Genomic DNA, 281,060 nt, shown 5'->3' on the forward strand with positions numbered 1-281,060 from the left:
TGCTAGGGTCCAACGTACTATACCAAAGCATGGGACAGCCATCAGCATACTAAGGACACTACCAAAGTATGTATACTCAAAGTAAGCAACCTTCCTAAGAGTATAATAGTGCACTATCTGTAGGGACTAGGGCCCAAGGCTAACTTCTCATAACACAACACACTTTTACCAGTAATTCACTTAAGCACGGGGTAGTACTAATCACCCAATTTCACATCTCCAGATATAATTACGTCAATAAAGCATAGTAAGCTTTAAGTAGTAAATAAAACAGCTACATAAATAATAACAAAGCATATAAACAAGCTTACATAAATATAACTGAAATTATATATATATATATATATACTCAAAACTTGAAAGTAATTTTGCAATAAAATAAAGGTACTGCAAATTAAACTTGAAAGTAAATGTGCGATAAAATAAAGGTACTGCAAATTAAACTTGAAAGTAAATGTGCGATAAAATAAAAGTATTGCAAATTAAACTTGAAAGTAAATGTGCGATAAAATAAAGGTACTGAAAATTAAAAGTAGTAAGAGAATAATAGTTAGTAGTCAAAGAGTCAGTAGTCATTTTTCCATAGTATTGGAAATCTTAGTCCAAAGTATCCATTCGTCAATCAAAATGATATACCAAGTACCGTCAACTTTCTGTTTTTATAACTTGTTCAATTCATGTCCGAAATAGTCAAGTGAGGACACCAAGTCATAGGATTTTTCATAAGGAATTCAACGGAATAAGTCATATAGTCCAGATCAGAGTGATATAGTCCATAAATGGTAAAATACCAGAACAGCGCAGAAACCGATTTTCTTAATATTAACCTTTGATGTCTAAGTCTTTACGTACTTCATATTTCACCAATACTTCTCAAAATTTCCAGAATAAAAGTAGAGGTTCTAAGCTTCAAATTGATATAAAGTTTGTAGAAAATGGTTAAGAAATGAGAGAGATATGAATTTTTGAAGTTGTGATAGCTGTATGAGATTTCCAGCGAGTTTGAAAGTTGAAAACTTTGATTAGCCATAACTTCTTCATTTCTTAACCTTTTTTAGTGATTCAAAAGCCCAAACTGAAGGATTTTTCATGAAGAAACTGAAAATATAATTAGTTTTGACAAGATTAACTTTTATCAAACACGAAAATATATGACTGCAGCAAAACAGATTCTTTTCCATTTTATCATTGGTTATGCACTTTGATAAATCTTAAAGGCAAAAGAATATAGGAATGTATTCATGTACTTACTTAAGAAACTCAGAGATGGAGTGAATGTTTTGGTCTTGGATTCAAGCTTGGACTTCTTTGAGAAAAACAAAGGGAGCTTCTTAAGAGAAAAATGATGAAGGATTAGTGAGGTGAGTTTTCTCTACAACTAAGGCTTCCAAATCAGTTTTGCACTTGATCTTAAGGCTTGTAGGAAATATGATCAGATCATATGTTTATATAGGCTAGAAAAATGCATTAAAAAAAAATCAATTAACACTTGTAAGTCAAAAGTGGGTTGGAAGTTCACAAAGCACTTACAATGGCTTGGAAATTTCCTATAAAGCTATGGTTGGAAAAAAAAAAATCAGATTAGCTCTTCTAGATGTATTGGCATTTGAATTGTGTATACATATACATATAGATATACACATAGATACACATCTACTTAATAAGTAAGGAACATTAATGCTTTCTTAATAACTAGTACCAAAATGACATGTATCATCGGTTTCTAAACAGAAAAAAAAATGCTTAGAAGATACTTGGATTATTTCTAAGTTGAAGGTATCTTAGAATGTTCTACAGTGATACTAAGTTTCGGGTTATTACATTGGATCATCCTATTCAGTCAATCGAATTTGACTATGCTAGAGAGTTTGCATCGAAGACTTTCGATGGTTATTGTAATGGGACTGATGTTGGACATCATATTTCAATGACACACCCAAATGGTCTCTCAGAAATGACTACGATGGTAGTCTGAACATTGGTAATGCGCACCAATCTCCATACATCCGCTTAGGGTGATGCAATATCGCATGCAGCTATGCTCATTCGTCAACGACCAACAGCCACTCAATCTACCTCTGCGTTACAACTAGTGATTGGGTACAAGTATCGTACTTATGCATATTTGAGTGTGCCATTTATGTGCCAATTGCGTCGCCACAGCGCTCTATGACAGGTCCTTATAGATGAATGGCAACTACGTTGGATTTAAAACTCCAACAATCGTCCGCCACTTAATGCCCTTGCAATGCGATCTCATTACAACTAGATTTTCGGGTTGTCACTTTGATGAGACAGTCTTCCCGTCGTTAGGGAGAGATAAGAACACGGATGTTCTGCAAGAACGACAAGAATTGTAGTGGCATGTCCCCACTATGTCTCATCTTGATCCCTGTTAAAATGACGAGATCACACAAATATGCTGCGAACATGTCTGCAAGGAAGGACGTCCATACGAGGGGACGTAGCGCCACCCTACACGGAGGTAGGCATGGCGCCAATGCCAAAGAGAGTGGCACTCTGGCGTTACAGGCCATGGCCCCAGCTAGGATGCGTGGTAGGCCCGTACGTTCGAATGACACTTTGGCACATTCCAATCCTTTGATCATCAAGACTCAAAATCCGTCTCATGAGAATCTTCCGGGTTAGGGTTATCATTGGGGACGCCTCAACGTCAGAACCTATTCCTGATAATATAGAGCTCTATAAAAATTACACTAGTGTACTTGAGACGTGGGATAGAAACTTCATCATAATTGATGATATAGTTGCGCATTTCGTTGCGCATGAGTTTGTTGAGTCAGATGATATCGACCACGCTCCGTTGATGAATGAATGCCAACGTAGAGAGATTTGGCTTAAATGGAAAGATGTAATCCAGGTTAAGATGGATTCTCTAACGAAGAGGAAGGTTTTCGAGCTAGTGATGCCAACACCTCCTAACATAAAACATGTTGACTAATGGGTCTTCGTTAGAAAACGTAGTGAGAAAAAGATATGGTAATGTCGCCTTATAGCGCAAGGCTTCTCATAAAACACCCTGAAATCGACTACGATGAGACATATTCTCTCGTATTAGATGTCATTGCACTTCACTACCCTGTCAGTTTGGTAGTTTCCGAATAACTGATCATGCAGCTTACAAATGTGATTACTACGTATCTCTATGGGAATCTAGATACGGAATATACATAAAGGTTCATGGTGAACTTCATTTACCCAAGTCAAGTGGCTCTAGACCACGGAGCGCATTTACAGAGAGGTTGAAACGCTCGCTAAAATGACTACTTGATTGGGAAGGGATATGCCCACGCGTTTCCATAACAAGTTTTGGATTCCATCGCAGTTCATATTGGACATGTCTTCATTAGAAGCCCTTAAAGAGTTAAGGGAAACCGCTGAACACTTGAAATCCGATTTTGAGATTAAGGATTATGGGAGCACACGATTATGTCTTAGTTTGGAACTTGAGCATCGTGTCGATAGATGCTTAGGCATTTTCACAAGGTCAAACCTTCAAGCACCCCCATGATCGTCCGTAGTCTTGATCCTGAAAAGGATCCTCTTCGTCTGAAGGATGATGACGAAGATGTGCTAGAGGCAGAAGTGCCTTACTTGAGTACAATAGGCGCATTATTGTACTTAGCTCAATACACAAGACCGGACATCTCGTTTGCAGTGAACTTGTTAGCTAAGGTATAGCTCTGCGCCAACGTGACGCCATTTTAATTGGTGTAAAAGATATCTTTCAGTACTTGAGATGTACGATTGATATGAGCTTGTTCTATCCCTACAAAGAGAAGATGGATTCAGACCCATCACACACCAGAAATGCCGCGAATGCTGGCCTGCGTTCTCTATCCCCATCCCAAAAGGATATAAGTGTTTTGGAAGGTTTTGCTGATGTTGGGTACCTCTCTGACCCACACAAAGGTCACTCCCAAACTGGTTAAGTGTTCACCATTTGAAAAGACCGTGATATCTTGGAGGTCTACAAAACATACCGTAGTCTCTATATCTTCGAACCATGCAGAGATTATTGCTCTTCACGAAGTGGTTCGTGAATGTTTATGGATTGGATCCATAATCACGCATGTTCGAAAAATTGTGATTTGAAGTCTACCACAAGATGAACCTACTAGCATTTAGGATAATGTTGTTCGTTTTGAACAAATGAAGCAAGGCTACATCAAAAGCGACAACACCAAGTATAATCAACAACAACACCAAGCATAATCAGCAACAACAGACTCTCCTCAAATACCAAAGTGAACTAGGTTCGATCTGAGGATAATGTAGCAGACTTGTTTACTAAGCCATTGCCCAAATACACGTTCGAGAAACATGTGGTAAGAATTGGCTTGCAGAAATTATCTGAACTCCCATTATCGTAGTCATCAGGGGGAGACGCAGACATCAGGGGGAGATGTCTACATGTTCACCTCGAAACGTGAAGGGTGTGTTGTGCTCTTTTTCCCCTTCGACCGAGGTTATTTTTGTCTCACTGGGTTTTTGTTACTCGGCTAGGTTTTTAAAGAGGCAACGAGAGAAGCACCGCGTTTGGGCAACACAAGGGGGAGTGTTTAAGTAAACCCTAATTTGTGTTTGGCCCAAACTCTAGGTTACTTGACCTAGTGGTAATAGGGTTAAATTAAAAGGATCTAGATTCCTATTCAATGTACGATTACTTTCCTTGTATGATTGAGATTCTATACATTGTAATCCTCTATATAAAGAGACCTCTATTATCAATGAGAATATATAGCAATTTCCTCTCAATTTCAGTTTCTCTACAACAAATTGGTATTTGACAAATAAAGTTTGAAAAAAGGGATTCCTGTAAAAAATATTCCGATGTCTAAGTTGGTGATAATTTGAGTTGTAATAAGTGTATATGAGATTGATTGCTTACTTCAAATGTTTACCTTACTAAGTATTTGTAGGCGAGTTTGAGCAGATATCTCGACTAATGCACATAGGGGTGTGCAAAGTTCGCAAGTCATTTGTAAATGCGTAAGTGGATCCACTGCACCATTCTCAGGACAACATAGGGGTGTGCTTCCCGCTTGCTAGCTGCTACTGATTCAACCTAGTTGACTAATTCTGTTGCCTGGTTATGCCTCATCCAGATCCATCTCGAGAAGATTTCACATTTAAAAGATCTGATTTTCTCAAAACTCCCTGAATAGAGATTGGGCCATCTCTCTTTTGGCTTGTCTCTTAATTAGAGCCTATAAGTTTATGATTTTATTTCATCTAGATCCACGTTGAGGGGATTTCACCTCATTGGGATCCGCTTTGAGGAGATTCCACCTCACTTCGATCTATATATCTTGAGGAGATTTCACCTCACTTCTATACTTTTTGAGAAGATTTCACCTCACTTTGATCTGGCTTGAAGGGATTTCACCTCATTTAATTTGGATCCGCTTTGGGGAGATTCCACCTCACTTCGATCTACCTTGAAGAGATTTCACCTCACTTCGATACGTCGATCTTGAGAAGATTTCACCTCACTTTAATCTGTCTTGAGAGGATTTCACCTCCTTGAAGAGATTAATATCACTCACTAAGATTTTCCTTGAGAGAATTTCAACTCACTTGGATCTGTCTTGAGGAGATTTTACCTCACTTGGATCCTCCTTAAGGAGATTTCTCCTCACTTGAATCTACCTTGAGGAGATTCACACCTTACTTGTTAAAAAGTAAATAAATAAATAAAGTCTTTGTTAATAACAGGAATTAAGTAGTAAATGGACCACCAATTCTTAAGCTCTTCTTGGCCTCATGCAAGTTTCCCAAGAAGCTTGGGATGCCTCCTGTCAAATCAAGCCTGATTATTAGCTTCAACAATGAGCCAAGCTCATTTAGAATTTTTCCCTTTAGATCGATGGTTTGGAAGTTGAGGATGCTCACTTTAGAGCAGTAGGTCAAGTTAACCGGAATCTCCCCCTCCAATTTGTTCTCACTGACATTGATATATCGCATTCAGGACAAGTGATAAACTTGGTGTGGAATGTTGCAAGAGAGGTTGGTGATTTGAAGGTTGATGTACCTAAGAAAGGAGAGGCTTCATGAAAGGTGATATAGTGTCATTCAAATCATGGCCTTGTAGATTCAAGGCTACTACTATTTGATTCTTTTTGCCGCAAGTAATTCCATGCCAATTGAAAAGATTCATCTAATGGTTTTAAGAAGTCATGTAGATCAGTGGCTATGGGTTCTTTGAATCCGAGTTAAGCCACACGATCTGTATCATTTGCGAGTTTGCGACACTAGCAGGAAAGAAGGAGTTCATAAGAAGAAGTGTGATCACATGAAAGCATCTGAACCAAAATGGACATAAGCAAGGTACATGAAGCTCCATTGTTAGGCTGGGCTCTCACAACTTGGTGATTATACAATGGCTCTAAGCAAGTTCTTTGTTTCTGACCTGTTAAGTTTAGCTCGAGCACCATAATAGAGTAGAAGGTGAACACAGTCAATCCTACCATATTCTAGTACTACTGTAAACTAGAACTTGACATTTCAGTGATTATACTAATCTTTTTTTTTTTTTTTCTCACAATGACTCTTTATTTAATGCTACATTATTCAATTTTGTAGAAAATGTGGGTGGCTGACTTAATTAGATGAAGGTAAGGTGTTTGAAGAAATGTTCTTTACAAGAAAAGGTGTCGGGTTGAGTCGGAAGTAACGATTTTTCACTAATGCCAATGAAAGGTACTCCTAGACTTGTTAGTTTCCATTTACACAAAACAAAACAAAATTATAGCTATGAATTGGACTCCTTTGTCTTATGATAATTCTCACAAACTCAATTCGGTTACATCACTTATTACACATAATTAAGATACAACATTACTAGTCTCCATTGGATCTTAGGGGAAGTCTAAATATAAAATAAGAAACTCACAACGTAAAGATCAAAATCAAGCGCTTAGTTATTAATAGCTACAACTTATTTCTTCCAAACTTTCAGGCTATCATTCTGCCTTTAGACGTCTTCGTCAATAGTATAATTCACATAATATTGACACCTCGTTTTCCATGTCATACTGTGTAAGTATTTTTACACAAAAACATGATTATACAATTATAAAGAAGTAAGGAATAATAAATAAATAAATAAGAAATGAAAAAGAGCGGAAAAAAATATCGTTTTGTTGCACACAACATAAAGAAGAAAATAACAACACCTATTGTTCAGCTTCTTCCTGGCCTTTCTTGACAGATGTCAACACCAGTGCAAGCATCTTTTATATGGTGTAGCTTCATGTGGACCTCCTCCATAGACATTCTATTCCTTGGTGATTCTTCCGAGCATGCAAGTCCAATCTTAAGGGTTGGAAGTATGCACTTCCACACATAAGTGTTCATCTTGCTTAAATTCTCATTGTCAATGTTTTCTTCAACTGCTTCGATTTCATTATTGTAACCACTGATGTAGTTCACTACATTTTGTGATGTTGCAGGTGCTCTATCTTTTAAAGTGGCAAGAAGAGTATAATCTACAATCTCCATCACTCTTTTTGGTATGGTCATCTTGACAAAGTTATGGAGGTTCAAATCCTCTTTAAACATTTCGTCGATCGGTCTTCTTCCTGTGAACATTTGCAACAGGAGCACCCCATAACTATATACATCCCCTTGTCTTGATGGCTCAACACCACTCGCATACTCTGACTCACAAAACAATCAAGTATATATATTAGTTTTCCTTGTACAATTTGGAACCTAACTTATGCAGTATGGAAAGTTTCTTTGTTGATCAGACTAGTATGAAAACTTTTTCATCATCAATGATTATTAATGGATGAATGTATTATACAAATGGATTCTAATTTTGGGTTGAGACAGAAAGTGAGATGAACTTCGTCATCCATATCTTTACTCTCTTTACAAAAAACATCATTTATGTCTTGCATTAATATTACAATCTTTGAGATGACGTATCTTATCTTGCTTGCCAACTTGTATTTAGTCATTGATAGGGCTTAAAATTTATGTTGGTTGTCATTCCCACTGTGTCATATTGAGTATAAGCTACCATGCTTCTATTTCTCTATTCTTCTGTCTATATTTCTATTATCTTCAATAAACATGTAGATAAAAATTTAAGAAATTATAAAGTAGTGGAAGATTATTACCTGGAGCAGCATAGCCAATTGTTCCCTTTAACCCAACTGTGCTACTTTGAATTTGAGAGGAGTCCATTGTCGTTGAGATGAGTCTTGCTAACCCAAAATCTCCAACACGAGCAACCATTTCATCATCAAGAAGAACGTTGCTCGGCTTAATGTCGCAGTGAATGATTTGTGGTTCACAATGGTCATGAAGATAACACAATGCAGAAGCCACATCAACAGCAATATTCAGTCTTTGAAGAAGGTTCAAACTCCTTGATTGGTTTTCTTTATGCAGCCACTCCTCCAGACTTCCATTTGACATATTCTCAAAAACTAGAGCTTTGAAGTCATTACCATTGTAATCTGTGCTGGAGCAACATGTTAAGATCTTCACAAGGTTCCTGTGCCGAATATTTCTCAGTGCATTGCATTCTGCCACGAAACTCTTGGAAGCTCCTTTCTCTTGAAGGTTGAGGACCTTTATGGCAACAACATTGTTTTCTTCTTGATCAATAATCCCTTTGTATACAGAACCAAAACCTCCTGATCCAATTTGATTACTCAGAGAGAATCCGCTAGTAGGTTGATGAAGTGTCTGGTATGAAACCTTTGGAAGGAATTTGATTGATGACACTGGAGATAGCGGTTTAGTCTTTTGAGTTTTTCTCCTCCAATAAAGAGCTATGATCACTGCAAACAGAAGAGAGCATCTAGCAACTAAAGAAATTGTGAACTTTAGTTTGAAGTCGTGCAACTTTCTCTGCTTTGGGACTTTGACGGGGCATGCTGGTAGCTGCAATTCCGAAACACCACCACAAAGTTTGCTATTTCCATTCAATGATATTGCACTTGTATTTTGAAAAACTCCTCCTTTTGGTGCCTCACCCTCCAGATTATTGGACGAAAGGTTCAAATATTTCAAGAATGGAAGCCTCTGTAGGTCTTTTGGAATATGTCCTGACAAGTTGTTTCGTGAAAGATCTAGATACTGAAGACCTCTCAAAGCTAACAAAGAAGAAGGTATGATTCCTTGAAAGTGGTTCCCTTGTAGGTAAAGAAATCCAAGGCTCAGACAGCCTCCAATAATTTTTGGAATCCCTCCGGTTAAATAATTATCAAAGATGTCCAGTATATTGATATTCTTCAGCTTACCCACTTCCACAGGCAGAATGCCAGTAAGCGAGTTTTGCGATAAGTTGAGCAAGAGAGAGAAGGAGGACAGACCAATGACCTGTGATGGTATATCTCCACTAAGCTTATTGTGTGATATATCCATCATTTGCAGATTTTTGCAGTCACCAATATTTGGAGGAATGCTTCCTTCTAATTCATTTTCAAACATACCGAGTTGAAACAATTGGGTGAGGTTCCCTAAGGAAGATGGGATCCGGCCTGATAATCTATTGGAATATAAATGTAACATTTGCAGCTTTTGTAACTTCCCAATAGAAGCTGGAATGGTACCTGTGAACAAGTTTTCTCCCAAGCCCAGGGATATTAAATTGTTCAGATTTCCTAATGTTTCAGGAATTGTTCGCGCTATTTGATTGCCCCCAAGGTAGAGTTGAGTCAGTTGGGTTGAGAGATTGGCTACAGAATCGGGTAAAACACCTCCAAAGTTGTTAACACTCAAAGAAATAGTCTCCAGATTGCTGCAATTTGTCAAGAATTTTATAAATCCCAAATCATTTGATGAATTACTTCCTAGATTATTCTTAGTTAATCTGAGCCTCTGGAGATTTGGAAAATTTCCAAAACATACGGGAAGTTGGCCAACAAAATTATTTTCTCCAAAATCAAGCGCTTGAAGCTGAGAAGCATTGGAAAGTGAAGCTGGGATTTGTCCAAAGAATTCATTTCCAGCTAGGTACAGTATTTGGAGATTAGGCATGTTTAGGCGTGGAATACTGCCCTTAAATTTATTAAATGAAAGTGAGAAGGCGTTCATAGATGATTTGTTAAAAAGGGAGGGAGGGATCAAACCAGAGAGATTATTGAGACCAATTACAAAGAATGATAAGCTTCTCAATCGGCCTAGCACCTCTGGAACGCTGCCCACCAAATTGTTCTCTGCCAGGGAAAGTATAGTGATTGATGAAACATTTCCCATGGAAGGTGGGATGCCTCCTATCAGATTATCTACCTCAAAATTAAGATGCATAAGCTTCATCAATGAGCCAACCTCTGAAGGAATTTTTCCGGTAAGGCGGTTTCTTCCAATACTTACGAAATTTCCTCGTATTTGCCAAGTTTTTGCGACGATTTTTGGGTTGTCACAATGAAATTCCTCGTTTTTGCTATTTTCTCTTGTAGTGAGGTCAGGTTGACTGGAATTTCCCCCTCTATCATGTTGATAGTGAGATTGAGATGTCGGAGCCGGAATAAATGTTCAACTTGTTGCGGAATCTTGCCAGAGAAGCTATTGTTGTAAAGGCTGAAGTCCCTGAGAAAGGAGAGGTTGCCAATGTATGGCGATATGGTTCTGTGCAAAACAGCATGTGGTAGGTACAAGGCTGTTACTCTCTGATGCCGTCTGCCACAAGTAATTCCAGGCCATTTGTAGTAATGAATGGAGTTATTCCCTGAGTTCAACAGCCCATGTGGATCAGAGGCTATGCAATCTTTGAATTTTAGCAAAGCCAAGTGATCGGTTTCATTGCCAAATGAACTTACAACAGTGGTGAGTTGTAAAAAGTTGATGAAAAGGATGACACGAAGGTATGTGAAACTCTCCATTAAGTTTGTATAAGCAAGGGGAAGCTAGTCGGCAGGTGATGGGAATATTATTCAAGGCAAAAATCAACATGAGCTTTCAAATGTGGTATTTAACAACCTTGTACATGTAGTAGAGTCTTAGGCTATGGCTCATCAGTAATCATAGATACATCAAATAAATATTGGCAAATAATGGTAACGATAGTATTGACGCCGACTAAAGACTTGGAATTAATTGGACAGAGGAGGGGATCCGGACATGGCCGAATTTTCAATTTGCGGTGGAAGAAACTTGGAAGCAGCTAGCCCTGCGCTAATCAAGGCTGGAGAGTGGTCTAAAAGCTGATGATTGCTAATTGGTTTATTGTAATCTTTTGAGACTCATGTTTTGGTGGGTAACTAAGCACCAGACCAAGTCGTTCTACTTTATTATAGCCAATTACCCATGAGAAACAAGGTTTATGCCAGCGCTACTACTGGATTACTATAACAGAGGAAATGAAATGTTTAATAGGAGCAACATGAGAAAAGGAGTATTTTCATGAATAGGATGAGAAAAGGGTCTAACGTACCCACCCAAAATTAATTTCAGTAAATTAACAAAACTTGAAATCCCACCACGATTAGATCGATTTCATTCATTAACCCTTGCAAAAGGTCCAAGATGATTGTAATGCCCTTCAGCTAGACTAGTGTGTTTTAATATTACTGTCATCTCTCTTTACGACTACTTGTGTTCTTGTAACCCAAACACTAGACAGCAGTAACTTTAGACTGAAATTTATCTCAACTTTGGATTATTTTCTACCGTGATTCGAGACTTTCAGAAAATTTTCATGTCAAGTGTAAAAGTCTTTTTATGGTCAAGATTCAGGGAAGTGTGATCTTGTTAACGCGGTAGCGGGGCCCCAACCTCTCAGATAAAATACACTAGCATATGTTTGAGCCTAAAAGTATTTTTGGCAATATCTTTTAAGAGGATTGAGCATAGCAGACCGAAACCTGTTGCCCAAAAATAAGCCTACTTGGGTTTGGGTTACTGCTTGTTGTGAAATTTTAATTAAAACTCGCAAGCGCACAAATCGTCGTTAGTATAGTGTGCAAGTACGAGGTCGTTCCAACTGACGATTGATAATCAATTTAAATCCTAACCTAATTAATCCAAACACAAAAACACATAAACAATCAAACTGAAGAAGATATGGTTTTAAGGTTTTCAAATAAAGAAATAATGTGAAACAAACAAGCAAACAAAATAAAGTTGAAAACCAAAGATGATGGAACCTAGGGTATCAGAATTAACCGCTAACAATCTTATTTATGTTTCGATGCAATTAATAGATTCTTTAGTTTCTTTTGAAGACAATTCCCGTATCTAAGTCCAAGTACGGCACTTAGACCATAGTTTTCCTTAAGTGTATGATTCTCCCCAGGTATGGCAGATGTCGTATATCCTAACATGCAGTTCATCCAGGTACGGCATAAATTTAACACTTAGGACTCATTATGTACTAGAAAACAAGAGAATCATGCAAACCATTACTTCAGGTACAACAATAATATAATTCACAACTCTTCATCACAAAAAGCTAATTTGAATTATATTGCAGGTACGCCTCAAATTCATCTTCTAATTACTAGATGCAAAGCCCTAAGGTGATCAATCAAAGAACTTAAACATAAAGCATCAATTCAAATAGTGACTAAGAATTCATCATAAAGAAACTATAAATCCATCAATATAACATCAAAGTACATAAACAATCATGTTAAGGCATCATCCTAACCCTAGAAAAAGGTTGAGCAAAATATATTTAACTAAAACATAGGAAAGAATGGAAGGGGGAAGATGGATGAGTCGTCTCTGCTCCTTAGTGTCTACATTGTGCTCCCGAGACTTCCTTTCTCATGTAAATTCATGCTCCCTTATATAGGGAAGATTTATGCTCATCTTTGGCTTCATGTTTCCTTGTAAGACTTGAAAATAGATTCATTTCTTCATTTGGAATAGGAAAACCTTGAAATATTTCTTGTAGAAGTAGGAATAAGTTCCTCATATATTGAATCCTCATCTGAATTAACTTCCTTAAGACATTAGGATTGACGATCTTGTGCCGCGAAACTTGAGTCCTCCACGAATGTATGTAAAATCTCGAGCAGATTTACTGTTTGACCTATTTTCACTCAAACAATCATAACTTTCTCTAGAAGTAGTATTGAAATCGAGATCCATAAAATTTTATAGAAAGTAGACATATGTAGCTTTCCAATGATATAAGGCTCATTGTCTGATTCGATCTGGTAATTTCCCAGTAATTCGGTAAAGTTAGAAGTTCTGCACAGGCAGATTCTGGGACCTGGGCGTCGTTCAATCCTAGTTAGCTCATTTTAGCTTCTTTTCTTCTTTCTACCAAACAAACCTACAAAAACACTAAACGTACGTAAATAAATCATAAATAAAGAGAACTAAACACAAATATCAAGATTAAGAGGCATAGAAAAATAGAAAAATATGAGCATATCAAATACCCCCACACTTAGACTTTGCTAGTCTTCGAGCAAAACACCGAAAACTAAAAACACACTAAGACTTTCAACATTAGTCTCAAAAATCTCATACTTTCATGGCATCAAGATTAGCACAACAACCAAGAATCAATCCAACATTTATTTGAGAGTTAACAAAAACATGTAACTTAACATATAAACATGTAGGAAACGGGGGCAACATTGGTGATATTAATCCTAGCATGCTTTAAACAAGTTATGTCAAATCCTCACCGGTTTACCCTCTTTCTTCTCTCAGATTCATTGGCTCATGCAAAAGCATATATTCACTCAAGTTATATGTGAGAGAGATAATATATAAGACAAACAAACAGCTCACATATATTAGAAAGAAAAAGCTTTTTCTGAAAATATTTTATTTCAAGTATGATCTCATAAAGGACACCAACTACTTGCACAAATGAACCCAAGCCATAGTCAACTCTTATAACTCATCTCCACAGATCAAAGGCTGCTCTTTTCAAGGATAAAAAAAGTCTTTATTTAAGGTTGTAATAGAGTCAAGGCTTAGGGTTTATAGAAATGAAGAGATAGGAAAATCACGACGTATCCTAAAAACCTAATAGAGCTCTTGTTGATTGTGAATTGGACAAAGACCAAATTTTTCTTGAATAGATATTCACTTCAAAGCAAACTCCAAATCCATAATGGGGGGACTAAAATCCATAAACAATTATCATATTTTTTTCTTTTGCCGTCACATATAATTTTTTTTTTCAATTTCTTTGTTTTCTTTTTTACTTTTCACTGCATATACATATAGATATATTTTTTTTCTATGGAAAAGTCTTACCCCCACACTAGAACTTCCTTCTCTTCTCCATCTTCATTCTTGACGCCCAAAAACGTCTTGTATGTCTCAAAAATTACCTCCACTATGTTTTTAGAACAAAGAATAAAGTTATAACTATACTAAGGTTCAAGGGTTAAGGATTATGAGGGTGATGAAAGAAAAGGCTTAATGTAGGCTCAAAGGGTTAAACTAGGGGTTACACATCTTTGGGCACACAAATAAGGACACACACTTATTTGGCAATGGTGATAATTTCCTAGGGTGCCTTTATCATTTCCAAGGTCCAAGCATGTATTGATAAAAGTCTCAACAAGTACAAGAGTGAATTCTAACATTCTATAGTCCATTAAACTTAATTTATGACAAGTAATCAATCAAAATGAAAGAACAATGAGATCAACAACATCATTGCCAAGAAAATAAGATGACATATATATTTTTCATTTAACACTCAACAAAGAAAAGGCAAATAGGCTCCAATATCTCACATATGTTATGAATGAATCAAAAACTTATACTAACATGCTCTTTTATGTACCATGTAAGCAAGACCACGTCCACTACACATACATATGACAATCATACATCCTTGTTAACCAAAGATTAAAGTCAGACATCATCTCAATTTTATGATCCTCTTAAGCCATGATTTTTGAAATATATACTCATCATAGTTGTTGAAAGACATTCTAAGACTCAAGAAAACAAAACCAAAAATAATGACGCACAAATAATAAAGAAAATACAATTTTTTTTTAATGATTTTTTTTTTTTGTTTGATAACTCACAAAACTAACAACCTAATAGAAACAAAAATTGAAATCCCTTCCCCCACACTTAAATCTAACATTGTCCTCAATGTTGAAAGAATTAAAGCACACAATGCACATAAAAGTATGGACAAGACATAAGTGAAAAATAAAAACAAGAAAGTAAAGATAGGAGTTTAGAGCTCCCTGGGATTTATTGAAGAATAGCACAAAGCTGATGTTGAAGTCAAAAAGATCGCAGAAGTCATCAGGAAAAATTTCCACCCAGATTGAGCATTGTTCGGTATTTCTCAAATATCTCTTAGCTCACAACTCCGAATGATGATATGCTTTTTTCATTGGAAACTAGACTCGCTTTCCGGTGATATGCAATATGCCTATTAAAAGTACCAGGAAGAAGTCCATAATGTACGTCATAAAGAAGGTACAGATTCTGAAACACACAAAGATAAATCACCATAGGGGTGTTAGCTCAGTGGTTAGAGCACCCACTATCTAAGATTGAGGTCATGAGTTCGAGTCACCATAGGGGTAGGAGTGAAATCCTTTGATCCTCTTTAAAAAAAAACAAAAAACAAAAACAAAACAAAATATAAAATCAGATTGGTAATCAAGTTAGAATCAAAATCAATCATCAATCCCCGGCAACGGCGCCAAAAACTTGTTGTGAAATTTTAATTAAAACTCACAAGCGCACTAATCGTCGTTAGTATAGTGTGCAAAGTACAAGGTCGTTCCAATTGAGGATTGATAATCAATTTAAATCCTAACCTAATTAATCCAAACACAAAAACACATATACAATCAAACTGAAGAAGATATGGTTTTAAGGCTTTCGAATAAAGAAATAATGTGAAACATACAAGCAAACAAAATAAAGTTGAAAACCAAAGATGATGGAACCTAGGGTATCAGAATTAACCACTAACAATCATATTTATGTTTCGATGCAGTTAATAGATTCTTTTGTTTCTTTTGAAGACAATTCTTGTATCTAAGTCGAGGTATGGCACTTAGACCATAGTTTTCTTAAGTGTATGATTCTCTCCAAGTACGGCAAAGGTCGTATATCCTAACATGCAGTTTATCCAGGTACGGCATAAATTTAACACTTAGGCTCATTACGTACTAGAAAACAAGAGAATCATGTAAACCATTACTTCAGGTACGACAATAATGTAATTCACAACTCTTAATCACAAGAAGCTAATTTGAATTATATTGTAGGTACACCTCAAATTCATCTTCTTATTACTAGATGCAAAGCCCTAAAGTGATCAATTAAAGAACTTAAACATAAAGCATCAATTCAAATAGTGACTAAAAATTCATCATAAAGAAATTATAAATCCATCAATATAACATCAAAGTACGTAAACAATCATGCTAAGGCATCATCCTAACCCTAGAAAAAGGTTTAGCAAAATATATTTAAATAAAACATAGGAAAGAATGGAAGGGGGGAGATGGATGAGTCGTCTCTGCTCCTTAGGTGACTACATTGTGCTCCCGAGACTTCCTTTCTCATATTAATTCGTGCTCCCTTATATAGGGAAGATTTCTGCTCATCTTTGACTTCATGTTTTCTTGTAAAACTTGAAAATAGATTCCTTTCTTCATTTGGAATGGGAAAACATTGAAATATTTCTTGTAGAAGTAGGAATAAGTTTCTCATTGAATCATCATCTGAATTAACTTCCTTAAGACATTAGGATTGACGATCTTGTATCGCGAAACTTGAGTTCTCCACAAATGTATATAAAATCTCGAGCAGATTTCTGTCTGACCTATCTTCACTCAAAAAAATCATAACTTTCTCTAGAAGTATCAAAATCGAGATCCATAAAATTCTACAGAAAGTAGACATCCGTAGCTTTCCAATGATATAACGTTCATTGTTTGATTCGATCTGGTAATTTCCCAATAATTCGATAAAGTTAGAAGTTCTGTGTAAGCAGATTCTGGGACCTGGGCGTCGTTCAATCCTAGTTAGCTCATTTTAGCTTTTTTTCTTCTTTCTACGAAACAAACGTACAAAAACACTAAACTAACATAAATAAATCATAAATAAAGAGAACTAAACAAAAATATCAAGATTAAGAGGCATAAAAATATAGAAAAATATGAGCATATCACTGCTTCGCCCATTCCGGAGTCCATGAGGAAACCGAGCCCTCGTAGGATTCAGGTAGCAGAGACCAATTAGGAATCTTCAATCAATAATCCTTCTATGGAAAGGAACTACTGAAACCCTCGGTATATATATATATATATATATATATATATATATATAGTAGGTTTCAAGTGTAAACAACACACAACTCTTCAACAACTAATCACCAGATTATCCAAAGTCTCTCCGGAGCAACCTACCTTCAACCTAGTTGAAACCAGCAAAGCAAGGTAATGCCCTCACAACCTAGTGAAGCTAAAGTCACGCTTTAGCAAAACCCGTGCTTTCTCCTACTTCCCAATGATTGCTCTGCTCAACCTACAATGTCGAGTATCGACTCGGTGACGCAAGAGATCACACCACAAGTCCTTATCCGTAAGGCAGAGAGAAGAACCCTGTGACGAGATTGGTGCTCTCCTCGTCCATAGCGTTTATGCAGAAGTCAGGTCAAGGGATGCCCCGATGACTACACTGTACGATGTTGGCAAGCTCACACATTCAAAAGAGACTATTTCCTAGCCAGATTGGTTTTGAGCTAAACAGCATCAAGAGGAAAACCATGGTTGGCGGTCTTTGCTCCACCGTGCCTAAGTCAGTTAGTTTATTTATGTTGACAAAGCAGTGTTAGGTATGTTGACAGAGTAGTGTTAGGTAAGTAATAAATGAAGAGAAAATAAGAGACATTTTATAGGTGAAGTGAAGAGTGGCCTTCACTTTTTTTCTGATGTGTGGGACTGTTGTGCTTCAATTATATGCATGCCTTCGGACTTCTCTAGGAGGTCATGTTTGTGCGGCGTGCGGCGACACCTCAAGGCGTGTTTAGGCCTGAGGCTGGGCTCAGGCGAAAGCCTGCCCTGTAGTGTTCCCTGGGGTCATACATGCTTGGTCATTTCAACAATAGGAAGCAACTACAAGTCGGTGCTGATTATGCTCAGCTGTAACTTTTATGTACAAGTCCCTTGTGAAGGATTTCTTGGTTGGGGAGTTATTAACGCTGAAGCGTGACTTCAGGCCGTTCATTGAGCATAATTACTGCAAGTGCATCGTCAATCATGTATTTTGTCTAAGTGAACGTTTTTGCCCTTTTGGTGGGCCCCTGTTAGGCCCCTAGGGAGTAGCCTACTCCTGACTAAGAAAGACCATGGCTAGAGAATTGTCTTACGGGGGGATCTGCGTTAGAGCAACGAGTGTTAGATAGCGAGTTTAATCTTTAGTACCCTCAAGTGTCGAGGGTTGACTGTCTAATCAATGTCTGTCGTGGGCTACGTTAACTTGTCTTTTACTCTTTTCTGATGGAGAATCTTGACTGCAATGCCTCGTGGAGATTACGTCATTAAAGCGCTATGTTCCGCTCTTGGCAAATGGTTGCGGACCACGGACGTCGTGGAGTCTTGAATGGTAACATGATTGCTCTGTTCTACTGAGATACATTATTATTATTTTTTACTCTTGTTTACAAAGGGATGTTTTAACGGCGACCTTCGTTTGCAGAGGCAAATAAAGTTGAGTGCATTAACGAAGAATGCGTTAACGGAGATTCTTAATCATCTTGGTCCTCAGATACAATCTGTAAGTCGAAAATGTTCACCTGGTCAGTTATTGACCAAGAAAATAATGTTCAACCACCCTTGGATTTACATCCAATGGCAGAGATAATTATTATTAAGTTGAGGTGTTTTGTTTTCCACTATTGGATGTAAATCTAAGGGTTGTTGAGCATAAATTCTTTGGTCAGCAACTGACCAGATGAACACCACTGTCTGTAAGTTCTGTTTATTCCCTTGATATTTCCACCTTTCACACAAAGAAATTCGGATTTTGCATCAAAAATTACAGTGGGATCTGTGGAGAAAAAAGATGATTCATCAAGAGCTAAGGGACCGAGTTTCAAACCTGTTGCATCTTGGTCTCTTTTGTGTGCAAGATACAGTATGCACTACTTAAATAGACCTAACATGTGAGAACTCAAAAACATACTTGCATCGAAGTGATGCCATATATCAAGAAGTGAAATTGGTTTATTAGAAAATAGCAAATGGTGTGACCATTTATATGACCGAAGACAGCTGCAGCACAAAAATGCTAGATAATTTATTGTTGAAAGTCCGGAATTTGGAAATCGATCAATTCATAGTGGGTTGTCCATTTATGCAATGAAACTAAATATTCAAAAAGCTTCCACAGACCTGAAGAAAGTAGTCGTTCAGAAGTAACAAATACTGGAGAAACAACAAAATAAGGAAACAGGCAGCAGTAAAATCTCTGGTTTTCAATAACGCGGTTGAAGGTTTTAATACATCTATCCGCAGAATGAGCCAAGAAAGACTGTTAGATACATAAACTAGATTCCCTAAATATTACAAAAGTCATGAATTACATCGCTGCCAACATTTCCAGTAAACTTTACACTAAGCATACTAGCATAGAGGCACAATTCTAGTCAGGTCTCAGGAAACTGGCTTACTTTTGATTATCTAGATGATGATTAGAACCCAAAATAAGAATGCAAGATAGATTAGGGATGCACGTTTCGTGAGATTGTAAGCCTCCAAGCCATCACCTACCATGCACACTGGCAGGAGATCGACCACCTCTCTCACTGCCAATATCATCTTCTACTCCACTCACATCTAAACAAAGGCCATTGTTGTTTACACTGACTTCAGAGCTAGCATTACTGCTGGTGGCAAGAGGAGAATCTGAAACACTAACCGTTCTGCTTCGTGCAGGCCCTGATCTCACACTGTACATAGAGGATGCAGGAATATTTGTCATCAACGGCCGCAAATTACCAGGAATGCTTCGCCTTATATCCTGCAGTAAAAAGTTGAAATTGGAAACTATTAACTAAGACGCTGGGGATTCTAGTTTTAACTAATACTGGGAGGTACACCAAATAATAAAACTCAAAGGAATGCTTACCATGTGACGTATAGCCATATCAAGGGATTTCTTTGATAGTGATCTACCAAAGCCTGAACTGTCCGGGGATGACGATGACTTCCCAGAGTGGTTCCCATGAGGAGATTGTTTGTCATCGTGCTTGGGGGGCGCCAGTTTCCGCATATTTATTACCCGCTCAACCATTTTTGTTCCCATTAAAACAGGGCTCACATTGTCATTAACTTTAGAATGCCCACGACTGAATGCAGGAACAGAGCTCCCACTTATATGAGTACTGCCATTGGGAGCCCTTCCTCTTGAGGGAGAGCATGATTGCCTTCTTGGTCTTCCAGGAGGACCAGGCTCAATGGAAGAAGATCTAGAGCTGGGTGCTCCTGGCCTACCTCTAGAAGCTGAAAGTGGTCTATCAGGAAGTGTTGTCCTTAAATTTGGTGGGGCATCCATCGAGAAACCAGGCATTTCCGAGGGCTTCCATGGTCTAGATTTCACTGTTGGCGATGCGCCACGTGATGGCACTGGATTTCTTGTTGCTGAGGGAACTGGCTTCGAAACTGAAGGAGAGGGCTTTGATGTAGGAGCTGATATACTAGGTGTATTGGATGGCATGGACGGTCGACGAGTTGGTGTTGAAGCTCTTGACACAGATTTGGGTGGGGGCACGGTAGGTCTGCCAGTTGGTGTTGAAGATCTTGCCGTAGACCTTGACGGTGTAGAGGATCTTGAGGGAATTGTAGATTTAGTTGCAGGAATTGTGGATTTAGTTCCGGGGATTGCAGATTTAATTGTCGAAACTGAGGGCTTGGCTGCAGAAACCGTGGACTTGGTTAATGTTGCTCGAGAAGTAGGTGTTGACGATCTTGAAGGTTTAGGAGCTGAAGTCACTGTGGAGCGTCCAGTTGGTGTTGCAGGTCTTGATCCTGGACCCCCAGATGATGAGGGCCTCCGGATACCTGAACTTGAAGAATTCAACCCAGGGGAAGAAGCTGATTGTTTAGGTACTAAGTTGCTCCTAGCAGCAGGCTCTGGCTGGGGGTTTGCTAGCTATGACCACAAGGAAGAAATCACTTAGCAACAATAATTGAATCTCGAGCACAACTAGAAGTAAAAAATCCTCAACAGAAAATTACCATGAACTCCACACTTATTTCAGAGACCAAGGTAAATGCAAGACAGCATTGTTATTTGTAGAGATTTCAACATTCTATGTTCAACAGTAGTAAAATGTGCTCAACTTAAATGTTATAGGCAAGTAAATTTTTCAAATGCAATTTATAAGCTGAGCAATGTAATAGCTGGTTTGACAGATGTGAAAGAGTTCAATAGTTCAAACATTCATGTAACTGCCAATTAAGCTTCACAGTGAACATGTTTTGACCTTTTCTGCTTCCTATTGCATATTTTGAGGATTAATAACTGCCCAGTGTATTAATTACTTGGCAAATAAAAAAGGAGAATCAAAATCAATTCCACATGAAATTGTGACTTCACATACGGATGCTAAGTTCCCAAGTCTACCAACTATTTATGCACATGCTCAACCACTCCAGAATAAGAATTACTACCCAGCTCATAAGAAATGCTTACTCTAGATTTGAGTGCAGTCGGACGTGCCTTTGGGGTTCCAAGCTGACTCATCATGGTCTTATGTGATTCCATTTCCAATGAAGGGAAAAGAGGAGTCCCAGGCGGAGTTAAAAGCCTGAAGCGGGGGAAAAAAACACGACATAATAACTTCAGTTAAAGCAGAACATATTAATAAGACCCAATTTAAAAAACCAATTGGCATCTCTCCTAAACTATGATACTAATATGCTCTTAAGAACAGAATTAAATGAGTTTCCGTAAAGAATTAAAACTAAAAACACTGTGGACATGCATTGCCTTCCTCAGAAGTTCACATCCCAAACATTAGCATATTTAAGTAAATTTAACAGTGGTGTAGATATATATGGTGTGAGAAGCAAGACAAAGGAAAAACCAGCAGGTTTTGGCCACCTTAAAGATTAGCAACACCCACATTAAGCATGTAATATGTAAAAAAAAAAAAAAAAAATTGGACCTTGTAGAAACTATAGAATCCAAACTATTTCAAATGCCAGACATAATTGGGACAACCCTCCAAATCCGTATCCATCCTGAATTTAAGGGATATTGCAAGCCTGATGTAAAAATTCCATACTTTGCAGAGAAATATCAGAATCGTAATCACATAAACAACCTTATATATGAAACTTAAAGTTGCCTGCTAATTTGGTCTATTCTCACTTTGAAACAAAAACTACCCAATACTGCCTCCCTTATTATCTATCAGAACCCTCTCAGCTAAAACTCAACTTCTATAGAGAAAATGTAAACTATACTATCACATTACCAATCATAGTCATTCTTATCATTCTCAGAATTGAGAAAATCATCAGCTCCAGTCTTGCGTGCAGGCGCCGGCGTTGATGAGGATATATTAAAAATGGGAGAAGTTCCGGGTTTAGCCCCTGCAAATGTCGAAACAACCACACTATTCAACCCACATTTCCAAACAATTTCAAGCTACGTATTACACTAATACAGCACCAATTCGAGCAAAAACCACAATAAGGATTACGAAAACTGAATTTGAAATCCTACATTGCCCTCCGAAATTCAAAACATTAAGACTTAAAATTACCTAATGGCGCATCAAACTCTTCAGAACTGTTGAGAAGAAGATCGTTCCTTTCCTTTTCCCTCTTCTTCATCTCTAGAAACAAAGCCAGCTCTTCTTCCTTCTCCTTCCTCATTGAGGCCCTGAGCTGCTGCCTCTGCTTCATCATCGCCTGCATTTGCGACTCCTGAGCCCTAAAACTCCGATTCATATCTCCGACGACCCAAACTCCACGGATCAACAATAAATAAATAATCAAAAATCAAAAAATTCCTAAACCCTAACACCTAATTTCCAACCACCACTCCAACAATAACAATCCCTTTCAACCAAAACGTGCTCTCCTCGTCACCGAAAACCCTAAGTAACGAATCTCAGAGGCATTAGATCTGAAACCGAAGCCCAATCAATCCCTGCACAAATTCGACGGCCACGAATTGCGAGTCTGCTTCACTATCTTCCAATAGCTTAAACTGTACGGGAGCGGAAGAACGCTGAGGAAAGATAAGGGTTTGGAACACTCCTCAGCTGTAACGGACCGCCATTGTTGAGGAACGAAGCTCAGGTGCGCTGGAGCTAGAAGACGATGGAGACTGAGCTTGAAGGAAGCGCCGCCATTGCTGCGAAGCTAAGCTTCAAACCTAGGAGAGGTGAGCGGGAGGTGTAGAGAGAGGAGAAGCGAGGTTGGAAGATCAGAGATTTCACAGTAGAGTGGGGGGGGAAGACGAGGAGTGGCATTAGATGGTAAATAAGGGAGATTTGGAGTCCGAAATAGGGAAAGTGAAAATGAAGGTGCCGGGTAGAGGTCGGGTCGTTTCTCCTCACTTAAAGCCTACGTTTTGCAGGTTGTGGGTTTTGGTGGGTGGATAATCACGATAATGCCCTCTTTTTTATTCTATTTCCTTTTTGTTTTTGAATTTTGAAAGGGGTGTATTTGCATTTTAGACCATGTATTTTTGTGTATTTTCTGACTAGAGGGACTTCCGAGATTTTCTTGAACCATATACTCTAGTATGTTTTGATCTTCAGCATTTCTATTTTCCTGATTTATGTCAGGAATCTCTAAAAAGTTCCCCTACTTTTTCTAGTGAAAAAAAAAAATTTAAAAATATGACTTTTCAGTCATATAAGAAAAAATTTAGAATAAACTAGTACCGTTAAGTGTCAACTAGTTATAGACTAATATAACTTGAATTCTCAGACAAGACAACAATAATTCTAGGTCTTCAAGAAAAAATGGCTCTCTGCCTCCCATCCCTTTTCCTTCCAAACCCTAGCCGCCATGACCAAGGGCTACATCTATGGCGCTCGATGCCGAAGCCAAGCCGTGTTCTCTCGGCCTCAAGCCGTCACTTGCCAGCAAACCAAGATCCTGTGTGGTTAACAAATCTTCAACCACGACCTCTCTTCATGAAAGATGATCCACCGGATCTCCTCTTCCAATACGGCACAACTATTTGCAACCGAAATGGGTGATGGATTGGTCACCGAGGAGCTATGGGGGCGTCCTCTTGGTGCCTGAAATAAAAATCCACCAAAGACCAAGAACGACAAGGAATCTGCTCCTCCGTTGAGTCTCACTTATTCACCATGTTCCTCTAGCCCTTCAAGTAAGGGTAAGGGCAAAGAGATTGAGTAATATGTAAGTTGGTCTTTTAGCTTGCTCTCTAAACTCTGCTATGTTTTTGCACTACATATTTGATCCTTCTGGTGCACCACAATTGCGTGCATTGGCAAAGGGAGGCTCAAGTCAAAAGTATTTTTTGTGAGCCTAATTTAGGTTTAGTTTTGGCAAGCTATTTGAATAATTGAGCAAGATTTGTAACAGTGAATGGTACCGGGTGTCTATATGGACCATTTGTATGTGTTGTTCGAACCGTTCTATCAATGGAAGTCATTTGAACTAAAACAAAAACAAAAACAAAAAAAACTATTTATAGACTAATAACAATAAATATTACATTATTATGTTCAAAGTACATAGTCTTGAGTTTACGTTCTCACTTAATTATTTATGCTTGGTTTTAACTTTACATTGTTACTTATTAGACTCTTTATTTGTACTTTTAGGATCCAAAAGACATGTTAATGCAAATGATAGTTTCAGAAAGCTTATATTCTTTAGACTTTATATGTGATATACACTTCCTTGTGAGGATTATTTTTAGATTTTTGAGCTTTCCAGTGTCAAGAATACTTAAATATATATATTTTTTTCATATTTATAACATCATTGTAAAAAACTAAAAATGTGCTTAGTTCCCTTGTTTTTTTCCTACTCTTTGGGATAATGGTCAATTTTGTTGGTTTTTCATATTAGGATATTACCCACGGTCCAATGTGCTCAAACTAAAAGTCTAAAACAATGGGTGACAAAAACAATTCAACAAAACTACAAATGTTTTTGAGTTAAAAATAAGAGTAAATATCACACTTAAAATTGGTACAAATACCTTCATATTGTATCTCTTTCTAATATCTATACCACATGGTGTACCTTCATAAATTTATTCTCATTAATTGTTCCCTATTCAACCGAATAAATAACGTTATGTATCAAGTTTTTTTTTGAATTTTTAAATTTTTGAATTTTGTTAACTTAACTACGACGTGAAAGGTAAATTACTGAATTATCCATCATCGTAACTTTAAGAATCTATTCTTACTCATCCATTAGTCATTCAAGTCTTCAAGATAAGAAAACGTGTTATAAATGCATGATCAAGTCTCAAGTTACGTGTTTTCAGAAAAGAAAAGAATCAAAAAAATAAAATAAATAAATAAAAATACCGCGTTTGCTGGTCTCCATTTTTAATTTCCCCGGAGAAAAGAAAAGTATTTTACTTCCTTTCCTATAAGCCGAAATTAATCAAAAACAAATTGAAACCCGGAGCCGGCGAGATCAGTAGAGAGGGTCGCACGGTTGGTATCGTGCCGCAGCACGACGTCGTTTGATAGCTCAAAACCCGTCGCCGCTGCTGCAGAAGAAGAATCCTAGCCTGAGCTGAGAATCGAATTTCTTGAGAAATGGCAGGGAAGATGAAGAAGAGCGAGGCCAGCAGCAGCAGCCGAAGCAGCAGCAACAACAACAACAGTAACCACAGAGCCGAGACCGTCGTCGTCGATTACGGCAAAAACAGAAGCACCTGCGGCTACTGCAAATCCAAAGCTCGCACCAGCATATCTCACGGTTCGTCTTTCCCTTCCATCATCTAATCCTCTCTATTTTCCACTCGTTTGCTTCGCAGTTTTGGTTGATCCGTTCCGCTAATTAGAACTGAGTTTCGGAATTATGTGAAAGAATTTGCGAATTGAAATCGCCTGAATTCGTTGTCAATTTGATTGCCGGATCAGTCATTGCCTTTGTTTTTAAGTTCTTGTTGTTTGATTTTGCAGGTCTGTGGGCGCAGAGCGTTACGATTAATGACTATCAAGGTTGGTTTTGCTGGCTTGATTTTGTGTTAGTGTAGTGTTAACCATGAAAGAGAGATATCATGATGCAGTCTTATCTTGCTTTTTTTTTTTTTTTTTTTTGTTGGTGGTTGTTTGATGTTGCTAGATCTTCTTGACCGGGGTTGGAGAAGATCTGGTTGTTTCCTGTACAAACCGGAGATGGAAAAAACGTGCTGCCCTGCTTATACTATTCGCTTGAAAGCTGATGATTTTGTTGCTTCGAAAGAGCAGCTTCGGGTGACTAGACGAATGCAGAGGTATGTTGAGCTTGTTTTCGGTGAGTTTCAGATGATTCATTAGTTGCTTAACAGATTAGAAGGTTAGAATGTTATGATTGTGTACCTTCTGTAAAGATTTAAGGTTTTGAGTGGTTATCAGTTAATTGATGCCTTGATGGCAACTACTCTCAAGTTTCAGTGAGCCTAGCTTTTTCTTGTATATGAATTTCATATCAATATTAAGTTGTTGGAAGACATGCATGTCTTATAATTTTAACTTCTTTTTTTATCTATCCCTAGGTTTTTAGATGGTGCCTTGGAATGTAAACGGCCAGGGGAGTCTACAGAGGATCCAAATGCGTCCAAGGATACACGTGGCCAGACCCCCCTTGGAGTTTCAAGCTCAGCTCCCAACAACAGTGGAGAGAAAGATGGGGAAGAGAAAATTATGAATTACTTGTCAGATCAAGTTGATAAAGCATTTCGTTCATGCTCAGAAAGAGGGGAGCTTCCTGACATTCAATCTCCTAAAGCTTCTGTTAAAAAGGTTTTGCAAGCCAAAAGAAAGCTATTAGCTGAAGGGTCTGAAGATCTCTTATACTCCAGCAATATTGCATTTCAACTAGCAGCTGCTATAAGACGGTGTCTACCAGAATATAAGGAATCCCACAAGGGAAGACAATTGGGACACATTGCAGAGGAGAATGGGTTGTCTCCAAAACTCATTGCTGAGAAGCTAGAAAGTTCATTAAATCATTTGGGGAACACTTCTGGTCTATCAGTAAAGGCTTGCAATGGACACTTAAATTTTTATTCTGCCACGAAACCTGCTCCCTCACATGGAAGTGCTCAAATCATTAGCAACTCCAACAGATCTGCTTCCATGTCGGAAAGTAAAGGCTGCAGTTTGAAAAATAACTCTGAATGTACTCAGGTGAAGAGGCGGAGGCTTGAGATTCGTCTTAAAAGGTCCAGTTTTGATTCAGAAGAGTATGCCTTATATAGAAGATATCAAATGATGGTGCATAATGATACCCCTGCCCATGTTGCAGAAGGCTCATATAGGAGGTTCTTAGTTGATACTCCCTTAATATATATTCCCCCAACTAATGATGGTACAGTTCCCCCATGTGGCTTTGGCTCTTTCCATCAGCAATATGTAATTGATGGCAAACTTGTTGCAGTTGGTGTTATAGACATTCTTCCTAAATGCTTGTCCAGTAAATATTTATTCTGGGATCCAGACTTTGCGTTCCTATCACTAGGGAAGTATTCAGCACTGCAAGAAATAAATTGGGTGAAAGAGAATCAACTCCATTGCCCCACTCTTCAATATTATTATCTTGGTTACTACATCCACTCCTGCAGTAAGATGAGATATAAGGCAGCGTATCGCCCGTCCGAGCTACTGTGCCCTCTTCGTTACCGGTAAGTGTCTCTGTACCTCCATCAATTGGCCACTGACTGTGGAGAGCTGTTAATAGTCTCAGTGTACTTACATATTCAGGATCCAATTGCATCCATTTCTCAAAATCTAAGCTTGATTTCAAAAGCCTCATATCACTATGATTCGAGGAGGTGAAGCCATTCCATTTTAATTTTTGTCAGCTCTATCAATATTTGTGATAAATATTCAGGTTGAGAGACAAGCTTCAATCTAGCTAGTACCCTGACATTAAAAGTTTTTGTGGCTGACAAGCTGAAATTTTTATCCAGGTGGGTTCCTTTTGATATTTCCAAGCCTTTGCTTGATAGAGACAAGTATGCTGTTTTATCAGATTGTACCATCTCTCAAGATAGGGACTCCTCATCACTCGATGTTTCTGAAGATGTCATGGAAATACAACATGATGACATTGGCCAAGATAGTGAGGTAAGAATGTATGATGAAGGGATGATTGAGCCTGAATATGAAAGCTCTGACAATCAACCACATCTGGCATATGTTGATGTAGAAAATGGAGATGCCGGTAACATTTTAATCGGGTTGAACGGTTCTCGTGTGAGATTCAAGGTATGTATCCTCAAACTATCTTTGTCAGTATTATACTATGTCTCAAAGCATCAGATCCTTTATTTCAATCTACCTAAAACTTCCCCTCAAAACCCAACCCCTTTCAGCCTTTATTGATTTTGTGGTTTCATTTACTCATGACATTGGGTATTTCTGCTGGCAGGATATAAAGCAAGCTTTTGGTCCCACAGAACTAAGTTACTTGGAATCCCAGTTGAGTAGATACACAGAAGTTGTAGGTGAAGAGCTCGCTGAACGAATGGTTTATTCAATTGAGCCCTAAATGGCTTTCATCACAAATGAAAGATTTATGAATTGCAATTGGAAGTGAATTGAATATTCGATCATTTTAGCGGGGGATAAAAGTGAGAACTAGTATACACGTTCCTGACACCCAGATTCATCTTGCAGTTTGTTTGTTTGTTTCTTGATGTTCAAGTTTTTGTTCAACTGAATCGGTTTCTGGTTGAAAATTACAATATTTGCTGGGTACATGACAGCTTTGTAAATTTGTAAGAGTTGCTTTGCCTTTTAGAGCAGCTGTTGCGACAAAATACCCATCATTTGCAGAAAGACGACTCCTTTTTCTTCTTGCCAAAAAAACAAAAACCAAAAACTCTTTTTTCTAACTTTATTCCGAATTTTTCTTCTTATACATTTATGTGTCTATTACTTTCATTACATTTTAAGTCGGGTCTATATAGAAACCAGTTGTATGTTGAAAGAATCACTCTCAAGTCTTAACTAATGAATTGGATTTTATAGAACTCCGGATATCAAAACGATAAAAGAGTGATGTTCACAAGGTTCGAGTAGCTCTAGTAAAAGGGAGCACATGTTTGGGTGATGAACAATAAGGCGATAGAGGCCCTCTACCTAATTTGGTCTCTTTCAGAGATTTTAAAGCAACTGGGTCATAATTGAATAATTGATCATTATATATTAGTGTCTAAATGACAAAACCCAAAAAGAAAAAAAGAAAAAATATATATATATAAATAAAAGAAAAAGGTGGGTGCTTTTCCTCTTTTTGGTATTCTTTTTTTTATTTTTATAAAAAGTGGTAAAAAAATGATTTTCAGAGTGGGTCCCCCTTGAGTGTTGACATTTTGATGTCATCAAAAAATGTATTTCCCGCCAGATTTTACGGAAAAAAAATTTAAGAATTTAGGGTCTTTCTTTTGTCCCCTTTAATTTTGATATTTTAATGTCATGAAAGTCCAGAACTGAGAGAGACCAAAAGTCCAGAACAAAGGCTATTAGGAAGGCAGAAACAGTCAGAAAGTTCGGAGGAGGACAAACATTAAGAACAAAGTTGAATACGAAGTGAATCACAATCAACAATCAAATGTTGTACACTGATGTTATTGAAGGAAAGTGCAGAGAATTGCCGAAAATGACGAAATCGACAGTCTGATATTTTACATGACTTAAAAGACGAAGAACAATGAGATTTAGAGAATGTACAATTGAATGTGAAAGTCTTGAATGTTAATCAATTAAGCGTCATCTGCATCGCTGCCACCGATATGCGCTCCATGACTGACCCAATAATTGTTTCCTTCCGGACCGGATATCTTCACCCTGCTTAAGAACGAAACTCATAACCTATTCTACGAAATCAAATTAGATTAGAAATCAAAGTTTCTTCCTCCATTAGTCTACTGATTACTGACCGCTCAAGGACGGATTTGCCTTCCTTGTACTTCTGGCCCTTTTCATGAGCAGTCTCCTAAAAGAAGCCATCAAAAATTCAAAATAAGTAACAGCAGAGAAGAAACATACACAAAGCCATGATAATCCAATTCAAGCTTTCTGATCTTACATATTTCCACCCCACTATTGATCCACATCCAACACAGAAAATGTCAGCAACAGTGTGCATCCCGGTCATCATCAATCTCTCTTCAGTCTCTCCACAAGTTACGTTCACTCTGTAAACATAAATGGAGATGATAATCACATATCTGAAAGCAACCAAGTGCAAGCAGATAACAGACTAATAGTTTTTGAATGAGTAAGGCTGTTTCTGCTCCTGCTGATTATAGTTGATTATCCTATATCTGATTCTTATAGGAAATGTAACTCCATCCCCATGGATTAATTTATATTTCTGTTGTGTTCACATAACTTAACAGTCTACAAATGACAAATAAGACTTCGAGACCAATGCTTGAAGCTATTTGGTTTCACCATCACACAAGGAAAAGGCTCCCAAACATCAAGAAAAACTTACACCTTACTGAAGAGATAAGCCTTCCCATGCCTGGACTGGAAAGACTGAATGAAACACAAGCAAAAGATGTAGTCAGAACATGTGTCTCTACTGAAACTAAACTACCAAGCAACATTTCTCGGACACTCCAAAAGAAAAGGACACTACAGAAGTGACAACTGCATCAAAGAAAAATCTAAGCAGGCCTTACTAATTCTGAACTAATATCAAAGTATAAGCTAATAATCACCATTACTTATCTGAATATTAAATATAGGCGAGTAGCACCACTTCTAATTTGAATGTTCTTAACAGACATATCTGAGTACAGAAGTACACCCATTCATGAAAGATTGGACACAACTAATTCAAACATCAGAATGTGCCAGAACCAAACACTATGACCTTCTTGCTAGGAAGCTTGAGAAGCCAACTTAACCTGTAGAAGTGAAGAGACACTTGAAAGCAACAAACCACCAAAATCTGGTAGTTCCTATGCTACTTGATCACAGCCTCTAAATATGCCTAATACAGCACCACAAACACCATCTCACATGACATGACGTATTACAGAGTGCTGGGACTCCCAAATTTTAACAGCTATCTCATAAGCCAGCTTCTCTAATTTATCCCAGCTATCCTCTTCACTAAAACCAGATTCAAGTTCTTTGCAAACTCCAACCCCCAAGAAAGATAATCCAATGCAGCATTATGTTTGCACAGAATTTAAACTCCCATGGATGATATAGGATCCCCATACATTATAGACATCCCTTCTCTCACAATAAATTTTAACAAAAACACAACTCGACCATGAACTATATGCAAAACAAGTTACTCATCTAACACCTAGATTCTAGTCAAACCACACAAACTTAAGAGAGAATAAACAAAATATAAAAGCATTTTAAGCTCCCACTAACCATCTAACCATCAAGGACCACAAGGGGATCAACCGATCAACTATCACTCTAATAAAGATTTTTCTGTTCTCCATGATTGAACACCCACTTAACCTTCCTTTACTTTTGAAGTTGGAGAAAACAAAAAAAAATCAAAATCAAGCAAAAAAACATTGATCTGCAATCACAAAACCAGATTAACTAATCCATTCAATTCATGATTCCATAAAACTAACAGCATGTATATTATCTAACTAGAAAACCAAAAACAAACACAGAACCCAAAAAGAAGGCAACAACTCATCAATACCCAAATGAAATCCAAGAGAATACCACAAAATTAAAGAAAGTATCAAAGTTTGAGTCTTTAATTGATCAACAACCTTGGAAACTATGTCTTCACAAAGAGCAAGATGGGTCCGGCAGTGCTTGCAGCTATAGATCTTCCCCTCGAGACTCAGCACAAACAACCTTCCCATACCTCCACACCCTCAACCCAAAAAGCTAAACACTTTGGAACCAAGATGAAGATGAAGATAAAGGGTCGTCGTTAAAATCCAAGAAAACCCAAACAGATGTATTATTTCTCTACTTTTCAATAAAGAGAAGTGAGCAATATTGACGAAGATGAATCTGCTGGGCAACAAGAAATGGATAAAACAAAGACAATAGAGAATCACTGTAAATATTACCTTTGGTTTTCTGTTAGTTCTGGTAATGGAGTCTGCAGTTGAAAGAAATGTGGACCGAGAAGCAATCGCATTGGGCAAGTGTATCACTTTCTCTATGTTAAAAGTGGAACCTGACAAGACGTGTCTGCTACGGTATTTTTGCCAATTTTACTCGCTATTAAATCTTTCGATTAAAAATGTCTTCATAATTCGTAGTTGTATGCAATCGTCACCTCTGATTTCAACATTTTTGTGTTGGATTCACGAACAATCGGTTGATTAAATTTTGGTATTTTGTCGAGTATTAATTCTAAATGTGAATCGTGTTTATCATTTTGAGATTTATAAGGTCCTTCGAGTAGAGTGCATTATAAAATTTATGTTTTATCGATAGTGAGATTATAGATTAAGAAAATCTAAAAAAATAACAACCTTAAAATGATTTGGCACTTTGGAGGTGTCATGGAAGTAGTCGTGGCATGCTGAAGTATTCCAAACTTTGTTAATACCTTTTTGTTTATGAAAATTTTCCGTGTCATAATCTCACAATTGGTAAACAATATTTTTAGGAGATCTTCTAAGTGCCAAGCCTCAAAATTTTCAAGTCGTTTTTTTAAATGATTTTCTCGGTTTTCTTACTTTGGAAAATCGTAAAAGAAATTGAGTCAATATTTTTGATCCATCACTTTTTAAATTGCTTTAAAATCATGACTTTTTCAATCAACCAGGATTTGACACTTGGTGCCTTGGTGGGTTCAAGAAATAAAATTTAAATATACAAATTTTTAAGGTAAAATAAAAAATTTAAAAAAAAAACTCAATAATTAAATAACAAAACTATCATAAATATGAAAAATTTAATACCTTGCTAACAATTTCATAAAAGGAAATGAGTAATTCACATTACATTACTATTGAATTATGTAAATTAGACCTATCAAACTTCATTAGAAAACCAAAACTAATGGTTTGTTTCTTAATTGTAGAGGGACCTGTCGTACTGTATAATAGGTCCGCCCTTGTTTGACTGTTTCCAATGATTTTTTGGCTGGAAATCATAATTTTGACCAAAATTTAAGAGAAATTTTTAGAATAGTTATTACGGTGGTGATGTGCTTCAATGCGTGTAAAACTTATGTTTAAAATTATTTTTTGAAACAATCTCTACCGTTGCTTATTTAGATATGGAATTATGTACATTTTGGTTAGGTGATGCTTGTGGCATATGCTCACAGACCAATTGAATGAGATGCATGTTGCCGTGTTTACAAAGACATCACTGATCTTGATGGGTTCCTTTGAAAATGGATATGCTCATGAATTTATTGAGTTCTTAACTTGTTTTGGTAAATGGCACATCTAGCTCTTTAAAAAGAAGTTTGGAGAGACCTCTCAAAGTCTTCTGGACGTACATGCATGACAAATTAAAATAAGGCACCTGCCCGGAATTTGACTTGTAAATGCAAATTATATTTAGTATCCATAGATTAATTTTCTAGCAAAATTCCAAGGCTAGTGGAAGCAAATATTGCCCCTTGTCCAATAAACTATATATTTGCTATGATTGGGGAGGAGTGGGTAAGAAGGGTTGGGAAGATTGAATTCTATAGATGTTTTTAGGCAAGCTAGCACCCACTAAATTTGCAAAGCAATGTTATATATAAATTACCAAATCTTAACAAATTGTTTTACATGTTTATTACTGTAATGAGCATTATTGGAGTTATTGGAGTTGGAGGTGATAAAGGGAGGTGTCTCTCTTCTCTTTCTGCAAAGTCCTCAACCTAATAACCTATAAGTCCTCAAGTTCTTCAACCTAGCTATAAGTCAAATGCTCATCCATTTTGTAGGGTCATTTTTTAAGTACATGATGTGTATTCTTGTCCTGTTTCTTTTCTCAGCTGTGCATAGAGCCATAGATTATTAAGGTGGACAGTATAGAACTATAGATTAAGGCCATAAGTAATACATATATTCACATAGTATTTCGATCTGTTTTCAAATTACTGCCATAAGAAATCATATTTTCTGGGAGTCAAGACTTTAGAGCAAAAACTGAGTACATGCATGTAAGTGCAGTATATTACACAGGGAAACATAATCATAGCAATTATTTAAGAATGTGCATATACAAAAAGAGAAAGATAATGGCATATATATAAGAGAAGGTCTTAGCTAGATAAAGGAAGAGAGATGAATGAACTCATAAGATTGATATGTGAATTGGTTATTTGTTAAAGGTAGCTAGAAAACTGATAGGTCCTTTTCCGGTCACAGCTGCTTGAATACCGAAAACAAGGAAGACCACCATAGCCAGACGAGCATGCTTGATCTCAGCCAGTTGAAGTCTTTCCTTCTCTTCTGGGTCGGCGGCCAAACCCAATGGATCAAAAAACTTACCACCCGGGTATAGCCTCTTCTCGGGGTCGAGTTCTGCATTCCTTTGGAACTCAATGTACCCTAGTACCAACACCTCGATCCATATCAAGGTGGTGATGTTAAAGGGAAGTGGAAGACCAAGGTAGGATGATCCCTCAACCAATTCAACCTGTCATGGTTGGAAAAATTGAACAAAATGAAACAACTAACATCTTAAACACAAAATATTCTACCATATATACTAATCTGTATATATATAAGATACACATGAGTAAATTAACATTCTCGCCAACAAGTCCTCCATTTTATCATGGTATAGATTGTTTTCCACAGTTATGAAATTTACTTAGGCCCTAATAGACAAACGAAATGAGAACAAATGAAATTAAATTGAATTTGTCATGGTCTACCTATCATTGTCATCACATTCATGATCATTAATTACGACCTTACCTCAATAGGGAGCGAGGACCATCATGCATGAAACAGTGACAGGTATTTCTTGAATGGATTACAAGAAGACACGATGAGCAAACAACAGTGATAGGTATTTCAGCTCCATATGCATACAAGATACAAGGTACGATTCATTGTCTCATGGAAATAAGGTTTATTATTCCTCCACACATCATCTTAATTTATCCTACTTGCTACCTTAATGAAGGTTTATTCTTTGAAAGATTTATAAAATAGACATACAATTTCTTCTTTCTTAATCATGGAAGAGAGAATTCAAATTTTAAACCTCACCCTATGATAGGTGAAAACTAGTTAGTATATATATGATAAACATAGAAACAAAGTTTGAACTTTTTTTTTGTTTTTATCAAATGGGGTGTCAATCCATTAAATGTAAAGTAGGGAAAGTTTACAAAATGACTCACCCGAATAGCCGGGCTATGACAATATTGAGCCATGAATGAAAAATAGAAGTTTGCTTTAGGTTTTTCATTCAAGTTTGTACTTGAATAACAAGGATTTCAATTTACATTATTGTTTTTTAGTAATTTAAATTTTGTTTTTAGTAACGTAAACTTTGTCTTTATATTATTAATGAATTTCTTCTTGATAAAATAAAAAATAAAAAATAATAATAATAATAAAACTTTGTTTTTATATAAGAATTTCAACCAAAAAAATAGAAGAATAAATGTGGATTATAAATTAGAGAGTGCGAATTCCATTCTCTAAAAGAAATTATCTTTAGCTTGTTAAAAAAATATGTGCATAGTGAAGCTCATAATCTCATACAATTGCAATTTAAAATAAGATATTTTATCAAACAAAAATTAGCGAATTTTGGTACTACTTCTACGAGCTTGGTTTGGTGGGACTCTATTCCACCCTTCATACTTGCACACTTAATAGAGACTACTTGGGTCGTCCAAACTTTCGTTTTCGTTAGTTTCATATTTGCTTTTTCTGATTCATTTGGGAGGTTTTGGTTTTGATCTCCCTCTCCTTTGTACTCTTGTTTTTATTTTCTTAATATAAGAGGATAGGAAGGATCTCTTCCTTACCTATCCAAGCCTTTATAAAAAATTAAAAACAAAAACAAAAATTGGTGCTTTGGAGTACTTGCTTGATTTTTCATAAAGATGATCTATTTCCGATTGATCAAAACTAACTTAGCTAGTGATCTCTTAAGCTTTCTGCACTTAACCGTAATCTATAATTTTGAGCAAAATAATGTGCCTGACCCGCCTAAACACATTGCATTATGATCGAATCAAAAAATTAGGAAGTTTTTAACGTGGAGAAATTAACTTTAATATTACCTTCCCAGCGTCTTGCCATGCAACACCAGTGAGACCCTCAACAGCTAGAGCTCCAAGAGAGCCAAGCATTGCCCACCTCCCATGAATCAGCTCGCACTCTCTGAACCTCTGCAGCCCGAAAACCTCCGTGTACGGCTGCAACGGCGTCGGATTGAGGTCCGAAGCTTCGATCCTGGTCCCGATCACATCACCAGCCAAGTTCTTGGCCAGGTTCTGGTCCAACCCGTCGTAGTCAAACTGCAAGTACTCCGTCGGCTTCCCCAGCCCGAATGGATCAAATCCGCGGTCGCCTGCGAGGGAACCATCGAGCCATTCGGGTGGTTGGGCACCGGGGAACCACACAAGCCTGTCGGTCTCCGGCTTCTTGGGGGCCTTCTTTGGCGGCGGTGGTGGTGACTTCTTGCCGAAGCTAAAGAGAGCTTGGAACTTTCCGAAGCTAGGGCTAGGGTTTTGAAGTTGAGCTCCGAAGAAACGTGACGTGATGGCAGCTGTGGTGGTGGCCATGGTTGGTCTGAGCAGTGAGGTGTGGTGGGACTGTTAAGTAGAGGAAGAATGAGCTGGTTAACTATATATGTAAAAGTAGGGAAGAGGGTGAGGAATAAATTCTGAGAAGGATGTGAGAGGTGAATATTTTGGACCTTATAATGTTTGGCTTGCCTTATCTGTTGGATGCATGCTTGAAACTTTTTTTCTCCTCACATTGCTTGAAGGGATATGAAATGGTGGTTTGTGATTCTGGAAGGGTACCCTATATGGTAATTTTGCAATGTGGTTCCTTTTTAGGTCTTGTGTACGTGATTGTGCCTACTTTGATACCCACGTCTTTCATGTCAAATTTGAGTGCTCTGAATCATGTGTTGATTTTTCACATTCGATAGAGACATTTCATGTAAATCTTTGTTACACAAAAGAACCTCATTCTGTGAACCCAAACGTGTTGGTTAAAGTTACTATGAACTCTTAATGTACAATACACAAGCTAAGAACTCCGTTTCTTAGTTCAAAAGTCTTAGTTGAAGTTATGCTATGAACTCTTAATATACAGTGGACGGTATAAAGGTGGAACTCAGATGATCCCACTCTTTTTCTAGTTTGATTTCCAAATATTTCCGATTAATTCAATAGGAAATATTTTTTGAAAACATTTAAAAGTTAACTATACCCTTTCAAACTTATAATTGAACAGAAAAATACGTAGTTTTCTATACTCCACCTAGTTCGACTTCGATTACATAGATTTTGAGCATTTGAGCTAATTTGGGAAAAAACAATACACACAAACTTACTGTTGCAAACAAAAATAAATAATAAAAAAAATTAAAGAAGAAGAAGAAGAGCTAACTGGACTAGTTTCAACCTTCAAGTATAATGCTAGTAAAAACAGCTCGTATGAGATTTTTAATTATATTCATGTCGAGCCATGCAATAAGTACATCTCAGCTGATAATTGTTGGTATACGATAGGCCCAACAACGAGTATACCAACAACTTTTACGATTGGCCCAAAGTCAATTAAATGGGTTATAGCCCATCCATTTGTTTTCACTTTTCAGTTTGAGAAGAAGATCGATATCTTCGTCAACGGACAGACTGTGGAGCCTGTTCTATTACTGACAGAGAAAGAGTACACTCACGAAAAAAAGAAAAAAAATAATACGACTGTGACATCCACTCTCCAAACCTAATTTTAACAAGTCTCAACACTTTAACCACCCGTTGTTTTAGGGTTAATCGAGCATTTTAGCATAAAACTGTCATATTTAGAGTTCGAGTCTCAATTTCAATCAGTTTGTAGCCAGTAAATTTGAGGGGCATTCACATTCATGCGCATACGGCGAGAGTCAAACAAATCTTTGCTAGGATACCCTCGTGAATTCGATATTGACTAAATGGATTTGTTACCAACTCATTAACGTAATTGAAGTGACGGAGCGTCTAGCTACTGATAAATAAATAAATTATAAGGAAAAAAAAAAAAAAAAAAAACCTCAACTCTTTGACTGTGGCTGCTTTGTACCAAAAAAAAACTCTTTTGACTGTGGTTTAGGTGCGGACCAATCAGAAGCGAGTGTTTGAGCTTGGTGTATGTATGCATGGCTTTATCCCGTACAAGGTCAACCAGCTCAATAGTTCCAAAAAGTCTCCAGGTGTCATGTACTATACCTCCCACAAATATCTGCTTTGCATCTATCCCCTCTCTACTGGACCTGATCACCTCCCACACAAATATCTTTACCTTTCGGCTTTGTCTTTGCTTTAACTTGCTTTACTCTAGTCTCTTCTCTTCTCTTCTGCTTTCCCTTCTCTGCAAAACAAGAGGTATGTGATTCTTCTTCTAGGTTTTCAATTTTGAATATTTATTCTCTAGAATTTACTATTTTCTTGAGCTTTGATTATGTGGATGACTTGCTTGTACAATTCATTTGCTTTTTGGCAATTTTGACCATCTGGGTGCATGATCAGTCTACTTTTCAAGTTGTGTTTTTTCTTTTTATCTGGGTATGAACTCTGTTTGACCACTGAAAAATAAAGAAGTTTTTTTTTTCTTTGATCAATACTATTAGTATAACTTGCTTAAGTTTCCTGGAAGTTGATCACTTGGTCTTGATTGTCACCGATTGTTAGAGTTATAATTTTGATGTTGATAGAGGATGGTTCTATAGCTTTGATCACTCATATAATCTGATGAAGTCCATGCTTAGGATTTTGTCGATTGTTACCAAGTATAGCTCTTGTTGGACTTGGCAGTGATGTTGAATTAAATTGCTTTGTGCCAGTAATCAGTCTATTAAGAAACAATAATGAAGGCTGCCAAAGGCAAAGGAACTGTGAAGAAGGACAAGAAAGAAGTATTGAAGCCTGTTGACGACAGGCAATTCTCTAAACCGAAATTTAACTTCATCTTGATTACTTTTTGGAGTGGAAGTTGGGGTGTCATTCTTTTTTCTTTCTTTTTTTCCTTCAATTCAGAAAGGTGGGAAAGCGAAAGGCAGTGGCTGAGGTTAACAAGAGCAGCGGAAAATTGGCCAAGAACTCAAAATCGGCCAAAAAGGACCCTAACAAACCAAAGAAGCCTGCTAGTGCTTTTTTTGTTTTTCTGTAAGTACTTTCATATTTTAGGCATTAGATAACAGTCATAACACGTTGTTGACTATTTCTCTAGAGCCTTTAATAAGACGCTAGCTTTCAAATGTTGATGCAGTGAAGAGTTCAGAATAACTTACAAGCAAGAGCACCCGAATGTGAAAGCTGTGTCAGCTGTAAGCAGCTATCTTACTTTGTTTACCATTTAGCAGAAAGTGTTGTATTTAGTTTATGGAGTTGGATATTGATGTGATTACTGGTGGTTGCTTTTTGAGTGAAGGTGGGGAAAGCTGGCGGAGCAAAGTGGAAATCTATGTCTGCTGCAGTAAGTACTAAATATCATATAAAAGTAACCTGAATAACCGTTTTCAATGACTTCTGAACTTTGATATGTATACTTGTCAATATCATTCAAGTATAGTTCTTAGTTGCCAGTTGGCGTTACTTGACATGGGGCCTGAATGCTTAAAGTCGGAATTTGAATTTGTCATCTTGGATTGTTTACCAAGTTTGAAACCTAGCACAGTATTAATTAGTTAAGACTAAGAGACTGAAGAGAGTGCAGTGCAAATGACATATTATATCCGAGTATCTTTAAGTTCAATTATTTTTCTGTGGATTCCTCCTTGCTTTTCTTTGATGAACAGTCTCTTGCATGTCTCTCCTAATTCATCTCTGTACTTGTTATTGATAGGAGAAAGCTCCATATGAAGCTAAAGCAGCTAAAAGGAAAACGGAGTATGAAAAACTTATGAATGCCTACAACACTAAACAGGTAAAATTGACTTGTACTAAGACTGGAACAGGCCCTTCATTGTTTCTTTGTCTGTACTTTCCTGACCCTCTTAAATCTCTATCAGGAGGATACGGATGGTGATGATGATGAAGAACCTGAAAAACCAAAAGCCAGCGTGACCCATGAAGATGAGGAGAGTGGGGAGGTAATCCTCAGTGCTATGACTTCTTGTTATACTACTGCCTATGTTATACTACTGCCTATTACATTGGTTTTTGATATTTTTCATATCTTGCACGCATGATGATATTGAGAATATCTGTTTTATCATTTTATGTTCCTCGAGGGTTCTGTCAATTCAACTCTTAGATTAGTAGATCGAACGTTTGAGCTGCATTTTATTATTCTTACCAACATTTAATGGTAAAATGAATTCCAATTTTGCATTTCTTCTAATTCCTACAAGAAACTTTATACTAGTTTAATGTCCAAATCATGTGTTTTCACAAAATTCATGATTCATTCTTGCTTTTGCCACTGCACTGGCAAAGTAACAAGTCAAGAACTTGGAAATGAGTGTTCCACTATTGCCATTTTATAGTTAGTGGTACTTGATTAAAAAATACATTTTGGGGTTTTCTTTCCCTTTTTTTCTTTAGGAAAAAGTAAAGCAATCTAGCTACTTACCCTCAGGAGTCATTGCAGTATCAAGAAGTCTCTAATGATTAGAGAGCTGGGTTGGATGGTTGGTGGTCTAAAGATAGAAATTAAACTTCAACTTTTGACTTCCATGAATCCATGAACTTTTTGACTTATTGTAGATTTAATTCAGCTGAGATAGTTCAATCAGATTCCAACTAGAAGCTAGTTTTCTCTATATTCCCTGTCTCAGCAGTTGCTATGTTCATCCTTAACATAGATTGAGTTTTCCAATTATAGGAAGATGATGAAGATGACGATGATGAGGATGATGAAGATTGAAGCTAGCTGCTGTGTCCCATTAATATCATGCCCAAAAGTTGGGACTTTGTAATCTATTGTCACACCTTTTCACTTATCACATCTTTCACTGTTGTTAAATATGGTTTTTAATTTGAGAGGAAAGCATTAAGAATGTAAGCCTTGAAGCTTCTAAGTAGCCCTTCAGGATGTCAGAATATATTTCCCTTGCATTTGCTAGCTAAATTGAAAATGAATGAGTTGATCTTCGATATCTTTATGGTGTAAATTACAAACTTCAGTGTATGAAAAGAACATAAAAAAGGGGCATTCCGAGAATCGAACTCGGGACCTCTCGCACCCAAAGCGAGAATCATACCACTAGACCAAATGCCCTTCATGTGAATGGTATAGCGTGACTACTATAAAGTAGCGACCATTGAAAATGCACCACAATCGTATTATTAGATAAACTTGGACTTTATATGAATGTTAAAAGAGAAAAAAACAAACATTTTGTTCAGGATAAACTGGGCCTGTGAACGATGAGTGATAGAATTTTGCAGGGAAAGCTGTGAAAGAGTGGCCCAACCCAATCATGCAAAATGAAGCTCTAACCTTGAAGTCTTTAGAAAAGCAAAGGCCAATCTAGGCGCACACAAGAACCCTTCCAAAATCTCCCTCTTGTTAAAGTCTTTGGGATCAAGTCAGAGTGGTGAAGGGGGTGGTGAAGTGTGTTAGGAGTTACGACTATAGACTAGAAGTTCAAGTTTATGTAACAAAAAGTATATTTTCCCTTTTTGCCGTATCAATATGTTGCGTAGCACATACTATTTTTCATAAATTGCACTTTTACAAACACAGAAACAGGATTCAATGTTGGTTCCGAAACCTTTTGCTGAGTACAAATTGGTAATCACCCCATAAAATTGCTGAATTTTTTCTTTCCTTCTTTTGCTTTGGTAACATAATGATTGATATATTCAATCATGTGTCACACTGTATGTGGATCGTGGAATATCATTACCAAAGCTTGATGTGAAATTACAGTAAAGCTAAAATGGCTTCTAGAAAAAATTAAAAGGGCAACCACTTTCCAAGCTATTATTGTGTATGCTAAAATGGCTTCTAGAAAAAATTAAAAGGTTAACCACTTTCCAAGCTATTATTGTGTATGCTGCCATCGTATAGAAATTAGTACTGGATCAGATCTCGATCACACAGAAAAAGCCGTAGGGTTTGATTCTGCATCCTCACACGGCGCTGGTGGTGGTGGTGGCGGAGAAATTGAGATCGGAGCCATGATGCTCACACGTTTGGATGTCGGAGCATGTCGCCTGAGAGTGATAATGCGATGGTCACATGTTCGCAAGTGGACTACTACTACTAAAGAGTGCCATCATTATCGATCAAAAGCAAAGCCAGAGACTATAGAAAACCTTTTCCTCCGATTGTGCCTACAAAAACCCATATGCTTTGCTCTGTGTTTCCATGTTAATCATTATGGTTATATACTACAGTTTCCATCACTATAATTGTATTCCATGCATTAATTCTCAACACTAATCATTCCTAATGTCAGTTCAGTTCCCACAAAAATCCAAACCCCTTTTTACTATTTACTAGTTTACTACTTGCTTAGGGTTTTGGTTTTATTTTCTTAATTTGCACTTATTCTTGTCGGAAGTTTGTCGCAGTGATTCATGGTTCCATACGTGTGCTCACTTGATAGTAATTTTATTTTACTTCTATAGTTCTTTTGCGCAAATGGGACGCGGTTATTGTTAAATACTTAAATAGCGACAAGCGTGGCTGTGGCTCACCATTGTACCAATACTATCTCAACTCTTACCCACCCACTTATAAGTTATATTTTCTTTTGTCACTTCCCCAATGTGGGATTTCCTCTCCAACACGCCCACTCAGGTGCAACCTAACTCTAGGACTGCACGTGAAATTAATTAACAATAAAATTTCCACAATAGAAATTAAGACACAAGGCTCATATCGGAGACTTGGTCAATATAATCTAAGGCCCATATCGGACACTTGGTAGTAATCCAATCAAAATATTTCAATAGCAATATAAGGAACCCAAATTCGGGCCCATGATAATTGGAGACGCAATTAGAGATGGACCCGCTCTGATACCATGTTAAACAGAGACAAGCGTGGCACGTGGCTCACCATTGTACCGATATTGTCTCAACTTAACCACCCATTAGGTATTGAGTTTTTATCACAAAATGTCTCGGTACAATTGGGTAAGAGTCACCCACTTAGAGCATCTCCAATGGTTGAGTTAAAATGCCTGTGTCAAGTTTGAATTTGAAGGTTGAGGTGGCAGTTGTCAATTTTGACATACTTCTCTTTCAGTAGATAAGTCTAATTTAAATGTTATTTTATTTTATTTTTTTTCAGAATATTTTATAATAAAGAGAAAAACGTTTCTCATTCTTCTCTATCTTCTTCTCCTTTTGTTTCTTAGTTCCTTTTGGTCTTCTGCAACTTTCTTCCTTCTGTTTAAATCTCCCCATTTCTTTCAAAAAACAATAACACATGAATTCTCATAACTTCCAAAGGTCTAAAAATCCTCAATTTCAAAAAATATTTTATTAAAAATAAAATTTCTCTTTCTTCTCTATCTGGTGCCCAGCTGCAACCATTTTGGGTATGAGAAGAAACTCTCTGTATTCTCCTTCTCCTCCTCATCCTTCTTCTCTCTCTCTCTCTCTCTCTCTCTCTCTCTCAAAGACAAACACAAGCAAAGCTTGATTAACAGAAGAAGTAAAAGAGATCGAATTATTGGGATTCATTTTGATATGCTTTTGGGTGTCAGATGTTCTTGAATTTGCTTATCTCACCAAACCCAAATCTTATATCTAAATTGAACTTCGCGATTATTTTCCAGAAATTCATGAGTATTCGCCATAGTTGTTTCTGGTATGGTAGGACCAAATAGAGAGACGAGAATCGGAGAACGATTCATGAAGGTTTGCGATGAGCGGCTTTGTTCTGGGAGAGAGAGAGAGAGAAGAACACAAAAGGAAAGAGGGAGAAAAGAAAAATTTGACAGAGTTGGAGAGATCTGTCAAATTTGACAGATTAGGTTGATATGTCAAATCCATGTAGAATTTAACAGATCTGTTGGAGATGGATTGCTATGTCATTTCCTACTGTTGCGTTGTCCATCTGGCAACAAACCTTCTCCGTTGGAGATGGTCTTGGAGCGGTCATTTGCCACATGGAATGCCCAACGGTTATAAATGAAAGATGAATTCACTCCAACAGATATGTTGACATTTCAATTCTTACTGTCAAAATTGACAGACCCAAACTCGTCTGTCTTTTTTTATTATTATTCTTTCTCTCTCTCTCCTTCTCCCTTCTTTCTTGTCTCTCTCTCTCTCTCTCTCTCTCTCTCTCTCTCTCTTTATTCGTACCCAGAACAAGACCAAAGAAGATAGATGGTACAACGACAACGAAAATATTTGAGAATATTGTTGATCATGTTCTCTTACTTCATTCTGGTTCCATAGACACTTTCAAGCTTTCTAGTCAAATTTATCTTATTGAAAGCAGCTGTATAGATAGATGGGTTCTTCATCTATTAAGAAACTCTAATTCTATCAAAGAGTTCATACTGAAACAAGAAGGGAATATGCATGTACAAGATCTCTTCATGTTTGTTTCTCCTTCTCCCTTCTTTCTCGTCTCTCTCTCTTTGAAGATGCTTAAACCAAGTTCTTTGACCCAATTGCTTAAACCCAAGCAAATACAATCGGATCCAATACAATCACCAATTAGAACAACTATTGTAGAACACCCAGATTCATCATTCACATCCTAGCAGGAAAAAAGCAATCAATCTCAAATTCTCAATAAGTATAAGAATAGTTCATCCTAGCAAAACTCTGTTCATGGTTGTGCATATAGGGATGGATAGAAAGGGCAAGATAGAGATTTAGACAAAAGAGCAGAAAAAGGAGGAGACAAAGAAGAGAACCAGAAGGAGAAGAAGATAGAGGAAGATGATGGATGATGAAAGAAAAGGGAAGAAAGTAGAAACAGAATGGGATATGCCGATCTGGGGATGAGGATGGAGAAAGAGAACAAGAAGATGGAGAAGAAAGAGAAAAAGCTCTCTTGATTTTTCTTATATAAAATACACTGAAAAATAATAAAATAATATTTAAATTTGACATATCTATTGGAGTTAAAATTTGTCAAAAATGACATTTGACACATCAGCATTCAAATTCGAATTTGACACAAGCATTTTAACATTATCATTGGAGATGCTCTTATAAGTTATATTTTCTTTTGTCACTTTTCTAATGTGGGATCTTTCCTCTCGAACAATTATACGCCTATTTTTTTATTTTATTTTTTGTTACAACTGTTTTAGGGAATCAGAAATTGAGAGATAATCGCTGTGTATTCTCATTGATAATAGGGGCCTCTTTATATATAGGATTACAATGCATAAAATCTCAATCATACAAGGAAAGTAATTCTACATTGATTAGGATTCTAGATCCTTCTAATTAAATCATATTACCACTAGGTCAAGTAACCTAGAGTTTGGGCTAAACACAAATTAGGTTTTCCTTGAACACTCCCCCTTGTGTTGCCCAAACGCGGTGCTTCTCTCGTTGCCTCGTTAAAAACCTTGCCGAGTAACAAAAACCCAGTGGGACAAAAATAACCTCGGTCGAAGGGGAAAAAGAGCACAACACACCCTTCACGTTTCGAGGTGAACATGTAGACATCTGCCCCTGATGTCTGCGCCTCCCCCTGATGACTACGATCATGGGAGTTTAGATAATTTCGGCAAGCCAATTCTTGCCACAAGTTTCTCGAACGTGGATTTGGGCAATGACTTAGTAAACAAGTCTGCCTCACTATCCTCAGATTGAATCTAGTTCACTTAGATCTCGAGGAGAGTCTGTTGTTGTTGATTATGCTTGGTGTTATCGCTTTTGATGTAGCCTTGCCTCATTTGTTCAAAACAAGTAGCATTATCCTAAATGCTCGTAGGCTCATTTGTGGTCGACTTCAAACCACAATTGTTTCGAACATGCGTAATTATGGATCCAATCCATATACATTCACTAACCACTTCGTGAAGAGCAATGATCTCTGCATTGTTCGAAGATATAGCGACTAGGGTCTATTCTGTAGACCTCCAAGATGTCACAGTCCTTTCCCATGGTGAATACTTGACCGGATTGGGAATGACCATTGTGTGGGTCAGAGAGATACCCAACATCAGCAAAACCTTCCAAAACACATGTCGTTTTGGGATGGGGAGAATGGACGCAGGCCAGTGTTGGTGGCATTCCTGGTGTGTGATGGGTCCGAATCCATCCATCTCTTTGTAGGGATAGAACAAGCTCATATCACTCATATATCTCAAGTATCGAAAGATATCTTTTACACCAATCCAATCGCGTCGAGTTGGCGCAGAGCTATATCTAGCTAACAAGTTCACAACATATGAGATGTCTGGTCTTGTGCATTGGGATAAGTACAATAATGCGCCTATTGTACTAAGTAAGACACTTCTGCCTCTAGCACATCTTCGTCATTGTTAGCATTAAAGCCACCCTCAAGTGCAAGAGGTACAAGTTATAGAATAGGGGATTAAGTAAGGATGTCGAACCCACGAGGATTGGTAAATCCTTTCCTAGCTAGGGAAAACCTAAGGAAAAACTAGAAGAATATGCAAATATACAATCACAAACAAAGGCTCACAAGTGAACCAAAGTTCATGGTGAGTATGTGCAAGATGGTGTGTAGAGATTTGATTTTGATTTTGAGATTGGTTTCTATTCAAATTGAAACAATGAAAGCAAGTAATATAAACTAACCTAAACAAAACAAGTTGTTATCAAATGGATGGGAGTTAGGGCATCAGGTTTCACCTTTTGCCTCCCTTGCAAGCATTAAAGTAATTGAATATGAATGATGCAAAGCTAATTGTCCAACTACCCTCTTAGCATCCGGATAGGACTATTAAGGCTTAAACCCCTTTCATTTTATTAACTCTAACCGGATAAGTCTAGAGTTAACTACCTAGAGACAAAGTCAATTACCGGATAGGTCTCAATCATTTGCCCCTAAATGCATAAAGCTTAGAGTTTAGGTAACCAAGCAAGCAAACCAATCCTATCTCTAGGTGATTTTAGCTCACTACCCTCACATGCACACATGGTGTGCTTTCATGCTCCCTTTTTGCCTAGAAGTAATCAATCTCTAGGAAAAACTTCATGTCATGGCAAACACATAACTCAAATTGATTAGGTCTAAGTAATGCATTCAACTATTGACTTAGCATGTGAGAATGACAACATGAATTTTCATCAATTTATAAACAAAAGCATCAATCCAAGCAAGTTTGGCTAGGGCTTTCAACCCTAGCCCCAACTAGTTCACTACTCACACATAGCTAGATACACAAGCTTCAACATTCTATTAAACATCAAATACATCAAGAGATAGAGAGTAAATGGTGACTATTGATGATGCCGGAAGAGGTGGTGGAGATGGGTCTCCAAGAACATGATGTGGTGGTAGTCACCTCCTTCTCCTTGCTCCAAGCTCTTGATATTGGTAAGAATAGTGAAATTTGGGATCTCTAAGATGAGTTGTGGTGTTGAATGGTGGAGGAAATGAAGGTTGTAGTGGTGGAAATGGAGGTTTTAGAGGTGGAGATGGTGGTTTTAGTGGTGGAAATGGTGGTGTCTTCTCTAGAGAGAAAAATGGATCTTGGATAGGATGAAGATGATTGAATGGAGTCAAGAATTCTGAATAATTGGTCTTTGGCCTCTTTTTGATCAGCTAGGTGTGTCATCTTTGGTCCCCAAGTGTGCAAGAGATGCTCTTACACCATTGTCCCCCAAATGGTCCCAAATTGGCAAGGTGATAAAAGGACAAGGTGTAGGAAGATATTTGAATTCCAAGTGATGGGATATTCTCACCACCATGGTCCTCCTTAGCTGGAGAAAAGACCCTTCATGAGTGGCGGCTCGCCGGAAAAGTTTGCCGGAAAAGTTCGCCGGAAAAGTCGATTTGCAATTTTCTTCCAATCTCCGTATCTTCTTCCCCTAGCTTCAAATCTCCACATTTCAAGCCTCAAATAGTCATTTTATTCTCAATGCAAGGTTTCCTACAAATAAAAGGAAATGGATTAAAAAGGGTAAAATAGCATGGAAGACAAATCAATTTTCATAATTATGGGGCACAATTGCATAAGTAATTTGTGACTCAACAGTCATCATCCTTTCGACGAAGAGGATCCTTTTCAGGATCAAGACTATGGACGATCATGGGGGTGCTTGAAGGCTTGACCTTCTCAAAATGCCTAAGCATCTATCGACATGATGCTCAAGTTCTAAACCGAGACATAATCGTGTTCTCCCAAAATCCTTCATCTCAAACTACGGATTTCAAGTGTTCAGCGGTTTCCCTTAACTCTTTAAGGGCTTCTAATGAAGATCATGTCCAACATGAACCCCGATAGAATCCGAAACTTGTCATAGAAATGCGTGGGCATATCCCTTCCCAATCAAGTAGTCACTTTAGTGAGTGTTTCAACCTCTTTGTAAACGCGCTCCGTGGACTAGAACCTCTTAACTTGGGTAAATGAAGTTCGCCATGAACCATCATGTATACTCCGTATCTAGATCCCTATAGAGATACGTAGTGACCACATTTTTAAGCTGCATGTTCAATTATTCGGAAACTACCAAACTGACAGGGTAGTGGAGTGCAATGACATCCATTACGAGAGAATATGTCTCACCGTAGTCGATTCCAGGGCGTTTTGTGAGAAGCCTTGCGCCATAAGGCGAGATTACCATCTCTTTTTGTCACTACGCTTTCTAACGAAGACCCCATTAGTCAACAAGTTTTATGTTAGGAGGTGTTGGCATCTCTAGCTTGAAAACCTACCTCTTAGTTAGAGAATCCATCTTAACCTGGATCGCATCTTTCCATTTAGGCCAAAAGCTCTCTACGTTGGCATTCATTCATCAACGGAGCGTGGTTCGATATCATCTGACTCAACAAACTAATGCACAACAAAATGCGCAACTACATTATCAATCATGATGGAGTTTCTATCCCACGTCTCATGTACACTAGTGTAAGTTTCATAGAGCTCTATATTCTCAGGAATAGGTTCTGACGTTGAGGCGTCTCCCAACGATAACCATAACCTGGAAGATTCTCATGAGGCGGATTTTGAGTGTCTATGATTCAAAGATTGGAATGTGCCAAAGTATCATTCGAACCCACGGGCCTCCCACGCATCCTAGCTGGGGCCATGGCCTGTAACGCCAGAGTGCCACTCTCTTTGGCATTGGCGCCATGCCGACCTCCGTGTAGGGTGGCTCTACGTACTCTCGTAGGGACGTCCCTCCTTGCAGGCATATTTGTGTGATCTCGTCACTTTAATAGGGATCAAGATGAGACATAGTGGGGACAGACCACGGCAATTCCTGTCGTTCCTGTTGAACATCTGTGTTCTTATCTCCCCCGAACGACGGGAAGACTGTCTCATCAAAGTGACAACCCGCAAATCTAGCGGTAAAGAGATCGCCTTGCAAGGGCATTAAGTGGCGGACGATTATTGGAGTCTCAAATCCAACGTAGTTGCCCATTAGTCTGTAAGGACCTATCATAGTGCGCTGTGGCGGCGTAATGGGTACATAAATGGCTCACTCAAATGTGTGTAAGTACAAAATACGTGTATCCAGTCACTAGCTGTAACGCAGAGGTACAATGAGTGGCGGTAGGTCGTAGACGAATTAGCAAAGCTGCATGCGATATTGCATCACCCCAAGCGGATGTAAGAAGATTGGCGCGCATTACCAATGTTCGGACTACCATCGTAGTCATTTCCGCCAGACCAATTGGGTGTGTACATGGGAATGTGATGTCCAACATCAAGTCCATTGCAATATCAATTGAAAGTCTTTCGATGTAAACTCTCTAGCATAGTCAAATCCAATTGACTGAATAGGATGATCTGGGGAGTGAGCCCTTTGTCATATGATATGTGCTAGGAGTGTAGCGTAAGCAGCATTTATAGGTGGACAATGGCACAACACGTGACCGGCGTGTTTGCGTGTCAACCAACATCATGCAATATTTAAGCGTCCGCAAGTTGGTTGAATCAATCCACAAAATCCCTATGGATTCTTCGTAACAGAATGAGTAATGTCATATCCTTTGCATAGGACTGTCTCAGTCCTAATTTCCCTAAGGAACAGGCTTTGTTAAACGAGTGAGAGACCTTAGAAGCAACCATTGAGTATTTTGGTTAGGCCTGGGCGTCTAAAACGCTATTTTAAGCAAGTTGGTGATTGCAGCATCACCTGGGGGGCCATCACCATGATGGACGCCATCCATGGCGTCATGGATAGGGACTGCGCCATCCCTAGGCTGGTGGTGGACGGAAGCAGTGCCCTAGGCAGCTGCGTCGGTCACACTTAGTCTAGAAATCAACTTTTGATTCATGTTTCGTTTCACTCGAAAGAAATGATGATCATGTGAAGTCTTTTGTAGACGGATCATCATATCATGACTAGGATGATCTATCTTGTCGTGACAAAGCCAATATGTGTCTAAATCCAAGAGATCTTCTCTCATAACTTTAATGGATTAATAGCTTGAATAGTGACATAGAGTCCACTAGAGAGACACATAAACTTCTCTAAGATGCGTCTTTGTTCGCAATCATTAAAGGTGATACAAAGGAACTCATTTCCGTTCTCTACATGCATTTTCGCATGGAATGCGTTGGCTATTCATAGGGTAAGATTTGCCCTAAGAGCGTAGAGAGTTTCTGTGACAACTGTAATGAAGGTGCCATTTGGCAAGTGAAACTTGGGCTATTCCATGTCCTTGAATTAATATTGATGGCCCAGTCATCATAGTCACAAAGTAATATGCTTAGAATCATAATTGAGTCATAATGAAAAGAACTCGAAATTTTATTCATAAGCCAACATAGTACATCATTGTTTCTATGATCAAAGAAAATCTAATCCAATAAAAGTAATATGGCAATCGCCTACATCTCTTGGAAAATAAAAAGACTTAATCAAAATCGCCAGTTTCTGGGTCTTGATCCTTGTAGTCTTCCACCCTTAGATCTAGATCGCCATCTTGATCTTCTTGTTCCATGTAATTTGCTTCCCTTGCTTCACGATACGTCTTGTATGCGTTTGCAACATTCTGGGGTGCGGTACATGTTTTGGCCCAATGTTCAGTTGATCCACATCGAAAACAAACATCATTATGGTCAGGCTCCCTTGATCGAGGAGCCATTGGGGCGCGATTTGGACTACCTACGCTCTTGGTGGCATTACCACCATGGTTGGAGGCTCTGCCTCTCTCTCTCTTCACACGTTGACCTCCACGATTCCGTGCACGCCTTTCTCAGCGATTTCCTTCCTCTTTAGGGCGAACATATGGGCCAGAATGTCCAGAATTGTCCCTATTCTTAGGGTTTCGCTCCTTGCGTCCTCCATTGGGGGCGCGACTATGGTTAGACTCCGGAATAGGCTTAGTTCCCACGGGTCTAGCATTATAGTTCTTCACAAGGATATTGTCGTGCTTTTCAGTTACGTTCATGGCGCCAATGAGCTCATGAAACATTGTGATACGTCCTGCATTTACATCAATCTGATAATTCTTTGAAATCATCAGTGCAGAGATGGGGAAGGTAGAGAGAGTCTTCTCGATCAACATCGTATCAGTTTTGGCTTGGCCACAAAACTCCATCAGAGACTTGATACGAAGAGCTTCCGAGTTATAATCAAGCACAGACTTGAAATCACAAAAACGGAGGCTATGCCATCGCACTTCTAAATCAGGAAGCAGGGAGTCACGAACGTTGCCAAATCGCTGCTCAAGTTCTACCCATAGCTTTCTTGGCTTCCTCATTGAGGTATTCATTTTGGAGCGCGTCATTCATGTGCCTTGTCATGAGAATTATGGCTTTAGCTTGTTTTGCTTCAAAAGCAGTAGCTTGCTCAATGGAGAGCACGTTCTGACTAGGCTCTTGGATGGCTTCCAGAAGTCCATCAGCCTTAAGATGTTGGCGCACATCTCGGACCCACCTATGGTAGGCCAGTTGTCTCGAGTGGAACAAAGTTCAACTTGTTCAGGTAACTCATCCTGAAAAACAACACAAGATTAGGGTTAGTTTCGGAGCGAAAAAGGCTACCAAAAAAACTATTAAATTTCTGAGCGTAGTCGCTTCCAAGAAAATCTGATTCCGAGAGGGCTTTTGGATTAGATCGAAACAACGATGTATGTGGTCGATCGTTTTCTTCTTAACAAACTCTAAGTTTGGAGGACTCTACAAGCTCCAAGCTTGGAGTGAGCACGAACCCCCACAGTTCGGCTTTTGGTCTCCCCTATATAGAGAAAAGGGGGTAGGAGAAGGGATTTTGGAAGTCCCCGAAAAATAAGAGAAATTCAATTTAAAAACTCCAAAAAAAAGGGAACGTTTAATAAAAAATACCTCGAAATAGGTCGCCGGAAATTTTGACCGGAAAAATTGTTCCCAAAATGTCGCCGGAAAGTGGTCGGAAAAGTTGCCGGAAAAGTGTTGACCGACCGTTGACTGGGGTGCTGATGTGGCAAGTCGAAGCTGACGTGGCAGATCGGTTGATGACGTGGCAGCTGACTGGACGCCTGCGTGTATGTTGACGTGGCAGGGGATTATGCGGCTTGGCGGCTCGGCTGTTTCACCTGGGCTTCGCTGCACGTGGGCTGGGCTTGGGCTGCACAGGTTTCTTTCTTTTCCTTTTTTTTTTTTCTTTTTTCTTTTCTGCCGGTTCAGATGTGCTTGACGCCGGTGGCCGGTTTGGTTGAATTTTAGCCGGTTCCGGTGGTGAAGTTTCCGGTTCCGGGTTTCTGGGGTGTAGATGATGCAGGTGGCCGAGTATGGCGGCAAGAGGTAAGGGACTTTTGCTACTTTCGGTGGCCCGTTCGGTGGTTTTCTGGCCGGTTCTGGACTGCTAGAGTTGAGATCTTCAAGGTGGGCGGCGGTGGTTTCTGGGATTTGAAGGCTACGAATTTAAGATTTCAGGGTTAGGACTCGTGCTGATAATGTGTTTTAGGGAATCAGAAATTGAGAGATAATCGATGTGTATTCTCATTGATAATAGGGGCATCTTTATATAGAGGATTGCAATGCATAGAATCTCAATCATACAAGGAAAGTAATTCTACATTGATTAGGATTATAGATCCTTCTAATTAAATCATATTACCACTAGGTCAAGTAACCTAGAGTTTGGGCTAAACACAAATTAGGTTTTCTTTGAACAATAACCTATTTTTCTTCTTTAACTACTCATTACATATCATTCACATAGCCATAAGCAATGGTTATTCTTGTTGGAGTGAAAGATAAAGGGCAAGTGAGATTACTAAAGCTATGGTAATTTGTTTCCCCTTTTCACTTTTGCAAGGTCTATACACATCTCTAGTAGGGGTGGGCTCGCGAAACCGAAAACCGAAAAAAACCGCACCGATACCCGAACCGCAGCCGAAAAAAACCGCACCGAAAAGCACCGCACCGAACTAGGAAAAACCGCACCGCACCGAATCTGTTCGGTTCGGTTTTCGGTTTCGGCCCGGCAGAAACCGAACCGAACCGCAAAACCGAAACACTGTTCATTTAGGGAAAAACGACGTCGTTTTTTTATTAGGGTTTACTTACCTCGCTGTCGGCCTGTCGCTGCCTCGAGCCCTCGAGTGAAGTCGCCTACTCGCCCAGTCGCCCGACTTCGAGTCGAAGAGGATTAGACATATTTCATTTTCCTCTGTTCCTCAGTGGCTAAACTCTCTCGGCCCCGAGTCTCTCAATCGAATCCTCGCCGCCACCGGACGCCGCTAATCAATTCCGGCGACACACAGACCGGAACGCTGGAAGCCCTGTCCGTCTTTGATTTCCACCGATTTCCATCTCTCTTTCCATCGGTAAGGTTAGTCGAACTCCGTCTTTGATTTCCACCGATTTGTGTGTAGCTAGTTGATTGTATGAGCTAGTGTCTGGGCTCAAGGTGTGCGAAGCGATAATGGACTTTGATTTTGATTATCTTCAGTATCGATTTATCTGTTTATCTGTATCGATTTCAGTATCTGGGTTTGGGTGTTTGGGATTGGGTATCGATTTATCTGTTTTCAATTAATTTCAGTATAGATTTATCTGTTTTTGGTGTTTGGGGCTTTAATTTGGGATTGGGTTGGTGGTTTGCAAATTTGTTTACTGACTTGAATATTGATAATTTCTGGACTGAGATTTTCGATTTTGTGTGGATTACAGGTTTCGATATTGATAATTTTTGCAATGAGATTCTGCATTGAAGAAGACTCGGCTTCAGAGATTGAAGAATTCCAGGTTAGGTCTGATCCAAATTGAAAGGGTTTCTTGATTTCGTGGATGACTTGATGCTATTTGGTTTTTGATCTGGACATTCTCTGCATTTGTTTCAGGTACTCTGCATTTGTTTTGGCTGAGTGGTTCTAGACTTTCAGCCCCGATGAATAAATCATCTTCATCATCTCAGGTAGCATTTTTTTGTTTAAAATCAGTTTATGTTTGTTGATGTTGACTAGGTTGACAATGATAACACAGTTAAGGCCATCAATTTTGTGAGTGGGAGACCTTAGTAATGCAAATATGAATCCAAACAAAACAGAACTGATTGCTATAAATCCAAACAAAACAGATCTGGATAAATGTTGAGAATCCACCAAATATATTACTGTTTATATATGCAGTAAGCTAAATCTGTTATATATATGCAGTAAGCTAAATATATTACTGTTATATATGCAGTAAGCTAAATCTGTTATATATATGCAGTAAGCTAAATATATTACTGTTATATATATGCAGTAAGCTAATCAAAATCTGCTTATATATATGCAGTAAGCTAATCAAAATCTGCTTATATATATGCAGTAAGCTAATTGCAGTAAGCTATAAATCTGTTATATATATGCAGTAAGCTAAATATATTACTGTTATATATATGCAGTAAGCTAATCAAAATCTGCTTATATATATGGAGTAAGCTAATTGCAGGAAGCTATAAATCTGGGCTATATATGCAGTAAGCTAAATATATTACTGTTATATATATGCAGTAAGCTAATCAAAATCTGCTTATATACATGCAGTAAGCTAATTGCAGTAAGCCAAATATATATGCAGTAAGCTAATGAAGAGGCAATCAAAATCTGCTGCTACTAGTTCCAGTGCTAATCCGAAATCAACTTCTTTATCTCAGGTACCAATCTAAATCTCTGCAGTTTGTTTTTCTGTTTTGTGCTGGCATTATTGCAGTTTCTGCCTTTTGAGTCTAGCCACACACTGAAAAAATCAAATCAATTTTGAAAATAGGCTTTCCTATTACACTGAAAAAATCAAATCAATTCTGTTCTGTTTTGCAGATCAACACTAGTGTCGGAGCGGAATGTTACCTCCAAAGTCGAAGCCTTCAAAGTCGAAGACAATAGCAATCCGAGCTTGAGATTATGCTATTACCCTCATTCATATGTTGATGTTGGTTCCTTTTTTTTTTTATGTTTAATCTTTTAGTCAACTTATAAATTTTTAATTTGTGAGGTTAGTGTTGATGTAATGATGGACTTTTATAAACTTTGGACTCTATATTTTTTGACAATTTCATATATTGATGTTAGAATTTGATGGACTATATGAAATTATGAATTGAATTATATGGACTATGGAGTATCGAATTAGAGATTATTGTTTAGTGAAGTACAAAACATGCATTAGTAAACTTGTAAACTTCTTGTTATAGATTACAGGTTTGTAGAAACATAAAACTTCTCGAGTTACAATACCAAAGGTGTATATTAGGTAAAAATCTGTTTTTCAAAAAAAAAAAAAAAAAAAAAAAAAAAAACCGAACTGGGCCGAACCGACCCGAACCGCACGGTTCGGTTCGGTTTTCGGTGCCAACTTTCCAAAACGCAAAAACCGCACCGAACCGCACCGAATGTTATTTCGGTTCGGTTTTCGGTTTAGGCTCGGAACCGAACCGATCGGAACCGAACCCACCCCTAATCTCTAGCAGTCTAGCTGAGGTATCAAACGATACACACTTGGAGTGCGATATGGTTTCAACTTTCAAACCTGAGTAACTTCCAAGTAGTATTCAACAAATGTGAATGACATAAATTTTCAAGAGAAATTAGACAATAAAGGATGGAATCCTACAGTAACATTTTCCTACTAACCCTATAGGACCTACCCTTGTTTTTTAAGTAAAAGAAGACAGCTAATTTGTCCCCCATTTTTCATGCAATAACCAAGAGGGTAAAAAAAAGCAACTCTAATTAAAAAGTGAATTCACTTTTGCTGTTTCAACTTCTCTTTTGATCGACAAATGAAAAGATGATGTGGGGCTGACTTGATCATTTCTAGGGCTAGCTTAGTCGATCATTAAAATGATTGGTGGAGGTAAACAAATTATGATAATGCAATTAAGGAAAAGAAGGAAGGATGTTAAGTGGGATTTTGTGTTCATAATACCACTTGATTAGAGACAAAGCAACCAAATTAGCCCCAAATATTCAAAAGATTTGGCAAGCATGTCTATCAATGTTTTCAATACCGCCAACCACTTTAGAGAGAAAGAAAAAGCGTTAATAGTCCATCTCCAATGAGAATGCCTCCCATCCCCTTGGTGCCATGAATGTGGAAAATAATACAGATTGTGCAAACTTGATAGATAATTAAGTTGTTAAATTACACTATAGCGAGACACTATAGTGTCAAAATGACATTATCTTGCACAGTACGTAAGTCTAAAATTAGGATACTACTATCGGTACTTGCACAAAGTCGTTAGCGTATTTCTTTTACATGTACTAACATAATAAGTGCAAATGAAGTGCAAATGAGTGTAAGATTTCTTTGGTTGTATATCACTGCCTCTAAATTTGGTATACGTGTATATCCATCCAAATGGTACAAAACATAATCTCTCCTCAAATATAACTATAAAACTTGGGTCGGCTATGAAATTAGATCAGGAGTGACTTAACCGCCATAACCTTTTAAAGTTGCGTAGTACTATAGAACACTATTTTTTCGAACCTTACATATAAAGAAAACTCACATTACGCTTGAGGGTTTAGGTACACCACTACCTAAGAAATTGATACATCCAATATTTGACTATGAAAAGTGTGTGTAGTTTTATACATGCCAGATTTCCATTCTTTTTAAACAACCTTCCTAAGATCCTCATATCATCCTTATCTTTTTGCATGATTTAAAAGAAAAAAGAAAGAGGCATAAAAAGAATCCTGCTGTGTGCTAGCTAGCTCCTCGATCGCATAGTATGATTACATACCATTCTGCACAAGTAGCCAAATAGACAAGACATATATAGTAGCTAACTACGAACATTTTGCAATCATGGAATGGTACGTAACATGTGCTCTGCATGTGAAAGATAGGGACACCATCCCAATCAGTCATCGACACCAGAACAGATTCAAACAGAAAATTAAGTTGCGATCTGTTATCCCAGAATTAGGGCTTATCCGATACATCCAGTCGCCAATTGATCTAATTAAACTATCTTAGAGATATAAAGTTAGAACTTGAGCAGGGTTCAGGTTCGAGTTTTGACCAATGTCGGCAACTTGAGGAAGCCTCACAGCCAAACTCTAGCTGCAATTTAATTAAACATTAAATAAGAAAACAAATCATAGATTATATATATCAAACAATAATTCGTGATATGCTCCATTAGAGAATTTTGCATTAGTGTATCGATCCGAGAAATATGAAGACTAATAAGGTCGATCAAATTGTCCCGGTACGATTAATCATGAACTAAGTTAGAATTCAAATCGAAAGCCAAGGACCAAGTTCTATTCTAACTGAACTATTGGAACAAACTAAAGCATGCACTTTGGGAGAAACTGGTTGAAAGGTAGATGCCAGAAACACGTACAGAACGAGCCAACGAGACAGACAAATAAATAGGGTTTCAATTCAAAGACTGATAGAGAGAGTGCATGTGAACATGGTCGGGAAGTACGTACAGGATCACTGCTCTCACTGAAATCCAATCTAATGCTAGGGCTAGAGTTAGGGTTAGGGTTAAGGGAGTCAGTGTCTGTCACTGGTACTGGTTGGCTGTCCCTATTTTCCAGAAATAATAAAGAGTCCCGCAACCACACGTGCATTTCTGACACACGTACAACCCATTCGTGCGAAGACGTCAGAGAGCAGACAACGTTGAAAGGTGTTCTCTCTCTCTCTCTCTCTCTCTATCTAACACTCACACTCATGCTCTCCCACACGTGTGCGTCTTCATACCTCGTGTTCAGTAGCTGACCACTTTGACTGGTCTCACTCGCTCATCACTGTTGAGTAGCTCGATCACTCACTTCCAGAACACCATTCTTCTTCGTTTATCCACGAGAGAATTTCAACGGAGAAGAACTACGATCGGCGCGCTCTTAGTCTCTACGTGAAGGGGCTTTAAACCCGGAAAACTGGTATGTAATTTTGGTACATCTTTGGATTCTTGTCACTAAAGGTTTTGGTTGTTAATCAATTAGCTAGAGTTGCATTTAGTTGTTAATCAATTAGCTAGAGTTGCATTTAAATAGCTAACTCTAGCTATTGGACCGTCGATCACTCTCTATTGATGAAAAGGCAGTACCGCAGTAGGGTCTAGCAAAGCTCGGTAGAGACGGATGGTTCGAACGAATTGAAAAACCATAGAACAATTATATAAAGATTATAAATTATGCAAGAAATCCGTTGCATTACTTTAAAATTAAATCTGTAATTTATTTATTCAAAATAAATAATGCTTTGTTTAGAATTGGGCAAATCAAATTGAACTAGCAAAGATCACTTCTTCTGCTAGTGTGTGTGCGTGTATATATTTTTTGGGTAGTGCAAACTTTTGTATATATAATTTACCTTAAATCTATAGACTATACAAGTATACCAAATTATATCAGACCAAACAAAAAAAAGTATACCAATTATACAATCTTAGTTGGAATTCATATATATATATATATATATATATATATATATATACCTGTGAAGTTCGAGTTTTTGGTCACTAGTGTATAGATCATTTATGCAAATTTTCAGCCAAATTAATGATCGTTAAGGTATCTAACTCACTTAAACCAATGGACGGACTGAATCTGTCAACCTGAACTGTACTAGCTTTAAGGCAGTTATCAATGCCTTAACGATCATCATTTTGGCTGAAAATTTGCAGAGACGATCTATACACTAGTACTTAAAAACTGAACGGTAGAGATGTGGATATGCGACCGAAAAGTGACCAAAAACTCGAACTTCACACGTTAATTTTTAAAGCGGAGCTGCTCTCTAGATAAGATATATATATATATATATATATATATATATATATATAGTTGGAATTCAAAATTGACTGAGAGGAACCACTATATTGTATTATTTCTTACTGATTATTCAAAATTATAAAATTATTGACTGTCCTATCAATCTTGCATTATTTGCTTGACAAGTAGCAAATCAATCCAATTCATATCCTACACTATGTGACACGCAACAAAAATAATGGACGTGAATTGGTCAATGATTGCACAAAAGCACACCTTCTTCATATACTTCTCCCAATAAATTAAACCCAGATGTCCATATAATTCCACCCTAATTGATTGATTATGCTCTAGTCTTGTGAAATAACTAATATACACATAAATCTCGTTTTCAGCTTGAAAATGATTGTGTAGGGAAACAAAAACAATTATATCTAGAAGCATATGAGTAATTGGAGTTTAGTTGAGCACGCAAATAAAAGAGGCTAGCTAGGGATAGCTACATTACATGAATTGTAGATAAGATCTGAAAAGTTTTGGATCAAAAGAAAAAAGGAAAAGACAGAACCAACTTAATTGAATTGTGATCTTGAACTTTTAATCTAATGAAATTAATTTTTCGGTCCCCTTGTACACAGTGAAGCATAAATGACTTCAGGATTGGATAAGATATCGTGGTCCTTTGTAGCTTTTATAGCTGTGGTACAGTGTGGTTTAAGCACCTAAAAGAAAATTAACATTATGTACGTACGTACCCTCATCACGTTAAATATGTACTATGTTTCTAGCAATTATACCAAATGGTAATCAAAGTTGAAGAATGAGGATATTGGCTCTTAACGTACCGTATAGAGCGCAATAAAATTGTGTCGGCAAGCATCTAGTTATCTACATCACTTAATTTTCATTGTCCCACACCATTGTAGGTCAAGTATTATGTCTCGGAATTTATTGGTCTAGTTCATGAAGGATTCGTTATAAAAAAAGGTTGACATAACCCTAACAAATTAGTTTCCCTTGATGTCATGCATAACAATGGAGTACTGTTTAATCGCGAGTAACAATCTCGATCTAAAAAAGTTGATGAGTCTCACTCAACATGAAGTTTAATAAACAATATGTCTTATGCTAGTATCAAAATTGAAGTTAAAAATTGACGACATGATAAATTAGATATCATGATCATGCATTAAAGAAATTTGTCGTTAAACAACATATAATTGTAAGTCGATTGGAATTAAGTGCACGGACCCGTACCAACTTGGAAGTTGGATGACTTGGATCTAACTGCAGCGTATACACAGTTATCTGATCAAAATCATTGATATTGTGGTTGAGCTTCACTAATTTGGATATAACAGCGACCGATCGTAACCTAATAGCACCACATATCTATATAGTTGGAGTTTTTGTATAAAGTAATGGGACCTTGGGAGGGTTTCTAGTACTGTCACTTACACACGTGAGATTGAGATGGTTGTGGGACACTTGATCATCGACTACTACAAGTCTACAAGATAGACCTCGCAATTAGGGTTTGTTAGCTTTCCAACTTTTCTTAAGCAGAGGGTTAGGGTTTGACTTTGTATTAGATAATCAACATTTCAAGCTATAGTTTTTGCTTTAACTCTTCTTTAACATAATTGTTCGAGAATGATGATTAGAGCTGATCTAACTTGTCTGGAAACAACTGACATGCTTATATCTATACTTGTTTGTGTGATTATTATGTCAAAAAATCCTGCAATGAGATATTGGGAGATTGTATAATATTTTTAATCCTTCCAATGTTCTAAAAGAAAAACCATGTTCATTTAGATTATTAATCACCCACTTGAATTACAATATAGACCAAATATGCATATGTCAAGTCCAATTCATGCATTCAGTGAGGAGAGCAGTCAGTTTATTTAACCCAAGGGTGATCTTTTTCTCTTTGTAGTTATTTTATTTTTATATTTCTAAGAAGTTCGTTTGATTACAGTGAAGGTCATGCAGGAGAATAATTTTATTCTTAACAAATCATTAAAGAGATCTCTGTTTCACAGAGAATCGCAAAGATATGTTAAGAATGTTTCACAACATGGTTTTAACACCTTGGGATAATGAAAATGGAATAGAGATTTGAGGAATGTGTGTTTTACGGATCATCATATCGGATTCAGTACGGTTGAAGTGATCGAAACCCTACATAAAGTTGGAGGGAACAACACAAACACATGGATTCTGTCATGAAAAGCATGCTATACCAGTTAATTAACACGAATATTATAAAGCACAACATTGCGAGTGCTTGATTGTTAGGGATGATCATTATTTTTTACGGGGTTCTGACTTGTCATGCATGTTCCTCATGGGGACCATAATGTGGATATTGAAGTGAAGCAATATATGTTCTATCATATTCATCACCTCGATTTTTATTTAGAGTCCAACCCTAAATGTGTAATTGCATCCATCATACTACTCTCTCATTATTTTTCTATACACGTGCCCGGTTTGCTAGGGTTAAATTATCGTTGTAGAAGCTTCATTTGTGGGGTTCACGTACCCACCTTTGGTTGCTCATCAAAGAGTTCAGATAGATGGACTTAGTTTTATCTAGGGTTTGGTTTAGTTTAATGAAGACAATGAAAGGGAATGAAGGCGAAGCTAGACTTTAATCTCCACTTTAATTAACGTAAGTATAAAACATATGGAATCGGGTGGGACGATTAATTAACAAGCATGATGACATTCTCTTTAATTACATTAAATTAGATAGAACTTAAATTAATTGATTCTAAGAAACTATTTTTCGTTATCCTAGTTTTTGTTATTCTATGACAATAATACGACACAAATCTTTTGTCCATTATCACACGCAAAATATATAATTTTGGTTTCAACTCGCTTAACATATATATTTATATTACGGGAGACTTCGTCGCTCTCCCGTTAGTTGATTTCCAAGATAGAGTAAAATCCTTAAATAGTATCCGAATTATCACGAAATGCACTTTTTGGTACCCGCAAATTTTCAGGGAGTCTAGTGGTACCTGTAGTATCTCTCCGTTAGTCCTTTTAGTACTTCTGTCAATTATTCCGTTAAAGTAGGGATAAAATCATAAAAACCTTATTTTTTAATATTTTTTTTACAAATCTTTTATAAAACTAAATTAAACTTGGTTAAAAAAAAAAGAGCTAGAATTTAATTTAATTAGTGAATATCTACATTTACTTACTACTTCCACTGGTTAATCCTATTAATTGTTTGAGAAAAAATTATCTCATTAGTTGACCAAATGAATATATATTAAATTTTTATAAAAAAATAACTAAACACAAACAAAATACTTAAATTAATTACCCCAAGTAACCCGAGAATTGTGAAGAACGGATTGGGTATTATATTTATTTTTTTATGTGTCAAAATACTTTTTAATTATAGACCTTCAATATACTATATACCATAATTCTAGATATGAATGAAAAGACCATTTTACCCTTGTTATTTTACTCACATGGCCGCCACGTAGGCTTTTTTAACGAAATAATGGACGGAAGTACTATAAGGGCTAACGGAGAAATAGTGCAGGTACCACTAGACTCTCTAAAAATTTATGGGTACCAAAAAGTGCATTTCGTGATACTTCAGGTACCATTTGAGGATTTTACCCTTCCAAGATAACCTGCAAATTATCACCTTCAAGTCTCGACGTTGGTGGCGGTCCATTTTCGCCGGCGAGAGTAGGAACGGTTGCAGGAAGATTCGATGCGGTTACTCGCATGAAGTAGGGTCAGTTACTTTGCGGGGGTGATGTTGGTTACACAGCGGTTACAGGACAGTTGTCCACAACTTTTTTTTGGGTTGGAAAGAACGAATGGACCTATTGTTGTCCATAATGGGTCTTTGGTCTTGAAGCATTTTTAGAGACATCACAAGGCCAATTTCGATTGCTTTCAAGTTCCGTGAAATACAATTGTGTTCATGATATTTCCGTATGCAATGTTTCCTTATCGGTGGTACTCTTTCCTCGGTTCGGAGTTTTTTCTACTGGGTTTTTATCCGAACAAGGTTTTAACGAGGCCACCACCGTTTGTGTTCTTCAACCAACGGACTTCTAGATTAGGTTTAAGAGAAGAAGTGAAGACATTTTTTCACTTCTTCTGCTTTCTGGTTATAAGTAATTATTCTTGTGAAAGTTACAGGTAGCGCAGCTAATTAGTAGTGAGTGCGCTTTTGTTTCCTGACTTTCAAATTAGGTTGTGGATTGTCATTTTTGACTCTCCCATACTTATATCATGTACTTGTATCTCAATTGCGTTTAATGCAATTCATTCTCTCTTCTTTATAAAAAAAATAATAATAATAATAATAAAAAATAAAAAAAACAGTATATCAATTTTATTATTTTGAAAACCAAAGAGCTTGACATCTTTTAACGCCCATTTATCTTTTCAATTAAAGAAAAATCTTTTGTTTTATTTTTGTTGCGTTTGGAATATGTTTAAATAGTTAATTACCACTAACTACAAATTCAACCCAAATTCTTCCATGCGCAGGTCCTATTTTGAGAAAATTTGTGTTGTACAGCGAATTACCCATGCACAAAGCCCATATCCGTGCGACCTATTTTCCGTTTGTTTTATGTTAAGTTGAATTTATTAAACTACCCTCCTCTTAGTTAGGAATGTGTTTGCGGTTTAGATTTGGTTTCTTCTTCGTTCACAACGAAGCTCTGGTTCTCTTCCTATCTGCATCGAATCAATTGATTATTCATGGAGAATCAACTCCATAATTCTTATTCAAACAACTACTTAGGTAATTCACAATCGCCTCTATCTCTTAGTTTGTGTCTTTCTTAGATTTGGTATTCTTCTTGTTTTTTTTAGAGTTTGAAGCGTTTATTCAGAGATAGAGAGACAAATATCATTCTCGATTTCCTAGGAGTTCAAAATCATAATTCAAAAATGAAGTTATTTGTGCAATTGAGACGATTAGAAGTATGTGATCTTTTGTTTCAAATAATTAAAATTATATTTTTTTCTCTCAATTTCATTACAATTGTATTCAGAGTTGATTGGTTATACATGTTGATTTAAATCACTTCTTGCTAATGAAAAATTCTTTTAAATATGAAAATTTGAGATGCATAACCTAAACGCAACTCCTAAAGATATGATTTGTCTTGATCTAAATAAATTTGGAGTTGACATGGAATTTCCAACGTTGAGTCCACAAGCTATAAAATCTGGACCTTGAATCATTTAGAGTCAAAACGTAGACCTACATAGGCATATCTTGTTTGCTAAAACCCTCATAGGCATATTAGGTTTCCTATTAACCTTCAGTAATCATATCTGATTTTTTATTGAGCCTCAGTAGTCATATCTGATTTACTATCTAACTTTAGTAACCAATATGAATTGTTATTGAACCTCAGTAGCCATATTTTAGTTATTATTGACTATGAGTAATGATATTTGATTTGTTATTGAACATTGTTAATAGTTATGTGATTGTTGTTACTAGTGAATGTTAGTATGTACTTATGTTTGTAGCATTTACAAATTTGTGATTGAATGTTAAGATTTTGGAGTGTACTGATTAGCTGGCCTCTTTGTTACTGGAGGTTAGTAACATTTGTGAATATCATCTTCTGGAGGTACTCATGTCATGATTATTCTTTTTGGGTTATATATCCTAATCAAGACTGTTATTCAGGTTTCCAAAACACATGGATGAAGTTGTTTAATGTGGTCTTTTGGGTCGACATGGTTGGAATACTTATAAGGGATAAAATTTGTTTAGTCCCTATAATTTGCTTCTCTCGTCGTTTCAGTCCCTGATATTCTAATTTAATTTAAAAACTCCCTGACCTCACAATTTCCCTCCAATAAGTCCATTCCGCGTCAAATTAGGAGTTGATTTTGGGTGAAATGTCCAATATATCCCTCTGTTATTTCTTTTTCTTTTTTTCCTTTCTAATTTATTTTTTTTCCTTTTTAATTTCTTTTTTTTTTTCTTTTCGTTCTGCCTACTTTCTCCTTCCTCAACCCACCAATCCCATTCCGATCAAACTCCACAACCCATATGTTTTTCTCCCCAAATTGAAACCAAACCCAGCAAAGACCTAGCCTGGCGGTGTATAGATGGACATCGAGCAAAAACAAGAGGCTAGGAGCTGATCGATCACTTCTTCACCTTCTCTGAAGCCATCTCCCCCATTGTCTCTTAGCGGATCCGCCCTCATCTCCATCGTCACCAACGCCATCTCTCAAACATAAGCAGATCCCATGCAAGCAGCTCGGAAATTCGCCGCTCAACCACTCCCCTCTTGTTTTCACAGCCTACTTCTCTCTCTCCCACTCAAGTCCCACTTTCTCTTTCCACATCATGCCTCAATTTGAAAACTTTTCACTGAAAACTACCATTTTTTCAGACTCTGAGGTTTTTGGGTCTTGCTCAAAATGGTGATTTGGATTTTGGGTCTGGTTGAAATGGTGGTTTTTGATGGCCAAGTTGACCAAAACCAGAAGTGAAGAAGAAGAATAGTGATGGAAAAGAAAAATGGTTGCCGGCGTGGAGAACAATAATTGGGGTTTCGGGTCGATCTGGATTGGTTCGCCGACGTGGCGCTACTAATGCAGCAGAATATGATGGTCATTAAAAAGGAAAAAAAGAAATTAAAAAGAAAAAAAGAAAAAGAAAAAAAGGAAAAAAGAAAAAGAAAAAAGGAAATTAAAAAGGAAAAAGAAATAACAGAGGGATATATTGGACATTTCACCCAATGCCAACTCCTATTTTGACGCGGAAGAGACCTATTAGAGGGAAATTGTGAGATCAGGGAGTTTTTATATTAAATTAGAATGTCAAGGATTGAAACGATGAGAGAGGCAAAGTACAGGGACTAAACAGTTTTTATCCCTACTTATAATCTATCATTTTAAGTTCATTTGTGAGAAACTTGTAGTAGTTTACTTATCTTTTTATAATAAATGAAACTTTGATATTGTAAATTCTATAGAACCTTAATTCTATTGACAATTAGATCTTTGATTATACTAACCCGAATTCTTTATAGTCTTTGTTATTGCTTTTTAGTAAGTACTGATAGTCAATAGAAAATGTTGTTAGTATAGTAATGCTCACTAGTAAATATTGTAAGTATACTGATGGTCAATAGCAATGGCAGTAAGTATACTTACTCAATAAAAATGCTAGTTACTAACTGTTAGTAACAATGACAACAAGTATACAAACTCTCAAAAGAAACATCAATAAGTATATTGACTCTTAGTAGTAATGTAGTAAATAGACTGACTATTAGTAGTACTTGTGTCTTATTGTTGCGTCTTCTTTCGGCAAGTTTAGCATTTGGATTATGCTCTTCAAAGGTTCCAGCAGTTGGGCCCTTTGTATGATTTTAAGAAGTGTTTCTCCTCTTTTTAGTTTTTTCTGAGAAAGATTTTGGCCTAGTCCCTCTTTCTCTTCTGTATTTTTTCTCTTTCATTCAATAAAATTTTGAGTAAGGGGACAGATTACTCCCTTATCTCGCTTCCAAAAAAAAAGAAAAAAAAAAAGAAAAGGTTCGCTCTACAATTCATATTGTTGATTATCATTGGTTACTTTATTTAATATTAATTTTTGGAGGCTTATATTTTGTAGTAGATAAAGTTTAATATTGCTACTGACAATCAATAACAATATCTTAAAATGGAATATATAAATGTGACGGCAATCTCGTTATTAATCACAACTTGAATAAACGTGGTGGCAATCTTGTAATTAATCACAACTTGAATAAATGTGGTGGCAATCTCATAATTTATGACAACTTGAATGTTGAATTACAATTTGAATTCATTTAAGTGGTTTTAAAGTGACCGCACGGATTTTCAGTATCTTGCTCATGGTAATTTGACCAACTGACTTTACCTTAAATGAGCTTCAAGAAATACGATTTCAGGAAAATGAAAAATAAACTAGGGATAAGATAGAGAAAAATGGAATTAAACAAGTACCTATTAAACTATTCATTGCTACATACTCTGCCGTCCTTTCTATATGTGCCTGATCTCTCTGTTTATTTGTCCAGGATACTCTCAACATATGCTTTTATGCTTTCTATATAGGGGTTTTGTATAGATCAAGAGATGCGAGTCCACAAGTTGCTTTCCATATATGGTTGATACTGATTTGGGATCGAGTTAGGCGTGCTCCTCAACAAATTATAGTAATTTATACTCCCAATCAACCACTAAATTCATATAGCTAGATTCAATTTCATTGCAAATCCCATGAGAGACTATATTAGTTATTTAGTCATACGTTTCCCTCGTTGTTTGGATGACTTCATTAGATTTCAAAATTAGAGTATTTGTTAGAGTTTAGATTTAAAAGACATTAGACTTCCTCTCGTTCAATTAAATAAAAAAAATACTTCAGTGCCATCTCTATGATGGACACTCATTTGCATTTTACTTAAAATTGCTTTTTGAAAAATCAAAAGTGCTTTGAATGTAAGTAAAACAACACTTTTGCTCACCTAAGGGATTGAGAGAAATAAATGCATCTCAACTACATAGATCTCATTAGATTTTAAAATTAGAGTATTTGTTAGAGTGTAGATTTAAAAGACGTTAGACTTCCTCTCGTTATGTTTTTTTTTTTTTTTTTAAAGAGCTTTGATGCTATCTCTACGATGGAGACTCATTTGCAGTTTATTTTAAATTGATTTTCAAAAATTCAAAAGTGCTTTAAATGTAAAACAACACTTTTGTTCAAATAGACAGTTTTAAGGGATGAGTAATTATAAATACACATCCCTTTTTTCTTAATACACACCCAGTCAACATATTTTTGTCATTTTTGCTCCAATTTTTCTTTTTTTACCCTTCCCTTTCCTCTGTCTCCATACTCAACTACAATTCGTTATCTTTCTTCCGATTTATACAGTAATTGCAATAACAACCTATTCTCTTCCATCCCAGTCTATTTTTTGTTTTTCTTTGATTAATGATTGATTATTGAATTTCTTCCAATTCAATACTATTATTTTGGTCCTTTGATCTGAAGTTCTTCCAATGCTCAAGTTCCTAGTCCATGCCTTTTGTTTATTTGCCACTATTCCAAATGAAATGATGACTGAACATTATATGTTCTTGTATGTACTGTAATATAAAGAGTTTTGAAGGTTTGAGTTTGATCAATAAGACAACAACATCTACAACTCTTCAAGATAGATACTAATGCGTAGAGGAAACTAAAAACCGTTTAGGTTTATATTAGATGCTAATAGTTTGTTTTTAAATCTCTTCTTTGCCAATGAATTTTGGCATGATTTCTTGTTGGTGGACTCCCTGTGTTCTTCTGGTGAACCCACATTTTTTTTTCTGTATTATTTGAGAATAGGGTAAATTTGAGATTTAAAATTATTCAAAAAACTGGGGTGTGTATTAAACAAAGGGAAATGATATGGGGCCTCAATGAGGCCTCAAATCATAGGTGTCATGCCATGTAAGAAAATACAAATTTTATTTTCAATTTCACATAATATATCTTGCCACATCATACTATGAGAAAGTCTTAGATAGGGGCTGCCACGTGGTGGGGCAGTGAGGCTCTCCAATCAGAAACCCAAAATTTTTCTCCTTGTCCCGAAATTGTCCTTGTTTTTTAAAGTACAATACCCAAAACACCCCCTCTGCTGAGCAGTGATTGGAAGGCCTCACTGCCCTACCACGTGGCACCCCTACCCAAGACTTTCTCTCATACTATTGCAACACCAACTTTACCCTTTTACATTTCCTTTTAGATGTTAGGCACTGAATCAATTACATTAATGAATTTAATTAGGTGACGAAAAGAATATCAGCTATTAATTATGTATTAATTTAAGAGATATGTCTATAGTTTCTTTGACAAATATTTTTCTTCATTTAGTTAAATTTTTTCCTTTAATTTTTCTTTCCAAATGGTATTAATATATTGAATTATGTGCCAAGAAATAGACGTTTAACTTTTCTTTCCAAATATTGATTAATTTCATCCAAAAAAAATAGCATTAATAAATTGAATTTGAAAAATACTTATGTCTAAATTAAGGGCACGTTTACTTACTTGGAAGGAAAGGGAATGATTACGGTGTAAAAACATTCCTGCGTTTACTAACACATAAAGCAATCAGAATGATTCCGGGTAAAAGAATTCATGCGTTTACTAACACATGAAGGAATCGGAATGGATGTAGGTCCCACCTCCTTATCAGGAATCGATTCCTGAATACTCAAGAATTTGATTCCGAAGGGGGGATATGGGTTTAGGAATCATTCCTCCGGAATCAATACCGATTCCTTTCTTCTCTCATTCCACTTGTCTTTGATTCATGATTATTTTCCATTCCAAGTAAGTAAACGTGTCATAAGAGGTAAGAAAAAATTCCCACATTAGCAGCCATGATTTGATATCTACAATCTAGATATAAGGGAAAAACAAACAAAAAATAATGAATTCAAATCTAACTTTTAAACCCTACCTACATAAAGAGAATATACAATCATATGAATATGTATTTTTCACATTATATTTCTAAAATTTGTAGGAACCCAACAAAGGTTGAATTCATATACATGTGTTATGCAAATCTATTAATCGAGCGTACGTGCAAATCTATTGATTGAATTACATGAATTTTTCTGTACTCTGGATTGATGTTGTTTGAGAAATTTTAAATACACACGCCTAATCACTTAATACACATCCCTATTATTTTATATTTCAAATTAGATTTTGTAGGTAGGTTAAATTACCAAAACAGACATCTATGCATTAGAAGAAGAAAAAAAATAGTCATATTTTCCTTATATTATTCTATTTATGTATAATAGTTAGATAAACACAACAAATTTCTATACATGGCCTCCCAATTTAATACAAGAATAAAGTTAGAAACTATCTAATTTAATTTTTCCTTAAATAAATTGTAATTAGATGAGGTTAGAGACCATAATATTTAGAATTTCAAAATCAATAGCATTAAATATTTTTAAAACATATCGCTTTACTCCCATTTTTAGTTAATTTCCTTTTTTGTTCTAAGAGTTATGATTAATCAATTTATTTTCTAATATAAAACATCACAGGTGAAAAAACTTTGTAATTGTTAATTTGTTTGGCCCCTCTAATGACAACTATTAAGTTCCGCCACTATGGAGAAACTACTGGTATAGTTTTGGTTGAATGTTCAACTCATAATTTTATACTTGATTAACATGATGTTTGATGGATGAGAGCTCAAATAACACAAAGCCTATTTATATGCATCTATTTAAAGAGAAAAATAATAAATCTTTATGGATTTCTCAATAACTAACACAAGTAATCAATATGGTCATTTATAAAATGTCAATATACTGGAATATACTAATCATATTAAATAGTAACCTTAATATAGTCAAAAAGTAGGATATTTCATGATTTTTGAGATTAAGGGTATTTTAGGTACTTTGGGTTGTGTATTTAGTAAATTATTAGAATGAGAAATTAAATGGGTGGTGTATTAAGTATGGAGTGTGTATTAAGTAATTAGGGGTGTGTATTTAAAACTTCTCATGTTGTTTAAATCTAAGCATGAGTGTAATGAAACGAAGAAAAAAAATGAAAGAAAGCCAATTTTTTTTTTCTTTAGAAAAAATACAAAATAATTTAGAATGTGTTTGGATGAGGGAAAAAATGATGGAATTTAATTGAAAGTGAGGATTTCATAATTCCTAAAATCCAATTCCCTTGTTTGACATTATCACATTGGAAATTTTAAATTTCTCTGTGGAAAAAAATGAAGGAATTCGTTATTTAAATTCTTCACTTCAATTTCCACCAAAATAGGTGCCATTTACGAATTCTTTTGCAGTATTCAATTTTTATTTCCAAAACAAAACTTTTTTCTATTTTATCTTTTTATTTGTTTTAAACTTTCTTAATTTTTGTGTAATATTCTAAATAGATGCAACCAAACAATAGAAATTGCAATTAATGAAATTTTAGATTGATGGAGTTAAAGATTCCATCATTTATAAATTCTTACGAATTTTATAATTTTGTCATCCAAACTCACCGTTAGAGTCATTTTGGAACTATAAGATTGTTTTTTTTTCAAGAATTACATAACATGATTTGACAAATAGGTAATGTGTGTGGATGACATGACATGACACCTAAGATTGATGCCACAAATCTTAGGTCTCATTGAGACCACAAATCATTTTCCTCAAATTGGGATGTGTATATAAAAATTCCCTTAAGGGATTGTGAGAAATAAATGTACCTCAACTACATATATTAAATTTAAAATATGAAATTATAACAATTTAAAACTGTGTATTTGTTTTTAGCAATCAGATTCACTGGTATCTAATAAAAATTGTCCCTTAAGTAAATGGTATTCTAATCCTCCGGCAAAAAGGTAAGCATCTAACTCACTCATACCTTACCTCCATACCCATAAGTTGCACATAACCATCTCTCTCCACAAAGTCTTATCGCAAGAGACGTATTAGAAAGCGTTTTTTAAGAAGAAAAAAGAAAGAAAAGCTCTCTCCGAGAGAGAAGTTGTCAGATACGAAAATATCCGACATTTATTTTCTTTCCCCCGACACCTCCCTCCCCTTCTCTCTCTCTCTCTCTCTCTCTCTCTCTCTGTTAAGATTCACTTCTTACCAGATACCCCCCCGTGTGCTTCCCCACCATCTCCATTAATGACATTCTGAAACAACCCTCCATACCCACCGTCCTTCTTTCCCTATATATACACACACACCTACATATACATATAAACAAATATATACTTAGCTAGAGAGCAACCCCCTCCATGGATTTCCTTCTCTCATTTCTACTATCTCTTTGTCTCTTTTCAACCTTTACCATCTTCTTTCTTCTCCGGAATTCTCGTTGCCGGAGACTCAGACTCCCGCCGGGAAACCTTGGCCTGCCCTTTATAGGAGAAACATGGCAACTCATCTCGGCCTACAAGACCGAGAACCCGGAACCGTTTATCGACGAGCGGGTCAACCGGTTCGGACCAATCTTCACGACGCACGTGTTCGGCGAGCCGACGGTGTTTTCCTCCGACCCGGAGACGAACCGGTTCATTCTGCAGAACGAAGGGAAGCTGTTCGAGTGTAGCTACCCGAGCTCCATATCCAACTTGTTGGGAAAGCACTCGTTGCTGTTGATGAAGGGAACTCTCCATAAAAAAATGCACTCTCTCACTATGAGCTTCGCAAACTCATCGATCATCAAAGATCATCTTTTGGTCGATATAGACCGGTTGATCCGGCTCAACATGGACTCCTGGACCGGCCGGATCCTTCTCATGGAAGAGGCCAAGAAGGTACATAAAAACTCATTTTCTATGTATTAGGAAAGGGAAAACAACCTTTCTTATTTTGCTTGTTTTAATTTTAGCCGTACACTAATTCGTTTTGGGAAGAAAATCAATTCAGCTAGCAATTTACGACTAGAATTAAAAGTTAAGCAAATCAACGTACGATTTAGTTTTACGCTTGTTTCTTAAAGCAGAGAAACAATAATAAAAATCATGAAATTTTCCACATCCTTAAAAAGAAACCAGACATATTTTGATTAGAATGTGTGTAAGAACTATTTGGTTAGAAATCCTCATGGTTTAAATAAGGTTGACGTCAATTTTATTGGTGGTGACTCAGATCTCATGACTAGTGGGTGACATTACATGCAAAGTGCACGTTAGCAACATTAAAATTATGCGGCTACAAAATCATTCTTTGCTTCATTCTGCATTTCTGCACATGAATATGTTCATATATATAATGTCACTCTTTCACTTTCGACCTTAAATTAATCAAGGTTAGTTAGCTTTTAATATTTTGTTTAATTTGGCAGATTACCTTTGAGCTAGCAGTGAAGCAGCTAATGAGCTTCGATCCCGGCGAATGGACGGAAAGTTTGAGGAAAGAGTACGTCTTGCTCATCGAAGGCTTCTTCAGCGTCCCCTTACCTCTCTTCTCCACCACTTACCGGCGGGCCATTAAAGTAATCAACTTCACCCTAAATCTCTCTTGCTTAATTAAGAGTAATCAAAGTGGTTATGGTGTTAATGATTAACTGTAATGATTTTGTGAAGGCGAGGACGAAGGTGGCGGAGGCATTGAGATTGATAGTGAGGCAGAGGAGGAGGGAGAGCGAGGAAGGGAAGAGGAAAGAGGACATGTTGGGTGCTCTGTTGGCCGGAGACAATGTCAATGGATTCTCCGACGAGGAGATTGTGGATTTCCTGCTTGCTTTGCTGGTTGCCGGATATGAAACGACGTCAACAATCATGACTCTTGCCGTGAAGTTCTTAACGGAGACACCTCTGGCCCATGCTCAACTCAAGGTACCATACTCGCCCTTTTCTTTGTTCTTTGCTTTTTACTAGGGCCCTTAGTCTTGCAACCACCACCATGCGTTCATGTTGGCTCCATATCAGCCTCACTTTTGTTATCTTAATACATACACTAGATTTTTTATACCGTAAATATTAATGTGTTATTTTGTCAAACTGTCAATGTGATTTGATATATTTTTTATAGATCGATTGTCGTTCTCAGTTCAGATAAGTAATCTTACCACGTAATTGTTTCAATCATTTTATAGCTTGTCGTCACATTAGATGTGAGTCAAGCCACTTCACTCACGTCTAACATGATGGCAAGTTCTCGAATGTGTTAATCAGCCTCGTAACAAAGTCGCCTCACCAAAGACGAGAAGAGTTAGGGCATAGTTATTACTATGAAAGGACGAAATTACCCCTATAGGTGAGTTACAAGGTTGGTCAAATATGGACGTAGAAAGTACATGTCGTAAAAGTCGGTCGTAGAAAAAACCAACGGGACAAAATGATAGCCTCTGCCCCTTCCATTCTGCACGCTTAAACCTCTCTTTCCACGCAGTAAAAAACCGTCAGATTCTGTTTCACAGTTGGTCCTTTTTGACCACCACCCCTCTACTATGCTGCCCTAGCTTCACGTGCAGCCGGTGGGGTTAGTTTTGTCATTTTAAGCTGGAATTCATACGGTTCCCGTTAACACCGTAATTATGGTTTTGGACCCCTAAAGTAATTAGGGTCCATGGTCTGGTTCTCCTTGGGAATCGTGTGGTTCTGATTTCTAGGACCTCAACAAATCCAACGGTGTAATGGGGAAGACACCCGTTTGGTTTCCTAGGATTTGTTTCGGTGTTTGTGCACTCACGTGAGACTGTTCTATTTCTTACCATTAGATTGTCGTTGACTTTGATTCACTGTTAATTGTGATGAATGAATGAGGTTTTTACTTTTTTACCACATTGCAGGAAGAACATGACCAGATTCGGATGAAAAAGAGGGGGTCATCGGAGGCTCTGGAATGGAGTGATTACAAGTCAATGCCATTCACCCAATGTGTAAGTATTAATATTGTTAAATATTATAGTTGAGAGTACAAAGGGATGACGAAACATGAGTAACTTGCGATGAAGTAAACTGACTCGAATTGAGAAAAGCGGAATTCTTATATGTGCATTTGGTTTTGTTTGTCTATGTTTAGGTTGTGAACGAGACATTGCGAGTTGCAAACATTATTAGTGGAGTATTTAGGAGGGCAATGACAGACGTTAATATTAAAGGTAACAACTTCTGCGTCTCAATATATTGTGGACTTTTGTCAAGCTAGTGACATTTGAACTCAACTTGATATATGTCTGTACTGAATTGCAGGCTATACGATACCAAAAGGCTGGAAGGTATTTGCTTCATTTCGGGCTGTGCATTTAGACCACGATCATTTCAAGGCCGCTCGCACTTTTAATCCATGGAGGTGGCAGCAGGTACTCTTAAGTCCCATTTGGTATAGTACTCGGACACATATAAATTTCAAATACAGATGAACATAATCCATTTGTTTTCTAATTGATGATGGGAAATGGATTAACAGAACGACGCCGGAGCTCCCCCAAGCCCGGTAAATGTGTTCACACCATTTGGAGGAGGGCCGAGGCTGTGCCCTGGTTACGAACTAGCTAGAGTAGAACTCTCAGTTTTTCTTCACCACCTAGTCACCCGTTTCAGGTATGTATATAAGTTCATTTCAGCAATGTTACTGTTATCTATACAGTTCGATATTCTGTAATTAACATAAATTAATGTTTTGATTCATGACACAGTTGGGTTCCTGCTGAAGACGATAAGTTGGTGTTCTTTCCAACTACAAGAACACAGAAGAAGTACCCTATCAATGTGCATCCCCGGAATGTGGTTGAGCATATGTAAAGAGCCTAAGAGACCGAAGTGTAAGAGCAAACAGACGATGACATGCATGAGGTTGATCAGGCAGGGGATGTAGAGCTAGCAGAGCTGTAATAACCTTGATCGATTCGCAGATCAAATCCAATAAGATATTTAATCAGTAGATTAGTACATGTAAATCAAATTAGTTTGTTTAGTTGAGAGCATAATAGTAAGTCAATGTTGGCGTCTTTTCGGTTCATTTAGGAAAAGGCTACTGAAAACTTTGGTGTTCTTCAGCCAATCCTGCTATGCTTGAAATTTGAGGATTTCTGTCTCCCCCACCAAACACAAAACTATAAAACGTGGAGCTGAAGTTTCCCCACCGACAATACAAACAAGGAGCCTAGCTATTGTAGTTACAAAAGAGGCTATATGTTGGCATTGGCTATCACATTCCTCCACCATTCTTTTGTCAAGTGCAGGCACGTACTTTACCCCTTGAGCCCCTCGAATTTGGTTTTCCATACTTTCACTTTCTATGGGTCCGGAACTCCGGATCATGACACTAGTGCTGAAATTTCAGGCGGATTCTAGACCCATTATTCACAGTTTTCAGCTGTATTCGTACTTTCATAATATAATTTAATGATCGGAACTGTTAAGTGTATAATCTTGATTTATGAGTTGCTTCACAAGCCATAACAGTATGATGAGTTACTCGATTCTCGTATACAGAATCGAGATTTGTTCGAAATTATCTTGAATGAAAGACAAGAAAAAAGGGATCGAGATTCATGAGTAGTTCAGTACTGGATCAAAAAGTGGACCGTGCAATATTCCCCATCACCTAAAAGACCCCAAGACGATTAAAGTGTAGGTTGGGGGTATTTTAAATGCGAACCTTCATTGCCTAATGGATCCCCACCAAGACAGCAAAGCCTCGTCTCCTAGTTTCTACCTTTCTTCGTTGGGTCAGTGAGGCACAACTTTTAGCATGTGGCCTGCTGCAAAACCTCTCGCTGCAGCTGATAGGATATCCAGCCGCACCCCCACTATCATCATTAGGGCGGCTGCCGGCCGTCTGTGGCGGGGCCTACCGAGGTAGAGAATTTTCAGCTCAGATCAATCCAATGCATGTTACTATGTAAATAACTGAAAAAAGAAGAAGCCAAATGCTTCAAGGACCCGTGTCAACATATCAACTCTGTTTAGAGATGTTACCACATTTCTCATATCAGTAACAGACGTAATCATTATTCAGTGGTAGAACAAATATAAAGAGCTTCTCCCCCGTCCCAAGTCAAAATAGTGAATACCACTACTACAGAGCTTTCATACAGAATAAGTCCTTATCTTTATCAGAGCATCTGCCACCACTACCAGGCTAGAATAACTACAGCGGCTGGTGGATCCAAGCTTCAATTTGTGGAGCTTCTGTTCAACTTGTACTCTGACTGGCATTTCACAACTGGCATTTGGGACTCCGTAGTTTAACCGCAGATTTGGAAGCAAAATTGGTCACATCATATGCTGCTTTCTTGACTTCTTAATGCAGATTCCACAATCTTAACCTTTTTCGAATTCTCACTATTGACCAGTGATAGTTTCTCTAGGCACGATTTCAACTGGGAGATTTGTGACTCTTGCACAGGATCCTTCCTCCTTGATACCAGCTTCTTTTGGTTTGATACATTGGCCTTAGGTGATTGTCCGTGTCTTTTCATCCTTGCAGTTAACGCATTAACAGTAGAGTGTAATGCATCCAACTCAACCCCGGAAAACTGGTCTGCTTACACAAAAATGCATTTCATAAGTGAGAATGTTCTTGCAGCTATGCAATGAAACCATAATTTTTTCCTCAGGTTGAAAAAAGAAAAAGAAAAAAAAAAGACCATAGCAGCAATGGTCTATCAATTATCACCATGAACTATTAGGGGGGACCAGTAAAATAGGGGAGCTAGAATTATCCAATAAATAGGAGATATTACCAGGCTCGTTTACAGGGAAAGAGCTCAGTCAATAAACTTATTGTGAAGAGAAAAGAATCATTACCAAGCTGAGATTTGAAGTCCCGCTCAGCTGTGGAAAGTGGTTTCTTATGAACCCCGGGTAAGCTCCGCAAGCGTTTTAGGCGCTCCTCCAGATGATTCTGCATCTGCACTGCATCATTAATGCGGTGTTCCAAGTCCGAGTACTTTTCCTCAACTTGCAAAAGCCTCTGCTTTGCCCCACCTAAACGACCATGTTGGTCATCGATTATCCTCTTCAAGTGCGGCCCATGATGCTTGAGTTCAAAGTAAACCTAAAAAATTGAAGGATAAAATCATGAAAATCGGGGAAATACATTACTAAATGCTCAAGAAAGGTCTTTTAAGATGGACTAGATAAACCATCTTCCATTGTGATTTATCAAAGAAAAAAAAACACCATCAAGTAAATTAGCTTATACTGTAAAGTGTAAATAAAGGAGGTGGTTTGTATGGAAATTGCTGGGTATAATCTTACCTTGTGCGCATACTCCACATAATTTTCATGGAAAAGCTTGAAGTATTCATGAAGCATTGATCGACCTTCAATTGAATCAGCAGAAACAGAACGCAAATTTGGTGATGTCTGAGGAACAAGAACCACCTTAGGTCCACCTAGGAGTTCTTTGCTTATGATAATATCTGGTTTATCTTTCTCTTTTGGGTCTTCTGGAAGAATGGATTTTTTCTCCGTATCAACATGAAGAGGAAGCAACAGGTTTAAGGTTTTCATCTCTAGCACAATACATTCTTGAGAAGCAGTGACTGCCACTATCCATGAATACCCAAATGAATCTGATAATGACACAAAACCAGAAAGTGGAGAGTGTGAGGAGAATTCTCCCTGGCAAGTACTTAGGACAGGATGCACAGAAGGAGTTCTCATGGTCTCATTCTTGCCACTGTTCTGACTTGTAAATGGGAGATAATGCAACACTATTGAATCTATCCCTCCATCATGAAGGGTGTATATTCTTTCCAGCATGAGGGGATCAACAAACATCATAACAAGAGAATCACTTCCTGCTTTCTTAGGCAGAGCCAGATCCACAATAGCCAGTCTCAACAGAGGGGGAGGATGGCCCAACCAAAGAGTACTATCAAGTGGTTGATCAAGCTTCACAGTTGAAAGCTTATCTGGGGTTGACTCACAGATCATTGCAAGACCATGAATATTGTCATGGGAATCAACACGAAGGCGAGGAGGACAACCAACATTCCAGACCGGTTGGATTTCATCAGCCAGAGCATCTATTTGCAGTTGCCCACCACTCCAAGCAGTCACAAGAATTGAATCTTTGCTGACTAAATTATAAAGAAAGCTAACCGCTCGACCTTCACATTCTGCACCCCGAAATACGGAATCCGCTTCATCCTCACCACGAGATACTTTCCTCAAAGGTCCCTAGGACATTATTATGTACACAGTCAAGTTCTTGAAAAACCAATTGGCAACTTAAAAGACTAACAATCCAGTAGGACTTAAACCATAAACACAAATATCCTGGGAGAGGTTTGAAACTTTGAACATAAACACATTGAGAGACCAACCTTTTACACTTGGCGACTCAATCTAACGAATGAATTACATTCTTTATAGTTTATATCAGGAAAGTACCCTGATAAAATGAAATTGTCAAAAAATTATAGCTAATCCCACAACTCCCTCCCTATATACCTGACTCTGTTCTAGAGCTGTTGCAAGCTTAGACTACTAATACCCGATCCAGGTGACTTTCAAAAGAAAATATGCATTGTTTTTCAATATATAAAGCAGTAAATGCTTAAAGTACTTCGAAACCATCTATTCAGCTTTGAAATTGGCATGGTTGTAATAAAAATTGGTAGCTGAAATACAGATTCTATGAAATTCATATTATCAGACTGATAGATCATGCTGAATAGGTAGATGTCCAAACACATGTTACTAACCATGACTATGTCATGCCTTGTTTGACATTGCTAATTCACACACAACATCCATAGATCATGCCATAGGTTAAAAATATAGTTACCTGCAGTGAGAGTGATGCATCAAATAAAGCATAAGGACGAGCTCTTATTACAGATAGATCTGCTCCATCTGTTGTTTGCCCTGCAATTTCTGGAAATGTTGCTTCCAACCAAGAAATAGCCAGATTTGAATTACTAACAGCCGTTGAGTTGGGTGACTTCAGGCCAAATGTCTGAGCATCATTATATATATCTACAATCGATTCCCATTTATAGACACTGTTGCAAAATAAAATACTCCAATATAAGTATCAGTTAACATGTAATTCCAACAAAACATAAAGGTATATTACACAAACAGACATAATTGAGAAAAAGGCCAAGAGCAAATTGGCCGAATTGTTCTGATCGATCTATAAATAAGACCATGCTAAACTGTCAGATATTCATTCACACACACACTCTGTGAGGCAGATTTAGAGGGACAAATTTTATGCCAAAAATCCCATAAAAATAAATAAATAAATCAGGACTAGATTCTCAAAAGGGTTCCAACAGGACTATAATTGATGCATCCAGCTTTATAATATATGGCATGTGTCATACATCAATCAAAACCGTATTACCCACAAAAACCATACTCTCTAGATGTACTTGTCCCTACGGAGAAAACACCTTAAACATTTGAAAAAAGCAAAGAAGAAAAATAATAACAAGAATGCAAAAAGGCAGGACATGACAAATAAATTACCTTCCAAATGGAACAATTGGACAAAGGATGTAAATTGAACCATCGCTGAACAAAATGAAAACCTGTTGCAGCAAAGGAATGAGCATTGAGTAAATGATAAAACATTTAAAAGGTGAAAGTAAAAAATCAATTTAACTAATAGAATGAGATAGAAACATAATAGAAGATGAACAGGTACCATAAACAATATTACAAATCAAAGATAAGCTGTGGGTATTACTAATAAGTCATTTGAACTCTTCATCACTAAATTAATAGCAAGAGGCAACAAGATTAAAATCAAGAAGAGAACCATGTCTTGAAAAGTATTGGCAGAGCTAGAATATGGACAAATTATTTAAAGGGAAAAACATATTACAAATGGACAGATGACCAAACACTATAATTCAATTCACACAAAGTGGCATAGAGAGTATTATGAGAAGTTTCAGCATGTGGTAGGGGGAAAGACAATGCATACAAGAACATATCAAAGGATACTGGCGTTAAAAGTTTCTGACGAACTTACACTAAAACAGTCCCACAAGTGATCACCACCAAATGAAAAGTCCACTGGGCAAATTGATGTGGCATTCCTGGATCTACCTGGTTGCACAGGCTGTAGATAATACACCTGCTCTGGTTGAATAAGATCTGAAGACAAATGAAATAATCTACAAAAACGCAAAGGTAAATATAAATCCAACAGAAGGGCACCAATTATTTCAAACACAAAAGTTAAATTAAAATTACACCTGCAGAATTCAAACACAAGGTTTACACACCTGTGAAAGCCATAAATAGAAGCTACATGACTTAATCCCTTTCTTCTAAATATATGTGTACCGACAAGAGTAGAGCTAAAGCAACACTAGCATTTACATAATTTGTGGGATCGGTTAACTAGCCATGAGGTTACTGCATGATTTCGAGGGTAAAAGAGCCCCTGACCAATTCGAAACATAAATCAATAGAAACATAGTTCCATTCCAATAAAGGGAAACCATGGACCAGTTAGGTTTATTACGAATCCTACAGATTGATACCCATTAGGTGCATGCATTTCTCTATTCCACTTATAAAACCCCTATTTACGAGATATAGTTTGGAAACTGGGCATTATCATACCATGTCTCCAACATTTATTGCAAAATCACATTCTACAGAATGCATCTATACGATAAATCTGATTGGTTAAGATTTAAACAATTAACCCGCTTTGAAAGAATAATGAAACAAATCAGGTCTTTCATTTTCCAAGCAAATCATGCTAAGATTTTCTAGTTAGCATTGAGTATATGAAAAAACTTCTCATAAGTCATAATAGTACAACGCTTTGACACATTGACCACTTTAATCTGTTTTTATTTTTTTATTTTACTACAATCACAATACATTCACATATTAAAGGTCATAATATCATGATTTTCACTTTAATGTCAACAAAGAAGAGCTTAACAAAAAACAAAACCAACAAAAATAAAACTATCCTGACAATGTATGAATAGAAAAGAACTTGATACCTGAAAACTGAATCAGAAGAAAGAATTCCCAGATGAGTATCACTGCAAGGGTGCCATGAAACTTGCAGTATCCGTATGACATTGGTTCCACTCAAGTATATTTGTGAACCAACAGTAACAGTCCTGCAGTTTATTATTTTCATATTAGATAAGGGATACATCAAAATCTTTAGATTTGAAAACAAGCAAACTAGTTGCAATGCAGAGCCCAATAAAAAAGTGCATGCATTGCATCCACTCGGACAATCTTCGTTGAGGGGACACAAGCTTAGCATACAAATCTCCAGGGTAAGTAATTGACTTGATAAGTCAGATCAATTTTGTGAGCGAGTACATAAGAGGGCCTCATAAGCTTACTATAGTACAAATGCAGGACTTTCAAAAACTACTGCTACTGCAAATTAAGTCTCAGTGGAGATTTCAATGTAAAATCTATCACACAAGGACTCCTTTTACATGCTCTAGTTGCTTTTAAATAAAGCTTAAACCGACACATATAAGATGAATCATGAAAACCAAAAAAGCATAGAATATAGACACATTGCCATTTTCTGTTCATACCTGCAAATTGTGGTACCATCTCTGGACGAAGTACGCCCGTAAAGATACATAATGCATAGACCATCGGAACCATAAAGGAGCATTGCCGTCCCGTTTCTATTGATGGAGACTTTGTTAACAGCAAAGTTCAGCTTCACATCTGGTTTCAGTATCTATCGAAATTCCAAGCATATCCAAGTTAAAACCACACCCTAACTATCTCTAATCTCAAAATCATCTCTAGCTATTCAGTTTCGAATCGGATCAGTAATTTCTACACATTCAGGTTAAGTAATTCTCAACAGTCTCTATCATCATTTCACCTAATCCGGGTAACTTTACGGAAATTTACAGGCATTGCTCAAAATTACTGAGGGCAAAAGAGCGATGAAACCTTGGAGGGCGAGGCGGCGAAGACGGAGGTCGGCTCAGGCTCGCCGAGGCGGACGGAGATCCGGTGAAGGCAGAGGTCATCGGAGTCCCAGAAGTAAAGGCGAGAGGCTCCGTCCCAGGCTAAGAGGTTTCTGAGCGGCGGAGAATCGTCGGTGGGCTGGTGGGCCGGGGCTGCGGTGGAGGTGAAGACCGGATGGTTGTGGAGTAGGACCCATTCGACTTCGTCTTTGGGGGTGGCGGACCGGCTCGAGTCCGGTTTAGTTTCCTCCAAGTCGTAGTTGAACCTCATTCTAGAACAGTCGCTCTCTTTCTCTACTCTCTAGAGCTCTAGCTCAAAAACCCTGGGTTTTTGTTGCAGAGAGGAAAGTTAGACGGGAACGGCGTCGTTTTGGGTTTACTTTTGTTTTTCCTAATCGCGCCTTTGCGTTTAATTAACGCGACCTGGTAATTATTTAGAATTTATCTTGAATAAATTACCTTTTGTTTATTTATATTCTATGGTAATTCTAAAGTAAAAATGTTATATTGTGTGAATGTTCTTTCAAATTAGATAGTGATGAAAATGTGCAAGATTAGAGCATTCCATATATTCTATGATTAATTTTTTGTTATGTATTTAGGGATCATAGGCGCAGAAATGTAGTATCAAGTGCAAGAGGACTCGGGCACGCAACTGTGGTGTTCTTATAATCTAACTCCTAAATACATTGTTTATGGTATTATTAAGCGTAAGGCAACTATTATACTACCTATTGCATCTTTGTCGACCCACTGTACATCGTTTTAAACTTTTTAGGAAATATGCCCATTTTCAATTGAAATTATTCCGACAAATATTATTGCTCATCAAAACAACTCATAGCTCGCCTGTTGTAAAAAAGTAAGAAAAAATGGCTCTACTAACTAAACTCTAATCTCTCCTAGTAGATAACACAACTTTGAACGTCGGGCATGCAAATGTGGTACTCTTAGAGACTACCAAGAAAAAACGTATTGAAGCAATAAGGGAGTTCACTAGTATCAGCCAATGGACCAAAATAGCAAAGACTAATAAGGTAGCAAGTTTCTCATTTATCTACTTTTTACTATCGTTGCTTAGTAGTAGTTTCCTTGAATCTTTAACTTTTTGTATGAAAAGCCTTGATAAGTTTCCACACACACAAAAAAATGTACCAAGTATTTTTCATCAATTTGGCATGCTTCACACAAGTCACAAGCCATGCTAATAGGGAACTTCGTAAAAAAATCGTACCATGCAAGTAGTTCCTAAAACAAGATCCGATATGAGTGAATAAACTGATCCCATTGATTTCACGCAGAAGTTCACAACAGCCTTCGGCTACTTCCTAGTATCCTATCCTTTATATACAAACTTTATCTGTACATTTGATGAATAGAAGCAAAAATTGAAGATATCTGCCGCAAATGTTAGCCTAGCTCTATAATCTCTACTATGTAATGAATGATACACAACCACCGGTTTACAACGGGTAACAGCGAGCGGTTGCTAGAGCCTCTTATACTATTGTCATATATTTTGCCTCCACCAGTATCGTGATTCCTCTTAATAAATATCTGCACCGAAATAAAACAACAGTACGTACTATTGATTAGCAATAATGCAAAGTAATTACTGCTTAATCAAGAAGAAGGCAAAAACCAGTCGAAAAGTACCTGTATAATGACGAAATCACACAGCGAAAATAGCTTCATGGGCGATTAGTCGGCTACTATACTAATGACTTCACCTTTTCGGCTTCTTGAAGTTTCTTCTGGTACCTCGGAAACCCATTTTTACAAGCTGAAATCTGCAGAGGTACGGCATTTTCGAATCAGAATTTGCCAAGTCATAAACTTCTTTAAAGCTAAATACCATGTATTAGTTTATAATTATGGATTTCGGGTTTTGGGGTTTAGGAGCAGAGCAACATAGGGAATGCACATTAATCTGTGGAGATTCTCATTGTTGGGGAAAGTTGTTTATTCTGATCTGCCAAAAAAATATGGGCAGGGATTTTTGCTGCAAAAGGCATGTGCTTGATAATAGGTCAAAAATAAAAATCAAGTTCCAGTTGGGCAAGTTGCTATTTGCTTGCCTATCACTGAAAGCGGCCACCCATCACGGATTTACTCGAATATTGCACTCTATGACATGTTGTTTTGACAATGTCACCCAGAAAAACATAAACAAAGACATGAAAAATGCAGGGGATTTTCGACAAAGAACATGCCTCCTAAAGAAAAAAAAAATTATAGGAGGTATCCAAGGTTGGCTTGGTCTTGAAGAAATTGAAATGTTGACCTTCCAGAATGGAACTTGGAATTCAACCCTTTCACAATCAGCAATAAAGCAATGAGCTTTTGGTACGTTTTTTATTTCAAAAGTCCACATTTACCTAACGTATGTAATTGCCGTTATAGTTACAGTTTATAACTCTAATGGTTAAATGAGCATTTATATCCGTCATGTACCATTATTTCGATTTCATCATTTCATCTCTATCGGTTCTTTTATAAGTTTGTAGCCTAAAATAAAAAAGCGGGTTGTGTACCAAAAATAAAAACAAAAATTGGGGTTGGCAAGACTTTTCGTGGATATTTCCTATGAACATGTTTTAATTTTTAGGTATTTGCCTTTTGGAATAAGTCTCCTAGTACCTTCCAACTAAAATGACAGTTATGCCCCAGAAATGGAGAAATTGATAAACAAAGGACTTACAGCTTCGATGTCAATTTTGTAAACCCAAAGCTTCCTTCTTTCTTTGCAACTCGTCCTATACGCCACCACAATATGCCCGACGGCCAAAGCAAAAGAGCAGATGAACAGAGCTATCTCGGAGGCTCTCAAATACTCTCCTCCTTCCTCCTCCGCACCCGAACCCGAAACCACCGGAGCACCGAACACAAAAGAAGCTTTGAACGAAACAAACACGAGGGATAGAACAGAGCACACGGTGGTGATCCCTAAATAGGGCCCGTGTGAAAGTCTCGGCCCGTCGCAGAAGCTATAAACACCTTCAGAGTCCATAAAACCGAAACTCGATCAGTACAAATATTCGACCAGAAACCAAATAATGGAGCAATGAATGTGTTACAATTTACACTTACAGAATATAACGGCGGATCTTATAATGGAGATGAGAGGAATATCAACGAGCGAGTACCGAAAATCGTAGTTGCTAAAATGGGAAGAGAGAGTTTCGAGAGAGAGAGAGGCCGAGGAAGAAGCCGAGAGAAGCGCCGAGGGGAGAAGCGTATCGGCGATGACGAGAAGAATCGGCGCCGAGAACAGAAGCAAAGAAATCAACATGGTGATCAAGAAGAACACAGTCTTCACGCCCCTCAGGACCTTCTTCGACTTCTCCTCCTTCAATATAAAACCCATCTTTGATTTTCAATTTCAACTTCTGGGTATAGAACCAGTTCTGGTATATATAAACAATCAGATGTTTCAGAGAGAAAGACGAGACGGCTTTATACATGTAAAGGAAGTAGTGCGTAGAAGGAAGTTGAAGGGAGCTAAATAAAAGGGCGTTAGGGGAATTAAGGGAGGGGTAGAATGGGAAGAGGGAAAGATGATGTGGGGAAAATGCAGGCCTCTAGGTGCAATGTTTTGACTGGACTTGGGCTAGAGAGAGGGAGAGTGGTGACAAGGACTTGGGAGCTTTACACGCGCAGGTTACCGGTCAAACAGAGGAGTCCTTCTTCTTCTTCTTTTTCTCTTTCTCTCATCACGAAGCTAACGGCAATACCTAAATCCCTCGAAAATTGTCATTTTTTTAATTGATGATGTTCTTTTAGTTTTTGTTTTGTTGAGAAAATTATCGTCTGTGCTTGCGTGGACATGTGGACGCCCATGTAAGGGTTGGATCACGGAAACACCCTAGGGTATGTACGCGAATTGAACACTTTTTCCCTCACATGGGGGGACAATGACGATGTGATCGGATAGAAATAGAGTGATGATGGATTGTATTGTGATTTAAGACATCCCTCCAAATAGGCATTTACGCGAATTGAACACTTTTTTTCCGAGTAGAAATGCATTTGTTTTAATCCGCTCGATTATGCATGTATTGTGCATTATTGTGTGTCGTGATCTAAACTATTTATTTGATCTTTATGTGAAAATGATCTAAATGAAAAATAATTTATCATCTTGGCTCAAATTTGAGTTCTATCATATTGATGTGGTTTATGGTTTTATTACTATCCGTGTTTAAGGGGCGGACGTCGAATCTTACTATGTCCGCCCGGCCAGAGTTGTGGGGTAATATGGTATTTGAGTTCTTCTAAATACGTGACAAAAGCCAATACATTTTGCTTATTATTGGATGTTGACGTGTGTCCCATTTACAGGGGACTTTCCAGAGGGATTCAAGGTGTACATGAATATTTTTCCGAAGCCTACCCTAAACTTTGTTTATCCATTTTCTTCTTAAACAGGTTCACCATTTCAAATCTTGCCAATCAATGAACCGGGGATGGTGGTACCGACCGATTCGAGAGCATGTGATCACATGCTAACAGTTTGTCATTTCGAATCATTTGGAGGGTTTCTTTAATTCAATTTTGGTTTGTGTAATCTGGAGGCTAAGTTCTTTTATGAAAACTATACTTTAGAATAATTGAATCCATTACCCGTTGCAGTACACACCACATACTAATTATATTCCAATCTAATCTGCAACCAGAAAATAGCAACAATCCAATATAATCTCTGCTGCAATTGAGGCCATTGAGCAATAAAGTATACAGTCACGTTGGCATTGAAAAGTTTGGTAAAGAAAATTCGAAAAATGATTAGTGTAACTGATACAAGGCTTATCATATCCTCAATTTGTTTTTTATAACTAACCCTAAAATCCAAACGCTGTTCTTCCGGGTTATATATATAGTAGCGCTAGTAAAATCTTATCAGATATATGCATTGAGGTTTGAACTTAATGACAATGATTCTGAAGGTTTACCTGAGTGCATTGAGGGTTAAACGTATATAATTAACAACAATCTACGTAGTTTTTTTTTTTTTGGTTACAATCTACGTAGTTGTTAATTGTGTTAAATGCACGGTTGAATATGCTTATCAAACATAAAGTTAGACCCTTATTTCTCAAAGCTGTTCTATGAGAACATTTTAACGTAATGATGCACTGTTGACTTGGTACACAATAATAATAAATCAACAAATTCAAAACAACGTTGGGCACTGATTAACCCAAATGTGCACTATCCAATGCCAACTATCATGCACTTCATGTCTATATATGTTGTGGCTGGGTGACCCTATGCTGTCCTGGCAGTAGCTTTGGTGGGTGAAGAGTTTTATGATGATCAGATTCCGAAGACAACGGCTAGTGAAGTATACTGTATTATCTCTCTGATCTCTCTGTATTGATATATAGGAATATGGCCTGCATGTAATATATATATTGGAGAAGCTACCAACATGAATATCGAATATTTGTCCTCAACCTCCAGCTAGGTTTACATAAACAAAGCCAACTTGCTTAGTGCTTTGGCTGCTTCAACTTAGAAGCAGATACAGCTTTGAAGCTTTGTTTACAAAACGGTGTTTAAAATGTGGGAGAGAGCAACCCTACAAGACTAGCTGCACCAGCAGCTAGAATATTTTGATGGCTTTGAAGTGAGTAGTACTGTAGTGGTGGCACAGTGAGGTGAGTGACCAATGACAAGTGACGGTTTTGTTGACTTGTGTTTCAGCATATGCAAAATTTTGTTTCTTCTTGTCCATTGACTGTTGAAATTTTTGAAAATTCATAGTCAATTTTATTCAGCAGATGGGAACAGGAAACGTTACAACTAAATGTTCTCTATATCTGAAATTGTAATGGAATCAATCCCACAAAACACAAACAAAACAAGGCCTGACACCCTTTATTCCTCAAACCAAGAAGGCGACGAGTTCCAATTCAACATGGCCGGACAAGCGCATCACGACGGACACACAAAAAAGACGTATATGTGTGATTTGTTGAATCATTTTATCAAATACTTAGAGCAACTCCAACAGCTTCCCTATAATTTTTGTATTATAGAGAAGCAAAAGTCAAACCTTTAGCCTATTTTTCTTCTCTAACTCCAACAGATTCCCTAGTTTACAGTAATCTATAAAATCTCCATATTTTTCTTTAAAATTTTGGAGTTTGCTGTAAATATAGGGAATTTGGTTTTCTCTCTCCTCTCTTTCTATAAAATAGAGATAGTTATAGGGAATCTGTTGGAGCAAAACAGTCTCATTTTTCCCTAAAGTAGAGAAAAATCAAAATATAGGGAATCTGTTGGAGTTGCTCTTATTCTCAAGTTTTAAAGGATTATACTTAATTGCTTGAAAATACTAAGAAAATTTATAGCACGTTAGAATGATAATCTCACCTTATTTTTTACATAATTCCTCAATGATTGAATCACTTTGTAACCCTATTTGATCACAATAAATTATTTATATAATTATCAAACTCAACTTATTGTGTGTTATCTTTAAAGCCGCTTGTATCTACATAGACCCACAAATGGTCACACATTGTTGACTAGCTAGTCTGAATCCTTTCTAGGCTAGGGCTGAATTTTTGCCAAAAGCACCAATATTCTAGGGTTCAAGTATTGGCTAGGATAACGCTCAAAACCTGAGAACTAACACACCATTTCTATACCCCAAAATTGATTAACCTAATCAGAAAAACATATAACAAAAACGTACTTTCACAAAAAAAAAAAAAAATACAACAAGATTACATATATATAATAAAAGATCACAACAGAATTACAAAATATTATTCAGCGCAGAAAGTGTAAATCGAAAAGAACACATTCATGGCATGATCTGCACCTTTAAACTGACGTTTTGAATGCGTGGAATAACGTTAATTAGATCGATCTTTTCTGCAGTCTTGCTCTGATCCCACTAGTCAAACAAAATATTTCTATATCGCGTCACTGCTTTTGACATATGAATCTGAGTATTTATATATATGTAAATATCACTAACCTGGATAAGAGCAAAACCCTTTTACGTAATAAGAAAACTTCAAATGAACTGAATCTACATCGCTTTTGCTTGGTGGATTTCCTGTGCAGCCCTAGTTTAGTGCATTTGTCAAAACCGTAAAGGGTGTTTACACATTTTTGAATAATCCAAAGCAATCTGGGTTCCTTCCCTTACGGAGAATATAAATATATTGCTTATTTGGCCAATTGGCCGAGTGGAAGTAATCTTGGTTTGGCTTACATATATACTCTCTAATTTTCATTTGTATCTGGAGCCGCCTTTGCACGGGTTAAATATTATTAATGAGTCAAATGTGAGAAACCTATGGGCCAAGTTCTAGAACTACATCATGTGAGGGGCCTGCGAAAACAACATAATGGCGTGCCATTTGGTACAAATTTAAAAGCATTGTGCTAATTAATTAAGGATTTACATGATATTATACTCTATTTTGTAGTATCATAATGTTGAATGTTATAGTTGGGCATACAGCTACTCAAATATAGTACATTTAGAAAATGTCATTTTCTATTATAAACACCATTCTTTCTTCAATCAATTAACCAACTATTCTTGTAGTTGCTTACCATTATTTCTAGGATAATTTCTTTTATAAATAAGATATCAACAATAGCTAGCTGACGCATTACTTGTTCTTCGCAAGAAAAATGTGTGAAAATTTAAACTCTAGCGTATTGTTTGTATAGCTACTTAATTGCATGCTCTTGTTCTAGTTTCTTTGAGTCAATTATTAGTCCTACGTACTGTTCGTGTACGTATACAGTATACTTATTAGTACGTAAGAAGCAAAGCATACATAGAGTCGTCGAACATTTTAGCGGGTGAACATAATGTAAGTTTGAGTGGGAGTGATTACAAAACTCTAAACATCATGTATATATCCGCTGGTACGTGTACGTCCGCCAGCGTAATTGCTGCAACCTACGATCGCGTATTGAGGTCAATTGCTCCCAGCCACTGAATTATTTTTGTTGCATAAATTCCTAGCTAGCTACTCTCGAGTCAGTCACTAGGTACATAACCTAGCTGTTGATTAGCTTCTTTCAGTGACCTTTGACAGCTTTCGGAATCTGATTCACCCCGAAACCTTACTCGTGCACTATGAAACAAAAGGGGGATCTTCCACCTTATGATCTCGTTATCTCAAGGCAACTATGACCAACGAGAGACAGACCACATTATTCGATCCAGAAAGGAAAGTAGCAAATAATGCAGCCTCCCCATTTTGTTTCTCTAGCTTTCAGGAATCTAAAACAGAACCAGCAACAGTAAGAGTGAAGATTCATTGATGTTTGTTTTCAGATTACGATTCCCCTTATCGGGGACACCGGCCTCGGAAATGTGTGTAAACACAGAAAGAGAATGGAGGGAAAGTGAGAAAAACAAAAGTGGAACTTGTCTCCCTCTTGGAAAAGCTGTGTGTCCCTTTCGCTTTCGCTTGGTTATAATAATATTCTGGGAAGGAGAACTAGGGCTCGTACTTATTTGGCTACGCGTACAGCACGCGGGAAAATCAATTGGAAGATAAAGATTGGAGAGGGCCGGGGGACAAAGAGCTAACTTAGCCGAGCAGACACTTTCTAGAAAGCAAAGTGGATAACGAGGCGTATTACGCAACTAATTGGCTTTTAAAAAAATGTGTTTTTGGGATTTGGATATTGCGGGGGAAAGGCATGGCCATGGTCATGGATTTTGATTTTTGAGTGGGTATTTTTTAATGAACGTGATGCATAAGATATGATGGTTATGTAGCCATGGACTATGCAACTAGGTAGGAGGTAGGTCACTCATGAAGTCATGAAATGTGTGACTTGTATGTTATCTAAAACGATTTCCTTTCATAAAATTTTTAAATTAGCATCATAAACTTGCGTGGGAAGTTTGTACGAAAACAAGTAGTTTTCATCAAAGAATGTACAAATTATCATTTTTTCTTTAAAGAATAGTGTTTGGTCAGATGAGGATGTGAATGGACCATTCAAGTTTGTTACTATTATTTTTATTTTTTATTTTTATAAAGTAACTCTTGAGAGTAAGGAGGCAAAGTTGTCCATTGGAGTATTGAGCTCACCAAAAACTATTGGAAAGAACTTGTTCTTATTAGTGATAAAAGGATAAACGCTTTCACCAAGTATCAATTAATGATAAAGTCTCTTTCTAAACCGCACACTCTTGAACAGTTCTGAAGTTGGTATACACGAGAGAAAAAAACGTAAATTTTGGTCACATGAATTGACCCTCCAACCCCTGCAACTTGCCAATTAAGGCTCACAAAACCAGCAAATATTTAACCGGCTGGCCGATGTCTAATTTTTATAATTAAATTAAGAGAAAAATTCAGTTACCGTCTCCAAATTATGCTGCCAATGCTAAGTTGATATCCAAACTCTCAAAAGTATCAATGTGATACCCAAAAACATATTTTGACATCAATGTGATACTTCCATCAAAAATTTCTAACGGCACCTTCTGTTTGCTGACATAGCAAGCACATTGGCCCCAAAATAAAGTGAAATGACCAATTTACCTCTTTTTTTTGTTAATTCATTTTTTTTCTTTTCATTTCATTTTTTTTCCTTCTTCTGGGATTTTGTTCTAGTCAAACCGCCGCAAGCTCCGCCACCACATTTCGTGGGCTATGGTCTCTACGGCGACAAGTCCACCGAGCTGCCTCCCTCTACCAAGAGTCCAAGACACAACCACAACCAACGCTGTACCATACTCGACCACCCCCACCAACAGTGAACATTACACCACCATCGCCACCAACGGTGAACCATACACCACCACAAACGACGAAAACAACAACATTCCATACACACACTATAATCCCAACAAGAACAACAACAACTACTACAACAACAACTACAAGACCAACCAAAACGGGATGAGTGACACAAGATTTACAGTAGAGAGGCTACAACACTCCCACCACCACCCCAACCACCCAAACAGCAACAACTACTACAATGTTGAGAGGCAAGGCATGAGCGACACAAGGTTCTTAGAGAATGGTAAGTACTACTACGACCCCAACAACAAGAACAACTACAATCAAAACCAGTACAAGAACTCGTTTGCAACATGCACCAAATTCTCCACCCTCATTCACAACGTCTGCTGGACGATTAAGGGTCGCAACGTCTTCCTCTCTGATCTCGTCTCCGCCGCCTCCTCCGATCCCCCCGACGGCTGGTGACTCTCTCTCAAGAAATCAAAGAAAAATGGCTTATGCTTCTTCTTCAACTTCACTCTTCTTGTTCTTCTCCCTCCTCTCCTTCTCCTCCTCCCAAACCATCACCAACATTGCCAAAATCCTTTAAAATTCCTGCTACAAATCCATGTCCCATCACTCTTCTCAAGTGGCCCAACCACTTTGTACCCAATACCCGCCGCCTCCGCCTCTATCTCCTCTGCGGTGTACTCCTTTTTTGACCCACCACCTTTTGATAAACTCCCATCGTCACTACTATACCCAATTTCACTGTCGTCGTCGCCGTCGCCATCTTCTTTACTGTCCCCGATCATCTTCAGCACCAGCAGGTTCGATTGGGAGATTCAGCCTCAAGAATCTCTGCTACTTGGCGCAGCGAAACCCTTACCTTTGGCGGTCGAGATCATCTGGAAAAACCCAGCAAAATGAAAGACTATTGGGAGGCGGTGTTGGGAAGAAGAAGAAGAAGAAGAAGAATCGGGGGAGGGGGAGAGAGAACGATTTGTTCATGTTTTTTTTTCAATTAGTTAGTAGTGAAAGACTATTATGCCCTTGACAAAAATACCACATCTCTGACACGTGCTTGTCACGTCAGCAAACAGACCACACCGTCAGATATTTTGGATGGCGGTATCATGTTGATGTCAAAATATGTCTTTGGGTATCACATTGATACTTTTGAGAGTTTGGATATCAACTTGGCATTGGCAGCATAATTTGAGGACGGTGACTGAATTTTTCTCTTAAATTAATTTATGATTGTCCTCTCAATCAAACTCTACTGTTTGACAAAAGAAGAAGGCATAAACAATTTTGCTCTCTATCTGAAAAAAAACAAACGTGTCAGACTCTCAGCCTACTTCAAGCCCAATAACCGGTAGATCAGACCAAAGGCCCAAAACTAAAAGTTTTGGAGAAGACCCAAGAAGCTATTACTCGTATAAGCCTTCGGCTCCTTCAATTCCCTCCCGTCCTTTAGCGACGTGCCCAAAGAAATGGCCACGCGATCCTTATGGCGCGCAAAGCTTGCTGTGTCGGCAACCGCCCTCTTCGGCGGAGCCGCGGCGGCGACTATCACCACCTCCGAAGACCCCGCCATGACTATGAAGCTCTACTCCACCGTCCCCGTCCGCCTCCTTCGCGACTCCATCACAGCCGCCGCCATCGCCTTCGGTACTACCTCAAAAACCTCTTAGCTTTCAGATTTCACAATACGTCGCCGTTTTCGTGCTTTTTAAGTAGAGCATTGGCGCCCTAGCTTACCTAAATTGAAGTCAGTTTCGTCAGATTCATTAGCTTAAGTAAAATTGTAGTGAAATTTTGATTCATTGGTGTTGGAATAGAGTTGTAGCACTCATCAGTTTGATATGATTGCATTGCTAGTAGCTGAGGTCTTGAGATTCTAATGGAGTTTTCGACATTGCGTTGTGATTAGATTATGAGTATTCACTGTGGGGATTGCCTGAAGGAAGCAGTGAGAGGTTAAGGGCCAAACATGAAGTTCACCTCAGGTCTGCACGTAAACTACAAGAATTGTGTTTTAAAAATGGAGGAATATATATCAAGCTCGGTCAACATATTGGACAACTGGTATGGTTTCGATGGCTATGTATAGAGAAGGTTTATTTTACGTTTCGCATGAGCTTTGTAGAGCCATGTAAATTTTTGACAAAGAAAGGATTAAGTGATTTGTTTTTTATGTTCGTTCAATTTTGTACAGGAATACTTGGTACCAGAAGAGTATGTCCGGACAATGAGAGAGTCTATGTTGAATAAATGTCCAGTTTCTTCATATGAACAAGTGTGCGAAGTCATCGAGAAAGAGCTTGGAGATAAGCCGGATAAAGTATGTGTTTGATTAATTTTTATAGAGGTTTTTTCTTTGCTCTGGATTGGTGAGGAAGAGTACTGGTGTACTAATCTAAGCTTTTCTAATGCAGATATTTTCTGAATTTGATCCTGTTCCAATAGCAAGTGCTTCTCTTGCACAAGTCCATGTTGCTCGCACACATAATGGCCAAAAAGTTGCTGTGAAGGTTCAGTTGTCAAATTTCAACTTGAATAATGTTTTTTTTTTTTTTACTGCTAGGTGCAATCAAGTAGTATCTCAGACGTATAGAAACTTCAAAACATGCATGCTTCTTATAAGAGACTAAGAGTTTCTTTCTTTTCATACATTTCACTATTCAGGTTCAGCACACTCACATGACAGATACTGCAGCTGCAGATTGTGCTACTGTAGATGTGATTGTGAACACCCTGCACCGGGTTTTCCCTTCTTTTGATTATAGGTATGTTGGCTAAAATTTTCATGTTTATCATATCCCCTGGTTTCTAATTAATAAGAAAGTTTGGTCGACACCAATTTTGCTAATGCTAAAAATCATAGTTGTTTCTTACATGCATGTGAACAGTGTAAGCATTATGAATTTATGATGCAGTTTCATCTTTTGAAATGTGAATGTATTTGTTGCTCTTTTTTATTCTTGCTTTTATTTACAGGTGGTTGATTGTGGAAATGCGTGAAAGTTTACCCAAGGCAAGTTGCTAACTATTCTAAATTTGATTGGCTTCTTCATAATTTGGTAGAAATCTATTTAAATTATCTGTTACTTTTTCATGTATTTTAAACCATTTGTGTTTTCTTTGGTAATGGGGAATTTTGTCATGTTTATGTATGGTGAAGAATCTAAGGGCATCCAAGCTGATGTCCTTTTGTGTATTTTGGATATTCTTTCGCATTCCAGTAAAGTTCACACCTCTTTCTGATGGCTATTTAGACAAACTTGCTTGCTTCCTTTTATTGTAGCAAACCAAGTCCAACAGAACTTTATGCTAGAAGTTTATCTCACTTTGTTGGCACTGAATTTTTTTTCTTCTTAATGTTCCACTGTTGCAATAGAAAATATGTGGTGTTTGGATCTTTTCTTGACATAAATAGCAGCTTCTTTATCACGATACATGTGATTACCTAGCATTTTTAATAGCCATATTGTCATTTGACTGTGTCATTGTGGTAATCAGGAACTAGATTTCTTAAACGAAGCCAAGAACAGTGAGAAATGCCTGCATAATTTTCTGAAGCTTTCTCCTCGAATTGCAGCTTATGTGTATGCACCAAAGGTGCATTGGAATCTAAGCACCTCAAAGTTGTTGACCATGGAATTTATCGATGGAGCACAAGTAAATGATGTCAAGACCATTAAAAAACTTGGGATCCGACCCGATGAAGTTGCGAGATTAGTAAGTTCAAGTTCATCTTGTCATATGCTGACAATATGTTTTGAGACAATCATGTTGAGAAATTGATTGGTCCATTTAGAGTTACATATATTTTTCTTTTTAAGATCCAGATCAGAAACTATATCAGTAGATTGTCTACACAGATCTGATTGTGCTATATAAATTAAGGGGTGGAGGCATTGGAAACGCAACTTTGGGTCTTTGGACTCCTGTGCCTTTATGTTCATTGTTTTGATTTTAGATCTAAGGATATGATACCAGGAACCACAAAGAGGAAAAAGTATCTGAATCTTCAGTTACCTTGTAAAAATAAAATCTTAGTCAATTATGGCATTTGAAAGAAAGTAAGACTTCATGTTCTTTATGCAGGTCAGTGAAACTTTTGCCGAAATGATGTTCAAACATGGGTTTGTGCATTGTGACCCACATGCCGCCAACTTGATAGTTCGTCCTCTACCGTCTAGCAGAAAGAGCATTCTAGGTAAGGTTCACATGTACTATTGAGATTAGTTAGTTAATCATTTATGTTTTAGTTAGTAACCACAACTAATGGTTCAACCATGGCTCTTATGGTTATAGCATCTACCCCACTTTCTTGAGAATAAATTGTCAAGTCCTGATATTTTGATATGCAATGGCTTCTGGATCATGCAGATGACTATAATCTGCTGACAATTTTTTGGTACTTTGTGTAGAATTTGGTAGGATTTACAGTATGTTGTAGAAATCAAGAAGAGTGTTTCAGAACTAGTTGAATTTCTAAACCTTGAGAAATTGATTTTCAGAAGTCTTGCATGATTTGATTATGCTGTGGGCTGTGAAAATATATCCAATCTCTGCATTTGTTGGTATTTGTGTCCGTTGAACTTTCTTCTTTGAAGGTGCCTACACCATGCGCAACTCATATGTTCCCCTCCATTTCTCATGTACAGGCAAGAGAAAACCACAACTGGTACTTCTAGACCATGGTCTTTATAAAGAACTTGACAATGAGACCAGAACAAACTATGCTGCACTTTGGAAGGTGTGTATTTGCTTTTCTTGGAATGAATTTCTTTGATATTGTAGGCACTTACTTTGCTGGCTTCTCTGATTTAAGATGATTATTGCAGGGATTGATATTTTCTGATGCCGATGCAATAAAGAAAAATAGTGCGAAATTAGGTGCTGGAGAGGATCTGTATGCATTATTTGCAGGAATTCTTACTATGAGGCCTTGGAATAGAGTCATTGACACATCTATTGATCACTTGGTTATACAAGGAAATGACAGTGACCGTTCAGAACTTCAGGTGAGCTCTTGTACTGGGTTAAAGTGCAATTCACTGTTTGTAATATTTTTAGACTTGTGTTATATGCTGTTACATATGCTGTTACAACGTTACCCAATACATTATTTCTATGTAGTTCTAACTCATAGAGCAAATGCATATATTCAGATTTTTTTCATGGACCAAAATCAACTCACTGAGGAGCGTTGTAATCCTTGCAATTTTGATTTTTTTGTTTTTTTGGCCATCTGGTTGAGGTGGATAGCTTGAACATACTTTAATCCTTCATGGTTGAGCTGGATAGCTTTGCTTAAATTACTTTAATGTCTTATTTGGCAGATGTATGCTTCTCAGTACTTCCCCCAAATTACTGAGCTTCTGAGGAGGCTGCCACGTGTAATTCTCTTAATGCTGAAGACTAACGATTGTTTACGATCAGTTAGCAATGCTCTGGTATGACATTGCTCTTGCCTATCTGTTTCTGTTACCACTGAAAACTGATTATAGTCAGAGTAATCCTGATTGTCAAGTAGCTGATGTTGAGTACATGAGCCTTAAGCTGCATGTCAAAAGTCCGACAAAGTCTGTGATTATAAAACATGTACCTGGCATGGGTGCCTTTATCATTTTAAGTGTCCAGGCAACTATAGAGTTCTTTTAGATGCCTTACTAAGGTGTAACAAAATGTTGTCACATCTTGTGCATTAGAGTCGTGTTTCTGCAGAATGGTTAGCACAGTTAGCTTAAGCATCTTTTAGGAGGGTTTATATTCTGTCGGCATAATTTGGACTGTCGTGTATTTCACATATATTATAACTTGCTTTCAATCCTTAGTTGTTGATTTTAATGGATAAAACATAAATTTTGAACCAGTTTATTGAAATGCTTTTCAAACAGTTGCAGGAACCTTCTCTCGAGACATTCATGATTGTTGGAAGGATTTCTTCTGAAGCCATCATTGAGGCAAAACTACAAAAGAGATCCTTTTTGTCTTGGTTGAGTGCCTGGTTAGACGAAATCCAATTAGAAGCTCGGCTTTTTATAATGCGAGTAGCCTTGTGGCTTCTGCGACTCAGGAAATTGTCTTGGCAGATGGCACTGAAATAATGTTGCAGAAAAGGAATATATATGGCTCATAAACTCGGTAAAAAACCAAAGATTGGTGAAACTAAAATTATTTCTGTTCTCACCCAAAAATGGGTACGCACATTTTTTGTCTCCATAAATCAAGCCTCTCCATCTAGATGCAGGATATCTGATCATGGATTGACAGGTGATTTTTTGACACGATGAAGGAATGCATAAATTGCATTCCATTACCATTCTTGTGTGCATATAAAAATTGACAATGTCCTCCGGGACCTGTTTAATGTTGTAGAACCTCATCAAAAGAGAACCCTATGGACTGAGAATTCGTCCAGGATTTTAGTTATATGCTTTTAAGCATAGAATTCATTTGACTTTTGAAACTGATTCTTTTACTGATAACTTATACACTGTATTCTTATCTGGAAAATGAATCCTGTTGAATTACCAGACAAAGCTGCATATTGTATGTTTATCAAAACAAATCATTGGATGGAATAATAACTATGGTTGGTTTTTGAGTTCAAGCAGGTTGGTTGTTCTTTGTTATTTAGGAATCTTATAGTATGAGAATAGATGGAATAAATGCTGCATTTTTTGGTGGTCGGTTTATTAATTCCAGCAGGCTTCACTGTCCCTTTCTATCTTTTTCCAATCAACTATACTATTGTTTATTGTCTATTTGTTACTTTGCTTTGCTGGTGAGGCTTGGTTTGGTCTGTAGTATTGTTCTTGTTTTGCCCGTTTGCTCATCTCTTTTTGTGAAGTTTGGCAATATAACAGCTGCATATCTGCTTCTCTCTTATGAAATGTCACTCTCCAAGGAAAATGTGTAGGGTAAGGGACACATATTCGGATGAGTTTGTCTAGTTTTGAACCTGTTTGCGATCCGATGGTGGGTATTGAAGGAAGTGAGAAAATGGTTTACCATGTGATTAATGATTTCATATCGTGGTCACAGCCTTGTTGGTTGGTGGTTGGTACTCGTTGAATCAATGAGGTATTAATGTGAAGATCTGGTTGGGGCAGTGAAGTTGGGTGGCCTATCATTTACCAGCTTCACCTGCTCTATCAGATCCCCTGACCATAGCATTAATTTTTATGATGGTTTTTCTTCTACACTAAATGCCAACTAATATTTGAAGAAAGGGTTTACAAGTGGTCTTTTCTTTTCTTATTTTGGTATAATTCATGCATCTTTTACCTGAGGTTTCTGTAGGTTATAGGTCGAGTATGGTGTAGTCATTTAGGGTTTTGCTTTTGAGATGAGAATTCTTCCTGTAGTTGTGGAAATGGATAGCTCTGAAGTTGCAAGGTTGGTTAATGCTTTGAACCAATCTTGGGGTGAGGAAGGTTTTCTGATAGAGGAGATCAAATTTCTGATGAAGCTTTGTAGCAACACTGAGGTAGTTTTCCAACCTAGAGAGTGCAACAAAGTGGCTCATAGTCTTGGCAAGTTCATCTTGAATGAGAATGAAAATTTGTATTGTATTGAATATGGGCCAGAATGGCTTATGGAATCGATTAAGATTGATTCCGATGTTTGTAACCTTTCCCCAGTTTAATGAATGGTTACTTTATTGATAAAAAAATAACTACAATCATATGAGAAAAAAGTGCATATGATACTGCAGATTTTGTTTGCTTTGCTCTGTTTATGCTTATTGTGGTTGTAAATTTTAAGCTTACATTGGAACTACTCTGCTTGAAATGGCAGAGGACAGATCGTGGTTTTGAGTTCGTTAAAGAGTAATTAGATTCCACTTTCATACTTCAAGCATGTGGGTGGGTACATCCATCTCCATAAATTATCAGAATGCTAAAGTTGATTCGAATTGGGTGCAAACTCGCAAATAAGAGTCGTCAAATCCCTGGAGAGGTAAACATTGAGAAAATGAAGAAAGAAAGCATATATTCTTTTCGTCGGTCCTAAGAGAAATGAATTTTGTATGGATTACAATCATTGAATTGCATATACATATGAAGAAACTATGTTATGTATAAATACGAAGATAAATATATCGTAAATCATAATGTAACACTCATCATCACTATTATCTGTAGTGTAATATTGTCTTTAACAAGTATAAGAACTTCTATCGGGTCAATATCAAATGTTATCTTCGTATATGTTTTTAGAATCGGGCCGACGTGTCAAGTGCTAAGTGCCAAATATTTGGATAATGGTGTCTTTGTAAACTGATTTTGATGATTACTAAAATTTAATTTTTTGGGACCAAAACTCAATATATTCTCTGTCAATCCAACATCACAAGGCCCAAACCGTTTTTCATCAGGTGTCATGATGGACACCCATGACATATACAAACTGAAAATCGAAACGAAGAGTTAGGTGCATAAACATTACAAACAGACATACACACGGAGCCAGCGACTCAAACAGAACACCACTCAGACCTAACTCTACTCATTCTTCTTCTTCTTCACCCATTTCACTTTCTTATTTGCTCACAGAGAAGAGAAACACAGAGTCAGAGAAAGATGGTGGGACCCGCGAGGCCTCAGTTTGTTCTGTTCGGATCATCCATAGTCCAGCTCAGCTTCAGCCACGGCGGCTGGGGCTCCGTTCTCTCTGACCTCTACTCTCGCAAAGTAACAATCTTGACGCCCAATTGTTCCCTTTTAGTCATCCGTTATTTATTATTTTTTCTTTTTTCCTTTGTTTAAAAATGGGGGAACCATTACGCTTGTAAGGACTGCACTGGAATTCTCATACCCGTTTTGGGTTTTGCTGGGAAACATTTTCTGTGCTGAAAGCTCTGATCTTTGAAACCCATCTTGTTGGGTTTGTGGTTTTGTTGTAGGCAGACATATTGCTGCGTGGTTACTTTGGATGGAATTCACGGCGTGCACTAGAGGTGCTTGATCAAGTTTTTCCCAAGGTAAAATCTACTTTTTTATCTGCAAATTATGTTTCCTTTTGGTCAATTCAGACCATCATTTTTATTTTTTTGTTTTTTTATATTTTTTGATGCGATATTTTATTTGTTTGGCAAACCCATGTTTCAAGGCTTTGTTAATTTATGGACTATTGTAACCCAGGTTGTTTTATAATATAAAATGATTGGGTGCAACTTGTGAGGGGAATACCTTTTCACACGGGAAGAAGTTTTAGAATACAGAACAGCTATTGGTCAATTTAACATCTTGACCAATAATCAACTTTTTATGAGAATAAGAGTAGGCCAACAAAATCTTTGTCAAAGAGAGAAATATTATATTTTGTAGATTTGGATTCAAAGGTCAATGCACCAATAACAGAGTGTGCATGTCTGGTATTTGTTGGAGTTGCTTTTGAGTAAGGAATTACATAAAGACTGATTTGTATCCTTTTGGCAAGTTATATATGATTGCTGAACCACTTTGCCCAGCTTGCCAAAAAACACATATCAAACTACTTGGATATATTTGTTAAAAAAACAAAAAAAAACTACTTGATTGTAGTCTGATTTCAATGATGCCTATATAGGATGCAGCTGTTCAACCTTCTTTGGTGATAGTCTATTTTGGCGGGAATGATTCTATGGGGCCTCATCCATCTGGGCTAGGACCTCATGTACCACTTCCTGAGTATATTGAGAACATGAGGAAAATTGCAAATCATCTCCAGGTACTTACTTTATTCACCCAAATCATTTCAGCTTTTCTGTTAATTAGTTTTATAGACTGTAGTGGAGTGAGAGAGGCCCTATCTGAACATACATTTTGGACTATTGGACCATCAGTTTGACTTCTGCATCTGTTGTTTTTCTAGGCTTTATTGTGTATGTAATTTGGGTTCATATGCCTGCAATGTGTTTCTATTAGGGTCCTTTAGTGAAACAATATCCTGCTCAGATATATAACTGACAATGGTTCAGCATTCTAACAAAATGTATTTAAAAACCAGAGCCTTTCAGATTCAACACGCATCGTTTTTCTTAGTTGTCCTCCTGTGAATGAGGCCACAGTTCGTGAAAATAAAAGGTGCTCAGATGGAACTCTTGTACTGTTGTTTTACCTTTTTTGTATGTCTGATATCCTAAAGCATGTGTTTGCTCTTGGAAAAACAAAACCAGTCCTTATCTCAGCGAGTTAATAAGAACGAATGAGCTATGCCAACAATATTCCGAAGCTTGTATAAAGCTATGCCAGGAACTGGATATCAAGGTGGTTGATCTTTTTACGGCAATACAGAAAGGAGAAAACTGTTTTACGTAAGTTAGCCTGATCATGTTGCTCTCTCACTTTTTCACACTACCGTTGACATTTGCATTGTCTTGCTTGTATATTCTTAAATCATCCATTGTCCGATTTAATGTGTTAGTTTGCTCATACTAGCTAGTAGCTACATCCACTTGCGATGTTAGGTTGATTACTCCTGTGGTATTTAGCAACATTTTTACAGTTGATTTGCTGTTAGTCTGTTACACCTTCAGACGTCTGGCTACATGTACGCCTATTTAGGAACCTGTGTAAATCATTTAACCAGACTTTTTATCCCTCTGAAGAGTGGTTTTAAGTTTATAGCTCATACACTATAATAACTGTCTATTGGAAACATGAACTAAATGTCTGCTTTCTCCAGATAGAAGGTTTCGTCCCCTTTCCATAATGCTTAAAAAAAAAAAAGTCTTTAGTTGATCTAAAAGAACGTCAAGTAGGGAGGAAGTCTAATGGTTACTCTGACATGCATTCTCCTCATGAACCTTTATACCGGATAGTATAATTTGGCAGTGAAATGAATCTCAATTACTCATTTTCATGTAGTTAAAATTAGTCTATCCTAGTACATAGAACTTCAGTCTCTTCATTTTGTTTTTCAGAGATGGGATTCATTTATCAGCTGAAGGGAGCAAAATAGTTGCGGAGGAGATACTGAAAGTACTGAGAGAAGCTGATTGGAAGCCAAGTTTACACTGGAAATCCATGCCAACAGAATTTGCAGAGGATTCACCATATGATCTTGTTGCTGCTGATGGAAAGACGACGTTAAATCCCTCCGAATGGACGTTTTATAGAGATTTTCACTGGAACTCTCTATAAAACAGAGTTTCCCTTTCGGAGGCTGTGCCGTTGCATATTGAAGACTTAAGTATCCACTACTCCATGGGACTCTAGTTTAACTGCAATGGTACTTATAATATACTTCAACATTAATCGTACAATTATTTTTTCCGGCAATTGGTTCTAGTAGTTGTAGCCTAGCTAGTAGCTAGTAGGCAAAGGTTGGTAAAAGACTTATTTGTAATAACTTTTGTGCCTTCTCCTTGACAATGATAACTTTCATTCTACTGTGGAATCATACATACTTGGTTGTTTCTCCCTTCTTTCTGGTGAATTCTTTGTTCTTGTTACTTTAATCAAAATGTGAAGCGACAACGTTGGAATCCCCTATTTAGCAAAATGGCAAATAAAGATTACAATTAGTTGGATGGTCATACATTATACAAAACACACTCGGGCCTCGGGGAACATTTTTATGCATTGTCCTTACTCACTGTTCAATTTATTTATTTTCAAGAAACAATCCTGTGTTTCAATTTCAAGTAAATCTTTTTTTTAGCTACTGGTCATTAACTCTTTTTTTTTTGTTACAGAAGAAGCCAAAAAGTCCCAAAACAAAAATAAAAAAATCAACTAACATGAATCGGAGACAACTGGAATGGGAGAAAAAAGGAATCGGTATTGATTCCGGAATAGTTGATTCCTAAACTCATCTCCCCCCTTCGTAATCAAATTCCTGAGTATTCAGGAATCGATTCCTTATAAGGAGGTGAGACCTACACCCATTCCGATTCTTTCATGTGTTAGTAAACGCGGGAATACTATTACCCGGAATTATTCCGATTCCTTTATGTGTTAGTAAACGTAGGAATAAATTTACCCCGTAATCATTCCCTCTATTTTCATTCTCATTCCAAGTAAATAAACGTGTCATAAAAGTTTAGAACAATTCCCGGTTCCTCTAGGTCTTAAAACTCCATCAATACCATCAAGGTAAGCCTGAGAGGCAGGAAACAGGAAGGTCTTCAAAGATGATGAGACTAGGAGCATGCTCATTACTTTTTTGGCCAAGACATTAGCTGTCACGTTGAACTCACGAAAAATATGGTGATTTTTTTTTTTTTTTAATATAAGAAACTTTTATTAAAATAAACCAGATTACATAAAACGGGATCGACCGGTGGTGGATAAGAATTCCCCACTCTCCTCCCTAGTTCAGTTACGGGTCTGTCAAGAATGACCTCCATGAGTCGAAAGGGCCCAACCCCTAACCACCTATATCGCCCAACCTCTCGGGCTACATAGAATCTCGAGAATATTGATACTACCTCATAGACAACCGCCAGAAAAACTAACGTCCTCTTGCACACCGTGTCCCAAAGGTACTAGACCATGTGCAAGGATCGCTCGTCAGCACATTGACCATAAGATAAAACCAACAATAAACCAATTCGTCCCCAGGAAAGACACCACATCCATGGCACCTCAATTTGACCCAACCCTAGCTCAAATGAGTAGGGACATGCTAAAATCCAGGAAAGCCTAACGAAATTCCTAACCAAAAAAACTACCTTAAACAAAAGCACAAACCAGCAGCTGCAATCCTCTTCTCTTTCTCCAGGTGTTCCGCCGGCAAACCACCACCATAAATCAATCCCTTCGAGCTCGCCTCGCCGAAGAACTGCAACCCAAGCAACAATCCGCACCAAACCCCCTGCCTGTTTTCGGTGGGATCCAGGCCAAAGCCACATACCCAAACCAAAAACCAGTAAGGAATTTACCGTACCCTGCTGCCTGTTTGCTTCCACCGTCTTGAGAGCCTGAAACCACCATTGAAAGCTCCACCATCGAAGGCACCGACTATCGACGCAACGTAGATCAGTAACCAGCACCATACAATCCATGGCATGCCGCCGCCACGATCTGGTTTCTGGCCACCTACTCCATATTTGCACCGTCGTCGATCGCCAATCGCCCATCAACAACGCCTGCGCTGCCGCCTGAGAGGAGAGACGCATCATACAGAGCCCAGACCAATGAAGAAAAAGCAAAACCTGAAGCCTCGAGACTCCACGAACCAGTCCGGCAACACCCGCCATTCGTCGATGAGGCCATGAGCCATGGTTGACGCGGGGGCTCCGCCGGACCGGGGCTGAAAAATCCCCAGTGTTTCCCAAATCCTAGTTTCTGTTTCCTGTTTTCGCGGAGCTCTGGAACTTTATGTTATTCTTTTTCAAGCTTTCTCTCACAGAGATGCACTTATGAAAGACGACTTCTGTGGAAAAACATAATATATATATATATATATATATATATATATATATATAAAATATGGTGATCTTGATGTTTAAGGTTTAGGGAAAAAGAAAAGTCGGTCTCTTATTTCATTTTATAGCCCATATTTTGTAAACTCGCACTTTTGATTCCCAATAGAGAAATAGAGACCGACAAATACTTAAAGAATCAAACCGAGTGTATTTAAATTTAAACTTCTCCAATATTTTTTGAAAACGAACCAAACCGAACCGTGATAATTGATCGGAAAACCGATCAACACCTTCCGAGCCATACTGACCCATAATTTCATAATCGGTTTCGGTCTTCGGCTCCAGAATTGGGCCTGGACCTGGACCGAAACCTTTTCTAGCATATTGGGCCCGAATTGAAGCAAAACAAAAGTAATAGAAAAGTCTTTCTCTATATTTTTGAGTGAGAGCGGCGACCTCCTCTCTATAATTTGGAGTTTCCCTCCCTTTTCAATTTTTGGATCCTCTTTCTTCCCTCCCTTTCTATTTCTATCGTCTCTTTTCAGATTTCGCCGCCACCCACAGACCCGAACCTCTAAAACAACTACTCCGGTAAGCCTCTACTCCGATTCAATCATTTTCGACTTTACTTTCATCAATTTCAGTTCGGATTTGTGATTCTCACTTCCGATCTGAATCTGGGTTTTAGAGAATTCATGAGGTTTGTGTTGCCAATTGGGGTTTGTTTGATTCTGATTCTTCGTTTAAGTTGGGATGTGTGTGTTTTACCAGTTGGGTTTTTGTGGGTTTAAGCTACTTTTCGGAGATTTTAGTATTCAGCTGAACTATACATGCTTCTGGGTTTTGCAATTTGTTTGAAGAAATGCTTCATAGAATTCACAACCTTCTGATATTCGTGTTCGTTAATTTGGGTAATTGGTGTGAATAATATATGTTGAATCCGTTGGTTTTATTTCTGCAAAATTCGAATTCAAGTAAAAAAAACCCAAATTTGGTTTCCAATGCATCCCTAATGTTTCACTGAAATGTGGGAGATCTGGAGAATTTTAGATTGGTTTAGAGATTTGATTGTCGAATGAGTGTGAAAATTGGAATAATTAACTTGTATTGCATTTTGGGTTCTGGTGCTTTATGTGATGTTAACCAGTTCATTGCTCCAGGAATTTGTCTTGGAGATGCGGGGAAGACTGTGAGGACACCAAGGGGGATCTTTTGTTAAAATGGGAAATTACTATGACATTGACGATATTCTTGCCGAGGAAGAGGTTAGTAATCTTCTTTTTTGTACCCCGGATTTCATATGTTTTATTTAGATCAGTGTTCTGAATGTGTCTGCTGTTGGCAACCAGCTTGTCTCAGTTGTTTTCCAGAAAGGAGCAAATGGGGTTGGAATTGATCCTAGTGCTGAGGCCTATAGTGTAAGTGACCACAGTGGATTTGGAATAGGTGGTCCTTGCTGAAATGACCATTTCTTATATCTTCTTGGGTGTGTATTGCAGGTCGAACCAGGTTCAAAGGTCAAGCTGCCGTTCTGGCTTGCTTATGAATTACACGCAAGACAAGTAGTAACGATGAAGCTTCCTGCGTGTTTCAATCAACAGTAATGATCCTTATACTTCAATTCAACATTTTCAGTTGCCAAATTGTAGGGTCGAGTTACTTTCCCTTTTGACCCATTATCTGGCCTGTGGTCATTAAAATTCAATTAGACTCTAAAATCTGATTTGTAGAAGTTTCCTTTCTATGGTAGTTTATGTTGTCTTTGTCCCATAATGGAATATGATAAATTGATAAGTCGGTACTATCTAATATCAGTATTCACTGAATGCGTGAAGAATGACTTGTTTGATTGATTAAGTTTACATTTACTCATTAGATAATATATTCAACTCCTGTGGTTTCATATTTTATCAGAACAAGGCTGGAACTGGGGGCTGATGGAAAAGCTGTGGATTTGAGATCTCGATGTCTATACTTCTATGAATTTGGATGCAAGATAGCACCACTGTGAGTCTCTCCAACCCATTTCTTGTATGCATACTTTTATCAGTGTTCTCTCCTGGTGATATTCTTTTGTTATCTTATAATAGGTAGATATTTAATTTGTGTGATCCCCTTGTGACAGAGGAGTGAGAGAGCGCATGGCTAAAATCCATTATGGATCAACTATTTTGTTTCTGTGAATTTGGTTCTTTGTCAATGTAAAATTGAGTACTCCCAAAGCAAATTAATTTCTCAAAAGTATTAGTGTTTTTGTCAGTTAAAAATTTCAGGTAAAGGGAATTAATTTCTTACTTTCCTGATATTGTCTCATGAAATCCAGGTCCTTACAATAGATGAATATGGGTATATTTGACACAGAAAGAGAATGTGAAAAATCTCAAATCAAAGCAGAAAATGAAAAACCAGTATGATCAATAACATCTTTTTGTTATTATGTTGATAGTAGGATAGCTATCTGTTGTAGCTCAATCGCTGCCCCCTTTTCTCTCTAAATATGTGATACCTATTTGTGCAACAGTTGCAATGTTTTGTGTTGCGAAATACTTGATGACAAATAAATGATACAGGCCACTCAAGTTCACTCTGTTGGTGAATAGTTTCTGAATAATCAAGCAATACAACTGGATGATTTCCATGTTTATGTTGTTTTGGTGGTATATTGTTGATCTCCTAGTTTATGTACTTTATGCTGTCCATGTTTTTGTGGCCTGAAAACTGATTTTGACTACTATTTTCTTCAATGATGGACAGGGTTGGTGATAGAGACATGGGATCATTCCTGTTATCTGCATTCAGAAACAGGTATCAGGAAGTCCTGGCCAAGGCACATTCTGCAGCATATACAGCAGCTTCAAAACTCTTAACGCTCTTAACAAAAGAAGAAATCAACTGTGAGATTTAAACTACATAATTTTATGATGTCTTGACATTTGTGTCTCATATATGAATTTTGACAGATAATATCTATGGATATGTAATTGCAGTGTATGAGGCAGCTCAATCCTCCATGGCAGCCTTTAAGAAGTGGCGGATGGGTGGCCCAAGATTGCAGAGAGCTTCCGTACTTGGGAGGAAGAGGAAATCAACTGACTAGTTGCGACCTTTACTCTGCTTCTTCATCTTGTCTGACTCATTATAACAATTTGATATATTTTTCTGGTTGGTGTATGATTATCATTGTAAGTTTGTAATATAACTTCATAAGCTCAAGCTTAGCAGGAGTACTTCGGTTGAGTTAAACTTTGTAATGGCGGTTCCAAACAAGAATACACCCTCTATTCCCAACATGATGTTGGGGATTTTGGTTAAATTGACAAATTTTCCAGGAACTTTTGCCTTTCACGAAGATTCCTTGGATACAAGCCAGTATAATTTCCATTGATCTTTTCCCTTTTCCATACGATAAATGTATGTTTGATTTCGTTGGTCGGATCTCACTTGCCTACCCATCAATACAAACACCACACTATCTCTTCTTGTATCTAAAATACTTAGTTTGTTCTATAACAAAGTTTCAATTCTACACCCACACTCATCTCTTCGAGCTCCTTATTGATTGGTTTGACTTATGACGGACAGTTTAATACAAGATCTTCTCCCTTATGCAATAATGATATCATTATATACAACCATTTATAGAATTCTCATTTTCTTAAAAAAGAAGAAGAGAAGAATTAACAAGTAAATGGTAAGTTAGGAATAGCTCTTCAAAGAATCATAACCGAAAATAAGTGCTACATCAAACTAGATAATGACCAAACGGCCGTGCAAAGCTCATTTAGCAACTCTATTAACCACCATATCAGTTTTTTAAAAGATAAAATGAAAAATTATTCAACCGTTATAAATTATCACGTGTCGGTAGTTCTTAACAATCTGATTAATGTCTATAGCCTTATCTTGATAGTGATTACTCTATTTTTATTTATTTATTTATTTATCTTTTTTGTTTTCATGATCGCGATCACGAGCAAATTCATCGGTTTATGAACCAAGCTCAAACCCACGATATTGCTAACTGTGATTTAAGCATTAAAAAAAAAAAAGTGAATGATGATTTTGTTGCCACCGACCGAACCCAAAGCAAAGCAGACAAAGAAACCTACCTACCAAACCGACCAAAAAATTTCCATGCAGCTCACATGACCACCCGCGAATCCTCCTCCGGACTCGACTCTTCGAGCATGGACGATCAGCCCACCAAACGCACCGTTTCACTTGATCCGGAACCCGAACCCGGCGGCGAGGTCTGGGTCGAAAACTTCAACCGCAGCTTCCGCCAGGTGCAGGCCGTCCTCGACCGCAACCGCGCTCTGATCCAGCAAGTCAACGACAACCACCAGTCCCGGATTCCGGCCAACATGGTCAAGAACGTCGCCCTCATCCAGGAAATCAACGCCAACATCCGCAAGGTCGTCTCGCTCTACTCCGACCTGTCCTCCGATTTCTCCACCGTCTTTCCCAACAAGGAGCGCTGCGATCCCAACTAGTCCGTCCCTCGGCGTTTTGCTAAGTAAAATTACTGATCCGCCATCGTTTTGATTTTGAAAATTCAATAATCGCTGCTGTGCTAGGGTCTCTGAGTGCTTTTATTGTGAGTCGTGTTTGGTGAATAAAATCGCTGAATCGAATAATGCTATAGCTTGTGCTTGTGTGGATTTGTTTGTGCTTTAATTTGAGGAAATTTTTCGTACTTGTGATTGGATATTGTAGCTTAATTTGATGTGAATGCATTAATTTTGGAATGTGTATCTTTAACTCTAGACTCTAGTGATTATATCTCCAAGCTGAAGTGAGTTTTGGGGTTAGTTTAGTACATTGTGTGGTTGATAGGCTTGTTTTGATCATTTTGCGGGAGAGAAATGTAGGTGTGCTTAGGTTGGCTGTCAAATGCCTTGAAATTGCTTAGAAACTACATAACTTGCTTCGTTGATCTAGTCATAAGCCGTGATCTGTGATGCTTATGAAATTTTGTGTTCTTGTTTTACAAGGAGGATTACAGTGCAACTGCTTTCCTGTTGAACCTGCCAAACTAAAGACGAGGTACTTATGGCTTTTCGCTCAATGCCTTGTTCGTTGCTAGGTCTCATGTTAAGCAATCTTCTCAGCAGGTCAACACGGAATGTTCAGATGAGTAGCTTGTTATTAGTTAGGATCTGAATTTGGGTGGTGAAGAATGAGTACATGCTGCTCCATAGTAGAGGGCAACTTCTCCCACCTATTCTCATGAAAGAAATTTGCGACCATCGGATTAGCAACTTCTGAATCTGTTTGGTTAAGTTGTATTGTGGATCTGCTCTGCTATAGTTCTCTGCCTTGTATTGTAAAAGACCACTATATTTCAACCTCCCGTGATATTCTTACTGAGACATTGATTACTGAATAGTAAGGAAGAAACTCTTTCGTTGCCTTCCAAGGATTCAAGAGTATCATCATTTTGAAGATCTTTTACCGGATTTAAGTTCATGGTATAAGCATAAGAAGTCTAGACCTCTTATCTACAGTTCCTGTACTCCTGTAGTAGCTGTGTTAGGCTTGAAACTGTTCTGGAGGTCTTATGATTCAATCACTTTGCAGCCTAATATGATCAGAACACTGGAAGTGCGGGCATATTGGCAATTCTTGTTTCAAGCTTGTTTATCCTTCAGCTCACTTATATGCTTATTACCTGTTGTTGATTACGAGGCTACTGGATTCGGTTGGTTCATTTCAAGCTTTCAGCTTTGGTTTTGATGTGGTTCAATAGCAAGTTTGCTGTTAGGAACAGTCAACAAATTCTATCATTAATGCTAAACAATGTTATACCATTTGTATCTAGCTTCTCTTATTACCTCAATTTTGCTAGGGTCGTTCATTCAAGCTGATTAGATGTTACCCATTGTTAAGCTTCTTTTCTTGGAGTTTCTTCCAATGACATAATAAACTCCAGGAACAATTTGGTGATTCACAATCAATTGCAACTCGTCATGGAGTTGAAGTAGTGAGCAACTTGATGCGTACAATTAAACCAAATTTCTTTCTAAATATTAAGCCGCTAACGTGCAATATAAGCGCGTAGTATGAACAACAATATCTCAACTAGGCAATAGTTGCTTATCATTTGTATTAGATCAGTCACATCGGAAGTTCACTGATATTGCCATCTTATCATTTTATGAAAGAGTAGGGTAGGCTGGTCACATTGGAAGTGCACCGCTGTCTTTGATAACAACCTCACTCGTAGGTATCTCATCCGATCCTCCTACTCGTTCAACCTTGTACACAACGTCCATTCCAGAAAGCACCTTGCCAAATACAACATGGTGACCATCCGACCTGTGAAGAAAAGGATAACCAAATGCAAGAATGTAAGTTATTGAAAACATTATATCCAGAGATAGAGCTAAATCTGTCAACAGCAAAAGAGCTCATTCGCCCAGTGCATGGATCCTCTGGCAATTTTCATGTCCAAACTCAAAATGATAACCTTGCCCACAGTTACTACTTGATTGACCTAGTTGCCTGTTTGAGAACACCATATTTGGAAATTCAACAATGAAGATATCCCCACAAGTTGGAAAGAAGAAAAAAGTACCAGCTAGTTTTGACAGTCGTGATGAAGAACTGTGAGCCATTGGTGTCTTGGCCAGAATTTGCCATTGATAAATAACCTGTTTGTCACACAAAAGGACCCGGAACTCAAAATTACTAGGAAATTAGGAATACACATATTTGCAGTATCTACATTTTGGGAGAACTTTTGCATGAGTAACTACTCGGAAACAAGGAAGACTTTAGCTTGCCTGGTCCAGTGTGCTTAGCTTTGAAGCTTTCATCCGCAAACTTTTCCCCATAAATCGATTCTCCACCTCTTCCATCGCCAAGAGTGAAATCCCCTCCCTGAATCATAAAGCTGGGAATAATTCTATGAAATATACTCCCTTTGTAGTGCAGAGGTTTCATACTCTTTCCAATTCCCTTCTCCCCTGAAACCCAAGCCTACGTTAAACTCAAAAGTAGCAATAGAAAAGCCATAGCTTCCATTTAATCATGGAAATACATTAGGAATAAGGCAGGTAATCACAAGATCACAGTAATTAATGGCGCTTAAGTTACTTGGCTACCAGTGCAAAAGTGCTCGAAAGTTCTCTGCATTTGAAACACAAATTTTGTTTAACTATTTCATCACTGGACAGATAATACAAGCATATTACACCGGATGAATTACTGGGTACCTACCTATGGTTTTTGGAACTGTTTTTCCAAAGAGACCCATGACTATGCGACCTGAAAGACAATACAATGTGAACAAATCAAGAAAACAACATTAATCTACCGAAAGACACCAATGACTTGACATTTTCTCTGAAGTTTTATGTTTTGGGAATTAGGGGAACACAAAGTTTCAACCTTCATTTAACTCGATCAAATACCGGAACAAATTAGCAACTAGCCTGAAAAACTTGCTAATCTGTTAAAGAATTCATACCAATGGGTTTCCATCGATTTCGATATCGAAGAACACTTGGTGGGTCACTTGTTCCAAATCATCACTTTCCTGCCAAACCCAGAAACACAAACCATAAGCTCTGTCTGCTTCCACAGAAAATTGGGTGCTTAGAGTAAGAATCAATCCTCTCACCTCAACAATCTCACTTTTGTTTTTGAGGGTGTTTGGCTGTGATAGGACTTTATCATTGCTACATCAATTCTGGTATGAAGTTCACAGGTTGATGAGTACAACAATTTAGACAAATTATTATTAAAACACAAGTAAATCCAAGTTCTTTGAACTGAGAATCACAAAGAATCATGGAGTGGTACCAGAATGACAACTAATGTCGCCAAGAGAAGCAAACCCCTCAAAAGAGCTGCTGCAGCAACCAACCTTCTGGGCATCTCTCTCCGCTTTCGTTTACCAAGTCTTCCGCAGCAAAATTGTAGACTTAAGACTGACCCAAAAATTAAATATCGTAGAAGACCATGACCGGTTCTTCTAATCTTCTATTTTGTTCATATTTTCTTCATATTCCTACTCTTGTCTTTCTCCAACTCCAAAATGCTAATTTCTTTTTTTTCTTAAGAAAGACGTTTTTTTTGTTGAAACTGAAAGTTGATTGCATTAGATAAATGGCCATAAATAGGCTAGAGACTATCAACACTAAAGAGTAAAGAAATTGGCGGGGAAACAACTAAAATTTCACTTAAGTATCGTAGCTCAGTACAAATCAATAATGCTCGCTTTTAAGCGAGCCTAGTACATGCTATAATAACCTCGAGTCCTAAGAAAAAACAATCATCTATACCTCGCTTGCCAGGCACGCAATTTTGGTATAAACGAAAACATAGAAACATCTCAAAAAGCTCCTAGAAGCTACCATTACACACACTAGACTTGAAAATAAATGTTAATAAACTTAAAATAGAGCCAACTCATTCTCCTTAGGGTTGGAGTCAACGACATTAGCCAAGTCCTCAGTCAAATTCTTCCTGGCCTTAGAGGCTTTCTTTTTCTCATTACCTGCGTCCTTGTTCTTCTTTTCTTTATCACCAGTACCACAGCGCATCTTGTTTAGGTTACCAGCAGGTCAACCACATTTCTTCTTAGTTGCGCTTATCAATAGCCAAACTCAGCCGTAGCTTTTTCGAGGACACCGAGACATCACCTCTGTTTGGCTCCAATTTTCTTTTGGGCTCAACAACCTGTTCTCTTTCTCCTCTTCCTGGTAGTGGGAGATGCATGATCATTGTTTTCTTCAATTTCCCGAATAGTGACTTGACGCCGAGCCCTTTGGGGAAGGAAGGAACCTGTAGACACAGATGCCAAAGTTGCAGCTATCCCAAATGGAATCTATGCTTTGAAGACCAGATTAGGGCAACTGTTATTTGCCCTAGCCTCTGGCACCCTGATCCCCTGTGCTACATCTCCAGCACCGCCTGTCTGCCCACTCGGACTAGGTCCGACATTCCCAACTCCGTCCTCCAGCCTCGGCCCAGAACATTGTAACCCTACATGGGTTACAAAGCCGCACATGTTGCACCTACAAAGTCAAATCGGAATAGAACCAACACCTTCACTCGATCCTCTAACAAATATAGGCGTTGATTGAGTATGGGCTGCGAAAACTTGATCTCCACCCTGACATGGAGCACACCTCGTCGGAAAGCCAGCATGTCCCACTCCTTGAGATCACCTATGGCGCTGCCAATCATGCACACCACCCTTTCCGATCTGAACTCTGAGGGCACATCCATCAGCGTAACCCAATAGGAGGAACGTTGCAGCAACACTGCCAACACATGCTCAACCGTTTCAATGCCATCATATTCCGCTAGTGCTACAGGGGCTCCGTTGAAACCCCAGGGCCACCACGCCAAACACGGTCTCTGTCCATCAGATCTGAGAAAGTGAGCACAACCCAATCCCCTACTGCTGGCTCCACCCTAAGATCCCCATTGACATGCCATGCAGATTGAAACATCCCCAGAAAGGTTCGTTTTCGATAATCTCTAGCTGTGAGCAACTTGCTAACCATGTCTACTTCCAGTTGACGGAGACCCTTGCCCTTGGACGACCTAAGATCCATTACTTTCTTTCAATCTACTAGTGCCAAAGATGACACTAGTCGTGCTGCCCATGTGTCGATGTCCTCCATGGTACTAAGACGCGTAAAATCTTGCTGAAACTCTCGCACTCAACGAAACCCTAAGCCTAGAGCGTTGAAACCCTAGAGAAAAGTGAGAGAGAAGCGGTGCTAGCTTATATATCTTTTTATTATTTATTCGCTTCCATTATGTTCTCTCTACAATAATTGATTTATTCTATTATATATTCTTGTTTATTTTTTCAAAAACAAAAGTTTAATTTGACACATGCGTGGAGAAAGACTAGTAAATAATAAAGAAAATAAAAATTAACAAAAGTTGGACTTTCTTAGAAAGAAAAATGAGCCAGGGGGAGGAAGCGTTCTGACAAGATCCCCCGAGCACATATTAGTCTCTGGGTCTAGGAAGCCTTTGAGTACACCGTGTGATTGACAAATAAAAAATAATAATTAATAATTCAGTATTAGATTTTCATGAAGCACAGGCAATGAAATTGATGACATATAAGGTAATTAGTACTTTTTACACTCTAAAATCTAAATACATGCCATCAATTTATTAGGAGACCCAAACATTTCTAAATATGTAGCTTATCACTTCTATTCCATCAACACTTATTGATAACATAGGTTACTAACAAGCTTTCAAAAAAGTAAGAGGTGTCGGGCCGGGGCATCCTTTATGCAAAGGGTAGCTCCGCCCCTTATGGTCTTTGAAGAAGAAATGCCCAACAATCAAACAAATGTTAAATTATTACAAATTATGCTCTATATATATATATATATATATATATATATTTTACTAGTGCAGATAAAAAACGAAGCAAATGGTAGCTCCACCCAAGGTTTTAAATCTCTGCGATATTTTCGATATATCCCCCGATATCTCATTTTTTCGACCGACCGATATATCTAGGGGGTAAATATCTTATCTTTTACCGTTTCTGCGAAATTTCTCTGACATTGTCAAATATCCCCGATATATTAGATATTTGCGATATATCCCCGATAAAGTGAAGAAATATCTGTAAAATTTGAGGTAAAAAAAAAAAAAAAAAAACTCGGTAATTCTCTAAATGAAAATATGTGTGAAGAGAGATCTCCTAAAGGCAAATCTGACTATCTGAGTGAGGAGAAATGCCCTCAAGGCGAATCTAGGTGAGTAGAAAATCCCCTCAAGGCGAATCTAGGTGAGGAAAAAAATCCCCTCAAGGCGAATCTTTACCCTGGAGAAATACCCTCAAGGCGATTTTGGATGACAAGTAATTCTCTAAAAGTCTAAATGCAAATCTGTGTGAGGAGAGATTTGGTACTATGTAGTCTATGACTATGTCTGTAACTCTGTATGTAGTTTGTAACTCTGTAGTTGAATAATAGAAAGAAGATAAAGCCATAAAGGTTCAATTATTCAAATGAGGCCAAATGACATTGCAGAAGGAAGTCAAGGAACCATATATGGATGACATGATGAGAAGAGAGTGCAGAGTACGGAGTATTAAATTTTGGCTATGCATCTTGAAAAAGTGAGGAATAATGAAGCTACTGTGTAGTCTGTGAGTGTATAGTCTGTAGTTGAATAGTATAAAGAAGCTAAATGTTCAAATGCTAAAGTAACTATCAAATGGAATAGGTGTTATGTGTAGTTTGTGAGTGTATAGTCTATAGTTGAATAGTATAAAGAAGCTAAAAGTTCAAATGCTAAAGTAACTATCAAATGGAATAGGTGAATAACATGCATAAAGAGACTCAGAGCAGGCCGTCAATTATTCAAAAGTGGCCAAGTTTAATTATTTGAAAAGAGACCAAGTTCAATTATTTCAAAAGAGGCTGAGTGAGTTTGCAAAAGAAACAACATATTAATGAAAAACAGAGTGACTGTGCATCTTGAAGAAGTGATCGAGGAATCTATATAAGAGTTTATCATATACTTTAATTTACTCATCGAAGCAGTCTTGCAGTCGTTTTAAAGAAAAGAAGTTCTACATTTCTAGTATAAATAGTTCTTCTTAATATTACACGTTATGTTTTAGATCTAATTTGCAAGTTATAATAAATATTTACTTGTTTTAGTACATTTTTATATGCTAGATTAAAAATGGCAAGCAGCGGTAGAGGTGGAAATGATCCAGCATGGAAGTACGTAACTCCCGTCGACGAAAATCGAAATGGTACAACATGTATATTTTGTTTTGCCACTTTTAAAAGTGGAGGAATTACAAGATTGAAGAGTCATTTATCGGGTTATGATCCTCACAAGAGTGTAAAGAAATGTGATAAGGTGCCACCGGAGATCAAAACAGAGGTGATAGCATGGATAAATAGAAAAGATTCTATTAAGCAAGAAAAGGCAGCTGTTCAAGATGATATTAGAGAAGAACTCCGCAATGATTATCTTGGCAATCAAACAAGTCTGTACTATGACGATGACGACAATGATGATGATGGATTTCAGTATCCACCAGACATGCACCCTACAGAACGACAAGATTATCGTGTTGCAGTAAGACGATCAACCGTAGATCGTGATAAGAACTCTCAGTTTAGTAGAAGATCAAGATTTCAATTTCCAAAACAATCGAGAGGCGGTAGTAGCAGTCAACAACCGCAACAAGTTGATCGATCAAAAACCTATCGGTACTCATTTCCTGAGCCTCCAGTAGCAATGCCATCAAAAGATAGTCGATCAAAACAAAGCACAATTAAATCATTACTAAAAGGTGGTAGAGAACTATTGGCAACAATGGTGTCCAAATACCACATATATGATGTTGTCCCTTTTAACAAAGTTGATTCTCCACATTTTTAAAACATGTTGACTACAAATGGAAATCTAGGTAAATTATATTGTATTTACATATTTCTTCATGGACGATTATGTTAAGTAGAATTTATATAATGAACATTCCTATAAAATAAATCATTTTCTTGTTTAGGTCCTGGTGTAAAGCTTCCTAGCTCCTATGAAATTCAGACTCGTTACTTAGAGAATGAGTACATAGAAATGAAAAGGTATGTGGATACTCACAGAGAAACCTGGAAAATATATGGATGCACTATCATGCGTGATGGATGGACTGGCCCAACCAAAATGTCTATTCTAAATTTCATGGTGTATTCAAAAGGTTCAACTGTGTTTTTGAAGTCTGTAGATGCTTCACATATGAAAAAAAATGCTCAGTACATAGAACTATTGTTAGATGAGATTATACAAGATGTTGGACCAGAAAATGTTGTCCAGATTGTCACTGACAATGCATCAGCATTTAAAAAGGCCAGAAGGGAACTACAGAAAAAATATCCGCTGTTCTGGATCCCGTGTGCTGCCCACTGCATCGATTTGATATTTGAAGATATTGGGAAGCAGGAGACTGTTTCCACTGTCGTCAAATGGGCTCAAAGTGTAACTAACTACATCTATAATCATGGTTGGGTACTGGTTGAAATGAGGAGCATCATGAAGGGAGATTTGATTCGACTGGGTAAAACTCGATTTGCAACAAATCACATTGCTATCGACAGTATCTTGAAGAAGAAATTTGATTTGAGAAAATTGTTTACAGGTAGCGCATGGAATGAGAATGCAGCGAGTAGGACCAGAGATGGCAAAAGGATAGAAAAAAGAGTCCTCGATGGGACATTTTGAGATGGCATGGAAGCAATCCATAAAATTTATAAGCCATTGTATGAGATTCTTCGAATTGTTGACACAGAAATTCAGTCAACCATGCCCATATTATATGATATGTTTGAAAGAGTGAAACAACAAATATCACAGATAAGAGGAAAGAAATGGGTGCTTAAAATCATCAATGATCGATGGGATAACACATTAAGTCAACCATTGCATGCAGCAGGTATTATTTCTCTATCTCGAAATACGTTTGTATCTTGATAATTACTTAGTTAGATCTATATTATATAACTTTTCAGTTTCTTGTTTGTAGCACATTTCTTAAACCCAAATTTTCATTATCGACCTGATGTTGGTTATAGCCCATGTTTCACAAACTCTCTGTCAACAGTTGTCGAACAATTTAACATAAATGGAGAAATTGCGAATACATTTATGGATGAGGTAACTTCTTATTGATGACAACCTTAAAAAATTTTGGGATTAGAAATGACCAATTTTCAAATGGTTAATGCAAATTGTATGCTTTAGGGATGCAAAGGAATCATTTGGGTCAACCATAGCAAGAAAAACAAGAGAAACCAGAAATACAGGTTTGTGGTATATCCGTATATGTATACATTAAAACACACACACACACACATATAATTTCTTTAATACAAAATGTTGATCTACTATAGCAGTAACTCATTGTAGTAGCTTTACAGCTGATTGGTGGACACAATGTGGGTATTCTGCACCAAACATGCAGAAAATTGCAATGCGTATTTTGGCACAAACGGCTTCTTCTTCTGCATCTGAGAGAAAATTGGAGTACATTTGCTATTATTCATACCAAGCAAAGGAACCGTTTGGCATATCAGAAGATGGAAAAGATTGTATACTGCTACTACAACATGAAGATGTGGCTACGAGATAAACAGGCAAAGAATAATGTGGTCAATGAAAACAACTATATAGATCTACTTTATGTTGCAAGCGAGCCGCTTGATAATGGCATTGATCCACTTCATGATTGGATTATGCCTGTACACCTCGATGATGAAGCTGGAAGACCTCTTCCACAAGTTGTAGAAACTGCAACTAATGCTGGAATCAACGTAGAGAAAGTCTTATCTGAAGAAGTTGTTAAAAACCCAGAAGATAATTCAGATAGTGATGATGCGTGGGGTGGTACAGCAACTCTAGATAGTTCTGATGATGGTGGAGAGGGTGGAAGAGGAACAGATGGTGGAGGTGAAAGATATGAATATGGACAATCTTCTATGGATAGAGGATTCCAATTTACCTGTGAAGGTAATTTTGATCATGCCACCCAAGATGAAGACCACGGAGTGAGAACAGCTGGTCATGGTGCTCAAGAGAAGACCCGATATAGGAGGAGGACTAGAGGTGCAACTGATGATGAAAGTACCCCATCTGATGTTTCTTCAATTACCTTAAGTTTTGATTTTATCAGTTTAGGCACAGAGCGCAGTGAGATCTCAAATGAATCTCATGAAGGCAACAATTAATTTGGTTATGATGCTTATGGATATAATCAATATGGAGAAGTATATGATCAGTCATCCAGTTTGATTCATCCTTATTATCCCCTTATAGGGGAAATAGTCGGCAGCTCTAAAGAGATCTATAACTATCATGTTCATCACTACAATTCGCACTATATGGGTCATATGTCTTGGTCCGATTATTGCATTTTTGTAGACCAGCTAGCGGCTTTTCAACCGCCTAGAGTCTCTTTTTGAATGTAGATGAAGTTGACATTTATATGTATTTATATGTAGTTCTAAATTTCTAATAAATTGACTTTTTTCAAAAACGATATTTTCGTACCCTATATCCCCGATATTTCAGATATCTCCCTTTTTCAAAGTACCAATAGATATGAAGATACTGATATTTAAAACCTTGGCTCCACCCCTTATTAATAACATAGTTTAATTAACAAGCTTTCAAAAAAGTAAGAGGTGGCGGGGCACCCTTTATGCAAAGGGCAGCTCCGTCCCTTATGGTCTTTGAAGAAGAAATGCCTAGCAATCAAACAAATTTTGCATTATTACAATTTATGCTCTCTATATATTACTATTGCAGATAAAAAGCCTTGCTAATGCAACCATATAATTTGGCATGAAGTTCACAATTGCCAATTACTGAAAACTAAAGCAAACATATAATAACAGATATAAAATTGTAACCAAGCATCCCCTTTGGTTTCATTCCCAATTCATAACCGAAAAGTTTTCTAGTCCTGTTTGACACAAACATGATATGATATGACTCTATAAACATGTACGTACTAGTTTTGATTAACTTGGTGTGTTGGCATTCCATACAAAACGGGAAATTACCTTTGGGGTTAATGGGTTTAATATCTTTTATTCATTTTAAGATATTTTTCTTGTGATACAAATTGTATTAATTATTGATTCTCTAAGTATTTTAGGATTTGGTGTCCTTAATTATTAATTTTTTGTTAATACAAAAAGGTTTTGTTTTTGCTTGTAGAAGGTGGATTAGGGTATATAGCTGTGTTGGCTGGTTTGTTTGACAGCAGCTAGTCTTGTGGGTGAAAAACAAGCGGCAATAGAGAGAACTTGGAAGACAAGAAGAGTTGGTGGCATCTTGCATGTTTGATAATTGAGTCTACATATGAGTCAAAACACTTGATCTATGTTGAAGCGTTCTTGATCATTGTTTCATATGCTTAACTTCTCTTGAGATCAATAGAGGAGCTGTGAAGAAAGGAGAGCGATATTTGGTGATCGTTCAAGTGAAGAAGGAGTTCAAGACGGAAGACAAACTTGGTATTAGTTTTCATCTAATCATTGTAGCCAAGCTAGTGCTATTCAAGTTTGTAAAGAACATATCCTTCATCATAAGTTAATTCTTATTTTGGGTTCTCAAGAGTAAGAGCCCCGCAGTGTTTTTAATCTCAAAAGTTGAGATTTTCACTGCGTAACCAAAAACTGGTGTTCTGTTGGTTATTTTTTGGTTTCTGCCCGGTAGGGATTGATACGTGCCTTGCAATCCCCATTTTCCAGAAAAACATTTCATCCTTGTATTTTCAAAAAACAAACAGTGAATGGTTGGGTGGATAGGAGTTCATATCAAATTGGGTGTCTTACATATCTTATCAAGTAAAAAGATGCCTCGATCATAATATTTATCATATCGAATTGAGTTTCTAATTATATATTAACTGCGTATCTTGTTCAAGTAGTGTCTCATAGTCTCAAGCTTCCCAAAATTTTACTAATAAAAAATTGGGCTAAATACAAATTACTACCCTGTGGTTTAGGTCCAAAATCAATTCAGTCCCTCAACTTCTAATTTCATCAAAAACACCCATGCACTTTCAATTTTGATCTAATAGGTCCAATTTTTAAGTTTTCGTACAATTGAGTTATTTAACTTGTTAATGTGGCTCATATATGGCCTATGTTTTATGATGTGGTGTCGATGTGGTCTGCATAGTCAATTTAGGAGTGAGTCCTACTATTAAAATAATTAGTTTTTCAATAAATAATCTAACTATAACTTGAACTCATAACAGAATATTCACGAATTGGACCTATTAGATCAAAATTGAAAGTGCAGGGACTGAATTGATTTTGGACCTAAACCACAGGGTACTAACTAGTATTTAGCCTTAAAAAATTTGAGACCAAACAAGTTTACCCTACCTACAATCACATGCCGACTGTACGTCTTAATCTTTGATTCAATTGGCTACGTTTCTTCTTGTTTATGGTTTGGTATTACTTTTTGTTGTTTCTTTTGAGGAGTTTTAGTTTCGTGTCCCTCTTATGTGTTACCTATTTCGTATAATATATTTTTTAATTTTTCATTAAAAAAAGAAAGAAAGTTATATACAGTTATACACACACACACACACACACAGTCCTTCTTAGCTAAAGACGTCCTTACCTTAGCTTAGGAACGGATTTTCAGTTTTTGACAACTTTTCGATCACATATAGAGGACCTTTCCACTAAGGGATCCCTTTTTTGGTCTTTTCTAGGGATAGGGCATTAGACCAACTTTTCGATCACATTTCACACTCTCAACCATTCAGTTTTTAGGTCCTAATGTGTAGATCACCTCTGCAAATTTTTAGTCAAATCGGTGATCGTTAAGGTATCAAACTAGATTAGATCAATGAACGAACCGAATCTGTCCAACCTGAACTGTTCATACATATAATTGTAAATCACAGTTTTGAATGCCTTAAAGGTAATCAATTTGGCTGAAAATTCGTTGAGGTGATCTACACATTAGGACCTAAAAATTGAACGGTTGAGATGTCAAAATATGATCGAAAAGTTGGTCTAATACCCTATCCCTAAAAAAGACCCAAAAAAAGGATCCCTCACTAGAAGGACCCTATATATATATATATATATATATATATATATATATTAAGGGATGAAACAAGATTAGCTCCTCGGAAGTAGACGATTTAGGGATCAAGTCCTACCCTCAAACCCGAAGGTTAATGGTCTACTACGTTTTGGAAGCCCAAGGCCCGACCCCCTATTTATGTTTATTATTGAAAAAAAAATAGCAGTACATAACGGGGAGGACTTAGAAACCAAAACCCCGTGGAGAAACACATTTGAAATGAAGTAAAGCAAAAAATACAGGAAAAAGCCCAAAATCATGATCCACGGTAAGAAATTCTTGATGAAGCATCAAAGCTAAGACATTGCAATAAAAAGCAAGGTGCCTCATCCTACCAAAAATTGCCAACATGGTCTGATCCATAATAGCAAGAGCATCCGCAAGAGCGTTCCCTCATAAGTGGTGTCCCATATGTGTTCAACCAAATATAAAATTATGTAAATAAGTTAGTTTTTCATGGCAAGCTGAAACAAGTAAGCAAATAAGAAATAGATCATAGATGAAATATTAGAGACATATATTATTATAATTGTGCCCATAGACTTGGACATTTCCAATATTTTTGCTTTCGCTTACATTTTATTACATGACACACCTCTTAATTAAACAGCAACATAGACAACAATGGGGCTCCTGACTTGGAAAGCACCATCATCCCACACCAAAGACGCAGAGATTAGATTTGATTTCTTAATCGGCCCTTTTATAGTGACAACAAAAGATTTCTTTTGCCCGAGATATGTGAACGATAGCACACTTGGATTCACATTGATTTTGAGTCCCAATGGAGCCACCGTTTTAGCTCTGTATGTGGATTTTGAAGATCCAACATTAGTGACAGTTCTATGGAAGACCCCATTGACAAATTTCGAATCCTTGATGGAAAGTGCAAAAGAAGGATAGTTCATGTCATTAGCTGTTCTATTAATAGATTTTGATGAGCAACTAGTTTTGTCCATGGTTATGGCTTGCAATAGTTTACCATTGTATCCTTGTGAACACAAAAAATCTATGTAGTCTTGTCCATCAAGATCATACACCAAACCAGGATATGGCGCCCTAGAAGGGTTTATTAGGCCAGCTCCGTATGCAAATTCAGCGTCAGGGCTAGTTTTGGCACTCATAGGTTTAGCTGCAAAAGAATGGAAATACATAAGGATTTCTATATCTTTTTATTACTAGTCTGATAACTTGTCCAATATTCTGCAACATAACACTACTTTCTCACAAGAGATCGAAATCTCTTCTTTGCAAATTATAAAAACAAACCAGTAGTGATGAGAGCCGATTGGATAGCAGCTGGTGACCATTTAGGGTGAAATGATTTGACGTATGCAGCTACGGCGGTAGCATGGGGGCATGCCATTGATGTCCCAGTTTCTATATAGTATCTAGCTCTACTACCACCACCACTTGGGGGATATGCTGCCAGAATGTAAGTTCCTGGAGCCGCTAAATCTGGCTGCAAAGACATATATTGATATGTAACTATTAAACATGCATGTTCTACTTCATCAATCACTTGCAATATCATTGCTCTATCTTGAGCCTAAATATACAATTAATATTTCATTATGAATTAAGTCACCTTGAGAATGTTGGGATTGATCGGATTTGGGCCCCTCGATGAGTAGGATGGCACGTATGGAGCCAATACATCACTAATCTCTTCACTTTTCCATATAGTTGCAGTTGCATTCCTATAAAAATCAAGATTAATTAACATGCATATCCTAATACCAACTGTCAAGCTTCTTAGTTCTTTAATAGTTACCTTGTTGAATTTATGTATTTGTAAATGTCGCTGTTTTCTTCCAACCCGACGAAAGTTGCAGGCACCGGATAAGGGCCAAGCAGTTCATCGTTGACTTTTTTTCCTGTCAGAACAATTCCGGCTGCGCCACCCAATATCGCCCCAACCCCAGCCTCATCCATAGGGCCATCACACAACACAATTTTACCTTTGATCAAATCTTCGTCTACGTCATCTCTTCCACAAAACCTGTAATTAATTTAGTAACATGATACATCATATCCAGGTTTGGGAATGGTCACATTTTGGGATGATAATTAGGGTAAGCTTCAACAGATTGAACAACAAGAAGCAATTAAGTTAGAAACAATATTTACCCTATTTTTTTTTTCGAGTAAAGAATTTAACCCGAGCTTAATAAGTCATTAATGGATGAAGTCCTAATTGAAAGATCAATACCTAGAGATACTCCCGTCAACACCTGCTTTTGTATTGGGCGCGTCTCCACCATAAATTAAAGGATAGAATTTACCCCGGAGGCCATATATGTTTGGTAAAAGTCCCTGATAGTTAATAAACAAACAAAAGTTACTAGTTAGAAATGTAGAGAAGTACTAATGAATCATAAGTAGTAGTTGCGAAGGTAGATTTAATTAATTACCTCATAGATTTTACCGTTACCCAATTGAACCTTGGTGATGAATTGGCGGTTTATGGTGGTAGCAGCCACAGAAAGTTGCCATGGTGCAAAGTTTGTCACAGTTTTTGCGCCCGGACCTTCGTTACCAGCTGCCATAGAAACTAATATCCCATTTCTGGTAGCGTGAAATGACCCAATTGCAAATGAATCCTTCAAATAATCAAATGGAATAGTGCCCCCGAGGGAAACAGAGAGAATGTCTACACCGTCAGCAATGGCATCATCGAATGCGGCTAGAACATCAGCATCGTCACAACTGCCACTGCTGCCCCAACATGCTTTGTACACAGCAATACGCGCTGATGGCACCCCTCCTCTTGCTGTTCCCGACCCTAAACCATTAAAGCTCACCTTGATCACTGTGTTCCCAGCTGCTGTTGATGCGGTGTGAGTTCCATGACCGTTTGAGTCTCTTGGAGACTCAACATCTTCTTTGAATGATTGAGAAGCATGATAATATTGTGCTCCAATGATTTTACTGTTGAGATTTTAGTAAACAAATCCATATTAGCTAGTACAAAAAGTCATTAATTTATTTAGTGACATGCATGTTAGAATGGATCGATTAGTTAGCATACTTGTTACAAGTAAGATTTCCATTGCCTTGACATTTGCCTTTCCATTTCTTGGGTGGGGGACCAAAACCAACATCACTAAAGCTGTCCGACTCTGGCCAAATTCCACTGTCTATCACACCAACAATGATATCCCTTTCAAGGGCGCCTCTCTTAACTGTTTCTGGAAACCCAACAAAGTTCCATGACTTTGTTGTTTTGACGCTCCTCTGTTTGCTTGGGAAGACAGACACTACACCATCCATTCCTGTATACATACATTTGATCATATATATATATATATATATATATATATATATTACACATATATACATTAATTATTGTGAAGAGTATACGTCGAAGTCAACACACAGATGGTTAAGATAAAAGTATGATCAAAATGCACATGTTGATAAGCTATGGGAGCAGTTAGCAATATCAGTTAGCATGGCTTAGTAATCGAGTCAGTATAAAAAGGGAGATTGAGATTCATCATCTTACTGAGTGAGAGTTGGCAATTGTACAATTTCCCAGAAAAAATACCAACACATGGTCTTCATCTTTCTTCTTCTTCCATTTACGTTTAGCCAGTTCTTTCATTTTCATCATCAATACCAGAAATTGGCTATTATAATATTTATACGTACACTACGCCATCTATTCCCTTATTAATAGTAAGATTTATTTAATGCAAAGGTAGGGTTGCAGCAGTACCAATCATTTTTTGTGCTTCTTGCTCTGTGAGCATTGCAGCAAATCCATTGAAACTTCTCTTGTAGCTGTGAAGAAGCAGATCTTCATGTGCAATATCAATGTTGCTACTGTCGACTACGTCTTGTAGCATATTCACATGAAGATCAGGTAATATGGGTACCCCATTCTTTGGCTTGCCGCCCATATACACAACATAAGCCTGCATCCAATTGCAAGATCCACGTTAAATGAGACCAAACTTTCAAAATCGACGCAAAGTGATATGATCAAAAAATTTAATATCAAATGCATAAGCTAATAATGTAAGTTAATTTGGATTATTCGGACTAATAGAACTTGAGAGATATACCTTTCGGGCATCCTGAGCAGCTGAATGAGTAACATCGACAAGCAGTAGAATACTGCAAATGAGGTTGAGAAGGAGAAACCATCGAAGAGCCATACTATTACTCTGTATGGTGCTACTAGCTAGAGGCATTGCTCTCATTGTCTCATCTAGAAACTTCAACATGTATTTATAGCAGGAATTGTTCGAGCAAGTATAAGGTGAAAAAGTAAAGCTTCAAAGCTCAAACTTTTTCATGTAAGCTAGCCAAAAGTTTAAGGCTTCTACGTACGTACAATTCTGGATGCATGTAATTTTATTCAAAACAATAGTAAATATCATGGATTTCATTAAGAATAGGATAAACCCAAAAACGGTTCTTAAAATGGAAGTGCTGCAACATAAAATTATGGGATAATTGACCATTTTTCATCCACATTTAGCAAAGACGATTGAGTATCAAAGGATAAAAGCTCATACAAAATAAGATAAATTTGCATTTATGGAAATTTAATAATAACTTTTGAAACCGACAATTATTATTATTATTATTATTTTTTGACTGTGTCAAGGGGAACCCAAAGGCTTTCTAGGCCCAATATAAACTCATTCGGCGCATGTGAAATGCTCAAACTGTGCATTGCAGCACAATGTCTGACCACTTTGACAGCTTCGGGGTTCGAACCTAAGTTGGGAGCACACCCAACTAGGCAAGAACCACTAGGCCATTTATATACAACACCAAATTTTCTGTTGAAACCGACAATTATATATACAACACCAAATTTGCTGTTGCATTTTGCTAATTAACTTCCAACCTGGTGACAGATGAAATGCAAAGCAATATTGACGTTGTACGTCTACGTTATAGTTGCATAATTTTGGCTAATTATTTCTATCCTCGTGAGTTGCATGGATGACATGAAAGCAAATGAATTATGGTGCTTCTGTTTCTCGTCTTTCCTTGGTGTGGACCTCGGCCTCACTAGGTTCACAAACACATGTAGTATCAAAGCAGAAGCATGTGATCGAGTTGGAGAATATATGTACTTTCCTATGCATCTTTTGCCATACAGTGTCCAAAGTGGAAGCATAATTAGCAAACAAATCAACATTTCGTGTGCTGCTTTAGATTTGCTTTAGATATTTGATGTTGATCTGCTTTGGACTGTCAGGGACCCGAGAGAATTATGGAAGAGATAAAAAGAGGTCTCTATACTCTTTCAATACTTTTTCCCAGTGATATGAACCATAAATTGGAAAACAAAAGTAAAGACAATCTTTGTGGGAATAAAGCGGAAAGATTTCGTGAATTGTTTATGGCACTTTGGTCATGTCATGAGAGTATGATTGATTTGTATGCAAAATATGACACTAATTAACGGATTAATCCCATGAATTATGTATAATGTATCTATGGAGATACATAACCCATAATTAAATATATTTTGGGTGGAATGATGATATAGTTTAGCAATGAAACTGTTGAAGAGTATTGACTTTAGTGTGTCTTGTCAAACTAAGATTAGTTTTATAGTTGTAATAGGAGAGAATTCCCGATTCAGGTTAGAATAAGAATTCTTATACTCCAAAAAATTATACTTTGTAATCTCTATATATAGAGCTCATATTATCAATCAAAAGACAACAACTCTCTCTACAATCTCTTTGCATCCTAATATCCTAAAACAGAAAATAATTTGCCATTATTGAATTTCCTTGGTTGTGAGCTGATCAATTTCCATAGTCCGTTGGAGGCAATCGTTACTCCTAGCTACTTGTTCCCCAGTTTCAAAATCTCTTCGGGTTTATTTATATGGTCTTTGAAACTGATTCGTTATATATTTTTGGTGATGTATTGAGCTTACCCAAGAATTGTGGAATAAGTAAAATGTCCCCTGTTTTTCTGCTGCAAAATTCAATTCCCTTTTTGCATCACCTTCTCACGACAGTACGACATGGGGGGAGCTTTGTTTGAGCGCGTACTTTATCAACACCCATGTATTCCTATAACCATTTCACCTTCTTATTATTGACTTGTCCGACCCATTGTCGATACATTTGTTGAATCAGAATCTGATGATCGACGTTTCAGTAATCTTGTTCTTTATCTGAAAACAAATCATTTTGAGTTTTGACTATGTAACTACCTCTCTCTTAACTTTTTGCTCAAAGTGTGTGACCTTCACCAAAAATCTTCTGCAAATGATCAATAACCTCCGAGTTATCGGAGGTTCCACAGACTAAAAAGAGGAGAGAAAACAAGTTCAACAAGTAGTGGCACTCATTTATATGAAAAATAGCTACTAAATGATACTTTTGAGTTTTAGAATACAAGCTGAAAGGTGAGTTGATTTACATGAAAGGAGATGGAATACAAGTTGGGATAAGAAAACAGCTTGAATATACAACCAAAAAAGGAAAAACAAAATATAGTACATGATAGCCTCCATCAGTGGCGGAGCCAGGAATTTAGGTTCACTGGGGCACAAAAAAAAAAATATATATATACATACAAAATCTTTAAATGTAGTTTATATCTATTACAATGGTAATTGCCCTCGACGAGATTTCATATTTTGAAATCGTTGCATGATAGCTTCATCATCTATGCTAGTAAAAATGTCCTTCTCAATATATGAAATCAAGCAATCATTCACAAACTCGTCACCCATTCGACTACGTAAACGAGTCTTCACAATATTCATAGCAGAAAATACTCTCTCTACACTTGCAGTCGCAACTGGTAGAATCAATGCTAGTGTCAAAAGCAAGTACACCAGTGGATATGTCACATCTTTTTTTTGTCTGAACCATCTTTTTTGCAAGATCAGAAATTCCCTGCAATTCAGAAAACTCAATGTTGGAGCGCATGTCTACTATGTAATTTTCAAGTTGATCATCAAGTACCTCTAGATCATGTGCAGAAAAATCCTGAGGATAATATTGGGCCAACTTTATCAACTTTTCTTTGTCAAAAGCTGAGAATGAATTTCCCGGGTTCAAACATGACATACAAAGAAGCAACTCAGTATTCTTCTCATTGAAACGATCATCCAACTCTTGAAGCTGATTATCAATAACAGTATAAAACAACTGAACACGGTAATGATGCAAGTTTGTGATCACTTAAGCATTGCGCTTTGATTTCCCTTGAGCTACAAAACATTCATCCATGTTTAGAACTTCAATAGAATGCTTCTCACAAAAAATTGTAATTTGTGCAAGTAAAGAATCCCAACCACTCTCTCTCATTGCCTGCAGTCTTTCCTTGCATACAGTAACCAAGTTCATAGCATTCACAATATCTTGATCTTTCTTTTGCAGTGCTTTTGACAAATCATTTGTGATTCCCAACACTTTTCTCATCAAGTGCAGACAGAAAATGAATTCATATGATCACATATAATCCAATAAAACCCTTGCTTCTAGCTTTTGTTCAGAACTTGTTCCATCCATTCTGACAACCTCGAGTACAGCTATCACAGATTTGAACATTCTAGACAAGCTAATTAATGTATCATAATGAGAGCTCCATTGTGTATCACTAGTTCGCTTCACACTAGTTTCCTAATTCAAGCCTTGACCACTTGAAAGCTTATTGTTTTCTAGTGCTTCTAATATGTCATCACCATGTTTTTCTCGAAGAATGTCTCGTCTTTTAGCTGATGCTCCAACCACATTCACCACATTACCAACCAAAGTAAAGAAATCTGAAACCAAATCATGATTCTTGGCCACTGCTACCAAAGCTAACTGTAGTTGATGAGCAAAACAATGCACATAAAAAGCACATTTATTTTCATTCAAAATAAGTGTTTTCAAACCATTCATCTCACCTCTCATATTACTTGCTCCATCATATCCTTGACCTTGTTGTCTTGAAATGCTTAATCTATGTCTACATAAAAAATCATCAATAGCTTCCTTTAGTGTGATAGCATTGGTATTCGTAACATGCTCAATACCCACAAAGCGCTCAATCACATTTCCATCATCCACATACCGTAGTACAATGGCCATTTGCTCCTTTGAGGACAAATCTCGAGATTCATCAACAAGAATGGCAAATAAAGAATCACCAAGTTCACTAGCAATTGTATTGACAATTTCAACTGAAATAGCACTTACAATGTGCTTCTGAATATCAGGTGATGTTAACTTCAAATTTTCAGGAGCATTTTTCAATGTGACAGCTTTTATATCTTCATTATAACCGCATAACCATTCCAAAATTTCAAGAAAATTTCCTCAATTATTTGAATTTTCAGATTCATCGTGCCCACGAAATGGAAGTCCTTGCTTCAAAAGAATTCTAACGACACAGATTGATGCACTTAAGCAAGTCTGGTAGTCAATCCGATCTTGGCTTGTATGATTTGACAATATGGTTTCAATCCGTTGTTTTTGATTTAGTAACGCTTCACAATTTCTTTGAGCCTTGTTATGGGTACTGTTTGGCCCTCCAATATGACCATATACTATACTCTTCTTCTTCCAGTTCTTAAATCCGTCACCCACAAAAGTATCACCACCTCCTTTTTTAAAAAGATAACAACATAGACAATATGCAGCATCGTTTTTAATGCTGTACTCTAACCAAGTAGGAAAATCATCAAACCACTCTTTAACAAATCTTCTTTTCTTTCTCCCAAATTCTGTGATAGGAAACTCATGAGCTCTAGGTTGACAAGGACCTTTTTGTAGATAATATCTGCGTACTTCATCTTGAACATTAGGATGATAACTTGAAATTGGAGGACGATTTCCAGGATCAGAAGGATATTTTTCATTACTTTCAGGACAAGGCTTCTCTGAATTACTATCATTCTTCTTTGTTTTTTTTTTGCGGGAGATGAATCCAATGAGCTATTTGTACCCGATGACTCTTCCGCACCAGAATTTTCTTTTCTTTTAAAGTACCTTAACATATTTGAATGAAGAATAGAGTTGTATTGAGAACCAAAAGAAACGAATACAACAACACTCTTCACAAAAGAATTGATTGAGAATCATTACTTGACAATGTATATATATATACATGTTTTTTTTAATCCTTTTCTTGTTAGACTTGAAAATCCGTAAATAATAAGGAAATAGGAATCATTAATCCTTTTTCTATTAGTAAAAAAACTAGAAAAAAAAATATTATATAAAGTTAAAGGAAGTCAAACGTGAGACCCACGTTTCTCAAACAATCTCAATGAAAAGAACTGAAGGAGAGCACGTGAAGTACTCTCTTGACATAATATTTTTTTATTATATAATAAAGATCTTATATTAATATAATATTAATACTATATATATATATATATATATTAATTTTTTTATTGAAAATGTGAGTGGGGCACGAGACCCACTGGGCCCCTGCCTCCCTCCGCCTCTGGCCTCCATTTAACAAGATCTGCTTGAGCACCAAAACCGTTGAGAAGAGAAGTCTAAGCTACTGCCGGAGCTGCTGTTTTTCTTTTGTGGGGAGATTTAAATTCTCTCATCAGCTCATCTTAGTTTTCCAAGTTGTCATGACATTTGATATTCTCATCTGTGTAATGGTTCCAGAAAATGGATGAGGAACTTGACGAAAATGAAGAACGATGAGGGAACAAAAAGAGCAACAGCAGTTGCATACCTTGTTAGGATCAGAATCCATGAAAGCAATTGAAACAAGTAAATTAAAGGAAATTTAAAGAAAATCATTCAAACAAGATTCATATTCATTGACAATCTCTTACAATGGAGGCAGATTGCCTTATATAGCTCTACTACCCATCCCTAAATACCTGTTTACAAGATAACCCGACCCAAGTCCAATTACCATATAATTATAGATCCCAAAATGGATAAGTAGCCTATTTGGGTAACTGAAGACTGTAGCCCAAAATAATAAGGAATTATAGAATAGGAGTCCTAACATTCCCCCCTTGAATAAAGGCAATGTCCTCCTCCTCAGGCCTTAAATATGCAACAATAGAGAAATGAGCCCAGACTTCTTCAGCAGAAACCATTCCACTCACATTCATTGCTTTTATCATCTCATCTGCTTCAACCATCCATTCTTCTATAACCAACCCAGCAGTCAACAACCTGTAAGGTGGCATGGTTAAAATTATACCATTATCCAACATCTTATGACTCTTCTCTAGGAGTCAGAAACAAAAGCACTTGAGTAGTCTTTTGTTTAGGAATAGAAGAAGCATGTCATGTAGCATATTCATCACATAGAACTGGTGTTGTGGAGATCCCCTTCCCAAGCTCTTCAAATTAGGATGTCCTAACCAAAAGTATGAGTATAGTTACTTTTCTACTAGCATAACCTTTGGGAACGATAGAAAATGCAGGGACAGGGAACACCAAAGGCCTCTCACTTGTTATATGAACAACATGTTTGTAAAGGAATAGCAAGATCACAAGAACATCCACTTTACATTCAACCATGAACTTGTCAGCTTGGGAATGCTTTGCTGCACCCTTGCAAATCATGGTAAGAACAGATTGTGTGGTCTCATTAGTGCAGATCATGGTAAGAACAGATTGTGGGGTCGCATTGTCCATAATCATAAAATCCTATTCCGAAATATAATCCAGTTGCCAATATCTCTATCAAACTATAACATGAGGAATATCATAGTTGAACAACGGAAGACACCATAATGTAGAGTAGACCGTGTGAAAATTTTCATCGACAATTTGCAAGACAAACATAAGACCATAGTCAAAAGCAACTTGGAAAATGCCCATGTATAAGTGGTTTCCAGTAAAATCACCTTTGTGTACAGCCAATACATTTTAGAGTGATCTGTGTGTGAATATGAGTTGGTAATGTACAATTCTGCACCAAAATGACAAACAAGTCTAATAGCAATTGCTCCAGTGGGAATGATGTGAGATACATTATCAAACATGAGCTCTATTTTCAATAATACATCACCAATTAACATCTAAGCCTTGGTCACAATCAAACCATGCAAGTTAGTACCCAAACTTTTAAACGTAACAATGGTGTAGGAAGCCAAATCCAAAAGGTGGCTATCTCTTTCTTTGTCATGTAATGTCGAGGAAATTCCACTATTTGAGGTGGCATTAATTTCTCTACAAGGTGCATATGTAGAGACAACACATAAGCAACATAGAAGATAGCCGCAGGGAAAATAACATCAAGTGCTGCTTTCTTGTTGTTCGACATATTTGCAAAGATCATACTCAAAGATTCAAAGACATGTGAGGTGGTTCCCAGTGCAAAATATGGTAACGTAAGAAGTGAAGTATTCTTGCTAATACTGCACTTATATTCATGAATCAATAGCAACCAAGCATGGAAAATTAGATGCACAACAGATTGGATAGTAATAATAGTCATTGAAACAAATCGACCATAAGTGTACCTTGAAGAAGAGAACTCGATCTGAATTGATTTGGAGAAAATCAATAACTAATTCATCAATACAAAAAGTGTTAGAACCAATCAGTATATACGTACAGGAACAATATATATATATACATATATATACATATATATATATAATACAGATATGGAATATAACCAGAATATATAACAGTGGGTGAACAAATTGAAATCAAATAGCATTAAGCAGAAATTGAAATTTACTAACTTGATCAGATAGAGGCCTGCAATGCAGTGACCTAAGACAGAAATTCGCCCCCACTTGTGCTGCAGTTTTGGACGTCTATCTAGAGGATACAACTATCTGGTACAAGTTCTTGCACTAGGGACGAATTCTACTTTATGTTTCTCAGAATAACTTTGAGAGAAGGAAGAAGAAGATTGATTGATTCTTATTGACGACCGAAGGTCGTCCTTATATAGAAGCCAAGACGATCAGTTGCGTCGGCAGTTGTCTGACGTTGTTTGATTCCATCCATTGCAACTATTAGATTTTATCCGAAAATCAAACAGTTAAGCAAAAAATAAAATCAAATTTAGTCAAACCAAGCCCCAAGGCCCATCTTTGACTTACATATATATATATATATATATATACTATTTTTATGGGAAACCGAATAGACAAAGCCACCAAAGCCCACTTTTAGGTTTTGTCATCTATATACTTGTTTGGAATTAAGTGGTCTTATAAAGGCCATAACCCTCACAATTTCCTTCCATGTGGGACTTTAGTCCCACAAGTTCCAACAAAAAGAACTCCTTGACTGACATATGGCTTCAATTTGGCTATTTAAACTCTCAGAAATGGCACCCAGTATTGTGTAATGATTATTGTACCGTGGGTTTGCAACTGATCTATTTCCTTACAATTTTGAGCAGACCATTAAGCACTAGGTAGAGCAGCACAGTTGAAATTTTTCAAAGAAACCATTTGATTGCAAGTTGTTGGTGAATAAAGGTTTTCCTGCAACAAGACAGAGTTACGAAATTGACTAGTGAACACAATTAATGAAGAAACCATTTTTGACACCAGGTAAGGCAAGCAGACGAATCCACAATGCCCATGGAATTGTAGCTCTCAAATGAACTGGTTCTAGTGCTAGTATGATCAAATGTCCTTGTGTTGAGTCGAGCATATGAGTCTTAGAGCACCTCTTCTCATGTTGCTTTTCCATGTCAAGGATGAGAGACGGTTCGATACCAATAACACAACAAAATGATGCTAATGAGTAAAACTGAGTGATCGCAAATTTTGCATTATGACCATTTTCCGCAATTGCTGTCACAACATGCTTAAGCAGCAAATTGACTGAGTCCCTGTCAGTACTCGTAACCAGCACTGAGTCCGTTACCCAAGCAGTAATCCTTCTTAAGCAGCCATGCACAAGGGTACATGTCACCCTTGAATAGTGAAAAAAACCCTTCTGTCTTTGATATTTGAATTAATGAAAGCTTGAGGAGCTTTAGTAATTGGCTTCTCATATATTGTAACTCAAAACAAACACAGGCTCATTGTTACTAGAAAGAGAATTAAAATCAATTTTCAGGACAGTGGTTGCATGGGAAGCTTCCATCATTGCTTTTTCCATAGATGACACAGATGACTCCAATGCCAACAATTTTGAAGTCACAGATGACATTGAAAATTTAAGACTGAAAAATGCATCTCTGAAACACTGCTTATCTGGTGTTCTTTACACTTAAAAAAGAAATGCGTGTTCAACTTGATGTCCCAAAATGCATCTACTAAAGTTCCAACAATCATATTGGTTTTAAGTGCCTCCCAAATTCCATAAAATCCGTGTCTGCATTCCTTTGAATTTTCTCAAGAAGTAGCACGAGGCAAACTCCGAATTTGTAGATTTGGAAAGATGATTGCAGTGCTCCGTATTCTTCAATAGCAAGGTAGATACTGCTCTCAGAAAGTGACAATTACCAAATGGAGAAGCAAATACCTCCTCCCACTGGCAGTAATTGTTGATGAAACCAGTTGTAAATGTAACATATAGAGGGACACATGGGGCAGGTGCAAAACCAAGGGCAGAGGAATGTGCTACGTAAGCTGAACACTCTCCACAAGCAATTTACAGAATTCATAGCAGAACTATTTATGACTTAAAAACTATTCTCATTCTTCTCAACAGGCAGAACAGAAACAAGCGCAGACAAGCACTCATCAATTCTAACAACTGATAATGGATGACTCTCCAATGGTAACTTAACACCTGACACTGGAATCTCCACTGACCTCAAGCTCATCCAATACTCTCCTCCAATTTGAGGTGGAGACTGGCGATAAGTGGTTCCGTCAGGCTCGTTGTTGTCTACAAGTGCATCCACAGTGTCCTCGTCAGTCAAGTCCTGCAGCAACTGTTGGAGGTGAAAAATTCCGTAGAGGAGTTTGACCCAACAATTAATGCGGACTGGAGCGGGAGCTGACCGGGAACAATCGAGAAGCTTCCCTCGAGCGTTGACCTGGAGTTTGACCGTCAGCTCGAGGAGAAGGGGGGGTACCTGCAGAAAACTCTCCGATGCCTAAGTCAGTATGTTTCTTAATAGTGGAGTACAAATAGTCGGAATGAGATGGATTACCTGGACATCAAGCCTCCTTTATATAGGCGATGACTTACTTCGGGAACAAGCCGCCATTATTTCTTCTTTGATGGCAGCATTTATTTACACACTTATAATGACAATTATTGCTGCACTAATAACAGTTAATCATTGCGTACTTACTACCGTCATTCATTGCGTATTTATGATAGTCATTCATTACGCACTTATAATCATAATCATTGTGCGTAGTTATTGTCGTAATAATCGCCGCATTCATGACTGAAATTTAACGCCATACTAACTGCGGAGTTAATCGCCTTAATTGCAGGCCCAGCAGAATTTTCCCACTCCCACAATGCCCCCAAATTTTCTCTTTGGACACTCGTCCTAAGAGGAAATTTCCATTCTCTGGCTGCTTCAAATCTTGCCTTGAATATTTCCTCGAGCCCTGGCCGTCCCGATTCTTTCCTCGAGCCTTGGCCGCCCCGATTCTTTCCTCAGGCCCTGGCCGCCCCGATTCTTTCCTCGGGCCCTGGCCTTCCTAGCCGCCCCGAATCTTTCCTCGGGCCCTGGCCGCCCTGAATATTTCCTCGGGCCCTGGCCGCCTCGATTCTTTCCTCGGGCCCTAGCCGCCTCGATTCTTTCCTCAAGGCGAAGATTCATTTTCAGCATGAGACATGGAATTGCCCCCATTTCCCTTTGAATCTGATCAACAACATTTTATTCTCCTTGGCCACCGGCCTTGGGTATTTACTCTGGCCACCAGCTTGACACATACATTTCAACAACACTGACCACAAATATGTTTCAAATATAAAAGGAAAAGTCAGAATATGTTTATTAAAGGAAAGAACGCTAGTCTACGTTACCCAGACTTTTGTCACTTCGGGCTTGTATTCCATCACTCCCAGTCCTTAGTGACAGAAATGGAATCCCATCAGGGGCAGCTCCCGCCATCACTTTTTAGGGATAAGTGTTTCCCACAGACGGCGCCACTTGTTAGAGGTGAAAAATTCCGTAGAGGAGTTTGACCCAACAATTAATGCGGACTGGAGCGGGAGCTGACCTGGGAACAATCGAGAAGCTTCCCTCGAGCGTTGACCTGGAGTTTGACCGTCGGCTCGAGGAGGAGGGGGGTACCTGCAGAAAACCCTCCGATGACCGTTGACTCGAGGAGAAGGGGGGGTACCTGCAGAAAACCCTCCGATGCCTAAGTCAGTATGTTTCTTAATAGTGGAGTACAAATAGTCGGAATGAGATGGATTACCTGGACATCAAGCCTCCTTTATATAGGCGATGACTTACTTCGGGAACAAGCCGCCATTATTTCTTCTTTGATGGCAGCATTTATTTACACACTTATAATGACAATTATTGCTGCACTAATAACAGTTAATCATTGCGTACTTACTACCGTCATTCATTGCGTATTTATGATAGTCATTCATTACGCACTTATAATCATAATCATTGTGCGTAGTTATTGTCGTAATAATCGCCGCATTCATGACTGAAATTTAACGCCATACTGACTGCGGAGTTAATCGCCTTAATTGCAGGCCCAGCAGAATTTTCCCACTCCCACAGCAACTGAACGACGTCGATTGCAATGTCGGTGTTGTCGTGGCTGAGGAAGTTGAGAATCGACGGAACAATGTTGAGGCTGACGAGTTCGGGGCGAAGCTCGGGAGGGCAGGTGAAATTGTCTTGAAATTTCTACATTAAGATTCCTGATATCTTAGAGGAATCTAGAGACGTAGAAATGTAAAGAAATTTCCCACTTGTACGTGCAGCTTGTTTAGGGGCCTCTTGAAATTGTGAGGCTCCTTTATTCTCCCCTATAAAAACACTATGATGTTGTCACTCTGTCCCATGATTCCGTTGATGCCACGGGACAAATATAGGATAATCATTTCCCCCATCCTCTCCAAAAGGGAATCTCCAAGTGAATGAAGGAAACAAGAGTGATAAAGCGTCGGTCTGATTGGTACCCCAGCTACTTGACTCAATAATCAGCCCTCACCTGGGTGCTGAATAACCACAAAAATTAAGTCACTGTGGTGCTCGAGTTAGACTCATGCATAGATTAGCCGAAAGATGTTGAACAATGCTGAAAACCAATGGTACAAATACCAGACAAACTGTTCTCTAATTAATTTAATAACAAAAGAAAATTCAATATAAAAGGAATTAGACATTTCCTCAGATAATTTCTCACAAGTAACAGAAGTTTCGAAAACTACCCTGCTGCAAGGCACCAGTTGTAATATAGAGGTGTGTTAATTACCAGAGTAGCATCCCATCAGTTTTGCAACAACAAGGCGATTCAAAATGCTTCAAGCTTCAATACGATCTCTGCATTCTTCTACAATTATATACAAAATTAGAGGATTTAGTAACCTGAAATGCATGAAAAGATTCACTTTTACTCAACACCAGGGGAAGCAGAATATTACAAGCAATGAAGATAGAGGTCAGAATCGGCAAAAGGGTGACCCAAGAAACTATCCCGAGCATATAGTGACAAATGCTGATTACAAAGTTAGACACATAGAAGCGTTACCTGTTTAGAAGTTGAGGTGAAATTTCAACCAGATATTCGATGAATGATCAGTTCCTCTACTCCTGTAGGATCTGTGTTAGGCTTGAAACTGTTCCGGAGGTCTTATGATTCAATCACTTTGCAGCCTAATATGATCAGAACACTAGCAGTGCGGGCATATTGGCAATTCCTGTTTCAAGCTTGTTTATCTTTCAGTTCACTAATATGCTCATTACCTGTTGTTGATTACGAGGCTACTGGATTCTGTCGGTTCATTTCAGGCTTTCAGCTTTGTTTTTGTTGTGGTTCAATAGCAAGTTTGCTGTTAGGAACAGTTAACAAATTCTATCATTAATACTAATCAATGTTATACCATTTGTATCTAGCTTCTCTTATGACCTCAATTTTGCTAGGGTCGTCCATCCAAGCTGATTATATGTTGCTCATTGTTAAGCTTCTTTTCTTGGACTTTCTTCCAATGACTTTATAAACTCAAGGAACAATTTGGTGATTCACAATCAATTGCAACTCGTCATTGAGTTGAAGTAGTGGAAGTAGCGAGCAACTTGATGTGTACAATTAAACCAAATTTCTTTCTAAATATTAAGCCGCTAACGTGCAATATAAGCACACAGTATGAACAACAATATCTCAACTTGGCAATAGTTGCTTATCATTTGTATTAGACCAGTCGCATCGGAAGTTCACTGATATAGCCATCTTATCATTTTTATGAAAGAGTAGGGTAGGCTGGTCACATCGGAAGTGCACCGCTGTCTTTGATAACAACCTCACTCTTAGGTATCCCATCCGATCCTCCTACTCGTTCAACCTTGGACACAACGTCCATTCCAGAAAGCACCTTACCAAATACAACATGGTGACCATCCAACCTGTGAAGAGAAGGATAACCAAATGCAAGAATGTAAGTTATTGAAAACATTATATCCAGAGATAGAGCTAAATCTGTCAACAGCAAAAGAGCTCATTCGCCTAGTGCATGGATCCTCTGGCAATTTTCATGTCCAAACTCAAAATGATAACCTTGTTCACAATTACTACTTGATTGACCTAGTTGCCTGTTTGAGAACACCATATTTGGAAATTCAACAATGAAGATATCCCCACAAGTTGGAAAGAAGAAAAAAGTACCAGCTAGTTGTGACAGTCGTGATGAAGAACTGTGATCCATTGGTGTCTTGGCCAGAATTTGCCATTGATAAATAACCTGTTTGTCACACAAAAAGACCCGGAACTCAAAATTACTAGGAAATTAGGAATACACATATTTGCAGTATCTACATTTTGGGTGAACTTTTGCATGAGTAACTACTCGGAAACAAGGAAGACTTTAGCTTGCCTGGTCCAGTGTGCTTAACTTTGAAGTTTTCATCTGCAAATTTTTCCCCATAAATCGATTCTCCACCTCTTCCATCGCCAAGAGTGAAATCTCCTCCCTGAATCATAAAGTTGGGAATAATTCTATGAAATATACTCCCTTTGTAGTGCAGAGGTTTCATACTCTTTCCAATTCCCTTCTCCCCTGAAACCCAAGCACTCATTAAACTCAAAAGTAGCAACACAAAAGCCATAGGTTCCATTTAATCATAGAAAAACATTAGGAATGAGGCCGGTAATCACAAGATCACAGTAATTAATGGAGCTTAAGTTACTTGGCTACCAGTGCATAGTGCTCGAAAGTTCTCTGCATTTGAAACACAAACTTTGGTCAACTCTTTCATCAATGGACAGATAATACAAGAATATCACACCTAATGAATTACTGGGTTACCTACCTATGGTTTTTGGAACTGTTTTTCCAAAGAGACCCATGACTATGCGACCTGAAAGACAATACAATGTGAACAAATCAAGAAAAAAAAACATTAATCTACAGAAAGACACCCATGACTTTACATTTTCTCTGAATTTTTATGTTATGGGAATTGGGGGAACACAAAGTTTCAACCTTCATTCAACTCAATTAAATACTGGAACAAATAAGCAACTACCCTGAAAATTTTGCTCATCCGTTAAAGAATTCATACCAATGGGTTTTCCATCGATTTCGATATCGAAGAAAACTTGGTGGGTGACTTGTTCCAGATCATCACTTTCCTGCCAAACCCAGAAACACAAACCATAAGCTCTGTTTGCTTCCACAGAAAATTGGGTGCTTAGAGTAAGAATCAATCCTCACCTCAACAATCTCACTTTTGCTTTTGAGGGTGTTTGGTTCTGATAGGACTTTATCATTGCTAAATCGATTCTGATATGAAATTCACGGGATCAATGGTACAACAATTTAGACAAATTATTATTAAAACACAGAGTAAATCTAAGTTCATTGAAAAGAGAATCAGAACGAGCTAAGAGTTATGGGGAGGTACCAGAATGACAACTAATGTCGCCAAGAGAAGCAAACCCCACAAAAGAGCTGCGGCAGAAACCAACCTTCTGGGCATCTCTCTCCGCTTTCGTTTACCAAGTCTTCCGCAGCAAAATTGTAGACTTCAGACTGACCCAAAATAAATAAATATCGTAGAAGATCATGACCGTTTCTTTTGTTTTGTTCATACTTTTCTTAATATTCCCTCTCTTGTCTTGTCTCGTCTTTCTCCAACTCCAAAATGCATTTATTTTATTTTATTTTAAGAAAGACTTTTTTGACAAAAGAAGTAAAAGAAATAATGATGATTTATTTTGGTAAATTGACAAAACATATTTGCTTGTGGATAAGGAATGATTTCATTTCACTCAGAGTGATCGTATATATGAGTTCGTAGTTAATAGGATTGAGAACAATATTTTCGTTAGATGTTAGACGGACCAATAATTACTATTCATTTCGTTACATAATTTGTTTGACTAAAGCTAAATTGAGTATTATGTGTTCCATCTTGACTTGTTTTCTTAATGAGTTCAAGCATAAGTTTGGCTGAATCTATTGATAATCATATGCAACTCATCTTTGAGTTCTTTGTAGTCTTTAGGTTTTTAGAGTTTGATGAAGTTTCAATACTTTAGATTTCTCATATGGCCTTGAAACTCATATACTTAAAAGAATAAATTGCTTTGCATTTAGAATAAAGCTAGCCTAATACGTGTTGGTGATAACCAACAAGTAGAATGATAAGTATGTGGAATAGTGAAAGTGAAACCATAAAACAATTACGGAAATTTATTTACATTATATAATAAATTTTGAACACTGAATCACAACGTCTTAGTTATTAAATATCCAAAATTAAAAGGGTAAAACTACAAAATCTTCATTTAACAAGTAGGTGTAATGTTAACTCTAAAGATGAGATGTTAACATCACCTTTTCCACTAATCATTTCTACCAATTCCCCATTTTGGTTATGGAAACATGGACTTGTCACAAGAAAAGAAATCTTCATTTACTCGAATTCTCAAAAAAAAAAAAAATAGTGGAGATCCAACCCATCACCCCTTGTTTAAAGAAAAGAATATTGTAAGATGAGATATTATGGGATTTGAGAACGGTCCTTGTCGACGTCCGAAGAATTTAGGAAAGAAGAAGAAGACAAACCAAAACTTTGAACCTCCCCGAGTCCCTCCTTTTTTAAGGCGGTGCCGGTTTATCTTCATTCAACGACCCTCTTTGTATTTTATCATTTTCGTTATTTTAATTTTGTTCTTTTTAATTTCCAGAGAGAGAGAGAGAGAGGGAAGTTTTCGAAGTTTGACGTTGGAATGGTCGAATGAACCAGCTGAATCCTAGGCCGTCTTCCTAGTTTCCTCTGCTACTCTCGACCAAACGATCCTTAAAACACAAAAACAATGTCCCATTCTCATCGATCATCATCGGAAAATCCAAAATCCAAAACCAAAGAGAGCAAGACTTTCGGCTCATCATCGGAGAAAAAGATCAAGAAAATGGGCGACGGGAATAACACCAACAACTACAAGATGTTCAAGTTCTTCAACCGCAAGTTCAAGATCAGCGAGTTGAAGCCACCTCCCGACGTCAAGGACATCTTCTCCAAGTTCGCCGCCGGCGGGGAACTCATATCCCCCGATCAGTTCCATACGTTCTTGATCGAACACCAGGCCGAGAAATCCGTTTCTTTGGCCGATGCCAAGCGCATCCTACATGAGTTCTCCCTCCGACGACAGCATCTTACGGACCCGAAACACAAGAAAGACAAGAAACAGTCCAAAGAGAACAAAACTGCCGCGCCGGCCCACCAAACTCATGAGCACGGCCTCACTTTGGACGAATTCTTCAATTTCCTATTCGAGGAAGAATTCAACGGCCCCATCAAACGAGAGGTTGGTGAAATCCGCACTCCCTAATTTTCGCTTTTTAAGAAATGTGAAATTTTTACTCTGATTTGTGCTTATGATGCTGAGAAGAAATCAGGGGACCAATTTGGGTTTGTTTGTTATTGTTGTTGGTGGGTGAGATTGTGTTAAATGTGGTTGGAAATTTTGGTGCTTTTTGGTTTTTCAGGTACACCATGATATGACTGCTCCGTTGTCGCATTATTTCATATATACAGGGCACAATTCGTACCTTACTGGGAATCAACTCAGCAGTGACTGTAGTGATGTGCCAATCATTAAGGCTTTGGAGAGAGGGGTCAAAGTAATTGAGCTTGATTTATGGCCAACGTCTTCGAAACAGGATGTTCAAGTTTATCATGGAAGGTACTAATCCGCTTAGTAAAGCTCAGTTGAATTAGGTACTACTGTTTGTTTTTCGACTTTTCCTTTATAGTTTAGGGATGGCAAAGTAGAATAAGAACTAATTCTGCACAATGCAGGACCTTGACGGCTCCTGTGACACTCGTCAAATGCTTGAAATCCATTAAAGAACATGCTTTTGATAAATCTCCATACCCTGTTGTTATTACTTTTGAAGACCACCTTACGACCAAGCTTCGGTGTATTGTTGCAGAGGTACTTAGCTTTCATTAGTTCTTATAGATGGTCGATCTAGTAGTCAGTTCTGTTTGAAGGTTGAGATTGTAGTTACAGTACGCATCTGTTGCTTTCACATTTTTTGTTAGTTTGTGACCTAGAATTGGTGATTTAATGTGTAGATGGTTACCCAAATATTTGGAGATATGTTGTATTATCCAAAGCCAGAAGACCCGATGACAGAATTTCCTTCACCTGAAGCTTTAAAATATCGGATTATTATCTCAACCAAGCCACCAAAAGTAGGTGAAGGTAATGACAAGGATTCATCTGAAGAATCAGAAAAGGTGAGCTGAGTAATGCAGTTTATGTTCTCACCAATTTGGTTTCTCAGCACATGTTTCTTTACGTTACTTCTTTTAATGGGTACAGAGTGACTGCAGTGATAAAGAAACTGAGAGCAAAACTGCAGTTGACATCAAACCCATCCAGTCAGAAGCACCTGAGTATGCGGAACTTATAACAATCCATGCTGGAAAACCACAGGGTGGTTTGAAAGAGGCTCTAGAGGTTGGTGAAAAAGTAAGACGTCTTAGTTTGAGTGAACAAAAACTAGAAAAGGCTGCTGAAGATCATGGAGCTGATATTGTTAGGTAATATCTGCGGCAAGCAGATATCTGAGCCTTTTGTTTATCTTTGTTCTCTAGTGGTTGTCGTTAGGTAATGATTCTGATACTTGGTGTTGTGTTATGATCTCTAGGTTCACACAGAGGAACATTCTAAGGATCTACCCCAAGGGAACACGAGTTACCTCCTCGAATTACAAACCGCATGTTGGGTGGATGCATGGAGCTCAAATGGTTGCGTTTAATATGCAGGTTAGCTTTGAAGTTCGTGACTAATCTTACCATTAACTAATAATATGTCGATGGCAGAGATCGATAAGAAATATAACCCGATCTCTGCATATAAAACTTTATAACAGGGACGTGACAAATTACTATGGTTGATGCATGGGATGTTTAGAGCCAATGGAGGGTGCGGTTACGTGAAAAAGCCTGGCTTTTTGATGCATAAGGGCCCAAATAATGAGGTTTTTGATCCTAGAAGGCACTTGATGGTGACAAAGACATTGAAGGTGAGAGGACAATTTATTTAACTTGAGTTTTCAGCATATTGGCAATGATCTCAGAGCATTGATGTTAATTGACAGGTGAAAGTATACGTTGGGAACGGATGGCACTTGGATTTTAGTCAAACACACTTCGATTCGTTCTCCCCACCAGACTTCTACACAAAAGTTAGTAAGATCCGTTTTGTTTTCCAGTGATTCGAGAATTTATTGTTGCTGTATCACTAGTGTTTTATGGACTTTGATCATGGATTTAGAAGCCTTTTCTATGTACAAAACCTCATACAGTAGTGGGAACTACTAGCCAATTCCGTAAGACTTTTGTGTCTAACAATTATAGATGAATGTTCAACTAGGAAAAGTGCATGGTCCATTAGTGTGTGGCTAGTACTGAAAGTATTTCATGGGTTTATGGCAGGTTTATATTGTTGGCGTGCCTTCAGATTGTGCCAAGTACAAAACAGAAATAAAAAACGACGAATGGATACCTGTTTGGGATGAAGAGTTTACTTTCGGTATGACCGTTCCAGAGCTCGCTATACTTCGGATTGAAGTTCGAGAGTATGACAGGTCTGATAAAGATGACTTTGGTGGCCAGACGTGTTTGCCGGTCTCGGAGCTAAGAACCGGGTTCCGGTCAGTCGCACTTTACGATCATAAGGGTGAGAAATACACATCTGTAAGGCTCCTAATGCGGTTTCAATTTGAGTCAAATCTCGCACCTGCCTAGTCTATACTCCATAGCAATCATCCTTATCCATCATGGTGTCTGTCTTTTGAGGCCTTTGTCATGGTTTCAATAGCATACACAGGTACTCGATCTGTAATTGGTGAGAAAGTTGATTATGCTCTTGGGATTACTTTGGATTGAAGCCATGACATTGACTTAGAAAACTGCTAGTGGACAGTGGGGTTTTCCTAATTTTACAAATCAATGATGAGTTTATCTCTAACATGAGTATACTAACAATGATACAGTTCCAAATCACAATCGATATGCCAGTTGGACTCCATATTAGACAAGTACATGAAAATTAGACTTGGGATAAACCATTGCAAGCGGCCTTGTGGTTGAGTATCCTGATTGAGAATCCCCCACCCGCGTACGACTCACGAAGTTGTCAAAGTGATCTGACACTGTATTATAATGCATAGTCAGAGCATTTACATGCGCTGAGAGATTAGTGTTTAGACCTAGAAAGTCTTTAAAATTTTCAAACATAGTCAAAAGAAAGAACAACATAGAATGTAATTTCGATTTTATTACGAATTTGTCTGCGGTTCATCGCTATATCATTCTGGATATACAATCATTCTATAAGAAGGTTACCGACATGAACAGGTGAGTAAATTGTGTAGGGTCGTTTGTGAGTGCTGAATTGTTGATGGATCTGTCTACACGGTATAGTCATTGTCTGGCTTTTGTCCGTGGACGTTGAAGTCAATGGCTGGTAGTATGGTATGGTCATGAACTGATGATTCAAATGAGTATGTTAGCAATTTAAATTGGCACCACTACTTCACCACTATGGTCGACGTAATATGATCCAGGCTGTATTGTCCTCAGAATTGGAATTGGTATATGCCATTCAATTATTCATTGATTAACTTGCAAGCGTCGTTCTTTGTTTTGCCGACTAAAATTATTAGAGCAAGTTCACTCGTGGGTCATCATGTCACATACTATTTAAGGGTTTTTGTCCATTTACACCATTTTGAGAGATTTTTTTCTCACTTACCCCACTAAGTTTTTTTAATTCCCTCTTACCAAAAACACTCTAATGATGTATTCCCTAATACCCCATTAAGATTTTTTTTTTGTTTTTATTATTTTTTTAATACCATTTTACCCTCACCTTTGTTACTTAGAGAGGGAGAGAGAGAGAGAATGGAAGAGAGAGAAACCATAGGGGACTTCGCCGGATTCTGGTCACCGGCAGCCGGATTCCGGCCAACTTCGCCTGAATCCCGGCTACCACCCAGCGGAAAGTTTTTTTGCCCCCAATAGACGACTGTCAGCCATGTATTGCCCCCCAATAGACGTCTATCAACCATATAGTGCCCCCCAATAGACGTCTATCAACCATGTATTGCCCCCCAATAGACGTCTATTAACCATGTATTGCCCTCCTAATAGACGACTATCAGCCATGTATTGCCCCCCAATAGACGTCTATTGTCCCCAATAAGCGTCTATTGCCCTCTGATAAAACTTTTATTGAGAGTTAATTAAACTCCAAATTAGAACACTACCTTCAATTTATGAAGATGCTTAACACACAAATGGCAAAAATTACTGAAAGCTCAAGATTAAACTCAAAATTGCAGCAAATAATGCACCACCAGTAAACAAGCCAGAATTAAACCCAAAATTAAATACACTATGGTGCCCAGGATTCAAATTCCCATACATATATATATACACGCAAACAAAAATACCTATATTATACTACATATATACAAAAGACATATATTCTGATCAATTTCCCATACACAAATTGAAGATTGAGAGGATCTCTTACGTTCGTATTTCTTCTCGAACTCTCCAGTCACATGGCGCTTATTCACAAAATAGTCTTCCCTGCATAGAAGTACCCTCCCAGCGCAAACCTCAAGAAGCTCGCAAACTTCAAGCCGTACCTCAACAATCGTCCTGAAGACCAAAGTCATGGAGCTCTGCAACATTATTGTCGCCACCGCGAAGCCAAACTCGACGATGATGAGGACGGAATAGAATACCGACCTTGAGCTTGGAGGGATCGATGTCCAACGACGGCGTTTCACGAGCGGAGATCGCGGTGACAGAAATCTGATCAGACGCAGTTGCCGTTGCCGTCGCCGGAAGTCGGCGTCATGGGCATCCTGCTGGAGAGAGAGAGAGAGAGTTTCAGATCAAGAGGAGAGAGAGAAAGGAGAGAGAGAGAGTTTCAGATCGGGAGGAGAAAGAGAGAGAGAGAGAGGGGTTGATGTTGATGACGTTATTGTAATTTTTTAATTAGTTTGATGGCAAAATGGTCATTCCCTGTTAAATTGTGTATGTGGGAACAAAAATCTCTTACTGGGGTAAGTGAGATAATTTTCCCTCATTTTGGGGCTTTGGGTCAAGGACCCTACTATTTAATATTTTTATATGTATTTTCACTTTCTGGGTCACGGACACAGCATATTTTGTGTCTTGGATCGCCATGAATCACTTTGAGTCACTTTTTGGGTCACTCTGGTTAGGGGTCATTATGGGTCGGGCTAGGGCCGGCCCTACTCTAAATTTTAGGGCTTAGGGTCGGGCCGGGTCGGCCGGGCCTAATCAAAGTCAACAAAATTTAGGGTCGGGCCGGGGTTTAAATATGCTAACCCTTACCCGCCCGAAAGGCCCTAGCCACTAGGACCGAAAGGGCTGGATCGGGTCGGCCTTCCGAATAGGGCCGAAATGGGCCTTAATTTGTTTAACAAAAAGAAATATATTACTTTTATTTTTTATCTCAAAATGTAGCTCTCAATGATTATATCGGTAATATACGACTCATTATTTTTTGTTGATCATATTTAATATAAATATATATATTGAAATTAACTTATAAGTTATAACATTTATAAATATTAGTTAAGATGGTTATATTCAATTAATTATCTCTCTAAATCTCTCAAAATTAATTGTTATTTAACAAAGGAAACAAAAATTAAAGAAAATAAAGTTTAGGAAATCAATTACAAAAAATAGATAAGTTGCCCAGCACCATTTGGTCTAGTGGCATAGGTCTCCTATTTTTAAGTGGAAGGTTATGAGTTCGACTCACAAAAAGACTAGTTATTGATATGATTTAAAAAAAAAAAGTTGTATATTATAGACTAAAGAGAAGCATATTTAAAAAATAGAAAATTATTAGGGCTTAATTGGGCTGGCTTAAAGGGTGAGGCCTGGCTTGGCCCTAAAGGGCTCAAACGGGCCTCGACGTAGGGTAGGGTCGGGCTTCATTTACATGACCGTTACCCTACCCTATTTGAGAAAGGGTAGGACCGGCCCGCCCTAATGCAAGGGCCGGGTATGGCTAAATGATGAGGCCTAACCCTGGTGACCTGCAAGCTGATCTGGTGACCTAAGTTTTATTGGAAACTGTGCCCGTGACCCAGAATCCCAGATAGTGGAAATAAACACTAAAAAACAATGAATAGTAGGTGACCTGGTGATCTAACGGGTGAACTTGCTCTTATAATGCTCTTAGTCAAGACCGATAGAGAAAAAGGCGGTTCGGGATTTCAGTCTCACTATCGCATCACGTCACGTGTATGTGGGTGTCCCAAAGGATTTAGTATTTAATGGTATTTTACTTCTTTAAAAAAAATCACATCACGTGTATCATGTGTTGTGGTAAAATACGGTTTGTATGCCTCAGGCGTCACTATTCCGGTGTAAATAAAGCACTATGCTGTTGAAGTATTATTGAACACTTGGCTCTCCATCAGTATTTTAGTCAATTGAAATGAAAAAATTAGAGAATAGCGACTATATTTTTATCAATACAAAAGAATGTTACGCGGAACAGCTGGCTACTTGCATATCCCTAGAGTTGATATGTACTTATCAAATGAGTGATATTTCCATTTGCTTAACTATGAAGCCAGCCTGAGATATTATTAGTTATGATTTATTAAGGTAAGTGTGTGCATGACTCTGATATTTTTGACTTGTTTTTTCTTTTGGATTTTGGGGGGTTCAAGAACAAACACCATAACAGCTTTTGAACCTCTGTAACTCAGTGGAAAAACAGGAGCCGTTAGCTACAATACATTTTTATCCGTTAGTAATTTGTCGTGTAATATAGTTCGGGAAGAATTTAAGTCAGAATAAAAACACCACTCTCTATCTGCCTCTCAGGAGGCAGTTGTAAAGTAATAAAAGCAACGAGTAAGCTGGAATTGAAACTGGACCCCACCTCATCCTTCTTCAATTTTCCCACGGTTCTTGATTCTGCCTACACTATCATCGTCTCCACACCCAAACAACAAACAGACACACACACATCAGCAATCCCACCCGATCACCTGAAAAACTCTCCGGTATGTCCAAGCAGCCCAAGCAGACCTACAGAGTGTGCTTCTGCTTCCGGCGGCGCTTCCGCCTCGCGGTATCGGAGGCTCCGCCGGAGATCAAGACCCTGTTTGACCAGCACTCCGAGAATGGCGTCATGACCCTCGATCACTTCCACCGCTTCCTGACCGAGGTCCAGAAGGAGGACCTGACCAAGGAGGAGACCCAGGTGTTACTGGATCAGAGCCTCAACGACTTCAAGCACCTCAATATCTTCCACCGCAAGATTCTCAACCTCGAGGCCTTCTTCAAGTTCCTCTTCAGTGACAATAACCCCCTATCAACAACAATAAGGTACTAATAACAAGTTACACGGGTTTGGATTGTTTTGGATTAGTTTCTGGGGTGAAATTTTTGGTGAATTTTGTGGATTATTAGGTGCACCATGATATGAATGCGCCTTTGTCGCATTATTACATACACACCGGACATAATTCCTATTTGACCGGAAATCAGCTGAGCAGTGACTGCAGTGATGTGCCGATTAAAGAAGCTCTTCTCAGAGGCGTGAGAGTGATTGAACTTGATATTTGGCCCAATTCGAAGAAAGATGATGTGGATGTACTTCATGGAGGGTACGTGTGTTTATGTGTTTCAGATCTTTGTGTAATTTGGACCGATTTGAGAAGTAGTAATGTGATAGTGAATTGTATAGGTAAATTGGCCTCAAGGTTTGTTGTTTTGTTACAGGACATTGACTGCTCCGGTGCCACTTATCAAATGCTTCCAGTGTATAAAGGAACATGCTTTTGTAAAATCCGAGTACCCTGTTGTAATTACCTTAGAGGATCATCTAACCCCTGATCTTCAGGCTAAAGTGGCTGGGGTACGTTATTTTTGTAATTATTATTTTTCTTTTATCCAGAATTCATACCCTCATGTTCTGATTATATGTACTGTTGTGTGTCGTGTCGATTTTTTTCATTTTTAGATGATTACCCAAACATTTGGAGAGGTGCTGTTTTATCCTCCGGGATCCGAGTGTCTTAAAGACTTTCCATCCCCAGAATCACTAAAGAGAAGGATTATTATATCAACCAAACCACCTTCAGAATATCTTGAGGCTAAAGCTGCCGCCGAAAAAGCTGCAGCAAAAGCTGCCGCAGCTGGAAATGACTTAAAGAGGGGAGCGAGTTTAGCTCCTGATGAGGAAGCTTGGGGTAGCGAAGTCCCGGACCAAAAGGGAGCAGTTGCAGAAGATGACAAGGTGGTGAGGCTGTGTGTGTAACTTGCTACATTGCTGATTTGATGTGCAAATTTCTTACTCAAGTTATGATTTTAGCAGAATGAATTGGATGAAAATAATAGCAATGAGGAGGAAGATGTTGAGGAGTCCAAGTGCCCACAAAATGAGGCACCTGAATATAAGCGTTTGATTGCCATTCATGCTGGGAAACCCAAAGGTGGATTAGTGGAGTGTCTCAAAGTGGATCCTAATAAAGTGCGGCGTCTTAGCTTAAGTGAGCAACAGCTTGAAAAGGCATCAGTAACTTATGGAAAAGAGATAGTCAGGTATTTAATCAAAATCTTTTATGAACTGTGCTGTATTCCTTATCGTTTCAACCATCTATGGCATGGTCTGCAGAATATTAATGATTACTGCTAGAAGAGTGTACCGCGAAAATCGACTTGTTCGATTACTCATTTTAGATATAGGAACACTAATGCAACATGTTCCTTACTGGTGTCGTGTCTGGTTTGACATATATGTGAACCAGAAACTAAAGACTAGAACTGTCATCTCTAAACCAACCATGACGCATACATCCATCCTAGTGCTTTATCAAAAAGGAATCAGTTTAATTGCTCTATGCTAATTACACTTCAATTGCTCGATAGAGTTGAAGTTACTGTCATGGATAGATCTTATAGAGGGGAAGATTCAATTTAGGCCAAGAATTGACCTGCGTGCACTTTTGTTATATGCCAAGTATTGTTTTATGTGCTCTTATGCTTCCACTTTTATGCAGTCACATCTTTGTTTCCAACTTAGGAATCATAATATTTGGTAATGCAGATTTGTATGTTTGATTATTAATAGAAAGAAATTCCATTCTGACGATTGGTTCTGTTCAGATTTACCCAGAGGAATATTCTGAGGGTGTACCCAAAGGGTATACGTGTGGACTCATCAAATTATAACCCAATGATTGGGTGGTCGCATGGTGCTCAAATGGTTGCATTTAATATGCAGGTAAGGATTTTACTTGTCCTAAAAGTTTTTTTATTTTTATTTTATATATATATATATATATTTTTTTATATTGGTAATTCAAATTATGACCCACTGCTTCCCCTTCTGGAGTAAACTTGAGACAGTAAAAGTCAAGGAGTTAACCATTAGGAATTTTTGTTCTTTTCTTATGTGACACGCGAATATTTTTCTATATTATCAATGTATGTATATTGAACAAAGAGGATGACAATTGTACAAAATCAGGATGTTAATTTGTTGTGTTTAGCTAGCCATCATATGAGAATTTTAATGTGTTATATTGGTCCTAATGTTGAGTTTACCTCTTGAAATTAGTGAGTAAAGGTTTCCTTGTGACAGGGATATGGAAGATCACTTTGGGTGATGCAAGGAATGTTTAGAGCTAATGGTGGATGCGGCTATGTGAAAAAACCAGATTTTCTGTTAACGACTGGTCCAAATAATGAGGTCTTTGATCCTCAACATAAGTCATCAGTTAAAAAAACTTTGAAGGTGGGGGCTTTATTGCCAGGCTTCTTGACTGTAGTCAGTTTTTCATGCTGTAATGTTAGTTTACTCATAGCTAATGGTTATGTTTTTGTTGCCCCTTGACAGGTGAAAGTCTATATGGGAGAAGGGTGGTATTATGACTTCAAGCACACACACTTTGATGCATATTCGCCGCCTGATTTTTATGCAAGGGTTAGTGGAAACAAACTAAAAGATTATTTTCAGTCTTTCTTCCTTTATTGAAAACATCATTTTGATTGATGTGGCTAATCTGATCTCTATTCTGACATATGGTTATGCATTTACACCTCAGCATTGGCCTACTATCCTGTGTCTTATGGTTTTGTTGTTTCCTTCTGATTTCACTCGCTTCTGAATTATGTAAACTAATGATTGGAACTGTTGTGGATGATGTACATTTCAGGTAGGTATTGCTGGAGTTGCTGCAGATACTCAAATGAAGAAAACAAAGACGCTAGAGGATGACTGGATTCCTGCTTGGGACGAATCATTTGAGTTCCCATTAACTTGTCCAGAACTGGCTGTGATTCGCATTGAAGTTCACGAGTACGACATGTCAGAAAAGGATGATTTTGGAGGGCAAACAAGTCTACCACTATCTGAGCTGAAAAAGGGCATCCGAGCAGTTCCTTTACACGACCGTAAGGGAGAGAAGTACAAATCCGTAAAGCTTCTTATGCACTTCGATTTAGTTTGAAACCATAACAGACGGCAGAGAAGAACAACAATAAGTAAAAAAAAGCCTTTTATGGAGTTTCATTTAGATTGTAAATTTTTGTGAGGAGTGCTGTATGTATTTTATCGTAAAAAGAATTGCTTTCCCAGTGTATAAATTTGTAAGATTGAGAAAATGGTTGAGAACACAGCTGTTGTTTCATAATAAACTTTTGAAGCTGAATTCAGGACACGTTTGCTTGCTTTGAATGAGAATGGAAATTAAGGGAATGTTCGGGTATGAGAGTTATGGCGTTTATTAATAAAATATAAATGTATTTGAATGGGTGTGGGTCTTATTTTATGGCACGTTTACTTACTCGGAATGAAAAATAATCATGAATCGAAGACAACTAGAATGAGAGAGGAAATGAATTGATATTGATTCCGGAGGAGTTGATTTTTAAACTCATCTCCCCATTTCGTAATTAAATTCCTGAGTATTCAGGAATTGATTCCTTATAAGGATGTGGGACCTCGGGCTGTAAATAGTCTCGATACAACTCGTGTTCGACTCGTATTCTGCTCGATTTTATTTCATTCGGCTCGTGTTCGTAAGATAAATGAGCCGAATATGAGCTCAATATTAGGCTCGACAAAAAAAGTAGCCAAGCTTGAACAATGATATATTCGGCTCTTCTACCTCATGAGTAGCTCGAATTTGTTAAAGCTCAACGTTTGTTAAAACTCGACTCATGAAAATTTATAGTATAATAAAAATATAACGTTTGTAATCGAGTTGCAGATCGAGTCATCTTTCCGTTGTGTCACCGCTGTAAAGCAAATAGAGTCGCATGTAGAGCGCTCTTTGCTAGTTGGTGCGTAATTGAATACAATTGTTTAGTAGAGAGTCATGATATTATTTCAGGATGTTCTCTAGGTGCCTATTGTAATCAGGGGTTTAGGCTCAATGTCCCCCCCTTGTATTCGACAGTTTCATTAATCAAGGCTTGAGGGCAGCCGCACCAACCCTTTATTCAAAAAAAAAAAAAAATTCCTTTTCAATTGGAAGAGAATTTGAGATTTTAAGTAAAATATATTACAATAAAGTCAAAAGGGATTTATGTGATTTTTTGAAAGAAATAGGTCAGCCCTTTCATTAGATTCAGCAAGCAGTACAAAAACAAAACACCTCTATGGGGTCGACAGAAAGCAATCGTTCCTTAGAACCTCATGACACCCTGTTCTAGAAGAATAAAATCCCAAAAAATCCCGAGTACACCCACCTTTTAGGAAGTCTACGCACCATTATTTTGACAAAAACCAGAAACCTCAAAGCAAAGAATGACATACCATCCTCCACTTATGCAAAACAACTAAAGCACTGATTTTTGAGACCCAAAAAGAAATTAAATTAAAATAGCAGTAGAAGGTGGCAGACCACCTTCCACATTATCCTCTGCATCAGGAGGCCCAAAAAGGGCCCAACACCCTGTCAAAATTAACCACCTCCAAGGCCCAAGTTGGGTAAACCCTAAAGCCCAGCAAGCCAGTTTAGGAGAAACCCTAGCCTCTCCAACAATTTTGCCGTCGCCGTCATCCCAGCTGGCCCAGTAGGGCGAAATTGTTAAGGGCACCGCACGCACTCCATCACAGCCGTGGAAGCTGTCGCCGCTACCGCCGTGGGTCACAACCCCAAGGGGATCAGATTCCACCCAGAAACCGTCACCGCCTCCAGACAAAGTACCACCTCCACCATCGAAGACCAGATACTCCGCCTTCATGAACCAGAGACAACCCCCACCGCCAACAGAAGCAATCTGGCCACCGCGTCGGTTGCTACCCCCACCATCAATCGACTAATCAAGAGCAGATCCATCATCACTATCAACCTGAAGATTCTCCAAGCTTTGATCGTCCCCTGAACTGGTCCGGCCAACCCCACTCCGGCAACACCACGACGCTGCAGCGAACCACCAGGGCCAACCACAGCGATATGATTGTACAATCCCTATCACCGTCGGAAGGCAGATGACCCCGATCCAAAACCCAGACGGGCCCATCCACCTTAGGCCAAACCAGAACCACGCCGTTAGAGTTCGGCCTCCGATCAACCATCTAAACAGCAACACTACCCTCCCAAACAGTAACCATAGGGAACCCATACCAAGGCGGCGCTCCGAGCAAGAAAGCAAAAGCAAAACCAATAAAGAAACGATTAGCTACCAGATGAGCAGTAGCCATGACCATCAAGATCGTGAGATCCTGAGAAATTTGTCGAAGGGGGAAACCCAACGATAAACCCTAGCAGAGCTAGGAGCGCTAATGAACTTTTAAGTACTTTTTTTTTTTTTATGTCTTTTCTTTGGTGAACTACAAAACACCCAACCGGGATTTATGTGATGGTTAGACATCAAATTTTAGATTATTATTTTAAATTTTATTTCTTCCTTTTTTAATTTTTAAATTTAAAGTCAAATGAACTCAGCCGAACCTTATTTAAGCTCGATCTTCTCTAATAAATCGAGCCAAGCTGAGCCTAGTTAGGTCTTAAGAAAAATATTCAAGCCGAGCTGAGCTTGAGCATGGAAAAAAAAATTCAAGCTTTAGCCCGGCTCGAGCTTGATGAAAAATAAATGAGACGAACATGATCACCCTGGTATTCGCTCCGGCTCAGCTCATTTACACCTCTAGTGGGACCTACACCTACACTTATTCCGATTCCTTCATGTGTTAATACTTTTATCCGGAATTATTCTGATTCCTTTATGTGTTAGTAAACGTAGGAATAGTTTTACCCTCTCCCATTCCAAGTAAGTAAACGTGCTTTTATTATCAGAAATCGATTCCTGAATAATCCTTAAGCCACGTTTGGTTCGCGGAAAGGAAGCACAAGGAGGAACTTCCTACGTTTGGGATGCAAAAGGAAATACTTTTCCTGAAGGAAGGGAAAATAAGAGAGAAAATGGTTCTTTCCAAATCTCAAAAGAACCAATTTCCCTCATTTTTTCCTTGCATTTATTACTCACAAGTCACAACATATGTAATAAACTTTTTAACAACTTTCCTGATAACTTTTCTTACGTTATCAAACATTGGAATGTAAAGTTGTTCGGAAATTTTATTTCCCTTCACATGGGAACTTTTCTTTTCCGTGAACCAAACAAGTTCTTAGATAGTTATTAGGGTATGAGTTTAAGAATCATTCCCACACCGATGTCTAAACTTTCACGGGCTTTGTAATTTTTTCAGCCCATCATCGGCCCATTAGAGTGGCGCTCAAATCTAAATAGGCTCTAGAATCTGCCGCGCTCTTACAAATCGATCAGGGACAAAAAAAAATATATCTTCACCCCAAAAATCCCCAAAATGAGCTCGGACTCCGATTCCGATTCCGATCACAGCGAATCCGGATCCGGATCCGGATCCACACCGGCCCGCCGCCACTCGGACCTATCCGACTCCATTTTCCGATCCTACTTAGAATTCACTGGAAAAACCTCCGCCACCAACGCCGACCTCTCCAAGATCCAGTCCTTCCTGACCTCATCCTCCTCCGGCGCTCTGTCATGCCTCATATGCCTGGAGCGGATCCGACCCGGGGACCCGACGTGGTCCTGCACCTCCGTCTGCTTCTCCGTCTTCCACCTCTTCTGCATCCAGAGCTGGGCCCGCCAGGCCTCCGACTTGTCCGCGCTACGCGCCTCCACGCGCCTCCCGATTTCGCAGAGCAAAGCGGCGGAGGTATCACTCTGGAATTGCCCTAAATGTAGAGTAGAGTACACCCAGTCTCAAATCCCAAAGATTTACCGGTGCTTCTGTGGAAAACTCGAGAATCCACCGAGTGATGACCCGTGGATTCTTCCTCATTCGTGCGGTGAGGTCTGTAATAGGCCTCTGAAGCACAATTGCGGCCACCATTGCTTGCTTCTGTGCCACCCGGGGCCCTGCCCGTCCTGCCCGAAGCTCGTGAAGGCTCGCTGCTTCTGTGGCTCTGTCCAGGACATGAGGCGGTGTGGGTTTAAGAATTTCTCATGTAACAATGCTTGTGAGAAGAAATTAGCGTGTGGGGTTCACCGCTGCTCGGAGATTTGCCACGAGGGGCCTTGCCCGCCGTGTCGGGTGAGGGGGAGATACAGGTGCCAATGTGGGAAGAGGGAGGAGGAGAAGGAGTGTTGTGAGAGGCTTGATTTTAGGTGTGAGGAGAATTGTGAGAGAATGCTGGGGTGTGGACAGCATATGTGTAGTAAAGGGTGTCATTCGGGGGAGTGTGGACCGTGCCCGTTTCAGGGGAAGAGAACATGTCCGTGTGGGAAGAGAGTGCATGAAGGATTGTCTTGCAAGGATGCAGTGCCGCTGTGTGGTGCAACTTGTGATAAGATGTTAAGCTGTGGCTACCATAGGTGCCCGGAGAGGTGTCATCGCGGGCAGTGCCTTGAGACTTGCAGAACAGTTGTCACTAAGAGGTGTCGCTGCGGGGGCTTGAAGAAGGAGGTAGAGTGTCTGCCATTTTGCTCAAAATGTTTTGGATTGTGAATGGATTGTTTGTAATTTTTTTGTGAGTTGGCTGATATGTTGGTGTAATTGGATCTAGAATAGGTTCCTTGTCATCAAGATTTGGCATGTGAAAGGAAGTGCCAGAGATTAAGAGACTGCGGGCGGCATCCTTGTAAACGCCGCTGCTGTGATGGGGACTGCCCACCATGCTCAGAGGTATGTATGTTTCTTTTAGCCTTCATACAGTATTCTGTAATTCTGTAAATAAATTGTGTATTGTACTGATATCTTGAACTGTTAGATTTGTGGCAGAAAGCTTCGCTGTAAGAACCACAAATGCCCATCTCCCTGCCATAGGTATGTGCTCCTATCAAGTGATTATGCTACATTGCTACTTGTGAAGCCCTAGCTAAAATTTCATGAATATAATTGTAAGCGTTTGTGCAGAGGTGCTTGTGCTCCTTGCCCAGTGATGGTGACAATTGCATGTTTATGTGGTGCCACACACTTTGAGGTGCGAGTTTTGTCATTGAGTACTTGTGTTTCATCTACACACTAGAGGGTTATTATAAGTACTGTCTTGTCAGTCTATATAACATCATGTATATGAATGGTGGCCTTGGTTCTGACTGCTGCAAAAGCATTGTTACTCTTTCTTCCTCATGGAAGAATAAGAATATATCTTTTTTATATTTATGTTATGAATTAGCTTTCGTTTTGATCGATATCATTTAGAAGTTGGTGATTGGTATTGTGACCACTTGCCAAAAAAAGAAAGTTTTATGAAACCCTTTGCATGGGCTGGCTGTGCACTTGTTTCATTAAGTTGCTTTAAGTAATTGGTCTAAACATGTATTTGCCATCCTAATGGGTTTGATTCAGGTTCCTTGCGGCACTGAGATGGATCAGAAGCCTCCTCGATGTCGTAAGCCATGCCCTATTACTCCTTTATGCAGGCATGGACCAAATAGCAAGGTAGATTTAGTTGCTCTGGCGTAGTTTCTCTCTAATATTGTTCTGTTCTTTGCTTTAGAGCTTTATGTTACTGTCTTAGGTTTCTTCCAACATATGTTGAGGTGCTTTGAAGTTTGTAACTTATGGAATGATCACAAGAATCTTGTCTTAACTGTTGTAAATGTTCAATTGATAGCTACCTTGCACGCTAGCTGAACAGCTGGTTTTGGTTGCATTTACTTTCCTTTAGTTTGGACCTGCACTTTTTAGTTTTTCCTGATACATTTTTTAGCTATAGATAAGAAAAATAAGTCCTTTTCAACATTGTATTTTACAAGTCATGTTATTGGTACTTGCGTATTGTTTCCTTCCCAGCCGCATAAATGCCATTATGGAGCTTGCCACCCATGTAAACTACTTTGTGAAGAAGAATACCCATGTGGCCACAACTGCAAACTAAGGTTTGAACGTTTTGTTATTTTGAGATATTCTTTTTACCTGTACTATACCATTCTTAACAACTATATTCTAAATTCTACTTTTTTTTTCCTGTCTTTTTTTTTTTTTTGTAACCTTAAGGTGCCATGGACCTAAACCTCCTCCAAATCCAGAATTTACATTGAAACCGAAGAAAAAGAAGTCTTTTCATCAGCCTGAGTGTACTCCTGGTTCTCCATGCCCTCCATGCCCAGAGTTTGTTTGGAGATCATGTGTGGGCCAGCACTTTGCAGCAGACAGAATGGTTGGTTTTTGCTCGCGGACCATTTCAAGTAATACATCGTTTTATCATCTCGGTCTCATCTTCCTAAGTTCCATTGTCTGTTCTTTGTTCCTTGTTTCAGATGGTCTGTTCAGATAAATCACTATTTTCCTGCGATAACTTGTGTGGGAATCCTCTACCTTGTGGTAACCACTTTTGCACCAAAACTTGCCACCCGCTCAAGAATCAGTCTTTGCCATCAGGGCAGCAAGCTAGAAGTGAGCCTTGTGAAGTGTGTTATCTTCCTTGCGAAAAGGTGTTATTAGTTCCTTTGTGTCTAGACCAGTGTATTGATTTCCTGTCGGACCCCTTTTATATTCTTCTGTTGGAACGCCTTCCATGAGAACTAAATCTTTGACTGAAAACTCTGCAAGACCCCTTTTTTATTTCCCCCTCATTCCTAATTATTTTTTAACTGCGTCCATTCAGGAGAGGGCGCCAGCATGTATACATCCTTGCCCCTTGTCATGTCATCCTGGAGACTGCCCTCCTTGCAAAGTGCTCGTTAAGCGATCATGTCACTGTGGTTCCATGGTCCATGTTTTTGAGTGCATATACTATAATAGTTTGTCTGAAAAGGAGCAAACCGCTGTTCGTTCTTGTAAGGGGCTCTGTCATAGGTAATCAAAATATCTCTCTTTTTTTCTTTTCTCAAGTTTCGGTTAAGAATAAGCTTGAGAGTGGAGATCAAAATTGATGTTTGTTTCGCAGAAAGTTGCCTTATTGTACACATCTGTGCCCAGAGACTTGTCATCCTGGTCAGTGCTCATCACCTGAGAAGTGCTCTAAAAAGGTATAGAGGAATGTTCAATTGAAAACTATACTTTTTTTTTTTTCCTTCTTTAGGGAGAAGAATGTGAAGAATACCTAATTTTAAGTCTGGGAAATGTAATAGCACTAAATATTACCATTTCATGTGCTTTATCTATCTGACTTGATTTCTAACTTCATCTGCAAGGTTACTGTTCGTTGTGGATGCCAGACCTTGAAAAGGGAGTGGTTATGTCATGATGTGCAGGCAGCCTATCGCAATGCTGGTACTGATCCCAAAGATATACCTAAGAATCAATTTGGACTTGGACTCCTCCCTTGCGACTCTAATTGCAAAAGTAAACAAAAGGTTGTTGATTCAGAATTGCATTCTCGCAGACCTAAAGTTGTGGAGGTAATAACATCATGCTGGTGCACATCAATGTGTTTGTGCAAACTTCAGACTTGTATTTGACCTGCTCTTCATCATTCTAATGCCATCATATATCTTGAAGGTGAAGGAACCAGATACTGATAAGCCTGCACCAAAGAGGAAGAAAAGGCGTGAACGAGGACAAGAAGTGGCACAAATCTCGACACTGCAAGTATGTATTTCATGAAAAAGAAAACCCGTAGCAGTTTGAACTGCCTCTTTATCGTCTTGCTAACTGTGTCCTCTCATCTCAACAGAAAATTTTGGCCCACATGAAGCGATTTCTTCTTGTGGTCACCATTCTGGTGGCTTTAGCTGCAGTATCATATTATGGCTACAGGGGTCTCCTCTGGCTCTCAGATTGGATGAATGAAGTAGAAGAGAAAAGGCAAAGAAGACACCCCCGAATCTGATCGACGAGGGTAATACATTATACTCCAATACTGAATTTGAATACTAACCATGTTTTTTCCCCACTGCCAAGAAACTAGTCTTACCTAGGCAGAATTTTGAATAAAGGCACGGAACTAAGGGGGTGCTGGGATGTGCTGCAGCACCCCCCAATTTTTATTTGAAAAAAAAATCTAATAGATAATGAATAATTACCCAAGCCATCATCATAATTTATTATCTAAGTCTTAGTATTTTCTCCCTTACAATCTCAATAAGTTTTGTTAATACGTGATGAGTTTTGTTAGTAAGTGCTACACATTCTACATGAAGATAAATGCAATTGGGCTTCTGTTTCTTATACTTGTGCAGCAAAACAAAAACAAAAAAACGAATGAACTTGGAGAAGAACTTGCAAGATAAGGGAAATTTAGCCCCCCTCAACTTAAATTCCTGGTTCCGTCCCTATGATACTGTTACTATTCATTTATATAATTCATCCATGCATCCATATATTTCGGAAGTAATTGACACTCAACTGTTTTGCATTACTCATCTGGATTTGATGTGACATATATAGAATTCAGCCTAGTTAAACAGGAATTTGACCAGCTGGTCATAGTCAACTCACTACTAGTCATCAATTTGTTTTTCGATTACACTAATCATCAAGTTGTGGAAGTCAAGAAGTTTCCGAGTTTTAACGTGATGCCTGGTGTAGAAAGGACCGGTGTGGGTCTGGATTAGTCTGTAATTTCCGATTTGCTTTGCTTATTTTCGACAGGCGCGATGAAACAAAAGTTGAACGTTCCAAGTTTGCCTTTTAGGTAAACGTTTACACGTGTGTCGGGGTTTTAACTTGCAACACGTGTTTGACTTGGTCCCTGCAGCCTTTTATTTCCTTTTTCCTTTTTGTTTTTTTTTTTTTTTGGACGGGAGAGCCTCTTATTTCTTTGGTCAAGTAGAAGAAAACCCTCTATTCCTTGGAGGTAGGCCTGGCAACAGTGCAGTCACGGGCGGGTTACGGGCAGACTTAACGGGCTCAACTCGTTATAACTCTCTATCATAACGGGTTAGAACGGGTTGAGCCCGATGGGTTCGCGGATTACCAGTTGGAACCCGTTACGACCGCTAAGGTTTTTATTTTTATTTTTTTATTTTAAAATTATTTTCTAATCAATTACCCACTAAAACCCGTTAATACCTGTTAACAATAAATTGGTCATTGACCGTTAAGACCCGTTAACATAAAAATGAATTTATTTATTTATTTATTTGCATTTTTTTAAACTCTTTTTCACACTCATTATCTATTAAAACCCTTCTAAAAAAAAATTTATTTTTTATTTTTTTAAAACCCTCTTCCAACCCATTACCCATTAAAACTCTTTTTCATTGTTGATTTTCATTAAATCGAACTATCAAAAGTTAATATATATTGGGCTCACAATTCTAAAAAAAAAAAAAATAACTCTTTTTTTCTCTCTCTCTTCTAACCGGGTTCGATGGGTTCCGTCGGGCAACTAGTTTCCGCCCGTTAACTAGCGGGTAGTTAACGGGTTGGCAGCCCATTAACATGTTAAGTTATCGGGCAGAAATAAATAGGTTTTTAGCGGGCGGTTAATGGGTGGTTAACGGGTCATGGGCTGAATTGCCAGGCCTACTTGGAGGCGTGTTTTTAAAAAAGTAGAAAGTTTAAGAAAAACTAAGGAATTAGAAGACTGTACGTATTCAGTTAATAATAATTGTATTTAATTGAATTTAAATTCAATGATACGACAGTTGAAATTAATTTAGGTTCCTCATTAATATTCACTGTTATTTAAGTGGAGAAAAATTGGGTAAGTAATTAACTGAGTAGGTGAATTGGGATATATGAAGACACATTGTTTGATTCGTTCATTACCCGTTAGTTGATGGGTTAGATCGTACTAAGTCTTTTGACCCTATAGTAAACTTGACGAAAATAAGAACATTTCTAGTAGGTCTTTCTCTCCCATTTCTTTTTGGATCAACGCTAGGGGTTTGATTGTGTGAAAGTGATGGAATGAACTAAACACGACGAAAAGGGGAGTAAAATCTCACTATTTCAAAACAAGACTTGAATGGCAAGAAAAATCTTTAAGTTGCATTGATTCATGGGAGTTGGTAAATCTGGACTTTTTCCCTTCCATATTCTCTAGTCTAATACAGGAATCGATCCAACTGCAACTGCTATTTTAATCTTCCAAATTTGTAATTGGATTCAGTTTATAACCTTAAAAATTCAAAGTCCTTCATTCTCTCCCCTTTTGGCTGTTTACTAATCATACACGCACTGTTTAAATTTGTTGCAATGTATATTGTATTAGAAGGAAGATAAGTTACAATAATGAATAATAATATTCTACCAAAATTCATATTCATTGCAAATTCACATGGGTCACATATGAACAGATTCTACATCTTAATAAATATGATCGAGGGAGGAGGTGGGGGTGTCACCGGCCAACCCCAAATCTCCAGAGTTCATACTTCATAGTCTCATAAATATTGGTATATTTATTGGTATATAAAACTCCAGCATGATATTGCTATCTTCATAAATTAATTCATTACTTTTAACGACCTGCTTTGTCTTTCAAAGTATTCCAATAGGGCCACCGTTTAATTTAATGGAAGAACCTTTCTCGCCCTCATTTGGGGTTATGGGTTTAGCTCTTGCTCTTTTTATACGTGGCCTGTCGGTCCTACTGATTGAATAATTTGGTAGAGTTTTTGGATTTTCACTGTTTGCGATGTTGCGAGAAGTTTTCTGCTTTTTATCATTTACGATAAAAAAAAGCCATCACAACATCTTCATAAATAGACCCTCACAGAAATTATTATCGAAACCTGTCCAGCACGACGATCCGAAAGCTTGTTTCAATGCCTTGTTGGGGTGTGAGTGTGGCTCTTCAATTTTCAGTTTCTCTTGAAATTTCAAAGTCAAAGACTGCGACTCGAACTCTTTTCCTTGCTGCTTCTTTTTCCTTGCTGGACCATGCTAACTCATTACTTTGGGCGTTGGACAATTCTCATAGATGACTGTTGCGGGCTCCAAGTACACAAAAGCTAACCTTTTAGGCAGCACAAAGCACATTTATGTTTAGAAAAATGGAAAGCGACACTTGTGTTCACAATCTTTGACCCTTTCCCACTTCATATTTGCTCTCCCAATTCGCCCGCCAACCATGTTCTGCACCTTTGTATGAATCACTGAATTGGACCATCCCCATGCCCAAAGATTTCACATTTCTTTGAACACAAGCATGTTTTGACGTGTGCGTCGAAACAGTTGAGAATAATGAATAATGTTATTCTTGCTCCCAGTTTATCATTATACTCTGTAAACATTTAAAATAAACCCGCGAACATAATATAAAAGCATGTTAATGACGAAGAACATAAATTTAACCCGAATAGAGTAATAGACAACCAACACTGCAATTCATGTTTGGTTTTTTTTTTTTTTTTTTTCAGCTGTCATTGCACAGGAAATCCCTACACTACTGCTCAATGTTAGACAGGAACTCTAAATCTCTACAGCCCAAAACCAAAAGGTGCCATTTCAATAACAAAAATAAATAAAAATGACTGAACAAAAAAATTCCTGTGTTTGGCTTTTCGGTTTTGGGGAAGGACATTACACTCGCTACTAATCGGCAGAGATGATTGAGCCGCTAGATATGCTGCCACCGGGGCTTTCCTCACAGAGACTCAATGCTCGCTCCAAATTGGCCACAATGTCAGTCATGGTTGGTCTATCTTTACCTTCCAAATTGACACAATGCATTGCAGTATACGCCACCAACTCAACCGCCTCTGCTTCATTGATTTCCGGAGGTCCAACCCTTGGGTCCAAAACCTTATCTAGCTCTCCAGCCATGATCAGCGGCACAGTGAAGTCCACAACACTGGTAGGTGTCCCTCCGTCTTCACTGTTCCTGAAGATTGCTCTTCTTCCTGTCAGAAGCTCCAACAACACCACACCAAGCCCATACACATCACTCTTTGCTGTTAATAAGTTTAAACCATAGTACTCTGGATCAATATAGCCAACGGTTCCAGCTGCCTTCATTGGCCTATAGTCGCTGTCATTTTCCGGACCCAATAGTGACAATCCAAAATCAGATACTCTTCCAGTCCAATTTCCGTCTATCAGAATGTTCGAGGACTTTATATCTCTGTGAATTATAGGAGGGACTGCATAGTTGTGTAGATACTCAATGCCTCTGGCAGCATCTAAAGCCACCTTGATCCTCATTTTCCAAGAATTAATCAAACTACTACTCCTCTCGACATTGTTCTTGTCATGTAAATGATCATGGAGCGCACCATTCTTCATGTACTCATAAACCAACAGCCTCTCCTCCTTCTCCTCACAATACCCAACAAGCCTAACCAAATGCTTGTGATGAAGCCTCGACAAGAATGACAACTCCGAATCGAAAGCAGTATCCTTCTCTTGGTACTTCTTCACCTTGGTTGCTGTTTCTCCTCTCTTGATAGCAACTTCCCGCCCGTCATCCAATTTCCCTCTGTACACCACCCCAAAGCTCCCTGCACCAATCTTGTTCTCCAATGCAAAACCATTTGTAGCTGCTGCAAGCTCAGCCAGTGAGAACTCCTCAGCCCTATCTGGGTGCTTCGACGAAGGCCCACTCCTCTGCCGCCTCATGATCCTCGAGCTCTGCCTCCTTATGGTGGCTGATCTCGAAGGAGGGCTGTTATTTGATGTGTTCCCGTGGTTGGAACTGCCAGCTCTGGTGATTGTAGGCTGAACTGAATTATGAACTTTCTTTTGCCCAAAACAACCACCCATCCACAAACAATAAATCACACTACAAATCCCCGAAAACCCTCCTATAGAACCCACAATGCAGAACACTAACAACCCCGTTTTCAAAGCCCGGGATGGAGATTCCGGTGGCGGTGAAATCGACGGTGGCGGTGGTAATGTAGGAACCAAATCCAAACAAGGACTGCAAATGTTCCCAGAGCCATAACAGAGCTTTTGAGATAGAGGATAAATACCACATTCACTACAAGAGGCCTGTACACAACGACCAGGAAGAATCTCCGGCAACCCAAGCTCACCTTCAACCTCTGAACTAGGCCAACCAGGACCCCAACATATAATCGAAAAGTTGCCTGTGGTTAATCCACAAGTGAAATTAGACCCGGAAACGATCACCACAAACGACGTCGCTGAAGTCACATTAGACCCAAACTGGCCTCCACCGCCCCAACAAATCACAGACCGGTTTGGATCTCTAATCGCACAGCTGTGTTCAGCTCCGAGAGCTAGACCGGAAAACTTTCCCGGCGGTGCATTCAATTGACCAGAGTCGTTGTTGCCTCTGCATATTATTGACCCAGTAACATTGACTCCACACACGTGATAAGCACCTGCTTCAATACTCGCCATGGCCGTTTCTCCAAACCCATTTTCAATCTCGACCGCCATGGAAGTACTAGTCCCCCAACACCGGACCCTTGAGTCGTTCTTCGAAATTCCACAGGAGAAGCCCGACCCAGATGAGACGGACCCGAATTGGTCCGACGCAGATGGCAGTTGAAACGTTCCGTCGTCTTCTCGCCAACATTTCACGGCGCCGGAACCCACCACGGTGGCGCAAATATGGTTTTCTCCGACGGCTATGTTTTCCAATTCACCACTTTCGTTAAAGTAGACTCTTTTCGAATCAAAGACGGAGTCTTGGGAGAGTAGATTGTCGTAACAGAGCAGGGCGTAGCCGCCCGACCGGAGGCCGCAGAGGGAGGTCCGGCCGCCGGAGATTGACGAGAAGGAGACGTTGGGCTCGACGGAGATGGTTTGGCCTCGCCGGTAGCAGACTATGCTCTGCGTGGGTTGGCCGGAGACCAAGCCGCAGACGGTGCCACTGGCGTAGCTGACGGCGAGAGTGGCGCCGGAGCCGAGTGCATGGGAAAATGGGAGGGTGAACAAAATGGTCAAGATGAAGGTGAGGATGGTAATGAGAACGGAGAAGGGTTGTTTCGTCATGTGAAAAGATTGGGATTGACGGCATCAGTGGTGGGTCGGAGTCGTCTGGTTTGCTTCATTGGGGGGAAGAAGAAGAAGAAGAAGAAGAAGAAGAAGAAGCTGAAGCTGTAAAGATTTTGGGCAGAGAGAATTTTTTAGGTTATAAATTTCAGTACAGAAACTGGTGCTACTAGTAAATAGACTAATAGGCTTTTCTCATGTGACTTGGCAGCATTTATATATTAATTCGTTTCTTTCTTTTCCCTTTATTGGTTTTCCTGTTTTTGGTGTGTAAAACAGAAAAACATAAGGTTTATATGGTGGAATAGAAAACTAATACCTTAGAATTATTCAAGAAAAGATTGAGTATTATGAAAGTCTTAAAGAAATGATAATGAAATGCAATACAAACATTGTTATGACGATTCCATTTCCATAAAAGGATATTATGAGTTTAGAGTTTTACTAGTGCAGATTTTGATTAAATAATAAATATGACAAACAATTGAATTGTCATTCTAATATATAAGTTGATAGTTATTCGTTTACACATGTGACGACGGTTAAGATATACGAATGAATATATGACAAAGATATCAACTTTTGTTGGAAGTGTAATTGCACGTATGATGGGAGAACGTGATAAGGAAGACGCAACAAAAATTATTATGTCGTATCCACTTTGATAATGGACACGAGGAGATTGGGGTTCAGGGGTACGAAACTTTATTGAAATTGTAAACACAACATATTATCGAATCATTATTTGAATATACATACGTCTGACTGTTATTTGAATGCACGTGTGACGGTTATTAGGATATACAAATATTTGAAATTTAGATTGGTTTTGTCAGAATCATGATTACATATATGATGAGGGAAAACTTGAAAATGAAGATGCAACAGACATTTTTATGTAATTTCTATTTTTGACAATAGACAGGAGGAGTTTGAGTTTAGGAGTATAAAAAATATAAAAAAATAAAAAGACGATTTTAATTTTGAGGGTAAGCACAAACTTAGATTTTAACTTTGAATTTCAATTCAATAAGAAAAATTCGATTGTCACTTGGGCTTAAATTTGATGAAAAAATATGTAAGTAAAAGAATTTAAAGTGATTTTGAGGCTAACTACAAGTTTAAGTTATAAGTTTGAACCTGAATGTTATAAGAAAAAGTCGGATGCCTTTTGGGCAAAAGCTTGAAGAGAAAAATGTGATGAGTTTAGCAATCCAAAAGTGACATTGAGAGTTAGTACAAATTTAGATTCTGAATTTCGAGATGAGAGAATAAAAGTTTATTGTCATTTAGATTAAAGTTCTTAAAAGATACAAAATTAGTTAGGACTAACCAAATTTTAATAAGCTTCTTTTGCATCAAGAAGAATACGAAACATGTGATAACCAATATAAAACCAAAGTGCCTTTGAGGATAACTACATATCTAGATTCTCTGAAATTGAATTTAGATGTGATGAAGCAAAAGTCGATTGTCATTTAGGCTAAAAATTGTAACGAGTTAACTAGTTCAGGGATAACCTTCTTTTGCACAAAGAGGAGTACAAAACATGTGGTAATGTGGTATGGCTAACATAAAACCAAAGATGACCAAATAGTAGCGTGAAGAAGCAAAACACGTGTGTGAAGAATAAAAATAAATATGCCTAGGCTCCTCAGAGGTGAAGCACGAGAGCATCCATTTTTTGCAAAACCCCCATGGATTTCATTTTGAAGGTTTTCACGATTATTGAGGTTTTTAGGTTTCTGGCTTTTGAGAAATAAGAAAAAATGCCAAAACTAAGAGGGTCAGGAATCGTGCACGAACAATATTCCAATCTTGTTTTGAAAGATATCTAACAAAAAGAATTTGATATTCAAACTTCAACAATCAGTTATTAGAAATCTGTCAAATAACATTAATTCGTGGCTGGTAATTTTCTCTAGGTTTTGAAAATAGTCAAACAAGTTTGGTGGAGACCTCCAAAAAAGGTGACCAGTTTTCTGCAAAATTTCAATATCAAACAGTCGTGTTGTTTTTCAATTTACTAATTTACAGAATCTTTTTCATCACAAAGAAAGCTTCATTTTCTTGTACCCAAAAAAAAAGAAGGCTTCATTTTTGTATTAATAGTTTTGTTCATTATGTGATGTATAAAGGTTTCTAGCCAAATCTCGCAAAGTTTAATACGACACTTCTGGGCTATGGCAACTCACTGTCCTTGGGGTTTGAGGAATGAGCTTTGTGCCGTATAGTAACTGTCCATGAGCATCTAATATCGTCTCATAACTTTTGTTAATTCACACGTACTAGGTAATGTTCAAAATTCGAAACAATAATACTTCATAGAATAATGCGTTCAGAAGATATCCAACTCATATATAATTTTTTGATGTTATCTAACCTCGAAAATGGATGAAATTGGTGTTGTTATGACCTAAGAAGTATGCATATTATATGGAAGTCTTCCATGAACGGAGAACAGTGGTGAGGTAGCCCGTTGAACAGACAAAGAAAACTTGGTCATGCTGACGAAATTAGATAATGTGTAACTTCGAATCATGTAAGGAAGGTAATAAAAACAAGCATATACATCAATTAAAGATTAAAAATTGCATTGTTCTTTAGAATCTTTGACAACCCATTTCCATTGAAGACTTCTATTCACATTTCAACGTTTGACGTGTGAAAATAGATGGTCTCTCACAAAATGGAAAGAAACAATGAATCAAGGAGACTCGTAATGCATGAGTATGTGGATCATATGAGTCAAAATTTCCATCCGATTGAATCTTCAAAATTTCCAAGTAATTAGGATTATCTAGAAGGTACTAAAATATGAATAAATTATGTAGTTTATGGTGACATGTGAATGTTTCGCATTATGATTGTGAGATTAAGATCTCACAATAAAAATGGAGTTTTGCATGGGAGATCTCATAGAAACACCTGTGGAATGCAGTGACATACAAATGACATACCGAATTGTTTACATTATTTTTTTTGTCTTGAAATTCTCCTATACCATAAGCTCACCATTTATATAGAGCATGATTTTTTTTAAGGGATATAGAGCATGATTTTTAGAACATGTACTATTTGATGGAACACCAAAACCTTGAACAATTTTTTTTTAAAAATAATTTTATTATTTTTTGACTTTCAAAAATCATACAAAAAAATGTGAGTAGCTTGTTTAAGTTCCACACTTCCACCAGTTGGAAAAGTGTTTAAAAATTATTATCTGCAAGTGTAAAAGTTTTAGTGAGAAAATAAGTATATATGATTTTTGGCTAAAAATCATGTGCTGTGTGCAGTTTTTGGATATACATCATGGTCTAAACTCTAGAGAAGTTTTTTTTTCCCCCAATTTTCACAGGGTTGGGCCATAAACTGTAGTTAGTTATAGTTTTTAACTCCTAGATAACATGTTAAAAATTTAGAGCCTTTTAGAATGACACTGATGAAATAATGAAGCATCAATACATTAATTTTGTTGTTTCAGACGGGACGGATGACTCTTCTCAAAAAAAAAAAACAGACGGGACGGATGACTGGGCTAAATCTTCCATTGAATTTAAGCCTCAGTTTTACAAGCGGGCTTGACGAATTCGACATAAAGAAGTTAAAGGAAGTAATGAAGCAAAATAGAGTGTAAACCCAGAGGAACCAGTGGCCCACTATTTTCTCTCTCATTTCTTGGTTTTTTATTATCTTCAGGAAAGAAGAGAGGTTTGAATTTACTAAACAGCTCAACAAGAAGTTTAGTAAGTGAAACACCAATATTAGAAAACAACCGTACAGCAAGAAATTAGCAATAATTGATCATCACAGATGGAGAATGAGAAGCACTTGGCCTAATTGCTAATTAGAATACTAATAGCTGTCAGGGGAGAATAGAACATAGCTAATAATATATCCAAGGTAATTATCATCTCTGAATACAATATTACAAGCCTTCTCATAGACTATACAAAAGGGTTCACAATCAAATCTTAATCATACAAAGAGAATGATACAAAGTTGGCCTTTCTCTGCAGGGCACTGAAACTGTGTCTAGGAAAACATGGAATGATACATTATTGAAGTCAGCTTTGAAAAAGTGATGCATTTAAAATAGTCAATTACTAAGTACGAGAATAAATAAGTTCCACAAAGAATAAAAGAGGAACAGAAACAAGGCTAGCCTTTGCTTTTTGTTGCTGATTTTATAGACAAGCTTGGGCTACAGGGCTCGTTGTAAAAGGGCTCTCTATCCTGAATTCCTGATAATATGATCAGTGCTTCTTTAACATTAAGAGCTGTGTTCCTTTTTACAGTAAGAACCTTTCCCCTTGCCTCAAGTAATATAGACATTGTAGAGTAGCAGTGAGAGTTTGGCAAGAAGTGAAAATTACAAAGAGGAATACCGGCTAATAAGAGTTGTGGTTCATTGATTAACATTAAGAGTTGTGGTTTCTTTACTGCCAAATAAGACCCTTTTGCCATTTCTTCTGTGCTTGATGATCTGAGTGGCCCGTACCTCATGGCCTCCAGTGGTTTGTATTCGTGCCATAAATTAGTTCTCTGTTTGTTTGTTGGGCTTTCTGCCCTTTTCAGCACCCCAAAAAAAAAAAAAAAAAAAACACTTTTCCCTTGCATCAAGTATTAATGTAGTAGCAATGAAGTTTGATAAGATGTGAAATCAGGAATGGAATAACATTAAGTGAAGTAGACTCTGTAGTCTGTAAAAAGGCACCATTAATTAGTAGAACACAGAAGAGTCGGACTGTTGAGGATGCACGAATGAAGAATTCGCACCTTCATCACTTATAAGTTATTGCCAATCCTTGTGACATTAGTTTCCAGTTAGTTCAAGGACTTCCCTGAGATACAATACTTGAAGACAACCTTGTAAATTACGAATTTTAGGGAAAGGCCTAGACATGAAGTGCCTTTAATTGGCTCTTTGGGTAAATTGTTCTTCGATATATAAGATGAAAGTTTTGAGCAAAGAAACCTATCTATCTAGACTAACAGTGAAGTTTGGTAGTGAAATTTGGCAACGAAAATCACAAAGAGGGTTATCATTATAGTATAGCAAACAGGACTACTACCTTTTCTTATGATTTTTTTGGCAACAATTTCACAGAATTGTAACAAAATACATAGGCTTCTGAGGGAACTAATTGCAAGCTAAGTATAGAAAAGAATAGCATAAGAATCAGAGTGTGCATAAAATCTACATACATAAATGGCTGGCTTCAGTGTTAGGCTTAGTAATTTAATCCAATCTTGTTGGAAATCCAATTGGTAATCAAGAAGTATCTTAATCATCAGTCTGTTGTTTTATTACTTTGACCTCACCAGCCGGTTTGAAAGTGGATTTCAAATGTTAGATGACATTGACAAAACCACTTGCTCTGATTGTGAAAAGTTTCAAACAAAACAGCATTGAACTTAGGAATTTGAAGATGAATAAAAGAAACAATATATTCTTCACCAGTATGAATGAGGATCACTCATGGTCTTAATATTGGAAACTTTCTGCACATCTGTTTTATTGGTGCTGTTGCTGATTGGCATTCCTCATCTGATTATATTCTACTCGAACCTGGATTCAACTTCATCCATTGATAGTTCAGAGGAGGAACGAGTATAGAATAAGAAGGCCATATATCTGCTCTTTGGCTAATAAGAAAAGCTTCAAGTTTTCGGGCTCCTCTTGAGTTGTAGTTGCTAGCTGGGTCTTTTGGTGAATTTATAATGCAGCACCAAATCAACATTATTTAAAAGAACAGAACTCTGAAAGCTAATGTGGTTGGTGATGCAAACTTTGAGAAAAATCAAGTAATTGTCCGGCAACTCAGGCCCATTGGTTGAGATATCTACTAATTGTGAGGCAGCTCAGGTTTCTTCATGAATTTTATAATTTACTAACCCAATTTATATAGTCAGGATAATAATATTGACTAGATAACCAAAGCCCATGTATTCTGCTACTTGGAAGCAACTTTACTTTTAACCTCTCAATCTTGCATAATTTTGTTACTAGCTCTCTGCTTCTGCAAACTCAATGGAGCTTCATGCTTCTAGCTTATGCACATTTTGGTCTAGATACATTAATGTGATATCGCTTCTCCTTTTTATGAACCTTTTCCAACCAACCACTGTTGCAAATGCCTTTGGAAATGAAACTGATCAATTGGCTTTGCTTAAATTCAGAGAATCCCTGGCCATTGACCTACATGGTTCTTAAACTCCTGGAATGAATCTGTGCACTTCTGCAACTGGCATGGAATTACTTGTGGCAGAAGGCATCAAAGAGTAACTGCTTTGAACCTAAAAGCCCTGGTTTGCATGGAACCATATCACCTTGCATCGGCAACCTCTCCTTTGTTAGGTTCATCAACCTTCAAAACAACAGCTTCTCAGGCAAGACTCCACAACAAGTTGATCATTTGTTCCGACTGCAGCTTCTCAATCTAAGTCTCAACATGTTGGAGGGGGTATTCCAGTTAACCTGACCTTCTGTCGAGAACTGAGCATCATATGTATTGGAGAAAACCTCCTTACCAGCAAAATTCCACAGAGATTGGCTCATTGATGAAGCTTGTGTATCTTAATCTTGAGAGACACAGGTTTCAGGAGGCATCCCACCTTCCTTGGAACATCAATCACATTGCTTTCATTGTCAGATAATAACTTGGTGGGCAATGTTCCAGGGGAACTAGGTATATTGAAAAGTTCGTCTTTCTTTGGAATTGGTGCCAATAATCTCTCTGGTATGAACCCTCCCACTCTTTTTAACATATCATCTATGAACACCTTCATTATTGTAAACAATTTTAAGGGCAGTATTCCACTTGCACTAGGCCTCAACATGCCTAATCTCCAAACTAGATAAAAAAATAAAAAAAAACCCTAGGTGTTTAAGTATATTGGTATTGAGAGAGATTGATGAGAGAAGTGTGTTTCATTATAGAGAATAGGAGCCCTATATATAGGGATTACAAAGTGCATAATCTAATGTTACAAGGAATACCAATCCGTGTAGGATTGGGAAATCTAGAACCTTCTCTCCTATTCCTATTCCTAGTTTGATAAGGCACACTAAACTTGATTTTCCTTCAACACTCCCCCTTGTGCCGCTCAAACTTGGTGGTGACGCTTCATTCGTTGCCTCGTTAAAAACCTTGCCAGGTAACAAAAAAACCCTGTGGGACAAAAATAATCCTGGTCGAAGGACAAAAAGAGCACAACACGTCCTTCACTCTTCGAGATCGAACATGTAGACATCATAACTCCCCCTGATGTCGATATCTCCCCCTGATTGCTACAATCGTGGGAGTTCGGATAACTTTCTCAATCCGATGCTCTTCACATGTTTCTCGAAGGTGGATTTAGGTAACGACTTAGTGAATAAGTCCGCTACATTATCCTCTGATCGGATTTGATTCACTTCAATCTTTAGAAGTGATTGTTGTTGCTGATTATAAAAGAACTTAGGCGATATATGCTTGGTGTTGTCGCCCTTGATGAAACCTAACTTCATTTGTTCAATACAAGCTGCATTATCCTCATAAATGCATGTAGGTTCATCTGTGGTAGACTTCAAACCACAACTTCCTTGAATGTGTCGAATTACAGACCTTAGCCATACACATTCACGTACAGCTTCATGTAGAGCAATAATCTCTGCATTATTTGAGGAAGTAGCAACAAGGGTCTGTTTCGTAGACCTCCAAGATATCGCAGTGCTTCCCATGGTAAAGACATAACCTGTTTGGGAGCGACCTTTGTGAGGGTCAGAGAGGTACCCTGCATCAGCAAAACCCATCAAGACATCATTGTCGTTTTGATGGAGGGAGATAGGAGGACGCCGGCCACCATGACAGGCGGCGGTGCTGGCGCCGGCAACATGGCCGGCGGCCACTCCATGGACGGGGGCGTTTTGCCTTTTGGGGTCCGATCCCAATTTTCCGTCATTCCTTTTCTCTCTGTAGGGATAGAATAGGCCCATATCAATCGTACCTCTTAGGTATCGAAAGATGGTCTTTACACCAATCCAATGGCGGCGTGTTGGCGCAGAGCTGTGTCGAGCTAACAAGTTCACTGCGAATGAGATATCCGGTCTTGTGCATTGAGCTAAGTACAATAATGCGCCTATTGCACTTAAATAGGGCACTTCGGCCTCTAGGGGTTCTTCGTCCTCATCCCTTGGACGAAACGGATCTTTTCCGGGCTCAAGACTACGGCCGATCATGGGAGTACTCGCAGGCTTTGCTTTATCTTCATTAAAGCGCCTTAGAATTTTCTGAGTATATGCAGACTGATGGATCAAAATCCCATCACTACGGTGCTCGAGTTCTAAACCGAGACAAAACCGTGTTTTCCCAAGATCTTTCATCTCAAATTCGGATTTCAAGTAATTAGCAGTTTCCTTTAACTTATCTAGAGTTCCAATTAGGTTCATGTCATCGACATAAACTGCTACGATTGCAAATCCGGAACTTGTTCTTTTAATGAACACGCATGGGCATATTTCATTGTTAATATATCCCTTCCCAATCAAGTAGTCACTTAGACGGTTATACCACATCCGTCCAGATTGTTTTAATCCATATAGTGAGCGTTTTAATCTTATTGAAAACGCGCTCCGTGGTTTAGAGCCACTTGATTTGGGTAATTGAAGTCCATCTGGAACCTTCATATATATCTCTGAATCTAGATCCCCATAGAGATATGCTGTAACCACATCCATAAGCTGCATGTCAAGTTTTTCGGAAACTACCAAACTGACAAGGTAGCGGAACGTTATAACGTCCATCACAGGAGAATATGTCTCCTCGTAGTCGATTCCAGGGCGTTGTGAGAAACCTTGCGCCACAAGGCGGGCTTTATATCTTACCACCTCATTTTTCTCATTACGCTTTCTAACAAAGACCCATTTATGGCCAACAGGCTTTACACTTGGGGGTGTCTGCGTTACAGGCCCAAATACCTGTCTCTTTGTTAGTGAATCCAATTCAACCTGGATCGCATCTTTCCATTTAGGCCAATCTGCTCTTCGTTGACATTCTTCAACAGAGCGAGGTTCGATATCATCATATTCTATAATCCCTTTCGCAATATGATATGCAAATGCATCATCAATTGCCATAGAATTTATATCCATCATCTCATGTACACTAGTGTAATTTATGGAGATCTCTCTATTCTCTGGAGTTGGTTCTGACATTGGAGCGTCCCCCAATGATGTCTCTTGGACATAACCATAATCCGGAATATTCTCATGAGATGGATTATTTATATCGATGATTAATGGATTATTCTGTGCTAAACTCGCTTTCTTTCTTGGGCGAGAATCCATCGAACCTATGGGCCTCCCGCGCTTCCTGGCAGGAGCCGTGGGCCTAGCCATAACGTCACCATCATTGAGAGATGGGACGTTGGCGCCATGCTCATGCACTCTTGAGTTGGCGTCATGTCCTCTACTTTTAGGGACATCAATCCTTGCAGGCACGTTTGCAGCAGGTATGTGTGATCTCGTCACTTTAGCGATATCAGAAAGCGCATCAGGCATCGATTCTGCTACGTTCTGAAGATCGAGAATTCTCCGCACTTCAATTTCGGACTGTGCGGTTCGGGGATCAAGATGAGACAGAGTGGGGACAGACCACGACAATTCCGGTCGTTCCTGTTGAACATTGGTGTTCTTATCTCCCCCTAACGATGGGAAGACTGTCTCATCGAAGTGACAATCCGCAAATCTTGCGGTAAAAAGATCGCCTGTCAAGGGTTCTATGTAGCGGATAATCGTTGGAGAATCATATCCAACATAAATGCCTAATCGTCTTTGAGGACCCATTTTGGTGCGCTGTGGAGGCGCAATTGGCACATAAACTGCGCACCCAAATATGCGTAAGTGTGAGACATTGGGCTCATACCCAGTCACCATCTGGGACGCAGAAAAGGGTTGAGTGGCAGTAGGCCTCAGATGAATAAGCACAGCTGCATGCAATATTGCATAGCCCCAAGCAGAAATAGGGAGATTGGTGCGCATTACCAATGCCCTAGCGACCATTTGTAGTCGTTTAATGGCGGCTTCTGCGAGACCATTTTGGGTGTGAACATGAGGAACAGGATGTTCAACATCAATCCCAATGGACATGCAATAATCATCAAAAGTCTTTGATGTAAACTCTCCAGCATTGTCTAATCTTATAGACTTAATAGGATGATCAGGGTGGTGAGCCCTTAACTTAATTATTTGTGCTAGGAGTTTAGCGAATGCAGCGTTCCTTGTGGACAATAACATGACATGTGACCAGCGTGTCGATGCATTAACCAATACCATAAAATATCGAAATGGTCCGCATGATGGTTGAATAGGTCCACAAATATCACCTTGGATTCTTTGCAAGAATGGTATATTTTCTTTGGTGTCCTTTGCATAGGATGGTCTCGATCCTAACTTTGCTAAAGAGCAGGCTTTGCAGAACGAATAATGAGCTTTAGAAATAACCAATGAGGATTTTGGTTGAGCCATGAAGTCACTTTTGACTTTAGAAGCAGAAATTGGAGTCAGGGGAGCAGGGGTGGCGTCAAAGCCACCCTGGAGCCGCAGGGGGATGGCGGCGCCGGCTAGTGGTGGCCGGACTTGAAGGGGGAAGGCGCCGTGAGGCGCAGGTGCTCTTCCTTGATCCAAATTTCGATTTTTACTTCCTTTCGTTCTGAAAAAGGGATGTCCGTGTGAAGTCTTTAATATACGGATCATCATGTCACGACCTGGGTGTCCCAAACGGTCGTGCCAAAGCCTATATGTGTCAGAATCCCATAAATCATCTCTCATGACATGGTTGGATTCAATGACTCGAATAGTGGTTGCATACAACCCACTAGAGCGACACATAAGTTTCTCTAAGACTCGTTTATGTCCGTAGTCATTAGAGGTGATCCAAAGGAACTCTTGTCCATTCTCACAATGTGTTTCCACATGAAAACCATTGGCTCTTATATCTTTGAAGCTCAATAGGGTTCTTCCTGCCCTAGGAGCATAAAGAGCTTCGGTGACATTCAAAGTAGTGCCATTAGGCAACATAAATTGAGCTGGTCCTCGACCATGAATCAATTGAGATGGTCCAGCCATCGTAGTCACAGAAGATCGAGTAGGTGCCATCCATAGGAATAGCTGCCTGTTTCGAAGGATGGTATGTGTAGTGGCACTATCCACGAGGCATTCGAGCTCTCCGGGAAACATACTGAAAAATAATAAAGTTCGAATTTAGAATATGTCCAAGACATTTGAATAAAATAAGTCGATACTTTATTAATGATAGCCAATGATTACATCAAAATTTCTTGACTAAAATCTAATCCAATATAAAATCAAATAGTAGACGAATCGTAGTCACTTAATCCGTTCGGTAATTTCAATTTGATTGTGACCAGGTAAGGTAAGGCGAGATTTTGGTGGAGCGTTGCTCACTTTTTAAAACCTTTCTCTCAGATCAAACCTTGCCTAGACATCACAAGTACTCTTGAGTACGCCTAGAGGGAAAAAGTTAATACAATAAGTCATTTTATTGATTTAGGGCATAATTGCCATTACATAATTCTTGGAAAAGTAAAGGACTATACTAATCAAAATCTGCAGCATCCTTGTGCAATTCTTTGTCAGATTTGAAGTCCGCTATGGTGAGATTGATGTCGGCATCATCACCATCTTCTTCTATATTTTCGGCAAAATTGGCTTCATGCTCTCTGAAGTCTCTAAATGCCTTGTAATGCGCAGCCAATTGTTTGCTTGCGTTGCATTGTTTGAACCAGTGCTCACTAGATCCACATCGATGACACATGTCATTGTGATTTCCTCCCTTTAATTGAGGTGCATTGTTTGCACTTGGGTGGCGTCCCCCATAGGAGTTGGCGCCATTCCCACGGCCCTGGGTGCTTCCTCCATGTCCTGGAGCCCCACGGCCTCCTCTCCCACGTTGCCATGTATTGCCACGTGATCGTCCTTCATTATGACGAGTACCTTCCTTTGTAGGGCGGTTATATGGACCAGAACGTCCGTTGTGTCCCTTATTCTTAGGGTTCCGCTCCTTGCGCCCTCCTTTGGGTGCATTATTATAATTCGCCTCATGAACGCTCTTAGTTCCGATAGGCCTTGAATTATAATTCTTCACGAGGATATTATCATGCTTTTCAGCTACAGACATAATAGTAATGAGCTGATGAAATCTCGTGATCCGTCTAGTATCGAATTCCGTTCGATATTGCTTTGAGAGCAAAATTGCTGAGACGGGGAAGGTGGAGAGAGTTTTCTCAATTAGTTCTTGCTCTGTGACGGGTTGTCCACAGAACCCCAACATGGTTTTGAGGCGTAGAACTTCTGAATTATATTCAGCTACAGACTTGAAGTCGGCGAATCGTAGATTGCCCCATTGAACTTTCAAGTCAGGGAGGAGGGTATCCTTGATATTACCGAATCGCTCTTCTAGCGCGACCCATAATTCTCTAGCATCCTTGATTGCCATGTACTCTAGTCGGAGTGATTTATCCATGTGGCGCCGCATCAAGATGAGGGCGGTGGCATTGTTCGTAGCCGTACGCTCAAATATGAGAGTAGGATTAGGAGCTTGAATTAAGGGTAGGATCCCTTTTGAAGTGAGATGGTGCTCAACATCCGTGGCCCAACTATGATATTCCGAGCCAGTTGAGGTAAGTGCAGGAAAGTCAAGTTTCGACATCCTGAAATAAGAAGAAGAAATATATTAGTTTCGGAGTTAAAACTTCCACGATAACTAAATATTAAGATTTCCGAGCTATGCTACCAAGAAATCGATTTCCAAGAAAATTGGATTAGACCGAAACAATGATGTTTATAAGGTCATAAATCGATGCTTGCGGACGCTCTTAGTCCGAAGTCTTACGAACGCTCTTAGTTCGTTAATTGCGTGAATCCCCACGATTCCGCTTTTTAATGATCGAACCCACGTTATAAGAAAGGTGGGATGAAGAAGAAGGGAGGTTTTTAAGTCCCCGAGAAAAAGAAAGGATTTCAATTTAGGAACTTTAAAACTTACTCTTTTGGATACTTACTTGTTGGTTTTGGATCACGCGCGTGTCGATGCAGGCGTGATGGAGCGAAGTAATCTAAGTAGAGGTGTGCAGCGGATGCGGGGCAGCAGGGGCTTAAGGATTTTAGTTGCTGCCGAAGGATGCAGGAGGAGGCAGGGCCGAGAGGGCTGCAGGAGCAGCTGCAGGCTAGCAGCTTGATGCAGTGCTGCAGGTGCACGGGCACGCAAGCAGGCAGACGAGCGCAGGGGCGCGTAGGCAGGGCAGGCAGCAGGTCTGCAGGCGCACGGGAGCGCAGGTAGGCAGACGAGCGCAGGGGCGCGTAGCGCGGGGCAGATGTGGCGGAGGCTCGGGCTGCAGCGAAGGCTCGGCTAGCTCGGGCTAGGGGCTGCTTTGTGAATAAGTTTTGGTTTTCTGTTTTGTGGTTAGAGTCGTGTTGATAACGTGTTTAAGTATATTGGTATTGAGAGAGATTGATGAGAGAAGTGTGTTTCATTATAGAGAATAGGAGCCCTATATATAGGGATTACAAAGTGCATAATCTAATGTTACAAGGAATACCAATCCGTGTAGGATTGGGAAATCTAGAACCTTCTCTCCTATTCCTATTCCTAGTTTGATAAGGCACACTAAACTTGATTTTCCTTCAACACTAGGAGATTTTTCCTCTCACCCTAGTTTTCTCTACGGTGCTCTAGACTCCTTCCCTAGCCTCGCTATCTCTTCCTTGCCTCTCCATCCCTCCATGGTCTCCATAGATGCTGTCACAACAAGTTTTGCTGCTTCTCTTGCTCTTGCTGCCTGGTGGTAGCGCCCCGGATCTAGGTAAGATTGGTGGTGGTCCGGTGCGCAAGTCATCTTAGTCTTTTCTTCTTGGCAAGCCTCTGACCTGCAAGCCGGTGGATCCCAAAGCTTTCAAGGCTCACTTCCACCGTTCCTAGATGGTGGATAAGGATTTTTGGGTCCAGGAAAAGGCTGGAGATATGTTCCTATTCTCCTTTGAATTGCTTCGTGATCGGAGCAAGATACTACGAGGAGGAGTTTGGTCTTTTGATCGAGCTCCTGTGTGCTTTGAAGAATATGATGGCGTAAAACCTCTGCATGAAGTCCAACTGAAGCATCTACGTGTGTGGGTTAGGGTTTCGGGGATTCCTCCTTTATATGAAGAACCTGAGAATTTTACTCTTATCGGTAATTGTTAGTGCAATGTTTAATTGATTGACATTTCCTAAGCACAACAGCCAAGAGTCATGTTTTCATGTAATATCTTTCTACTCTTGGATCCTTAGAAGAATGGAATGCTTCAAGCTTCATGCACAACTCTCATCAATCAGGTATGTCTTGCATACATGTGCATGCTTGTCAAGTGGTTAGGATTGAACTTGTCTTTAAATCCTATTGTAGGATGCAAAAATCTTTTCAATCCTAATGTACTAATCTGCGAATTTTCAAAAGGTTTTATCCAAAGCATTCAAACTTTCTTAAATTGGTTTATGGGCTTTTCCTTTCAAAGGTCTGATTTTAATCCATGGATAAAAACCTCTTTTGAAAAGCCTTTCTGTAGCAGAAACCTTAGGAGACCCTAGTTCATTCATATCTTATATATATATATATATGTGTGTGTGTGTGTGTGTGTGTGTGTGTGTTTTTTTTTTCACGTTGTTAGGGGTGGTACACTAGAACATAAAAGATATCACTACTACGTTTATAAAGAGCTTTTTGATCTTTCATCCTCAGAAAGTATTGAGCCAATATTGGTGTTGGGAATTCTTCATGAGCTGTTCCTTGTTTAGCTCTTGAAGGATTATCAAATCTCAAACTTTTTCTATCAAAAAGTTTTCTGGTTTTATGCTTCATGTGTGTTGGTAGTTCATGCATGATTTGTGCCTTGAGGTGATTGACAACTTAAGTGAGAGTTGTGCCATCTCAAGATTGACAAAGGAGAACAAGGTCGCTGATTTGGAAGTAGCAAAGACGAGGAGACACCACTGCCCACTAGATTGGTTCTAGTAGATGAGTTGTGTAAGATCTTTATGTACTTTCATATTCATATAGTGGATTGTTCAACGGTATAGTGCACGCAGTTGTTTACCTCTTTGAAGGGTTTTACTGCATCAACAGATCTTATGTTATGTGTGATGATTTTACTTTGGATGGTTTGAAAAATTGAATAAATCATAATATCATTAGAGATTTGCATCTTCGATTAGGACTCAAGTTCTACTACAATCCTATATTAGGATGCTAACAGGCCTACACTCCTAAGACTTATTTCTAAAGTTGTTGACATATTGATAAGTGGTTTTAGTTGAGAAATACATATATCCATTCTGTAATTTCAATTGGTACCAGAGCAGGTCACTAGACGGACTTAGTGAGATTCTCAAAGGAAACAGAATGGAAGGTATAAGTGATCGTGCAGCTGGGTCAACAAGTCACCCTCCGTTTCTTGATGACAAAACAAACTATGCAGCATGGAAGGCTAAGATGAAATCTTTTTTGTGGACAAAGGATGTAGCTGTATGGGCTGTTGTCGAAAGTGGTTGGGAACATCCAACTAAGACTGAAAAGGTAGACACAAACCAGACTGGAGAGGGTAGTTCTACTGTTGAAACCAAAGTTAAGAAGCCTATGAGTGAATGGACTGCAGATGAGAACACCAAGAGTACAAATAATCAGAAAGCATTAAACTCTATCTTCACAGCGGTATCCTCTGATAAATTTCAGCTTATTTCTCATTGTTACTCTGTAAAGCAAGCATGGGATATTCTCCAAGTTACTCATGAAGGCACTACAACTGTTTGAGAATCCAAGCTTCAACAACTGATCCAACAATTTGAAAATATGAAGATGGGTGATGATGACAAGTTTGCTGATTTCTATGCTAGGCTCAGTGTTGTTGTGAATGGTTGTTTCAACTTAGGAGATCCCATACCTCAGCACATAATAGTCAAGAAAATACTCAGGTCTCTTCCTATGAAATATCATTCCAAGAAGATAGCCATTCAAGAGTTGAAGGACCTGAATACCTATAATCTGAAAGAATTGATTGGAAACTTAACCACATATGAGATGGAACTCCCTAATGAAATGAAGAGCAAAAGCATAGCTCTTAAAGTCAAGAAAGACATTGAAGACGAGTCAACAGATGAAGATGAAATTGATCTTGTCACAAGGAAATTCAGAAAATTTCTCAAGGATAGGAAATCCAAAAGAAGTGAATCAAGGTCTGACTCAAGCTCCAAGAATACAAGAGTAAAAGAAAAGCTGGGTAACAAGGTTTTAAGGTTTGAAAGAGCATCTGAAAAAAGAACTAATAATGCTCCAAAGTATTTTGCAGGTGAAGGGTTTGGTCACATTGCATCTGAGTGTGCAAATACCTTGAAGAAGTCCAAGAATAAACGAAATAAAGCAATGAATGTTACTTGGAGTGACAGTGATGATGACTCTGTGCTTGAAAGTGATTCTGAAGTGGTGGCCTTGGTAGGACCAATGACTACTGGTGATGAGTATTGTGAGCCCCAGAAAAATGTATCGAGCTTAATAGAGATCGTATGCAAAATTATTCAACTATCTCGATAAATGTCAAGATGCTCGAGGAAATTTTCAGAAATTTTTATAAAGTGAAATCCTCAATTTAAGAATTGGATAATAGAGTACACGACACGACGAGTTCGTGGAAATTTTCGGAAGATTTTTCAGACACCCGAAGTGTTTATAATGAATTTCCGAAGTTTGAGAATTATGGAAATTCATTTAAATAAAAAGGATTTCCGCGATGCAATCGTAGCCGTTGATCTCACCACCGTTTCATCCCAGCCATCCACCGCCTCCACCTCTTGATCCTAGCCATCCATGATTTATTGGACAACTTTATAGGCCTGTGAACAGTGAGATTAAACCAGAAAGATCGAGAGAGATAGAGATAGAGCTCGGTGCTCTAACCAGAGACGCAGCACGGCCCGAGAGAGAAACCGGACCGGAGGGACGACGTCCGGCCACCCCACGACGGCGCACAGCTACCTTTCCCTTCGTCTCTGTCTCGCCTACCTCCCTGCATCCTTAGATTGTTCATGCATCGACGATGAACGGAGAAACAACGATTGGAAGCTCAGAGACTCCTCCGGCGATTCCGGCCATCATCTGGGCTGTAGTTGGTATGAAACTTCATCTCCTCGTCGTGGTCTACATGCCTGTGTAATTAGTTTTTCAATTCGATCAAGTTTTGACAAATTGGTTTCTGGGTTGTTTCGGGTTCGACGTCATGGTTGCCGCCGGCGACTTCTCCGACACTTCTGGGCTCGGTTTCCGTCTTGACTGCGTCTATTGAAGTGAAATTGGGAAGCTTGCTGGGTCGATTGCATCAGAAGCATTAGTTCATCATCAGTTGAGTTTCGGCAGTGAGTTGATTTGGTTGGAATTGATTTTCCAAGGTATAATCCTAATCTTGAATCAAAGTTTGGTACTTGGTGATAATCGGATGTTAATCCCTGAAAGTGAAGATTTGGGTTAGATGTGCGGTATGGTTTGCATGTTCAGAATAAGTGTTTGTGAAATTGGGAAACCTCTTGATTTTGTGTTGATGAATCTGCTACTGGTATTGAAATTTTGGATTGGGGTTGATTGCTTTGTTGTATGCTTACTGTGAGATGGTTGACTGGTGATGTAGGGGTTAATTGAATTGTGTTGTTAGGTCGGAATTTTGGCTTTTGTTAATTAAGAAGTGAAAGTACAGAATTTATGAATTGATTGTGGAATAAGCTTGGTTGGGTGTCCATAGTAATTCCGATTACGTGACGAAATTGTAAGGATACTCGAATTCATTTGTTCATGAAGTTGGGAATTTGTTATAACATTGGCTTGCATAAGCATTTTGTAAAAATGTTAGTGAGTAAAGAAAAGAAATGTGTATGTATTGGGTGGCCTTAGTAATCGGGTGCACTCAATATATGTTTGGTCGATAACGTAACTTCAAGTCAATGTTCGATAATTTAGGTGATTATCGAATCTACCTCGATTGGTCAAACATGGTCAAATGTGGTCAAACTAAAAAGTGTCGGTCAACGTGGTCAAATTGGTCAACTCCTGGTCAAACCAGGAAAAGTTGGTTGGACGATTTATTAATCGTCGAAATTTCACATAATTGTTCAATGTGATATTAACGGTCGAAATGTCGGAATCTAGGACTCCGGTTACCCGAGGAACGGAAGGTTCGCGACTCTCGGAATATGTGAGAGAAAGCATCGGAATCCAGGTAGGGGATTCAGGACTCTCCTCGGTTAGTGATTTTCTTATATTGTTATTAAATGATGCACGTTAGTTGGTATGGTTTGGTCATGTTCAAATGCAATGCATACTAACCAAACCATGTGAGAAATGTGTGATGGCTTGAGAGCGAAGGGTGGCTCTAACTTCCTTGGGTTCGATCCCCAAAACCTCCGGAGGGTTAGTTACACCGGTCGGAAGGTGAGCGATCGCAATGACGACCCGATCCGTGTGTGTAGCTAGGTAGCGGACGCTCTCGCTACGCTTACCTGGTGATAAATTAATTTGAGGTAAGGTCGTGTAATGGGTCTATGGGACCGGCCATCAGGTAATACTTGGTTTTGGCGCCGTAATTATTTAAGCATCATGCATCGGTTTTCAAGTTGAAAAACATTAAAGTTTGTCGTTCTTTTAAATATTTGGTTTAAATATGTTTTCATACTAGGCAGCCCAAATATTTGTTTATTGGTTTTGAGTCGATTTGAGGTAGAGTTCCTGTTGAGCAGCGAGGACGAAAGCTCACCCCCTACAACAGTATGGATGCAGGTACTGTGCACTAGTGACGGGACAATGGCGGACGGAGCTGGGTGTGCAGAACAAGTTTGGTAAACCACCTTCTGGGCTTTATTCTGATTTCCAGTTCTCGAACTCCGTGTTTCGGAACTTGTGGTTATTTAGCATCGTGTCAAAGTTAGTTGAATTCTCTTTCATTGAAATTTATACCTCGTGTGATCCTTATCCAAGTACTGGATGAGTGAAATAGATTTCAGCAACTCAAGTTTTTCACCTCAAAAATATCGATAGCTTCCGCTGTGTGTTGCAAAAAGTTTTCTAACAAAATGCCTACGGTCCTCTAGAATGTGAATCGAGCTTTCGATTTATATTTTAGAGCTCCGCGGCACTGTGACGTGCCCAAGCTGGTGAGGTGCGGTTTGGGGCGTTACAAGTATGAAGTTGAAGAATTTGATCTTGAGGAAGTAATGCAACAATATATCATGTTGTCTGAGACTTCAAAATAACTGAAGAAAAGAAATTTAGAGTTGAGTAATGAAGTTGAGAACTTGAAGAATGATATCAGTAGGACTGAAGCTGGATTTCAATCCCAATTGGAGGCAGGTGATGTAGTAAGAAAGTCTCTTGTGGAGGACTTTCAATCCCTTCAACAAAAGTACCAAGAGAGATGTGACAAATTTAAGGAGCTTAAAACTGAAAAGGCTTGTCTGTTATATGACCTTGAGCAAATGAAAACCAAGGCTGGATGTGATTCTTCAAGTGGTGAAAAGTTAGAAAATATTTTAATGATTGGTAAAAAATTTGGAGATAAACATGGCCTGGGATATGATGCTGAAAGTTCATCCAAATGAGAGCATGTCACCAAGTTTGTAAAACGTTATGATCATTCCTCGTCACAGTCCACTTTCCCTATGCATGAAGAACCTAAACCAATGTTGAAGAATTTTGTGCCTGTGTGTCATCATTGTGGAAAGCGAGGACATATAAGACCGAGGTGCAATCAACCAAGAAAGAATTCTTCGAATGGCAAGAAGCCACTCATGAACAAAAAGAAAGAATATCTTCAAGAAAAGCTGTAATTTCTTTTGAAAGAAGTAAACAAGATAGCAAGACTTGTTTCAGTTCCATTCTCACCTATGCCCAAGATGAAGCAAGTTTGGATACGAAAGGAACCTCATCTCTCTAAGTTTCCACATACAGGTAAGTAAACTCTTCCAATGTGTGCTTGTGAAAAGTATATTCTTGAATGACAATAGCTTTATTTTTCATCATAAGCACATGTATAGGGGGAGTAGTATCATTTTGTTTACATTAGTTTTCTTCTTGCTAGTGTGTTTTGGTTTGTTAGGATTGAATGTGCTTTTCAGTCCTAAGGTCGTAGCAGTTCTGTGTTTATTTTTGCATTTGTCTATAAGGATGTTCTTTTCTCTCTTTAGGTTTGTTTTTGGGGAAGTTCTATTCATACCTCCTAAAATGGTATTTAGACCTCCAACAATTTTTGGAACTTTTTAATTCCAATTTTGCCCTTCTAAAAAATGAACAAAATGAAAGATAAAAAAAAAAGGTTATTATCACAAATGGTACCTGAACTTATCATCTATTTTATCGATGGTACCTGAACTTCAATTTTGATCACAACCAGTACCTGAACTTTTTGATTTCATTTTAAATGTGACCTAAGGCCACCTTCGATCACTATTCTGGCCAAAAAATCAAATCTAAAAAATAAAAAAATAAAAAAACAAGTTCAAGGCAAGTCTATTATCAAAAAATCATCACTATATATGATCGCAACCCTCGAAATCATCAAAAATCATCACTATGATCGCCTCCCATGCCGTTTTTAGTCAGAATAGTGATCGGAGGTGGCTCTAGGTACCATTTAAATTGAAGTTCAGGTACCATCGATAAGATTGAGGTATAGTTCAGGTACCATTTGTGATAATAAGCTAAAAAAAATTAAATAAAATATGCACATTCTCTTCTCCCCCCTTCTCCCTCCCTCATTCTCTTACAGCCATACATGAGGATTATTAAGCAACTTTGATTAAGGTAGAATGTTAAAGATTGCAAAATGGAATAAAGGACAAAAAAGATAGAGAAGAACAATCGAGAAAATAATAATCAAAAAGCAATTTCTATTTCCTATTCTTTTTGTTTCTTTCTAGTTTGGCTAAATTGCTTCACTTCATGGAGTTGATCGTTAATTGTTATCTTGATCTCTTTTTATGGTTTTTTTTTTTTTGCTAGAGTAGACTATGTTGCTAGCTTGATTTGGGTTTAGGGAAATTGATTTTGATAATAGTTCTCTTGTGGTATTGTAAATTGCACGATTTATTAAGTAATAAAAGGAGGTTCATAAGAGTATCTGAAAATACAATGACAGAATATGATTTTCTGGAAAACGAGGATTGCAGTGCACTGATCAATCCTTACTGGGCAGCAGAAACCAAAATAACAAACTAAACACCAGATTTTGGTTACGCAGTGAAAACCTCAAGTATGAGATTAAAAACACTGCGGGCCAATTACTCTTGAGAACCCAAAATAAAGATCATCATATTGAAAAGGATATGTTCTTTTACAAACTTTGAATAGCACTAGCTAGGCTATAAGATTCACACAAAATCTAATACAAAGTTTGTCTTCCTTCTAGAACTCCTTCACTTGAACGATCTTCAAATCTTGTTCTTCTTTCTTCACAGTCTCCCTACTGATCTCGAGAGAGTATTATGCATATGAAACTATGATCACAAACACTTATACATGGACCAAGTGTTTTGACTCTTTGTGAAGACACAAACTCAAACAAACATGCAAGACTCTATCAAAATTCTTGCCTCTATAGATGTGTGTGCAGACCGTGTATATTTTCTGCTCATATAATAGACCTACGGCAACTACTCAAAGATGATGCAAAGATTCTACCATAATTCCCAATTAATTTGGAAAGAAACTTCCCATATATGAACTCCAACAAATCTTAAGGGAAATCAATTAGGAAGACAAGTCCTAAAAACCCTAGGGCATCAACACCACGATTTTAACACTCAGAAAAATCTTTTAAAGACATAAATACATAAAACCTAAAACCTACTTTCCAAAATCGGACTCCACATAAAACTGACAGCTGACTCGGGGATTGCAACACACGTTGCAATCCCATGCATATGCAGATGCAATCCCATGCATATGCAGATGCAATTACCTGTGACTCTCCGAGATCAGTAAAGGGCTTTGTCATAGTTTTGTATGGGAATGCCAATACGATATGTACAAGAATTGTACCTACAGTATCCAAGCTTACAAGGTGAATGGTGTTAAGTTATGGCTATGAACTGAGTTTTAAGTGATGAAAAAAATATATTACTAGCTAGTAGATTTGTATTGGAAAAAATTATGTGGATACAAAAAAAGGGTAAGATTGGAAGATTTGTGTAAATTTTAGAATGAGAGGTCCAAATACCAATTTAGGAGGTATGAATAGAAGCTCCCTTGTTTCTGTAGAGTCTTTATTAAAAAAAAAAAGAAAAAAAAAGAGGGAAAACTGAAGTATTTGCTTTGATTTTATACCATACCATACCATGCCTCACGGGTATTTCTGTTTGAGAGTGTTGAGTTGCAGGTTTAATGGATGAATGTTTGGATGCTCAATTTCCAAACAAAGCTAGGTTGCCGAAGTTTGAGGAAAAAAAAAAAGTTTGAAACTTTGGCATCAACAACTCAATGCCTTGGAAAATTTCACAATGGTATTGAATACGTGAATCAGATTAATCTGATCTATCATGTGGTAAGTTGACATGTAAGGTTAATAATATGAACATATCATGTGGAGTTTTGAATGGTGCTAAAAGAAGTTCTCTTGCACTTGAGTTCATGTTAAATGAATGCCAACTTTCAATGCCTTTGTATCAAGTATGTATTGACAATCTCAAGAGATTCATTAGAATTTGTGGTCTAAGTTGGTTCCCAGTTTTTAACTTGTGATTGTAGCAGCTGTGTGTTTGCATTTAGTATAGATTTGATAACTGTTGTCCTCATTTAGTTTCGAGTTACTTGACAATCTGCATATTTGTTGCAATTTCTGCATTTAGGATTCCAGGTTTATTTCAATCCTAGTTTAGGATGCGTGTACTGTTGCAATCCTAACACGTGCATTGTAGTACATTATCACCTCAAGAGCAACTCATGAACTGAGATTTAGTTACATCACTTGGCCTTCTCCTGTAGTGATCTGTTCTTGCTTTTTGAGTGTTTAAAGGTCCAGAATTAAACCCTATTCTTTTCCATCCCTTCTTGTGTTTACGGCAACTGAAGCCTTGCTTTGTCTCTTGCACTTGCACACCTAAGATGTTGAGTGGGGTATGCAGACCGAGTTATCACTCTTGTAATGGCACCAGTTGTTCTTTAAGGAGACATCCAGTCTACCACCAAATGTAGATGGGACACCTGCCTTATAAAGCTAGAATGTTTCAGCCTTTCAGGTAGAAATGGTGGTGGTCTAGGCAAGTCAGGCTATCTCCAAATGTAGATGGGACACCTGCCTTGTAAAGCTAGTGTGTTTCAGGTCGAAACAGGGATGGTTTGACTCATGATCTTTTTGTTAAAAAATAAATAAATAAATAAATAAATAAATAAATAAATAAAAGGAAAGCAGGGGGTCACTAAAAAAAAATGTATATCAGTTGCTCAACGCTCATTGCGCCCTCATAGACCATGTCTCCATTTATACATATATATATATATATATATATATATATTGTGCCTTGTCGTGATGCTCTCTCTAAAGCCTCTGATGATCTAGGTTCACTTTTCAGCATAGCAGTTTTAGTACCATAACTCAATTTGGTTTTGAAATAAATAGTGTTTAGTTACTGAGACCTGCTCTCTTTCAAATCTGTTGGTTGATGCTCTTGAGAAGTGTTCATTTTGATGTTATCTTGGAAAAGCTTTGCTTGATTGCTCTGTGTGGTAATGGTCTATCTCATGCATCATCTCTGCTTGGTTCTTCTCAATTGTGTCTGCTACAAAATGCAAGTTACCTTGGTTCAAACATATACACTATTCTTCTTGATCTTTTGAAAGTTATCATAACATACTGATATTTAAGTGTGTTTGAAGGTTCAATTCTATTGTAGGATCAGTTTGACATTTTATTCCTAGCCCCCTCATTAATGTTTGTTTCCGCTGCTACCAATACATGGGTATTGAATTTAGGGGGAGTGAAATCTTATGCACAATATGCTTTGGTCCATTTGTCCTTTCCAGGCAAAAAGGGAGAGAGATTGGAAGTTTAATGTTTCATATGCTTATGCTTACACTGCTTCAACCATACACAGGTGTTATGTTTCTTGTGTGCAGATTACAACTTGGACGTTCATATTTCTTTGGTCATGGAAGTTTAATGTTTCATATGCTTACGCTTATACTGCTTCAACCATACATGTTCTTCACGGGTGTTATGTTTCTTGTGTGCAGATTACAACTTGGAAGTTCATATTTCTTTGGTCATGGTAGTATAGGATCAACTATTGTATAGTTAAATGTATATGTTGTTTTGCCTACAAAATTCCAAAGGGGGAGATTGTTAGTGCAATGTTTAATTGATTGACATTTCCTAAGCACAACAGCCAAGAGTCATGTTTTCATGTAATAGCTTTCTACTCTTGGATCCTTAGAAGAATGGAATGCTTCAAGCTTCATGCACAACTCTCATCGATCAGGTATGTGTTGCATACATGTGCATGCTTGTCAAGTGGTTAGGACTGAACTTGTCTTTAAATCCTATTGTAGGAAATCTTTTCAATCCTAATGTACTAATCTGCGAATTTTCGGAAGGTTTTATCCAAAACATTCAAACTTTCTTAAATTGGTTTATGGGCTTTTCCTTTCAAATGTCTGATTTTAATCTGTGGATAAAAACCTCTTTTGAAAAGTCTTTCTGTAGCAGAAACCCTAGGAGACCCTAGTTCATTCATATCTTATATATATATGTGTTTTTCACGTTGTTAAGGGTGGTACACTATAACAGAAAAGATATCACTGCTACGTTTATAAAGAGCTTTCTGATCTTTCATCCTCAGAAAGTATTGAACCAATATTGTTGTTGAGAATTCTTCATGAGCTGTTCCTTGTTTAGCTCTTGAAGGATTATCAAATCTCAAACTTTTTCTATCAAAAAGTTTTCTGGTTTTATGTTTCATGTGTGTTGGTAGTTCATGCATGATTTGTGCTTTGAGGTGATTGACAACTGAGGTGAGATTTGTGCCATTTCAAGATTGACAAAGGAGAACAAGGTCGCTGATTTGGAAGTAGCAAAGACGAGGAGACACCGTTGCCCACTAGATTGGTTCTAGTAGATGAGTTGTGTAAGATCTTTATGTCAGATCATTTTCATATAGTGGATTGTTCACCGGCATAGTGCCCGCAATTGTTTACCTCTTTGGAGGGTTTTACTGCGTCAACAGACCTTGTGTTATGTGTGATGATTTTACTTTGGATGGTTTGGAAAATTGAATAAATCATAATATCATCAGAGATCTGCATCTTCGATTAGGACTCAAGTTTTATTACAATCCTATATTAGGATGCGAACAGGCCTGCACTCTTAAGACTGATTTCTAAAGTTGTTGACATATTGATCAGTGGTTTTAGTTGAGAAATACATATATCCATTCTGTAATTTCAGTAATCTCTTGGGTGGTTTCTTAGACTATGACAATAAAGAATTCAAGAAGGGTGTGCTTCGGATCTTTTTTACCCATGATATCTCCAAACCTTTCTTGCTTGAGTGGAAGGTTTTCCTGGATGTTGGCATCGAACTGGAGCTTCAATTTCAGTATGAACATCTGAAAGGGAGATGTTCACAGTGTGGATTTGTCACGCATGCGAGGATTTCATGTGAGGAGCCGCATACTCCAATATCGACATCTAGGGTTTTGAATTTTTCGGGTCCGTCAACCTCAGAACAAGCATGAGTTCTTCACTGCTTCCTCATTAATTCCCAGGAAGAAGAAACCAATCATTCATCGAGTTGAACGCTCTAACCCTCCATCTACTTCTCCTTCCGGGTCGCCTCTTGTTTCGGACCCGGCTGCTAGTAATGGTGAGAACATAGCTCTGGGGTTAGAGCATGATTTGGAGCAGACTTTGAGCTAGGTTTTGGCCCCTAATGCTGCGACTGGATCTGGTACAATTGAAGCCGCAACCATAATGCAGGCTATGCAGCAAGATGTAGTGGCTTCAAAGAAAAGGGATAGTAATGGGGGTTGTGATCCCTCTCCAAAGAAGTTCAAGGCCATTTTGGGGGGTAAAATTCCAACTTTGCAGGCTGATGCTTTGGGTTTGATTGGAGATGACAATGATACTCCTCTTGTCACTCTAAAGAAGAAGATGGGTAGGCCGCTTGGCAGTAGGAATAAGAGCCAACGCTCTGGTACGAAGGCGGGAACTGCCCTTCTGAGACTCACCTACCCTGCAGCAAGTGCTTCAGGGTCTAGCCCTAGAGATAAGGGCAAAGGAAAGCTTTAGACTTTCCTGGGTCCTCTGCCTACTACTTGAAATTGAGTTCTCTATTACTTTCTCCTTAGTCTACTTAGTTGTATACCAATTGAAGTCTCTAGGCGACTAGGTTTTCTTTTCAAAGGGGGGTTAGTAGTGAGAATTTGGTTTCTTGTATTTTAGGCTCAATAAGTGAGCATATGTGTTAACAGTGAAGGTACTTGTATGTTGCTTGGCGGCTTGTGCCATCTAGATTTAGGTATGAGACATCATTGATAGGAGCATTTTAATGCGACGTTTTAATATTTAACTCCCCATATTTTGCCTAGTTATTTCCTTTACTTAATCATTTTTAATTTAGTTTCTATTTTCTAGGTACATCAGAGAAAAGAGGTGAAAAGGAGCATAAACGAGCATAAATGAAGGATAAGTTGTGATGCCCCGGAAATTTGTATTTATTTTTCAAGGATTTTCTGGAATTTAATTGGTGGTTATGAGACGGTTTTGTGGCTCGTGGATGGAGCGGAAGTGTTTCGGACGAATTGTTATTCGAAAAGTATGGTTTTAGGGGGGTGCGAAGGTTGACTTTTTATACGTTGTGATTCTCCAAAAACTTCCTCCACGAAAGTTGTAAAGCTCATCGATACGAGTTCGTGGATATATGGAACGCGGAAATCAGAGTTCGTATGAGAAAGTTATGAATGTTTGAAAATTTGGAAAGTTACTATATATAGGGGTTTCCCTTTCGGGAAAGTTACTATTTTCATTTGGGCTTCCATTTTCGGAAACCAGACCTCCGTTCTCTCTCTCTTCAGTCTGCGTGACTCGACCCGAACCCGGTGATCCGACTCGGTCGGAACTCTCAGCTCCGGCTGTCTCTGGCGACGAAATCTTCCAGATCAGCTCGCCTCCTTGCTCTGGTCGTCCCTCTGGAATCCTCTAGTGGCGATTCTCGGTGGTGGCAGCGAAGTTTGAGGAAATCGGACCCGATCGGTTCTCCGATCTCCGACGTCGGCGGGGCTTCAAACTTAGCTTGGGGAGCTCGCAGCAACCTCCTTGATCGAACCTTGGTGGTTGTTTGGGTTGATTCACGTGAAACTTGGTTTAACTCGGATTGAACAGTAATCCACGGCTTGTGAGATAGTTTTCGACCTTTTATGCTTGTTTTCTGACTTCGAGCAAGTTATGAAAATTCACAAGCATGCTGAGATGAACATCTTTGATGTTGGGAGTTTTGTGAAATATTGAGTTTTGGCCGGAGGCGGCATTCCAACTGGGTTCCGGCCATGTAAGGGACTGTTTCTTGGTATCATATGTCTTCTACTCGTTGATACGAGCGTTTCGATATATAATATGCAAATTTTGGAGTTCGTATGGATTAATTTGTTATGATTTTTACGGTTTCATACAGGTTGATTTATTCGATCCGTGAGGATTTGAGCTTCCGATCGACTTTTGGTTTAGACATATCGATCGTGGAAGTATTTCGGAGACTTTGGGAGGTCTCAGATGTGGTTTCGCCTCAATTGGCGTCACATTGGGGATTTTAGTTCAAAACAGGGGTTTCAGACTTAAATTGTTTGTGAATTGTTACTAAGTCGAGACCTTATGTGTTTAGGTAATTGACATGCTTGTGTTGAGCGGATTGCGACGATTTATGCTTGTCTTGGTTAGAGTGTGAAGACGCAGCGGGATTCAGAGATGAGTAAATCTCTCGATATTCGTTATGAGCCTAATTACCATATTGTCTTTGAGTTATGGGATTAACTGTGACTATAGTGGTTTTAGTGGCATTTCTGAGCAGATGATTTCGTATATATACATATTTGTGTGGTATGTATATATATATATATATATATATGAATTGGTGGTTTCATTGTGAGACGAACAATATTTGAAATGAGTTCATTATTGCTCGAGAATAGCGAAATTGTGTATTGAGTTGTGATTGTAGAATATCATGTGTTGAGACACCATGGGTCTAATATGATCGTCTTAAGTGAGATTTAAGATAGGTAAAGTTTGTGTAGGAATATTTGTGTGATGAATTGATGACATCAGTGTGATGAATCCTTGTGATGATTATCATGTAAAGCTTGTGTAGGGACATCTGTGTGAAAAATCGGTGAAGTCTGTGTGATGACCAGCAATGAGTCTGTGTGATGATTGTTATTTGTGTGATGACCAGCAATGAGTCTTTGTGATGATTGTTATCTGTGTGATGATCAGTTGGATGATCGCTATATGTGTGATGACTGGCGATATCTGTGTGATGATTAGTTGGATGATCGCTATCTGTGTGATGACCGACGATATCTGTGTGATGAATCTGTGTGATGATCGCTATCTGTGTGATGACTAGCGATATCTGTGTGATGATTAGTTGGATGATCGCTATATGTGTGATGACCGGCGATATCTGTGTGATGGTCGCTATCTGTGTGATGACTGGCGATATCTGTGTGATGATTAGTTGGATGATAGCTATCTGTGTGATGATCAGTAGGATGATGGCTATCTGCGTGATGATACGTGAAATCTGTGTGATGATCAGTGTGATGACAGCTCGGTAGCGAAGTTGAATTGTTATTAAGTTAACAAAGATCGAGAGGACTGCTGTGATAGTCAAAGCTACCTATGGATGTCAGAGTGTGGGGTTATGATGATTACTATGACTTGTTTTGCTTGTTTTGAATTGTGATTGCCTTGTTTCTTCTTGATTTTATTGATTGATGGTTTGATTTATCTTGAAGACCATAGTGGTGACGATTGTGCTCTGTGTGAGGATAGGAAGGTGATTCATTGTTTCACCTTGATGTCATGTTGATGACAAAGGCTTCCGGTGGAAAGGAAATGAGTGTGATCCTTGTGATTTGCCGTTGTGCGTCAAGGGATTTCCAAACATTATCTGAGGAGGTTTTGTTTGACGGGAAATTTGTGTAATGGGATGCTAGGTTGAGAATCTGAGCATGTAGTTTAGTCACAAGTTGACCTACGTAAGCATGTTATGGAAGTTTTTGAAACAGATGGTTGTAGTTGTGAATTATGTGCTTATCGTGGTTAGGTTGAGGTGACTTAAGAATGTGTTTCTGTTTTGTGGTTTTGAGTTTACTCATACGAGCTTGCAAAAGCTTACCGGATTTGTTGTGTGGCAACTCGGTGCACCATTCAAACAGTGTAGAGGTTAATCTTGCAGGTCAGGAATCGTGGCTGAACCTGAGGTGGCGTGCTGGCAGCATTACTGTAGGGAGCCAATTTTGTGACTTTACCGTTATAAAGACTTCTGCTTGTAGTGAGGTCTGAGGAGCATTTACGTTTTATCTTGTTGTTGACAATTTAATTCGTAAGCTTATGTAATATATGACTCTGTGGAGTGGGTCAATATTGACATAGTAGGTTCAGGGCATCAATATGTGTGTAGTTAAAGGGAAAAAGTTTCCAGGTATTTGATATTGATGACTGAACGTTCACGCATGTATAATTATGGGGTTATATATCGATTTTTATTTGTGTTAAAAATCAGGGGCGTGACATAAGTCATTTTAGAAACTTTTGTCTTTCATTTTAGGAAATATTTCCTATTTTGTTTTTGGGAACTTTCTTCCTTTGAACTTTCCTATTTCTGATTTTCTTGTTTTAAAGAGAGTACATCCCATTGAAAACTCTTGAGTGATGAAATCAAGGAAACATGAAGGATAAGATGAAGCACAAAAATAAGGAGGAAATCAAGGAGTTTTCATTCACATAAATTCTTCTTATTTCGTGGAGATAAAAGGAGAGTGTTCATAGTCAATATTTATTCCTAATTATCTTATTTCTTATTGATTATAGACTCCAATTAATTTATGATTTTTCTTGATTATAGGAGTTCATTGTGAGTACAAATCTTGCAAGAAATTAGTGCAATTCAAAGGAGATGAATAAAGGATGTATCTGGTCACTATTCAAGGAATATATATGAGTCATTAAGGGGAAAAGAGATCAGAAAAGTCAAGACTCTGTCATGAGAAAATCAAGGAAATTTGGAGGAGAAATCACCTCTAGATGATTGGCCATGATTGCATCACAAGAGAGGAGGATTCCACAATGAATAGCAGCAATTCTTGAAGCCAAAGACCACACCACTTCTCCCACAATTCTACACACCAAAAATTCTCTTAATTCTCTAGTCTTCAGAAGCTCTGCGTCTTAACCAAGGAGGAGAAGAAGTCATGCAATACATCAATATCCTAGCCGTCATCCACCCTTGTGTCGTCCCTAGAAGATTGCTTGCTTTCAAGGATCTTCAAGTTCTTCGTCTCAAGGCTTGTCATCCATATTTCACTGTGTATTTCATACGTTCTTTTGTTTTCCTTTGTTTGATTCGTAGAGTTATGAATTCTAGTTAACAAATAATGTTAAGGGCAAAGTTTATAGCCCGTTTATATGTTTTGAAATAAAGTTGTGATTTCTTTATGTTGATTTCTATGTTGCTTATGTGAGATTGCTTAATTAATTTTGGATTATAGAAAACTTTTATATGTATGTGTTCTATGGTGGCTAACTTAGGATATATGCATGTAATTGGTGCTAGATTTAGATAAACAATTCACCATAGTTTTGTGAACCTATTTCATAAGTAGTAAAGGTTTTGGACAAAAGTTGAAATCAATTAAGGAGGATTGCAAATAGATGAGCTTTCTCATACTAGGTTGTGCACTTTGGTTGACATCATTTCTTTGTTCTTCATGCATTGAATGTGTTCTTGAGTAGCTAGCTTTCTAGACTATGATGACATGTTCAATAGGTTTAATTTAGGTACTTTCACTTAGATTAAACATTCAAGGAAAGTAAAAAATGGGAAATCGTTTGCTTTCTAAAGTTTCACATGGTCAATTTTTTTCTCGTGACATAAAAAATCAACTATAAGAATTGTAATTGGATTTCTTGTATATGAATATGGTTTTGATCTTTGTTCCTTGCGTTCCACCATTGTACATGTGTTTTCACATTTTCTTTATTTTATTTATTTAATTTTTGATTTTATAATCTAAAACCCCCTTATTTGTGTTTACTTGTATATATTTCTTTTCTTTGTTTTATTTTTGTAAATAATACTTTTTACTTTTATTAATTATTTATTTATTTTTGCAATTACAGGTGTACCTTCAATCCCCGGTTTGAACGATCCCTACTTATTCTATACTGACAACTACATTTTGCAGGGTTAAATTGCACGCTTTTTCTTAGCGTATCAAGCATCTAATGTACATGTCTTCTGACCTTTAGTCATGAAGCTATCCTTTTCTTAAAAAAAAAACATGCCTAATCTCCAAGAGATATTCCTTAGTGGAAACGAATTCTCTGGGACAATTCCTTCTTCATTTTACAATGCTTCTCAGCTCCAAAGACTTTATATTTCAGAAATAGATTGGGGGCAAATTCCCAAAAGTATGGGATCGAGATCTTCCAGTTCTCTGGTCACTCAATTTGAGTAACAATTATCTGGGAAATTCAACTAATGACTTGGGTTTTATTAACATCCTTTGCAAATTACAGCAAACTGAAAATGCTTTTGTGAGAGTTAATAATTTAAGAGGGGTTTTACCTAATTCTGAAGCCAATTTGTCAAACCAACTCACTAAATTCTACCTTGGATAAAAACAAGTATCAGGAGTCAGGACTGATACCTAGAACATTAGAAAATCTCAACAATTTAATAGCCTTGGGGTTGAACAGTAACCGTTTCACAGGTGTAATTCTAGCTCTATCGGGAAGTTACAAAACATGCAAAGAATGGGTTTAGATGACAACAGATTATCTGGAAAGGTCCTTCTCAACTTACCTCATATGGAAATGTATTAGGAGGAAGTATTCCTCCGAGTATTGGAAACTGCAAAAATTCGCAGATGATGGATATATCAAATAATAAGTCGGGAATCCATTCTTAATCATTCCTATGTTAATTGTTCAAAAAGAAAATCATTCCTATGTAAAAATAATCAACTTTGGTGCGCTGGGATTGCCCTAAACCATGGGAAATTCTAGTGTAGTGATGGGTATCTCATACCCACATTTACAAAAGTGAGAACAAATTTTGTTGTCAAAGTTGTAATTTGAGTCATACTTTGTGTAATCTTAGTTCTAATAATGGTAATTACACATCTTACGACATTTTACAAGTTTTTGAACAAATTCGTTGTCAATGTTGTAATCTTAATTCTAATAATGGTAATTACGCTTCTTACGACATTTTTACAAGCTTTTGAACAAATTCGTTGTCAATGTTGTAATTTTTGTTTAACTATATGTAAATAGTGTAAATGAATATGGTAACTTTTGTTCACAATGTTGTAATTTTGGTTCAAATACTTGTAAATAAGGGTATCTCATACCCACTAGTACACTAACTTATCTCCTAAACCGTAAATTAAGTCTTAAAAGGCATTACAACAAATCAATTGATTATTGTTAGTGGAAGCTAAGACTACTTGATCCACTTAGCTAGTGCAGGGCTGCTTTCAAGTCTCTTACACCCAGAATTTGATGTCCGTCTTCCTCAGCTCATTTAACTTAAACCGCCTTGCTTAATTTTCTCATAACCAGCTAGCTTCCTGCTTCTGCAAACTCAATGGAGCTTCATGAACAAAAGTTATGTGCATTTTGGTTTAAATCCCTTCATGTGATTACCCATCTCCTCCTTGTTATGAACTTCTTCCTACCTACCACTATTGCAAGATCATTTGGAAATGAAACTGATCGAATCGCTTTGCTCAAATTCAAAGAATCCATAGCGAGTGATCCACATGGGTTGTTGAACTCGTGGAATGACTCTCTTCACTTTTGCAACTGGCATGGGATTTCCTGCGGCTCAAGGCATCAGAGAGTAGTAGCCTTGAACCTTTCTCATTCTGATTTGCATGGAACCATATCACGTTACACTGGCAACCTCTCTTTTCTAAGGTCCATCGACCTTGGAAACAACAGCTTCTCTGGCAATATTCCACAGCAACTTGATCATTTGTTCCGCCTGCGCTATTTGAATGTAAGTCACAACATGATGGAGAGGGGAATTCCAGTCAACCTGACCTCCTGCCCAGAACTGAGTCACATAGATTTATGGTCAAACCGTCTTACAGGCACAATTCCACCAGACCTTGGCTCATTGATGAAGCTTGTGTTGATAGGTCTTGAGTATAACAAATTGACAGGAGGCATCCCACCTTCCTTGGGAAATCTTTCATCAATCCGTATGCTTGGTCTAACATCTAACAATTTGGTGGGCAACGTTCCAGAGGAGATAGGCCGACTGAGAAGCTTATCTTATTTTGCCGTTGGGGACAATAAACTCTCTGGTATGATACCTCCTTCCCTTTTTAACATATCATCTATGGAGTCCTTCTCACTTGGATATAATAACCTTCAGGGCAGTATTCCACCCGCCATAGGCCTCGACATGCCTCATCTCCTAGAAATGTTCGTCGGCAGAAATGAACTCTTTGGGCAAATCCCATCTTCATTTTCCAATGCTTCTCTGTTTCGTAGTCTTGATATTGGAAGAAATAATTTTGTAGGGCAAGTTCCCAAATGTTTTGGAGAACTTCCAGATCTCCAGTGGCTCGATGCAAGTAACAATAATCTAGGAAGTTTTTCTGCTAATGACTTGGATTTTATTACATCCTTGGTCAATTGCAGCAAACTGGACACGCTTGATATGGGTGACAACAATTTTGGAGGGGTTTTACCCAACTCTGTAGCCAACTTGTCAACTCAACTGACTGGATTATTCTTTGGAGGCAATCAAATATCAGGCGTGATCCCTGAAACATTAGAAAATCTCAACAGTTTAATAGCCTTGGGCCTGGAAGAAAACCTGTTCAGAGGCGCCATTCGTACCTCTATTGCCAAGTTACAAAAGCTGCAATTCCTGGCTTTAACTGGTAATAGATTTTCAGGACGGATCCCATCTTCCATAGGAAACCTCACTCAGTTGTATCACCTCGACTTGTCAGGAAATGACTTGGAAGGAAACATTCCTCCAAGTATTGGCAACTGCCAATATTTGCAGGAGTTAAATATATCAAATAATAGGCTAAGTGGAGATATACCACTACAGGTGATTGGTCTTTCCTCCCTTGTCTCACTCTACTTGTCACAAAACTCACTAACTGGCAGCCTGCCTATGGAAGTGGGTAAGCTGAAGAATATTTATGTCCTCGACATCTCTGAGAATAATTTCACTGGAGAAATTCCAGAAGTCATTGGTGGCTGTTTGAGCCTTGAACTTCTTTTCTTACAAGGGAATCTCTTTCAAGGTATGATACCTTCTTCTTTGGCTTCTTTAAAAGGTCTTCAATATCTAGATCTTTCACGAAACAACTTGTCAGGTCAAATTCCAAAAGATATACAGAGACTTACCTTGTTGCTATATTTGAACCTGTCTTTCAATAATCTAGAAGGTGAGGTACCGAGAGGAGGAGCCTTTCGGAACAAAAGCGCAACATCCTTGGTTGGAAATAGCAAACTTTGTGTCGATGGTATTTCTGAATTTCAACTACCAGCATGCCCCATCAGAAAGAAGAGAAAATTCAAACTAAAGTTCACAATTTTGTTAGTGGCTGGATGCTCTCTTGTGCTTGCAGTCTTGCTTACTCTTTATTGGAGGAGAAAATTGAGAAAGAAACCATTAGCTTTAGACTCATCAATCAACTTCCTTCCAGAGGTTTCATACAAGACACTTCATCAAGCTACTGGTGGATTCTCTCCGAGCACTCTAATTGGATCAGGCGGTTTTGGCTCTGTATACAAAGGGATTCTTGATCAGGTAGAAAACAGCGTGGTTGCCATAAAAGTCATCAACCTTCAACAGAGAGGAGCTTCCAAGAGTTTCACTGCAGAATGCAATGCACTAAGAAATATCCGGCACCGGAATCTTGTCAAGATCTTTACTTGCTGCTCCAGCATGGATTACAATGGTACTGAATTCAAAGCTCTAGTCTTTGAATATATGTCAAATGGAAGTTTAGAGGAGTGGCTGCACAGAGAAAACCGATCAATGAGTTTGACCCTTCTTCAAAGATTGAATATTGTTGTTGATGTGGCTTCTGCATTATGTTATCTTCATGACCATTGTGAACCTCCAATCATTCACTGCGACATGAAGCCAAGCAATGTTCTTCTTGACGATAATATGGTTGCTCATGTAGGTGATTTTGGCTTAGCCAGACTCATCTCAACCACCACAGTGTCCTCGCAAACTCAAAGTAGCACAATTGGAATAAAGGGAACAATCGGCTATGCTGCTCCAGGTAACATTTTCCACTATGTGTGTGTATATGAAAGTGCATTAATTTAAGTAGAAAATTTAACTTACCAGTTCTTACACAAATATCATCAATATCCCTCACTACATCAAGTTTACTTTTTCTTGCATATGGATAATTTCTTATTTCTTTTCGCTGAATGCATATGGATAAGTAATGGGTTCTAATGAAACAATTGTAGAAGGGTTCACAAACTGACAAAAGTATATAATATATACACAGAGAGCTGACATACTTGACTATATACTGAGTTTGCAGAGTACGCAAGTGGTGTAGAGGCATCAAGACAGGGAGATGTGTATAGTTATGGGATTCTTGTATTGGAAATGTTCTCAGGAAGAAGGCCCACCGACGAAATGTTCAAGGACGGTTTGAAACTCCACGACTTTGTTAAGATGGCATTACCCGGAAGGCTTGTGCAGATTGTGGACGCTGCTCTTCTCGCCACACTAGAAGAGACAGCTCCTACAGCAACTGCAGGAAATGAAGTGAACTACATGCGTAGAGGTCATAACAATGAAATTGAAGCAGAAGAGGAAAATAGAGATTATGAGAACCTAAGCAAGATGGACACACGTGTGTGGAAGTGTATACATTCAATCTTTGAGATAGGACTGGCGTGCTCGGAGGAATCACCAAAGAATAGAATGTGCATGGAGGATGTCCTCAGGGACCTCCACCGTATACAAATTGCTTACATTGGTGTTGTGATCAATCGGGAGAGAACAAGAAGATAAACAACAGGTGCTGTTGACCAGGAGGTTCATTGCCTTTCTTAACCCTCTATTCAGCCAAAAAAAAAAAACTTTCTTCTTCTTCTTTGTTCCTTTTTTTTTTCCTGAATTTACTTCTTTCTAATGGGTGCATTTCAATGATATTTTTTTCTTCTAAATTTTAGTGTATTAGTGCCTAATCCTTATGTTCATTATGCAAATAACTTACAGATTATGGCATGGGAAGCGATACTCTGAGTTATTTAACAGTGGGAAGTCGTGCTACTACTAGAGATGTCTAAAGGCAGCATGATAACCTGAACGTCTTCTTCCTGATGCAAGAGCTTGATTTCGATTTCTAGGTTTGGAGTTGCTTGTTCCAGATAGCGAATGGAGACTAGCAAATCTTGTAGGCTTGTAGCTTAAGAATATGTATCGGTGTAATAACTCTCGAATTCAGACCCTATTTCATTACTCCAAGGCTTTGGTTAAACCAACTGAGATAATCTTAAAGCTTCACTTCACTATTTGATAATATCAATTTTCAGATAATATGTGAACTATCAGAGAAGGAAAACTGGTCCAATCCATATTAGAGTTTTGTTCTCAAAAGTATGCAAACAAATACTGCCTCCTGCATAAAAATTTCACAAAAGGTAAATAGAGACCAACAACGTAGTACCTTTGTTTACCTGGTATTAGAGGCTAGGTAAAGCATCTCTGATTGTCACAATCAACCCAGCACCTCTTCTTCTAAGATACGAGAAATAGCAATACTTAGAATCAAACTGTAAAGGATTGCACGAAAGAAGATTTCAGACTTCATCACTTATAACTAGTGCCAGTACTTCCATTAATTTCCAGTTAATCCAAAGGTTCCAAGCTTATGAAACACAATTACGCGAAGACAACCTTGAAAAATAGGAGTTTCAGACGAAACATACGAAATCAAGTTAGGGAAAGGTCTAGACGTCTTTTGGTAAATTGCTCTTTAATGTATCAGATGAAAGTTTGGCCAATATTCTTTTCCCTTTTCCCTTTCCTCAAGTAATCTACACTAGCAGTGAGGTTTGACATGTGAAACTCACAAAATCTGTGCTTCCTGTGTGAAATGCAGACGGGGAACCCAACTAGTTTTAGTCTCTGTTAATATCAAACAATCAGAATACCTAATGCTTGCTAATTTATATAGTACAGAAAACAAAAATGACAACGAAGGTACACAAGCAATGAAAAAATGAGTGAAATTGATGAGGAGGGATGTGTAAACTACTCATCATTATTGGCAACAATTTCACAAAATTCTAACAAAATGCTAAGGCATCCAAGAGAACTAACAGCAACCATATAAACAAAGTTACACAAGAATCAGGGTTTAAACAAATCTACATAATAAATAATGGCTTCCGTATACGACAGTGAGATGCAACACTTAGACCTCTAGTGAAAGTACACCCTTGTATCAACAAATTTGCAGTGTACACAGTGATGCTGTACAGAAGAATTGTGGGAGTCGATGATGACACTGCCTTGAACAAACTAACTGCTGAGAATTGCAAGCTTGATCTGCCAACCCTACTATTTCCAACTAGTTGAAGGGATTCCCTGCTTTTGAAACCATTCGGGCATGTGAAACCTCTCATAAAGCGCAGGTCTCACGTCTTTCTGTAGCGATAGGTGCTTGAGCAGTGGAAGAAGAACATCCAAAAGCTGAAAAACAAAGGTGCGAGGAAATGAAAAGAGACAAAGGGGCGACGAAGTGGAAGATAAGTGATGACCAGTGAAGAGGTATTGAGTGTAAAAGAGTTCACAAAATTGGATCTTCCTACCTGTGTGTCATGTATTTGCCCAGCAGAAAATGGAATGCACGGAATTCCATTCAAAGGTTGCAACATGAAACTGAAAGGGTTGTTGTCAACAATAACAATTCGGCCCATATCCTTTGATAGGCCAGAGAGATCCTTGACATGCTCACGGTATTCCCTGTATTAATGCATCCAGCATCAGAGGTTTTACCAATTACCAAACTCAGTCTTAACCAACAACAACACAAGGGCAATTCAAACAAAATGTTCTATAAATACTTAAGGAACCAAGGGTCACCAACTCACCGTGAACTATATGCTACATCTACAAGTTGGGAAAAGAACTAGAAGCAGAAAGCCTTGGCGACATAAAAAGTGTGGTAAGTGTGCAAGACATAAAATTAGAATTTCTGATATGTCTGCACCCTACACCGTCATTCAAGTGACTCCACAAAACATACATAGGAACTTCTATGAGGCCATTAACAGCAAGCAGTGATATTTTGCTTATGGCTGCTCCAAAATGAACCTATCGCTTATAACTTGGTAACATAGCTTCTCTGATGCTCAACAGCAATACTTTGAAGTACGAGATGTATAATATCATGATATCTATGCCAAAACCATTCCTCTCTTAATAAACTAAATACGCCAACCATAAAATTTCAATGTCTGCAAATGCTTAAGAAACCAAAATCTAAAGAACCAATGTCAAGTTGAAGTAGTCAATGACAGAAGAAACCTAAATAGATATAAAACTTGGGAGGAAGTGTTCCCTATCAATAGTGATGAATTTTGAGAAAAGAGAGGAGACGTATCTACAGAAAAGGATCAAATACAGAAAGATGAACTTACGTGCTGGTTGTTGAAGGCCGATAAAGCCTAAAACTGAACAGGTTCTCTACGTCTATTCTGTCAACAAGTGGTCTAGCATAACCTGTTACCATTCAAAACACTCAACATTCCATAAAGGGAGACGAAAATCAAGCATAAAACTGAAAAAGAAACTGTAAAATCACGAGCAAACAAACCTTCAAGTCCAGCAGTAAACAACACAAGATCGGCAAACCCATGTACTTGTTTCAAGAACTCATGCAACCCCGGCCGGACGCTCAAAAACCGCAACATAATTCACCTTCAGTTTCCCATTGCATTCCTTCAAAACCCCCTAAACCCCATCATGTAAACAAACATCAACTCCACATTTTGAATCAACACAACCTAACTTTAGCTAAATCAATTTCACAATGACGAACAAAATGAGTGCTAGTCAAGCAAAGCACCTTGTCCGAAGAAATACACTCGAGCTCAAACCACTTCAACCCACCTTCTGTCGCTTGTGTCCGAACTATCGCCGGCAAGCTCGCCGACTCATACTAGCGTCTCATCCAGGTCAAGAACCACGGGAAATTTTACAACTATGTGAGAGAGAGAACAGTTACCGGTAGCTTCTGGGGAGGATAGTTGGAGTCAGAATCGGAAGTATCGATTTCAACGGCGGAAGAGTCGTGCTCGGGCAACTCGACAGCCGGCAACGATTTGAAGGAAGCCTCGGGAGCAGAAGAAGACGATGAAGACGAAGAAGAACAGAGTAACGGATGGTGGCCGAGAGCTCTGACAATTTGAATGAAGATCTGGACGAAGAATCAGAATCCCAATCAGTTCAGCAAAGCCTTCCACTCTCGAGCAAATGGAGACTAGCAAATGTTGTAGGCTTTGTACACCTTCTAAGTTCTAATTCTAATTCTAACTCTCATTTTTTTTTTTTTAATGAAAACAATATTTCTCATTAATAGTCTCAAGCTAGAGCAGTACATTACATACTTTTCCACTGCCTTGAAAAACAGAGGGCAAATAAGAAAACGTGGTATATAGAACTAGTACCACTCATTAACGAACACTCATGCTCACTTATTAAAAGCAAGCCTATAATCTATGGAAGTAAAACATAGGAAATAGGCTGAGCTCCAAAAAAAACAAAAAACCCTATATTTTCTCCTTGCCCTTGACACTAGGGCTAGGAGGTTTGGTGAGGAAAGCGAAGCAAGCTTCCTGTGCATCCGCAACCTTTTTCTGTTTGGAGGGGTTCTTGTTCTTTGCACCAAGAGGTCTTCCACGCTTCTTTTTGTTTCGGCAATACCAGCTAGGAATGAGCAAACGGGGGTGGGGGGGGGGGTACCCGCGGGTTTTCCCCGCATTTGTCAAGCGGGGGCGGGGTTCCCCATTACCCATGCGGGTTCCCCACTTCACCTTTTTTTTTTTTAAATTAAGAACTATTATTTTTCAATCTCTAAAAACAGAAAACCTAGACCTCCGTCTCATTCTTTCCCACCTTCAATGAGAAGAGCCGCCTCATTCTTGCCTATACCTCTGTCTCATTCTTCTGGGTTTTCCCTTCTTTCTGGGCTTAAGGGTTCTTCTTCACTTGAACTGGTTTAGAGTATCTTCTTCACTTGAAAGCATGGATGTTTTGGATTCTGAGAAATCGAGGAGTAAAGAAGTTAATCTGGGCTTAAGGGTTTAGAGCTCTGTTCGTGTTTTGACTGAAGAGGGATCTAAGTGAGAGGTCAAAGGTAGCTATTTCGAGCTCAAGCCCCAATTTGCAGAAGAGAAGGTTCATTTCTTTTAGTTTAGTTTAGCTTTCGGATTTCTGTGGAAATGTTATAGGCTGGTGGAATTTGAGCTCTACTTGTTTCTGTTTATGATAGAAAAAGAAAGGAAATGTATGATTAGTTATGATAGAGGCAGACTGTGTTTCTTTTGGGACTGGCTTTTGATGTGTTGCTTTTGGGACTGGCTTTTGATGTGTTGCTTTTGTTTAGATATCATGGTGATTGGAAGTCTGAGACGCAGACTGTGGTTTCGCTGCTTGCCTTTATGCATTGGTTAGAGGCAGGGACGCTTTTGTTGCACACTGAAGCTGAGGAAAAACTTGGGTGTATGATTCTTATCTCTGTTATTGTTTATTTATGATTGCAATATGGATAAGTCGATATTCTTTTTATATGTGTAGATGAATTTCAAAATTTTCAAGATTTCGTTTAGGTGTCAGATTTGACAAGTAAATGCATACTAGTATTGGCAATTACATATGATTCAACCGGTTGAGGTAGGATGAGCAACTAGGTCCAGGTTTTTCAACCAATTATTGATCTTAGTGACAGAACACCAAAAGCTTCCAAAAATATGATAGAAGTTAAATGACTCTGATGCATGGTCGTATGAGCTACTATACATTAGAATCATGACTGCTCATAATCTGTACTATAGCTCTTTATGTAGTTTAGTTTGTATTGCACAGTATAATCTCTATTTTGTAAGCTCTATATCTACTGATTTTTCAGTGAGCAGAACCAATTGAACTGACATTTTTTGTATGATTGACAGGTGTATAAATATGGAACAGACATACACAGAGGCTAGTGGAGCAGAACCAATTGAAATCTCAAATGAAAATGAGATAGAGTCAACGCTTCAAGGTGATGCAGATAGTAAGAAGAGGAGACAGATTTCAGCTATTTGGAATCATTTTACAAAACAAGCAGATGGAAAGTGTATTTGCAAGTATTGTAGTAAAGTCATAGCTGGTGGGGGCAGAATAGGGACACATGGTTTACATGGACATCATAAATCATGCCCCGAGTTGAAAAATAAAAGAAAAAAGGGTCATGGGTCTGCATCTGTCAAGGTTGGAGGGTATGATTTCGATGAATTTGAGTCAAGAAAATTGCAAGCCATGGGGAGAGACATCTTGGCTATACCGATATCCACTGTTGCTTCAGAGTCGACATTCAGCACTAGTGGGAGAGTTGTGAGCTCCCATCGGAGCCGTCTACATGCAGACACCTTGGAGGCTCTTATGTGCGCCCGAGACTGGATGTGGAATGAAATGAAAGGTATACAATAATAATAATTTTATTATATATGCATACTCATACTCTTTTTACACAAATTATTTTTTTCTTTTATCAGCTGCAGGACTTACTTCAAAAGGCGATAGCACATTTGATGATGATTTTGACTTAGCCGAGACCATGAAGGATAACGTTACTCTTTATGATTGACATTGGAAGAAGACAGAATTCTTGATGAATGTAGGATTTTGGGGATTAGAATGATTAATGTACGATTATTAAGTAGAATTTCAATGGATCACCAACTTTTGTATTCAGTCGGATTATTAATTGTCTATTAATATGATTAAGTAGTTTCTTATAACATTTATTCAGTCGGATTTTGAAGTACTCATATAGAGAAAATTTATTGTTTGTCAAAAAAAATAAAAAAAATAAAAAAATTTATTTGTTGTCAAAAAAGGAAAGAAAAAATCTGAAAAGATAAAAATCTGAAATTGACCAATGCGGGGGGCGGGGGCGGGGGCGGGGTATCCCCATTGGAAAATATCCCCAGATGGGGGCGGGGGGCGTGGGAGAAACTTGAGGCGGGGGCGGGGGAATCCCCCGTTTGCTCAATCTTAATACCAGCCACCTCAGACTTTGGTATTAGAATACTGTCCGGAGCTTCAATCAAACCCAATGAGCTAGCATTCAATTTAGAGGTAAACTTCGGCCTCTTCAGCTTTTTTGTTGGAGCCGCACCGTTGCATACAGATGTGAATAACTCCAGGAGAAGTATCTTGAGCTTTTTTGGGGACTGATACTCGGAAGGCTGCCTGCCACGCTTGGAAAGAGCCCCTGCTTCAACTGGGACCAAAGCCAAAGTGGGAGCCTCCTCGTCTTAACTGAGGGATGATCTGGTGTCCGAACTCCGTAATAGGACAGGCTTACGGCCACCCTGCTCTTTCGGGTGAAAGAGAGATCTTGCAACTGGGGGTAGGATCGAAGTCTGGATGCCCTGGAATGTGAAAACCCCATTTGCAAACTGACTCTGTGCAAAGCTCCTAGAAGGACCCGTGATCTCCAGCCTTCTTTGCGTAGGATTCATATCCATTCTTGGATGGACTTTGCTATCTATTGCAGGACAGATCCCATTTTCATGGAAAAGCAAATCACAATAGTTGCACTTACCAATAAGGTTCTCAAAGAAGAAAGCAATCTCTTCCTCAACTCCCGGGGCCAACTTCACACGCTTCTTCAGAAAGAAGGGTTTGGATAGGGCATGTGAAACCCTAACCCTAATATTGCCCATAGTGTCAAACAGCTTCTCATCCAATTTGATAAACCTGCCAGCAATGGCAGCAATGTCTTTGATGGTGTCCTTGTTTTCAATGAGAGGTGGTATATTAGTAATACGCACCCAGAAGAACAAAGCATCCAAGGCTACCGAGTGTGGCGGTGCAATCCCGGCATATTCCTGTATGACAACTGGAGCTTGATTGAAGCGCCAAGGCCCTCCGCGTAACACTTTGTTACGATCTCGTTTGAGATCGAAAGCAATGAAGAACCTATTTTCCGGCCTCTCTTGGATTTTAAAATCCTTTTCCAGAACCCATACACGACAAAAGAAACGTCGAATGTCCTGCAGTGGAGCAGGTTTGGTGGTGAGCGGCCGAGCCAGCAGGTATGCTTGCGATCCTCGACGTGCAGCAGAGTTCGCAGATTAGGAGAGATCAACTACTTCGTTCAAGGCAAGGGCAAGGGATGCCGCGAAGGAGGCCGTCACATCCTCCATGGTTGGGGTAGCCGTATCGCGATTGTGCCTTGCAGTAGTTTTGGTGTGGGTTTTAGGGTTTCTGGCGTCCATAGCGGCGCTTTGAGAGAGACTTTTAGCTGTTTGAAATTAGTTAAGAAGACTAAAACATAACAAATTTGACTCTAATTCTAACTCTCATGAGACCACTAAAGTAGGATTAATTGAGAATATTTTTGTTACACTCATTTTTTATTATATTTTAGTAAATTAATCGCAACATGTATAAATATTTATGTTTAGATTATATATATAATTTTTTAATTAAATTAAAAATTAAGAAATTACACAATAGTGCAAGACTAAAGATATAAACACAAAAAACCCACATTCAATTAGATTTATATAAATAAGGATATGAACCCAAACCCAAACACAAAATGATGCAAATCTAACTCCGAATTTTAATAGAAAATGACCAAAATGCTCAGTTTTCATCAAATTTTACCTGTATTGCCACTAACCTAACACCCAACACCCTAATGCCAGCCTCGTGCTCAGCATCAATGCTCGCTCTTCGCTATTGTCAAACCGCTCTACAATCACCTCAAGCCTGACAGCTGGTCTTGGGTGCGTCTTTCTCTCTCTTTTTCTCTCTTAATCTGATATCTTGGGTCATTTTTGTTTACTCAAATCCTTTGCCTTTTTGTGGTGTTTTTCAGAAATGGACAAATGTGAAATTGACCTCTCCTCAGCTCTCTAGAGAAAGCATCTCTAAATTGTCACTAAAAGATTTAACTCTTGAAAATATTTCTTCAGAGTAAATTCTTTGTAGTTAAATTTTTCATCTTGCATAAAGGGTCGTTGGTAATCATTGGTTTTTGAACTGTTTGGTGTTATATCGAAAGATTTGCTTGCTTCAAAGATCCTTAGTTTGAGTGTTGTGTTTGTTGCTTTCCTATTTTAAGTGAGCCAGTAAGGTGTTGTTTTGGTGGGTTAGGAACTCATGCACATCAGGTGTTTGATGAAAGTCGTCAATGAGGTTGTTGTTATACAAAATCCTTTTGTTTTGGCATGTTGATTACTATTACTCATTGCTACTGGTTTGGTAATCTTGCTGTGAGAATAATGCGACTTTCTATATTTTCAATTTCATTCATGGATTGACAGATCTAATTGCTACTGCTCCTGCTCCTGCTCCTGCTACTGCTACTGTTCCTGCCACTGCTTCCGCTATTGCAAATGAAGCTGCTACTGAACCAACGACACATTCAGTGATAAAAAAGAAGAAGAAGTTTGATGAAGAGCTATGAGATTCTCTCTCTGGATTTTTTTTTAGAAGTTACATAGAGAGATTAGAAGTCAAAAGAAGTAGTTAAGCGTAGAAAAGTAAATTAACTCATGACATGTGGTAAGTAGAGAGCAAATTGTCCTTATTTGTAAGATTTAATCCTTATATGTTTAATTCAATCTTTAAATGATGTATCTGTTAATTTATCTTTTGTCAATAACTTATATGTAATTAGTTAATTGAAAATCATTAAGGTATTTATAATCGTGATTTATCAGTTATGGACATGAATAGTTCATGTTTAACAGATTTTGTTCGTCCATTGATTTGATATAGTTTGACACCTTAACTATTAGCAATTTGGAAGAAAATTTTCAGAAATAATCTACTCATGCATATATAAACATTTAACGGTTGATTTGCTGTAATAGAATAGAAAAGTGGGTCTCCTAAACAGTTAATTATAAAAGTTCTCAACTAGTCCTTATTTTAGTGATATTCATTAAAATAACTCCTATAATTCAGGAATACATACCTCATGAATTCTGTCCCTATTTTATTAGAGTAATCTCCGATTAACCAAACTGAGCTAATCAGAACGCGTCACCTCACTATTTGATAATATCAATTTCCAGATAATATGTGAACTATCAGAGAAGGAAAACTGGCCCAATTCATATTAGATTTTTGGGCTCAAAAGTCAAAAGGGCTATGCAAACAAATACTACCTCCCGCATAAAAAGTTCACACAAGGTAAATAGAGACCAACAACGTAGATTGGGTTTAGTCAGATTACCAGGAAAGATCCTTCTTCCATAGGAAACATACGCTGAAGCCGAATAGGGCAATCATCTCCAACCCCAATGTACATTAGTTAGAGATCCCCCCAAGCGTATGTTATTTTCCACGCCTAAAATATGTCTATGCCGGCAATTATGGAATTTCAATCAGAAACCCAACAAAGAAGTCTGGCATTTTCTATCGTGTATAATTAAGCTGCAATGAATCAGGATTCAACAAAGCAGTGGACGGCAAACCTCCATATTAGACCAATAATTTGCAACTTTATGATCATCTTTATGAGTTTATGCTTTCAGACTAAAGGATATCTCTTTTGTTCATGACTTTGCCACGTTCATACTATAAGCAGTTAAGAAGTCCGGGTTAGGTACTTACGTAATCATATAGCTGTTACCGTTCATCGTCTGCATCCTTGTTACGTTCACACTAACGATCGTTAGCATATTGGTGTTTTAATTTTATGTGCACATTTCATATATTGGATCCATTGAATCTGTTCATAAGTTTTGAATCTATGACTTACCTCGTATGGAAATAATTTGGAAGAAAGTATTCCTCCGAGCAATGGAAACTACAAAAATTTGCAGGAGATGTATATATCACATAATAAGTCAGGGATCCGTTCTTAAGCATTCGTATGTTAATTGTTCAAAAAAAGAAGAAGTCATTCCTATGAAGACTTTGGTGCGCTAGGATGACCCTAAACCGGAACCTAAGTCTTAAAAGGCATTGCAATAAATCAATTGATTATTGTTATTGTTAGTGCAATAAATCAATTGATTATTGTTAGTGGAAGACTACTTCGGTGCGCTGGGATGGCCCTAAACCGGAACCTAAGAGCAAGTTCACCGGTTGAGGTTGGCAGGTTAATACTATTCACTGTTTTTTGCCTTTCATTTCCACCATTTTGGTTGCCATGTCAAATACTATTTACAAAATGTCACCGAATGTTAGTTGGCAGATTAATAAATTGACCCCAAAAGTGACATTTTGTGAACAGTATCTCCTAAATGGTGGAAATAAAAGGTAAAAAATAGTTAATAGTATTGACATGTCAACCCCAACGGATGGACTTGTTTTAAATCTTAAAAGGCATTACAACAAATCAATTGATTATTGTTAGTGGAAAACTACTTTTTTTTTTTTTTTATAGGAGTGAAGACTGCCTACTTGTATGGCTGATTTCAAGTCTCGTTCACAGTACCCAGAATTTGATGTCCGTCTTCCTCAGCTCATTTAACTTAAACCGCCTTGCATAATTTTGGCATCACCAGCTAGCTTCCCGCTTCTGCAAACTCAATGGAGCTTCATGAACCCAGGCTATGTGCATTTTGGTTTAAATCCCTTCATGTGATTACCCATCTCCTCCTTGTTATGAACTTCTTCCTACCTACCACTATTGCAAGATCATTTGGAAATGAAACCGATCGATTTGCTTTACTCAAATTCAAAGAATCCATAATCACTGACCCACTAGGGTTCTTGAACACATGGAATGACTCCCTTCACTTTTGCAACTGGCATGGGATTTCCTGCGGCTCAAGGCATCAGAGAGTAGTAGCCTTGAACCTTTCTCATTCTGATTTGCATGGAACCATATCACCTTACACTGGCAACCTCTCTTTTCTAAGGTCCATCGACCTTGAAAACAACAACTTCTCTGGTAAGATTCCACAGCAACTTGATCATTTGCACAGACTGCACCTTCTCAATCTGGGTCGAAACATGTTGGAGGGGGAATTCCAGTCAACCTGACCTCCTGCCCGGAACTGAGTCACATAGATTTATGGTCAAACCGTCTTACAGGCACAATTCCACCATACCTTGGCTCATTGGTGAAGCTTGAGTTGATAGGTCTTGAGGAAAACAAATTGACAGGAGGCATCCCACCTTCCTTGGGAAATCTTTCATCAATCGGTTTCCTTGGTCTAGAATCTAACAATTTGGTGGGCAACGTTCCAGAGGAGATAGGCCGATTGAGCAACTTATTTTTTTTTACCGTTGGTGCCAATAAACTCTCTGGTATGATACCTCCTTCCCTTTTTAACATATCATCTATGGAGTCCTTCATACTTACATCTAACAAGTTTAAGGGCAGTATTCCACCCGCCATAGGCCTCAACATGCCACATCTCATAGAAGTGTACGTCGGCGGAAATGAACTCTTTGGGCAAATCCCATCTTCATTTTCCAATGCTTCTCAGATTAATGTACTTGATGTTGGGGATAATAATTTTGTAGGGCAAGTTCCCAAATGTTTTGGAGATCTTCCGGATCTCCAGTGGCTCAGTGTAAGTGAAAATTATCTAGGAAGTTTTTCTGCTAATGACTTGGATTTTATAACATCCTTGGTCAATTGCAGCAAACTGGATACCCTTGATATGGGTTCCAACAATTTTGGAGGTGTTTTACCCAACTCTGTAGCCAACTTGTCAACTCAACTGACTGCAATCTTCTTTGAAGGCAATCAAATATCAGGAGTGATCCCTGAAACATTAGGAAATCTCAACAGTTTAATAGCCTTGGGCCTCGAGTATAACCTATTCAGAGGTGCCATTCCAACCTCTATTGCCAAGTTACAAAAGCTGCAAGCATTGGCTTTTCAAGGTAATAGATTATCAGGACGGATCCCATCGTCCATAGGAAACCTCACTCAATTGTATCTACTCAACTTGTCAGCAAATCACTTAGAAGGAAACATTCCTCCAAGTATTGGGAACTGCCAACCTTTGCAAAAGTTGGATATATCACATAATAGGCTAAGTGGAGATATACCCCCACACGTGATTGGTCTTTCCTCCCTTGTCTCTCTCAGCTTATCACGAAACTCACTAACTGGCAACCTGCCTGTGGAAGTGGGTAAGCTGAAGAATATTTTTTCCCTTGACATCTCTGAAAATAATTTTACCGGAGAAATTCCAGAAGTCATTGGTGACTGTATGAGCCTTGAACTTCTTTACCTACAAGGGAATCTCTTTCAAGGTATGATACCTTCTTCTCTGGCTTCTTTGAAAGGTCTTCGGTACTTGGATTTTTCAAGAAATAACTTGTCAGGTCAAATTCCAAAGGATATCCAAAGACTTACCTTGTTGCTATATTTGAACCTGTCTTTCAATAATCTGGAAGGTGAGGTACCAAAAGAAGGAGCCTTTCGAAACACAAGCGCAACATCCTTGGTTGGAAATAGCAAACTTTGTGGCGGTGATGTTTCTGAATTTCAGCTACCAGCATGCCCTATCAGAAAGCAGAGAATATTCAAACTAAAGTTCACAATTTCGTTAGTGGCTGGATGCTCTTTTGTGTTTGCAGTCTTGCTTACTCTTTATTGGAGGAGAAAATCGAGAAAGAAACCATTAGCTGTGGACTCATCAATCAACTTCTTTCCAGAGGTTTCATACAAGACACTTCATCAAGCTACTGGTGGATTCTCTCCGAGCACTCTAATTGGATCAGGCAGTTTTGGCTCTGTATACAAAGGGATTCTTGATCACAGAGAAAAGAACGTAGTTGCCATGAAGGTCATCAACCTTCAACAGAGAGGGGCCTCTAAGAGTTTCACGGTAGAATGCAAAGCACTAAGAAATATCCGGCACCGGAATCTTGTCAAGATCTTAACTTGCTGCTCCAGCATGGATTACAATGGTACTGAATTCAAAGCTCTAATCTTTGAATATATGTCAAATGGAAGTTTAGAGGAGTGGCTGCACAGAGAAAACGGATCAATGAGTTTGACCCTTCTTCAAAGATTGAATATTGTTGTTGATGTGGCTTCTGCATTATGTTATCTTCATGACCATTGTGAACCTCCAATCATTCACTGCGACATGAAGCCAAGCAATGTTCTTCTTGACGATGATATGGTTGCTCATGTAGGTGATTTTGGCTTAGCCAGACTCATCTCAACCACCACAGAGTCCTCGCAAACTCAAAGTAGCACAATTGGAATAAAGGGAACAATCGGCTATGCTGCTCCAGGTAACATTTTCCACTATGTGTGTGTATATGAAAGTGCATTAATTTAAGTAGAAAATTTAACTTACCAGTTCTTACTTCTTAAACAAATATCATCAATATCTCTAACTATCAAGTTAACTTTTTCTTGCATATGGATAATTTCTTATTTCTTTTCGCTGAATGCATATGGATAAGTAATGGGTTCTAATGAAACAATTGTAGAAGGGTTCACAAACTGACAAAAGTATATAATATATACACAGCTAGCTGACATACTTGACTATACACCGAGTTTGCAGAGTACGCAAGTGGTGTAGAGGCATCAAGACAGGGAGATGTGTATAGTTATGGGATTCTTGTATTGGAAATGTTCACAGGAAGGAGGCCCACCGATGAAATGTTCATAGACGGTTTGAAACTCCGCGACTTTGTTAAGATGGCATTACCAGGAAGGCTTGTGCAGATTGTGGACGCTGCTCTTCTCGCCACCCTAGAAGAGACAGCTCCTACAGCAACTGCAGGAAATGAAGTGAACTACATGCGTAGAGGTCATAACAATGAAATTGAAGCAGAAGAGGAAAATAGAGATTATGAGAACCTAAGCAAGATGGACACAAGTGTGTGGAAGTGTATACATTCAATCTTTGAGATAGGACTGGCGTGCTCGGAGGAATCACCAAAGAATAGAATGTGCATGGAGAATGTCCTCAGGGATCTCCACCGTATACAAATTGCTTACATTGGTGTTGTGATCAATCGAGAGAGACCAAGAAGATAAACAACAGGTGCTGTTGATTTACTTTCTTCTTCTTCTTTTTTCCCTTTTTTTTTTCTTCTCAATTTACTTCTTTCTAATGGGTGCATTTCAATGATATTTTTTTCTTCTTCTAAATTCTAGTGTATTAGTGCTAATCCTTATGTTCATTATGCAAATAACTTACAGATTATGGCATGGGAAGCGATACTCTGAGTTATTTAACAGTGGGAAGTTGTGCTACTACTAGAAATGTCTAAAGGCAGCATGATAACCTGAACGTCTTCTTCCTGATGCTAAATTGTGCAAGTGCTTGATTTCGATTTCTAGGTTTGGAGTTTCTTGTTCCAGAGAGCGGATGAGGGCTAGCAAATGTTGTAGGCTTGTAGCTTAAGAATATGTATCGTGTAATAACTCACGAATTCAGTCCCTATTTTTTTTACTCTAAGGCTTGTAGCATAAGAATATGTATCGTGTTACTCCAAGTTCAGTCCCTATTTTATTACTCCAAGGCTTTGGTTAAACCAAATAAGATAATCTTAAAGCTTCACTTCACTATTTGATAATGTCAATTTCCAGATAATATGTGAACTATCAGAGAAGGAAAACTGGTCCAATTCATATTAGAGTTTTGTTCTCAAAAGTACCATATATGCAAACAAATACTGCCTCCTGCATAAAAAATTCACAAAGGTAAACAGAGACCAACAACGTAGTACCTTTGTTTACCTGGTGTTAGAGGAAAAGCATCTCTGATTGTCACAATCAACCCAGCACCTCTTCTTCTAAGATACGAGAAATAGCAATACTTAGAATCAAACTGTTAAGGATTGCACGAAAGAAGATTTCAGACTTCATCACTTATAACTAGTGCCGGTACTTCCATTAATTTCCAGTTAATTCAAAGGTTCCAAGCTTATGAAACACAATTACGCGAAGACAACCTTGAAAAATAGGAGTTTCAGACGAAACATACGAAATCAAGTTAAGGAAAGGTCTAGACGTCTTTTGGTAAATTGCTCTTTAATGTATCAGACGAAAATTTGGCCAATATTACCCTTTTCCCTTTCCTCAAGTAATCTACACTAGCAGTGTGGTTTGACAAGTGAAACTCACAAAATCTTTGCTTCTTGTGTGAAATGCAGACAGGGAACCTAACTAGGTTTAGTCTCTGTTAATATCAAACAATCAGAATACCTAATGCTTGTTAATTTATATAGTACAGAAAACAAAAATGACAACGAAGGTACACAAGCAATGAAAAAATGAGTGCAATTGATGAGGAGGGATGTGTAAACTACTCATCATTATTGGCAACAATTTCACAAAATTCTAACAAAATGCTAAGGCATCCAAGAGAACTAACAGCAACCATATAAACAAAGTTACACAAGAATCAGGGTTTAAACAAATCTACATAATAAATAATGGCTTCCGTATACGACAGTGAGATGCAACACTTAGACCTCTAGTGAAAATACACCCTTGTATCAACAAATTTGCAGTGTACACAGTGATGCTGTACAGAAGAATTGTGGGAGTCGATGATGACACTGCCTTGAACAAACTAACTGCTGAGAATTGCAAGCTTGATCTGCCAATCCTACTATTTCCAACTAGTTGAAGGGATTCCCTGCTTTTGAAACCATTCGGGCATGTGAAACCTCTCATAAAGCACAGGTCTCACGTCTTTCTGTAGCGATAGGTGCTTGAGCAGTGGAAGAAGAACATCCAAAAGCTGAAAAACAAAGGTGCGAGGAAATGAAAAGAGACAAAGGGGCGACGAAGTGGAAGATAAGTGATGACCAGTGAAGAGGTATTGAGTGTAAAAGAGTTCCTACCTGTGTGTCATGTATTTGCCCAGCAGAAAATGGAATACACGGAATTCCATTCAAAGGTTGCAACATGAAACTGAAAGGGTTGTTGTCAACAATAACAATTCGGCCCATATCCTTTGATAGGCCAGAGAGATCCTTGACATGCTCACGGTATTCCCTGTATTAATGCATCCAGCATCAGAGGTTTTACCAATTACCAAACTCAGTCTTAACCAACAACAACACACGGGCAATTCAAACAAAATGTTCTATAAATACTTCAAGGAACCAAGGGTCACCAACTCACCATGAACTATATGCTACATCTACAAGTTGGGAAAAGAACTAGAAGCAGTAAGCCTTGGCGACATAAAAAGTTTGGTAAGTGTGCAAGACATAAAATTAGAATTTCTGATATGTCTGCACCCTACACCGTCATTCAAGTGACTCCACAAAACATACATAGGAACTTCTATGAGGCCATTAACAGCAAGCAGTGAGATTTTGATATTTTGCTTATGGCTGCTCCAAAATGAACCTATACGCTTATAACTTGGTAACATAGCTTCTCTGATGCTCAACAGCAATACTTTGAAGTACGAGATGTATAATATCATGATATCTATGCCAAAACCATTCCTCTCTTAATAAACTAAATACGCCAACCATAAAATTTCAATGTCTGCAAGTGCTTAAGAAACCAAAATCTAAAGAACCAATGTCAAGTTGAAGTAGTCAATGACAGAAGAAACCTAAATAGATATAAAACTTGGGAGGAAGTGTTCCCTATCAATAGTGATGAATTTTGAGAAAAGAGAGGAGACGTATCTACAGAAAAGGATCAAATACAGAAAGATGAACTTACGTGCTGGTTGTTGAAGGCCGATAAAGCCTAAAACTGAACAGGTTCTCTACGTCTATTCTGTCAACAAGTGGTCTAGCATAACCTGTTACCATTCAAAACACTCAACATTCCATAAAGGGAGACGAAAATCAAGCATAAAACTGAAAAAGAAACTGTAAAATCACGAGCAAACAAACCTTCAAGTCCAGCAGTAAACAACACAAGATCGGCAAACCCATGAACTTGTTTCAAGAACTCATGCAGCCCCGGACGCTCAAAAACCGTAACATAATTCACCTTCGGTTTCCCATCACATTCCTTCAAAAAACCCACCATGTAAACAAACATCAACTCCGCATTTCGAATCAACGCAACCTAACTTTAGCTAAATCAATTACACAATGACGAACAAAATGAGTGCTAGTCAAGCAAAGCACCTTGTCCGAAGAAAAACACTCGAGCTCAAACCACTTCAACCCACCTTCTGTCGCTTGCGTCCGAACTATCCCGGGCAAGCTCGCCGACTCATATGCACATATTAGCGTCTCATCCAGGTCAAGAACCACCTGAAACCAATCAATTTGCAACTAAACTTAGCTCTTAAAATTTGTTACAACCGGAGCCACCATGCGAGAGAGAGAGAGAGAAGAGTTACCGTTAGCTTCTGGGGAGGATCGTCGGAGTCAGAATCGGGAGTATCGATTTCAACGGCGGATACGGCGGCGGAAGAGTCGTGCTCCTGCAACTCGACGGCCGGCAAGGATTTGAAGGAAGCGTCGGAAGAAGAGGATGAGGAGGAAGAAGAAGAGAGTAAGGGATGGTGGCCGAGAGAGCTGACGATTTGGACGAAGATCTGGAAGAAGAAACCGAGCCAATTCAGCAAAGCCTTCCACACTTGCATAGTCTTGGGCGAGTAAGCCACCTCGTTCTGAGTCAACTCAGCCATTATGACTCGTCCTGAAGAAGAAAGCACAAGTGATGGATCAGGGGGTTTGGGTTTGGATTCAGGTTCGTTAGAAAGGTCATAAAAGCCGCACCAATCAAAAGCTCTCGTTTCCTGTTTCTTCTCTTGTTACCTTTGTTTTCTCGCCGATGGTGGCTTTCGACGAAGTCTAGGGGGGGCATGCGGGGGCCGACGCGAGGCGGAAGCGCGTGGGGTTGGGTTGGGTTCTTGGGAAATGAGATAGATACGGAGGAGGGGTGGCCACGCGCGGGAAGGGAGCGTGGGGGAGGAGCAGTAAAAGTGAGAAAGGAAGCGCCAATCAGAAGAGACAAGCTTTATGTCTTTAAGACCGACGTTTGTTGCTGTGGAGCATTGATGGATGAAATGAAATCAGATCATAAATGGAAGATGACTGACTTTTTTTTTGGTCAATTTTCTTTTTTATTTTTCTTTCTTTGTTTATAATTTTAGCAATGGAATTTGGAACTCTGTTCTAATCTTATAGAACATGACACCGACAGATTTAATTAATTTACTTGTTTTATTCATGTATAATAGGTGTATAGTTTAATTACTGATTCCTTCTTATCCATAGTTTTTGCCTAAAATTTTCCAATTTTATGAAAAAAAAAAAAAACAGGTAGATGAATCCTACCGTTAATCCCAAGTTCGACTTTTTAAATCCGTAAACTGAGTGACCCACCCTGTAAACTGTAATTAATCTAATATTTTCAGACTCCAGACTTTCAATCTAATATTTTCAGACTCCAGACTTTCAATCTAATATTTCAGGCTTCAGAGTTTCAATATTCTGAAACACCGTAAAATATTCGAGTTTGACTCAAACTCCTTCATTGATCAAACAAAAGATTTCTTTCTGTGTTAGAACGAAATTTCTATGGTGTTCCTATACTTTGAGTTTTGTCAGTTTGGTTGAAAGAGGAATGAAAGTAGAAAACAGCACCATGCTACTACAGGAACCCTATACTCAATTACTCATTGAGTCACTGGCATCTAAAACCCAAATCAATGCCAATGATGATTTTATTACATTTCTAATGATTTGGTCACTCATATTCTGTTTATGGAATTGCCAACCACCATGTGGGTGGAGCATTTTGTACAGTTGAATTATGGAGATGTTAATAGGCATGATAATATTAACAAAGCATGTACAGAAACCAAAACTGCAATATGGAAGAGGCATCCCAGTCCTGTGCTCAAAGGATGCAGCGCAACTCACAAAGTGGGCTTCAAAACTGAGATATAAACAAAGCCACTAGGGAAACCATTACCACACAAGTTTTAGAAAGAACTCGATTCGTATGAATAGGAAAGCCAGGGGTGCTCTAGTGCCTCCGCTGCGCTTGGGCGTCTCTGAGGATTGATCTCAAGCAAGCTTTGGACAAAGTCGATGAACCCAATATCGGTTACTTGCAGGTGTTGCTCCAGGGAGGAGTCCTCAGGGATTATGTATTCCAATTGGTTTGTCTCCTGAATATGGGATTGCAGGCATTAGTCCAAATGCCTTCTAAAAAAAAAAACAAATAAAGAAGAAAGAAAGAATTCATGATTTTTATTTAAGAACCCATAAGAAATAGTAACTTCTTTTCACCGTCTAAGATGGTAGGTTAAATTGTCATTAAACAGCAAGATACTTTCCCTTTCATATTATTCATGTATGAATCTTTGAGGACAGCATGACAAGCTTTAAAGATTCTACAACTAATATGTAGATAAGGTTTAGAATATGAACCTCATTTATGTGGTAGAGATCTAATTCGTTTGTGAAGTACTTGTCTGTCTCCTGTCCTTTCACTAACATATCCAGATCAATAGGACCAAGCATTCCAATGATACGTGCAAGGATCGTCACAATCCCATCATTTGGAAAAAGCACCTGAACAAAATGTAGACATTGCAATCATCTTTAACATCATCTCTATTTGCGTGTGAATGTTCTACTAGATAACTTATTCGGTTATTCCCCCAAGGTGGTGGTAAACCAAAGAAAACATCATATCAGAGGTCCTAAACAGAGTGGTAAGTTCCAAGGGGACAAAAAGAATCAGGCATTCAGCATGGAATTAGTATTATACAGTAAAACTCAGCATAATGAATAAAACAAAGCTCAATATAATGAAAACCAAGCCACAAAGGGACATACTTCTCCGGAGCATAGCTCAGCCAAGATGCATCCAAGAGACCACATGTCAATCTTCTCGTCATATGAGAGCCCAAGCATGACTTCAGGAGCCCTGTAGGAACGAGATTGTACATATAGGCACAAGTTGTCTGTTTGAAAGCAACTGCTTCCAAGATCAATGACTTTTATTTCACATCTTCTGTAACTTTTAATGAGAATGTTCTCAGGCTTGAGATCACAGTGAATAACTCCCAGGTGATGCAAGAATTCCAATGCCTCTAAACATTGACGGGTTATGGCCTGTTAAAGAGTACACGGTTAAGTTCCATACTGGTTGTATTGTTTCTTACTTTCTTATATAATTTTACAAGGAGCAGAAAGCTATGTGCATCAAATTAATATGTTCTTGAAGGTACAGTAGATGCAAACAAAATAAATCACTTTTGCTGAGATATATCCTGGCAACGTAATGGCATTTTAACAATCAAAAGCACTGAAACTATGAGGGGAGGGAGGGAGGGTGAGAGAGAGAGAGAGAGAGAGAGAGAGAGCATAGTCAGACAAACCTGCAACCTTCTAAATGTAAAGTATGCTTCTCCACCAGATTCTCGACTGAACTTCTGAAATTCGTACAAATTCGCCTTGAGTAGCTCACAAACAATGAAGAGGTGCTCCTGTTTCATAAACCAGAAATTTAAGCACACAAAATAATCTAAAGATAGCATGCTATTGTAAAGATTCCAATCAATCATCGCAGAACAGATAAAAACAACCACCATTTTCCCTGCCTGAGATGGTAATCAACAAGTCTTACTCAAAATGAAGTAAATTAAATCAAATCTCTTTTTATCTTGGATCAGAAAGGTATACCTGGTGATAGAAGTAGTCATAAAGTCGCAGAATGTGGCGCTCATCTCCAGGGTCATACTTGTTTACAAACTTAAGAAGTTTAATCTCATCTAAACTCTGATCAAAAAAATCTTTATCATTTTTTATGATCTTGAGGCAAACATCGACTCCTGTGTGAAGATCATGAGCCTGTACAACCCTACTAAAAGCAGCCGAACCCAGATATTCAGTTATATAGTATCTGCCTGCAACTATGGTCTTTAGCACAATAGGTAGATCCTTGTTTGCTTCAAATCCAGTCCTGCAAATGGCACAACACATTATTAAAACTGATAGATACATATCATGTACAGAATACATGTGCACAAGCTCAAACCCCTCTGTAAAGATTCAAACATAGATACAAAAAGACCCTCTCAAGCTAAGTGTTTTTCCTAGTAATGATGAATCATTAAGTTGTCAATGTCATAAATGTGGTGACTTATTCTTAACTTGGTCTGTAATGATTTAAAAGTGCTAGTTCACTGGAGTACTGGACATGCATGCGATGAATTCAGCAACGATTCAATCAAAGCTACACAAAGCAGACTATACCCAACAAACCTGTTTTTTCTGTGTATGACTCTTAAATCGAAAACTTCATACTCATTCTCATCAGTTTTGTACATAGAAACTTCATCAATGTCTTCATCAGGATCATGGGATTCTTCATTTACATCACTGTTTCCAACTTCAGAGCTGTCAATTCCATCCGGCCTGATATCTTTCTCTGCAATCTTACCATGTAAATCAGAAGAACCTTTTACATTTTCCAACCAGCCCTTTGTGGAACTCCTTTTAGGAGAGTAGTTAGAACTCTTTCTTATTCTATTCACGGAAGGGAAACCCCCAAAACATTCACATGGGAGATATCCAAATCAGTTTCTTTCAACCTTTCACCAGCAGGCTCCTCCTCAGAGCCTCCTTTAAGTTGATGTTTCATTTCAAACTGACAGTAGTCTGTCACACAAACACCTTTGGCATCCGTGGAAGAAATATTAGTAAGACATTTCTTGTCCAAGTAATCAAGGCTTATTTCTGATCGAAATGCTTCCGATTTATGATGCAGACCCAGCAGGTCCTCATTGTTTTTGTCAGTGTCTGAAGTCATGATGAACTTATCCTCAGTGGGACAGCCAAAGAAGTCTACCCCGTCAAAGCAAGGAGTCATGAAGTCTGCATCATCTTTCTCATCATGCCAGAACAAGTCATTTTGCATATCAAAATCATGGTAATCGCGTGCGGTGCCAAATTGTGAGAATCTATCGGATGAAGCCTTGGAACTGCCTGGAGATGTAGATCGAATTCCATATGGATTTGTAAATTCTGCAAAAGAGAAAAGGCTGAGACTTCACTACCGACCAATAGAAAGAAAGCAATGGCAAGATCAGCATCACAATTCTTTTTGACAACTGAAAATCTAATCAGCCTTGGGTTCATGAGTATTGCAGGTGCTCTACGCTTGGTTAATTTCCAAACATGCATTCAAATATGCATATCATCCCAAATGGCCTACAACATTTCGTTATTCCGAAATCCATCTAAGAAAATCAAAATCATCATAGCCAATAGATTCAGCAATAAAAAGTGGTACCATTTTTATTTACCTTGAACACGAAAAAAGAATAAAATAAATATTTTGATTGCTGAGAATGTAGTACTAAACGAATTCAATTCAACATTATGAGAGTGATACGCTCACTACAGGTGATTAGAATGATTTAACAATCACAATAATGATCCAATATGCTCATGGCAATCAACTAGAAGCTGAATTTTGATTAAAAAGTCAACAAAACTTGAACTACCTGAAGAGCACCTATTAGTACTAGAAGACCCGACGCTCACAAACTCATCATCCCCGGAGCTCGATCGCGAGCTCGAGACTTCAACCAGACCCGGAACCTTCGATCTCTGAAAACTGGCCGGAATTCTCACCGGAGGCGGCGCAGGCACCATCGGAAACAAGAATTTCTCATAATCAAAAGAACCCAGATCGCCCTTTTCAATCATGTCCTCTCTCAGTGCAGACTCTGCCTCGGAGAACCCGTTTTTCTTCAAGAACTCGAGCACTGCCTGGACGTCCGAGACCGCCATGGACGTGGAAACTCAGAGCAGAAGTGGCAAGGAAGTAATATAGGGAACTGGGAGGGGCAGAAGTGGAAACTATGACATGGTTCCGGGTTTGCATGCTTGTAATAAAAAACAGAGAGAGAGAGAGAGAGTCTCTCAGTCTCTGTGGAACCGAAGCTACAGAAGAGATAGAGAGAGGGTGGTGCTGTGGTGTCTCACCAACTTTGAAAAGTGAGGGCCTCTGGGTTTTTTGGGGGTTTTTGGTTCTGTGGGCCCTTCGGTAGTTTCGGTCCTAAACGTGGCGGGAGGATTGGCCTACAAGTGGAAAACGATGCAGATGAATTTTCTTTTTTCTACTAATATTGGTGGGAAGTCACGTATGGTCGTTTAGGGGACCATATCAATTACACTTTCTTATACTTTTCTCACTTATAATCTTCCATGAGCTTTTTTTTCCCTCCTTTCTTTTTCTTTACAGTGAATGCTTTAGTACTTTCCTTATTTAATAAATGAAAAAGAGAAAAAAAGGAAATCTTGCAACTAGACATGTTATTTGATGTGAGAAGATATGGAATTAGTTATTAATTAACAGAATAAATATAAGTAGATTCGGTTTATATCTGATATGTTCACACACTTACATGAAATTGTATAATGAGGTATATTATTTTAATATGAAACATAGTTATTATTTTTAATGTTTTGTGATTCTTAAGCGAAGTTTAAACAAGTTTGCGAAGAAACAAAATTTACTATAATAATGCCATAAAAAAAAAAAGTTCACTATAATAAATTAGATTGAGTAGGATTTCTCAATTTCCTTTATCAACACATAATCGAGGTGATTGATTGACACATGCAAAAGTATTGCAACTTTACCTTTATGAGATATATCATTATTCTTAAACTAACTATTGAAGGAGATGTGCATTTCATTATATATGCATTTGCACTTTATTATTATTTACGTGCGATTAAATTTACGTTTGTTGTTGATATGATTACTTACAAACCTCAAAATTTAATAATTATGATTCATTCTCGTCTCATTTATGTCATTTGATTCTTAAGCAAAATGTGGACCAGTTTCAAATACACAAGGTACTATTAAATAGGTGCTTTATGGTCAACAAAGAATTATTTCGTTTAATGACGCTGGACTTGGCTAAGAACATTATGTAGCTCAATCCAAACCATCTAGTAAAGGGGATTTGCATTTGATGGTTGGTTTGTACTTTTCCTACATAAATGATATTCAACAGAATTGCTTAGAGGTAACGTAAAATTAATTAGTTTGTTGAAATAGTTAGCTGTAAAATACAGTCCATGACTCACCTGACCACGATATAGGGTGACAATTTTGCTACGTGAGATTGATTAGGGTTTGACGATCTCTTTTATACATGAGAATGAAATCGATCATCTGCCAAAGAAAGTCATAAGTTTGTGTTACTGTCTTTATAATAAACCGAATACCAAATTTCATAGGAATTAAAACGTTTTCGCAGCATGAGTTGGGGCTACGTGCCTTCTTTATTTAATGCAAAACTGGTCCAAAATTCTTGTTGTGGGGAGATGGATCCAATTGCTCCCTTTCACTCAATTGTATTACTGGCGTAACCTACTTTTCATATGGAGGTCATGAAATGAGTAAACACGACCCACCGCGGCTCATCATCATGTTGTTTCTCCAACCCTAGTTGTGGACACACGCACAGACAGCTTTAGTTTTTCACTTTCTAGCAGCTTCCTTCTTTTTCCATGTGCCAGATGACACAGTAAAAGGATGATCACAATTATTAAGCCCTAGCTAGCTTCCATCTTCATCTGTCTCCTTCATTATTCTCTTTTCTCCGTTGCTTCGTACGTATCCCCATTTGAAATTTGAATCGATCAACTGCCCGTTGGAGAGCCACAGGGGGGTTATACTGGGAGAGGATCCTCTCGTAATTAAGCAAGTTAATTATCTGGGCTTTCTAAGCTTTCTATTAAACGACGACACGTGTTCATGGTGAGATTCAATGATCTACAATTTCTCCCATCATTTCCCTATTCTTTTCCTTCCTTTTCTCCTCTTCCCTTGTCTTTTTCTTCCCAACTTTATTTTCCTTCCCCTTCTCTCTTCTGTGTTCTTCACTCACACGAACCAAAACAAAGCAAAATCTAAGTATCAGCCATGAAAGGATCGCGAGGTGTTTTCCTCTTTTACTTCCATGTGTATATGGGTCAAATTACATCTGGATTTTCTTGATATATACGTCCATAGAGTCCATTCCCAACTCATCATCATCATCATCATCATCATCATCATCATCATCGCCTGGAATAAAAGGACAAATTATGGATCATTGGATTTAATAATGAACACGTGTCGTCGTTTAGTATAAAGCTTAGGAAGTTTAGGTGATTAGCTTGCTCAGGAGAGATCCTCTCCCGGATTATATTATGCTTGATATTCTTAAAGTCAGAGAGGCATATTTCAAGCATCTTTGATTTTTCTTTAGCTGATGGCTGTGGAATATAATGATAAGGCGAAATGAGTAGTTGAATGTTTCCAAAACCTAATTCAAAGAACTATACAAACTTCTAGAAAAGAATTACCTAATGATAGCTACAAGCCTACAACTCACGTATACAATTAATTAATTAATTAAACTACCACAATAGCTATTTATAATTCTTTTGGGCATGGCTTGATAATTCTTTTGGCTTGATCATTCATATTATAATTAATTCTTTTGGCTAAATAACTTTCCGTACTGAAGATTCATTTCAGACCAAAAAAAAAAGAGCTGATGTGATTCATTCTTTTCGATCAGAAGCAAACATGGGCAGGTTAGAGATATAATGCGCTCTTGCCACACTGACACTCTTGATTATAATAAGGGGTTTGGACTTTGAAGATGATCTTATGATCTTTCCCTTCTATTTTAATTACTAATTAAGATTCTGACACATGAGACAAGAACATGTTAATATTTCTGCAGCAGAGAAAAAGTTTCTGATTTTCTTCCTTTTCCATTCTTTAAATCTATAATATGAATGATCATGTGATGTTAGCTAGGGCAACATATGCACATAGCAAATTAGCAATATATATTTTCCTCCAAAAAGGGGTCATTATATATAAACATATGCAGGACAGAAGCCACAGAAACATATGAAACTCATAATGCTTATAATTAACATGCATGTGCTGAGCCCTGAACCTCTGCTTGATTCAGAATCATAGTTACCAGAAAATGCTGCCGATGTCGTTGGAACTATATTTCTGGTTCAGACTTCAGCGTATTCGCACAATGCTGGAATATCATGTGTATTTATGTATTTTACTATCGATAGACTAGGGTTTCAAAAGAGATTTCAGAATCTCCTGTGTGGTTTCAAGTTTCACCATATACAGAAGACTGAACAGGAAACTGTTTTTTTTTTTTTTTTTTTTTTTTTGAGGAGAAAGAGAATTAGGGATGGCAATAATCCCAATCAGGTAGGGTACCCATCAGGTATTCGACCCTAACAGGGAGAAATTCGGGGGTAATCGGGTAACAGGAATGGAGATCCCCAGTATTCGGGTACGGAGCGGGGATGGTATTTTGATCCTCATCTCCATATCCACCTAATAAGAATTATCTGAAATATATATATATATATATATATATATATATATATATATCCTATTTAGAGCGGAGCTCTGCTTTGAAATTAAAGTGTGCATTTAGAGTTTATGCTCACTTTTCGGTCGCCTATCCACATCTCGACCATTCAGTTTTATGTACTAATTTATAGATCATCTTTGCAAATTTTTAGCCAAATTGATTATAGTTAAGGCATTGATAACTGCCTTAAAGCTAGTACGGTTCAGGTTTGATAGATTCAGTTCGTCCATTGGTTTAAGCAAGTGAGATATCTTAATGATCATCAATTTGGCTGAAAATTTGTAGAGATAATCTATACATTACACAACTGCACCAATATATATTTCACGTGTATACATATATATATATATATATATATATTAGGGTTTTTTCTCATATACCCAGAAACACCATATATTTTGTCCACTTACATCAACAAGTTTGTATTACACTATTTTCTTAAGAAAAGACTTATAAGGGTAGTCATATTTGGGGTAGTGCCTATTGGATCCTATGTTGACTTTTGGGTTTGGATTTTACTATTTACTTTAGGAAACCTAATTTTAATCTTTTGAGAAAAACAAAACTAGCCTTCAACATGCCCAAGTTTTTCACCTAATAGCTCCCTGCCTAATGGTTAGTTTCACATGTGGAATCACTGCTGCTTGTTTCTATCTAAGCCAAAACTAGTACTTCCTGTGAAACAGAAAATCTAAACTTCAAGGTTCTACAAGATACAGGCAGAAAACAGATAAGCAATATAAACATAAAGCATTCTAGTTTTGAACAATTTTGACGAAGTGGATGAGCAATCTAGAATTATTTATTTAAACATAATTACAAGCTGAGAACTCAGAGCCTCATTCTTAGTTAAACAACTAAAAAGTTGTTTAGCTATCCATAAGGATGATTACAAATACTTACTTGAAACGAAAGCACACTACTACACACTAGACAGGAAGGAAAGAACAAAATGCTATTATGGCTTTCTTATTTCTTGAGAGAAGACTCTTTTGCTCAATTTTCTGATGCCTCATAAACTTAACTTAAAGCTCCTTATATAGGGAGCGGAACTCAAACTGGAATTCAAAACACTAAAATGTACATAACAACTCCATTATTTTCTACTCTCGTGAGTGATCTGGATGATTGAGGTCGATTGACGAAAAGCAGATTCATTTAGGTGAAATGTTTTCACCTTCTTCTTTTTTGAAAAGCAAAAGCATCTTTTAGGAAAAAGCCAAAGTTGCTTTCGGTGTTTTCTACACCTGCTGCTTTACATGTTTTCGTTTGTTTCTGAATTATTGCCTAGGACAAAAGAGTTGTTATCCATCCTGGCTTTTGTTCTGTTTTCTTCTACGTCTGTATCTTCATGCATCTTGTAGTGGTTGTCTTTTTCAATCTTTTCAATCCACTGAAAGCAGGCTAACGTGGAATCTATTTCTTTTCTTTTGAGAGAAAGAAAAATGTCACTACTAATAACCTCATGATGGTCATATGCAGTAACAATAATTTTTTCTCCTGCTGCCAGGAATATATTTTATGTATCTTCTTCGATGATCTTTTTGATATATTCCAGAGACATGGCCTTCATCCAGGGAATACTAGAATTTGGTTGGCCATTGTATCCAACACATGCAGGGTGAAGATATTTTCCTTGGATGATCCTCACATAATGGTATGGAGAAATATAGTCAGCCTCGCCATTTTTCTTCTGAATCCACTTTGGTGGAGTAGATATGAACTTTAATCTGAAGATGTAGTCATTTTTTCTAACATTTTTGACTGTGTTAACTATGATGGGCGGTAGTCTCTTGAGATCATCATTGGTTTTAGTCTAGAGGCTATGGACAAAACTATTTTCAACAAGTCAAATCTTGTGTTCTTGAGGATGTTCACTTTGAACATTGACTACGTATCTTCCAACATAAGGTCCAGGGACAATGAAGAGAGTTGGAGGAAGACATGAGTCAGAATTATGACTTCCAATAAGGTTGTGGAAGTCGAACCAATCTGATTCTTTTAGTGCTAAAACAAGAACCGTAGCACTTTCAGGATCTTCAAGATACTGAATTTTTTCATTCTAGACAGCACTCTGCTGTGCATTTTCATAAACTTCTTCAAATTGTGGTCTGGCATTTTCATGGAGTTCTTCCGCTAGGACAAACAGAGCTAGGAACATGAGACCACTGTTTCTTTCCTGAAAAGTATATAAAAGGTTATCTAAAATAGCTTTATGGTGATATGCTAATCTTCTGCCTGTTCTAAACACAGGTTCATCTGCAGTTTTTAATTCATAATTGAAAACGTTTATAACTCCGGACTGAATTATTTTGCTTTTTGGCAAGGCAACAGCCTTAAACGGTCTTGATGAGCCTTTACCGTCTACTGTTTGAGACAGGCTAGCCAATCCTTTACCTTGGGATTGATCAGTTGTGGCTAATCCTTTTGGATTTAGCAAATATCTTTTGAGGATTTTTTTTTTCTTTGGGTTCCTCAACATTTTCAGGCTCTTTTCCTGTTCTTTTGTTTTTTGGATTGCAACCTTCATCACCTTCTCTTTGACAAAACATCGCCATTTCTCTGATTAGGGTGTCTGGAAGATAATTCTTGTTTCCTGCAATTAATTCAACATTATAATCATATTGGTTAAGAAATAATTGCAATTTGTTAATCTTCCTCTATCAGCAGCTTTATCAAGTTTAAAAAATTTTGAGGATTAAATACTTGTTACTCCTCAAACGTTTGCCTGAAAAACAGTTTAGTCCCTCGACTTTCAAATTAAACTGGATAGTCCTTATTCTCTCTAATTCTCATATAACAAGTCCAAAATGATCCGAAATGACTATTATGCCCCTCATTTTCTATTTTTTATTTATTTTTTTCTCTATTTTTTTTTAATTTTTCTCCCTTTTTTTTTATACTCTCTCTCTCTCTCTCTCCTGGCCGCACGGCCTCTCTCTCTCCCTCGACCTCTCTTCTTCTTCTCTTCCTCTGCCATCACCGGAGACCACAACTTCCGGCCACCATCTCACCAAAAACCTAAACTTTCCCTTTCTCTCTTCTCAGCCGCGCATCCTTCTCTCTCTCCCCTGGCCTCTCTCTCCCTCTCTCTTCTTCTTCCCTCTGCAACCACTGGAGAACACCATCTCCGGCCACCATTTCATCTCCCTCTCACAATCCAAAATTAAACAACATAATTAGGGATTCCATTTCTCGTCAACCCAGAAGCTCCAATCAAAGGAAAAACACGAAGATTACCTAATAGAGGCGGTCTGAAGCTCCAGCAGCCATGATCGGTGGAGCTAGCTTCTCCCAGGCACCAGAGGCAGCGCATGAAGGGCGTGCGGCGGCTCTGGTTAGAATCGGAGGTCGGAAGTTTGGGGTTTCGAAAGATAGTGTGGCTCCGACTTAGTTTATGGAGGTGTTGAAGCTCGATTCGAGCTGGAGACTAGAAATCGAAGGCATGCAGAGCCGAGAGCTTTGGTGATGCTCAAACGGCATCGTCAGGAGTCGGCGGCAGAGGGGTTTCTGGGCTTTGGGTGCTGGATCGATTGGAGGTGGCAGCGTGATGAAATTGTGGCCGGAGATGGTGTTCTCCTGTGGTTGCAGAGGGAAGAAGAAGAAGAGAGAGGGAGTGAGAGGTCAAGGGAGAGAGAGAAGGACGCGAGGCTGAGAAGAGAGAAAGGGAGAGTTTAGGTTTTTGGTGAGATGGTGGCCGAAAGTGGTGGTCTCCGGTGATGGCAAAGGAAGAGAAGAAGAAGAGAGGTCGAGGGAGGGGGAAAGAGAGAGAGAGTATAAAAAAAAGGGGAGAAAAATTTAAAAAATAGAAAAAATAAAAATAATAATAATAATAGAAAATTGGGGGTAGAATAGTCATTTTAGACCTGTTTTGGACCTGTTGTGTGGTAATTAGAAAGAATAAGGACTATCCAGTTTAATTTGAAAGGTGATGGACTAAACTGTTTTTCAGGCAAAAGTTTGAGGAGTAACAAGTATTTAATCCAAATTTTAAATTCTTTACTCTAGAAGAATCAGTGCGTACAGTAAAGGGTTTTCCTAAAAAAGCTGGAGAATTTAAAATTATTTTCTTGACAGCCAAGATTTCTTATTCTCCTGTAGGATAATTTTGTTCTGCATGGCTGAACTTGCCACTACAAAATTTACAAATTTTTTCAATGTTAATTCTAAGTGTTTTTGCCAAAACAACACCGGACCATTAATTATCACTAGCATTAGTTTTGAGTATGATTTCATCATTCTCTCTGCTTGTTGTAAAGGAGAGAGATTCTTGCAGAGGGCTTTTATCTGCTTCACGATTTTTTCATCATCTTCTGTGAAACTCCATTTTCTTTTGAAACTTGTTTTAGAAAATAACATTGCTGTTACTCCTGAGATTTTGGGAATCAAATCTCTTCCATAGTTGATGACTCCTAAGAATCTTTCTAGACTCTTAGCATCAAGAATTTTATCTAGGAATTTCTAAATTTTCTCAAGGATATGGGGTTGGAGTTTTATCACTCCATTCTTGATATTTATACCAAGAAAATCAACTTCATCTAGGATAAAAAAGACTTTCTTTTCTCCTAGGATGATCCCATGCTGAATTATCAGCTTAACAACCTCATAAAGGTGTTTCATGTGTTCTTCTCTGTTTTTGGAGAAGACAAGAATGTCATCGATATAGACGACACATAATTCAGCAACATGTTTGAAGATGTCATCCATCTTTCTTTGGAAGATTGAAGGGGCTTGTTTTAGGCCAAAAGGCATTACTAACCATTCGTAATGACCTTGTGGTGTTCCAAATGCAGTGAGAGGAACACTATTTAGATGCATCTTGATTTGCCAAAAACCTGACTTTGCATCGAATTTTGAAAAGACTTTAGCTCCTTTGAGCTGATTGATCAAGACTTTCGCTTGAGCTATTTGATAACCGTCTTTAACGGTCTTCTTATTGACATCTCTGTAGTCAATCACCATTAATTCTAACCTTTCCTCTTACATTTTTCGCATGGTTTCTCACATAGAAAGTTGGAACATGATGAGGGCTAGTAGATGGTCGAATTAATCTCTTGTTCCGGAGATCTTTTATATCTTTTCTGAATTATTTTTTATCTTCCTCTTTATACTGAGGAATAGTTTTGACATGACATATGACATTCATATCATGTAATCTTAATTCACAGACCACTGGGTCTTTTTTCCAAAATTTCTTAGTGTCGACATCTATATTCTGTTTGAGCATTTTCTTGATTTTATCATGAGTAGGGATTTTATGAGAATCAAGCTTGTTTTGGAAATGCTTGAGATTATGCTCATGGATGAAACTAACTTCTTCATCTTCGCTAGTTCATTATTCTTCTTCTTCTTAAGAATCTTCGATAAGCAGTTCTTTTTGTTGCTTAATTTGAAGCACAAGTTCAAATCTGGGCGTATAGGGCTTATGATCACCACTATTTCGTTGCGATCTCTGATATTGAGTAGTAAATTTTGGACCTACTACACTTTTTGATTGGGTCAGTCTATTGGCCCAAAACATTCTGTCTCATTTTCTGAAGCCCATAGCTTCTTCATCTTGAACAAATCACTGTTGGAGAAGGAAATTATTTCCCAACAAGAAATTTGATCCTTGGCCTTCTGATTACCAAAGAGTGGTTGCTAACATTGAGAACTTGGGCCGCATCAACACCAACGACGGTGGTGCTCCAATCACCAATATGTCTCACAGAGCAAAAAAGCGTTATGCACGTGCTAATCACCCCAAGGAAGGAGGTGTGCAATATCTGCTATAAGAGGTCCGCTAAACTCCCAAAATCCGGTTGGGAGCCCATTACCTTCTCAGAGGAGGAAGAACTCGAAGTACATCTACCCCACGACGATCCATTCTTGATCGACGCTATACTCGATAAGTGGTCAGTGGGAAGGATCCTTGTCGATAGCGGCTCCGCTGTAAATGTCATCTTCAACAAGTGCTACGACAAACTTTGGCGGCACAGAAAACTACTGCAGGATCATGAGCCACTACTTAGTTTCTCCGGTAATGTCACACAGCCATTAGGTTCTGACTACATGCGACTAGTAATCGGCGCTAGTCCATGTATGGCGGAAATCCATACAGAGTTCATCATTGTGGACTACTTCAGTTCATATAACGCCATCATTGGTCGACCGACACTTAACAAACTCAAATGCATCATAGCCGGGTACATGCTCCTCATGAAGTTCCCTACTCCCAACGGAACAGGCTATGTGAAGGTAAGTCAGCAACTAACATGAGAGTGCTATTCCACAACTGTGGCACGATCAGCTCGCCACCATGAAATACTAACATTGGGAAATCATGCAGCGACACCAGATATCTTCGAGAACCCCAGGGATGGCGAGAAGAAGTATGTCAAAAAAGAGCCTGTCAACCCTGAAACATCCTTAAGGATTATCAGCATATCAGACGAACATCCTAAGCCGACAGTCCGCATCAGCGCCCAGCTAGAACCAGAGGTAGCGGTTGAACTCACCCAATTTCTACGTGACAACGCCGCCGTCTTTGCATGGTCCTACGCTGACATGCCAGGCATCTCCCCCGAGATCATCACCCACAAATTGAGTATCAAACCATCCGCCTACCCTACTACGCAACGACGAAGGGCCTTTGATGAGGAGAGATACCGTGCAATAGGGAAAAAGGTTGCCAAGCTCCAGAGCATTGGATTCATCCGCCAAGTAAATTACCCTCAGTGAATTTCCAACTTGGTCATGGTAAAAAAACCCAGCGGAAAATGGTGAATGTGTGTCGATTTCAAGGGCCTCAACAAGGCATGCCGCAAAGACAGTTTCCCGCTACCTCGCATAGACCAACTAGTCGATGTAACCGCTAGCCACGAGCTACTCAGCATGATGGATGCCTTCTCTGGCTACAATCAGATCAAGATGCACCCTGGTGACCAAGAGTGCACCTCCTTCACCACCGACAAGGGCCTATACTGCTACAATGTCATGCCTTTCTATTTGAAGAATGCCGGTGCAACTTACCAACGGTTGATGAACGCTATGTTCGCTGACCATCTGGGAAAAATCATCGAGGTCTACGTGGACGATATGTTGGTAAAAATCGTAAAGGCCAGCGGACACGTGGAAAAGCTCAGAATTATATTCGCCATTCTCTTGACCTACGGTATGCGCCTTAACCCAGAAAAATGCTTCTTCAGCGTCACCGCCAGCAAATTTCTGGGTTACGTAGTCAGTGAGCGGGGCATAGAGGCCAACCCCGACAAGGTGCAAGCCATACTCAACATGAAGGCTCCATAATGGAAAAGGCACATTCAAAGCCTCCAGGGAAAACTAACCGCCCTCTCTCGCTTTATCTAAAGACTCACTGACAGATGCCTCCCATTTTTCAAAGTCCTGAAGACAACCCACAAGAAGGTCATCGACTAGAACCCAGACTGTGAGGCAGCTTTCCAAAGCTTGAAGGAGTACTTGGCAGCAGTTCTGCTCCTTTCTATCCCAGTGTAAGGAGAAACATTGTACATATACCTAGCGGTAAGTTGCGCCATTGTCTGGTGAGACGGCCAGGATGAGCTCCCCGTTTTCTACCCCGGCAGAGGCATGAACAGGGCTGAAACAAGATATCCCTCCCTGGAGCAGCTCACCCTCGCACTCATCGTCGCCGCTAGACCCCTCCGCCAGTATTTTCAGGCCCACACAATTCATGTCTTAACAAATCAACCGCTGAGACAAGTACTGCAGAACCCTGAACACTCGGGACGTCTCAGCAAGTGGGCCATCGAGCTTAGCGAGTTCGACATTGACTAGAAACCAAGAACTGCCATGAAGGGCCAAGCGGTGGCAGACTTCATTGCTGAGCTCACTGAGCGTCAGCTTGAGCCCAACGTCGAGGCAGAGCCCAGCACATAAATGATAACCGCTGAAGGACAAGCCCCCAGCAATCGGACTGGAACCTACACGTGGACTGCTCCGCTTGTGCCAGGGCAAGCGGCGCCGGAGTCATCCTAACAAGGCCAGGGGGATTGAACGTGGATTACGCGTTAAAATTCAACTTCAAGGCCTCAAACAACATGACGGAGTACGAAGCGCTCATTGCCGGCATACTCCTCGCCATCGAATCAGGGGCTGACAATGTCAACATATTCAACGACTCCCAGCTTGTCGTTAATCAGGTAAATGACAGTTTCCAGGCCAAGGACCAACAGTTAGCGGCGTACTTGGGGTACGTCAAAACGCTCCTAAAAAATTCAAATTTCACACCATCACACAGATCCCCAGGGAAAAGAACGCCAAGGCTGATTCACTAGCAAGACTAGCAACTGTTCAACCGCACCAAGGTCCAGCGGACACAAGGGTGGACTGTCTTGACATGCCTATCATCAAAAAAACCCTGGCGGAGATCTTCAACATTAAGGTCAATCCCAATTGGATGAACGAGATCATCGAATACAAGCGCAATGGAACATTGCCAGAGGACAAGGTTGAAGCACGACAGGTCAAGCGGAGAGCAACCCGCTACAACATCCAGAATGGCAAGCTTTACCTCCAGGGGTTCACCCACCCCAACCTCCGGTGTCTAACCCTAGAGGAGGGAAAGGTCTTTCTGGCAATGATACACGGTGGGGAATGTGGAAACCACTCGGGCGCCAGATCCTTGGCCAATCGCATAATGCGACAAGGCTACTTTTGTACGCTCGGTGACGATGCCAGAAGGATATCGAAATCTTGCCACAAATGTCAACAGTATGCTGATCTCCCACATGCCCCGGCGGAACCACTGTCGATCATCATTGGTCCATGGATCCAATCCACGTGGGGCTTGGACTTAATGGGCAAATTCCAAATCGCCAAGGGACAGTTCAAATATATCATTGTTGCCATCGACTATAACAGCAAATGGATAGAGGCAGAACCACTTACGGCAATCACCACCGCCAAGGTAACTCACTTCCTCTGGAAGAACATCTATTGCCGCTATGGCGTCCCCCACACAATCATCACAGACAACGGCACACAGTTCAACAATAAGGAACTTATTTCTTTCACCGCTAACATGGGCACAAAGATGAGTTTCTCATCTGTCGCTCACCCCCAAACCAACGGTCAGGTCGTAGCAGCAAACAAGATAATCAAGAAAATGCCAAAAAAGAAACTCGACGGTGCTAAGGGTTTATAGGTGGAGAAACTATCGGAAGTTCTGTAGGCCATCAGAACTACCCCAACTTCCGCCACTCATGAAACACCATTCTGCATGATGTTCGGAACTGAGGCCGTCCTACCCATTGAGGTAACTCAACCTACTGCTAGGGTTAAAGGCTACTACGCCGAGACCAACGGCGAGGGCGTCAACCTCGACAGAGACCTCCTAGAGGGAAAATGACACAAGGCTCATTTGCACAATTTGCAAAACAAGCAACGGGTATCACATTTCTACAATGCTAGGGTCAAAGCCCGGAACCTCCAAATGGGGGACTGGGTAATGAAGGAAGTCATTCCACCGCCAACAACACTCCGCCCAACTTGGGAGGGTCCATACAAAATTGTGGAAGTCGCTAGCCCCCGCACCTTCTACCTAATAGACAAAAATGGCGTCACAACGACCCACCCTTGGAATACCGAACACCTTCGGTATTACTACAAGTAGACACACCGCTACCCTAGAGCATCTTGGCTTAACTAAATTTTTGACTCAATATTTAGCTAAGGGAAGCTACCCAATGGGTACAACCCCGCTTTTTGTAAACGCTGACATATCAGCTATCAATGAAACGAGGAATTATTGAAACCATTGTCGCCAAGTCCAAGCACAAGAATCAACTGGCAACGCCAACAACATTCGGCCGACTACATCCGCTACATCGTGGACTTGGAACAATTTTAATCCCTTTAATGTTTCATTGAGCCACAAAACAAGCAGTAAAAACTCTAGCGGTTCAGAAATATTCAAACAATGCAATCAGCAAACACATCCACACTTGGAAAAATTTCAGAAACAAAATACCAACTTTATAATGGGGTCGGGACTCCCGCCCAAGAATATAGTTGAGTTACAATATGTCTTACAGGGGCAAAAAAAAAAAAAAAAAAAAAGACATCAGCAGCACTACTTCCAGGTTGGGGAATCATCTTCATGGCTGAGGAGCATCAGCAAGTCTCACCCTCAGGCGGCGGTTGTTGCTCGGACTAACGGCTTGTCTGATCGGACCCGCGAGCGCTAGGGCTCTGCGTTACAATGGTACCGTCCGCTCGGGTGTGGGCAACCAAAAAGCCAGCACGGGAGACCTCTGACTGAGTAAGTGGCGGGGTTCGCTGAGAATCGTCCGCCAGACGCATACCTCTCTTGCCGCGACCCGAGCGGGCACCCTCAACCGCAACGGGAACAACATCTCTCGCGGGCGGTGCATTTTGACATGATGGCCCAGCAGGCTGGGATGCCTTGACCCAATCTATAGGGCCGCCGCATGTTCCCCCTCAACTCCCAGGCGAGCAACCTCACTCTCCAGCTTCTTCACCTCAGCGGACCTGGCGACAGCTTCCCGCTGAAGGATCTCAACTTTCTTATCCTTAGCCGCCACACGATCCCGCAGCAAGGTTATATCCTGCTCTAACTTGGAGACAAGGTCATTCCGCTCCAGGTCCCGCTCAACGACGACGACCAATTTGCCACGGTCATCCGCTGCATCACAATCTGTTTTGGCCAGGCGTCGCTCCACATCCGCCAGCCTGTCATTGGCCTCCCCCAGCTCCCCATGGAGGCCCTTGATCTCCTCCCTGAGCTCCAGCTCAACCCGGGGGCTGTGCCGACGCCCCAGGAACAATTCGTGCAGGCCAATCGAGAGATGTCCAACGGCCGAGCTGAAGGACGATTGGTAAACGGCTGTTGAGCGCACAATCCCCTCCAGGCCGCCAAACCCGAGCCGCTCGCAGAGGTGGAAGATAAACTCCCACTCAGGCTCTGTAAAAAATTCAGCATATGCGGCAAACGAGTCGAGGTCGCTCGTCAGCGCCTCTGGCCCAGCGGTCACTGTTGCATCCAAGGGGGCCTGCCTTGCCTTCTTCCGATGATGGACCCTAATGGTCTCCACATCATCCGCGTCATCCTCGTCGACTGGATCGTTTTTTCGCCGCTTCCCTTGGTGTACCCCCCGAGTCACACCAGCGGCAACGGGGAGCGCTCCCGTCTGCTGCTCCAGCCCCGTAATGGTCACTGGACCCTTTGCGGCCGCCGCCCTCTCCTTCGACCCACAGCTAATGGCAGGCACCCTGTCTTTCTACTGCACTGGCGCAGCAGGGACATTGCCTCCGCCAGTTCCAGCCTACACCACGGGTGAGCCGTCGGGGCCGAGATATGAACGATGCGGTATCGGCAGCACCACGGGAACCTCAGATGGGCTCAGCGCCAGTGTCTGAGGGTCGACGGTGGTCTTTTAGGCCTCTAGCCCAGAGGCGTACATGCTCTCAGGGAAGTTGTTGATCTCGGTACGGTCCATGGCCTTATCGAACTCCTCGCGACTCTCTTTGTTACCTGGCGGAGAGTCTGTCCAAAAACAACAGGTAGCTTGACGGCAATCGAACAGAGGCACACATCAACAGAAGGAAGTACCAGGGGCTCGTGTCAATTGCTGATCGACCAACAGCTCACAGCCGGTAAGTAGGCGGAGATCTAGCAAATTACGGTTCTACCAGCAGCTGCCGATCCGGGAAGTACCACGCAACAAAAAATCAACTCTAGACGGAGGCAGACCGACAACCTAGGATAGGTTGGAATTCCGACTTAATCCTGAATGTCGGCTCCCCAACATTCGACCCCGCTTGGTACTCCAATCCATCGGTGGTAACACAGAAGGTCCCCCGCCAGGGTGACATGGAGTCTTTCAGGTTCTCGACTAGCTTGGGCGCCGCCTAGCGGCGACTTAGATTAACTTGTCCGCTGCAGCCTTGGCTCTTCACGTACACCAACTCGTATAAGTGCAGCACCTCCGCCGCGGTTGGACCCTCACAACTGGACAGACGCTAAAGTTAGTTGGGCGCCATCAGTAACTGATAGGAGCATTTTAATGCGACGTTTTACTTGCTTTTCCCTACATTTATTGTGTTATTTCCTTATTAAAACCCTGTTTAGGAAAGTTTTCATTCTTTGATTGGGAAAGTTCCTATTTGTAGAAAGTTTATGTTTTTGTAGTTTCTATTTATCATTTTTAGTAAGTTTCCATTTTCAGTTTAGGAAAGTTTCTATTTTTCTTATTAGTTTCTATTTTCAGGACCTCTGAGCTAAAAAGTGGAAATGAACTCATAAATGGAAAGAGGAGCTTGCGAACACCAAGGGGAGCAAAGATGAAGGTACATTGGAGTAGATGAAAATGGAAATGTACTAAAAGATCAATTTTACACATATTCCTACTCCGGCTAGGAGAAACCAAGCCAAGCAAAGAAGAAGGAGCGGCCGCCTGACCAAATGAACTTCAAATGAGCTGAAACCTTCCAGATCCATTCTAGACACCCAAAGGATCATTTCTTATGAAGAGTGCCAGAGCAAAATATGAGTGGAAGACCTTCAAACAATCAGCCCAATTTTCTACAGAAGCAAAACCGGAAAACTGGACCTGTAAGAGGTCCAGCAGCATTTCCGGCCCAACCACATGGATTGAAGCTCTGAAAATTTGTGAGGATGATCTACACTCATAGTGGAACATTTCATATGAAGAAGTCGAAGGCATATAATGAAGTCTTGTTGGAGAAATAATTGAAGGAATAAAGGGGCAGAAACTGACCTGAAAACAGCTCAACACCACATATTCATGTTTCCCACCCATATGAAGAAAGCATTTCTTTTTCCTTGGATACATTTTTTCTACTCTAAAAGATCATCATCACTTCCACATTTCTTCACCTTCATGCTTTGCTTTCATCATTACCTCATCTTTTACATATTTTACAAACCACTCTCATACTCCACTTTCATTATTTTTCTTCATCTCATCATTTCACTCTTCTTTTTCTTCCATATTTAAACACCTTCTCCTCTCACTCTCAATCACCAATTTCTGAATCCATAACACAAATTCCTTCATCCATTTCATCTTCTTTGTCTCTCTATTTCCCTTCCATTTTCCCATCCATCCTCTAGTCATCTCCCCGAGTTCAAGCAAGGCCAAAGGAAGAAGAAGAGAAGCCGTGAGCATCACCATCCATATCCATCCTTGAAGCTTGCTTTCAAGATTCAAGAGCCCACAACGTTTATCATCCATCTCATCTTCATCCACGGTGTAATCCGATTCTCCTTTGTAACCTTTGCTTTGAATTTCGTTAGTTATGAACTAGTTGACACATGTGTTTGAACAAATATTAATTTCTGGAATTTTTATGATTAATTGAGAATTTTCAGATTCATATTATTGTTCTTCGAGAGTTGCTTATGTGGGTTTGTTTAATTAAATTTGAATTATAGATATCCTTTGTGTATTAATCTTATTTGGGTCGACACTTATAGGGTTTATGCATAATTGTTGCTAGGTTTAAGAACATGAAATCGACTTTTCGTTTTGTGTAAACTTGAACCAAAGTAGTAAAGATTTTGGACAAAGATCGAATTTAATTAACGAGGATTGCAATTAGGTGGACTTTTCCATACTAAGTTGTACACTTGAGTTGATAGCCTTTCTCTATGTTTATTGCATTGAACATGTTATGATTGACTAGCTTTCTAGGGCTTGAATGCATGTTTGATAGGATTGATCTAGGTGCTTTCGCTTAGGTTAATTAGCATTGAAAAGTAAAATATGGGAAATTGTTTGCTTTTAACGTTTCACATGATCAACTCCTTTCTCATGACTTAGATGAAACAATATTAGGGTTTGAATCAATTTTAATCATATGTTTCGATTTTGATCTTTGTTCTCTCATTCCATTCGTATTTTTATGTTTTTGCATTTTAATTATTTTGTTAACTTAGTTTTATTTTCGAAAAAACCAAAAACAAAATCCCCCTTTTTTTTCGTAAATAATGTTTATACTTGTGAATATATTTGTGAATATTATACTTTGTTTTAATTTTAATTGTTTAATTGTTTGACAATGACAGGTGTACCCTCAATCCTCGGAATAGAACGATCCCTATTTGCTTATACTACTAACGATATTTCAGGGTTAAATTATGCGCTTGCTTTTAGCGCATCAGTAACCGCCACATATTAGGGCAAATCTGCCCAAAAACGATGCCAAACTCACAAACCAAAATCTGGAGGTTTGGCAACAGCGGGAGTGTCACTCCCTGGCAGAAGATCGCCTCTTGCAATGCAGCGTGCCCCGCTGCCAGGAACGACACTCTCTCATCCTTCAACGGCGGTCTCAATTTCATAATGCCTGCCAGGCAGAACACCCGCTTCACACGGTTGACGGCGGCTACTGTCATCAGCCCTCCAGCCTCGTCAACTGCCGTACCATCGCGGAGAGCCCAGGCCGACTCAACCACTTCCCCGCCAGCCTCTCTCACCCCATCAGCGGAGCAGCTAGCTGCGCTGTTACTCGCCAGCCTATCCTCCCGCCTTTTGCGAGTAGCGGCATCCTCTCCTGCCCTAGAACTCTCAGGACGACCAGCACGACCCATGGCAACTTCCCAAGGTATGGTTTGTAGCGGTGCAATGTCTAGCGGTTCGGAGCAGGAAGTTCCTGCAAGGGCAGACGGACGCAACTAGTCAATAAAAACCCTATCCGCCACGTTGAGCGACTCGTTAGACTCGGAATCCTCACCGCTTGAAATCTTTATGACGCTAGTCATCCCAAAACCCTAAAACTCAAACCAGTCAATTGGAACAGGATCTAGGCTAGCCCTTTATCAGTTACATCCAGAAGCATCAAGAACACTTGCCCAGAAAACACCAAAACAAGAACAGAAAGTACCCATATACTCAAAAATCCAGATTGGACCATCCAGCAAACCCCCAGACCCCAACCCTCTACCAAACACCAAAATCCATCCCCAAAACTTGCTTTACACCCTTAAAGCACACCGGGGAGGAACACAGTACCCCAAATAAAATAAAATAAAAAATCCAGAAACCGACAAAAACAAACAAAGAAATCCAGTAAAACATGGATGAGATTAAGAGTACCAACCTCAAAGATGAAAACTAGAGTGCGACCGAAAACACTTCTCTTCATGGCAGAAGATCTTTGTGCTTCCAAAAACTGGATATCTTCACGGAATCTCAACAATACTCTTCTCAGAACACAGAGCGAAGCTGGAAGATGACGACAAAAGGTAAAAAGTACGAAGTGCCAAAACACAAGGTTTCCCTCTCTTTTATGTCAATGTCAAACTAATCTAGGTCGTCCGCTGAAAAACGACATCGCACCACAACCGTACACGTGCCTCACAAGCGTACTAACTCTCCGGATTAACTGAGGCAACGCCTAGGTTACAAAATCAATAATTATCCATATTATTGGCGAGGTGACGGGCGTGCTGAAAAGACGTTATCACACACGTTAACCCAATACATATAGGCCACGTGTCAAACCCCATTGCACGAAGCGTCTGTCCAAGGTAACCATCGAGACGGAAAATCGCCAATCATCGAAGCACTCAGCGAGATAGTCTATGCTAATCACAACTCCGCTAGCGGAACTTCTTCCTCCATCTTGCAAGCTAGATAGTCTCCGCTAAGTGCAACTCCGCCAGCGAAACTGACAGGACCTGCCCCGGATTTCACTCTGAAATCCTAAGTGGCCCTGCAAGACCCACCTTAGAAGAAATTCTACCAAAAATTTGGCGAAACTTCCCCTAAAAGTAGGCTACCCAAAACCTGTAGGAAAACATTTACACTTCTAAATCATCCATCCTTATTCTCCTGGAGCCACCCTGCTCCCCAAATTACAACATCAACCAAAAATCACATAACACAAATCACAACTTAAATAACATTAATTTCCTCAGGTAATTAGAGCAATTCTAACAGCAAGGGTAATCAAGAAAAACCTAAATAAAAAAAAATGTGGAAGCCATGTTGTTGACTATGCCTCAATTCCAATGTACGCCCGACCTCAACTAATTTCGCCTGCAAACTGGGCATTTGAAACCGAAGGGCCCAGGGGAAAGTAATTGAAAAACATGTTAGAGTGAGTAGACAAAAATAAACGACTAAATAAATAAATTAAAAGAAAAGGAATTGTATTACTTCCCCACGAATTTAAATTCGTAAAACTTCGATACATGCAACGTTTATAAAACGTATGTCTTTAAAACTCGGAATCTGGTGAAAACATACCAGTCCCCGCTGGCTAAAAGAATCGGACTAGCCCCGCTAGTCAAGTAACAAATAAAAGGATACGGGGAAGGGATGTCACCATACGGGTAAATGAACCCCTAACCTCGACTACCACCCACACATAGATTGTGTGAGGAGGAGACTAATAACCTCGACTACCACTCACGTGAGGAGGAGAAACCTCGACTGCCACTCACAAACACAAAGTAAGTGAGGAGGAGAATAAGCTACCTCAACTGCCACTCACAAACACAAGTAAGTGAGGCGGAGACCTAGTAATTGGACTCCGGTATGGTGAAGGAAAACATTCAAAATCCATAAAATCTGAAAGGCTTCCCCAATCTGTCATGAGAAAATATATATATTCCAATGACGTGACCCCGCACGCCAAAATATTCTCAAATCTGAAACCAAAACCGGTAATTAGTATAAGCAAATCCCAATTCCAAAAATCTCTCAAAAACTCCAAGAAACAAACCAAATCCAAAAATCATTAATTAGGCATTCCCTATGCCAAAACCGAAAGTCAATAAATAAATGAGAAATCCAACTCCATCGAAAACTCATCTCGAAAATCTTCCAGAAATCCAAAGTCGGCAATTAAACAATATATTTAATCCCGAAAATTCCTCTGAAAACATATCGCTGGAAACCATATAATAATCATATTCTCCAAATCAAGCATAATAAACTTTGATTCAAAAATCCCATTGACATAGTAATAAAATATTTAAATCCGTTTAATATGCTCGATAAATTAAAACAATAATTTAAGTCACTACTTCAGTTCCCAAATCAAAACAAGACAAATTAATAATAATTTTCTGAAAACAAAATATAATCACATGGAATTAAATAACTAAATAATTAATACGGGAAAAACAATTGCATGCATCCTTATTTAAAAGAAAATGTCCACTCACAGTACTATTCAGGTGATCACGCATACAAGTTCCTTCATCGAGCAAGAGTTCGGTATGTCGCCCTGTACACAATTATTTTTCGTGAATAACTATTCAACAATTAAATACGATTCCCAAAACTAAATCCTCATAAATCATCTCTCCACTTCTTCTCGGATTCATCCCAACTTTGACCTCTAATACCAATTCGTCATCTTAAAGGTTCCAAAGCAGAACCAAGAGATATCCGACGATCGGAGTCTCATAAATTGATAATGGAATTTTAAATTCTAGAAATTCATAATCAATTAAAAACTTATCCAATTCCAACCAAATTCACATATTCAACCTCTACAAAATTATAGGATTTAACTAGCTAAAAATAGAATTTAAATTCTGTTTAAACGTCATCACTGTTCACGCATGCACTGTTCAAGCGCGGCACTGTTCACTCGGCGGTCAACTTCTCCGATGGTCACCAAATTTTGGCAACAGCTTCATCTCAACCCCCCTAGCATTTTTCTCAACTACACCAAGTTCAGAAAACAACTAGAACTACCTCAACAATTAAGAAAAGGGTGAGGTTAATGCCACCCTATAATTTTCTCTGTTCACCCTACTTGCTCATTACACCCTACATTTTAATTACAATTATTAGATTTACTTATCCAACCCATTTATCTTTCTAGGAATACCCTCCATCATATAAAAAAAAAAAATTGTTTAACAAAAATTTCTCATTTAATTTATATCAATTAAAAAGACGTCCTAAAATATATTAAAGTTTCCTAATAAAATCATAATTTGAATTACTTCCATTTTTTTTATTTTTTCTATTCAGTTTCAATGTTCGTTTATTTCAATCCATATTAAAAAATTATTAAGCGCTACTATGTGCAATGAAAAAAATATTGATTTTTTTTTTCGTGTTTTAAATTTTTTACTTTCGGTGTTTATAAAAGTATTATAAAGATTTTGATGAAGTTAACACTAATAGTTTTGTGAATTGAATAGAAAATTAACGATGAGAACGCAACAAAAATATAAAAAAGAAAATTGTAATAAATTGAAATTTGGAAGGAGAAGGGAAGATTAATGTTATCAGAATTTTGTATTTAATTAATTATGTATTTAGTTTTCCTTAAAGATTTAAATTTTAGAAAATTAGTGTACTTATTAGTCATTTTGCATTTGGGTAATATAGTCTTTCAATAATTCAAATATTTGTAGGGTGAACAAAGAAAATGGTAGGGTGGCAATAGCCGCACCCTTAAGAAAACAGTAAACCCCAATTTGTGAATAGTGCCCGGATTTCAATCTCAAAAATCCTTCAATAAATCTATGCAATATTATACTTAAAAGAAAACCCATGAGGTAAGGAAGAGATTGATACCATTTTTTGCTGCTGAAAATTGCCGGAATCAGCGCCGGAAGATCTCTCTCTCTCTCTCTCTCTCCCTCCTCTTTCTGGTTTCTGTCGTAAAGGATGGAGGAAATGGGGCTGATCAGCCCCTTATAATTAAGGTGTGATGAAATGACCAAAATACCCCTCACACGAAAATACTCCTAACTTTGGCATACGAACTCTGATTTTTACGTACCACATATGCACGCGCTCAGTTTAATGTTTCCTACAACTTTCATGAAGGAAATTTTCTCAAATTTTGACCCGAACAAAAAAGTCAACTTTTAAGGCCACTAAAAGTATCGAAACAAAGTAACAAGTGAAAATAGTTGTCGTTTACCGTCCAAATGACTAGTGAACTGGTAAATTGAGGTACAGGACGTTACAGAAACTTCTCCCTCTCCATCTTGCAAGCGAGATAGCCTCCGCTAAGTGCAACTCCGCTAGCGGAACTTCTCCCTCTCCATCTTTCAAGCGAGATAGTCTCCGCTAAGAGCAACTCCGCTAGCGGAACTTCCCCCTCCATCTTGTAAGCGAGATAGTCTCCGCTAAGCGCAACTTCTCCCTCTCCATCTTGCAAGCGAGATAGCCTCCGCTAAGGGCAACTCCGCTAGCAAAACTTCTATCTCTCCATCTTACAAGCGAGATAGTCTCCGCTAAGCGCAACTCCGGTAGAGGAACTTCCCCCTCCATCTTGCAAGCGAGATAGTCTCCGCTAAGCGCAACTCCGCTAGCGGAACTTCTCCCTCCATCATACAAGTGAGATAGTCTCCGATAGAGACAAAACCGCTAGCGAGACTTCTCCCTCAATACTTGGGAAGACAGTCACCGCTGACCGCAAAGCCATGCACCTGGCTACAGCCAGGCAGGTCATAACGACATTGCCGGCCACCTATCATCGATGGAGGGACTTCTGCCAGCGGCGATTCCCGAGGCAACGCCTCACTTTGACAACGACCGCAACGCGGCGTTGTAGTCAAAACATGGTCATCTGGGATAGGTAGGGGGATGCGTCAACAGTCTCCGACGGCCCTGATCAGGCACGTTGACCCCCGCCACTTGGGTATCAAAGATTGGGTTCACTACCCAACACCCTCTACTCAACGCAACTCCCCTCAACAAACAATACACCGGCCAAACAGAGGTCTATCTTAGCAGACGAGTGCGGGACTCCCTAGGGGGCCTAGCAGGGGCCCACCCGGAAGGGTATAAAGAGTTTGCTCAGTAAGTCCATGGTTAACAACGCACTGACGCTAATTATGCTTTTGCAAAGACTAGCGGAAGCAATGCTTCGAACCGCTAGGCAACTCCGCAACCAAAATTGCCCTCCTTGACTGGGGACTTAGGGGACTTGTACTTACATAGGCATTCACAAGCATAATTAGCTATAATGAGTCACGCTTATGCTACCACTAGCGGTACCAACTCCCGCCAAAGGAGTGACCTACGGGAACACAGCCAAGCAGGCTACCACTTGAGCCCCGGCTTGCTGATGCGCTTTTAGCAAGCGCATAATTTAACCCTGAAATATCGTTAGTAGTATAAGCAAATAGGGATCGTTCTATCCGGGGATTGAGGGTACACTTGTAATTGTGAAATAAATAAAGAAAAGTATTATTTACAAAAATAAAATAAAGAATATAAATATATACAATTGTATAAACAAATAAAGAATTAAAATAATAAAGTATTATTTACAAAAATAAAATAAAGAATAGAAATATATACAAGTAACAAAATAAAAAGGGAGGGGGGTTTAAGAATTATAGAATTGAAAATTAAGATAAATAAAATAAAGAAAATGTAAAAACATATATACAAGGGTGGATCGCAAGGAACAAAGATCAAAACCACATCCATATGTAAGAAATCCAATTACAATTCCTATAGTTGATTTTAAATGTCATGAGAGAGGAGTTGATCATGTGAAACATTCGAAAGCAAATGATTTCCCATATTTTACTTTTCAATGCTAATTAACCTAAGCGAAAGCACCTAGATTAATACTATCAAACATGCAATCAAGCCCTAGAAAGCTAGTCAATCATGACATGTTCAACGCATTAGACATAGAGAAAGGCTATCAACTCAAGTGTACAACTTAGTATGGAAAAGTCCACCTAATTGCAATCCTCTTTAATTAAATTCGGTCTTTGCACAAAACCTTTACTACTTTGATTCAAGTTTACACAAAACGAAAAGTCGATTTCATGATCTTAAACCTAGCACCAATTATATCAAAACCCTAAGTGTTTGCAACCACATAAGATTAAAATACAAAAGTTTTCTATCATGCAAATTTAATTAAACAAACCCACATAAGCAACATAAAAATCAACATATAGAAATCACAACTTTATCTCAAAACATATAAACGGGCTTTAAACTTTGCCCTTAACATTATTTGTTAACTAGAATTCATAGTTCTACAAATCTAAACAAAGAAAACCAAAAGAAATTACAAGGAAAAAGATAGAATTACACCATGAAGGGAGTGGATGATGAAGAGCTTGAGACGTTGATCTTGAATCTTTAAAGCAAGACTTCACTATCACGGCACAAGGTGGATGATGACGGCTAGGAGGCTTCATGGCTTCTTCTTCTTTTCTTCTCTTTGCTTAAAAATGCAGAAACTTAAAACTAGAGTATGAAGAGAAAAATGGAAAGGAAATGGAGAGACAAAGAAGATGGAATGGATGAAGGAATGTGTTTTAGAATGAGAGGAGAAGGTGTTTATATAGGGAAGAAAAAGAAGAGTGAAATTGGAAAAGATGGAGTAAATTAGTGTGAGTAATGATGGAGAAAACATGATGATTACACCCTAAAACATGGAATGTTTTTGGGTGATGATGATGGTGGATTAGTGTGAGAAATGATGGAGAAAACATGATGATTACACCCTAAAACATGGAATATTTTTGGGTGATGAGGGTGGTGGATTAGTGTGAGAAATGATGGAGAAAACATGATGATTACACCCTAAAACATGGAATGTTTTTGGGTGATGATGATGATGGATTTCCTACTCATTTACTTCAATTTTATCTCCACCGAAAGTTTAGATTCTGCCCAAGACTTCTTCATAACAAATATTCCCCCATGAATGTAGATTACTGTGGTAAAGTTTCAGAATGTATTGCCATGTGGTTGGGCCGGAAATACTGCTGGACCTCTTACAGGTCCAGTTTTCCAGTTTTGCTTCTGTAGAAAATTGGGCTGATTGTTTGAATGTCTTCCACTCATAGTTTGCTCTGGCACTCTTCATAAGAAATGATCCTTGGGCTTTCTAGAATGAATCTGGAAAGTTTCAACTCATTTGAAGTTCGGATGGTTAGTCTGCCACTCCTCATTTATTGTCTAGCTCGCTTTCTCATTGGCTCAATTTCTCCAAGACACGCTTTCTCAGGCCAAAATGCTCATTTTAGGGCCAAACAGCTCATTTCATCATCATCTACTCCAATGTACCTAAAAAATAGAAATTGAGTTAAAAATCGATTCGTTAAGGAATTAACTAAGCAAAATGTGATGAATTAACTATTAAAATACCACATTAAAATGCTCCTATCAAATTCCCCCACACTTAGCTTTTGCTAGTCCCTTAGCAAAACAAAACAAAAAAAATCCAAAACAGAACAAAGACTTGACAAAAAGCAAGTAAATGACTCTATTGCTCCTAACTGTTGTCTCAGAGACTCCAAACTCATAGCTTTCACGTTAAACACTTAATCAAAATCACAAAGATAATTCCATGGTTAATAAACCTGTGACATTCGTATGACTAAGCAAGATATGGAGAACTTAAGTTATACAGTGAATGATAGCATGTTTCGAACAAGTCCAATCCAAACTCACAGGGCATACTCTCGATTTTTCTCTCAGAAATGGCTATGCTTAAAAGCTTCACACTCAAGTATATGCAAGAGAACAAATTGTAAGGCAACAAACAGCTTGCATATTTCATCAATAAACACATTTTGTGAAGAATTTTTAAAGACCTCATGAAATGACTAAGTGCACAAATGGACCTAAACCATAAGCTCGACTGCGTAACTGACTCCACTAACCAAAGACTGCCCATCTCAAGGATCAAGTCAGCACTTAAAACAGGTTGTAATGGGGCTAAGCTAGGGTTTTCGAAATGAAGATTAAGGATACAAAAAAATCCTAAGGACCTAGCAGAGCATATAAGGACCACCTTATGTCATCATTTTTGTAGACCAAATATCATTGTTTTGGGCCAAACCTTCACTCTAACCAACATGGGAATGGACAAAGGCATAATTTTCAATTTTGAGCCTTCTACAAATTTGAAAGTCCAAAACCACACTTCAACAATTTCCCAAGATTTTTCTTTTCAATTTTTCTTCTCTTTTGCCGCTTTTCTTTCTTTCTTTCTTTTTTTTCTTTTTTTCAAGGCAAAATTTTTTCTTTTTTTTTTCTTCTTGGATTTTCCCCACCCCACACTTGTCTTTCATCGTCACCCCTACATACTATGTTATGCTCTACTAAGTCCTTAAGACAAGGGTAGAGATATCCTGTACTAAGCTCATGGTAGGGTAGTGAGGGTGATGAAACAAAGGTTTTCAACGTAGGCTCAAAGGGGTTCATTCTAAGGAGTCCCACGACGGGCACAATTGGGGACACATGCTTGTTTGGCTTTGGTGGTTACCCTAATGCCTTCTATCCTATCCAGGATCAGTGCATATTATGGCATACAAGTTTTGACAGTCACAACAGTCGAGTTCTAGTATTCTCTAGTCCATTAAAATCTATGCCACATGATCATTGGATTTTCAAAGAAAGATGAGGTTTTGCAAATACAGCCATGAAATTCTGAAATTATCAGTAAGCACTCAAAAAGAAAGTATTTTAGCTCAACAGCTCACTTGGGTCAAATGAATCAGACTTAATCCTAGCATGCTTAATGAACCAAGTTACAATCCTATCTCAAATCTTCATACAAGTATCACAACGTCGATTAACCACATAATTCAATTAAGTCCTATTTTGATTGTGAAAACCTTCAGCCATGAATTCGGAGACATGTTCATCCTAGACGTTAGGAGCATCCTAAGACTCAAACACACAAAAACACTCTAAAACAAACATTTTTTTTTTTTTTTTTTTTTTACAATTTAATTTAATTTCAACACTTAGGTACGGGAACAGGGAGTCTCGATGTGCAATGGGACTGAAACAGCTACCCTTTTTCAAGACTATGTTTAATCCAATATACCTTAGTGTATCACAACATCAATTAAAAACACAATAAAAACACAATCCAACATCAACTATTTTTCATTTTTTTTTTCATTTTTTTTTTATATTCTAACTACTAAAAACACAATAAAGCAATAATCCTTCCCCCATACTTAATTCATGCATTGTCCTCAATGTATAACAAATTTAAAGCATGCAAAGCATAAATCAAGCATAGAAGAGAAAGTTAACACAACAAAACCTAAAACAACTTAAAAATCATGAAAATAAAATAGAAGGAAGAGTTCAAGAAAGCAAATCTGCGTTTGATGGCTCCTCCACAGATACGGTTGAAATGGGTTGCCTCCCATGCAGCGCTTAATGTTTAAAGTCTTTCAGCCTAGACTTGTACCTCCATTTACTCCTTTGGAGGAGCGGTATGCGGGCGAGTGGCAGCCCTCTTGCTGGTTTCAGCCTTCGGAGGCGGGTCCTCATGTTGTGATGCAGTAGCGTCCTTGCGAGGAAACCCAGGAGGATAACTTTGCAAGTTATTGACTTCCTGAGCAAGCTTGTTTATTGCAGTGTGACAGCGGATCAAAGAGCAGTTCATCTCAGAGATGTAATCGATCATGCAATTGACTCTCCAATCTGTCACCATAATACCATCGCGGAGAGAGGAACGCAAATCATCAATCAAATCCGACAAGCTTTCCAGGGTGGCCATAGGCCGAGGAGCACGAGCAGCTGGTGAGGAAGAAGACTCTCCGGGATGCAGTCTGGGAGAGCGACGAGGCAGAGGAGGGGGACTGCGGGTACGCTCACGAATAGGACGATGGTCCCATGGATGAGTAAGCCCAGCTCTAGTGGCCGCTTGACGACCTTCTTCTTCCAAAGAGAGAACACGGCGTTGATTGACGCCCCTGCGAGGGGTAACCTTAGTTCGAGCCATGAGGAAGTAGAAGGAATTTGAAAAGGCACACGGTTTTAACAAAGCTTCTCCGGGAAGGAGAAGAGTTATGATAGTTCACGGCCCAAGAAACTCCCCCACGTGTAAATATTCCTTTCTTTTCCTGGATTTATGGCATGCTTTCGGCTATAGCTCCTCGAGATTCGTTTGACTCCCCCACGCGTCCTTCTTTTCCTTGATTCACGGCAATTAAACCTGCTTTCGGCTGTAGCTTGTCTGTCACAGCTCCTCGAGATTCGTTTGGTTCCCCCACGTGTCTTCCACGCGGCAACAGCTTTTCCGTGTTTGCGGGTGACTTTAATCCAACGCGTAGATTTAATCTCAGAGGTCGTCCATCCAACGGTGGAGATCTGCTCACTCGTTCTATAATTAGGTGCATTCTGAGGGAGCGACTATTCACTCCAAAAGAAAATTCTTCCGAGTTCCATCCTTTCTCTCTCAACCCTTCAGCCTTTCTTTCGAAACTCCAATCCTTTCTTCATCAACATGGAACCACGAACTCTGCAACTAATGGAGTTACAAACCCAGCAACAAATGGAATTACAAGCCCAGCAACCAACCGAGGAGGGAGGAAGCATCCAAGCAGCCGGGAGTAGTAACCGGTGGGCTCCCACACCGCCTCAACTAAGAATCCTCAAGGGCCTTTACTATGATAAGGGTTTTAAGTACCCAACTCCAGAGCAGATTCAAGAGATCTGCCTTCATCTGAAACAGTATGGGCAGATCGAGGACAAAAACGTCTTCTTTTGGTTCCAGAACCTCAAGGCTCGTGAGAGGCAGAAGTTGAAGGAATTTCGGAACGTTCCGGTTGGTGGATCTCTCGATCTCAATTTTGGTTCCACTGGTTCTACTAGTAATGACAGATCCACTGACAGATCCATTGATCTAAACTTTGGGTCACGTGTCGGCTATGGTGCTGATGGATCGATCATGGAACAACGAGGAGAATATCACCAGGAGATTGAAACCCTTCCACTATTCCCCATGCATGGTGAGGACATCTTGGGCAACATGAAGACTACTTCCGAGGGAGGTGGCGGTTATGGCGGTGGCTCTCACATTTCCCTTGAGCTCAGTCTCAACTCCTACAGAGATGCAGACATGGCTTAGTATTATTATTATTATTATTATTATTATTATTATTATTATTATTATATATTTTTTTTAATTTTTTTTTTTTTTTTTGTTTTTTGTAAATAGCTGAATTTAATAAGACTGAATGAATGCAAATTTATATATATATATATATATATATATTATTATTTTTTTATATAAAGGACTCAAAAATAAAAGACAAATATATATATATAGGACTCAAAATGAAAGATAAAAATATAAATCTCTTCCCCCACACTTAAATATTGCATTATCTTCAATGTAATCAATTAAAAGCATGCAATGAAATAAGTAAGCATAGATAGAAGACATTTACGAAAACAAATCCTAAAATAAAAACAATAGAGAAAAAAATGAAAAATAAAAAGAAATAGGGAAAGAGAAAGCAAATCTGATTATATTCTGAATTGGGTTGCCTCCCAAGTAGCGCTTGTATTTTACGTCTTGCAGCCAGACAGTACCTACATTAAATAAAGTTAGTAACTATAATTAACAAAGAAATACAAAATAAAAACAAGTATAACTATTAATTACAAACTACAAGTATAATTAACAAGTATATTGTACAAAATACACAAGTGAGTATAAAATGTGAAAAGTATTTTTACAAGTTTAAAGTGTGAAACAACAAAATAATTTACATGTATAGAGTATTCACAAGTATTTCTTTTGTTATAAACATTATTGATATCGAATCAAATTCCAAGCGGTAAATCAAGTGGACGTGCAACCCAAGTATAGTCGCCTAGACACAAACTCCCTTTCAAATCGTTTGGGCAACCTTACTGAAATGGCCAGGTGGGGGAGGACGAACACGAGAGGAAAAATCCATTTTGGCATGAGCTACTCCCACATAGTGGTTTAGGCCCATTTGCAAGCACTTCTGGATTCAAAAACCCGTCATGAACGTTGTCCCCTTCCTAGACACCATTCCACATAGGCTATACTTACTAAGATGAAAAAGTTCATAAGTGTGAAGACAGTTCAACAAGTGTTAATAAAGGCCGCCCTCAACCTTAAGGGACCTGAGCTAGGTACCAATAAGGGGTTTAGGCCAATATTAACAAAAGAGACTTCACCTATTCCTCTCAATTTACAACCTACAATTAAAATTCGTGTTCAATAATATAAATAACATCCTAGTTAATTTAAACTAAGTTTCAAACAATTTATATACAACAAATATATACAATAAATGACACAATTTAACAAGTGATTTTTCAATCCCCGGCAACGGCGCCAAAAATTGATGCGCTTTTAGCAAGCGCATAATTTAACCCTGAAATATCGTTAGTAGTATAAGCAAATAGGGATCGTTCTATCCGGGGATTGAGGGTACACTTGTAATTGTGAAATAAATAAAGAAAAGTATTATTTACAAAAATAAAATAAAGAATATAAATATATACAATTGTATAAACAAATAAAGAATTAAAATAATAAAGTATTATTTACAAAAATAAAATAAAGAATAGAAATATATACAAGTAACAAAATAAAAAGGGAGGGGGTTTAAGAATTATATAATTGAAAATTAAGATAAATAAAATAAAGAAAATGTAAAAACATATATACAAGGGTGGATCGCAAGGAACAAAGATCAAAACCACATCCATATGTAAGAAATCCAATTACAATTCCTATAGTTGATTTTAAATGTCATGAGAGAGGAGTTGATCATGTGAAACATTCGAAAGCAAATGATTTCCCATATTTTACTTTTCAATGCTAATTAACCTAAGCGAAAGCACCTAGATTAATACTATCAAACATGCAATCAAGCCCTAGAAAGCTAGTCAATCATGACATGTTCAACGCATTAGACATAGAGAAAGGCTATCAACTCAAGTGTACAACTTAGTATGGAAAAGTCCACCTAATTGCAATCCTCTTTAATTAAATTCGGTCTTTGCACAAAACCTTTACTACTTTGATTCAAGTTTACACAAAACGAAAAGTCGATTTCATGATCTTAAACCTAGCACCAATTATATCAAAACCCTAAGTGTTTGCAACCACATAAGATTAAAATACAAAAGTTTTCTATCATGCAAATTTAATTAAACAAACCCACATAAGCAACATAAAAATCAACATATAGAAATCACAACTTTATCTCAAAACATATAAACGGGCTTTAAACTTTGCCCTTAACATTATTTGTTAACTAGAATTCATAGTTCTACAAATCTAAACAAAGAAAACCAAAAGAAATTACAAGGAAAAAGATAGAATTACACCATGAAGGGAGTGGATGATGAAGAGCTTGAGACGTTGATCTTGAATCTTTAAAGCAAGACTTCACTATCACGGCACAAGGTGGATGATGACGGCTAGGAGGCTTCATGGCTTCTTCTTCTTTTCTTCTCTTTGCTTAAAAATGCAGAAACTTAAAACTAGAGTATGAAGAGAAAAATGGAAAGGAAATGGAGAGACAAAGAAGATGGAATGGATGAAGGAATGTGTTTTAGAATGAGAGGAGAAGGTGTTTATATAGGGAAGAAAAAGAAGAGTGAAATTGGAAAAGATGGAGTAAATTAGTGTGAGTAATGATGGAGAAAACATGATGATTACACCCTAAAACATGGAATGTTTTTGGGTGATGATGATGGTGGATTAGTGTGAGAAATGATGGAGAAAACATGATGATTACACCCTAAAACATGGAATATTTTTGGGTGATGAGGGTGGTGGATTAGTGTGAGAAATGATGGAGAAAACATGATGATTACACCCTAAAACATGGAATGTTTTTGGGTGATGATGATGATGGATTTCCTACTCATTTACTTCAATTTTATCTCCACCGAAAGTTTAGATTCTGCCCAAGACTTCTTCATAACAAATATTCCCCCATGAATGTAGATTACTGTGGTAAAGTTTCAGAATGTATTGCCATGTGGTTGGGCCGGAAATACTGCTGGACCTCTTACAGGTCCAGTTTTCCAGTTTTGCTTCTGTAGAAAATTGGGCTGATTGTTTGAATGTCTTCCACTCATAGTTTGCTCTGGCACTCTTCATAAGAAATGATCCTTGGGCTTTCTAGAATGAATCTGGAAAGTTTCAACTCATTTGAAGTTCGGATGGTTAGTCTGCCACTCCTCATTTATTGTCTAGCTCGCTTTCTCATTGGCTCAATTTCTCCAAGACACGCTTTCTCAGGCCAAAATGCTCATTTTAGGGCCAAACAGCTCATTTCATCATCATCTACTCCAATGTACCTAAAAAATAGAAATTGAGTTAAAAATCGATTCGTTAAGGAATTAACTAAGCAAAATGTGATGAATTAACTATTAAAATACCACATTAAAATGCTCCTATCACTTGCCCCCAGATCACAGCTGACATGTCGCCACGCGCCGCGTCAATATAGCATCAGAAGCTCCAAGTGGGGACTGAAGCATATCAGTCCCACATCGAAAACATGAAGAAGATCAGCTCCTTCTTCACCCATAAAAGGTTCTCTCCTCTCTCCTCATTAATTACTCATTTAATACACTGTTATTCTGTCAACACAAATCTCTTCATTTTTTTCCTTAATCAAAGTTTTATTTGTCTAATTTTAGGGAGATTGGTTCCCATTCTGGCAACTAAAGGGTCTATTTGAGGCCAATGCAGGTCTATTAGAAGGGGCAATAAACCTCTATGGCCCTACATGAAATTTCCGACAACCTTTTTGGGGACTTCTAGCAATGTTTCATAAACCTCTATTGCCCCCTAATAAACCTCTATTAGGGGCAATAGAGGTTTATTACCCCTCTATTGAGGGGCAAAATACAGATCTATTTGGGAGCAATAAATCTTTCCGGTGACCTATGAGATCTCTGACGACCTCTTTAGGGACCTCCGGCGAGGTTTTCAAAGAAGTCTAGTGAGCGGAAGCTAATGACCGGATTCCCGCAACCCATGGTTCTAAAAATCTCTAGGCGCTAGTCCGGTGGTAGCCCGGTGCCTAGCTCCTAGTGCCTAGGGGCCTAGGCGGTTTCTATTTTTTAATTTAATTTAATTTTTATTACATATAATTACGTAAATAAAATAATAAGATCTTCAACCATTAATCTATTAGTCTATTAAAGCCTATTGCATCAGTGCCATCTAATCAAATAATCAACATGTTGAATTATATATTTATTGAACTAACATAAGGATGTCTTTGAGTTAATTCATTCAACATAGGCCTCTTTTTATTTAGGGGCCGTGACCACTTACCCGATTTTAGGCTAAAAATTGCCCACTTACTCCACTAAGAGTTTTTTAACCACATTTACCCAATCTAACATCCATTGACAATATTACCCTCATTTTAATTAATAAATTAAATTTATCTCTCTCTCTCACCGGGATCTCTCTCGCTCACCCCCTCCCCCAACTCGATCTCCAGCAGCTCTTTGCAATCCAAACACTCTCCATCTATCTGTTTATCTAGAATCGACGATCATGGCAGTGGGTTTGAGCTCCATGGCCGAGATTGCAGACCGGAGAGATGATCGGGCATCGAACATGATGGCTGAGAGGTGCGTGAACACTGAACCGGCGGCGTTGGAGTCGTGGCCGGAGGGTGCTGGGAGCTCAACTATGTCGTTGAGCTTCTGGGTCTTGGCCGATCGGATGAGTTGGGATTGTGCAGGAGAGGTGTTGGATGAAACGACGACGACGAGTGTGGCGTACGTGCGTCTGTATTGGCCTGCATGTCTTTCTAATAACAGATTAAAAAATTGGCAACAGATCAGTACGTGTGAGTAGTTCAAACCTTCCAGAATGCCTGAAAAATCCTAGGCGGGTTGTAAAGAAATGCAATTGCAAGCCTCTAGGTGGGTTGTAAGGAAACAGTTGGTTTTTTTTTTTTTTTTTGTACATTGTGAACCCCGGGAATGAGGAAGGAATTGCAATGTAACTGTGGGGTTTGTTTGATGGTCTACTGGGGGGCAGTAGACACATTATTGGCCCCCAGTAGACTTTGATATGAGGGACAGGGATCACTATAGTGTGGTGTTTTGATAAGTTACCTGTTGTTTTCTGTGTATTAAAGTCAAATTATTTGTGAATCCTACAAAAAGCTGCATTTTTGGTGGTCTATTGGGAGACAGTAGAAACATTGGACTTTGTATTGGGGGGCAATAATATGATTACTGGGAGGCAGTAATTTGATTATGAATTGATCAATTGTTCCTGTAGTGTATTCATTTTGGTTTTGGGAGTTTATACAATTCACTGGATGACAATAATATGATTTTTGGGAGGCAATAATATGATTACTGGGGGGCAATAATATGATTACTGGGGGGCAGTACTATGATTACTGGGGGGGTAATAATAGCCGGATTTCGGATTCCAGTCATCGGTCGCCGGATTTCGGTTACCGGTCGCCGGATTTCGGTTACCGGTTCCCGGAATCCGGTCACAGTTCGCCGGAGTCTGGTCACCGGTCGCCGGAGACCGCGCCGGCCACTGGTCACCGGAGCACAGCAAGGTGGAAGGTGACTTTTCTCTCTAAGTGAGAAAGAAGGAGAGGGCAAAAAAGTCTCAAAAAAAAAAGAAAAAAGAATTAATTGGGTAAAGGGGAAATAATCCCTTAGAGTGTTTTGGGTAAATGGGGTTAAAAAACAGTTGGTGGAGCAAGTGGGCAATTTTTAGCCTAAAATCGGATAAATGATCATTTTCCCTTTTATCTAATTTGTTTTTTGACAAATAGTATAGAAACAAAGTCTAGTGGGCTAGAAGAAACAATGGGTCAGTGGCCAAACCCATGGAACAATTAAGGAAAAAGTGGAAAACATATCAAACCTATGTCAGCCTTTTTTTCTCCTTCTTCTCTTATCATCCACCTCCGACCCCAAGTCCCCAACTGAATAGTTGTCGCCCCACACCCTTATATGATTCCACCATTTCTTCATCTCAATGATTACAAGGTTTCCCAGGTATTGATTTTGAAAGTTTTGTGATGGATGTTTGATTATATGATTGAAATTAAATCAAGATGATGTTTGGAGGGAGTGAGGGACAGGTCGAAGTCATTGAGGAGAGAGAGAATGAAGGATCAGAGTTGAGGAGAGAGAGAGTGATGGTGAGGGGACTCATAGGAGAAATCAGAGAGAGTCAAGAAGACTCAGAGTACAGACTAGAGAGAGAAAGTCGAGCCGTCGAGCCTCGAAAAGAGAGAGAAAGTGAATAGATGTGCACCTCCTAGCGCCCAGTTCACCGCCTAGAACGTCGAAACGCCCACCTACTCTGTCTAGGCGCCCGTTGAAAGCCAAGCCGATTTCCCTTGTCGCCTATCCCAAAATCGGGGAGGTCAGTCTGGGCCTAGCGCCTAGGCGGCCGCCCAGACCGATTTTTAGAACACTGCCACGACCATTAACATGAATCCAGCGGCGGGTGGTAAGAATCCCACTGCAGGTGACCGGAGTCCTGTGGTTGATGACTATACTTCGGCGAAGTCTCCTATGACTTCTCTCTCTTCTATTTTCTCTCTCTAACGGGGTAAAGATAAAATAGTCTTAAAAAAATAAAAAAATAAAACTTAATTGGGTATTAGGGAATACCTTATTAGAGTCTTTATGTGTAATGGGGAATTAAAAAAAATTAATGAGGTAAGTGGGAAAAAATCCCTAGAATTAGGGTAAATAGACAAAAACCCTAAAAAATATTTGGAAAGAAAAGTTAATGCCTATTTTTTGACACTTAATTCAATATAATAATTCTATTTGAAAAGAAAATTAAAGGAAATAATTTAATTAAATGAAGAAAAATATTAATACATATCTCTTAAATTAATACATAATTAATAGTTGATCTTTTTTTTTCCTTTCAAAAAAAAGAAAAAGAAAGTTGATCTTGTTTTAGAGAAACGGGAATTGAGAGAAAATCGCTGTGTATTCTCATTGATACTATGGGCCTCTTTATATAGAGGATTACAAGGCATAGAGTCTGAATCATACAAGGGAAGATAATATCTAGATTCTTCTAAATTAAACCCCATTACCACTAGGTCAAGTAACCTAGAGATTGGGCCAAACACAAATTAGGGTTTTACTAGAACACTCCCCCTTTTGTTACACAAACGTGGTGCTTCTCTCGTTGCCTCGTTAAAAACCTTGCCGAGTAACAAAAACTCAGTGGGACAAAAATAACATCGGTTGAATGGGAAAAATAGCACAACACACCCTTCACGTTTCGAGGTGAACATGTAGACATCTCTCTCTGATGTCTGCGTCTCCCCTTGATGACTACGATCATGGGAGATAATTTCCGCAAGCCAATTCTTGCCACATGTTTCTCGAACATGGATTTGGGCAATGACTTAGTAAACAAGTCTGCCACATTGTCCTCAGATCGAACCTGGTTCACTTTGATCTTGAGGAGCTTATGTTGTTGCTGATTGTAGAAGAATTTGGGCGATATATGCTTGGTATTGTCACCTTTGATGTAGCCTTGCTTCATTTGTTCAATGCAAGCAGCATTATCCTCATAGATACTGGTTGGCTCATCTGTGGAAGACTTCAGACCACAATAGCTTCGAACATGTGTAACTATGGATCGAAGCCATATACATTCACGAACTGCTTCGTGAATATCAATAATCTATGCATGATTCGAAAAGGTAGTGACTAAGGTCTGCTTTGTAGATCTCCAAGATATCGGGGTCCTTCCTATGTTGAAAACATAACCAGTTTGGGAGCGACCTTTGTGTGAGTCAGAAAGGTACTGTTTGCACCTGTTTTTTGCACGTCGACCTACTAAACTCTCGTTGTTGGATGAGAGAGAATTTTGGCTGAGATTAAGTAAGGGTCAAGAATGAAGTCACTCAATCATTCGGCTGAGAATGAAGTTAATTGGTCATTCAACTGAGATGAGGAAATTAGTCAAATAAGCATTAGGTCGACCGAGAATATATAATTTAGGTCATACGACTGAAATGAAGGTGTTGACCGAAATCAGAGTTTCTCGGTCCCTCGATCGAGATTATAGTTTTGAGTCGTATGACTGGGCGTTGTTCGGTCACTCGACTGAGATTAGAGTTTTGAGTCTGAGATAAAGATATCGTTCAATCACACGGCCGAGGTTTGAGATTTTGGGTCGAACAACCCAAAAGATGATGAAAGTGGATCACACGGTTACATGGTTGGAAAATCCAAGTTCAAATGAGTGACTACGCAGATGGGCCGAGAAGGAGCTTAAATATGCTCGGCCAAACGCAACTAACAAACATCGGCCGATGAGTCCATTCAAGGAAGGAATCCTCACAAGGAAAGAGTTCAAATCAATTAAGAATTTCAATTATGAAGATTCCATATATATATCAGTAGAATCATAACATTTATGGATGAATCAACCCAAAAAAGGAAGATGAATCCTACTTGAATTCCACGTCTTAGAGAGCAAGTTAGCCTAAGTTTTGATCTGTATATATAGGAGCTTTAAACTCATTGTAAAGGGTCCTGCACCACACAAACAAATCAATATACAACTTTTACTCAAACCTTTCTCTTACTCTTTCATAGGTACTTTGCCTTCTATTCAACTTTCATAACTTGTTTTCATTTTTAGTTTCTTACTTTTATTTCAGTCGTTACATTCAAGCATTTTACTTTCTTGTTCTTTATTTTATATGTACTTTACTTTTCGCACTTAGGAGTAGTTCGTAACGTATAATTATCATCCATTGATCTCTTTCGGCCAGTCCGGATTGGATTGATGCGATTCGCCATTCACACACATATCATTTCACAACGTTTTGACAACCGAATCCACTTCACCTTCGTCTTTACCGTGATTTGCGAGTACCTTCACCCAATAGATCTCTCGCTTGTCACCCGAACCTTTGATTTTACCCAAGAAGTGAGTGTGATAGAAGATCCCGGTCAGGATTGACGCCTAACTGAAGTCCTTGCAACAGAGGCATCAGAACCTAAAGGCCGAGAGGGTTCCTTCCTCGGCCTACAATCATTTGAAAGAAGTCAGATCACGCACCATTCAAATCAGAAACCTCGCTTGGCCATTCGGCCGCGAGTTGGCATGCCCGCGCAATTTCAGAAGGACGATTCAACCACAAGTCTCTTGGCTCTCATTTCGGCCGAGACGATTTTGAGGCAAACAGGTACCCAACATCAGCAAAACCTTCCAAAATACTTATATCATTTTGGGATGGGGAGAGGGGACGTAGTCCACCATTTATGGCATCCCTGGCGTTTGATGGGTCCGAATCCATCTTCTCTCTGTAAGGATAGAACTATCCCATATCAATCGTACCACTTAGGTATCAAAAGATATCTTTAACACCAATTCAATGGCGTCGTGTTGGCGCAGAGCTATATCTAGCTAGCAAGTTCACAGCGAATGAGATGTCCGGTCTTGTGCATTGCGCTAAATACAATAATGCGCCTATTGCACTTAGGTATGAAACTTCTGCCTCTAGCACTTTTTCATCGTCATCTTTTGGACGGAATGGATCATTCTTTGGATCAAGACTACTGACGACCATTGGGGTGCTTGAAGGCTAAATCTTGTCAGTGTTGAAACGCCTAAGCATCTTTTGGGTATAAACTGATTGATGAATCAAGATACCATATCTACGGTGCTCAAGTTCCAAACTGAGGCGAAACTGTGTTTTCCCAAGGTCTTTCATCTCAAACTCGGTTTTCAAGTGTTCAGCGGTTTCCCTTAGCTCTTTCAGGGTGTCAATTATATTCATGTCATCGACATAAACCGCTACTATGGCAAATGCAGAACTTGTCCTTTTTATGAACACACATGGGCATAGTTCATTGTTGACATATCGCTTACTAATCAAGTAGTCACTTAGACGATTATACCACATCCGTCCGGATTGTTTCAATCCATATAATGAGCGTTTCAATCTAATTGCAAACGCGCTCCGTGGTTTAGAGCCACTTGATTTTGGTAACTGAAGTCCATCTAGGACCTTCATGTATATTTATGTATCTAGATCCCCATATAGATACGCAGTAACCACATCCATAAGTTGCATGTTCAGTTTTTCAGAAACTACCAAACTGACAAGCTAGCGGAACGTTATTACGTCTATTACGGGAGAATAGGTCTCCTCGTAGTCGATTCCAGGGCATTGTGAGAAGCCTTGCGTCACAAGGTGAGCTTTGTACCTTACAATCTCGTTTCTCTCATTACGCTTTCTAACAAATACCCATTTGTGACCAACTGGTTTGGTGTTGGGCGGTATTGGCACAACTGGTCCAAATACCTTTCTTTTTCCTAGAAAATCAAGTTTTGCCTGGATTGCATCTTTCCATTATTGCCAATCAGCTCTATGTTGGCATTCATCAACGGAGCGTGGTTCGATATCATCGGTCTCAATAATCTCACGCGCCACTGAATACGCGAATACATCAACAATGACGATGGAGCTTCTTTCCCACGTCTCATGTACACTAGTGTAATTCACAGAGATCTCTACGTTCTCAAGGATAGGTTCTGACATTAAGGCATCCCCCAGTGATGTCTCTTGGACATAACCATAATCCTGAACATTCTCATAGGACGGATTTTGAGTATCGATGATCAAATGATTTGTTTGTGCCTCATTCGCTCTCTTTCTAGGGCGAGTATCCTTCGAACCAATCGGTCTACCGTGCTTCCTTACGGGACTTGTGGCCATAGACACCACATCATTGCCATACTGGGCAATAGCGCCATCTCCTGGCGTCACAAGAGTAGCGTGATGTCCAGTATTCGGGACATCGATCCTTGCAGACACGTTTGCAGCAGGTATGTGTGATCTCGTCACTTTGGCAACATCAGAAAAAACATCAGGCAGAGTGTCTACTACGTTCTGGAGCTCGATTATTCTTGGCACTTCAAGTTCGGACTGTGCGGTACTAAGATTGAGATGAGACATAGTGGGGACAGACCACCACAATCCATGTCCTTCCTATTGAACATATGTGTTCTTATCTTCCCCTAACGATGGGAAGACTATCTCATCAAAGTGACAATCAGCAAATCTAGCGGTAAAGAGATCACCTGTCAAGGGTTCAAGGCAGCGGACAATGGTTGGAGATTCATAGCCAACATAGATGCCCATTCGCCGTTGTGGACCCATCTTAGTACGCTGTGGCGGCGTAATAGGCACACCCAAAAATGCATATGTGCGAGATATTAAGCTCGTACCTAGTCACTAGCTGTAACACAGAGTAAGATTGGGTTGCAGTGGGTCGTAGACTAATTAGCGTCGCTGCATGCAATATTGCATATCCCCAAGCAGAAACAGGGAGATTGGTGCGCATAACTAATGTTCTTGCTATCATCTGTAGTCGTTTGATAGCAGCTTCTGCGAAACCATTTTGCGTATGAACATGGAGAACTGGATGCTCTACATCAATCCCTAGTGACATGCAATAGTCATCAAATATTTTCGATGTAAACTCCACAGCATTATCAAGTCGAATTGACTTAATAGGATGGTCAGGGTAGTGAGCCCGTATACGGACAATCTAGGCGAAGATTTTAGCATAAGCAACATTTCGAGTGGACAACAGCGCGACATGTGATCAGCGTGTCGATACATCAATCAATACCATAAAGTATTTAAAACGTCTGCTTGATGGTTGAATCGGTCCACAGATATCCCCTTGGATTCTCTGTAAGAACGGAATGAGTATTTTAGGATCCTTTGCGTAGGACTGCATCGGTCCTAATTTCCCGAAGGAACAGGCTTTAAAAAATGAGCGAGAGGCCTTAGAGGTAACCAATGAGGATTTTGGTTGGGCCTGAGCGTCTGTAGTGCTATTAGAAGAAAAGTGTGTGACTACATCTCCCATCATGGTGTTGGAGCCATGAGAATTAGGATGTATGGCGTCATGGCCATTGGGAGGAACAACCATGGCATCATGCTCATTGTTAGTGCCATTTATGGCATCGTCACAAAGGACTTGAGCGGCCCTATGGCGTCCCAAGACAGCTGCAGCGCCAGATGCTGCGGTGGCTGCTGTCTTACTAAGGCCGGGAATCAATTTTCGATTCTTGCTTCTTCTCACTTTGAAGAATGGATGTCCGTGTGAAGTCTTTAGTATACAGAGCATCATATCATGATTAGGATGTCTTAGTCGGTCATGCCAAAGCCAGTATGTGTCAGACTCCAAGAGAACTTCTCTTATTACATAATTGGATTCAATTGGTCGAATTGTAGTGACATAAAGTCCACTAGATTGACACATAAGTTTCTCTGAGATGCGCTTTCGTCCTCAATCATTAGAGGTAATGCAAAGGACCTCTTATCCATTTTCATTATGCGTTTCAGCATGGAATCCGTTGGCTCTTATATCTTTAAAGCTCAATAAGGTTCGATTTGCCTTAGGAGTGTAGGGAGCTTCTGCTACTTTGATCAAGGTGCCATTTGGTAATAGGAATTGGACCATTCTATGTCCTTGAACTAAACGTGATGGCCCAGCCATCATAGTCACAGAGGAATATGCAGGCAACATCTCTAAGAATAATTGCCTATGTCGTAGAATGGTGTGCGTAGTCGCACTATCCGCGAGACATTATAGTTCATCCATTCCTAAAAGAAAAGCTTGTAATTAAAAGGAGTCATAAAGAAAAGAACTCGACTTTTATTAATAAGCCAAACGGAATTACATCATTGTTTCTTTTGACCAAAGAAAATCTAATCCAATAAACTAGCTAATGCAAAACTATGGTAGTCGTCTAACTCCTTTCGGTAATTCCAATACAAATGTGACCAGGTGAGTAGAGAGATGTCGGTGGAGCAAGGCTCGTTTAAGTACCACTTATCTCAAAACCTTCCTAGACATCACACTTACATTGAGTACGCCTACTTTGAAGAAAGACTAATAACATTGGCATCTACTACAAAAATATTATGGCAATTGCCTACATCTCTTGGAAAATAAAAAGACTTAATCAAAATCGCCAATTTCTGGGTCTTGATTCTTGAAGTCTTCCACCCTTAGATTGAGATTGCCATCTTGATCTTCTTGTTCCATGTAGTTTGCCTCCCTTGCTTCGCGATACCTCATGTATGTGTCTGCAACATTCTGGGATGCTTTACATGCTTTGGCCCAATGTCCAGTTGATCCACATCTGAGACAAGCATCATTATAGTCAGATTCCCTTGATTGAGGAGCTTTGGGAGCGCTTTGAGGACGGTTATTGCCTTTGGTGGCGTCACCACCATAACCGGAGGCTTGGCCTCTTTCTCTCTTCACACGTTTTCCTCCACGGTTCTGTGTACGCCTATCTTGGCGGTTTCCTTCCTCTTTGGGGCAAGAATATGGACCAGAACATCCAGAATTATCCCTATGTTTAGGATTTCGCTCCTTGCATCCTCCCTTAGAGGCGCGACTATAATTAGACTCTGGAATTGACTTGGCTCCCACGAGTCTAGAGTTATAGTTCTTCACAAGTATGTTGTCGTGCTTTTCAACTACGTTCATGGCACCAATTAGCTCATGAAATCTTATGATGTGTTTAGCATTGACATCAATCCGATAGTTTGTGGCTACCATCAATGCAGGGACGGGGAAGGTAGAGAGAGTTTTCTCGATCAACATCGTATCAGTGATTTTCTGTCCACATAATTCCATCAAAGACTTGATACGAAGTGCTTCTAAATTGTAGTCAAGTACAAACTTGAAATCACATAAGCGGAGGCTATGCCATCTCACTTCTAAGTCTGGAAGTAGGGAATCACGGATGTTGCCAAAACGCTGCTCGAGTTCTACCCATAGTTTTCTTGGGTCTTCCTCATTGAGGTACTGATTTTGGAGCGCGTCATTCATGTGCCTTGTCATGAGAATGATGGCTTTTGCTTCATTAGCTTCTCTCGTAGCTCTATTTGCTTCAAAAGCAGCAGCTTGTTGAGGAGTAAGCACCACCTGACTTAGCTCTTGGATCGTACTCAGGATCCCATCAGCCTTAAGATGCTGGTGCCCATCACGGACCCATTTGTGGTATCCTGCACCTGTTGTCTCTAGTGGAGCGAAGCTCAACTTGTTCGGGTTACTCATCCTGAAAAACAACAAGAAAATAGGGTTAGTTTAGAAGCGAAAAAGGCTACCACGAAAAACTATTAAATTTCTGAGCGTAGTTGCTTTCAAGAAATTAGGGATTTTCTGAATATAGTCGCTTCCAAGAAAATCCGATTCCAATAGGGGTTTTGGATTAGATCGAAACAATGACGTATATGGTCGATCGTTTTTCTTCTCAACAAACTCTAAGTTTGGAGGACACTACAAGCTCTAAGCTTGGAGTGAACACGAACCCCCACAGTTCGGCTATTTGGTCTCCCCTATGAAGAAGAAAGAGGGGTAGAAGAATGGAGGTTGCAAGTCCCTAAGAAGAACAAGAGAAAAGAATAAAAACTTAAAAAAAAAGGAACTTTTAGAAAAGTTTACCTCTTAGGATTGCAGAATGTATTTGGTCCTTGTCGTAGGATTTGGAGACGAGCTTCAGTCCCAATGCGAGCGAGCAGACTTGTAGGATTGTAGCGTGGTCGCAGGTTCGCAGATTTGCGAGACAGCAGGTTCGCGGAGTCGCGAGGGTGCGGGTTTGCAGAGTCGAGGTCGCGGGGTCGCAGATTCAGGAGCTCTTGAGGATGATGCGAAGATGCCGCGGGGCCGCGAGGATGTTGCGGAGATGTCGCGAGCTTGCTCGGGGAAAGGCGAGTGTTCACAGGGAAACCCAAGTGTTCGCGAGGCCAGAAGGCAAGAATGGCTTGTGGGCGCTGCAGGGGCAGCGAGGCTAACCTGGTAGGGTTAGAGTTGAGTTGTGATGCCGGGGCAGTAGTAGCACCAGCGAGGCTAATCCAGTGAAGTATTTTTTTTTTTTTTTGGCTTTTAGGGTTTTGGTTTTTAAAGCTAGGGTTAGAGCTTGTGCTGATAACTTGTTTTAGAGAAACGAGAATTTAGAGAAAATCGTTGTGTATTCTCATTAATAATAGGGGTCTCTTTATGTAGATGATTACAAGACATATAGTCTGAATCATACAAGGGAATATAACATCTAGATTCTTCTAAATTAAACCTTATTACCATTAGGTCAAGTAACTTAGAGTTTGGGCCAAACACAAATTAGGGTTTTACTAGAACATATCTTCTTTTTTTTATCACCTAATTAAATTCATTAATGTAATTGATTCACCTCCTAACATCTAAAAGAAAATATAAAAATGTAAAGTTGGTGTTGCAATAGTATGTGGAGTTAAAAATAAAATTTGTATTTACTTACATGGTATGACAACTAAGGCCATCTCCAACTGTGGTGGGCTAAAATAGCTCCTGATAATCACTATTTATGCAAATAGTAAGAGCTATAATTTCTATCATCTCCTATTCTTAAGGCTATAAGTTTAAATACCATGTTATTTTATTGTTTGTCCTTTAATCTCAACTATTGGTTTTGTTGATCAGAATTTTAGGCCACCAGCGTGGTTCTCACGAAAAAGAAGCTTAAGGGCTAAACAAAGGGTTATGTTTAGCCCAGCCCTTGGCCCTTTTAGCCCCCCAAATCAGTTTTTGTTATAGCATAGCTTTGGGTTGGAGATGGAAAATGGTGGTTTTTAGACTATACCAACCCCTTAACCCAGAGTTGGAGATGGCATAAGATTTGTAGCCCTATATCATTGTCCTATTTTTTATGTAAATCTAAGCCATAATGAATTGTTTTGATATTCGAAATCAAAAACGGAAACTGGTCCGATTTAGTTAAAGCAACATTCAGTTAAATTCGGATCGATTGATTTACTCGGCTTTGGCTCTGCTTATAGTTCAGTGGGTGTAGCTGAATCAAGAGGCAACACGAAGTGGAGGAACAATTTCAAAACACAGTGAAGTCTCTACTCATTGCAAACCAAGACCCCCCGAAAATAAATAATCACAAAGAAAAGTGAGAATTGGTCAAAATCATGAAATGGAAGGAAAGAACTAGGTTCCCCACTAGCCAAAAAAATTCCTATTTTTGGTAAAGAAATCCAATATCGATCATCAACCACTCGGCCACTCGGCCACCCACCCAACATGTTCATGTTTCATCACTTTAATTTCTTTCTTCTTTCCAGACCTTTTCTTCCACAGTTGAAGGATCACCTCAAACGTTTGATACATAGTCATACGCATCTCCTACCAAGGAATAGGAATCTCCACACATCCTCAAATCAAATTATTAAAGTTGTTGCGTTATAAAGTTGAGAAATGTTGAACCTATGTACCAAATAATATATATGGAATAGGAGAAGATGCGAGTTGGCTTTTGGACTATTGATCTTTTTGGTTTTCTGATCTCTTCTTGCTTTGGCAAGTGGAGGGTTCCATGTCCGTTGCTTTTCAAAACTGCATGTTATGATGTCTTGTCGTGCTTAGCTCTTTTTGCTAATCTTTAACTTCCTCAAATTTGTGCTTTGTCACTCATTGTTAGACTAAACGTGTGAACTCAGTTGTTATGTATAAAAACCTTGATGTTACATGATATACGTCTAGCTATTAAATGTAATTATCGGTCACATTTTATCGTAAAATTCATATATTATTATATTTCATTAAGAAATTAGCCCCCTCCCCCTAAATTATAAATATTGTTAGACTAGATGTGTGTTCTATGTTATTATGATATTACATGACATGCATCTAGCTATTATCGAAGAATTACGTGATTATCTGTCACATTTTATTGATAAATTCATATATTATTATCTTTCATTAAGAAATTAGCATCCCCCCCCTCCCCGCGCCGCCAAAAAAAAAACACCTCGTTTATTTCTATTATCTCATAGTCTTCAAGCTTTTTTTAGGGGAATAGATAAATTCCATTGACTAGAATTATACGACCAAATAAGTGAGATCCGGAGATCCCTCTAATACAATCGTTGCTCAATTATTCATTACTACAATCCTAGAAGAAAATCCAGTAACTAAATATCCAAAAAAGAAAATGCAACTAAACAAGAATTTAAAAAATGCTTTTGCATTACCCAAACCCTAAGAACCCGCATTGACTTACTTGAGGCCTAAGAACCATTAGTGTACCTCTCCACAAGTCAACATAAGCAACACCTAAAGTTAGGGCAATGCAGAGCTACCTTCCCTAACCATCCTTGGAAAGGGTCTCTTGCGCCACACTAACATCATAAAGGGTACGCACATTAGTACCTCCTGAGCTTGTAGCCATGGACTCCGACTTCTTCACATCAACACTCTGCTTGGGCTTAGGATTGTCCCTCCAAACACGGGGTCTGCTCTAATTCCTCGATAGGGTCTCAGTCCAAGTGATGGACACTTCAAAGACCCCCTCCGAAGACAATGCCAGTCCTAGATCTTTCGGTTGGACGCCTATAGGAATCAGAGCCAAACTACGCTTGGCTCATTTGCCAATCTCCTCCGAGTCTTCCTCGCGTTGACTTCACACGCCTGAGATCCGAGCAGGTTATGCAGGGGTCGAATGCTAATCCCTTGTTTCTCCTGGTGAAACAGATTAGGTAGAGGGAATCAAGGGAGGACGGCGGCAAAGTCCGCTGCACATTTTCCCTAAAAACTAGGGCAGGCATAATCAAACCCGCAACCCCCAATCTGTTGATCTCTGAGGCCGTCTCCGCTTCCACCTGTCTCGGACAACACGCACCACAGTGAATCTCCATAGCACACTCCCTGCAACGTCCCAAAAGATGTTCGTACCGAAAATGCAGAGTGATGGCATATGCCAGAGAGACCCGAACCTTATTATCTAGATGAAAAGGGTCGTTGATTTTCAGGGAAACCCTAACCCTCAGCACACCTTGTTGAATTCCAGGATGATCCACCTTCATAATAGATTGTCTCCCTAACCAAGCTAGCATTGGCTGCAGTCATCAGATTCGATGGTAGGCATTGAATCTCCACCTAGATACACACGAAATCCAGAGGAACCACGGGTATGTCAAATAAGCCATCATAGTCATTCAGGAGCATCATTGCATGTTGTAAACCCCAAGGTCACCCTTTCTTCACATGACCGAGATTAGGTTCATTGGCAAAGGTGAAAAGAAAATAATCATTCTTTCCTACACGTCCATTGGTATAGACAACCTCCATATAGATCGAACAACACTCCGAATGAGTCCAGGATGATAGGCTGAGCGCTGTTCAGACGCCCTAACATGAAGAACTGTGGAGCCAAAAAACCTTTATTGGGGCAGCGAAGATTGTCGAGATCCATCGGTTATTCGCCTTCCTTGAGCGACAACCTTGTAGAGAGTCTGGATGTCATTGAAGCAATGGAAGCAACCATGAAGAGAGATAAACGTTACACAACTGTACTACCTAAAAACCCTAACCCTAGACATAGAGAGGGAGAGAGCCAAGGAGAGAGAGTGGCAGTATAGCAGCCTGGTTATATTTTATTTAGTCTATAAGTTAAAACTATCACTATCACAAAAATAAAAGGACAAAATAATGGTATCGAATTATACTAAATCAAAATGATAGTGTGGGTGACAGAGAAGTCAGATTCAAGTATGAATGATTGCCAGAATTCTGTGCTTTCTGTGGACTACTTAATCACTAGACTGAGGACTACCCTCATAGCAAATTTCATCCGGAGAACATGGCAGATTTTATGTTTCAAGGAAAGTTGAGGGAGACTGAAAATGTCCCAACTGTAAGAAGGTTTCCTCGATCTTCACCGGCAAGTTCAGTCAATCGGCTAGTTTCTCCGTCAAGATCTGATGTCGGAGGTGGAAGGCACTCACTGGAGCAGTTGGGTTTTGGGACTTGGCGGTTATAAAACAGTTACTAATTCTGGTTCTCAGGCAGTTATGGATTATTTGGTGATGGACAGCTGTGCAGGCCCACTTTTTCTTTCCAAAATGGCTAGTCAAGGCCCATCTTCTCTAGCCCCTTCTTTTGAGAGGCCTTTGCTTATTCCCACATGTCAAAAGGCTAATGTTGATAGTTGTCCACCCGCCGAAGCAGTTGGTGAATCTTATCGCCAAACACCAGTTTCTCAGGGTCCTCTTGCAATAAATAATTCACTCATTTCTCGTGGACCTCATCGCCTTGGAGAAGACAACTTAGTGGAGGTCCCTATCACAGAATCATCTTTGCCGGTGAAGAGAAGTACGAGTGTAAGTGGATCTTTTTATTCTGGAAGTCCTAATTATTCCCCTTTGTTTCACCCGGATTCAGGACGCAAAGGGAATGAAGCGGTCTCATACACTCGTCGACGGGCTCAAACTGAAGATTCCATCCAGAGAGGTAAGTCAAAGAAATCTTATGGGGGGAAATCGTGTAGGCGTTCTCGCTCATCCCAAGATCCATGAAATTTCTCAATTGGAATGTCCGGGGTCTTGCGAGACTCCGGGCCCTAGGGAATTACCTCGGCAGGGAGAAGCAGTTAAAGTCAGTAGTGCAAGCCATCCCAACCTACTCAATGAGTGTTTTCAGACTTCCCATTTATCTTTGTCATGATTTATCAGGCCTGTTGGCAAGTTTTTGGTGGGGCAGGCGTAATGGGAAGAAGGGAATTCATTGGCTCCAGTGGTTGAAACTATGTAGAAACAAGCTGCAAGGGGGTTTGGGCTTCAGAGATTTTGTGGAGTTCAATCAAGCCCTTCTAGCAAAACAAGGTTGGAGATTTCTTTCATCTCCAGACTCTCTTGTTGCATGGGTATTCAAAGGGCGTTATTATCCACACCTCTCTTTTCTTAATGCTCCGGTGGGTAGATCACCTTCTTACATTTGGAGATCTGTTCTTTGGGGCAGGGATTTTTTGATATCGGGGTTAAGATGGAGGGTGGGAGATGGCCATTCCATTTCAATTTATACAGACCCATGGATCCCTACACCTCATTCATTCCGTATTCAATCCCCACCTGGCTTTTTGCTCGATGCTCGGGTTTCGGCCTTGATTGCGGAAGATGGTTATTGGAATTATGAGATTATTAATCATTCCCTTTAGAGCACAGAGGCTGAGGCCATTCTTTCTATTCCTTTGGCACATCAACCAGTTCCTTATGGGCTTTGTTGGCACTACACCAAACATGGTCACTTCAATGTTAAGTCTGGATACAGATTGGCTATTCAAAAAAGAGAGTGGCTTGCATGTGGTGAGGGCAGTTCGGTTTCACAAGCAAATATTTTATGGAAGTATGTTTGGAACCTCAAAGTCCTTATTGCCGCTTGTGTTTTCACTTGGAGGCCCTTGTCTAACATTCTACCAAGTGCATACAATTTACATAGAAGACACTTGCTCTTCTCTCCATTATGCTCAAGATGTAAAAAGGCTCCTGAGACAATTCTTCATGCTTTATGGTCTTGTCCCAAGGATAAGGAAGTATGGAAAATTTCCCCTTTTAGTAATGCTATTGCAGGCAGACACCAAGGATCCTTGAATGACCTATTTCAATATGCAATCTCTATTCTCCCTAAGTCTGAGATGGCTCTGGTGGTGTGGTTATGTCGACGAATATGGCAAGCAAGAAATGAAGAATTATTTCAACACAAGTACATGAGTGCTCCGGCCCTGCCGTCCCAGGTTCTTACTTCCCATTCAGATTTTGTTTCTGCTAATTCTGTTTCTACTCAAAGTTTGAATGTCCGAGCTCCTAGCTGTTGTTGGGTCAAACCTCAGTTTCCTCTTTCTTAAAGTTAAATGTGGATGGTGCCTTATCTTATGCTACAAGCTTGAGGGGTTTGGGTGCAATTTTAAGGGATGAAAACGGAGATTTACTGCTAGCTGTGTCTAAAGGATTGGTTGGACGTTTCAAAAGGCTGTTGAATTGTATGCAGCAGCTGTGGGCCTCCAAGTTCTTTCTCAGGCTGGGTTTCGGTCCTTCAATATTATACTGGAATTAGATGCTTTATCTGTGATCAGTGATATCAACAAAGAGGAAGTGGATCTTTCTGTTGAAGGTGTTTTAATTGAGGAGGTGAAGACAATGTTTCTTCTTTTCTCTTCAGTTATTTGTACATATTGCCCTAGGAAATGTAATCAGGCAGCGCACATGTTAGCTAGGAACGCGCTTTTGTTTCCTGCATTTCAAGTTTGGGTAGAGGAAAGACCGCAATGGCTTTCCAATGTACTTGCTATTGATGTACGTATCTAATTGGTGCAATATAAACTCTATTTTCTCAACAAAAAAAAAATGGTTCTTGCCCAAAAGCACCAAAATGAGCCAAACTTTTCCCACTTGCCCCATCAACAGATTTTTGTTCCCACATACACAATTTCATACCAAATGACCATTTTGCCCTCAAACCAATTAAAGAATTACAACTACGTCGCTCTTTCTCCTTTCTCTCATCCCGATCTTTCTCTCTCCTCTCCTCTCTCTCTCTCTGTGCCATGGCCGCTCCGGAATCAGAGAATGCAGCACCACCGGACCTTCACTGCACCTAGACCCTGCTGGACCTTCACTAAGCCCAGACCCCGATTGGATCAGAACACGATCCCAGATCTTCGGCCAGTCTAAGCGCCTCCTGCATCCAGCTTCGCTGCTTTTAGACCATCGGACCCTCCAGACAAAAATTGACTTCACCGCCGGAAGTTGCAGCCACCAGAGATTCTGACATTGACAAGAGCAGTTGACTCAAACTCCGGTTGAAATCGAGCTACATCACCATCAAACTCAGTCTCGAAATGGCGCCGCCTCGAATCGACTAACATCATCAACGTCGCGTATCCTCCAGTGCTCGACGCAGGTTGTGGCAGAGAAGAAAGATGATTGGGTGCCCAAAGCATCTTCCTCGAGCATTCCTTCCTCTGAAACTCCGTAAGAGTCGCCGACGATGTTCTCATCGAGCAGTAGCCCACCAAGTCCAACGCGGGCAGGTTTGTCGCCTGAGGGTGCTTTGGTCTTGGGTGCCCAGAGCATTTTTTGGGTGCCCAAATTTTTTTTTTTTTTGTAAACTGTGGGAAGAAATCCGAGAAGGAAAAAAAAAAGTTGTATTGGGGGCAAATCAAAATGGTGCTACTTCTATTTTTCAACAGAAGGCCCGAAAGGAAAGAAAACAGGAAAAATAATATTATATTGCTCCTCAATAGACGTCTATTGGGGGGCAATATACGTCTATTGGGGAGCAATATACGTCTGAATTGATGTAATCTACTCGTTTTTTTGCTTAATCAAAGTTTTATTTATCTAATTTTATGAAAATTAGTTCTCATTCTGGCTATCGAAAGTTCAATTGGAGGGCAATAGACGACTATTGGGACGTTTTGAATTGATGTAATCTCCTTGTTTTTTTTTTTTGTAATCAAAGTTTTATTTGTCTAAATTTAGAGAGATTAGTTCCCATTCTGGCAACTGAAAGTCCTATTGGGGCCATACATGGCTGATAGTTGTCTATTGGGGGGAAATAGACGTCTATTGGGGGGCAATAGACCTCTATTGCCCATCTATTAGCTGGCAATAGATGTCTATTGAGGGGAAAAAAAAACTTTCCGATGAGATTTTCAGCAAATTCCTGTAGGCAGCAGCCGGTGACCAGAATCTGGAGAAAGTTGACCGAATTCTGGTGAAAATTGACCTGATTCCTGTGAAAATTGACCGGATTCCGGTGACCGGTGAATGGGCTCCGGCAAAGTCTCTCTCTCTCTCTAAGTAATAAAGGGGTGAGGGTAAAATGGTATTAAATTTTTTTTTTTTTTTTTAAATCTTAATGGGGTATTAGGGAAAAGGGAAAATGATCATTTACCCAATTTTAGGCTAAAAATTGCCCACTTGCTCCACCAACTGTTTTTTAACCCCATTTACCCAAAACACTCTAAGGGATTATTTCCCCTTTACCCAATTAATTCTTTTTTCTTTTTTTTTTAGACTTTTTTGCCCTCTCCTTCTTTCTCACTTAGAGAGAGAAGTCACATTCCACCTTGCTGTGCTCCGGTGACCAGTAGCCGGCGCGGTCTCAGGCGACCGGACTCCGGCGAACGGTGACCGGATTCCGGCGACCGGTGACCGGATTCAGGGAACAGGTAACCGAAATCCGGCGACCGATGACTGGAATCTGGAATCCGGCTATTATTGCCCCCAGTAATCATATTACTGCCCCCAGTAATCATATTATTGCATCCCAAAAATCATATTATTGCCGTCCAGTGAATTGTATGAACTCCCAAAACCAAAATGAATACACTACAGGAACAATTGATCAATTTATAATCATATTACTGCCCCCCAGTAATCATATTATTGCCCCCCAATACAAAGTCCAATGTTTCTACTGCCTCCCAATAGACCACCAAAAATGCACCTTTTTGTAGGATTCACAGATAATTTGACTTTAATACACAGAAAACAACAGGTAACTTATCAAAACACCACACTATAGTGATCCATGTCCATCGTATCAAAGTCTACTGGGGGCCAATAATATGTCTACTGCCCCCAGTAGACCATCAAACAAACCCCACAGTTACATTGCAATGTCAGATTACTCATATTGTTGAACATATAGTAGATCATTGGCCTCCAATCCAATAGACATTCAAAAAAAAAAAAATTGCTATTCGTTGCCAAAAAAAAGAACTGAACAACAATTCTTAAAAAAAAAAAAAAAACACGCAGCAACAGGATAAATCAGAAAAAAAAAAAAAAAAACCGTCAAAATTTTTCTCCGGCCACCCATGCTTCCCCTTTAGACACCCATGCTCCTTCAGCTCGATTCCGGTACGATTCCGACCGGCTACCTTCGTCTTCTCCAGTCGATCTAAAGAGGCTCCGGGGATTTAAGGGGCGAAACTGCGACCAACTCCAGAAGCAAAGCAACTCCAGATCAGTGAGCCTCCAGAAGCAAAGAGGCTCCGGGAGCAAAGAAGCAAAGAAACTGCGGGGTTTTG

At 38.7% G+C, this 281,060-nt stretch overlaps 28 protein-coding genes, 2 long non-coding RNA genes and 1 other non-coding gene across 47 annotated transcripts in view; 15 read left to right on the plus strand and 16 right to left on the minus strand.

The window, feature by feature from the left end:
• The window catches only part of LOC121050321, a 2,082-nt gene extending 677 nt beyond the window's left edge, over positions 1 to 1,405 (minus strand). The window contains exon 1 of the long non-coding RNA XR_005802674.1: positions 1,252 to 1,405. This is a non-coding gene — a long non-coding RNA (uncharacterized LOC121050321). The remainder of the gene's footprint in view (positions 1 to 1,251) is intronic.
• A 5,801-nt stretch (positions 1,406 to 7,206) lies between these two features.
• On the minus strand, positions 7,207 to 10,020 carry LOC112171049 (putative receptor-like protein kinase At3g47110). The gene is made up of 2 exons (XM_024308294.1): positions 8,151 to 10,020; positions 7,207 to 7,604 (listed from the first exon to the last, which is right to left on the minus strand). Exons 1-2 carry the CDS (start codon positions 10,018 to 10,020, stop codon positions 7,207 to 7,209), a joined length of 2,268 nt encoding a protein of 755 aa, XP_024164062.1.
• A 9,370-nt stretch (positions 10,021 to 19,390) lies between these two features.
• LOC112182951 (serine/arginine repetitive matrix protein 2) lies at positions 19,391 to 23,522 on the minus strand. Of its 2 annotated transcripts, none has more exons than XM_024321518.2 (5): positions 22,715 to 23,517; positions 22,424 to 22,541; positions 21,637 to 21,751; positions 20,071 to 21,093; positions 19,391 to 19,962 (listed from the first exon to the last, which is right to left on the minus strand). In XM_024321518.2, exons 1-5 carry the CDS (start codon positions 22,899 to 22,901, stop codon positions 19,705 to 19,707), a joined length of 1,701 nt encoding a protein of 566 aa, XP_024177286.1. In that variant the 5' UTR covers positions 22,902 to 23,517; the 3' UTR covers positions 19,391 to 19,704. The 2 variants fall into 2 exon arrangements, with proteins under 2 accessions (XP_024177286.1, XP_040365877.1); XM_040509943.1 differs by having other exon boundaries at positions 19,820 to 19,988; positions 22,715 to 23,522.
• A 1,928-nt stretch (positions 23,523 to 25,450) lies between these two features.
• On the plus strand, positions 25,451 to 28,948 carry LOC112182953 (arginyl-tRNA--protein transferase 2). Of its 2 annotated transcripts, XM_040509955.1 has the most exons (7): positions 25,451 to 25,880; positions 26,087 to 26,125; positions 26,250 to 26,400; positions 26,662 to 27,789; positions 28,078 to 28,234; positions 28,317 to 28,375; positions 28,539 to 28,948. In XM_040509955.1, the coding sequence occupies exons 1-6, from the start codon at positions 25,718 to 25,720 to the stop codon at positions 28,341 to 28,343; spliced, it is 1,665 nt and encodes a 554-aa protein (XP_040365889.1). In that variant the 5' UTR covers positions 25,451 to 25,717; the 3' UTR covers positions 28,344 to 28,375; positions 28,539 to 28,948. The 2 variants fall into 2 exon arrangements, with proteins under 2 accessions (XP_040365889.1, XP_024177287.1); XM_024321519.2 differs by having other exon boundaries at positions 25,452 to 25,880; positions 28,078 to 28,375.
• Positions 28,949 to 29,690: 742 nt separating this feature from the next.
• On the minus strand, positions 29,691 to 32,341 carry LOC112182954 (protein yippee-like). Of its 2 annotated transcripts, none has more exons than XM_024321520.2 (6): positions 32,185 to 32,341; positions 31,876 to 32,003; positions 30,612 to 30,655; positions 30,201 to 30,309; positions 30,052 to 30,107; positions 29,691 to 29,959 (listed from the first exon to the last, which is right to left on the minus strand). In XM_024321520.2, exons 2-6 carry the CDS (start codon positions 31,969 to 31,971, stop codon positions 29,875 to 29,877), a joined length of 390 nt encoding a protein of 129 aa, XP_024177288.1. In that variant the 5' UTR covers positions 31,972 to 32,003; positions 32,185 to 32,341; the 3' UTR covers positions 29,691 to 29,874. The 2 variants fall into 2 exon arrangements, with proteins under 2 accessions (XP_024177288.1, XP_024177289.1); XM_024321521.2 differs by having other exon boundaries at positions 29,869 to 29,959; positions 31,876 to 32,078; positions 32,185 to 32,324.
• A 1,864-nt stretch (positions 32,342 to 34,205) lies between these two features.
• LOC112182382 (chlorophyll a-b binding protein CP29.3, chloroplastic) lies at positions 34,206 to 36,917 on the minus strand. Its single transcript, XM_024320877.2, has 2 exons — positions 36,321 to 36,917; positions 34,206 to 34,711 (listed from the first exon to the last, which is right to left on the minus strand). The coding sequence occupies exons 1-2, from the start codon at positions 36,822 to 36,824 to the stop codon at positions 34,391 to 34,393; spliced, it is 825 nt and encodes a 274-aa protein (XP_024176645.1). The 5' UTR covers positions 36,825 to 36,917; the 3' UTR covers positions 34,206 to 34,390.
• Positions 36,918 to 38,481: 1,564 nt separating this feature from the next.
• On the plus strand, positions 38,482 to 41,353 carry LOC112182958 (high mobility group B protein 1). 2 transcript variants are annotated; one of them, XM_024321531.1, is made up of 8 exons: positions 38,482 to 38,639; positions 39,098 to 39,192; positions 39,291 to 39,419; positions 39,523 to 39,580; positions 39,685 to 39,729; positions 40,099 to 40,179; positions 40,265 to 40,345; positions 41,080 to 41,353. In XM_024321531.1, the coding sequence occupies exons 2-8, from the start codon at positions 39,122 to 39,124 to the stop codon at positions 41,119 to 41,121; spliced, it is 507 nt and encodes a 168-aa protein (XP_024177299.1). In that variant the 5' UTR covers positions 38,482 to 38,639; positions 39,098 to 39,121; the 3' UTR covers positions 41,122 to 41,353. The 2 variants fall into 2 exon arrangements, with proteins under 2 accessions (XP_024177299.1, XP_040370630.1); XM_040514696.1 differs by having other exon boundaries at positions 38,494 to 38,639; positions 39,105 to 39,192.
• Positions 41,354 to 41,403: 50 nt separating this feature from the next.
• TRNAP-UGG lies at positions 41,404 to 41,475 on the minus strand. The gene has a single exon. It is a non-coding gene; the product is annotated as a tRNA-Pro (tRNA).
• Positions 41,476 to 53,836: 12,361 nt separating this feature from the next.
• Positions 53,837 to 55,857, plus strand: LOC112179953. Of its 3 annotated transcripts, XR_002928003.2 has the most exons (6): positions 53,837 to 54,089; positions 54,431 to 54,505; positions 54,601 to 54,674; positions 55,291 to 55,400; positions 55,564 to 55,669; positions 55,739 to 55,831. It is a non-coding gene; the product is annotated as an uncharacterized LOC112179953 (long non-coding RNA). The 3 variants fall into 3 exon arrangements; XR_002928005.2 differs by having other exon boundaries at positions 53,837 to 54,084; positions 55,564 to 55,857; XR_002928001.2 differs by having other exon boundaries at positions 53,838 to 54,089; positions 55,564 to 55,857.
• Positions 55,858 to 72,148: 16,291 nt separating this feature from the next.
• On the plus strand, positions 72,149 to 76,257 carry LOC112182961 (cytochrome P450 90A1). Its single transcript, XM_024321534.2, has 8 exons — positions 72,149 to 72,863; positions 73,394 to 73,543; positions 73,635 to 73,886; positions 74,843 to 74,932; positions 75,076 to 75,154; positions 75,246 to 75,355; positions 75,463 to 75,596; positions 75,692 to 76,257. The coding sequence occupies exons 1-8, from the start codon at positions 72,342 to 72,344 to the stop codon at positions 75,795 to 75,797; spliced, it is 1,443 nt and encodes a 480-aa protein (XP_024177302.1). The 5' UTR covers positions 72,149 to 72,341; the 3' UTR covers positions 75,798 to 76,257.
• A 615-nt stretch (positions 76,258 to 76,872) lies between these two features.
• Positions 76,873 to 83,291, minus strand: LOC112182960 (nuclear pore complex protein NUP88). The gene is made up of 9 exons (XM_024321533.2): positions 82,923 to 83,291; positions 82,550 to 82,701; positions 81,989 to 82,111; positions 80,995 to 81,139; positions 80,487 to 80,548; positions 79,798 to 80,014; positions 78,261 to 79,187; positions 77,808 to 78,057; positions 76,873 to 77,541 (listed from the first exon to the last, which is right to left on the minus strand). The coding sequence occupies exons 1-9, from the start codon at positions 83,208 to 83,210 to the stop codon at positions 77,279 to 77,281; spliced, it is 2,427 nt and encodes an 808-aa protein (XP_024177301.1). The 5' UTR covers positions 83,211 to 83,291; the 3' UTR covers positions 76,873 to 77,278.
• A 914-nt stretch (positions 83,292 to 84,205) lies between these two features.
• LOC112182962 lies at positions 84,206 to 86,427 on the minus strand. Its single transcript, XM_024321536.2, has 4 exons — positions 86,030 to 86,427; positions 85,641 to 85,936; positions 84,596 to 84,729; positions 84,206 to 84,496 (listed from the first exon to the last, which is right to left on the minus strand). The coding sequence occupies exons 1-3, from the start codon at positions 86,304 to 86,306 to the stop codon at positions 84,652 to 84,654; spliced, it is 651 nt and encodes a 216-aa protein (XP_024177304.1). The 5' UTR covers positions 86,307 to 86,427; the 3' UTR covers positions 84,206 to 84,496; positions 84,596 to 84,651.
• A 6,162-nt stretch (positions 86,428 to 92,589) lies between these two features.
• Positions 92,590 to 93,150, plus strand: LOC112171058 (protein E6-like). The gene has a single exon (XM_024308303.1). It carries the CDS (start codon positions 92,590 to 92,592, stop codon positions 93,148 to 93,150), a length of 561 nt encoding a protein of 186 aa, XP_024164071.1.
• Positions 93,151 to 94,126: 976 nt separating this feature from the next.
• LOC112182965 (putative ABC1 protein At2g40090) lies at positions 94,127 to 99,292 on the plus strand. The gene is made up of 12 exons (XM_024321539.1): positions 94,127 to 94,338; positions 94,601 to 94,755; positions 94,886 to 95,011; positions 95,106 to 95,201; positions 95,356 to 95,456; positions 95,668 to 95,704; positions 96,190 to 96,408; positions 96,778 to 96,889; positions 97,341 to 97,432; positions 97,521 to 97,700; positions 98,019 to 98,132; positions 98,577 to 99,292. Exons 1-12 carry the CDS (start codon positions 94,161 to 94,163, stop codon positions 98,784 to 98,786), a joined length of 1,620 nt encoding a protein of 539 aa, XP_024177307.1. The 5' UTR covers positions 94,127 to 94,160; the 3' UTR covers positions 98,787 to 99,292.
• A 1,769-nt stretch (positions 99,293 to 101,061) lies between these two features.
• LOC112198099 (GDSL esterase/lipase CPRD49) lies at positions 101,062 to 104,095 on the plus strand. Its single transcript, XM_024339150.2, has 6 exons — positions 101,062 to 101,378; positions 101,591 to 101,668; positions 102,256 to 102,396; positions 102,676 to 102,752; positions 102,845 to 102,982; positions 103,592 to 104,095. Exons 1-6 carry the CDS (start codon positions 101,268 to 101,270, stop codon positions 103,809 to 103,811), a joined length of 765 nt encoding a protein of 254 aa, XP_024194918.1. The 5' UTR covers positions 101,062 to 101,267; the 3' UTR covers positions 103,812 to 104,095.
• Positions 104,096 to 106,473: 2,378 nt separating this feature from the next.
• LOC112181664 (DNA replication complex GINS protein PSF3) lies at positions 106,474 to 109,352 on the plus strand. Its single transcript, XM_024320045.2, has 7 exons — positions 106,474 to 106,630; positions 107,200 to 107,304; positions 107,389 to 107,457; positions 107,539 to 107,639; positions 107,954 to 108,046; positions 108,794 to 108,933; positions 109,027 to 109,352. Exons 2-7 carry the CDS (start codon positions 107,260 to 107,262, stop codon positions 109,134 to 109,136), a joined length of 558 nt encoding a protein of 185 aa, XP_024175813.1. The 5' UTR covers positions 106,474 to 106,630; positions 107,200 to 107,259; the 3' UTR covers positions 109,137 to 109,352.
• A 747-nt stretch (positions 109,353 to 110,099) lies between these two features.
• On the plus strand, positions 110,100 to 111,859 carry LOC112182971 (protein EARLY FLOWERING 4). 2 transcript variants are annotated; one of them, XR_005802702.1, is made up of 3 exons: positions 110,100 to 110,555; positions 111,034 to 111,085; positions 111,154 to 111,859. XR_005802702.1 is itself a non-coding variant. In XM_024321553.2 (2 exons), the coding sequence occupies exon 1, from the start codon at positions 110,185 to 110,187 to the stop codon at positions 110,530 to 110,532; it is 348 nt and encodes a 115-aa protein (XP_024177321.1). In that variant the 5' UTR covers positions 110,100 to 110,184; the 3' UTR covers positions 110,533 to 110,555; positions 111,034 to 111,859. The 2 variants fall into 2 exon arrangements, 1 of the variants encoding a protein (XP_024177321.1); XM_024321553.2 differs by having other exon boundaries at positions 111,034 to 111,859.
• A 185-nt stretch (positions 111,860 to 112,044) lies between these two features.
• LOC112182970 (peptidyl-prolyl cis-trans isomerase CYP20-1-like) lies at positions 112,045 to 113,999 on the minus strand. Its single transcript, XM_024321550.2, has 7 exons — positions 113,846 to 113,999; positions 113,664 to 113,732; positions 113,511 to 113,579; positions 113,261 to 113,308; positions 112,825 to 113,007; positions 112,617 to 112,692; positions 112,045 to 112,357 (listed from the first exon to the last, which is right to left on the minus strand). The coding sequence occupies exons 4-7, from the start codon at positions 113,295 to 113,297 to the stop codon at positions 112,219 to 112,221; spliced, it is 435 nt and encodes a 144-aa protein (XP_024177318.1). The 5' UTR covers positions 113,298 to 113,308; positions 113,511 to 113,579; positions 113,664 to 113,732; positions 113,846 to 113,999; the 3' UTR covers positions 112,045 to 112,218.
• Positions 114,000 to 117,721: 3,722 nt separating this feature from the next.
• Positions 117,722 to 119,269, plus strand: LOC112171067. The gene is made up of 2 exons (XM_024308309.1): positions 117,722 to 118,148; positions 118,560 to 119,269. The coding sequence occupies exons 1-2, from the start codon at positions 117,722 to 117,724 to the stop codon at positions 119,267 to 119,269; spliced, it is 1,137 nt and encodes a 378-aa protein (XP_024164077.1).
• Positions 119,270 to 124,157: 4,888 nt separating this feature from the next.
• On the minus strand, positions 124,158 to 127,888 carry LOC112182966 (cucumisin). The gene is made up of 9 exons (XM_024321541.2): positions 127,732 to 127,888; positions 127,383 to 127,581; positions 126,693 to 126,936; positions 126,076 to 126,592; positions 125,874 to 125,977; positions 125,436 to 125,663; positions 125,250 to 125,361; positions 124,931 to 125,123; positions 124,158 to 124,793 (listed from the first exon to the last, which is right to left on the minus strand). The coding sequence occupies exons 1-9, from the start codon at positions 127,867 to 127,869 to the stop codon at positions 124,264 to 124,266; spliced, it is 2,265 nt and encodes a 754-aa protein (XP_024177309.2). The 5' UTR covers positions 127,870 to 127,888; the 3' UTR covers positions 124,158 to 124,263.
• Positions 127,889 to 131,277: 3,389 nt separating this feature from the next.
• LOC112171072 (zinc finger MYM-type protein 1-like) lies at positions 131,278 to 132,434 on the minus strand. The gene is made up of 3 exons (XM_024308313.1): positions 132,329 to 132,434; positions 132,162 to 132,245; positions 131,278 to 131,912 (listed from the first exon to the last, which is right to left on the minus strand). The coding sequence occupies exons 1-3, from the start codon at positions 132,432 to 132,434 to the stop codon at positions 131,278 to 131,280; spliced, it is 825 nt and encodes a 274-aa protein (XP_024164081.1).
• An 8,265-nt stretch (positions 132,435 to 140,699) lies between these two features.
• LOC112182969 (peptidyl-prolyl cis-trans isomerase CYP20-1) lies at positions 140,700 to 142,760 on the minus strand. 2 transcript variants are annotated; one of them, XM_024321548.2, is made up of 8 exons: positions 142,598 to 142,760; positions 142,408 to 142,476; positions 142,256 to 142,325; positions 142,004 to 142,051; positions 141,889 to 141,912; positions 141,587 to 141,750; positions 141,360 to 141,435; positions 140,700 to 141,100 (listed from the first exon to the last, which is right to left on the minus strand). In XM_024321548.2, exons 1-8 carry the CDS (start codon positions 142,670 to 142,672, stop codon positions 141,027 to 141,029), a joined length of 600 nt encoding a protein of 199 aa, XP_024177316.1. In that variant the 5' UTR covers positions 142,673 to 142,760; the 3' UTR covers positions 140,700 to 141,026. The 2 variants fall into 2 exon arrangements, with proteins under 2 accessions (XP_024177316.1, XP_024177314.1); XM_024321546.2 differs by having other exon boundaries at positions 141,568 to 141,750; positions 142,598 to 142,759.
• Positions 142,761 to 143,761: 1,001 nt separating this feature from the next.
• On the plus strand, positions 143,762 to 147,182 carry LOC112182967 (phosphoinositide phospholipase C 6). The gene is made up of 9 exons (XM_024321542.2): positions 143,762 to 144,506; positions 144,688 to 144,884; positions 145,001 to 145,136; positions 145,280 to 145,444; positions 145,530 to 145,750; positions 145,858 to 145,975; positions 146,083 to 146,235; positions 146,311 to 146,397; positions 146,648 to 147,182. The coding sequence occupies exons 1-9, from the start codon at positions 144,015 to 144,017 to the stop codon at positions 146,957 to 146,959; spliced, it is 1,881 nt and encodes a 626-aa protein (XP_024177310.1). The 5' UTR covers positions 143,762 to 144,014; the 3' UTR covers positions 146,960 to 147,182.
• A 4,286-nt stretch (positions 147,183 to 151,468) lies between these two features.
• Positions 151,469 to 154,995, plus strand: LOC112182968 (phosphoinositide phospholipase C 2). 2 transcript variants are annotated; one of them, XM_024321544.2, is made up of 9 exons: positions 151,469 to 151,609; positions 151,694 to 151,890; positions 152,006 to 152,141; positions 152,247 to 152,522; positions 152,598 to 152,827; positions 153,392 to 153,509; positions 153,870 to 154,022; positions 154,125 to 154,211; positions 154,444 to 154,995. In XM_024321544.2, exons 2-9 carry the CDS (start codon positions 151,706 to 151,708, stop codon positions 154,735 to 154,737), a joined length of 1,479 nt encoding a protein of 492 aa, XP_024177312.1. In that variant the 5' UTR covers positions 151,469 to 151,609; positions 151,694 to 151,705; the 3' UTR covers positions 154,738 to 154,995. The 2 variants fall into 2 exon arrangements, with proteins under 2 accessions (XP_024177312.1, XP_024177313.1); XM_024321545.2 differs by having other exon boundaries at positions 152,601 to 152,827.
• A 2,981-nt stretch (positions 154,996 to 157,976) lies between these two features.
• LOC112182975 (NF-X1-type zinc finger protein NFXL2) lies at positions 157,977 to 162,723 on the plus strand. 2 transcript variants are annotated; one of them, XM_040510007.1, is made up of 13 exons: positions 157,977 to 159,188; positions 159,294 to 159,407; positions 159,493 to 159,548; positions 159,639 to 159,705; positions 160,074 to 160,166; positions 160,521 to 160,606; positions 160,725 to 160,887; positions 160,988 to 161,161; positions 161,335 to 161,525; positions 161,617 to 161,698; positions 161,864 to 162,070; positions 162,171 to 162,260; positions 162,343 to 162,510. In XM_040510007.1, exons 1-13 carry the CDS (start codon positions 158,064 to 158,066, stop codon positions 162,499 to 162,501), a joined length of 2,607 nt encoding a protein of 868 aa, XP_040365941.1. In that variant the 5' UTR covers positions 157,977 to 158,063; the 3' UTR covers positions 162,502 to 162,510. The 2 variants fall into 2 exon arrangements, with proteins under 2 accessions (XP_040365941.1, XP_024177327.1); XM_024321559.2 differs by having other exon boundaries at positions 157,983 to 159,188; positions 162,346 to 162,723.
• Positions 162,724 to 165,957: 3,234 nt separating this feature from the next.
• LOC112182976 (putative serine/threonine-protein kinase-like protein CCR3) lies at positions 165,958 to 168,686 on the minus strand. The gene has a single exon (XM_024321561.2). It carries the CDS (start codon positions 168,522 to 168,524, stop codon positions 166,155 to 166,157), a length of 2,370 nt encoding a protein of 789 aa, XP_024177329.1. The 5' UTR covers positions 168,525 to 168,686; the 3' UTR covers positions 165,958 to 166,154.
• Positions 168,687 to 201,390: 32,704 nt separating this feature from the next.
• Positions 201,391 to 205,258, plus strand: LOC112182977 (probable LRR receptor-like serine/threonine-protein kinase At3g47570). Of its 4 annotated transcripts, none has more exons than XM_040512638.1 (4): positions 201,401 to 202,177; positions 202,397 to 204,130; positions 204,404 to 204,889; positions 205,090 to 205,258. In XM_040512638.1, exons 1-3 carry the CDS (start codon positions 201,454 to 201,456, stop codon positions 204,880 to 204,882), a joined length of 2,937 nt encoding a protein of 978 aa, XP_040368572.1. In that variant the 5' UTR covers positions 201,401 to 201,453; the 3' UTR covers positions 204,883 to 204,889; positions 205,090 to 205,258. The 4 variants fall into 4 exon arrangements, with proteins under 4 accessions (XP_024177332.1, XP_024177330.1, XP_040368572.1 ...); XM_024321563.2 differs by having other exon boundaries at positions 201,403 to 203,137; positions 203,279 to 204,130; XM_024321562.2 differs by having other exon boundaries at positions 201,399 to 204,130.
• An 847-nt stretch (positions 205,259 to 206,105) lies between these two features.
• Positions 206,106 to 208,357, minus strand: LOC112171082 (CTD small phosphatase-like protein). The gene is made up of 5 exons (XM_040512639.1): positions 207,947 to 208,357; positions 207,695 to 207,831; positions 207,519 to 207,600; positions 206,688 to 206,841; positions 206,106 to 206,568 (listed from the first exon to the last, which is right to left on the minus strand). The coding sequence occupies exons 2-5, from the start codon at positions 207,789 to 207,791 to the stop codon at positions 206,437 to 206,439; spliced, it is 465 nt and encodes a 154-aa protein (XP_040368573.1). The 5' UTR covers positions 207,792 to 207,831; positions 207,947 to 208,357; the 3' UTR covers positions 206,106 to 206,436.
• Positions 208,358 to 215,557: 7,200 nt separating this feature from the next.
• Positions 215,558 to 219,574, plus strand: LOC112182978 (probable LRR receptor-like serine/threonine-protein kinase At3g47570). 2 transcript variants are annotated; one of them, XM_024321566.2, is made up of 4 exons: positions 215,558 to 217,326; positions 217,471 to 218,319; positions 218,598 to 219,083; positions 219,242 to 219,574. In XM_024321566.2, the coding sequence occupies exons 1-3, from the start codon at positions 216,369 to 216,371 to the stop codon at positions 219,074 to 219,076; spliced, it is 2,286 nt and encodes a 761-aa protein (XP_024177334.1). In that variant the 5' UTR covers positions 215,558 to 216,368; the 3' UTR covers positions 219,077 to 219,083; positions 219,242 to 219,574. The 2 variants fall into 2 exon arrangements, with proteins under 2 accessions (XP_024177334.1, XP_024177333.1); XM_024321565.2 differs by having other exon boundaries at positions 215,558 to 218,319.
• Positions 219,575 to 220,310: 736 nt separating this feature from the next.
• On the minus strand, positions 220,311 to 223,008 carry LOC112182980 (CTD nuclear envelope phosphatase 1 homolog). 3 transcript variants are annotated; one of them, XM_024321568.2, is made up of 7 exons: positions 222,751 to 222,891; positions 222,369 to 222,670; positions 222,151 to 222,279; positions 221,911 to 222,031; positions 221,735 to 221,816; positions 220,894 to 221,047; positions 220,319 to 220,790 (listed from the first exon to the last, which is right to left on the minus strand). In XM_024321568.2, exons 1-7 carry the CDS (start codon positions 222,836 to 222,838, stop codon positions 220,659 to 220,661), a joined length of 1,008 nt encoding a protein of 335 aa, XP_024177336.2. In that variant the 5' UTR covers positions 222,839 to 222,891; the 3' UTR covers positions 220,319 to 220,658. The 3 variants fall into 3 exon arrangements, with proteins under 3 accessions (XP_040365947.1, XP_024177335.2, XP_024177336.2); XM_040510013.1 differs by having other exon boundaries at positions 220,311 to 221,047; positions 222,790 to 223,008; XM_024321567.2 differs by having other exon boundaries at positions 220,311 to 221,047; positions 222,751 to 223,003.
• Positions 223,009 to 223,648: 640 nt separating this feature from the next.
• On the minus strand, positions 223,649 to 227,986 carry LOC112182981 (mitogen-activated protein kinase pmk-3-like). The gene is given in 8 exon segments (XM_024321570.2): positions 223,649 to 224,150; positions 224,413 to 224,556; positions 224,824 to 225,102; positions 225,369 to 225,476; positions 225,673 to 225,952; positions 226,255 to 226,535; positions 226,538 to 227,016; positions 227,499 to 227,986. Coding segments are annotated over 8 exon segments (2,049 nt in total). The 5' UTR covers positions 227,788 to 227,986; the 3' UTR covers positions 223,649 to 223,961.
• Between the last annotated feature and the right edge of the window lie 53,074 nt (positions 227,987 to 281,060).

The sequence above is a fragment of the Rosa chinensis genome, chromosome 1, assembly GCF_002994745.2.
Source record: "Rosa chinensis cultivar Old Blush chromosome 1, RchiOBHm-V2, whole genome shotgun sequence".
In the NCBI taxonomy this organism is placed as follows: Eukaryota; Viridiplantae; Streptophyta; class Magnoliopsida; order Rosales; family Rosaceae; genus Rosa; species Rosa chinensis.

Coding starts and splice junctions, on each gene's coding strand:
- LOC112171049 (XM_024308294.1), bottom strand. CDS start 10,020: ATGCCTAATCTCCAAATACTGTACCTAGCTGGAAATGAATTCTTTGGA. Junction 7,605..8,150: donor AATTGGCTATGCTGCTCCAG/GTAATAATCTTC, acceptor AAATGTTCACAG/GAAGAAGACCGATCGACGAA.
- LOC112182951 (XM_024321518.2), bottom strand. CDS start 22,901: ATGAATCGGAGTTTTAGGGCTCAGGAGTCGCAAATGCAGGCGATGATG. Junction 21,094..21,636: donor CGACTGCACTCAAATCTAGA/GTAAGCATTTCT, acceptor TTGTGGTCATAG/CTAGCAAACCCCCAGCCAGA. Junction 19,963..20,070: donor ATATGGCTATACGTCACATG/GTAAGCATTCCT, acceptor TTTTTACTGCAG/GATATAAGGCGAAGCATTCC.
- LOC112182953 (XM_024321519.2), top strand. CDS start 25,718: ATGGCAGGGAAGATGAAGAAGAGCGAGGCCAGCAGCAGCAGCCGAAGC. Junction 27,790..28,077: donor CTGTGCCCTCTTCGTTACCG/GTAAGTGTCTCT, acceptor ATTTTTATCCAG/GTGGGTTCCTTTTGATATTT. Junction 28,376..28,538: donor GTTCTCGTGTGAGATTCAAG/GTATGTATCCTC, acceptor TTCTGCTGGCAG/GATATAAAGCAAGCTTTTGG.
- LOC112182954 (XM_024321520.2), bottom strand. CDS start 31,971: ATGGGAAGGTTGTTTGTGCTGAGTCTCGAGGGGAAGATCTATAGCTGC. Junction 30,108..30,200: donor CAATAGTGGGGTGGAAATAT/GTAAGATCAGAA, acceptor GGCTTCTTTTAG/GAGACTGCTCATGAAAAGGG. Junction 29,960..30,051: donor GGCAAATCCGTCCTTGAGCG/GTCAGTAATCAG, acceptor GTTCTTAAGCAG/GGTGAAGATATCCGGTCCGG.
- LOC112182382 (XM_024320877.2), bottom strand. CDS start 36,824: ATGGCCACCACCACAGCTGCCATCACGTCACGTTTCTTCGGAGCTCAA. Junction 34,712..36,320: donor CATGGCAAGACGCTGGGAAG/GTAATATTAAAG, acceptor CAACCATGACAG/GTTGAATTGGTTGAGGGATC.
- LOC112182958 (XM_024321531.1), top strand. CDS start 39,122: ATGAAGGCTGCCAAAGGCAAAGGAACTGTGAAGAAGGACAAGAAAGAA. Junction 39,420..39,522: donor AGTGCTTTTTTTGTTTTTCT/GTAAGTACTTTC, acceptor ATGTTGATGCAG/TGAAGAGTTCAGAATAACTT. Junction 39,581..39,684: donor ATGTGAAAGCTGTGTCAGCT/GTAAGCAGCTAT, acceptor TTTTGAGTGAAG/GTGGGGAAAGCTGGCGGAGC.
- LOC112182961 (XM_024321534.2), top strand. CDS start 72,342: ATGGATTTCCTTCTCTCATTTCTACTATCTCTTTGTCTCTTTTCAACC. Junction 75,356..75,462: donor ATCCATGGAGGTGGCAGCAG/GTACTCTTAAGT, acceptor ATGGATTAACAG/AACGACGCCGGAGCTCCCCC. Junction 75,597..75,691: donor CACCTAGTCACCCGTTTCAG/GTATGTATATAA, acceptor TTCATGACACAG/TTGGGTTCCTGCTGAAGACG.
- LOC112182960 (XM_024321533.2), bottom strand. CDS start 83,210: ATGAGGTTCAACTACGACTTGGAGGAAACTAAACCGGACTCGAGCCGG. Junction 82,112..82,549: donor GATGGTACCACAATTTGCAG/GTATGAACAGAA, acceptor AATAAACTGCAG/GACTGTTACTGTTGGTTCAC. Junction 80,549..80,994: donor ACTTGTGGGACTGTTTTAGT/GTAAGTTCGTCA, acceptor TTGCTGCAACAG/GTTTTCATTTTGTTCAGCGA.
- LOC112182962 (XM_024321536.2), bottom strand. CDS start 86,306: ATGGGTTTTATATTGAAGGAGGAGAAGTCGAAGAAGGTCCTGAGGGGC. Junction 85,937..86,029: donor AAGATCCGCCGTTATATTCT/GTAAGTGTAAAT, acceptor TGGACTCTGAAG/GTGTTTATAGCTTCTGCGAC. Junction 84,730..85,640: donor ACAAAATTGACATCGAAGCT/GTAAGTCCTTTG, acceptor GTACCTCTGCAG/ATTTCAGCTTGTAAAAATGG.
- LOC112171058 (XM_024308303.1), top strand. CDS start 92,590: ATGGTCTCTACGGCGACAAGTCCACCGAGCTGCCTCCCTCTACCAAGA.
- LOC112182965 (XM_024321539.1), top strand. CDS start 94,161: ATGGCCACGCGATCCTTATGGCGCGCAAAGCTTGCTGTGTCGGCAACC. Junction 95,202..95,355: donor GCCAAAAAGTTGCTGTGAAG/GTTCAGTTGTCA, acceptor TTCACTATTCAG/GTTCAGCACACTCACATGAC. Junction 96,890..97,340: donor TAGCAGAAAGAGCATTCTAG/GTAAGGTTCACA, acceptor TCTCATGTACAG/GCAAGAGAAAACCACAACTG.
- LOC112198099 (XM_024339150.2), top strand. CDS start 101,268: ATGGTGGGACCCGCGAGGCCTCAGTTTGTTCTGTTCGGATCATCCATA. Junction 101,379..101,590: donor CTGACCTCTACTCTCGCAAA/GTAACAATCTTG, acceptor GTTTTGTTGTAG/GCAGACATATTGCTGCGTGG. Junction 102,753..102,844: donor ACAGTTCGTGAAAATAAAAG/GTGCTCAGATGG, acceptor AAACAAAACCAG/TCCTTATCTCAGCGAGTTAA.
- LOC112181664 (XM_024320045.2), top strand. CDS start 107,260: ATGGGAAATTACTATGACATTGACGATATTCTTGCCGAGGAAGAG. Junction 107,640..107,953: donor CCTGCGTGTTTCAATCAACA/GTAATGATCCTT, acceptor ATATTTTATCAG/AACAAGGCTGGAACTGGGGG. Junction 108,047..108,793: donor GGATGCAAGATAGCACCACT/GTGAGTCTCTCC, acceptor AATGATGGACAG/GGTTGGTGATAGAGACATGG.
- LOC112182971 (XM_024321553.2), top strand. CDS start 110,185: ATGACCACCCGCGAATCCTCCTCCGGACTCGACTCTTCGAGCATGGAC.
- LOC112182970 (XM_024321550.2), bottom strand. CDS start 113,297: ATGGGTCTCTTTGGAAAAACAGTTCCAAAAACCATAG. Junction 112,693..112,824: donor AGCTAAGCACACTGGACCAG/GCAAGCTAAAGT, acceptor TGTGACAAACAG/GTTATTTATCAATGGCAAAT. Junction 112,358..112,616: donor ACGACTGTCAAAACTAGCTG/GTACTTTTTTCT, acceptor TTTTCTTCACAG/GTCGGATGGTCACCATGTTG.
- LOC112171067 (XM_024308309.1), top strand. CDS start 117,722: ATGGCAAGCAGCGGTAGAGGTGGAAATGATCCAGCATGGAAGTACGTA. Junction 118,149..118,559: donor AAGACGATCAACCGTAGATC/GTGATAAGAACT, acceptor TTTCTTGTTTAG/GTCCTGGTGTAAAGCTTCCT.
- LOC112182966 (XM_024321541.2), bottom strand. CDS start 127,869: ATGAGAGCAATGCCTCTAGCTAGTAGCACCATACAGAGTAATAGTATG. Junction 125,664..125,873: donor GTTGACGGGAGTATCTCTAG/GTATTGATCTTT, acceptor AATTAATTACAG/GTTTTGTGGAAGAGATGACG. Junction 124,794..124,930: donor ATCGGCTCTCATCACTACTG/GTTTGTTTTTAT, acceptor ATTCTTTTGCAG/CTAAACCTATGAGTGCCAAA.
- LOC112171072 (XM_024308313.1), bottom strand. CDS start 132,434: ATGAAGTACGCAGATATTATCTACAAAAAGGTCCTTGTCAACCTAGAG. Junction 132,246..132,328: donor AGAAGATTTGTTAAAGAGTG/GTTTGATGATTT, acceptor TTTTTAAAAAAG/GAGGTGGTGATACTTTTGTG. Junction 131,913..132,161: donor TCATATTGGAGGGCCAAACA/GTACCCATAACA, acceptor GTTATAATGAAG/ATATAAAAGCTGTCACATTG.
- LOC112182969 (XM_024321546.2), bottom strand. CDS start 142,672: ATGCCCAGAAGGTTGGTTTCTGCCGCAGCTCTTTTGTGGGGTTTGCTT. Junction 142,477..142,597: donor CGACATTAGTTGTCATTCTG/GTACCTCCCCAT, acceptor ATTTCATATCAG/AATCGATTTAGCAATGATAA. Junction 142,326..142,407: donor GCAAAAGTGAGATTGTTGAG/GTGAGGATTGAT, acceptor TGGGTTTGGCAG/GAAAGTGATGATCTGGAACA.
- LOC112182967 (XM_024321542.2), top strand. CDS start 144,015: ATGTCCCATTCTCATCGATCATCATCGGAAAATCCAAAATCCAAAACC. Junction 144,885..145,000: donor GTTCAAGTTTATCATGGAAG/GTACTAATCCGC, acceptor TGCACAATGCAG/GACCTTGACGGCTCCTGTGA. Junction 146,236..146,310: donor TGGTGACAAAGACATTGAAG/GTGAGAGGACAA, acceptor GTTAATTGACAG/GTGAAAGTATACGTTGGGAA.
- LOC112182968 (XM_024321544.2), top strand. CDS start 151,706: ATGAATGCGCCTTTGTCGCATTATTACATACACACCGGACATAATTCC. Junction 151,891..152,005: donor GTGGATGTACTTCATGGAGG/GTACGTGTGTTT, acceptor GTTTTGTTACAG/GACATTGACTGCTCCGGTGC. Junction 154,023..154,124: donor CAGTTAAAAAAACTTTGAAG/GTGGGGGCTTTA, acceptor GCCCCTTGACAG/GTGAAAGTCTATATGGGAGA.
- LOC112182975 (XM_040510007.1), top strand. CDS start 158,064: ATGAGCTCGGACTCCGATTCCGATTCCGATCACAGCGAATCCGGATCC. Junction 160,607..160,724: donor GGCCACAACTGCAAACTAAG/GTTTGAACGTTT, acceptor TGTAACCTTAAG/GTGCCATGGACCTAAACCTC. Junction 161,699..161,863: donor CTGAGAAGTGCTCTAAAAAG/GTATAGAGGAAT, acceptor TTCATCTGCAAG/GTTACTGTTCGTTGTGGATG.
- LOC112182976 (XM_024321561.2), bottom strand. CDS start 168,524: ATGACGAAACAACCCTTCTCCGTTCTCATTACCATCCTCACCTTCATC.
- LOC112182977 (XM_024321562.2), top strand. CDS start 201,454: ATGGAGCTTCATGAACAAAAGTTATGTGCATTTTGGTTTAAATCCCTT. Junction 204,131..204,403: donor AATCGGCTATGCTGCTCCAG/GTAACATTTTCC, acceptor CTGAGTTTGCAG/AGTACGCAAGTGGTGTAGAG.
- LOC112171082 (XM_040512639.1), bottom strand. CDS start 207,791: ATGTTGCGGTTTTTGAGCGTCCGGCCGGGGTTGCATGAGTTCTTGAAA. Junction 206,842..207,518: donor CGGCCTTCAACAACCAGCAC/GTAAGTTCATCT, acceptor GCATTAATACAG/GGAATACCGTGAGCATGTCA. Junction 206,569..206,687: donor GGCAAATACATGACACACAG/GTAGGAAGATCC, acceptor TTTGTTTTTCAG/CTTTTGGATGTTCTTCTTCC.
- LOC112182978 (XM_024321565.2), top strand. CDS start 216,369: ATGATACCTCCTTCCCTTTTTAACATATCATCTATGGAGTCCTTCATA. Junction 218,320..218,597: donor AATCGGCTATGCTGCTCCAG/GTAACATTTTCC, acceptor CCGAGTTTGCAG/AGTACGCAAGTGGTGTAGAG.
- LOC112182980 (XM_024321567.2), bottom strand. CDS start 222,838: ATGCCCCCCCTAGACTTCGTCGAAAGCCACCATCGGCGAGAAAACAAA. Junction 221,817..221,910: donor GTTTACTGCTGGACTTGAAG/GTTTGTTTGCTC, acceptor GAATGGTAACAG/GTTATGCTAGACCACTTGTT. Junction 221,048..221,734: donor CGGCCTTCAACAACCAGCAC/GTAAGTTCATCT, acceptor GCATTAATACAG/GGAATACCGTGAGCATGTCA.